The sequence below is a fragment of the Aphelocoma coerulescens genome, chromosome 3 (assembly GCF_041296385.1).
Source record: "Aphelocoma coerulescens isolate FSJ_1873_10779 chromosome 3, UR_Acoe_1.0, whole genome shotgun sequence".
NCBI lineage: Eukaryota > Metazoa > Chordata > Aves > Passeriformes > Corvidae > Aphelocoma > Aphelocoma coerulescens.
In genome coordinates, this window is record NC_091016.1 from 104,862,564 (window position 1) to 105,150,921 (window position 288,358).

General features: G+C 40.0%; 3 protein-coding genes across 7 annotated transcripts; 2 read left to right on the forward strand and 1 right to left on the reverse strand.

Annotated features, from left to right (window-relative positions):
• The first annotated feature begins 24,874 nt into the window (after nt 1-24,874).
• ERICH1 (glutamate rich 1) lies at nt 24,875-122,107 on the forward strand. Of its 3 annotated transcripts, none has more exons than XR_011150024.1 (7): nt 24,875-24,919; nt 40,248-40,442; nt 56,075-56,209; nt 87,017-87,394; nt 90,070-90,264; nt 119,080-119,168; nt 121,180-122,107. XR_011150024.1 is itself a non-coding variant. In XM_069011494.1 (6 exons), exons 1-6 carry the CDS (start codon nt 24,898-24,900, stop codon nt 94,832-94,834), a joined length of 999 nt encoding a protein of 332 aa, XP_068867595.1. In that variant the 5' UTR covers nt 24,875-24,897; the 3' UTR covers nt 94,835-95,800. The 3 variants fall into 3 exon arrangements, 1 of the variants encoding a protein (XP_068867595.1); XR_011150023.1 differs by lacking the exons at nt 119,080-119,168; nt 121,180-122,107 and adding exons at nt 94,761-94,944; nt 102,073-102,216; XM_069011494.1 differs by lacking the exons at nt 119,080-119,168; nt 121,180-122,107 and adding an exon at nt 94,761-95,800.
• A 49,601-nt stretch (nt 122,108-171,708) lies between these two features.
• On the forward strand, nt 171,709-199,535 carry TDRP (testis development related protein). Of its 2 annotated transcripts, XM_069011496.1 has the most exons (4): nt 171,709-172,104; nt 184,343-184,402; nt 193,888-193,991; nt 196,205-199,535. In XM_069011496.1, the coding sequence occupies exons 1-4, from the start codon at nt 171,997-171,999 to the stop codon at nt 196,548-196,550; spliced, it is 618 nt and encodes a 205-aa protein (XP_068867597.1). In that variant the 5' UTR covers nt 171,709-171,996; the 3' UTR covers nt 196,551-199,535. The 2 variants fall into 2 exon arrangements, with proteins under 2 accessions (XP_068867597.1, XP_068867598.1); XM_069011497.1 differs by lacking the exon at nt 184,343-184,402 and having other exon boundaries at nt 171,712-172,104.
• Nucleotides 199,536-207,554: 8,019 nt separating this feature from the next.
• Nucleotides 207,555-238,193, reverse strand: FBXO25 (F-box protein 25). Of its 2 annotated transcripts, XM_069011498.1 has the most exons (11): nt 238,115-238,193; nt 235,090-235,233; nt 228,215-228,324; nt 226,935-226,984; nt 223,981-224,073; nt 220,369-220,462; nt 219,477-219,661; nt 217,323-217,505; nt 215,129-215,272; nt 211,240-211,266; nt 207,555-208,725 (listed from the first exon to the last, which is right to left on the reverse strand). In XM_069011498.1, the coding sequence occupies exons 2-11, from the start codon at nt 235,224-235,226 to the stop codon at nt 208,636-208,638; spliced, it is 1,113 nt and encodes a 370-aa protein (XP_068867599.1). In that variant the 5' UTR covers nt 235,227-235,233; nt 238,115-238,193; the 3' UTR covers nt 207,555-208,635. The 2 variants fall into 2 exon arrangements, with proteins under 2 accessions (XP_068867599.1, XP_068867600.1); XM_069011499.1 differs by lacking the exon at nt 211,240-211,266.
• Between the last annotated feature and the right edge of the window lie 50,165 nt (nt 238,194-288,358).

The window sequence follows — 288,358 nt, forward strand, 5'->3', positions numbered from 1 at the left end:
ACCTGTCAAATTACCAGCAAAATTACCAAAAAGATAAAAAGGGATGGAGGAGTCTGAGGTATCAGTCATGATGTCCAGGAGAGGAATTCTGATGCAGGAAAAGCCTGGAGGGAGTTACGAAACAGGTGCACTGTGAAGTTGAGGAAGCTGAAGTGGCACTGAGAGTATGTGATCCCAAACATGCAACTAACTTTAACCATGAGAGGTAACTCAATTCATTTAAGTGGGCAACTTCAGTAGAAGTATTGGCTATATGGAAAGCTGTCTTTCTGTGGATTCTGAGATACACTGGAAAGGAAAAAGCGACAAACCTTATTGTATTATGTATTAATTTCCACCATAAAATGCTTGCCATTTTCTTTGAAATGTTCTCTTTGCAGTTTTCTGCAGAATTCAAACTTTAACAGATACGTAAATCATGGAGGTACTTTTTGCCTTGCCCTAAAAAAAAATCAAATGATATTTGGAGAAGATCACTGAATGACAGCATTTCTTATCCATGTATCAGACAGCACAGGGCACTGTTGTCAGCCCGGTAACACTCTTCAATATTTTTTCTACTCTGTATACATTGCTTTAGAATTAATATTGGCTAGGAACAACTTGATAACATAGATATTTTATGTGGAACAATTCTCAGTTCCTGAAAACACTTCTCAAGTTAAGAGTGATATTCTTTTAAGAGCAGGGAAAAGAGCTAATAGTCTTTTATCTTGAGCACTGATCAGTGATGTGGAAAAGACAAATTAAGTTAAGGCACTAAATCTGTGCACAGTAAGAATTGAATATTGGTCTTCTACTTCCTAGACAAATACCTTAAACATCCTGAGAATACTGAGCTAGGTGAGGAAGGGGAGTGCTATCTTATATATTAGTTTGCTTTAAACCCTTGGAGTTGCAAAGATTTAGAAAGCTTTCCAAAATACAAAAGAAAGACACAAAATAAAAATAACTAACAATAAATAGAATTGGGACTTAAATCAGTCCAATGAGATATATATGATTGCATTATCTCACTGATCCAAGTGAACCTTTTCAGTCCTAAATGCTTTTTTCCTAAGAGCAATTTTTCATTACATTCTTGTTCATTGAGCAGGTCTGTTCCAACATGTCACTACAGCAGTCACACAGCTGCCCCCCAGCCATGAGGCAGCTTGTGACTGGGCAGGAGAGGAGCCCTTCCAGCTTCAGCTGCAGGTGCTCTGACTCCTGCCTGCTCACCGGCCGTGCGCCAGAGCAGAGCTGCACAGCCCTGTCTGGCGTGCGGTTCTTTCACGGAGGAGACACTTGTTTTATAACCTCAGACAAGACACCACACTTCCCTGTGAGTGATTTTCTTTTAGATAGTGTTACACAGATTGTGAGAAACAAAAGCAGTCAGGACCTTTTGCCATATGCACTTCTGCACTACTGCAACAGAAATAAGTAAGGATAAGAGAAATACAGCAAAACTAAGTCATGTAGGTACATTGTCTCTCAAAGTCACTCAAGTATCTGTGTACAGCTACTGCTTAAGGTCCTTTTTATCATTCCCAATTATTAACCATCTTCTCCCTATGACTGGTCTAACTAGACTGGTTGGATAAATGTCATTCTTAAGCATGAGTGACAGAGGCGTATGGTAGCTAATAAGTGTGCTACTTATGCAAAGTTTCTTAAAAATAAAACCATTTTTAAATCTAAGAAGGTTCTAAAATGTAAATGAAAATAAAATAATTGAGGTTGTCAAGTCAGGCAGTTGGAAGTCAGGAAACATGAAATGTCTTTATTTGGCACTTCTGAATATGCATTAGGATGCAAACTTAAATTACACAGTGACTGACTGATGACCAGAAAGACTCCCATTTCAGGCATTCAATGCAAAAAAAAATCACCACCTTTACATAAAGTCATGTTAATGAATAAGGAAACTCCAGTGTTGCTAAGAGTAATAAACAAGCCATACTTCTGCACATACACACAAGAGGACATTAAATTACTTCAGAGAACAAGAAAAGTGAAACAACATGAGGACATTCAACATCTAGGATCCATCCAAAATTGTTCAGAAGAGATTCACCAAGTCCTTAGTGGAAAGTGCAAGAGGGGGTTGAAACTGCAAGCAAAAAACTTTTCAGTGTTTCTTGGGGGGAAGAAAAAGACATTATTTCAGTCTCTAAAATTTAACAGGGAAATCAAATCTATGCTCCAACAAAACCACCTGAAAAGTTAAAAGCAGGGATAACCTTTTAATCTGTAAAGGGATAGCAATATGTAATTACATATTTAGACAGCAAAAGTCTGATAGCAAAAGGCTTACATGGGATACATTAATTAAAGTAGTTTTGATAATTTACCTGCCTTGCTGATGAGTAGTTTTCAAAGCTATTGACTGGGAAGCTGATACTCTTTTACATAAGTCATTAGTAAAGACTAGAATTAAATTCTGTAAGCCCCTATACATAGTTATACTTTCAAAGAAATCCAAAACAGTACTAGAGAAACTCAATTTATGGGAAGTGTTTTAATTTCTCTAATGCAAATATAAAGAATTTTACTAACTCGAGATTTGGTCCAATGTGCACATCCTTAGGAGAGTAACCTAAGAATAGTTACACCAGCTCAGACCCACAGCCCATGTAACATGTAATAGTAGTGCCCTGCTTTCACCCACAGTCAGTAGGAGACATTTTAGAAAAGTGAAGAAACTAAATGCCCCTTCTCTGGATGCACACTCCTGGCTTTTAGCAGTCAGTGGTTTCAGATCCTCCTGACTAGAAGTTGCATCTGATCACTCTGTGAAATAGCTGCTAAGAGCTCAGTTTTCTATGTTATGTTCAGAAGAGTAATTCTTTTTTGATCAGCTAACACATAGAAAGCAACAGAAGTGTGAAATGACTTGCACGTTTAAAGCCTAGGCCAGCCAGTACAGTGAGGCTTTCTGAATGCAGCCATGACCACCACTTTCCTGGCTTCTCACTCCCTTCTCAAGTCAACTTATCACTCTTAAATTTGAGATGACAACAGCTGGTCACAAACAACTGAAATCCTAGCCCTGTAGTGAGCTGTGTTTCCAGCAGTCAGGACTCTGGAAGGATACACGGGCTCTTTGAGAAGCACAGAGAAGTTCCCAGGAGCGGAGGCACAATTCAGCCATCAGGGTTGAGAAGCAAGGGAGGGGACATGAGAGCAGGGAAATACAAATGGATGATTAAGAGCATGACTAGAGTATGACAAAGTAAAACAAGCAAAAATGGAAAAGAGCAAAAAGAGGAACAGAGCCACAAGCCATACAATGAAAGGTTTTGTACAGTGGAAGATCTCTTTTGATGAAGCTTAATTCTGCATTAAGCTCTTTTAATAATCTGATCATTTTTTGAACTGTTTATCTTTTGTGTAATGTAGGTTCTTTTGTCAACTCTTGATTTTTACAATAGCTTTTCACGCTTCTAATTATTTTTTACCACAATCTTATCCCTTCTGGATTTAGAAATCTGCATTCTATATTCTTATTATATTAATGTAAATTTAGGGAGAAAATCTGAGTAGCAAGTGAAAAGATTTCACTGCTAGGCTACTTTTCATTCTCCATTTAGGACAGGAATGCCTTGATTTAAAAGCAATTACATAGAAGCAACTAAAACATTTAAGAAGACTGATGTAAAAATGTTTACTGAAGAGAGACTGCACTACTTGACAGATTTTAAGAGATGAAATAACAAACCACATTCATATATGGACTATAATAAGACTCCCACTGAAATTAATATCAGGATTGTGGCTTTGAACACAACTCCTCTTTGTATTTTTGAATAGTACCATCACAGCATTATGTTACCACACTAATGGCATGAGAAACTACTGAACCGCTACAGATTGCACACAACAGACAACTCAACTTACCCTCTGTTTAGTTATTTACTTACACCTTTTCTAATAGAGGGTAAAGTGACTATATATACCATCATTCCAATATGTTTATCCTTTTACCAAGTAAAAACTTCTTCACAAATATAAGACAAAAAAACTTCCAGTGCATAAATCAAAGTGCCTGAATTGAGAAGATAGGTTAATCAGAAACGGTATTTGTATATTAAGTTTTTATAAACCTCGATGATACTACAGACATTGAAGTTTTACAGTATATTTCAGAGTGGCGCTAAATGTAACAGAAATGTTCCTTTCTGCATGCTCAATTTGAAACATGAGTTAATTTCTTATAGTTATCTCTTAAATGCCAGCCATGTCAGTTCTGAGTATGTATGATGAGTTACGATTTTCTAAGATACACCCTGGCCAAGCCCTTATGCTCATCAGCAAATGGAGCAAAAAAAATAATTAAAAACTGCACATTTGTTCACAGAAACAGCAAGGACTTATTAGATTGTGTAGAGCATCACCCTCATGCAGCTTCACAGCTTTTGGATGAGAGGAGATATTCCCTTACAGTTTGCTTTCCCACCCCTTTATTTAGTTATGCTATTTACACTTGCTCCTGTTGGGGATGGTGAATATGAGGCTGCTGTGCAGTAGGTACAGGTAAAGCAAATACACTCTTGTCCATTGCTCCTCTTAGATACACACAGTTTCTTAGCATGACTCACATTATTTCTGTAACTCCCACCATTTATAATTTCATGTTCCTGCAGAGTTCCTGACTGGCAGATTGCTAACACTCCTGGCCTTTTTTCTTGCATGGCATTTTCACTAGCAAGAGTAAAGGCAGTCAAGTCAGTACTAAATCCAGATTGATACTAATGAACTTGCCCTTCCCAAATAACATAGCTTACAATTGAACTTTCCTAAATTTAGGCATTAAAATTTTATGATTGATTTTAAAATTAAGATATTAAAAACGTGCCTTGTAGCACCTGAGCAGGTTTCAGGATATCTGAGATCTGTGGCCTGACTGGCCACACTGACTCAGAATATTTATTCCTTGGGAAAACCATCACATGAATCCCTTAATATCCTTTTGCAACTGCTATGGCTAGCCCACCGTGCCCAACTTGTAGCTTCAGAGCAAACATAGGGCTCAAATACTAATTGATTTTAATTTGAATTAGCAACATATTGTTCCTTCTTCATATTTAAATCATCTAGCAGAATGGAATTTCAAAGAATTTCCTGTTAAATTGTGTGATCAGCATGTGAATAGCATTGTTTTTAAAAAATCTGTAATAAAGCATCAAACTACCTATTTGCTTCAGTAACAATGATGCAGGTCCCATACATATTTATTAAAATATTATAGAGATTGTCTTAGTTGTCTTTGCTTTAAGTTGTTTCACCTTTTTTTTTTCTTTTTACAGGGCTTGGAATGTATTTTCCTTTGTCTGTTTGTTTGGAAGTGGGTGATTTTTGCTGCATTGCTGATTACTGAGATTTTCCTTACCAGTAAAAGCTGGCAAAGAATTCCCATCGCTTATAGGATCTCATAAGGATCTGCTTTCTTCCAGTATGAAGGTGTTTCCAAGTCTTTTGAAAGTTGTCAAAATCAAGTAAGATAATTCTTGAATTAATTTGTGAGTGTCAATATCCAGTTATTGCTGTCGAATAAATATTCTATTATAGAAGATTAATATATTTTCACAGTAGGGAAATCAGCCATGACTGTGAAAGAAACAGGGCAGAAGAAAACTACATATAATTAGGATGAAATGAGAACTCAGGTCAGTAACTGTGAGCAGTTCCAGTGTGAATGATCTGTGCCTGCTCTGAAATTCTCAATGAGGCAAATTTCTGTCTGTAACACAATTTCCTTTTAGATGAGTGTAACTTCAAGAGATCCAAGTAAAGAGACAACAAATAAATTAACCTTGAGGCAAGATATTCATATATGATATCCAGTGCCATTCTGAGACACTTGGGTGGGCAGATACCTGAGTCACCTGCACAGTGGCAGGTAAGACAGAAGCTATAGAAGACTGCACCTTCCTTAAGCACTGGCTGGAGATAGGGATGGTTACACAAGGTTACCAAGTATTGCATTAGATGTGCAGAAATCTGAACAAGGTTCCAAGAGATCACATTAAAGAAGAATGCAGAAGTCATAGAAATTACACAGTCCTAGAAAATTTTCTCAGTCCCCCACTGTGAATTGTTATTCATTGTCTTGCTTGGTGCTCCAGATGACCTACACAGACATAACAGGTATTGACCTTGTGTTTGTGTAAGATGATAAAACAATTATTTGGTATTTTTAATTAAATGAAAATTCTGGTATGACAATCTGTGGTAAATGCTTAGAACAGACTTATTCTGAAACACTTCTACATCTGGTATGCTAACTGTGGCTCAGTAAAGTTAAATGTATATTTTTAAAGGCAAAATCATAGCAGTTTTTCCCACGGAACAGGTAGGACGAGATTCAGTTTTCCTAGATTTGGACTAGTCACCTCCATGCACCCTTTGCAGTCAGTCTGATCTATTCAGACATCTACTTTAGAATGAGATTAATTACACTTTACACTGCTAGACCTCCACTGCCTGTAAAGAAATGCAAGGGCAACAAGCTCAGATGGAGACATCTGCACTGTATGAATTCCACACATTTTGATAAATGCAAATAAGAATTGTACACTGAATCCCTATTCACATTATTTTTGGCTGTAGAAAACACCCCTACACTTGCCATTTCAGATAGCAATACCCTCCACAGCTAGCATCACCTCCCAGCTCCCCACTGAATACAGAAGCACTACTGTCCACCTAAGATAGAAGCTGACAATACGAATGACTTACCCAAGGTTTCAGGAAGAGTTCATAGCTTCTTTTTAATTCCATACTTATCCTCACAGACATGGGCACAAGCTAACAATATGCACTTCATTCTGTTGTAATGTTGATACTTGCAAACACATTTAAAGCCTCTGACGATACAGAATTGTGAGGTCTTTTATTGTGATTATTACGTAGTTTGCCCCAACTTCTGTTCAGGATGCATAGATGTAGCCTGATGGGAAGATTTCTGCACACTTCAGATTCCCACACTTCAAACATTTGAACTTCATAAAACTGAAGTGATGTTTTGATAATAGAAGGTCAATAAAGGACTTTATAAAGAGCCTGTAGACATGACTTGCCAGTCTTAGTCCTAGTAACACAGATGTTGGTTCATGAAAATTAGTGATGACTGTTCAAAGGTTTAATTAGGCACAGAAGATGTAGCAAACTGGATATTGTTTGGATTTCAAGTGAAAGTCTTGAACAAGACTTAGAGGCCAAAGAGCAGAGAATGTTAATTTATGGGAATAGGTCTCTTTAGTTGATGGACTAATAATTTCTTGTACATACATGTCAATGAAGCATTGAGGAACGACAGGCAAATAGCCAAGCAACAAAATTATGCCAAATTAATATCTAGGTCCTCAACAAGGCCGAATTCAGCTCACAGAACTGTGAGGCACAAATTCTGGTGTCTACAGTTCCAAAAGTCCCTATGCCTCTAGTAGAGTCAGCGGTGCCTCTGATAATGCTCTGAGGCTCAATTCAGCTGCTCGTATACCAGTGCCTGGTGTCACTGCTCTCAGATACAATGCCCGACCTCCATCTGCCATTTCTAAAGAACATACATCCTCTGTACATACTACAACATACGTTCTACCCCCTGCAGGTGTCTCAGATAACCACAAGCATCTGAAATACCACACTTTACCACACACAGAGCAGAGGCTGTTCAGCTGAATTTCTCAGTTGCTGTCACTGTACTGAATAATCTTCATGCACTATAGTGGGATCTTAGGCATGGAGGAATTGAGTCAGTACATAAACACAGGTGACTGTGTTTATTACTATTATTATTACTATTATTATTATTGCTACTATGCCTCCCTCCGACTTCTGGGGCCGCGTATTTACTCAGAGCTCTGCTGACATTGGGAGAATCACACAGGACCTAAGAAGGACTGGATTCTTTAAGTACAGTAGCTGAGAGCGACATGGAATAACTTAAGGTTTCTGAAAAGGCATTAGATATCTGATTGAGGCAGAAAACTACATTCAGGCATCCTAATCCTAAACTGTGTGTCATCTTTAGATAAGAATTTGTAGCTAGATTGTAGAGCTGATTAGAGCAATAGGTCATAAAGAATGTAAATTTTAAAAGTAACCCCTTAAGCTTACAGATAAGTGAAAAGAAGTCTGCTCGAAGCAGAGAGTGGTGCTCACAACCCCAGCTGGCAGTGGTATTTTATAGCTTGGTTGAAAACAGCAACATGTGTTGCACACGAACTTCATAAAAATGCAGTGAAACATTTTAATGAAAGAATTTTCTGCCTGAATGGTGACAGTGCACACAGGCTACCATTGTAGAGAAGAAGAAAGTTTATGGTCATTTTCCCTACAAAGTATTATTTATCTATGCTTAAATATGATTTAGATATTGATACGATTATGATAGATATGCACCACATCTATGTTTAGGTAATTTATAAACTAATTATTTGTCTTATTTTATGGATAGAAAATTGTGAATGTATAGCATGTCTATACAGCATTAAAATACAACTGATAACAATGGTGTTGATGAGGATTGGAAGGAGCATAGCCATATCTGTCTTCAACAGTTATCTTCCTTTTCCTCAGTGTCCTGCAGAGCTAGTGTAAGCTAACTATTCAATAATCAAAAGCAACAGAAAACAGTTTAGAAGTCAGTTGGACACAAAAAGTGTAACCTACCTATGCAGCTCAAACACAAAGCATACAGGTTCTTTGGAGGAACAAAAAAGGCTGAATTTCTAGTAAAAAAAGTATTTAGAGATCCATTGTAAAGTCTTTAGAATAAAGAACCACAAAAAACTTATTTGATTTCATGCTTGCATGGCAACAGAGGGGCTGTTTCTTTAAGTCATGAACATGTGTCTATTTAGGATGTTGAACTCACTAGGACTATGATGACTTATGGAAGTTTCATATGGAGCAATGCCAATATGTATTAAGGTTTTTTTAGATATTACAAGTATTCAATTATAGAATGTTTTGCATATTTTTTACTCTTATGTATAAAGAAATTTTAGTCTTACCCTGAATCATTACCAGCTTTCTCAGTTGAAATCTTCTAACATTGACTCAGTATGAGAGAAACTCTGTTACTGCTTCTAAAAATAGCTCTGTGTGCAGCATGGTAGAAGAGAGCTTTACATGCTTTTAAATCCCAACAATAACAGCTTCATTTAATTAAAATAATTCTTTTAAACACTGAAATTTGTCAAATATATCTGCTACTGAAAAATAATAATGTGCATAATGTATACTGACAATTTATCCCTTTTACACTAGCAGAGTTACAGAGTAGAACTTTTGACTAAACATCCCATTTCAATGGCAATCTTCTGTTTAACATTCTAATGGTCAGCAGCAAATTCAGTTCATAAAAATGCCAAACTAAGTTCAGCTGGAATAAAATGCACAAGAATTGTTCTTTTAAGATACTTTTGTTACTGTTTATTTGTTGTGATATTTTAACTCTGGGATAAGTTAAAGGCAGCACAGTACAGTGTTGCCGCTTCAGAAACTGACAGTAGATGAGCCCAAAAATGCAGGACACATCCATTCCAAGAATACCATGGATGGAGCCAGCATTTGCACATCACTGTAGAACTTTCCACTTTTTAGCATTTTAAAACCAGCATCATGACTATCTAGATATGAAAAATCTTGTTACAAGGACCAACTTAGAGATCAAACTCCCCAGTTCCAACATAGCTGGTGAGGGAACACACACACATTTCTTACGTGACTGCTAAACTTCTCTTAGCAATATTTGAAGGAAAGGCAATATCAAGTATTCCAAGCAGACTTCTGCCTTTGCCTTATATTCCCTATCTCTCAACCCATTTGCTTTTTTTTATGCCAAAGTATTTTGTGCCTCTGATATTTTTATCTATTTAACTAAAGGCAGCAATCAAAATGCTGGCACTTCCTGGCTACTAACATTTAAAGCTTCTATCACAAGAGAGAAGGAGCATGTCATGTACTCATAAGGAATAGATTCATTACCAACAATTGCTATTATTGGCATGTTTCAAATAGGCTCCAAAACAGCCTTCTCCTATGTGTTAACCTCCTGTTGCTGAGCAAGGAATAGAATCAGCAAGCATCTCAGGAGATCTGACAAAAATTTACTTACTGATAAGAAGCAGAGAGAGAGAGAGAGAGAGAGAGAGAGAGAGAGATAACAGGGACCCCAGCCCTGCTCCTGTGTGGAACTACACTAAACCAGACTTCTTCTGGTATGAAGAATAAAAAAGCATGCATGAGACAGGGCATACAACTCAAAGTTCATGCAGTGTTAGGACACAATTTTTAACTTTCTGCAGAATTCAGGGCATGAGAACAGTTGATTCAATTGCAACCTCATATTAATGAGAAATCAATTATTTCTGATGTATTTATGCACAGATACTTATTTTAAAAGCATCTTTAGCAACAGTGACAAACTATAATCAAAAGATTCTTTCAAGACCTGTTTAACAGTATGGCAAAATCCTCCTGAAATGCATGAAAAAAAGGACTACCTGCAGATTTCTCTGAAAAAAACTCACCATACTTATATATACATCCTTTATGATAGAAATCCACCTCTGAACCAGTCATCCAACACTCCGGTGTTGACACAAGCAGCACTTCCCAGGTGTGATGCAGCTAACCTGCCTCAGGGCAGGACTGCATCTCCCCTTAGGGCTGCCCCTCCCACCCCACTCTCCACACCAAGGGAACCAAGAAGTTCCAGTAACCACTACTTACTGTCCCAATGGAGCAGCTACAACACGCACATTTAATCAGATTAACCTCGTACCCAACAACAAAGTCTCAAAGAAAAAACTGAGTCCATAAGTCCACTTGACCATTTCACTTTCCTTGAAAGTGAGCATCACAAAAGCATGTAAAATATATCCAATACCGTGAGAAATAACAGATGTAAATTATGAAAAGAAACTAACATATTTCATCAAGAGTCACAGAATTTGCTTGGCAACACTTCCCAGTACTATACATAAGGGACCAGCATTATCCACAAATATAAGCAATGTTATTAATTTCAGAAACATTCAACATAACAGATGAAAGTACCAACATCAGAATTACAGTGGTAGACAAGGAAATAGTAAAAAGAGAGCATTAGGGGGAAAAAGCTAGCATGGGAGAGCTACATTAATTTTTATAAAGAACTTAAAAATGCTTCTCTGTTCAGGAAATCCAGTGCACTCTGAGACCTTTGACTGTGAGAGCAGGGGCAGAGGAATGGTGATCTCCATATGCCAGGCAGGAGTATCGCTTTATACAGCCCAACATGTGCAGAGCTCAACCAGGCAGTGCCAGGTTGGGGGAGTTTCTAACAGTGCAGGCAAGGAAGACACAAACTCGGATTTTACCAGCACCTGACTCAGTGATGGGCTACACAGACCAGGACTTGGAAGACTTCCAATGCACACAAGGAAGCCAGGGAGAACAAGGTCCAGGACTTTGAGGAGCAAGTATCTGAGGAGAAAGGGAAGCCTGAAATAAAGGAGGTGACACCACACCTGCACCTGTTACTACTTATGCCTTTGAAAGGCTTCAGAGTGAGGTTTTGGTGGTTTCAGTAAGCTGCTCTACAGACAGCAGCTATTAATTGGCTAATAAAGATTGTCATAGCAGGCCTAAGACATGCAATAAATACTGAGGGTCACTGGATATTTTTGTGCTTATTTAAACTATATCTTATATTTAAAACTGCTTATTGATTTCACTTAGACCAAAAATAATTTCATCTTCTGAAGCACTATTTAAAATAGATCACGCGTTGTCAGCTCTTCCAAAGGAAATTTCTAAAAGTGATGGAAAAGCACATGCAGCCCTGCTCAGGATAAACACTAAATCTGTCCCCCTTCTTGGTGTTTACTGGAGATCAGCAGAGAGGATTGCTGACTGCACTCTTCCCAAACACTGCACCCGGAAGAGAGACCAGTGTTCCAGTGGCGGGGCGAGCTTTGGAGCTGGTAATTGTGGTTTGGCAGTGAAATGCAATATGCTGCCCAGCTTCAGTATGGACTGAAGATGTCATCTTGGATGGAGAAGAGATCTTCAGGTGCCACTCCCCTCCCAGGCCCCTCCTTCAGATTTCTCTGATGCCAGCACAGGAACGGCCCAAAATACTCCAGTAATTCTCATCATGCCAGTGACTGGGGCAGCTTGCAGCAAGTTCAGAGATGAACAACTCACTAACACCATAGAAAAATGGACTTCCCCACTTGCAGGAAATTTACAGTTGGCCACAAGCCCCAAAGACGGCATATTCGTCAACAGTGCAGTGGCAGGGCAAGAGCCACTGTGGCATTCCATGGAGCTTTGTTCTGGTCTCAGGCACCTCACACACCTTCAGTAGTCATCGACGGAAGGAGAAGCTATCAAACAAAGGGCACTGTAAAGTTTGGGGAGAATAACTTGGTGATGCTCTCTCTTCAGCCATCAGTAAAGTACATATCCCAGCTCAGTGTTTTGGGGTATTTGGCTACTTTTCTGACAGAAGGAAGAACAGTAAGAAAATGCTTTTTCCCAGTTTCACAGTAGAAGAAAAAATAGGAACGTGGATTATTTGTTCATAAACAACATAGAAAAGCCAAAAATACAGCTTTACTTGCAGGCAGTTTTTGATCTTTATGACTTGAAAATGCCCATGCTCGTCAAAATTTTGCTCAGAGAGATAATACATAAAAGTCACTTTTTCCGTGGAAGGCTGCAGTAAAAACAACTGAAGTATGACATAGCCCAAATATGATGCTAAAACCAAAAACCCTGCTCACAGCAAGGTGTGTGCTTAGGGATGCCTTTGCCAGCTGGCATGTAAAAACTGGGTCTGAGTTGAGAGGCAAAACCTTCCTTGTTCACCCATAACTCAAATGGCTGAATTAAAACATTTCAGGTATTTCAGATGGCTGTTTTTCACTGGGAAGTAGGCTAATTTGTGAAAACTAAATACAAATAAGCTGAAGCCTTGAGCAACTGACAGCTGAAATTTGCACATAGGCAGCAGCACAATGCTCTCCAAGCATATCTGAAGAGCACTTTATATGTGCTCATTTATTGTATCAAATAAAAAACACAAAATGCATTTAAATCTCTAGGATCCATTAGTTTTAAATTTGCTCTCTCACTGAAGCTGTTTTCATCAAAGTCAATGGTTATAGCCAGGTTCTGCCTCTTAAAGAGCTCCCCTTGGTGCAATGGCAACACAGGTTTTAGGCAGGATTTAGTTACTTGCAAACAGGTACCTGGTATTATTATGGAAAGTTCAAGATACCTGAGGTGGGCAGATTTGTATCAAGTTGGCAGATACAGCACATGGATTACATGGGACCCTTCTGGAGCAATGGCTGAAGGGCAGAAGTGTGACTATCTATGGTCCCTAACATGGCCCTGAGCTCTTCACCAATGGCAGGGAAGGGCCACCTTGGGGAGCTGGTGCTTCCTGGATGGTGCTGGGTGCCTCTGACCTGGATGCGGCCAGTCCTTGTTGTGCCAGCCAGTCTGTGTGGGCATCTTGGAGATGCTACAGCACCTAAAGTGATGCTGGACCCTAAAGGGAGCCCAGCTGCATTTAGTCCCAAGTGTAAGCCAGAGCTATCAAAATGCTGCCTCATGTCAAAAATGAGGGAATGCTGCGTTCTGCTCACCTCCGACACACTGAAACACCATGGAATCAAGCACAGGTACAGCAAATAAACTGCCATTGTGCACAAGAAAGCCTGCAATATCCACAGTGACCAAACCACAGCTGGGAAAAGAGGTTTCAGCCAGCCTTTTTTACTGCATCAAGAAACTAAATGAAGGCCCAGATTCAGCCACAAACACACATGGAAGATATTTTTATATGAATTCACAAATATATATCACTTCAACACCAGCTGAAATTTCCAAGTTGCCTGCTGAGAAAAAAAAAACAATGAAAATGTTAATATCAAGGAAATTCTGAAAGATGTCATTTCCTGGTGACAACAGGCAACGTTCCAGGAAATTATTTTCGTTGATTTCTAAATAAAAATTTCAAGTCACAAGTGAGGAAAAAAGAAATTTATACATAACCACTGAATGACATTATATCATATTTCAATTTTTACAGGAATCAGTCCAAATCTGTTTTCATCTTTCAGTTCATGAGTTTTTCCATATATTTGCAAACAATTAACTGTCTCCATATGGAAAAAAATGGAATTATTACTAATTTCATTTTCATAATGACTATATGAATACTACTTTGCTATTGCTCAATATCATTAATTCTATATTCTGCCTTTCCATTTTAATTTAGATTATTATACTTTAATCACTTTTTTTTTCTTTCAGTGGGAATATTTAAATTACTCTTAAAATTTCTGTGAAATCAAAAGATACTGAAAACTTACTGTTTGGTCTGTGATCTTGCCTCTTTCTCCACTCTCCTTTGTGGAACATATATAAATGCTTGGGTATAATCACAATTTGTTGCTTACATGTACAGTCAATTTTTCTAAAAGGTTTATGGCATACAGGTTGAAACACATTTGTGTTGAAATAAGACATGAAAAAATCTAAAGAATATCAGAGAATCTCCTAGGTCAAACTACACAGGATTAATAGCTACAGCCAAAGAAATAGTAGTACTGGACAGCTAGAGTAAATGTTCATGGATGCAGGTTTTAAGAAAATGCATCAGTAAATTTTTATGGAACAATATTTCAGTGTATCTATCATTCCTTCATAATGGGGACATCTTGCATGCACATACATTGCTGCTTATTTTGGTACTTCTTGCAGATCTTTCAGATAAGATTTTGCCAGTGGTAGTGATTATAAGAGCTGGATGTATTTATGAACGGAGGTCAAGGCTGGAGGATTTTATGTTTTACTCTGAAAAAGTAAAGACAACTAATGATCACATTGATGTCTTTCAGAAGAGAAGTCACATGGGAACAGCCTGGCTGCCAGCAAAGATTACTTTGCTCCTTGTGCTCTAAAATCAGAAACACAGGAAAAGTTTATTCCATTGGTCAAGAGAAGCACAGCTTTCATGGCAAATTTCAGTGATAATAAAGAGTAAGATATTTCTTTAGGGTTACTTGGCTCAGCCCCATGAAAGATGCTGAAAAAGAGAAACAAATTTTATTCATAATTACGTAGAATTACACAACTGAAGTTAATAGGAGAATAATATTTTCTTGCAGTAAACATCTTCTTGGGTTTTGTTGGTTTTGGGTTTTTTTATATAAGTTACCCTATTTCATGGGCAATCTGTTTCCCAAGTAAAGAACAATCCAAATGTAGCCTGGCAGCTACCTCATATCAGCTGAGCACTTTCTATAAATTTTTATATATCAAGATGCATTATGCAATACTGATGTCTGTTTACCTATAGTCTGTGCAATTTAATCTTGTACACATGAAAAAATTTAAGTCTGTCAATCCTGCATGGTGCAGTTCCTAAAATGTGTGTGATACCTCAGGAAGATGATATTATGCAGCTTGTTCCTGCCCCTTACATGTAACCAGAACAAGGCACCCAAAACAGTCATGCCGTGTACTGCTCTAGAAGGATCTCTCCAGTGTTACATTCTGACACTTTCATCTATATTCTTGATCATTTGTCTTCTTTTCTTCTGGTGCCAAGCAGTACCACATGCTTCCCTAAACCCCTCCATAATACTCTCCCTTTTTCCCAACATTAACCTGGGCTTGCTCCTGTGTCTGTTCAACCTCCAGCTCACAGACTGCAGCATGAAGTGCAGGAAAACACAAATGTTAACAAGCTGCATCTAGAGTACTGATTACTCTAGCAGTGAAGCAAAATGTTAGATTTAATTTCCAGGCTGTAATCAGAATTTAAGGCCTCACACATTCTTGTGATTCTCAGGTATCACACTACTTTGCTAAGTTTCACTGTCCATGTTGGAGTAACAAATGGACATTTGTCAGTACATTTTAAACAAAATTCTATCCAATTAGGAAGCATACCACAAAGTCTTTAAAATAATGGAGTGCAATTTAAAGAAATTAACAAATGCTGAGAAAATATTCTATTAAAGGAAGTTTGGAAAAGGCATTTGTATCTTTCAAAAAAAATGAAAAGAAAAATAAAATGTATTACATTACTCAGGAGTGCAACTGAATAGAAAATTACTCACAAATATGCTAGGAAAGCTCCTGAAAGAGAATGCCATCTGAGTGTAATACACATATAGGTGAGAAACTTTTCTATTTTATTGATCAAAGCATTATTCTATAGCCTGGCATACACTGGGCTTCTCAGCTTTGTATTTTCCTTTTTCTGCATTTTTAGAACAGCAATTCATGACAATTTTGGAAAGTAAGAAGAAATAGAAAAATCCCAGGGAACTGATCAGAGACCTGATACTGGCTAGCAAAGTGTGTTGAGTAACTTATCCACAACTAAGAGTATACGAGAGACTTCCACACTGCTCGAAGTCATAAGTACAGTACATGTTAAAAATATTAATGTCAGATGAGATCTTTACTCAGGTATGCACCGTATCAAAAAGCACGATCAAATGAAAAAGATATTTTGAAATAAAATAATTAAATGGGGAAAAAAAAGAAATATATGTAAAAAAAGATAATTCAAAATGAAACAATATAAAAGAACATTAACTGCATTATAAATTACCTCAAGACCGAACACACATTACTATATGAGGTATTTTATTGGTGGAAATAAGAATATTTCCACTGATTTCTGTCACCTTTAACAAGTTATTTTAGCTGTAGAGAAACATTAATGGAGGGGAAAAGAGCAAAACCGTAGGAAGCATCCAAAATTAATCTACCAATCAGTTTTTAATTTGAAAAGAAAAATAACAACTTCAAAATACTTAATTTAACTATTTAGATCTATTGTAATACTTTGGACCTCTATTTCCTTACTTTCAAAGGTCACTGTGTGCCTTCAAATTCATAAAGTAATATATAACTTTTTAAATCTCTTTGCAACTGAAACCTTGCAGTGTAGATAGCTCAAATTTTTGTGAGAAAGGTCAGTGCAATATAAGAATGCATCATTTTACTAAGGGAGAATGAGACTGAAAAATATCACAGAAATTTTCTCCCTTAAAAGTGTCATGTTAAGATTCATGAATAGCACATTGTAAATTATCATTTAAAAAAACTTTTATCAAATTACTTACCATTTATATTATTATAAAAGTACACTATATCATAACTAATTGCATCCTTTTTCAACTTCATAAAAAGAAATTTCTTCTGAAACATCTCACTTCTTGTATAATGAATAAGAACTGACATATTGGAGATGGGGAGACACTAAGAATCCAATGCATTTCAGGACTGGCAACAAAAGTAATGCTGCATTTTCATATGTACTGCAGCCTTTCCTGCATATAATGCTATAAACTGCAGGACCTTGTGACAAAATTACTCTGATCTACAAATTGTAGTTAATTGGAGTTTCAATAAACTGTGTCAATGAAGGATCCATGCCTAGGCTATGTGCAACATTTTGATTTCTCGGTCAACTAAAACTGAGGGGAAGAAAAGAGCATTCCTGTCTATTCCTTTGAATTCCAGAAAGTCAAAGAGTAAATATAATTTTCTGTTACTAAGAAAAAAAAATAATTTACATTAGTTATTTAAAAATTAACCTATTAAATATTGAAGCTATTCTCTCAAATCCAATAATTTATCTAGCTCTGAAAACTAATTTTGGACATTTATGGTATGAATACAAGCTATAGTAGCTATTCCTAAGTGACAGTATTTGTAAACAGACCCTCAAGTGAGATCAAAATCTCAGACTCAAATAAAAATAAATTTACCATGTATACAATGCATTACAAGAGCACTTAACAATCATATTTTTTCAATTTCTTACCTTTAAGTAAAACATTATGGCAAAGATAATCCCAAAATAGCCAAAAACCAGGCCAGATGCTAGATAACAAAGCCACAAGTTGCCACCAAAGAAAAGATCAGTTTTATGTCCTGCAGTCAGAAAGGGCTGGAAACACCAGAGGGGCTTGAGCTCTCCTCCAGAGGGAAGGTGAAGCTCGTGTCACTCTTACCATTGGGAGCCCATCGTCCTCCCAGCTGGTGGATATTAATACTTCTCACTGATACGCAGCATCTTCTTGCTGTGATGGTCTACAGAGCCCAATTTAAAAAAACCCCAAACTTTCTTAAGTCTACATATTATTTCCTTTACATTGTGTTATCATGAGGAAGCCTGCTAAAGGGTATGATAAAGAATTGAGACAGATACATAGTTTTTTCAAGACATTTGGTTGTACTTTTCCATTTCCTTTTCTAGTATTAAAAAAAGGCCCAAGTTCTTCTTGTAGCATCAACTATGCAGGATTTGAAAGATCAAGGGAAGTAAATCAAAGGAGTAAAAGCAAGCTTTGTCCTCCTTTCTGCTCATCAGGGAAGATAATGGTTGTCAAACTCTTAAGCTAAGGAACATATTTGTTTATTTAAGTGAAATCTGCTGTTGCACAGCAGATAAAGGTGGCCTTTATACTGATGCTCTTTGGAAAGAATTTCACTCTGCATGAATGAAGCAAAACTCTTATCTTTTATCTTACTTGGACTCTGCTTAGACAAATTTGAGAGAATATGAGTGTTTATGCTCTGCAGCTTTATATCCCAATGACTTATTAAGCCATAAATCAATGAGAATGTGGACATGGAAGATTCTCTGGGTTTTTTTCCTTGCTCCCCTATTTTTAGATTATAAGAAATAAAAGGTGTAGTAACTACTTGAGATTGATTCACTACTGTCTGGTAATCAGGGGGGGGAAAAAAGAGATTAAAAAGTAATCTCCCACTTGTGGTGATTGAAGCTATTTGTTCAGTGTTATTTTTATAGGCTACTTGTGAAACTAGAAGGCAGGTGTGAAAGCTGAGAAGTTCATTCTACTCCTTATTGCCAAAAAAGCACAGAATAATACAATAGCATACTTCTGTATTCCTGCAGCTGCACAAGCTCTAAACCCCACCACATGAGAGTGAAATGGTTTGGACAAAGTTTCCTTTAAGGGTAACTTGGTCATCTGCATCATTAATAATAGTGTGTCTGTTTTCTATGAAAAGTCACCAGCCTATCCAGTTGCAAAACTAGGAGAATTGCTGGAGACTTTGGTGATATTTTATTATATGTAATTTGCATAACATTATTAAGGCATTTAAAAGTTTCACAATACAAGCCATGCCATCGAGAAGCAGAGAATCACAGGAAACTAATTCAGTTGACCTCCAATGCACAAAAATAAATTTCATTAAGGAAATCAATGTTTTTTTAAAAACTGGCATGCTAAGGGAAATTAAGATTCCAGACAAGCTTAAACAATTAATTTGCATTCTTGCCACACCTTAGGGATTATTGAAAATACAGTACCACCTAAACTAAAGGATAAAGATAATAAAAATAGTTTTGAATTGTTTTTCTCAGTACTGACCTGCTGCCTCTCCAGGACAACACAGAGCAGTTGTTTCCTCTGAAAGGCATCACGCCAGAGGCTGAACACCACTCAAGCAGCCTCTCAGCTTCCAAGATTAAATACGTATCAGAGACATCTTAATTGACCACTATACTAGAGTGGTGTTCAATTTATCCCTAAATCTGTGTCTTAGTTTTATGCTTTCCTAACTGCTTTCTATGTCATTATCAAGATTTAACCTTTACATTTTCTAGAATAAACTTTGAAATGCAGCAACCATTTGTATTCAGAATGAGCTCAGGTCAATCTAACAACTCTGAGATGCTCTTCTTTCTTCTGATATAACAAATTTACTTTTAAAGAGAGTATTTAAGATGGAAAATGCCAAATTGAGAGTGGTGGAAGATTTTGCGTGGAGAAGGAGAAGCTACGAAGGACCCAAGATGAGGAGCTATAGATAGACCAAAAGCTCTGGTGTATACTTCAGCTCTTTCTGATATTTGTGCAATCTGAATCTCTAAATTACTGATTTTTGTCTTGTTGGATTTATGCATTTGGTCATATTTTTGACATGTTCCATTACTGTCAGTTTATCTACATACAGTGATTGCAGCATCTACTGAAGATAACAGACACTGATTCCCCTTGTGAGATAAAAGCCTTCTTCTATAGTATACCTCATGCATTTCTGGTAACTGCTGCTGCATACTACATTTACTATCAAAAGCAGAAAGAAAGCCTTTTTACTTCATAAGAATATATGGTTATAAAGCCACAAAAAAAATTTAGAGGGCTTAAGGCCAATGCCATATTGAAAGTAATTTGCTGTTCATTTTCAAAACTGGCAAGGACAGAGAAATGTGACAAATATGGAATGAAAATGCATGGAAGATAAGTAAATTCTATGCACAAAAGAAGTATTTAAGAGAGTACAGTGAGAAACAGATAAAAGCAAAGTGAGACTAAATATATATGCATGCGTGGAAACACTGATTGAGAAATCTAACTGCAGTGATTTCCATCCTCTCATCACAACTGAGCGTGTCCTAAATGAATAAACTGCTACTTGACATTTTCTAAATAAATATCATGGGAAGAGTACTTATTTTACTTTAATGAATCATTTTGGCCTCTCCAACAGAAAGTAGTTGTGATGAACTATAATCTGTTCTGGGAAATATAGTTCTATAATGGAGATATATAAGGACTGAAATATGAGAAGTTGTGTTCTCCAACAAGTACTTTAAAAGAGATTCTGATTCATCCATGCCCACTTCTACTTATATTTGCTCATAGCTGTTGACATACAGTATCTGCCATGCTGAGAGCTATTTCTCTACTAGAGGTAAGAAAGCCATATGTTTCGTGGATGACTATGAATTTTTGCAAGGCAAACTGAACTAATATGTGTATAATTTTTTTTCCTGTAGCTATTCAAACAAAACTACCCTTTTAGCAAACAGAACATTTTCAATTCAATGGGATATTTTGGCCCATGTAATACATTTCTAAGAACTGAAAGTCTCTCTTAAATACAATCATAATTGATAGGCTAACACTAACTTTCTGCATTAGTGGTCCTCTCATTCACCATGCATGGTTAGATATAAACAAATTCACTGTACTGATTAAGTGAAGCAGCAAATAAGACTTATCTTGTTCATGGAGTAGAACCAAAACAGCTGTTTTTGTTTGACTGATGTAGATTCAAAGGGCCCCCAATGGTATACCTCATAAAAATCCAGCAGGTTATTTGAGGGGTTATGTTCTTTTTATTACTAAAACTTCTCATAGGATTATCATAGTTACACAAGGAAATTGCTTTGACAGTGTAATTACAAACAGGGAAAAAAAGTTCCTGCCAAAGGCAGGTGTAAAGTAACAATTTACCATCCTTGTTAAGGCACACAAAAACCATCCCAATAATTACTCTGAAGTCCACAATTTAGCCAGGCAAAGCTCATAATCAAGCTGAAATTCAGTCATCCAGACTGCATCTACAAATATTTCCTATTAGAACATCTGCTGTCAAAAAACCCTTTCGTAACTGTGACCTGATAAGTGGACCAGGACAGGCAATGTTCAGGGGAGCTTGCAGAGGGTACCCTCTGGGCAGGATGCTGCTTGATGTTCAGGCACAGTGGAAACTGAACACCCAAGCTTTCCTCAGGATCAGGTATGACTCCCTCTATTCAAGGATACATTTCTTCTATCACATGTACCAATTACTATTGAAATAACTTGTTTCATATATTGGAATTCATTTAGAATATAACTTTTAGTTTGCCATAATGGACCTTGAAATTTTTTATTCTTGCTTTGGTAACTTTTTGTTTCAACAGCTTGGCATTGCCAACAATATCACTATTCATACTTGTGGGATTTTGCCATACACAAATGCGAAATCCCAATCCCATTAAGTCATTATGGAGATTACCATTGATTCAGTAAGTCTTGGATTTGACTGTGGTTTTTTGCATTACATAGACAAAACACATTCTCCCCAACACCTGTGTCAAGAGCAGTCTATATTTGCTGATTGTTAAATGCTTGTTTAAAGCATTTAGAGTTCACTCTCAGTGTAATTTCAACTTGCACCAGGAATTTAAACTCATTTCAGAGGGAGTAGAAATTCTAAAAAGTTATCAGAGGTATGCCCTATACCGCTCTAGTGCAAACTAGATATATGACTAACTAAATGCAAATAGCACTGTATAGTACTAAAATGAAAAGCTAAAAAAAACTCAGATAAAATCAACAAATTTATTCAACAATCCTAGATTTTAGTTCATGTGTTACAGAACAATGGCATAATAAATGCATTCTTTAACTTAGGAATATTATGTCAGATCACACAGGGTCTGCCTCGAGCACTCAGAATTAAATCTCCAATGCATAACATTGTAATTCATAAAACTACTAAACATTGTCTGAGTCCATTTTAACCACATAACACACATTTTGAAAAGCACACAAAATGATGTGGGGAAAGAACCTTTCAAACATAAATTATATGATCTGCTTAGCACTGCAAAAATAGCTACACGCAGCAAAATTAAAACTTGCAGTTCCGAAAGAAGGTGTTTGGTGCAAACCATCTGGAAATGACTTGAAAATATTGCTATATTGTTGAAAGCATAGAAATATAAAACTTCTACTCTTCCTATTTTACCTGTTTCTCAGATAAAACACAAAGATGGAAATACAACTAAACAGAGATGGGAAAGGCTGATACCTCAAATACATTTGCATTTTAAAATATTACCATCCATTCTCTGCTCTACCCCCAAGCTACTTTTTAAAACGTCCAGTACTATCAGTATGCTCTCTTGACACATCCCACTGTAAAACCCACTCCGTTAGTAAGACCCCACAGGAAATTTCTCCATCATCTGCACTTGGATCTGCACTCAGTCACACTGAGGTGACCATTGTTCCTCGCAGGATGCCTGCCTACAGTCATCTACTACCTAAAAGGCTAGAGCTATCCAGTGTTTCAAATTTTGTTAGTGCTCCGCTTGTGATGCTACTCTGAAGCAGAAATAGTTACAAAACACTCCAGCGCTAAGAAGGGCACTTGAGTTTCACAGCCTTGATCTTGGGCTCACACCACCTAAGGTGACAGGAGCACTTGGTCCCCTTCTCAGGGCTTTAGTTCGGAAGAGATTCAAGTATCACCTGCTCCGAAGGCACATTAAGCCTGTGTAAGAATGTGCCGTAACGAAGCACAGTTGGAAACAAACAACAGTAGGTTGTCGGCATAAATTAGAAACCTTTAAGTTTGAGGGAAGTTGAGGCCGAAGTGCTTATATATGGATTTACGGCTAAACGCCAAGCTGTACGGCACCGACACCGCTGTTAGAACTGGGACACCATCAGCGGCAGGAATTAGGTTACGAAGGCGACAGAAAGCAGGGACGTAAAAGAAAGCCCCGTTTCTGCACTTCCCGCCGGCTGGAGGGCTCTCCCCGCTCCCCTGCCCCGGACCGACCCGCACCGGCCCCACAGCACCGGGCCGGGCCGGGCCGGCGGGGACCGCCCGCCCCGACGGTGGCGGCCGCCGGGCGGTTTGCCGGCTCCGCTCCGGGAGGCGAGGCGGGCTGGGGCGCGCTGCGCTCTCATTATGACGCTGGCTAATTATTTTATTTCTCCGGCAGACGGTGTTTCAAACGACCACGGAGGAGCTCAGCCAAGCCGCCCGCGAACGCCGCCCTCTGCGCGGCGAGAGCCACCCGTGATCGCCCCGGTGACCGAGGGCAGAGCAGCAGATGCGCCCGGCGCTCACTCCCGCGCTCCGGGTGCGCGCCCGCGGACTCCCCAGCCGCGCCGAGCCCTGCGCACCCGCGGCGGGGCAGACGCGCAGAACGCACCTGCCACCCACCCCTCCTCGGCTGCCGGGCTGCCTCCCCACCGCCCCTGGGGGCCGGGCCGTCCCTCCGGGGGACTGGGGGAAGCCTGGGGGAGCAGCGCGGCCCCTCCGACGTACTCGCACCCTCCCCGGCGCGGCACGGTGGCCGGGAAAAGAACGGGGGGAGCGCTGCAGGCGGCGTTGCGCCGCCAGCCCCGGATCCCCGGCCCTTCCTCGCGGGGCAGCCCCAGAATCACGCGCTGCCAAAATTTAAATCGCCCCGGCACTGCGGCTCCGCGCGCAGCATCCCCTGCCCCGCCGCTCCCTCCGGCCAGACCGGCCACACGGAGGGTGCCAGCCCGCGGCCGCCCCGCTCAGGCACCGGGCACCCCGCCGCGCAGCCGTCCTGCCCGGGCTGTACCGAGGCAAGACCCCCGCCACGGCGACACCGCGCGGGGGCCAGCGCGGAGCCGGGTGGCACCGGTGATGGGGGATGACACCACAACCGACGGCGCGGCTGGCGCGCCCTCACCCCGCTGCCCAGGCGCCCGTCCCCGACGGTGCGGTCCCCGCGCGGACCCGCGGCACCGGCACCCGCCCGTTCCCTCCGCTGCTTGTGCGGAGGCGCCCCGCGAGCAGCCCGGTGCGCCAGCCGCCCCGACGGCGGCCCCTTCCCTTGCCTCCCCTCCCTCCCTACCTTTTTCAGCGCTGACATTCTAGTGCATTATTAACGCGGCGGGTGCGGGCTGCGGCGGGTCAGGATTGAGGAGACGCCGGGAGCGGGAGCAGCGGCGCGCGCCCAGCGTCCCCCGGCGCCGCTCACCCGCCGGAGCCGCCGCGCGCCGCCCTCGCTCCCGCCGCGCGCCGCTCCCCCCGCCCCGCGCGCACCCCCGCCCTCGCTCCCGCGCGCGCGGCGGAGGCGCCCCCGCCGGCTCTGCGCCGCCGCACGCCCCCTGCCGGAGCCCGCGGGCACCGCGCCTGCCGCGGCGGGCGCGGAGGGGGCGGGGCCAACCCGCGGCGCGGGCACGCCCTGGCCGCAGCCCCCGCCAATGGCGGCGCTCCGCGCGGCGACGGACAGGCGCGGCGGCCAACAGGAAGGAGAGCGGGCGGGGGGCCGCGAGGGGCGGCTCGGAGCGGTGCGGGGCCATGGCTGGGAGCAGGAGGAATGGTGAGGCCGCGTCGTGAGGGGCGGGGGTGGCCGGTCCCGCCGTGCTGCTCCAGGGGCTGGTGACGGAGGGAGTCGGCGGGCGGCGGTGACGGCCCCAGGGTGCGGCTGCCCTCAGCCGAGGTGCTTTCCGGCCCGGGCGCACCGCGCTGCTGCGGGACTCGCTTATTCCGCTCCTCGGCGCCCTTCCCGCGGGGGAAGGCGGTGAGAAGCTGGGCGAACCCGGCAGCCAGGGAGGCGGGTGGACAGAAGTGGCCTCGGCGGAGCCTGCCCGTGGCGTGGGCGGGGCTCTGGGTGCGCGGGGCCGCGGAGCTGCCGGGGCTGAGCCCTCCCGACCTCCTGTCCAGCCCCTGTGGCTCGGGGGTGACGGGGCGGGTCCTATTGCCGCGTATTCCTGCCTGGGGGTGGGGAGAGAGTAAATGAAAATTACTTCTCTAATCACAAAGTATTTTAAGATAACACGTTTTTTTTCCTCAGTATACACGTACATGCGAGCTTACTTGTTACTGACTATCTATTGGATTATCTAAAGTGAGTTAGCTCACTTCTGAAATAACTGTGGTCCTGTGCTTACGAAGAATATAGTAAAAGCCTTCTGCTATCCAAGCACAGGTTCAGTCAATTCCGTTTATCTTCATGTTTTATAAGACACGGCGCAGGAAGAACGGAATAATCAAAATACAGGTGTTCTATAAGTGATATCTCGTTCTTGAGTGGTGTCGAGTAGGGCTGAGCTGTGAGAGAGCTGAGTGTGCATCCTGTGCCTGGCTTTTGCGTTTTCACACAGTTCCAGCATCCTGAAACTGCAATACTTCATGGGAGGGTAACACTTTGAGAGTGAGACTGATCAGCAAGAGTTAATGTTTAAGCTATTTGCTGACGGACTGCAACTAGAGATAGTTTGAAGGAGGTATAAATACACAGTAGTGTTCTCTGTGGTTTAGATGCCAATTCGTTGTGAGAAAGGGAGAAGGAGTAACTGTTTTGCTTCTAGGCTTTGGGGATGTGAATTACAAATTGATCCTTTCTGGAAGAAAGGTAGTGAATAGAAAAAGTGAGTTCACGTACTTGTGAATGAATGCATGGCTCTAGAGCTGAGAATGGGGGAACTGAATTCTAAAGCTCTTAAATTGTTTAAAACTGAAGGTCAGATAAAGAACCATTTGGTTCAATAGTGTGTCAGAGAAAGCTAAAGTGATCATGCTGAGTGTCTGACTTTACTGTGTAAAGTTGGAAATAATTCGTGTTTTATTCAGCCACTCTAAGGACCGATGGCTTAAGATTGGGAAGAAAATACAGTGAGAAATACAAGGATGTCACGTGCTCACCCTGGAGGAAATAACAAAACTGTAAGAGTTTAGAACCTCATCTGACCAGCCTCTGCAGCCCATACCATACATGAAAACTTTTGACTTTCTGTTGTGAAACTATATATTTTTGAAAAGACAGGTGTCCTAGAAAAGAGTTGAGAACGAAGGTTTGGCTGCTTCTCTTTAAGGCTAGTTTTGCTCTTTTTTTATAAGAGCAAGTTGAAGAGGCTGAAGACAGAATTTTGTCTGCGTTACAAGTAAGCAATGAAGCTTTTTATTTTGTCTGGAACTGGGCCATAATACAGAATAAATGGGGTGGTCAACAGCTTGTGGGTCATGGGTCTAATTGTCAGTGAAGAGAATCTAAATAGTGAAAAGCCAGTAGAGCAGGTAAGTGAAGCACACTTCACTCTGCCAGGAAAGGGTGCGACAGATGTAGTTGAGAAAGTGCTGGTTTTTTGAGTTTTGTGGGGCTTTTTGTTTTTTACTTGCTCATGTGTCAGTGATTCGTGACAGGGCTAGAGGTACTACCACTGTCATTCTGTGTATTATCAACAAGGTATTTATCCTGTCTGGGACATAATATAACATAACATATAATATAACATATAACAACATAACTTGTTGCTTTTAAACATTGACAATTGCACCTTGAAAGCTTTAGTCATAATTCTTGAAAGTTTGTGCCACCCCAAAATAACACTGTCATAAAGGGTTACATAGAGAGTGATGTTCCAGCTGCTGAAGGGTAGAGTTAAGGTATTGATGTAGGTGTAGTGTACATTATTGACTATAATTGCTAGTAATGAGTGATAGAAAAGTTGTGCTGTACAAGGGATAATCTAGTGGGACAATAGGAGACTTCCTATTGGAGAGGTTAAACTGGAAAGCAAATGTGGACACTTGATAGACATCAGTGACAAATGGTTTTAAATAGAGAATATTGCTTTAAGGAGTGCTATTTTCATCTCTTTGTGAGAAATCTGGTGACTTTGGGCAGGATTATAATGGGGGTTGAAAGGAGATTGCAGTTCCTTGCAGTTCCTTGTTGTTTTGTTGGGTTTTTTTAAATGGCCATATCAGATATTAAGCATCTTAATTCTCACAGAAAAGCACACCATTTCTTTCCTTTTTCTAATTGTTTCAGAGAAGCACTGATTGTTAGAGATCTTGAGGTTATTCGAGTCTTTGTTTTGTTTTGTTTTTTAAACTAAACAATTTTTTGGCAAATACTTTGACATTTTACTGGGAAAAAAGATGAACACCTTTTTTTTTAAGTGGATGTGTTTTCTTTCATTGTATATGTTTCTCAGTAAGGGAAATATTAATTTCAAATGGAGCTTGATGCCTGACACCATTTTTTTTTCTTCTGTGAGAGGTATCTTGCTTCCCCCCTCCCCCCCCAATGTGCCCAAAGATTTATTATAGCTTACCAAGATGTAAATTTTACTTGGATTTTAGTTGGCTAAATTACAAAATAGCTGAGCTTTTTGTGATTAAATGTAGAAGTTACATTAGAATAAGTCTACTTTGCCATTGAAACCTTTCATGGAAGGGGAAAAACCAGTTTTTGTTGCTGATCTTGGTGCTGTGCCTGGATAAGAAATGTAGTCAAGGAGAAAGGCAAACAAGGTAATGAAAGAGTGTTTGGTGTGGGTGGCTGTTTGGGGTTTGGGGTTTTTTTCGGGAGATGGAGTGTGTTGATGTAGAGTTGGTTTATTCTTAGGAAGTTGGAGCAATTCTTGCATACTTTGCCTTGAGATAGGGTGGTCCACAAGTGGTAGGTGGGACTGTTTAAACATGCTAGGATATATTTAGGAGCAGGTGTATGAATCTGTATTATTTAGTAGATGTGGTGGAAGTGGTGGTGTGTGCCATTAAGGTGTGTCGGTTTGTAGTTATTTTGCCTTTTTAAACAATCAGGATATAACACCCTTCACTCAACACTAGTTTCGCTCGTTATAAAATAGATTTCTGGAATCTGTGGGTTACCTCAGAGCAAAGCTGCTCACATACTCACCTGTTACTGGGACTGGGGGAAAGAGCCGGAAAAGTAAAAGTGAGAAAACTCACTTAGTTGAGACAAAGTCAGTTTAATATGTCAACCAGAATCCACACAAGCAAAGCAAAAGAAGGAGTTCATTCACCACTTCCCATGGGCTGGCAGGTGTTTAGCCTTCCCCAGAAAAGCAGTGCTCCATTACATGTAATGGTGACTTGGGAAGACAGACACCATCACTCTGAGCATTCCCCCCTTCCTTCTTTCCCCAAGCTTTATATGCTGAGCATGTCAACATATGGTTTGGGGTATCCCTTGGGTCAGCTGCCCCAGCTGTGTCCCCTCCCAGTTCCTTGTGTACTTCCAGCCTTCTTCACTGTGGGGTGAGTAGCAGAAAGGGCCTTAAGACTGCTCAGCAATAACAAAAACATCCCTGTATTACCAACCCTGTTTTCATCACAAATCCAAACACAGCCCCATACCAGCTACTATGAAGAAAATTAACTCGGTCCTAGCTGAAACCAGCACAGATTGTTATGGCAATATGCTGTTTCTTATGTTTTCAGTTGTGTTTAGTTCAAAAATTGAAAACTGTTCTCAAGAAGCTTGGATTCTATGGGTTGCCTAATGACTTAAATTAAAACTCCATATGTGTCTAGAAAGAAAAGTTCAGCTGCATTGGAACCTCCAGAACTTTTTCATGATGGGATGTTTGGTGTCATATTGATTTCTGTTACATGTATGTGTAGGGATGCTTGCAAAAGTTGCTTGATATTATGTTATAGTCAAATAATGAAATCACTGCAGAGGGTGATATATTTACTCTTTGAAGAAGGCTCTGTAGAAATTCAGTTATATTTTATATAATATGAGCGTATGAAGATTCCTTTTGAATAACACTTAATGCATGATCTTGTTGGACTTTTGTCTCTGCTCAATGATACTACACCTGCCAGTTTCATGGTTTGGTTTTTAAGTACTGGTATATTTACCTTCAGTTTAGCTTGCATCTTCTCATATGAAAATGTCTCTTTAAAATTTGCAAATTTTTTTCTGTTCAGTAATCATAACTCTGAATAATTTTCAGGTTTTTTGGTTTTGTTTTTGGTTTTTTACTGTTTTCAGCTATTCTTATGTCTATTTACCATATTACTACTATCAGTTACAATAACATTTAATTGTAGCCCATGTGTGGCATAGTTTGATCTTCACTTTAAGCCATATGCTCTTTCCGTCCAGATTTAGGTTGAAGTAAGAGTTACACTTTCTGAAACTTTACACCTGTGTTGGTAGCAGATTGGTCTCAGTGAGCAGTGATAAGCACACAGCCTTCCCCCTTTCCTCACCCAAATCTGTCCAGAAGAGAGAGGAAAAACGTCTCAGAATTATAGAATACACTGAGTTGGAAGGGAGCACAAGAATCATTGGAGTCCAGTTCCTGTGCCTGCACAGGATCATCTCCAAGAGTCACGCCAAGTGTCTGAGAGCATTGTCCAAATGCTTCTTGAGCTCTGTCAGACTTGGTGCTGTGACCACTTCCTGGGGAGCCTGTTCCAGTGCCCAACCACCCTCTGGGTGAAGAAGCTTTTCCTGATACCCGACCTAAACCTCCCCTGACACAACTTCAGGCCATTCCCTCAGGTCCTGTCACTGGTCACTACAGAGAAGAGATCAATGTTTGCCCCTCCTCTTCCTCTCATGAAGAAGTAACTGCAATGAGGTCTCCCCTCAGTCTCTTCTTCTCCAGGCTGAACAGCCCAAATGACCTCAGCCACTCCTCATACGGCTTCCCTTCAAGGCCCTTCACCATCTTTGTAGGTCTCTTTTGGATGCTCTCTAATAGTTTATCATCTTTCTTACAGTGTGGTGTCCAAACCTGCCCCCCAGGACTCAAGGTGAGACCACCCCAGTGCAGAGCAGAGGGGACAATTCCCTCCCTTGCCCAGCTGGAGATGCTGTGCCTGATGCCCTCCAGGACAGGGTTGGCCCTCCTGGGTACCCAGGGCACTGATGGCAGTCTGTTGCAACTGTTGTTTACAGTTGGCTCAACTCGAGTGGCTGGAATTATGATTATTAGCAATAATAGTAATATTCACCAAAGTTGAGCTTTAGTAAGGGTGTATAAGACATCTTTAGATGAGTGAGGTCTGTTTGATTGTGCCAGGTAAGAACAAGGTAATGGCGCAGTATGAGAAACATATTTTTAAGTTTTACAGAAGATGGATAGCCTGCACAAATTGAAACTATAGTGAAGATGCTCTGTTTTCCCAGGACTGCAGTAGCAATACACATTTTGCTACAGGGCAGACGGGGTTCTTAGGAACAGTGGAACAAAATTCTGGTGTTCTCATTGTCTCATTGTGGTTATGTAGTTTCTTATCATCTTTGTCATGTCAAATTAATTAGATGTCTAGGAGCTTGTGGCTGCAATTAAGGTGGCCTACTGATAGAGCACTAAAACCTTTGTTGAGACAGGATGGCATGATCTATTAGTCAGATTCTTATTGAACTACACAGTCATGTATAATTTGCTGACAGATGTAACACCAGTCGTACTGATTTGAAACTGCAATATGACAGAGACTGTGCTTGGTCTAGCTGAATCAGTTTCTTTTAAGCTAAGAAGAGAAAATAAATGTTGGCTTTTTCTAGCAATAAGTTATTCTTTTGTATCTGCAGTTACTATGAAGCATTGGTCTGGAGGCACACAGGTCAATCTCTCTTTGTAATCACTCTCCCTTTGTGATAACTGTTTAATTCAGGTGAATACATAGATATGGGGTACGTCGCCACTATATTCTTTTCCTTTCCTACCTTTTAATCATACTGATATGTGCCATATACTTAAATAAGCCGCAGCTGTTTAAAAGTTGCCTCACAGACAGGAGAATTCTACTCTACTGAGTTTTAGATAACAAAGTAGATTTCCATGTGCTATAAAAATTAATGCTAGGTAAAAAGATAAATTGAGATATACTGTATCAGCTACTACTTTAGAGCATACCACTGGAGTTTTTTCCACTGTGGTTCTCGATTCTCTAATAAAGAATAAGACAGGAGTAAAATTAAGGCAATTACCATCTGATTTTTGTGTCTAATGTGATGTTGAAGACTAATAGATGCTGTTTCAGTGAGAATAATGTCAGTGGTCTTGAGACAAACCTCGATACTGTGAAGTTAATATTACACACTAGATATAAAATGATAACATCTGTGTTTCTTGTGCAGCTCCCTGTGACATTTTGGTTAACAACCATATTGAGATGCAGACAGCTAATACCTAGTAGTTCAAGACAGAATTCATGTGACCTTGAATACAACTAAATCCTTCCATTATTTCATTCCCAAATAGTACATGTGGGTTCTTTTCACTATTAAATATGTAATAAGAGCTGTAGCAGTTACAAGCATCTGTTATGTGTAATGTCAATGAGACCAGTTATAAAACTTGGAAAGAGGGCCATTCCCACCTTGTGTAGTCATCCTGTGAAGAACTGTACAAATTTTTCGCTTTAAGATGTCACTAAAGTTTTTTGAGTCTAGCAGAACTAAAAGATTGTCCAAGGAGCTAGTCAAGTTAAAAATAATCAGTTTGTGATATCACCATTTCACCATGGTGTTTCTACTAAGTCTCAATTTTGGAGTTTTGTAGTTCAAAAAAAAAGCTGAAAAAACCTCACAACAACCAAGCAACTCACCCTTCTTGACATCTGCTGACCCAGGTGATACTAGATTGTGGGAGAAATGGGATGAACAACCTTTGTTCAAAAAAAGTGCTCCCTTGATGAAGGCAGGCAGTTAAAAGTAAGGTATTATGAGGCCGAGAGACTGCTTTCCAGACCAAAAGAGACTTCAGAAGCAAGGTTTCTAACCTGTAGGGAGATCTGCACAGGAAACATATCCCTGTATAATGTAGGATTCCTTAACATAGTAAGGAGAGGAAGAAGGCCTAAGGCCAAAAACAGTCAAGTTTTTCAATCTGAATAGCAAACGTGGTCTGTGCATGGGTGTCATGCCAAAAGCGATTAGGCAGTGGAAAAAACCCTAATATGAAGTATGGAGTTCCTCTACAGTCTTTTGAAGTATATTAAAAGTATTGAGATACAAGTTTTTGGGCTCAGTGTACACAGGTGTGTAAAATTACTTCTCCCAGTCATTCAGACAAGATGGAGTAGTGTGTTTTCTAGCTTTAAGATGCAAGTGAATTCTACGCTGAAATCTGAAGCTGAACAATTACTTGGTGTCTTGCTCGAGAAAGGATGTCATAGACTAGCAGTGCTGTTTGAAGCGAGGAATATAAATTTGTAGATAGATGCTATTTAGTCTGAAGTATGAAGACTGAAGATGTAGTCGATGATCTGCAGAATGGCCTTCTCTTTGACTAAACACAAAATCTTGTAAGCTGTTAGCTTCTGTGTTTGTCTACAAGGGCCTCTTTGAAGAGACAGTCTGCTTCAGCCTGAATTTTCTGCTGCAGATCTTGCAGTCCTTGCTTTTATCCTTATTTTGTCCTTTAGCTACTGTTGTAAGAGCCTGTTACCATAGCTTCGCCTGCAGGATGAGAACTGCTTGCAGACTAGGAACACAAAGCAAAATACTGTACCCATTCTTGTGTACATAAAACTGTACTTTAATCACAGCTAGGATTCCACATATTTCACTATTTTTTCTCCCAGTTGAAAAGATTAGTTCTGTTATTCCCATGACACTGCTTCAGTGCTTTGCTTTGGTTTGCATGTGCTAGCCATGGTGAAATGGAAATACGTCACTCTTGGCAAAACTGACCTTGCTGATAGCAAGAAAATCACACTTTCTGTTTCTTTCTCCTGACTTGAACAAGAGCATCCCATCTTAGATGTTAGATACACCTTTTAGATGATCTGAACTGTCAGGCTATACAGGGTGTAACTATATGTCATTGCATCGTTCTTTTCCTCATATCCCTGTGTAGCTTGAATGTTTTTGGTAAAAATGAGGGGGAGTGGGAAAATGATACCCTGTTCAGGTTCATGGAATGTTTTGTAGTGGTTAATTACTCTCTTTCTCCCTTGATTTTAATCGGTTGGTAGTTGCTGAACTGGTATCCAAATCTGGGAATCTTCTCTGCAGCTAAGTGATCCCTACTCATGGGATTTTGAAGTTAGTGATTAAATAGCTATTCATTTCCCTCAGGACTAGAATGTGTTTTCTGCTTGTGGACACACACAAGCTGTCTTGACTTAATTCAAGCCTCTGGTCTCTGCCATTTCTAGCAATGGTTTGGGGTCTTTGAGCCTTCAGCTGATTCCTCTTTGTTTTGGTTGTGCCATTTTGGCTGTAGGTCTTGATGATTGGAGGTTTTGTTTTACTCTGAGGTCAGAGTATGTGTGTGTGTGTGGCTTTTTCTTGTATTGGGAAGTTTAGGCCAAGGTTAATAAATTTAATTACCCTTGGAGGTTCTGTGTATTGATTTCCGTTTACTGTTACAGGGGCCTGTACTCAGTGCACCATTGTCTCTACTGAGTACATGGTAGGCACCCAGAGGCTCATTGGCAGAATTGGTGTCTTGTGTACACCTTTGGAGCGGTGTCTAATCTGCAGGCAAAACAGGATGCCTTGCATGCCATTAGGCATCATAACTTCACACTGAATTTTGCCCCGGTGGCTGAAATACAAACTGAATGCCTTTGTGAAGCTTGCAGAGCCATGGCCCAAGAATCACTTTGTTAGGCCAAATAAACACAGAACAAAGACCTTTGTTCATCAGTTTGGCCAGCTAAGCAACTCCTTCAGAAAGTTCCAGTCCTCTGGATTCTATGAAACTATCCTGTATGGTTAAAGGACAAGTAAGCTTTGTGGGGAATGGTTTAAAGGAATGAACAGCTCCTAGCCTGAAGTTACCATCCGTCTTCCACCTGCTGGCTGGTAAGAATAGCAGTCTTGCTAACATTTTCTGTCAGTAGCAGTCTTTTAAAATGCTTTTACACTATGTTGCTCTGGGTAATGATAAACAGTCATCTCTTTTTCAAGAGTCACTCTTTTTCAGGTGGTTCCCTTGAGGATCTCTGGTCAAGAGTGTCCAGCCCCGATTTGGGAAGAGGAGATGATCCAGGCAATGGGATTGTTATACCCAACTAGGCAAGGCTCTATGCAATTTGCTCTAGTTGATCCTGCTCTGAGCTTTGGGATTAGACTAGGTGATGTCTGGAGGTCCCTTCCAGCCTTAACAGTTCTGTGATTTTTATGACCGTGTTAAGAAGTAGCTGTCCTGTTGTGACCCTCATAGGCGGTGTGATACTTGCATGATGAAAGAAACGTAAAGGATTTAAATCCATTTGAGTATTGGAGAGTAATTCTGCAATAACAGAGATGAACTGAACATTTTAATGAAGCTTTGTCCATATGTTCTGCATGAGGATTATCATTTTGTCAGCTCTTTCCGTCCTTTTCTATTCTGCTGTACTATCTTTTCTTCTGTTTTAGCAGAAATAGCATATTAGCACATCTTGCACATGGGATGGTTTTAGAAGCAGTTCCTGATTCTTCCCTTTTTGGAAAGCTTCTGTTTGTAGGCAAGACAAAGAGACCAAGTAGGACAACTTGCACGCTTCACAGAGTTCAGTGCTCCTGATGCCGCTTTACTTTGTTCTTGCTGCCCAACGTCAGCTTAAGTAGGCAGGAGGCAACCAAATGAGAAATGTGGTGGGGGTACTTACAGTATGTATGGCAAGTAGCCAAAAGTATGTGGCAAGCATTCTCCACAGAAACATTTCTGAGGAAGCTGTCGCTGGACAGGAATGTTTCTGATGTTGTTCAGAACTTAATTTGTTTAGTTATTCAGAATGCTTTTGTTACAGTCTGTAGTCCTAACTGAGTTTTAAGTCATGCTAACTCATGTTGCCAACCCCAGAATGTTTGTAAATCTGCAGTGTTATTTCAGTGTGTGTTTGTGGATAGTCTGCTTATATATATAATATGAACTCAGTCAAGGTGTCGATTTAATACATAGGTGCCAAAAATGCACTTATTTGAAGGAAGCTCCTTACTCTTCTTGCAAAATTAGTAGTAGAAGAAAGATCATGGATGTTCACAATTTGTTTCAGTAGCCAGCATGTGTTCTGCATTGTATTTCTTGGAGTTACACTTTGCTTTCTTTATGTGATGTCAGACTCTAGAGACCTGGTGCTTTTTCAGTTTTCTGATATATTTGTACTTCACTATTTCCAGACATGAGTTGTCAAGAATTAGCCATGGAAGTAGTTCAGTACCTATTGCAGCTTGTTGTCATGTCTGAAAGTACTGGCTTCTTTTTGTCACTCAGGAATTACTGGAAAGATGTGTTATGGTGTTTCTTCAGCTCATCACACAGTAGGAATATTTTAACAGTGCTGCATGTTTTCTGCTGGAAAGTGTTTTGTTTTGGGTATTTTTTGCTTTTAAAATTAAATTAAAGGCTTAATCAGAATCAAAGGACCGCATGAACCTGTACAGTTCCTTCATCAGTTATGCTGACTGGAAAACACCATCAAGAAATAACCGTATGGTTATTAACTTGACTCTGCTATGGCTGTGGTCTTACTCCATTTTGAAACTCTGATAGGTAAGATACAATTCTGGTAGTAGATATTTTTGTTTTAATTTCCTTTATTGCTAATTTTCTGTTAAGAGGTAGTTATTTTTAAGGGTCTGAGCACTTCTTACCAAATGGACTGATCTCTGATGCTGAATAGTACCAGGAACATCAGGTTAAGGAGAGGTTTTGAATAGGCAAGAGCTGCTTCATAGCATCAGGCAAGACCAGCCTCCTGTGGTTGAGCCAATGCTTATGGATATCACATGATACCTTTTTTCCAAGTAATTGCAGCGATAAAACCCTGTGGAAAGAGCTTCCTTTGTCATCTGAAGAATGTTTGGTAGCTCAGTTCTGAGACTCTTAACTGCAAAGCAGAGTGCTGCTTTGGAGCCTGTAAAGCTGCTGAGGATGGCAGAATGGGTATTCTTCAGAGCCTAATTTCTTTGTTCACTGATACACAGGACCACTTTGTTCAAACGGTTTTGGGCTGCAGGCAGATTTTTATTTTCTTTTTATTCAGACTAGGATATACTTAGGATCCCAAATAGTTCAAACTAAGTCAATCAGTTTTTTCAACGCTCTCTAGAAAACTAAGCAAATTTGCAGACAATACAGAACTGGGAGGAGCTATTGACTCCCTCTAGGGCAGGGGGGCCCTGCAGAGAGACCTCAACAGTTTACAGGGCTGGGCAATCACTGACCACAGGAAGTTCAACAAGTGCTGGATTCTGTACCTGGCATGGGCCAGCCCTGGCTGTGTGGACAGACAGGAGAATGAAATGCTGGAAAGAAGTGCTGTGGAGCCAGGAGGGCCAGCCCTGTCCTGGAGGGCATCAGGCACAGCATCTCCAGCTGGGCAAGGGAGGGAATTGTCCCCTCTGCTCTGCACTGGGGTGGTCTCACCTCAAGTCCTGGGGGGCAGGTTTGGACACCACACTGTAAGAAAGATGATAAACTATTAGAGAGCATCCAAAAGAGACCTACAAAGATGGTGAAGGGCCTTGAAGGGAAGCCGTATGAGGAGTGGCTGAGGTCATTTGGGCTGTTCAGCCTGGAGAAGAAGAGACTGAGGGGAGACCTCATTGCAGTTACAACTTCCTTGTGAGGGGACGAGGAGGGGCAAACACTGATCTCTTCTCTGTAGTGACCAGTGACAGGACCTGAGGGAATGGCCTGAAGTTGTGTCAGGGGAGGTGTAGGTTGGATATCAGGAAAAGGTTTTTCACCCAGAGGGTGGTTGGGCACTGGAACAGGCTCCCCAGGGAAGTGGCCACAACACCAAGTCTGACAGAGCTCAAGAAGAATTTGGACAGTGCTCTCAGGCACATGGTGTGACTCCTGGGGATGGTCCTGTACAGGGCCAGGAGTTGGACTCAGTGATCCTTGTGGGTCCCTTCCAACTCAGCTGATTTTGTGATTCTTCATTCACCTGAGGATGTTTTACTGCTGGGATTCATTGCTTCCTGCTGTCTTCAGAAGGCTTGAAATACATCAGGTTTCAAATGAGGACCTTGTAATGTCTAAGTGTTGATACTGCTCTATTCCATTTTGTTATGTTATTGGAAATTACTCCTTATCTTAAGAGATGACTTGTGGCAGTGCTGAGATACTCTGACACAGATGTGAAAACTTTGTAGGGGGTAAAGAACTCCCTCACTCCAGACCTTGCTGCTTCTTCCAGTGTCTGCTAAAAACTCCAGCTAAGTGGATGTTGCTTTGGTGAATCCATCACTGTTCGTGATTTAGATACTTCTTTCTGAGCAAAAGAGATTTTTATCAAAGAATAACCTCTTCAGTATTCATACCCTCCAAGGCAGGCATTGTATCAGGTTGCTTTCTCAAGCAAAGGTATTAAAGCTGGGGAGAACTCCCCACAGGAATTAGAAGGAATGAATGCATCACAGCAGGTCTTGTCTTGCTTTCTGAAGTAATGCTATTGTGTGTATGAGTATAGTCTCTCTATTTTAAAAATGAGAAGGTGATGTAATTGGGGGGGGTGAGATGACTAGGGAAATCAGATTTCAAGACGGGGAGCATAAAATCCACTGTAGTTATGAGGAGGCTGCTTTTCTCCGCAGATTTGGAGATGTATTTGCATACCTAGATTCATCAGTGCGTCAATGATCATTTGCTTTGGAAGAACAGTTCCCTCAGTACAAGTGCTTGAATGCTAATCTGTGTACTGCTTGTGGATGTGCTGGAGTTAATTTTCTTCCTAACAGCTCCTGTGGTGATGTGTCTTCTGTATTTGTAAATAGTGAAAATAGTGTTGATGACTCAGGGATGTTTTTGTTATTGTTGAGCAGTGCTTACATGGAGTCAAGGTCTTTTCTGCTCCTCACCCCACCCCACCCCACCAGCAAGGCGGCTGGGAGTGCACAAGGAATTGGGAGGGGACACAGCTGGGACAACTCACCCCAGCTGACCCAAGGGATATCCCACACCATATGGTGTCATACTCAGCATATAGAGCCGGGAGAAGAAGGAGGAAGGGAGGGAACGTTTGTCTTCCCAAGTCAGCATTGTATGCTGTTGGGGTCCCTCCCCCTGCCATGGAGCCCTGGGAGATGGGCCCTGGGGGGGAGACATGGGGTTTCCCTGCCCCTGGTCAGCCTCATTCCCGATGGGTTGGTTTGTGTTCCCCGGTGTGGGAGGGACCCTCAGGTCCCGTGACTGTGACAGTTCCTGAGCAGAGCCCCGGCCATGCGGCTGGGGAAATAAACATCTCATGAAACATCTATCAAGAATCCGTCCATATATATTTCCTTTCCATGGGACTCCTGGTTTGATATATGCTTGTTACAGTAATCCCCGCTGTAACAGTATGCGATGGAGCCCTGTTTTGCTGGGGATGACTGAACAGTGCCTGTCCATGGGAAGTGATGAATGAATTCCTTGCTTTGCTTGTGTGCATGACTTTTGCTTTACGTATTAAACTGTCTTTACCTCAACCCATGAATGGTCTCAATTCTATCTTTCTGATTCTTTCCCCCATTTCATGTGGGGGAAAGTGAGCGAGCAGCTGGGTGGGATTTGGCTGCCTATTGGCATTAAACCATGACATTTAGTAATGGCTGTACTGGAGTTTATTAAAATATTGTAGTGTTGGTAGCAGCACTTGGGGAAAGGATTCAGGATAAACCTCTTGGATAACTTGCTTTAGAGTCAGAGATCTGCAAAAGGCAGTTAACTTTGTTTCATTACACTGGCTATTTCTGCCTACTTTCTTTAGCTGAGGAGAGTAATTGTGGATTTTTGTCTTTCTGGCTGTAGACTAGCGAACCTTATGAAAAGAAAACACACAGTCCCTTGTTTGTGTCTGTCTATCTGGGAACTGTAGTTGTAGACCATAACAAAGCATTCTTACACCTAGTTAGGCATTTACATCAGAAAGCATAGTTGCCAAGGTATGTTGGAGGTACAGTTTGTCTATCAAGGACTGGTGGTTCAAGGATGAAGGTATTTTTTTTGGTTGTGAAGTAATTTATTGACAAATTATGTGACGATAAAATGTTCTTCTGCTAAGCTGCAGTAGGACGCATTCTTCTTACAACAATTTCTTTTCTCTTGGCAGAATTATTTTATTATGAATCTGCAGTAGGTTGCTTGTTTAGTGTCCACAGAATTTATATTAAATTTGAAGTTGCAGTTTAGATAATGCTTTTCTCCAAATATCTTTCTTCCCACCCCACATTCAACAATATCTCCTTGACCACATAGAATTCATGAAACTAGGGATGTTGCTTTGCAATAGATGAAAATTTTTAGTAATACTTTATACTTTAGTATGTCTTTTTAAGTGATTGAAATATACATATATATGTATATTAAAAAGATAATGGTTTTGTTAATGAGTAGATTATTTGCATATATTTCTTTAATCAAATGATACTTGCATTTGGCTAACTTTTAGCAGATTGTCAGTGTCGTCAGAAATGGGCCCATAAGAAGAAGAGGCGTATAAGAATACTGATAATTCTGTAGAAATAACTGGTTACCATGTGTTTCTGCTGCTGTCTACTTCTAGTTTTTCTGTGTGATTAAATCATTGTAGCTTACTGATTTTAATGAGTAATTCAGTTGCGGTGTCTCTGTGTCAGAAGAGAACTGTATTTTGAGCAGCCTTATAACACTTTTATAGGGAGATACTTGTTTTAAAAATTAATGTGTGTTTAGTCTGTAAATGTACTCTATTAATTTATTGCCAAATTTGTAGTCAAACAGAAGGCCCTAAATGTAACCTTGCTAGTGAACTCTATTGTTTCAAAGCTGCTTTTCTGACTCAAGTTTTGAACTCAAATATATCATTTTCAGTTTCACCTGTGAGAGGTAGGGACTACTCAAAACAGACTTCCATGGACTGTGAAGGAAACTGTCTCGTGTCAATTAGTTGTTGGGGTTTTTGAAGTCTTAAAATATTTTTAAAACACTGCATTTCTTCCTGTTAATAAAAGTTTTCTTACCCTGCAGTGTTCTTGGCGAAATTACTGAAACGACTCTATGGTGAAACTTCATCATCTTCTCTTGCTCGTACTTCAAGTAGAGAAGAGGCGGTGATTCTTGAAAATCTTGGATCAAAATCTAAAGAACAGAATTTGGATAATGTTCAGATTTCATCAGCAGATGCTAGCACATCAACTAGTACACCCTGCAAATCATTTCAAGGTGAGACTGCATTGTCATTTTTCTGATAATATGCTTTTAAATATAGCTGCTTTATTTCAGAACAGTATAGTATATAGTTTTTTCATCTATTGATACCAACAGATGAATTCCAGGTACTTAATACCTGGAACACTTGAGGTCAGTGCATAAGTCCTATGAAAACCAAGAAATAGTCTTGGTGTATATGCATGGGTGCAGCATTTAGCAGTAGCAAATATGAAAGTTCAGTGTAAGCTATAACTGTCTTTGATATAATGTCTGTTAAATGGTGATAAAATGACTTCTACTGGTATAGCTCTGCTCAGCTGTTAGAGATACACACAAAGATTGGTGGGAATTACACGATCCTGCCCTTGTGTTGCAACAAAAGCCCCATGGCAAGCGCAAATCCAACAGAAGACAAATATTAATTCAGAGACTGTGTTAGTCCCTTGCAAAAGAGCATTATTTTGTGTGTGTTTATGCAATGAACATGGCACATGAGTATTTGAACAGGTAAGTAAAAGTCCTTTTTTTTTCAAATAAGCTGTAGAATGTGAATGGCATGCCAGAAGATGGAGCTGGAAAATGAGGTAGCTGTGGTATTACTTGTGGGTGAAAGGCTCTGTGCACAAGTACAGAATGAGTATGAATTGCTTTGTATTCATCTAAACCAAATTTTGCCATAACTAGAAGGTTGTTAAACTGACTTGAAATAGAAGGTATGTTTCCCAAGAGTATAAAAAAGTTTCTCCAGGGGAGATGCTCAGCTCTCCTTCTTACTTGCCCACAGGGAAGAATTGATAGTGGATGTGGTCTGGGGCAGAAGAGTAAAGTCCAGAAAGAAGTGAGCAGAATGATTAGTAGGGTTAGAACTGTGTGCTACATATTAACAGATGTTTGTCTTGTTTAGGGGTCTACTTGGTAGGATTAATTAGAGGATTGGTCTGAATTGCAAAGGAGCTCTGAAGAGCTGGTTTTCAAGAATAACCTCTCAAAGCACAAGAATGGCTTATTTTGACATGCAGAAAGCTAAGCAAATGTGGCAGGATGCCTGACTGAGCTCAGATGTGTCTGGGAGAGCAGCAAAGGGAAGGTGAGAGAAGTCTAGCTGGGACAAGGCAGGCTCAGGAGCTGTGTTATCACTGTGGAAGCAGTCCCACAGTGCCTGGCAAAGAAGAACAGAACATGCCTGTTAACAGTAACCAGGTTCAACCAACAGTCCAGTGACACCAGGAAAGTTAATAGTGACAAGGCAGGTCTGAGGTCAAGCCAGTACGTCAAGTCCGTGAATCAGTATGTGCATCAATTGGTCTGAAATATCCCTCTGGTCAGTTTGGGTCACCTGTCCCAGCTGTGTCTCCTTCCAGCCTCCCACTCACCCCTAACTTCCTCATCAGCATGGCAGTACAAAAATCAGAAAAGGCTCTGGCTCTGTGTAAGCCCTGCTCAGCAATAACCAGAACATCTCTGTATTATCAACCCTGTGTTCAGCACAGATCCAGAACACAGCCCAGTACTAGGCACTGGGAAGAAAATTAACTCTACCCCAGCCAAAACTAGCACACCATTACTGTAATAGAAGATTGCTTGGAAATTTCAACTTCTGTAGTTCTAGATGTTTTATACTCAATTTGGTTTTCTAGATTAGTACTTCTCGTACTTCTTTTGTGTAGTCAAATAATGAAAGGCATATTTTCAAAAGGTTGATAAACCAGTAAACTTACTCTGTACAATGATATGTGATAAAATTGGGAACTAATTGTCCTTTCAAAATAGGCTATTTATTTGCTCTATGACAAAGGTGTGCTGAATATGCACAACTGTGGAGTAATTTCTTAAGCTAAAACTGTCTTCATTTGTAGTGAATCTATACCATTCCTTATAAATTAGGGCCTGGCAAAACTCCACTGAATTGGGAGGTGAGAGGGAGAATTTACATGACGTTGTGATTTATAACTCCTCTGATTTGTTTATACCTGATTCCTAATGCAGTGTTCTTCAAGGTAATGAAAGAACAGCTTTTTATTCAGAATCCTAATAAAGGGGAAATATAGTTTATGGGATAGGAAACATGGAGTAAAAAGAACAGGTTATGTTTAGGATTTTCACAGCAGAGCAACAAGGCTGTTTTTGAAATTAACAGCAAACTATAATTGAGTTTGTTTTCTTTGGACGCATGCAAATGCCACAGTAGTACAGAAGGGGTTCGGCCTTGATTCAAGTTCAACATATGTACTTAAAAAAAAAAAAGCCTTGAAGTGATAAACTCATAGGAAAAAAGATAAATCAGTTACCCATCTGGGAAACCAACAGACAACCATTCTTTTCTGGCTATGATTTTATTTCAATTTAAGGATCTCTTGCATTTACGTGTGGTGATTTTATAGCATTGGACACTGAAAGTACACATTTAGAGATGGGCTAAAAGGTTTGAGCTAAAAACTCTGTGACCTTGGTGAAGGAAAAACATAAAAGCGTTGATTGAATTTTTTGATCATAAACTGTTTTAAGTTACTTCTTACTTACAGACCAAAGATTATGGGCATAACTGAAAGGTAGCTGATGATTTAAGTAGCAATAGTCAAAGATAGGTAATTGAAAGCAACAATGGAAAGTGAGGGATTTTTTTGTAGATATTAACTCTTTCCTAGTTTGAAAGTGATTATTTCAGTCCTACAAAATACTTCTAAAAATGATCTAGTGTCAATAAAAAGTCGAGGACTACTTTAAAAATAAGGTGACTTAGTGTTTTGGTTTGAAAGACAGGTGTCTGCTAAGGAAGGCAGGAGCCTCCCTTGGAATGGCAGATGTGACTGCCCTTCCCTCCAAGTTATTATAAATTTGAAATCAAGGGGCTTTTAGGCAAAGATATGGGAAATAGGAATAACAATTCTTTACTATTATATATCTATATGGGTATAACAAGGCAAACAAACAGCAATAACTATGGCAGTAACAGCAAACAATCCCAAACCCAGTCCCAGCCTTCTCAGCTGTCGGGCCCTTTCCCCTGCGGTGCAGTTCCGCTTGCAGCCGGCAGGGGCGCTGGCGGCTCCCGGTGAGCAGGGCAGGTGCGATGGTTCCCCCGCGGCTGCAGGGGGCGCTCCGGAGCAAGCTTGGGGAGCACGCGGCACCGGTCACCTGGGATCCCGGGAAGGGATGGAAAAAAGCTTCACAAACCCCTGGGCAGCTGATCCCAGTGTCCAGCTGGACCCTCAGGAACAGCAGGCTGGAACAGCAGGCTGGAACGGCAGGACGAGCACAAATCCTGGGTGGCAGACGAGATGTATCCAAGCAGGGAACCCCCCGGAGGTCTGGGCAGGCAGGGCAAGCAGGGCTACAACGTAGCGAAGGCTCAAAGCAACAGTGGGGGCAGGGTGGCCATGGCCCGGCTCCCAGCGGGGCAGGGAAGGCAGGCTTGGGATCCCAGGGTTTCTCCGGCAGAAGGAAGAACATCCGAAGAGAGCAGCCTCTCTCTCTGTCCAAATGTCGGGGGGACCGACTGTCCACCACCCAGGCGAAACAAAAGAGTAGCCAGATGCACTCCACTCTCAGTGGGTAGGTCTTTTGTTTTTCTTAAGTACCGAGCAATTTGTCCCCTTAGCAACACGTATGGGGAAAATTCCTTTAACAGAAAAAAAAAAATAAATAAACAGGAGAGCTCCTAAAACCCCAACACTTAGTCTTAAGTATTTTCTAGCATTAAATAACAGATTTTACTATCAAACTCATCACAATGTCCTGTTTGCCTTTAACAGTTATTCTCAGATTGTGAAAATACCATTACCAATTTGTCTGAGCTAAACCACCACCACTACCTTCCCCCTGTGAGATTCTGATCTTTATTGGAATGCAGTTTGCAGCATTGCCTTTAAATTTTATGGACATGTCTCTATTGTCCTTCTGGATGCAGGCTTTTAAGACCATACTTTTATATCCTGTAAATATTTGTGTTTACATTCCTTTTTTTGAGACCAAGTTGAGGTTGAGATGCTTAACAAGATGAAACATCAGGGCCTATGTTAATGATTGGTTCTCATTTAATTTTGGATAATTAATAATTTAGTATCAGAAAGGATTATCCTATAAAGCTCCTCACATAGTTCTGGAACCAAAGCTCACAATAAGACGCAGAATAACTGGAGATGGAAGGCAAATTCTGAGGGACACTGTCCTTTGTGACTATAGAGAGGCCTTCTGAATGGTATTTGCATTTTCTTCCAGAAGGTGGTGTGGAGATACATACAGCTTTTTACCGGCTAGGCTCATAGTTCAATGCCTTAGAAAGCCTCGAGCAGCCTAGAGAGGTAGCACGGGCAATCCAGCATTTCAGTAGCTCTGAAAGTGGCAAATGGTAGCTGCAAAACTGATACCACCAGTAGAAGCAAAGAGGGAGAAATATAGTCTTCAGCTTGCCTAATTCCTGCAATTAGAAGTTTTCAAACAGAAACAGAAACACACAGATGTTCGCAGAAGGATTGCAGAGCCAAAGGGGGCGGCCCCATGTTGTGCCCTTCTTTTATTCGGAGAAGGGGAAAGGGGAGGACTGGGGGCGGACCTGGGGTGACCGGCCAGTCAGACACTGCTGAAGAGTTTGAGTTACATTTGGTTTTGCCGGCGCTTGGAACAAAGGAGTTCAGAGCACATGGCAGAGGCAAGTCCTGGCTTGTCTTGGGGAGGGGGAAGTTTGGAACAGGCAGCAACAAGGTGGTAGTTCTGTTAGGGATGGAGAAAACATGTGGAGGTGTCATGCTTCTTCTGGGCCCCAAAGAAGGAGAGTAGTCATATCTTTTTACTAAAAAAGAGAAATTTTGAATTTTTTAAAAACAAACAAAACAACAAAAAAAAACCCACACAAAAAAACCTATACAAAAAAAAAAAACCCAAAAAACAAATGACAAACCCAAACCAAAACAAAGCACTTGCCTGTGCTCAGAATCTCCATGCTAGGGCATAGGTAGTAAGATATACCTTCTCTTTGGATTATAGTTGGCATAAATCAGACTTTTTTCTCCCTTTGTACCAAAATACTCAGTGATAAAATGAATGTAACTAAAGTAGGGATTCCTATCCCCCAGGACAATTAGGTAAGACTTTCTAAACATTTCTTCCCTTGAGGAACTTGATTCATCCATTGTAAGACCTATAGTTCTTAATCTCAAAAGATGCAATGAAAGATTTTTTTCTTACTTCAGCATAAAGTTAAAGAGGGTCTAGATTACCATCTTTATTACTTTAAACCACTTAAATGTTACACACATGTAATGAACCTGAATCTCATGGCAGGCAAAGCATTAAAAGAGAACAAATGGAAAGTTGAAAGCTCCTAAAATAAGAGAACACTTTTCCCAAACTAAGCATATTTTGTGAATATGCTTCCAAATGCTCTATTAAAAATGCTTTAAAACTTGCTGTACCACAAAAAATAAAGTATCTGGCAAAAGACTGAGCATTTCAAAATACGAATTGCTCACTTGGATTTGTCCAGAGGATTGGTTTTGTTTGGTTTTGACCTTTGTTAGGGCCAGATCTACTTGCAACAAGGATTAATATAATGAGAGATGTTTCTCATGAGGTCTGCAGTTCTGTGATTTATTTACTTTTTGTTGATATTTTAAAACCTCATTAATTATTTTTAATAGCTTTATAGTATATATTCAGAAGAGACATGCATGCTTCTAACTAGAGATTTACTAATTGTAGAATTGGTTTTTTCACAGAGTCACAGAGTGGGTCATCTGGTCCAACCTCCCTGCTCAAGCAGGGTCATCCTAGAGCACATTGCACAGGATTTCACAACTTCTCTGAGCAATCTGTTCCAGTGCTCAGAACCCCCCCCCCCAGTAAAGAAGCTCTTCCTCACCTTCAGGTCGAATTTCCTGTGCATCAGTTTCTGCCCATTGCCTCTTGTCCTACTGCTTGGCACCAGCAAAAAGAGCCTGGAAATGTTCTCTTGACACCCCATGTTTTAGATACTGACAGACATTGATGAGGTCCCTTCTCAGTCATCTCTTCTTGAGGCTGAACAGGCCCAGCTCCCTTAGCCTTTCCTAGTAAGAGGAAATGGCCTCCTTAGTCTCTGACCTTTTCTTGGTCAGAATTATAGCTACTTTTTATAAGGCTTGAGATTTACTGATCAGTATTTAGCATCTTCCTTATAAAAATAAAAATTTTAGAGTCACCGAAGAAGGATAACTGTGTTCAAGTGAAATATATAGTGTTCAGTTTGTTGGTATAAAGTGTGCTCTGCCACTTTTGATTTTTGCTTTTTCCCTAATTCTGAAAAAAGGAATTTGAAATGCAGAGAGCCTAGCCAGAGTTTTGGATCTTGTAGAGACAAGTTATCTTTTCTTCTCCTTCATTTATTTAAGTAAGAAATAATGAGGAATGTTACTAAGCTGTTGCTACTAATAGGTTTTAGTTTTCTAAAAAAGCTGGAATTCATGTTATGCTATGTAAATGGACAAAACGCAATTTACTCCTTATTCATTAAATAGAAATGTGTCTTACCAAATGTGACATATCCCAACATTGTTATCCTCTATGAGGAATTCATGTCAAAATTCAGTGCAGCTGTGTGATTATTTTGTGTTCTCCTTCTTATTTGTTCCACTGAAGTTATTGATGCTGACAGCGTACTGCATTTAAATCATCACTAGGACACCAGGACCCTGTTCTTCCTCATATTAATCCTGTCTTCCTGCAGCCATTCTACTGTAGAAAACTTAAGCTAGTGACAGAAGTGCCTAGAAGACAAAACTTGTCTAAAAATATGCCTTTTAGTTGATCAAGTTGATGAAGTGCTTACGGTTGAGAAATTAAATTCTAGCAGTACTCAATGCAATAAACAACTTTATAGACTTGTTAAACAATTCAGCTTTGCTTTAGTTAATTACTTTGAAAAGCTGTCTATTGTGAATAAGCTAAAGAGCAATGGAGATTATAATTATTATACAATAAAGTGTTGTCACACACTCATAGAGTCTTCTCTCAAGGGTTTAAAAATTTTCTCATTACATGGTATATTACAGTGCCATTATGCTGTGCAAATGGGACAGATGTATCCAGGAGTAGAGTATTTGGCTGAAGATACCAGCCTCTGGTGGCTGTGGTAAAAATGGTGCCCAGCCAGCTTTACAAGCCAATATAGCTACATGCTTTAGGGGAATGTAGAAATCTGGGATTTAGGGGAGATGGAAAACAATTCCAAAACCCAACCAACCCAAACACCACAAACAAACAAAAACCCCTCCTTTCTCTGTTCAGACTGAGTGGGCTGCATGTATAATATCTGTAACTTCTGTTTGTGACAGAAACAGTTCCGTTGTTCAGTCTTCAGTTCCTCTAGCAAGGTTTTTGTGGGTTTTGGAGTTGTTTGCTGCTGGTTGACAGATTCCTTCCTTTTCCAGTGTTCTTCTGTATATATGTTAACTCATTCTTCTCTTCTACATGATCATTTCCAACAACTTAGCTGCCATAGGGAGAGCTGCTGGCCTCTGTGAGACCCCAAAGCAATTTAACAGGTAGCTCATCTAACAGTATGTAGGGGTTGCTTAAGTAGAGAAGACAGTGCCAGCTTTAGCTCTAAGTGTTAACAAGCTCTAAACCTAAACTAGTCAACTGCAGAAAAACTAATTATCTTGGTAAAGTAAATGGAAAAATACCTTGTTTAAGAACGTGATAAAATATCCTTGTTCACCTTGAGAATGGCTGATTGTACTAAATTGAATCGAACTGCAGCATAATAATTGTGTGTAGCATTCCCGCTGTCCACCTTGACTCCCTGTTTGAAATAATTTTTGATGAATTGATGACAAAAAGGTTTTGTGAGACACCACTCCTGCTCCAGTTTACACTGGGGAGTTTATTACTTCAGATGCCATTGTCAAAATCACAGTTATTCGGAGTCAAATCTCATGTTTTCTGCTGTTACAGAAGCTTACTTTCTACTTGGGTTTCCTATCAACTCTACCCTCTAACAATTATTTGAAAAGTGGAAATGTGTATAGTGTACTTGGTACTGAACTATGTTCTGAGCAAATAATTTTCCATAATTTTTTGTGCTTTGCATTATTTTTTATGCAAGTAAGAATGGACTGTTACCAATAACTTCTAGTTATGGAATAGAAAATGTGAGTTTAGAGGGGCAAAGACTTTAAAATCTTAAATTTTGTTTCCTTTTACTCTTACAAGTGCATCTGTTTATTTTCTGGTCTTGTTTGAGGTAAGTTCCAGTAATGACATAATCACTTTGTCAGTGACAATTCAATAATTGCTACTTAGATGTGGCCTTTTAGATTCAATGTTGTTGCATTTTTTTTTTTTAAAGGATTGACTGACAGGGATATATTTGGCTTTTGAAAAGTGTGATGAACAAATAAGCTCTGCAGCAGGAGAAATAATTGAGCTGGGTACTAGCATAACATTAAGATAGCTTTATGTTCCTGTTTATACAGCTAGAATTCATAGACATCTAATCAAAATATTGCATATAGTCATATACCAGGGCATATATGGGACACATATACCATTTAGCTGTATAGTTTGTTTCATCATTACTTCCTATATTCTACTTTCACAAAACAAAAAACACCAAAATCTTAATTCCACCATCTGCCAGTAGTCAGATCCGCCTCTGAGAAGTGTTCTGTGTCTTGGTTTCCTCGATCAGTGGTGATTCCATGCTTCACTCTCACTTTGTATTGTGCTTAGTTTTCCTTACTTTTTCCAAGAGAATGTAAATATTTTAGTGCGTCATAGGTAAAAAGCAAAAACATCTTCCCCAGATAATGAGTGAGAACAAGAGTAAGAAGAAATTGTAATTTTGTTATAAGTTTTTTCTTTGTGACAAAGAATGTCTGCCATTCCTAATGTAGTGAAACTGAAGCTGAGTTATAATGGTAAGTGCTGTCTCCAATAAAATGAGCTATAATACAGCCTTTCTACATGTCTAAAAAATAAACTAAATCTAAGAGTTACTGTACATGTGGGAAGCAGTGAGGGAAATAAATTTGAGCTCTCTTATTCCTTGTTTTTTATGAATTTCCCATCCCGACTTCAGGCCTTGTAAAATGGGTATGTCTTTATTGACCTCCATTTCCTTTTGAAGTTTTTGTTTTTCATCAGGCTGGAGGAAAACACCATGATGAGGAAGTACTTCTGAGGATTTTCTCGTTTTGTTGTCTTCTTTCAGTGCTCTAGTCTAGTATCCTCTGTAATCTAGACTTTCTCTTTTCAATGAAGTGAAAGACTTCTGGGAATATAAAGTGTCAGAAGGGAAGTTGTAATGAACTGGCTTGAGTTTCAACATGCTTCCTGGCACAAATAGTATACACCCTGAGAACTGGGAGCAGTCTTCTGTAATATGGCTAGAACTCTAAAAAATAATACCCTAGGAATGAAGTGAAAACATGGTTTGCTTGAATATCAAAGGATAGTGGACTTGTTTTCATGTAAACATAACTGAATAAAGTATCAGAAATTAAGGTCAATCAGAAAATTCAGTGCTGCTGACTGCACTAATATGTTGTGACCAATAGTATTATAAAAAAGAGGATTGGAATTAAATAAGTGAATTGTACTGCTTCCCCACAATGTTCTCCAACAGCTGCTGCTTAAGGATTTTCTGAGCAAGAGGACTACATGTATCTTTAATTATAAGAACTTTTTCTTTTATCACTTTATTGTGTGAGTGTATGTAATTGTGCAATTTAAAGTAGAACTATATACTTTGACATTTTACTTGGAAAAGAGGGAAATTTGTCCTTCCATAAAGAATAGCAGGCATCTTCAGAATTATAAAATTTAAAAATTCTGAACTTTGCAGGAGAAAAAACCTTTTCAGCATTCTGTTACATGTATTGGTGCCAATAAAATATATGACAGTAATAACAATGTATTTGAGATAATTTGATATCCAAAAGTCATTCAGAAAACTTGTATTTTTGTTTGCTTAGAAAAAGATGAAGAATCTTTGGAAAGAATATATCTCATTTTCTGCCAAGAAATGGCTTGAGTGTCTCCCCTTGTTTATTCTAATAAAGTAAGGATAATGGGGTCTTAAAACAAGCAAAAGGAATTAGATTGTAATAGTAAACTATAGTAGCTCTCCATAATTTTGAAAGGCAGGTTTCTACCTGCAGTGGTGAATTTCTACAGAAATAATTTATCGACTATTCCAGTCACCCAGCAAAGAAGCACAGCATTTTCACTATTGTGTGGTGTTGTGCAATGGTTATCATTTGAGTAAAGTAGATGACCAGAAGTGACTGGTAGAGTCTATAGTGACTGGTAGAGTCTGTTGGTTTTTTTTTTCCATCCAGTGTGACTTATCTAGTATTGAGGGAGAGAATCCTGCTGAAGACTGCAGTCAAGCAGTAGGAATTCTGCCCTCCAAGGAAAAGGACTGTACTTTCCGATTGCACAGAAGACTACTTGAGCTAAAAGCTTCTGTCTTTGTGGAGAGCACTCTAGTGTGTGTTGATGTGAGACTGGAAAACAAGCCTATGTAAAGTCAGCCTGGGAACCGAGGTTGTTTGTACATAATGTAACACCTCATGTCCCTGCGGTTACTTTAATGTACCTTATCATGGCAGACTGAAATAACTTGATGTTCAGGAACTTGGCTATTATCTGAACAAAAATGAGTATATACTGGGAAACAGGTGGGTGTTTGGGTTCACTGGATTTGTTTATGCTCTTGAAGAATATTTTGATGTCTTCACATTGATCAACTGGAAAAGTATTTCTTTTTCAGTACTACAGTTCAGGAGGGCACTCAAGCTGTGTACAGTTAGTCACTGATATCACCTTTGGTACACTTCAGTTTTTGAAGGTTTTTGAAGGAGACAACTCTTGCCCAGGATTTGTGTGTGCTGTCTTTATAGATGCTTGTCTTGCTAGTCAATGAAGGGGAAAGTTACTGTGTACAGATAACAAGGTGTGTTATATGTGCCTCGGGAATTGTCAGAGTTTGGGGCCATAGTCTCACTTGTATGCAATAAAAATGAGGAATAGCTATAACAGGGTCATGGTCTAGCTTACATAATAAGTAAAATCATACATTAATAACAAAATTTTTAAGGGAAATAACAGACCTCATTCAAGCCTTATTTTTGTCCAGGTCATATCTACTGTAACACCACGCAGAAAATGCCTACTACCAGTAATGACTTTTGTAGAAGGTATGAGACTGAACTACTCAGACCTTGTATTTGATCCGGCATCAATTCCTCATTTCCTGTGTATGATGGTTTAGGAATGGTACTCTCAAATTTAGTAAGTATGCTCACTAAAAGGAAAACCACCAGCTGCCCCTCCCCTTCTCCAGTGGGAGACAAAAGGCAGAGATCATAGGTCAAGAAAAGAATAGTTTACTGGAAACAGCAATGAGATAAGAAAACAAACATTGACATCAACAATGCTAATAACAATAATGTACAAAGAGAGGATGATTTACATGCAAAATGCTTACCCCAGCCCAGGACACTTAAAAAGAATGGCAGACAGCTCCTCTGCGTGACACGAATTCCCTGTGACTGGAAAGGAGCACCTTTCTTGTTGGAAGCGAGAGTCCCTTTTCCCCAGCCCCTGGAAGTAAGGTGGTACCGAGTAGCACTGGTGTCTTGGCCATGTCCTCTGGGCACAGCACAGGGCAGCCCGGAACTCCTGGATCAAGCTCTCCAGTGGGTTCAGCCTCCCCAGCAGCTGTGACTACAGGCATGTGCCATTGCACCTGGCTACTGTGAAAAATAATTAACTGCCCTGGCCAGAACTAGGACACTGTGCTTTTCTATAAAGACCTGTTTTCGGGGACAAACTCTTTCCATCTATTCAGAGAAGTGGTAACTGGCTGTTTCCAAGGCGTAATTTTGTGGAAAAGATCACAATCTTGTTAAGATTGGGCTAACTTAGAGTTGTTTGGCAGGTGGAGCTGCAGGATTTTCTAGCTTGACTTGGGTCCTCTGTTTGCTCTTAAGAGTTCTGCCCTATGGGAACTTAACTTGGGTGAGTTATCAAAGCTTTCTGAGTTGCAGAGAAGTGCTTCATGGGTAAGACAAAGTTTTTGTCTGATTGCAAAACTGTACAGGGTGCTGGTGTCCAGTCACTGGCAGTGGGACTTCTGTGAGGGGAGGCTGCGGATGCCCTGTACTGGACACAGCCAGTTCCAGCCCACCCACCACAGGGCACAGCTGAGCCCACAGCTGAGGCAGGACCACCCTGGAGGAAGCTTCTTTAAGAAAGGAGAAAACAATCCCAAGACAGGAGGGAACTAAAAGGAGTGGCAACAGTGGAAACCCTAGAGTCAGAGGAGGAGAAGGTACTCTGTTGTTGAGTAAATGTTCCTGAAGGATGGCAGCCCACAGAAAACTCCTGTGAGGGAAAAGGAAGGATCAGCAGAGGCTTTAAGCATTGTCCCCCCCACCACCTTGCACTGCTCCATCTTTCTGAAGGAGCTGGGTGTAACCTGCAGTGAGAGGAAATAGGAAGGAGCAAAGTTGGGAGTGAAAAGAGCCAGTGAGGAAAAGTTCTCCTTGCTGTTGACCTGCGAGCTCTCTCAGTCCTCTTCACCCCACTATGAACACCACCCTCAGCCTCCTGAGGGGAAGAGTGAGTGAGTATCTGGCTGGGTGTTTGGCTGCTAGCCAGGGCCAACACACCGCAGAACCCAGAAGTGATTCAGTCTCTCTGTCCAGGGTTTAGTCTTACAGCAAGCAAAGGACCAAGGCTATACAAACATGTGCTCTGGCCATGCATCTGTCTGTCATGAGTCTGTCTGAGCCTAAGTGTGCTTTGTGTTCAGGCAGTCTGGAAACCATGCTAGTGTTACGTACCACCATTCTGAGCTACAAGTAGGGGACAGTTTAAAGATGCTGAAGAATAAACTTAAAATACAGTGCCTACCTGAGATGATGACTGACTGGGAAGTTGACAATTTTATATGGCTGGAAGCTTTACCTTCAGCTCTCTCTAAAAAGATCCGATACTTGTTTGTAGTAGGATAGCAAGAGATAACGTAGCTGGACATAGAACTGACGTGCTTGGGGGTGTAATGTTGGTAGTGGCATGGCGTAGATGCTTTTCCCTCCTGGGTGCACACAGCTGAGTTACATGCGATGTGTCTCTGTGTGGGGATCATGAAGAGAAGACAAATAGTTTCAAAACACTTACTCTGTATTCTTGGTTTGCCTTAAAGAGTAATGTGTGCTGGTTTTTGGGCATTGTAAATGACCTTTAGCTGTTGGGGCTTTTTTTTCCATAAAATAAAACTTCAGAAGTGGGATTCGTGACTTTTAACTAGTAAAAGGGGAGCATTCTTTAATATCTCTAGTGTCTGATTACTTTTGTTAAGCAAAAAACCCTCTTTATTTCACAGTTTTATAAGCTCAGCCATTTGCTTTGCAGCAATGTTTGACTTTATTATCAACCCATCTCTCTTTGGCCCAAGGCGACTGGCCCTAGGCTGCAAAAATCCAGATGTAGATATGGTAACAGTTTGGTTTGACACACTTGCACAGGATTAGCAAAGACTAATGCTTGATTTATGAGCTTGCAAACTTGTTAAAGATGCATCTGGTGTGAATAAATATGTAATTTAGAGACTCCCATTTAAAGAGGTAAAACTAAAAAATTTTGAGTCATCATTCATTTCCATAGTAAGAGTTGTTACTGTTGTTCTTTGTAGGATGTGTGTTACAGATGGTCCCTCACATTCTGTTATGTGTAACTATTTTGTCTGGGAGGTTATTGTCACAATATAGCTACTGCTTTTATGATTAAAGGATTTGAGTTTTTCAAGACGGTTGTAAATTAGGTTTAATGTTTCCCTGATCATCTTTGTTTTACAAAACCTAAATAAAAATGGAAAAAAAGGGGAAACTTGAAATCCTTCAGAAGGGAACATTTATACATCCTTCTAATTTAAAACTGTCATTAATTAGCACTTCATCATTTAGCAACCTGGATGGGGGGAAAAAAAGTCAATGCAAGTACTGCCAGTTCAAAGATTTGGCATCATCTGCATGGAAAGGATCTGCTGAAGAATTATTCCATGTTAATTTTTAATTGATTTTTTTCCAAACTGCATAGTTGCTCTTCATCTTTCTGAATTATTTATTTCTTTCCCTTTATTATCCCTTAAAGTAAGTATCATCAATACTTACTGGAAAATTTTCTGGCTTGTTCAAGAAAAAAACAATAATATTCTAATTTGTTTTCAAAAGAAATTTATTCCCTCATGATGACAACAGCTGTGATGTTTTCAGAAGTACTTTGAACGTTCAGAAATGTACTGTATCATCTTTGAGGTAGGCTGTGTGAGAAATGTCAGTGCATAGTTAAATTGCATTTTTAGAAATATAGAAGTAATTCTTGTTGGGGATCTATCAGACACAACTGCATTTTAAATATTTAGGAATTAATCCAACTGTAGTTGCACGTAGCTGCACCTCAGTGATAGACTTGGATCATCCGGGATCTTCTAACATGTTTGTGGTGTAAGGAGGTTTTAAGGTGGTATTAAGGTGCCAAAAATATTTTTATTGTATATCATTTTAACAGTTCTGTCCGTGTTTTAAAGGGACACATTGCCCCCAAGAAGGGATGGCTAGTGCTGTGTCTGCTGACTTATGGAGCTGTCTGAGTGTTGAAAAACCCAACAAAACAACTACAAACACAACTAAAAAAAACCCAACAATCCAAAATTAAAAAAAAAAACCACGCTTGAGCCATCTAAAACTACATTGCAACATCTGGAGACACCCAGACATCCTGGTCTTCTGGAATGGCTTTTTACTCACTGTGGTTGATCTCTGTTGTTGTCACTACTCTGCCCAGAAATTCCATCTGGTTTCATGTAAGTGGAGCAGAGATGTGTCTCTGTCACTTCTTGTCTGGTGAACAAATGAGAAGTTTCTACTGCTGCTCTTGCATGTGTTTTTAAATACCTTTCAAAGGGGAAAGAAATCATACAAAACCACACTGCTGCCATCACCACAAGTAGTTTCCTATGCAATGAAATAGTTGGAAAGGTGGCCCTTGGCACTGCACTTTTTGTCCCAGGAAGAGGTAGAACGGGATGAGGAGGTGAGTCCTCTTGGGCAGGCACTGCTGAGGCTTAGTCAAGTATGACTTTCAAACTCACTCCCTTTATTTTTGCACCCTTTAGGGAAGTGTAGACTGGGATTTAAAAAATCTGCAAATGGGCAAACCACAGTTTTGTGGTTCTTTTTCTCTTGCTTCTGTCACTTCATAATAAGCTTGTATCTCTCCGTCCATCCATCCATCCATCTTTTGTGGAGCAGTTCTTAGAGAAATAGTGTCTGCTCATGCTGAATGGGGAAGAATGTTTAGAGCCTCTCTTAAAATATTGCTGTAAGTGGAAGCTTCTTCTGAAGACAGGGGAGAAGATCTGCCTAATACAATGGAAAAAAATGCTTCTGGTGTAAAGAACTAACCCATGGAGTATTTGTTTGTTTGTAGATGCTACGAAATTTGGTACAGTTCTGTTGGTCGTAGGATAATTCCAGTGTTCCACACCTGACCCTCTGTAAGGATTTTCGAGATCACTTACTGCTATAGTTAGGAAAACATTTGAGAAAATCTGTAGTGAGACCGATATTGAGCCAGATACTTTGGATTTTGTTTTGTAGGTAGTGATGATACAGTTACATCTCCAAGAAGAATTTACACAGTGGATCTTCCTCCAGAGGGTTATGTTGCAGTTACTCCAGATGCTCTTAGTAATGCAGTTTCTGAAAACTCAGGCAGTAGTGCTGACTCAACAGGTAAGTTTGTACGGTTGTTACTGTGATGAATTTTTCTCAAGGGAAACTTCTTAGCAGCTCTTATCAAGTAGATCCAGACTGCAACAGTGAGGTATTTAAACTGTTGCTGCCAGTGGGTGTCACTGTTTTGCAACATAAGCAAAAGGAGGATGTACATCCCTGTGGGTTCATTTCCATCGTTTCGGGTTTCTAGACTAGATTCAACATTTGGTGATAACCATGCAGTGCCATAGATCTTACTGAAGTTAGATGGAATCTAACTGAGGAAAAGGTCTTTAGCTCCTCCCACTCAAATGACGTGTATATTCCTAATATGCCTGCTAACAGTCATATTTTTTTTAAGAATAAATGTTAGGTAAAGCTTTTTTACTAAGTCTGCTCTTGATTTTCTGAGGAATTGGGTAAAGGCTTAACAACCTTTCAAATTTGCCTCTCTCAGAACAGATATTCATCACTGGAGTTGGTAGAGGGGAGCTATCAATCCTTTAGTGTTGAGAGACTTTCTGATGAGAAACTGACCATATAACTTCAGAAACAATATTTGATGTTGTTAAAGGATACAAGAAAAGAAGCACAGAATCTGTAAAGTGATTTCTAAATTGACCTCAGTTAAATACACTGTTTTCTGAATGACATTCCCAGAATTCAGTTGATTCTGTCTGTCTTTAGAAAGAAGTCCCAAGCTTAGACAAGACAAATGAATTTAGTTTTTTCAATTGCTATGTTCCTGTGGATGTATGTTTGTCCAAAATTGTGTACCACTGTCATTGGCCGCTAGGGACATTCTACAGCAAAGATACCCAGGTAAGGCAGCTGAAGTAAAATAGCTGATAAGCAGCAGTTATTAAACTACAGTATCAGTTTCAGCCTGGAGATGCCTTAAATGCAAGGAAAACCTGAGATATAACTTGCTGATATAGAAAGGCAAATTCTGCTTGCCTTTGCAAACAGTACCCGCAGGGGGGAATTTTCAGCTTGGAAATTGGGTCTGTGGTCTGTTCTGAGCTCCAGTCAGAATCTGAATACAAGTAAAGCTATCAAAGTAGCTCAAGGAGCTGAAGCAAAATAAGGTGTGACTGATGGCACATAAAGAATGTTTGTCCTTGGTGTGCAATGGTTTAAAGACCATTTTTGAGTGACAAAGAAGTACCTTTATCAGAGTAACATAAGAGTAGACCTTAATAGTTTTTGGATTATGAATGGAAGGATGTTCTAATTTAGAGCTTCTAGGTTGTTTTCTTCTCAGTTAGATAGGGTTTGTGTTTGGAATCCAGAAGCTGTTTCTAGGCTACCCTTAACTTCGTTCAGTTGCAGAGCCGTCTTTGGACAGTTCACTGGGTTTGTCTTTCCCAGCATGTCAGATCCAAGATGCTTATTCTGATCTTGAAGCACCTTGTCTCTCCTTCCATGCCATATAATTCCTGTTTATTATTTAATGTACTTTTCTTTTGGATATTAGAGGGATGCTTCTTCTTCTTCTGTGTTTTGCTGATAAGACTAAATGAAGTCTCATAATACTTTGTAGGTAAATTCAGTTTTCTACAGGGACTTAAGCTGCTTTTAAATAAAACACTAGCATACAGGCTGAACATTGCTGCAGCCGAGATACACCCTTATTAAGACAATAGCATGGAACTTTTGTGGCAAATGTACTCAGCTGCTGTTTAAAATCTGTTAATAAATCAGATTATGTATGGTGCATATTAGATGTTGATATCTTGCAAAGCAGTTAAGCAGAACAGAATTTAAGATTGAGTTATGTTGCCTCTTTTTAGAGTCATATAAATACCTGCCTGGTTTTACAGTGGATAGAATATTGAACAATGCCTTTACTTGCTTTTTTTGTAGATTTAATATTTTCCTTTAGTATTCCAGACCAAATGTACTCAACCATTATAGCAGTAAGTAGAGTTTTGATGTTGCTTAGTGACAGTATTGACTGTTGGATGGAGAACTCTGTTAGTTGATGCCAGTTTCACTGTTCAAGAAGAGTAAGTTTGGGGTTTTAGCCACTTTTTCGACAGTTAACATAGGATCTGGAATTTTGGGAGACTTATTTTTGGATTGGTTTGTTATTTAGCTTTGCACTTTGTCACGGAATCAAGAAAAAATAAGTTTAAAGTGAAGGTTTTTAATCTGTGATTCTCCTTGCAAGGTAGGTTTGACTATAGATGTCATTCTTGCCAGGTATTTGCCTAATTACTTTTTTAAAACCTTTGTAGGGAGATTTTTCTTACATGCCCTTTTTCATTTGCTCTAGTGTTTCACGACCCTTTAATGCTAGATCTTTCTTGCTGCAGTTTAGACCCTTATTATTTGTTTTGTCTAAATAACAGTTGCAGAATTGGAGATCTGTACTAATCTTGCAAGGTTGAGGGACATGGTTAATTTTACTTGTGTATGTCATTTAAGCATACACATAAAATCTATTGCAGGATGAAGTCTGTGATTTCAGGCAGTGTTCATAAAATATAAAAGGAACATCTTAAGCAATCACACCATGGATTACTTAGTTTCCTCACATAGATTTAGTTATATATCCCTTATTTAGCTGTTTTTTGAAGGGATAAAGGAAAGCTCAATTGAGAACCTTTGACACTGAAGGAAAAAGAGGGCGCATGTATGACTGTATGTACAAATATTTTATATATATTAAATAAATCTATTATGTTTAGAATTGTCCCAGGTATTCCCAAAGGACCAGCTCCATAAGGTGAAGTTGAGATCTGGTGCATGCATTGTTTTAATCCTCATACTATCTATATGATATATTTTGTATGGCAACAGGTAATCTTCCACTGTATTTCCTAAAAAACTGAGCATGTTGTTTATGTACTGAGTAAGAAAAGGTTCCTGTGCTATCCTTTTCTAACCTTTTGGCCCAGAACTAAGGGAAATTAATGATGTGGAAATTCAACAAAAAGAAATCTGACTCAAAAAATAATTTCATTGTTTATCAAACTTGTCTGATGAAAATAATATGACTCTTATTTTACGATTTAAATTTTTCAGTTATATGTCACTGTGATTTGCTATGTCCTCTCAATAAATTAAGAAAACCAAATATGAGTCTATCTGAATTATTATAACAAGATCGTTAAGAGGAATAGGTGTGCCATGGCTGACATTTCATTATGTTAAATTAGTCTAGAAGAATGAAATATTCAGTCACTAAAATATGTATTTCAACATCAACTGTTTTTGAGAATTTGTTTAAAAGTTGAAGTTAATTAAAATTATAAAATAATTTCTTGTCAGCTCTAAAATACATTTGGGTTTGTCCATTGTTATTATTGTTTAAACTGCTAGTTCCATTATGGTTTATACTGTCAGGATGAAATCAATGTTGTCAGAATAGCTTCTGAACAAAAGGGGGGAAAAAATTCAGGTAGCCTCTTACCTGTTTGTAGTGTCTTGATTCACTTAAAGGCAGCCATTTCAGGAAGACTTAATGGTACTTAAGCTTATATTTGTTTTTAAGGAGATGCTACTATGAATTATATGTTGACTAATATTCTTGGCAATTGTTGGGAATGTGATACATTACAGAGCTGATACACTTAGCACACCAAGGGAATAATATGTTTTAAGCAGCTAAGTTCAGCAGAAAACTTTTTTTGCTGGTAGGTAGCACCAGTTGTGAAACTCCAACATTACTAATCTTTTTGTAGCCTTCAAACCAGAGGAGTCATTAGACCGTGTAATTTAATCTTCTGTACCCATTGGAGAGGTCTTACCCCATGTTGAGCTCAGCACTTTGCACTTAAAGGAAACCAGACCAAACAAGAAAAGCTGTCCACATTTCAAAGATGTCACAGGGGCTCCACTACTTTCTAGCACTAACAGTTGATTGGTCTCACTCTATTTCATTTAAAAAAAAACACCTTGAAAATTGCTTTGTTCTGCCTCCCTCCATCAAAATGAAGGGCCTTTATTAAGCAATATTTTCTTCCCACAAAGAAGCACAGTAATCAAGTCACCATCAATTTTTTTGATTAAACAGGTTCACTTGTGTATTGCTCTAAGATATTTACTTCAATCCTCAAGTCACATTTGTAGCTCTTTTAGGTATCACCCTTCTCACAGCATCTTTTTAAGAATATAAACTCTATGACTGCATGTAGTATTTGTGTTTCTGTCCCTTTGAAGAAACTAATAATGTATCAGTGTTTTAGATATGTTTTCAAATTAATTAGAGGGTGTGACAGTAGACAAAAGTTTCAAGAAATAGTTCATTAAAAAATTCTTCTGCTTCTCATTCCACATCATTTCATTCATGTGTACAATTATCTCAGTGATATTACAATAAATATTTTTTGTGTAGGGCTTCTTAACTGTAAATCAAAATGTTTAACAGTATTCAGTGACTGCTATTACTTATTTTAAATAAAAGAGTTCAGGAAAAAAACTCAACATGAAATAAACTCAACTTCACTTGAAAACAAAGGAGTTTAAGAACATTGACAATTGCTTTTCTGAATGTTATATTTGGGAGAAAAAGCTATGAAAAAATCTCCTGTGAATCAGGTTGTCATACAGTGCCTTCTGTCAGCTGCTCCTGCATTGACTGTCCAGAGTCTTGTGGCAACTTCTGTGAGAATACCCAAGGCTTATAAAAAGACAAATTCAGGGAATTGTGGCAGTTTCAGAGTAAGGATTCTGCATTTGCAAACTAAAAATAATAAAATTTTTTCCAGTTTTGTTCATTTTTTTAATAGAATAAGAAATCTATTATCTAATTTATTACTTCATTAATTATGCCTGAATAATGAAAGATGCTACAGTACAGCGCTTAACTTAGTATAATAGTCAGTTTTTTGCAACACAGATGCACCAAATCATATTTAAAATTGTAGCATAAATAAGTAAATGGGATTGATATACAGATGCGTGGATTTTTTTTACAACTTGCTGAAAAAAAAAATTACTATTCTGCTTTCATCTTCTTCTATAACTCTTACTTTGAGGTTCACTTCTCTTTGTTTCTTTTCTTAACTTTGTTAGCATGGATCTTTCCTTTTCTAGTAAGGGTGGCATGGACTTGCAGGTTGAAAACTTATTTGTGAAAGAGTTATTACTTTAAAAAGTTGGTTTCAATAATTCAGCAAGGAAGGAGCAGTGATTATACGGTAGTTTGAGCTCTTTTGTATTTCTAATAGTTAGGCTAAGTTTTTTATTGGTTTTGGGTGTTGTTTTGTTTTATTTTGTTTTAATTTAGTTTTTATTGATGAATTCCCCTAGTTAATTTTGGGTGTTCTGTTTTTAATTCTCTGCGAGGTTGGATGTCACTTTTCAGTATTAAAACAATATATTTTTGCATGATAAAATTACAGGTGATAACATTCTGTAGTTTAGCTTTGTCCTTGCAGAAATTAATGTATTGCTTCCAGTTTGTGAATGGCACATTTTTCTGAGCCATCAACAGCTTCAGGAATTCTCATGTGTACGCCATCATCAGAAAGCAAACTGTAGCAATGATGACACCTGTGTTGAGGCTGTTACTATGAGCTTTTTCAAAATGTTGTGGTGTTAATAGATTAATCAATAACTTAGAAGAAGAGATGTCTGTGAGGTTAAGGAACTTTTTTCTCTACAGCCTGTTTCTTCTTCAGCCTAAGTTCTCTTGACATTTTGGAATCAGTTACAGTGAAAGGTGCCACAAACAAATAGAGATGTAGGATAGCTATAGCTAGAGAATTCTGTACTTCAGATGTCATTTTCTTCAATATCCTCTTGGCAGTCCTTGTATTTGTTGATAGGTGCAATGACATTCCTTAATAGATAAAACCACCACAGTTTTCTTTCTGAAAATGAGTAAGGTTAAATGATCATTTTTATTTTCAGAGTTCAGGTAAAGTATTTAATCATTTGTTAAATCTGGCTTAATTTTTTAAAGAACCAAAAATCTAGATTCAGTAATGTTTGTATTTACACAGACATTGTTATGGGTTGATTGCATCACTGGAATTATATTAAAAGTTAAGGAAGACCTAAATCAACTTCTCTAATACTGCTTTGGAAAATTTTTAATTCCTTTTCTATCTGAACAGGAGAAGATATCCTTTTTAAAGTGACACCTGATTTAAGAGTTGTCAGGAATTCTAGTTATGTGTTTAACTTTTATTATACTGAAATTTAGAGGATTAAGTGTATGCTTTAAAGAAGATGCTTGCTGATATACTTTTGCATTGCAAAAGCTTACTAGTGTGATCCCATCTTCTTGGAAATATTTCTAGTGTACTGAATGTGATACAAATTATAAATGTTTAAGGGTGTAGCTTGGGCAGGCACTTAGAGGGAAACATGTCCAGACTACCAGTGTCCTGGAGCAGTGTTACAGCCAAATTCCATGCTCTGTTAAGCAGTCAGCTAGAATGGAGTAATTACTTCTCTTGATTTCATAGCAAACAAGTCTGAAACTCCTGAAGATGAGTGTGGAATTTACCAAGAAACTCACTGCTGTCCACTAAGGGTCTTAAACACAGGACTGGGCTATCAATTGAAGCTGTAAGGAGGAATTACTAATTTAGGTTTATGCACAATGTAGAAACCAGTCATTTCTAACTACCACTATCTGTAACTATTTACATCTTCCAAAGCCAATATATTCACAAGCGTATGGGTCTACTGCAGAACGCATGGTACAGTCTCTGAAGTCTTCAGTGTTTTTCATGATAGTTTCTAACATTAAGATGTTGGTAGACCCCATCAAAACAAACAAACTGTAAAACAAAACAAGCAAACCACCCTCCTCCCCCCACCCAAACTCCCAAAAAACCCTCTGGAAAATGGCTTTGGAAGCCAGATGGCAAAGAATTCTGCCCCAGATATTTAGCTCAAATTTGTGTGTGGTGTTAGGAAAGGGTGTAAATACTCAAAATGTATTAAGGAGAAAAGAATGCATGGTAATGTGATACACTGTTAATGCTTTACTTTAGCCATGGTTGCATGTCAATGGTTTATTAAAGAGCCTTGATTTATATTTTTATAACTGTAAATAAAGTACATGTTTAGATGCTGTATTAGTTTTTGCATGCTTCTGAAAAAGCCTCAAGTATTTCAATAACAAAAATTTACCTTTGAAATAAGCTTTCATTCCTATATGTTTCTGTAGTGCAGAAAACAACGTACCCCCATCCTAGTGAAGTGGGCTGATGCTGGCTGGATGCCAAACACCTACCAAAGCCACTCACTCTCTCCCCTCTGGAGCTGGACAGGGGAGAGAAAATTTCATAAAGAGTTCATGGCTTGAGATAAGGTCTGAGAGGGATCACTCACCAAATACTGTCATGGGCAGAATGGGCTTGAAGTAGAGATATGAAGTACACAAACTTCTCTAACGTTCTCACAAGCAACAGTTCTCTGTGAATTGCTGCTGCATGAGTCCATCCCATGGGCAACAGCTCCCCTGAAAATGCTTCAGTGTGGGTCACTCTTCCACGGGGTGCAATCCTCCAAGGACAGGCTGGTTTAGCCTGGGAACAGGGCCCCTCTCTCCACAGGTCTCCCACAGGCTCACAACCTCCTCTCAGGCATCCACCTGCTCTGGTGGGGGGCTCCTCCATGGGCTGTGGGTAGATCTCCATGGGCTGCAGGGGCACAGCTGCCTCACTGTGGTCTTTACTATGGGCTGCAGGGGAATCTCAGCTCTGGTGCCTGGAATACCTCCTCCCCCTCCTTCTGCCCTGACCTTGGTGTCTGCAGAGTTTTCTTCTCACATGTTCTCATCCCGCTCTTCTCTGGCCACAATTACGCCTGTGCAACAACTCTGTTGTTTTAATTTCTTCTTAACTGTGTTATCACAGAGGCATTACCACTATTTCTGATTGACCCAGCCTTGGCCAGGGCATGTCCGTCTTTGTAGCCACCAGGTTTTGGCTCTGCTGGACACTGAGGAAGCTTCTGGCAGCTTCTCACAGAGGCTACCCCTGTATCCAAGTCCCACCACCAAAAACCTGGCCATGCAAACCCAATACACCTAGTTTTTTCCTTTACATTTTAACAAAGTAAAGAGGATGCTGGGCTGGATCCCAGAGGAGAGATGTGTGCTTGAGTAAGAATTCACCAACAAGTGCATGTTTAATGAGACATGTTGACTCTCGTCATTACCTTCACTTTCTGTGGTAGTTTTTTGACCTTCAGCTTTTGTTACTTGTATGTGTTACAATTGGTGTTTCAAACTGAATCTCTTGTTACATGTCCCTAAGTCTGAAAGTAACTTGATTAAAGTAGCTTCTGTAGTCAGATGACAGTATGTGTAGTAAAAGGAGAGGGAACTCGGCCCATAATTTCTGAATTTTTTTTCTTGATTTTTGTTTTATTTCAAATTACAATTAAGACAAACATTTTTGTTGAGTATCTTGTTCTATAATAGAGGCATTTCAGAGAAAGAAGAGGCACTGTGGCTTTCTATTTTCTCCTCTTTCACTACTGCACATCATTTTTCCCTTTCTCCCTACCAGCTGAGTCACTTCACCCCTTTCAGCTGGAGTATGCTCCCCCTTTCTCCTCCCTTGCAGCTGTCTTACCGGCTTCCTGTTGTCATAGTGACAGTAAGGCCCTGATGGGAAAGGAAAAGAAATAGAGAACAGCACCAACAACCTCTTTAGATCCCAGCAAAAAAGCCAACACTGTTAGAATTGCTGCCTCATTTGAGCAGACACCCAACACTTTGGAAATCTGACAGTGCTTGACTACTTTCACCTTGTTTCATAATGAAAATATAATCAAGACCTAAGCTTTTGTAGTTAAATCTTCATGGAGTGGCAGGGTAAAGTCAGTATGGGGCAGGATGAAGGAGAAAGGCAGTAGACAGCTGGGTCTCTGTCTGTAAGTGCTTTGTGGTTCTGCATCGTAGTTCATCACATGTTAAAGCAGGAAATTTAATTGGTTTGTAGGTCTTGGGATATTTCTGATGACGTGATATTTTCGTTTTGGTTATTATCTGTATAGTTGATTGCATGCAAAATTCTAACCTCCACTGCTCTGCTATTGCCTGTGAACCTGTTGGTGTTCAGCTACAGCAAAATGTTGCCGTCCTACATGTTAAGACCCAAATATCTACTGACAGACAACACACTTGTTGAATATTAGGTGTGACCCTGGCTCATCCTCTTGCTGTGAGGGCCCATGTTACTCTAAGACTTGTTTCAATGCACTATTTTCAATTTTCAAATTGAAAATAAAATATGGAGCAGGGGAAGAGCCTTATGTAAGAATAAAATGCTTTTCTGCATTCATATTAACTTGGTGTTTAAATACTCTGCACACTGTAAAAACAGAGTAGAAAGCTTGTTTCTAACATGGAGGGACTCAGTGTGGCTGAGTGGACAAGGAAAATGAAGACAGTAAAAAAAATGTGTGTAGTATTAGCCGTGTCTTTTTTTCTTAAACAGCTTTCTGCAAGTATTTTGTATGACATACAGAAAATGCTTCTGTCTCATGTTGAAAGTCAGAATCAGGCCTATCTCATGATTGCATTTTATTGTTATTTTTTTTTTACAGCAGTAGTAGTTTATGGCAATTTGTAGGCTTAACAGCCACACATTGATATAGCTTCCAGTAGCTTGTCTCAATTCAGTCTCCACTGGGGAAATTTCTTGATCTCATATCCTTTGCCTTTGATTACTGCCCTCTGCAAAGTTTGGAAGTACTGAACAACCTCCAGTGCAACTGTAACCTGTGCCAAGGAAGCTATGAAAATCATCTTCCATCAGTCTTCCATTCGTGGTAGTTTTGCTAAATAATTTTGATAGCTTTGTTCTATTTTCCTTCCATTTTATTCCTGCAAATGGAAATTGGCTCATATTGTAGAGTTCAAATCACGAACAGGGCATACTCCATCAGAGCCTTCTGTATTGTAGACTGTTGGAGAGAAAGAAAGCTCCTACCTTCACTGTAGGCTCAGGATGGTTCAGAGTTACAGGGTGTGTGTTACCCATGCCGTGCATCAGCCTTACTCACCTGCTTTCTTTCCAGCGATCTGTGGAGGGCTGAGAAAAATGCATATTGCTGTAGCAAAAGACAGAAATACCAGTGTACACAAATGTATTGCTGTAATCTAGCCAAATTGCAGTACAGGCAATCTGAAGTGCATTCCAAGGATCCCCAGTTGCTCTGAGCAGCTTATGATTGAACAAAGCTGCTGCATCTCTGTACCAGTAGCTCCATTTCCCAGCTGCTTCAGCCATCGCAGGTGTGGAGGAGGCATTAGGGCCAACAGGCAGTCTCTCCTGACAGAAAGCAAATTCCTTCCAGCAGCTGCACCTCTGGCTCTATGCAGCTGATAGTGCTGCATCTCACGGACTCCTCTCCTGAAATTTGAATGTGCTCGTCCTCTGGGCTGGTATAACCAGCACAGCTGTACTGACGTGACTGATTCTGCTAGTTTGCAGTTAGCTGTGGGCTCTGCTCTGTAGGGGTGTAGTGGGGAACATGGGCAACAGGCTTTCACTGACTTGTGGGACAGTGCCAGCATCTGACACTTCTTCCCTTGATGCAGATACTTTAAACAATAGCTTTGAATGTCCTTTCTTGGTGTAGCTGGTCTAATGACAGGTGAAGTTTTGTGTGAATTCATACGTGTTCTGCCTGCTTCTGTACTATACCGTAAGAACTGGGTGCCCTCAAAGCTCTTTGTTTCTGGGTGCATGGATTATATTTGGAAAGGACTTACTTATATCTCACCCAACAAACTCTCTCTGCATCTTGCTGTGGAGAGAATGGGACAGAGCACAGAAACAGTTTTATGCAACTGTTTTTGCTTTGTTAGGATGATGATACCAATTTTTCACCAATCTAAATGAATGAACATGAATGAAAGGTTTCTTCACTTGCTTTTTTTTAAAAAAGAGAATATTTGAAAGCTGAATTCGTAAATGTCAAGAACATTGAGAGAATGTAACATAAGCTAATTTTCTGGTAAGTCCAGCTTTAAGGTGTGTAGAACAGGATGAAAAATACCATGTGCCCTAAAGTCCTGACTGCTAGAAACCAGTTCTGCCATTCAAATCTTTTAAGTACATTACTCTCAGTGGATGTTGTGGTGGTGGTGGTTTTGGAACAGGACCATGGTGTAACACTGAACTGGATATCAGCATCCTTGCACAGCTAACCACAACACTAAATTTATTTTGTTAATTTTCTTTTCACTGGCAAATAGCCATTCCGCTATCACAATGCCAGATATAATGTTAAATAAAACATTTGTTTTGGTAGCTTGAATAATAGGTTAGCTAGATGCAAAACTCTGAAATATAATGGAACTGTAATGGTTGACACACCTTAAGGAGAGCCTAACACACATTTAATAAAAAAGGTGCATCTTTAATGCACAATGAGCTTAATTCCTTTCATGCTTCTGTCTTAAATTCAATTTAGGTACTTTCTTTCTGGATGGCTTAGGTTTGCAGTGTGTTCACAAACCATTCCAGTCTTTTTACATTTAGGTATGCACTCTATTGGAGTAGTATATCAGCATTTCTTGAGTACTTAGAAATGGACACATCTTTTGTCAGTCTGGACAAATAAAGAGCTCTATCCAATTTTTGAGGTCACTGTCTGTCTGAAGATGAAAAGTTAAAAGCCAATATTGTCTATTGCATGTTTTCTCCCATATAGAATTCTTTGTTATTTCCATTATGAAACAACATGTAAGATAAATTTCCAAAAATTACAAAGGTGTACTGTTGCAGTGGGGATTCTTGCAACGTATGTATCAGACAACAAGGCCCGTGGAAAAGAATATATGGTCTGATTCTTGGTAGATATTTTCAGAGATGTTTATTTTTCCAGCTGCTTGGTCGGCAACTTGGCCGAGAACTGAACAATCATGGGACCCGAGGGTCCTTGCCCGCGCAGGGGAACACAGAACAACCAGTAGGGAACGAGGCTGACCAGGGGCAGGGAAACCCCGTGTCTCCCCCCCAGGGCCCCTCTCCCAGGACTACATGGCAGAGGGGAGGAACCCCAACATTTCACCCGTTTATTTTTAACAAAAAGAGATTTAAAACTTAACACTGAAAACAACTGGATAGACATGCGATAACAAGAACAGTTTCAAAACAAAACAAGCCACCCTTCTGAGTCAGCAGAAGGGAGACAGGACTCTCCAGGCATGCTTTGTGGGGAAACTGAGGCAGGAGAGGGTTTCTTCCATTTGTACCTGATGGAGCTCTAAACAAAAATAGTTAATTTCTTCCCTTCCCCTTTTCATCCCCCCCTCTGCATTGGAGAGGAGTTGTAGGGAAAGGGAATTGTATAGGGAAACCATGGGGTGAAAAACGGATTAGGGATAAATTGGGGATGGGGTAAACCTAGGATAGGATTCATATTGGGTATAGGGTAAAAGGGGAAAGTAGGTTGCGGGTAGGGAAGCTGCTGGGATGGATATTGTTTATAATTTTGTGCATAACAGCTGCCTTTGACTGGAATCCCCCCAGGTCCAGTAACATTTGCTGCTTGTAAACCTTTCCTTCCTTGCACTATGTCAAATTGTACAACTTCCCCATCTCCTAAGCTTGGGATATATATTTTTGGGGTTATTTTTCTTAATGGCAGTACGATGCACGAATATGTCTTCCTGGTTGTCACATCTTGTTATAAAACCATAATTTTGTTTAACATTATACCATTTTACTATTCCTAAAACATTAGCTACAATGATTTTTTCTTTTTTCTGAGTTCCTGCTGTTTTCTGTCTCGCTGCATTCCTGGTTTCACTTTCGTTTTCGCTTGCTCCCGTGTTGGAACTGCGGGTGCTGCCAGGGCCGTCAGGGCTGCTTGTGCCTGTGCGCTCTCGCCGCAGGGTTTCAACTTCCCGGGGTCACATTCGGGGCTGCGCAGGCTGGGCCGGGCCGCGCCGCTCAGCTCCTTGCACACCGCCGCCTCTGCTGCCTCTGGTCGCAGCTGCGCTGCCGCTGCCTGGCGCCGTGCCCACGTCTCAGCCGGGCCCCCGAGCGACAACCCCCCCGTGCCCCGCTCCAGCGCATCTTTCGGCTGGGCGCGGCTCTGCTCTGCCACCGGCCCCTGCCCGCGCGCCGCCCCTCTCGGTCGGGCGTTCATGGGGCTCGCTCCACCACGCGCTGCGGGGGGCCGGGCGGGCACCGCTGGGTCGCACCGCTCCAGCCGCGCCTGGTTCTGCTGCTGACACTGCAGCTCACGCCGGCCCACCCACGTGCAGGAATTGCCTCGCTGCTGCTCGCAGAGCGCTCGGCACACGTGGCCTGGGTCGCACACTCCCTGAGGCACACTTCCCTTCGCAAGGACACAGATGACATTGTGCAACAGTCTCGGTAATTAAATAATATTCACAAAAATATTCTTCCATCGGCATTATTTTGACTCAGAAGTTAACTGTCTTCCAAAAGTCTTTGGTAAGAATCAAGTCCCAAGAAATGTAGAAAAAGTTCTTAAACAACCATGCCAGGAAGTGTTTCAGTTCCTTTTGAGCTTGAATTAAGCTAAAATTTACATATCGTTGTTCAAGAATCTTGAATCAAGATAAATGTCCATATGTGGCTTGGAGAGCCAAGAGTCTTTCCATGGTTCCTCCATAGTTTAGAGATGGAACAGCAAAACAAAAACAAGAAGAGAAATCCAGAGTTTTCTCACAAATCACAGTCGCTGTCCCAAGGGATCGATGTCTTGCCAGCATTCTCCCACCATTTGCTACAGTGCAGATACTGCAACACATGTATCAGACAACGAGGCCCATGGAAAAGAATATATGGACTGATTCTTGGTAGATATTTTCAGAGATGTTTATTTTTCCAGCCACCTGGTGGGCGACTTGGCCAAGAACTGAACAATCACGGGACCAGAGGGTCCTTCCCAGGCAGGGGAACACAAAACAACCAATGAGGAACGAGGTTGACCAGGGGACAAGGAAACCCCACAGGCCCTGCCTCTACCCCGGGGCCCCTTTCCCAGGACCACATGGCAGGGGGGAGGAACCCCAACAGCATACAACAGTCAATTGATAAAAACCAATTTGCTGTGAAACTTTATGGGAAGTGGCTATTAATAAATACAGGAACTGTGTATCTAGTTACTCAGCTAGCTTTCCAGAGGAAGCAGCAAATACAGTGAAGACATCTTAAGGAGTTCTTAGTGCTCAATTATGGCACATATTCTTTTCCAGCCTTCATTCAGTGTACTAAAAACCTTAGTTTGTAACTGACAAATTTAGATCAGTTCTCCATTAACTTTTAGACAAAGTAGCAGAATTAAGTGTGCACCTTTATTAAGAGTCATTCCTCAGAGAATCCGACTTTATTGAATGCTCAGATCAAGGCACTTCTCATATCACAGACTATGTAGAATAGTAAAGATTCTGCTGTGGAAGCCCAAACATATAAAGACATGATAAAAAACATTCATATAGTAATGTGGTTGATATTGAGCCAGTGCTGATAGATCAGCACAGAGAGGCAGCAGTTGCTGCAGGCTCCAGGGCTGCTCTGCAGGTCTGTAACACTTCATACCCTGAACTGCTGCAGTACAACACATTTGTACATGGATCTGAGGGGTTTTTTTTCCACCTCTTCACTGAAGCATATGAGAATACTCTACTAAACTGCTTGAATAATTAGAAGAGTGAGACACCTAGTGATATTACAGTAAGTGATGATAATAAAGTCTGTCTAGGATCAAATTTTCTGTTTGGAGGAGCCTCTCTCTTTTTATGTGAGCCCAGAAAGGGGACTGAATATTATGGTAGCTTTTACATGGCAGTTAAATATCTTAGCTGAACTGTGGCATTTTTACTGGAAAGAACATAATGTCTATCCTTCTTGTTCTTCTGCCATAGAAAAGAAATTATTGATTCTTTGTTCAGTACTTTATTTAGTATATAGGTGAACACTGTAGAGGAGAGAAATACTAATCTGTTACAGCACCTTAAGAAATAAAAATACATAGCCTTAGGATAAGTGGGAAAACTTAATGTAATAAACGAGTGATAGAGCTCTTCCACTTCCATCTCAGGATATATATTTAATTTTGTCCTTTTTTGCCAGCTTTTCTCCTCCTGAGGAAAAAATGCCAGATTTTTTTGGCATCCTTCTCCTTTGTGGTACTTGCCAATAAAAATCTTGCATTTACCTCCATATAGTGGGCTGACCCTGGCTGGATTCCAGACACCCACCAAAGCCTCTCTCTCTCGCTCCCCTCTGCACCTGGATAGGGGAGAGAAAATACAGTGAAGAGTTCATAGGTTGAGGTAAGTACCAGGAGAGATCACTCATCAAATACTGTCATAGGCAAAACATTCTCAAAATTAGAGGATAGTATTTGAATTTATTATTAAAAAAATCAGAGCAGGATAATGAGAAAATAGACCTTAAAACATCTTCCCCCCACCTCTCCCTCCTTCTCAACTCTACCTCCTCCCCAGAGGGGGATAGGTAGACGAGGAATGGGGTTTCTGGTCAGTTCATCACAGGTTGTTTCTCCTGCTGCTCAGGGAGAGGAGTCCTTCCCCTGCTCCAGCCTGGGGTTCCCCCCACAGAAGATACTTGACCATGAGCTTCTCCAGTATGAGTCTCTCCCAGAGGTAACAGTCCTCCACTACGGCCTCAGTCCTTCAGGCACAGCCTATTCCAGCAGGGGTCTCCCACAGGCTCACAAATCCCACCAGCAAACCTGCTCCAGTGTGGGCTCCTCTCTCCACAGGTCTGCAGGTCCCTGCCAGGAGCCTGCTCCAGCCTAGGCCTCCCACGGGTTCACAACCTCCTCTGAGGCATCCACCTGCTCCAGTATGGGTCTCCTTCATGGGTTGCAGGTGGATGTGGATCTCTGCATCCCTGTGATCCTCCATGGGCTGCAGGGACACAGCTTTCTCACCATGGGCTGCACCACGGGCTGCAGGGGAATCTCAGCTCTGGTGCCTGGAGCACCTCCTGCCCTCCTTCTGCACTGACCCTGGTGTCTGCAGAGCTGTTCCTCTCACATGTTCTCAGCCCACTCTCCTCTGGCTGCAATTACAGCTGTGCAATAGCTTTTTTCAATTCTTCTTAAATGTGTTATCCCAGAGGTGTTACCATCATTTCTAATTGGCCCAGCCTTGGCCGGGGGCACATCCATCCTGGAGCTGTCTGGCATTGGCTCTGCTGGACATGGAGGAAGCTTCTGGTAGCAGCTCACAGAGTCCACTCCTGTAGCGCCCCTGCTACCAAAACCTGGCCATGCAAACCCAATACACTCCATTACTGTCTCTCAGGCTTTTGGGGTTTAATTTTGGGAGTTTCTCCCCCTCCATGTTTTCTGATACCCCCTTTGTTATTTTTCTCTGCTCTTCAGATTCTTTTACTACCATTGCCCATGATTTTTTTTGGGCATACAGGTACATGGTAAAATAAGTACTCATAGGCAGTTCTGAAATGCTGCTCAACTAAATGTTGGTACCATAATCTTGAATATGTTATTGATGGGTGGAGCCTTCAATGCTAAATATACAGCTTTGGATGGAGATTCTTTTTTTTCCTCTGAAGGGCAAGGAGAATATATCAAGGAAAAATGAAAGATTATCAAATACAATATCCAGTGTTTCCTTATTTCATGTTATTTATGTGTGTGTGTTTCTAATTTCAAGTTGTAAAATAGTTTTGATTACATGTAATTTAGATGCATAACTCAGTAATCTCAAGGAAAAAATCTGTTGCAGTATTTTGTTTGACATCTATCTAGAAATCATAATGGTATACAACATTCACTAATAACTAGACATGTTAGCATTTGAAAATAATCTTTACACTTTGTTTAGTATAAAACCATATGTACTTTCACAGAGAACTTCAGCAAAAGCTTTAGAGATAGTGTTACATGTTCTTCTGGCAAAAAGGACTTGTACATATGCAGAAAAATATCTAAGTAAAAGTACAATGATTGTTTATTTGAATGTGTTCTATAGTGGCCTACAATGCGTTTCCTTTTCATTCTAACTCTGGCATTTTTGTTCTATTAAATACATTATTATAGTAATATATAAATTCTATTAAATTGAAGTGCCTCTAGTAGTTACATTACAAGCTATATAAACTTCCATTGTGTATTATATATCTGTTAGTTCAAATGTATTTACAAGGTTTTTATGCTTCCCTTTTTTTATACCTTTTCTTTTAATGGCAGTAATTTTGTACACTTAAACTTGCTTGCAGTGAAATGCTTATGTTAAAAGCCAAGTAAATGGAAAGTGCTGAATTATTTTGAGCTGTTTGCAGCCTATTCTCTGGTGATCTTCTGCCAACTTTTTGTGTCACCATACTTGTTAGTACAGTGGAAGTTCTCTCTACCTGCTACAGTGTAAGATAATGGCAGAAATGAATCTTACGTAAAACCCTGATTAGCATGTATCTCCTTGTGGGAGAAATGATTAATAAAATATCAGCTACAGTTTCCCTTCATGCTGCCCAGCCAGAGAAGTAGCCAACACCACAGAGCCAGGCATCTGCTGTGTCCATCCAGGGGGCCCCCATTCCCAGTCCTGCTTTCACAGAGGTCAGTGAGTGGCAACTTGGCAACAGATGACTTTTATGAAGGAATGGGGGGCGGAGCTGAACAACCATTGCTTGTGATTTCAAACGCAGCATTCCAGTGAAGCCTTAAGAATCTTGAATTTGCGAATAAGATGTGCAGGTAGCTTGTAACCTTACTACAGACTTCTTGGACTTTATTTTTGGTTTAAATAAGTAGATTTTGATCAGATCAGATCAGTAGATTTGATCAGATCAGATTTGCTCTTCACTGGTGTATAAGAAAACGTCCCACTTTCTCATCATTTATTTTGCATATCCTTTGGAAGAAATCAAAACAGAGCTGAGCAGTGCATAAACCCCTTGATTTTTAGGACTTGTATAGAACATAGTGCATTGGTTTTGGTGGTTTGGTTTAGTTTTGATTTTAAAAAAGTGTTTTTTCATATAGTAAACAGCCATACAGGAGTCTTTATAAAACATAAACGTTACTTTTCAAGGAGGCAGTTTTGATGACCTGTACTCCACAGAGGATACTCAGGTTGATACATATGCAATAACTTTTCATGTGCTTTATGTATAGCGTGTGATACAGCCATGAGAGTAATAATAGTATAGTGTAAAAGCAGTTGGATAGTTTGTACAGATAGGAACAGCAGCAATCATGTAATATATATTTCTTACAGAAGCACACAGATCTCTTTATGTTACCTGCTTAACTAGCCTGCACTGTCTAGTCAGCTGTAAAAATTTGTGCGTTCTCAAGGTGGAAAAGGCCAAATGAAGCTATAGTCTGTGACTCCAGCAGAACACTTGCATTTGCAATGATTTTTTTTTTTTCCACCAGCCTTGTGTTTGTTAATTAATTAAAATTAAGGAAACTGTTACTGCTTAAGCAAATTGAAAAATTATTCTTGAGCCTATGTTCCTTGCATCTAAATCCAGCATCTTTACTTTACGTAGCTGACTTATAATATTGGGGACGAGCTTGTGCCTGGAACCTACAAGAAGTCTCTTATTTGTTCTATATGAGTAAAATGAAGAAACTTTTTTTTTTCATTTTCTTGTTTAAATAAAATTATGCATAATGAATATCATCAGGCTCTGAATATATTCCCCTAGTGTCAGAAAATTTTCTGTGGTGTAGTAGTTGTTTTGGGGAAAAGTGAAATATGACAGTCACTTAAGAGTTGGACTTGATGATCCTTGTGGGTCCCTTCCAACTCAGGGGATTCTGTGATATCATTTAGCCTAGATGAAGTCCCTAGATCTAGGGACTTCCTAGACCTGGATTTATTCCTCTTCTTACATACTTCTTACCTGCTGCTCGGTATTTCATTCGGGAAGAACTTCCTGCCTAAAAGTCAACATTTATGGTTAAAGTTAGATGCTTGTGGCAGGATCAGCTCTCTTTATTCCTTCCCCAAAGGAATGGCATTTTACACCAACAAGGAAATTTACTTGCATCTCAACTGGATTAATAGTAGTATACATCAGCCAGCTCATGAAAGCAAGTGAGAGATTCATTTAGTAATGAACATCTAAATGCATAAAAGATGAAAAAGTCTATCCATATCCATAGCATATTATGGGTAGTCTGTGATTGACAGCTATTGATGCCTAAGGTTCTGTTATGTTGAAAAGAAGAATTAAACCAATTTTGTAGAGGTGTTAGGCAGTGCACCAAGTAAAGATGAAAAGCATTAGCATCACACTAATCTGGATTGGGGGTACAGTGTGTGATGGAAGAAGCTGCATTCTGCAAGCAGATGACAGATTTTAATATTTATATGAAATACAAAGTCAAGTGTAGACAGATAAACACATTTCCCTTTTTCATAGCAGGGTTTTTTCACAGATCGTGTCATATAACTGAAGAAGAGCAACAATGTCTCTCTTATTTTCAAGGGATGATACTATTCTTCAGTGAAATGCAGAGCAACTCTTACTTTTCAACAACTTAAATGGGAACTAAAAGCAACTTGACACTTTACCAAGCTGAATAGACCAGTTGTTATGCTCCTGTTGCCATTTTAAATGCTTTACTTTTGGGAAGCAGCACAAGAAATCCTGGAAGTGATAGATTGTGAGCCGTGTTATCCTAGTAACATTTTACTGTACCCAGAAATAGGTGATCTGATAGTGTAAAGATGATGTACAATGGATTCAACACCTGGGAAAGTAGAGCGTGCATACTACGTGATCTCATGTTGATTACATGTGACAAAATTATTTCAGTCACTTTCCAAACATTTATTTTTGTAACAGGTGCTGTCAGCTGGGTTTTGTGGTTGCTTTTTTTTTAAAAAAATTTGTTATTATGAATAATCACACATTTATGTCATATATCATATTTCATTCTTTGAAGATCTGTAGCTGCTTAGTACAGAAGCCAGGATGGAGCCCTTAGGAGATGAGGAGACACACACTGAGAGGGAATAACTTTATAGCATGTGAGGGACACACAGGCTGTAGAGGAATGATGGCCAAGGAATAAACCCTCTGTGCAGCAGAGACCAGAAGTTTGCTGAGAACAATGGGAACCCAGGCTTCAGAGGGACATTCCCTAGAGACCCAGAGTGCACTGGGCAGACTGTTCTGCAACTCTGGAAGTATCCGGCGTGCTGAACTGAGAACAAGGCTAAAAAAAGAGGATTGATTTACGAGGATGCAGTGGGCAAGGTGGGCATAAAGTTATGTATGTATAGTTTTGTTTCAGTTTTCTTCATTTTGAGTTTTCCCCACCCCCAGAAAAGAAATCAGCTGTTCTAGTGTCTGTTCTAATAAAACCTAGCTTTCCTATTAAAAAGCTGGTTTGTAATGTTCACTGTGGAAAAAAAGTATGAGCAGTGTGACCACACAGCTCTGGGCAGGGCAGGGCCTGCTGCAGCACAACATGCAGTCAAGAACAAACCTGCAGGCCAGGGAAGACTGTGGCACCAGGGAAGACTGTGGCACATCTATTACAAACTGACAAATTACCAAATAACAGTTGTTCTGGATCTTCTCTGTGGTGTTGCTCATTTTTCCAGCATACCTGCCTGATGTTCATATGTATGATTAGTTCAACACAGAGCACTTGGCCATTAAGAAATTACTTACTGATTCAATACACATTTAGAATGTGATTAATACAAGTAAGCTTAATCCATGTCCTAAAACATCCTTGTTTTTAAAAAGCTGCTTGGAAACTACATAAGTAAATATAATTCAAATCTAGTTTCAGATCCAAAGATAAATGGATGAAGGAAATAGGTTAAAATAAAACGTGGAAGTTCTGCATGCTTTCAGACTTTACTTTTCTGGAGTGTTTTGAAATAGGGTTTACTGGAAGAACCATGTAATAAATTGCAGTTGTGGCATCTCTTTCCTATATGGGGTTAAATAATTGTTTATTAGATGCTTTGTAAAAAGTTAAGAAATATTGGAGAATATTGCAAAAAGTAGAATTGAGGTGTAAAGTGAAATATTGAGGTGATAAATGCCATAAGTTGGGGTTGGGGGGTTGTTGCTGAGTATCTTCATTTTGCTGTCTCAGTGTCTGTACTTTTATGTAGCTCTTCTGTGCTAAAGATTGTACTTTAGTTTAGATCTACTCTTAGATGCTTTTTTATCACAGGGGAAAACTACATATCTGTTCTCCAGTAGATAACCTGTTTTTCCAGTATTTCCCATTTTCCGGTCTGTGTTCCTATACTCTTAATAACGTCTAAACATTTTGTGCTATTTTAGCTGGTATATTTGGAAAGAACATTTTAAATGCTGCACAGAATTTTAAGATTGCAACATTTCTTATCATTTCTGGTGTTATTCTGAGCAAAGGGAGAGCTTTGAATTCTTTAACTATTGGTTGAAAACCATCTCTGAGAAAAAAAAGCTTTGAAGAAAACTCTGAATGTTTGTTTGTATCCTGAAAATTAAAAGAAAGAACAGATTTTTAAAGTGGAAATGTGACATCAGATGTTTAAAATGTTTCCAGTCTTAATATAAATGCTACAAGTCTTCCCCTCCCATTCACAGTGCTGCTATCTGTTCCAGTACAGAGATGTAATCTTATTTAGCCAAAGACTAAGAAGATTTCTCTATTTAGTAGCAATTAGTCTTTGTGGCTAATTAAGATAATTGACCATTTCTGATTTAGTAACCTTCAGAATAGTTACTGGTTGTCATTGAATCTCTCTTTTTTCTTGTATGTGAATATGCTAGACTTTGTGATTTTACTTTATTTTCCGCACTGAGTAAACATAATTCTCAGTGGTTTTGGGGACCACAACTGAGCCCATTTAGGAATTGCTGTATGGTGCCTGTAAACAATGGTGACTGAGTCTGATTCTTTGCACATCACCCCAAAATGCCAAAATGAATGAAGACAGTGAGTTTGAAAGTTAAAACAATAAAAGATCGCTAAAAGGTCAAAATATTTGCTTTCATTTAAAAATTAAGTCATTGAATGGTACAGAATTTGTATCAGAAATGTTGCTATTTTAGAAAGATGGGGGCTTCATGAATTATAGCTTTCTGTATATACTGACAGGAGGCCCAAAACATTACTGCTAAAATTAATTTCTACATTAAAATAGCTTCAAATATCTCCTGGATGCCTTAAATCACTGTGTGCTTCAACTGAGTGTACATATCAAAAAGCAAAGCAAGCTTACAGTCTGTTTCATCATGTATCCAGCTGGGATTGGGAATACTCACTGCTAAAAGATCAGAGAAGCAGCAGAGAGAGCAATAATGGGATCTTCAGTTTCTCCATTAGTGTCTCATCAGGATGTTGTGAAAAGTTTCAGATTTTAGACACAGTCAATAACCAAGACATTGGTTATCCTACATAGAGTTTGGTTCACAAGAGGCACATCACAACAGCCACCATTGGGTTCAACATGCTGAAACAACAACAGGAAACAAACAACAATCCACAACAGTTCAAGAAGGAACACTACACAAAAATAAAGCTACTTACTAAAAGGAAACTAAAAAAGGTCAGCTAAGAGAAGGAAGTTGTACCAGGTGGTATGGAAGCTACTTAAGGACACCATATGTGATATTCAAGGCCAGCGCCCACTGCCTGTCATGAAAGGCTTGAGAAAAAGCAAGAGAAAGACAGCAGAGCCAGACAACAGAGTAAAGGAAGTTGTTAGAAAGAAGTAGGTGTCTTTTAAAAAACTGAATTCACACCCAAATGATGTATTAAACATATGTAAATGTAAGAACGTGGTAAGACAAGCGAAGGAGTGTTTGAGCAAATGTTATATAGAATTAAAACTGGCAATAGGTCTTACTTCTGATGCACCAGGAGCAATGTGTCTGCCACTCTTTTGAGCCAATAATCATGGTGTAGAATGAGTATTTAGAGAGGCCTGTTTCAGAGAAGTTAAATAAATCCTTTGCATTGATGTTAGCTGTGGAAAAAATACTATTGAGAATCCCATAATGTAGCACTTCCTCCTGGCTTTTCTGAAAGGATATGTGAAATTGAAGTGATTTAATGGTCATGCAACAAAATAAATTCTTAAAATAAAGTCCCAAGTACCAGATTCTATTCACATAAACTTTCTAAAAGAATTTAAGAAAAAAAAAGTGCCCCTATTACTGACAATGCGTAGATACTCAATTTTCAAATTGCCTTGTTGTCAGAGCCTTTGAGGTTAGATACTGTGAAACCAGTTTTTTAAAATAGTTCTTAAATCGTCCAAGGAACTGCAGGGCTGTAATCCTGTTGTTTGTTTTAGGCAGTTCAGCACAAATTATGATGCAAAATAATATTTGTGGATGCTTCATAACCTGTATCTGACTGGGACAGATCAACAGAAGGTTTGCAAAGAGGAAGTATACAAACATCTTGGAATCTTTGAAGATGCAGGAAATACATGGATAAGGATGCTACAGCTGATGTGGTTTCCTTGAATTTCCAGCAAGTTTTTGATAAAGCCCCTCTCCAAAGAGGGCACATAGACATAAGATGAAAGATGAAGCCCCAGAGTAGTTGAGCAGATGAAGAGAATGCAGCAGTTCTCAAAACACAGAGGTCACAACTGGAGACTTGTGTTCAATAGCTGGTCAGGTAAGAAGAGTGAACAGTTATATCAGAAGGTTTCCTGATGGCTACATGGGTATTAACTGCACTAAAGGCAAGAGTTTGGCGCATTGTAATACCAGATTGAATGATTTGTCAAAAATGACAGATGAAACACATCTTAGACAGTTGTCAAGTGATGTACTTAGGAAAAAATAACCAGTCAAAATTCACCTGCAAAATGTTGAGCTCAGAACTGACTGTTACCAGGATTTTACAGTATGATGAATAACTGTGAAAACAATATTTTAGCACTCAGCAGCAATCAAAAAGCAAATAAAATTATGGCAATTATTAGGGTAAAAAGTGCAAAAGAACGACCATCATTATACCTCTGTGTAAGTTCAAACTTGATGTTTTCTGGACTGCAGTGTATGGCTACTGTTTGATACAGGATATAGTAGTAGGTAGTTGTTTGTTGTGACCAAGTACAGTTCCTCCTATGGCAGGAATTTGACTTAACTTAAGAGTAAGAGAAATTCATTTGTATATACAGTCAGGTGAACATTTACAATTGAAGACTTATGCAGAAAGTGGTATCCAATTATTATCATTAGCATTAATTGGATTTGCTTAAAATCCAGGAGGTAATACTCCTTTGTGGTAGGCAGCACTTATGCAACATTTGCCAGTTTTATGTGAATTCTTCATTTGTCAGCACACAAACATAGTATGAATGAAAAAATAAAAGACAGTCCCTATCCTAAACAGCTTCCAGTCTTTTGCAGTTTTCTACAACATTACAAGTGTTGCACATTACTAAAAGTTTTAAAGTTTTTTAATTGGTTTTCTTTCTCTGATTTCAAATGATGATTTGAAGCAGTTTCCCCCAAAAAGAGTGAAAAAATAGTAACATCATTTCATGTGTGTGAGATCTTTCCAATATTGCTTTTACTCTAATGAACCATTCCATTGTGTTGCATTCACTAACCACAGCTTTTCACTCTTGGTCAAATTGCTGCTACAGATATCTTAATTGGCACTAAAAATAACATTCGTTTTTTCCCTTACAAGATCCTAAACCAAAATTAAACTCCTCTCCATTGACTGCATGGTACACCATGGAAGAGTCATGCAGTATCAAGGTGAAGAAAAGAGCTTAAACTGGCTGAAAAATCAGGAGGGGCATGCGTCCTGTTTCATCTGGGGGAAAAAAAAAACCAACTCCAAGCCAAAAAACCAAAAACCAACAGAATTACAGAATTACCATGAGCGACATCCAGACAGCCGACTGTGAGCAGGAGAGCCAGCTGCCATACTTGAGTCATGATGAGCACATTGTATGGATTCCTAAAGCTGAGAGGATATTCTTTGACTCTGTTTTCCTCAGTCTGCTTTACATATTTTTTTCTCTCTCTCTCTTTTTTTTTGTCCCCTGTTCTAGAAGTTTGTTCTAATAATATTCAAGGACCTGATTTCTAAAAGTCCCTAGCATTCAAAAATCCCAACTTATTCTCAGAGCCAAACTTCATTTTGCATACTGTGGAACTTCGTATCCCTTAGACTTGCAGACACCTAAGTAATCAGCCTCCCATTTTTCATTGTCTTATAGGATGCTGTCTCACAATGCTTTCATCTGGCATTGTCTGAAGGAACTGAAATAGTAAAGATAAACTCGAGGAAGCTTGTATTTTCCATCATGGAGTTGCCAGCAGTGTGTTCATGCTGGTGATTAGTCTGGACAGGAGGAAGTCAGCTGTTGCTCTTAGCCTTTGTTAAGCTTTGTATTTAATCTCTTTGTGTCTCCAGCTGCTCTGATGATGAATGCAAAGTACTTTGCTAATGTAATAGAACTCAGAGTTAGCTTATTGGGAATCTTCATGTCAATAATTTTTTTTAAAATTTTTTTTTTCCTTGAAGATAGAAACTGGCTGCCCTGACTTTTTATTATCACAGTTCAGTAAGCTGTATGTATAAACTGAGTCCTCTTACTTCATTTAAAGTCTTTTTTTTACATATTTCTGCCTCTGTTCTGTTAAAGAAACATGCAGTTGGAATGGAGAAAACATTTAAATCTTTCAGACAAGATAAGATAGGCTGTTAGAAAATGACTTTTTCTTTTAGTGCTGACTTACATTCTGAGGCTGCTCATTCCCACTTCCATATCATACTGTCAGTCAGGGTAGTGTGACTGTCGCACCTGTGTGGTAAACTGCATCCGAAAAGCAATCTATGAAAAAAAAAAAAAAAAAAAAAAATTAAGAGTTCTTACTAAGGCTGAAAGAAATGGCTATGAAATTATGACTATGACTGGAAAATGTGTATAGGCATTCCATCTGGAAGACACTTTGCTCAGTCTGAAAGAGCACCAAGTGCAGACTAAACAGGTTAGAGTCAATTGCTCCTGGATGATTGGATTATGTGATCAATTAAGCAACTCGTGGAGCAGAGATAGGAAGGAGAGAGGTGACAGACCATTATGGAACAGGAGAAGAATCATCAGCTCTTGTGGAATTAGAGCAAGCTGTAGCTATAGTTGTGGCTAGGGTTAGTGCAGTTCAAAAGCTATTCCTATCATTGCTGCTTAAGTACTTATTCAACATACTGAGATTGCTTGCATAGTGTATATTCCCTGCATTTGTTATAATACACAGCTTTGACATAACAAGCGTTTTCTGTCAGTGAGAAAAATATTAGAACTAAATTTGTATCTATTGAAATTTATCAGGCCTCCCTACTGACTTGAAATGTAGAGAATCATTCAAAAGTTGGGTCTTGTTTGGGTTTTTTTTATAAAACAGTGGATTTTGTTAATTAGTAAAAATCATCTGATGAGCAGACTCATGTGAAGAAACACCTTCCTGTGTAGCAATAATTTTTGTAAAAGAGACTGATTCTTCACAGTTGTTGCAAGCATCTAGTCAGGACTTGTCATCTCAATTTCATTTGTGGTTAATGGAAGGGTAGAGAAGGAGATTAAATCCTTCAGGTTGTATTTCAATCCCTGCTGGTTTAGGATGAGATAAACTGCTTTCTGAAGATACAAGTGTCTTTTGGGTTTATGAGAGGGAGCATAGGTCTAAGTATTCACTAAGTATTTTCAGGCAGCTAAAGATGTGGGAGGCAAATCCCACTGAACATGTCATTTGTTAAGGTCATTGTGTGGGCTGTGACATAAACTTTATGGTGTATGTTTCTTGTATAACTTTCATTTATATTTTACAGTATGTCTCTTGTAATCAGGTAGCCTTGCTGGCAGTATGAACAAGCAGTTCTCTTGGTTCCTCTGCATACCACACACGTGGGAATTCCATAGCAAACTATACCATTAGTGAAAAAAGGTTTTACTTTCTTCTATTAGCTTGTGAAACAGGTCAGATAAATTGCATGTCACCTTATTTTCACATGAGGAGGCAGAAATTAAGTCTATTTTGTTACTCTTTCAAAAATCATACAAATATTTTGGAGTTTCTTTCTCTGCTAACTTCTGTGAGAGTTTTCCTGTTACCTGCCAAAATCCTTCAATTCTGGAATTATACTAAGCAACACAGCATTACAAGCTTGAACAGTACAATAGGTTTATATAATAGCTTTGGAATATTTTTTGTATTATTTTCCATCTCTTTTCTTATGTATGCAAACAAGGTGTTAGCTGTTACAATCACTGGTACCAACTGAGCAAATGTTTTCGTTGAGTTTACCATGATGATGCACAGGTATGGGTTTTGTTTTTCTTGAGCTGGTAACAGCTCACTTTACCCCTACCAGCGAGCTGTTCAAATTAATCCCTTTTGTGTGCATTGCTCTGCATTCGTAAGCATCTAATTTCATTTGTTCCTGATGCTGAATCACTGGTAGCTCCCACACATGGAACAGTAGATACTACACAGATACTAGAATACAGGGCAAAGAGTGACAAAACTGCTAAAGGACTGCCACTCTAGCTCCTCAAGAGAACTAGGTGGAGTCTTGTGTTTCTTTCCTGTGTTGGAGGAAAGTCAGCATAGTTCTGGTTTCCTTTCAATCAGGCATTTATCTTAATACCTGCACATGGGAAGACTACATCCATTCTGCCTTTTGACAGCTTCACCGTGGTCTCTTCAGACCTTCTGCTGTCCTGAGGTAATTAGGGTAAGGAAACTTGGACTTGACTCAAAAGATTGGTTATCTTAAGCCCCGTCTGGCTTCTGCCTGTTTTTTTTAAAGTGCTTTCAAACCAAAGAAGGGTGTTTGGCTGCACAACATGCTATCATTTCGCTGAGATTTGGGGATCTCAGATGCTTAAAGAACGAGTTAGGCCGCTTTGCTGAGAGCATAGATTAAAGTAGTGTTATTATCAAACAGTGCTGTTCAGGTTAACAGTGGGCTGAGAAATTTTGCTAAACAATGTATATATATTTGCAGTGAAATTCACCTATTATAACACAAATACTCCCATGAAAATCCAAATTAGATCTCAAGATGAAACACTGATGTTTTGTTTATAGCATCTTTCACCATTCGTATCTGCCTTCAGTTCTGATATTTTATTCCTTCAGGATGACACAGACGTTATTTTTCCCACATCCCATATGTCCAAATTACATATAAAGATATTTAGCTCAAATACCATGGGTGTGAAACATTCCACACTGTGGGTCCAGGGTGACGTTTGGCGTGTCTTTAACATGCTGTGGTGTTCAATTACAATACAGCAAATTTATTTTTATGCAGCGTTCTTCATTGAAAGTATGGAAAATTGCTTTGCAGTGAGTCATCTGACAGCTAAAGAACTAAAAGTCTGTAGTGATATTTAAAGAGAAAGTGGCTCAGAGCTGACAGAGTTCAAGACAGAAAAAGAAACAGAAATTAAAGAGAGGGCCTCCAACCATGGAGAAAATAGCGACAAAGACTGGTTGGGGGAGGAGTGATGAGAAAGCCAAACAAGCTGAGAATGTCAGAGACAGTTCAGGAGATTACGCATATCATTCTGAAACAAGCGTTAGGCTTCAGATGTCTCTCTTGTATTACACTAGCCTTAGCCAAGCAAGGTTGCTTTGACCCTAAGAGAATGGTGTAAATCCAGATAAAGAAGAGTGCTAGGCTCAGGGCACTGTTAGGAATTTATAAACATGCAGATAAGGGTTGAGGGAAGGGTTAATGTCTTAACTTTCTAGAGCAAAACATTAGAATGTGGTGTTTTCACTTTGGCTGAACACCAGGCACTCACCAAAGCCATTCTATTACAGTCCTCCTCAGCTGGACAGGAGATAGAAAATATTACTAAAGGTTCACCAGATAAGAGCAGGGAGAGATCACTCACCAACTACTGTCATGGGCAAAACAGACTCACCTAGGGGAAACTAATTGAATTTATTACCAATCAAAATTAGAGCGGGATAGTGAAAAGTAAAATCAAATCTTAAGCACCTTCCTGCGTGCCACCGCTGCCCCCCACACACACTTCTCCCATCTTCCCAGGCTTAACTTTATTCCCAGTTCACTACCTCCTCCCCACCAGCAGAAGAGCATGGGGAGTGAGGGTTACAAGCATTTCACCTCCTCAGGGAAAGGAGTCCTTCCCATTCTCCAGCATGGGGTCTGTCCCATGGGAGACAGTCCTCCACTATGAGTCCATCCCACAGACTGCGGCTCTTTGTGAACTACTCCAGCGTTAGTCCTTCCCACAGTGTGCAGTCCTTCAGGAACAGATTCCTCCAGTGTGGGTCCTCTGTGGGGTCACAAGTCCTGCCAGCAAACCTGCTCCAGTGTGGGCTCCTATCTTCACAGATCCTGCCAGGAGCTTGCTCCAGTGGGCTTCCTATGAGGTCACAGCCTCCATCAGGCTTGCACTTGCTCAAGTGGAGGGTCCTCCACAGGTGGATCTTTGCTGCACCATGGACCTCCATGGGCTGCAGGGGCACAGCTGCTTCACCATGATCTGCACCACAGGCTGCAGTGGAATCTGCTCTGGCACGTGGAGCACCTCCTTCTGCACTGACCTTAGTGTCTGCAGAGTTGTTTGTCTCGCTGTTCTCACTCTGCTCTTCTCTGGCTGCAATTACTTCTGCACAATAACTTTTTTCCCCTTCTTAACTATGTTATCCCAGAGGTATTACTACCATCACCAATGAGTCAGCCTTGACCAGCAGCAGGTCCATCTTGGAGCTGGCTGACATTGGCTCTGCTAGACATAAGGGAAGCTTCTGGCAACTTTTCACTGAAGTCACCCCTGTAGTCCCCATGACCAAAATCTTGTCATGCAAACTCAGTACATAGAAGAAAACTGGCATTCTGCAATCCATGATGTTTAAATGTGTGAGGATTTTGTTAGAGCATGAATGAGGAAATTATTAGTTAGGGAGGGATTATTATAGACAGGAATATGGACTTCAGCAGCAGTGCACTCAGAGGGAAGATGGGTGGTGGCTTCTGGCCAAATCTTCCTTGGCTAGTGCTAGAGGGGTTAACACTCAGAAGTGAGTGTGTGGGAGGAGCAATCAGTTCGGGGTCAGAGATTACTTTAAAACTCGGGCTTTGTGTACAGGGATAAGATCTGAGTAAAGAAGCACAAAAGCTGTCTTGAAGAGCAAGAGGGACTTATTTGCTGTGACATGTGAGGCTTTTGAAGAATTATGTAGTAAGGAAATTATAATGTAGCAAGGGAACAACAGAAGCAAGGCAGGCTGTTAAAAGAATGGAGATAACTTACCAAGGTCACTGTTGCCTTGCATGCTTTTTCTATAAAGTTGATGTCCAAAACTGAGCTAGGAGTAAGATATCCCAAAGGAGGAGAATGTTTAAGGAGGAGAAAATAGATGAGTCAGAAAGAGATGCCTGGTGTTTTTAAAGTGCAGCGCTGTCATGAATGGATATCATCAATATAAACACTATCATCTTTCGTTGTAAACTATGTACATTCTTCTTGTGTTCCTTGTCAAGTCTACCAGCTGATGGTGTGGGACTCTTTGGGGAACTCTATCATGCCGTGTCACACAGTCTGCCCGTGCTGTTTTTGCTCTGGGGATTCTTTTAACCTCACTCTGTATAGAACCATATTACCTGCTTTAAGAAGGTAAATGAGATGTAAAGTATGTAGCATGAAGGAGAATACAGTCTTTATTGAAGCAGAAGGGAAAAAAGCTTGTCTTTTTAATGCATTCAGAAAAGTTGACTTTGACATTGTAGTACTGAAAGACGTTGTAAGCATAAAAGTAAGGTTAGAGCCACTCAGGTATCCCAGAATTTGAAGGGTGTCATATTTCATTGTATGCAGTTCTAAAATGTTTATTACAGATCTTCTTATTTACAGCTCTCATGTCTCTTTTGAATCCGCAGAAGAGGAATATCAAGGGCAAACCAAGAGAAAGCGCATTCGAAGGAAGAAACAAAAGAGCAGTTTACAAATCTCTAGTAATTTACATGGAGAACAAACAGATTTGGGAATGCAAGAAACTGTTGTTCAAGATAATTTACAGCTGCAGCAAACAGACGGTCCCAGAATAAGCAAAAATAAAAAGAGAAAAATGAAAAAGAAGCGACAGAAAGAAAAAAAGAGAGCAGCTGGCTTAGTAACAAAAACTACTGGTGTGGATTTTACGTATCAGCCTGACAAAAACAACAAAGAAGAAGCAGCAGGCTTAAAAGACATAGATGAAAAGGCAGATAGCATTCTGGACTTCCTGCAGGCAACACAACAAATCTATTTTGCTGACAGTATGTACCACTCTTTCTCCTTTCTTTTTATGAGTATTACCACACAGGGGAAAATGGTTATGCATTTATTGCTCCTGTAAAATGAGACAAATCTACTAAAGTGTCTCTCTTGAACTCAGTAAGACATGTGAGTACCTAGTATTTGTCCCACTTTATGGTGTGTACATGACTATGTAAGAATTCACATCAATAGAAAAAGCCTGTGGTCGTCATTCTTTAAAAATATGCGTGGTGTTCCTTGCTCTTCTTTTAAACATTCCAATGCCCTTGGGACAAGTGGTTAAAATTCTTCCCTTTGCAAGGAAACACCCAGAAGGATTACTTGCTTTCAGAAAACTTCAAATGAGGCCAATTGTTATCTTTAACTACTTTTATGTTTACTATCTCTGAACCAATCTACTTCTCAGAATGTTCTCCTTCCCAAGAGGAGATATATTTGTATTCTATAAGGAAATCTAGACAGACAGCATGTAAAGGAACGGGGAAGATACTATTGGCATTGGGAAAGTATGCTGGCATAAAATGCTTGTGAACAAGATGAATGGGAATTGATGCTCAATGCACATTCCATAGTACTTCTGAAAGAATTGCATGGATTTATCCCTGATGGCCTATTGAATGTTCACTGGTCACTGTGGAGCTGAATAGAGAATATTAAACAGCTTACCTGCCTGTGTTAGTCCATCTTAAGTCAGAGCTGTTGGCTTCTAGTACCATAAAATTCATCTTTTGGTTACAGAATTACTGTAAAAACCGTGTTAAGATGACATCAGGGATTTCATGTTAATTTTTTTTTCAGAATTTTCTTTGCGTACTGTTAAATTTTTCTGCTGCATCAGGTCTTCATACTAAGCCTAGCATTTGAAATCTGTCCTACTTTCTGGCTAAGGTATTTCCATCACCAAAATTAAGAATTTTACTACTTCACCATATGGCTAAGTAAATGCAAGCTAAACTACATGCATTTGCTGTAGTGGAACTCCAGAGTGACGGAGCAAGATTGAAATTCTTCAAGTTCTGCTGTTAACACATGACCCAGAACAGAAACCTGATCAATTGTCCACAGCTGTGTTTCATGTTGAGTTTTAAGAAAGTGTGTTCTTGAACTTCCAGCTTTCCTGAAAGTCAGGTTCAGGTTTTGGCAGTTTTTGACCGACTGACTGGCCCTAGTTTCAAACCAGGAGATCGGAGTGTTGAGCCAGTGAGGACCTTGGAAGCCACAGAGAGGAATTCTTAGGTGAAAGGAAGTTCATCTGCAGATGAGATATGACATCTGCAAATCAGTGTGACTAACTTTCTTGTTAGGCAAATCCCACTTTATATATAGATCTGACATTATGCTGCTTGCCTTTTCTAGTTGAATGGCTTTAACACGCCGTATTTTTTTTTATAAAATTGGAAGCCATTGCTTTTAGCAGCATTTTCAAATGGTCACATTGGACTGTACTTCTAGTACATATATTAAAAATCTGAATCGGGAAAATTCTGTACTTCTCAGGTGTCTTGCTGGTAAAAACCAGAGGGGAGCTTGGTTAAAGGGACAGACAACACATTGTTACTGGAATGGAAGAATGAATTTGTAGTTTAGTACTGTATAAGCAATTGTATTGGGTGTGGCTGAGCTGGAGTTCATTTGCGCACAGCAGCCCCCACAGTGCTTTGGAAAGGTGTTGATAACACACCAGAGTTTTGGCTACTGCTGGGCAGCACTGGCATCGTATCAGCTCTGTCTCTCCAACATTCCCCTCCATCAAGGGGCTGGGAGTGGGCAGGATCCTGGGAGAGGACACAACCAGGCCAACTGACCCAAATTAGCCAAAGGGCTATTCCATATGAGATTACATCGGCTCAGATATAAAAGTAAGGGAGGGAGGAAGAACTGGGGGTATTTATTATTTTACAATGTTTACCTTCCAGAGTAGCCGCTACATGGGCTGAAGCCCTGCTTCCCGGGAAGTGGCTGAAATAACTCGCTGGTGGGAAATAGAGAATAAACCTTTTTCCTCTTTAATTATGTGTGTGCAAACATCTGCTAGTTTTGGTGGGGGTTTTTAGCAAACTGCCTTATCTCAATCTATGAGTTGTTTTTCATCTCCTTTTCTCTGTCCTGTCCCGCTGGGAAGGGGAGTGATAGAACAGCTTGGTGGACACCTGGCATCCAGCCAAGGTCAACCCATTAGAACAATGTATGTCCTTCTCTGCTGTCTTGCATGCTGTAATACTTGCTTTTTAAATAAAAGCATAAAGGTGCAATACCAGGGTAATTGTTTGCTTCCAGAAGTGCTTTGCAGTAGTTCCACAGAGTTGTTCCCTTCTCCAAAATATGTGTGCAATTTATAATACATAGTGTGTAGGAAGCAAAAACAGTGCTTTGGCCACAGTACAGTTTCTTCATCACACCTTCTTCCTCTGCTAACTTTGAAAATTTGATTCCTCTTGCATTCCTATCATTATGAATCCTATTGTCTTTTTTACTTCCTGAATTTTGTAGTTTTCTCCTTACCATTGTTTTAATATTTAACAAAAAATGTTTAACAAGCTGCTTTTTAGTACCTGATATTTGGTTGTCAGTTGTACTAAGAAGGAAGGTGCTGTTCTAGAAAAGAAAGTATAATTAGGAAAATTCTCTGAGCTCACTGAATATTTTTAACATAGTTTTCTAACTGTTTTTCCAGAGAAATCAGAATGCAGAGATGCTGCTGTAAATTCAGCAACTGCCCAAGAGCTCTTACAACGTCTTGAATCTCACACCATCTCTTCCTCAGATGTGACTCATCTGCATCGGCTGAAATCGCTTGTATTGCTTCAGGATATTGAGAGATTGAAAGATGCTTTGAAACAATTCCAAGAGCAATCTATGATGTCTCCTGGTAAGTATTATTCACTCATGTTCATACAGTGATATTTTTTGTGTGAATTAAAATTCACATTGCTTTAGTTTTTTAATTAGGAAGCTGTAAATAATTATATAATAGTAAATATATGCTTATACAAGATATGAAAGCATAATTTCCCCCAAAAATACAGTGATATCCCTATTTTCCATTTGTTTACAATCAATATGGAAGCTTTTCTCACTTTACAGCAACTACAGAATACAAGATGATTCAGAGGTTTAACCTAATATTTTTAAAATCTGAAATGTTCTAAGATGTAATCATATTTAAAGCATATTTTTAATACATTCCCATGGTAGACTTTTTAAATTGAAGCAATTAACTTGTTTATCTTGGAGATTTTATTCCTCCAGTTAAGGATTCATTTTACATGCATAAGAATCAATAAAACCCATTATTTTATTTCTTCCTGGGCATCACGTGGTTTCTTTAATACACAGACTTTGCAAGCTAAATTTTGATTTACAGTTTTGATTTTGTTTAAATCTAAACATCTGGTTTAAGTTTCTAAAAGATATTGTTGATAATGTAAAAATTTAAAGTTACTCTTTATAACAAACAATATTCTGAAGTAATTAATAAAAAGAAAAATTACTGTGTTACTAAATCTTTTCATGCCTGAGGCACAGGCTCCTTCTGTTCTTTAGTATCACCCCTATAATTTTAGTAGAATCTCTTCTTGTAAAGTTAATAGTTCTTTCAAGTGAACGTGGGATCCGCATGTAGTCCACATAAGGTATAATGATTCATTTTCCATGTAGTCTTCATTTAAACAGTCGTTGCTACTAGTCATTAGAACTTGTGTTGCAGCACCAGACAGAAATCTACAAGATGTGCTGCATTTTCTTGCCTCCCAAAGAATTTAATCAGAGTTGAGAGCACTTGGCTATGGCATAAGAGAATCTCAACCGTTTTAGACTGCGCTCTAAGTCTTTTGAAGAGCAACAGCAGAGATGATAGTAGTGTGGTAACAGTGTAATTAAGATCATAGCCACCAGAGGCTTAGCAACAGCATTCAAAGAAGAGACATCTGCTTGTAACTTCATTAAATAATTTACAGCATGATAGTGGCTAAAGATCCTCATCAAGACTGGAGCCTCCTGAATGCCATGTGTTGGACAGGGAAAAAAGAGAATTCCTGCCTATGGAGTTTAGAGCTGATACATTTTGAAAAGGACGCTCTTAGAGAAGTACATATGTCCTTTTAAGGGTAGATGTGCAGTATGACAACCCTTAAGGTTCTGATGGATGTGAAGTATCCACATATACATGGAATGAAATCCTTCTGTGCATTTCAAGCCTACAATCTCTGATCTTAATTATAACATCACAGTCTCATTGGATGTAATACATGTGTGCAAACCAAGTAGGGCTCAACAGGAATAGTGAAAATGGTATTGGCCCTTTATGAATGAACTAATTAAGCTTCTCTTGATTAAATCCAAATGGAATTGAAGTGGCAACATTCATGATATTCTTTACAGGCCTTATCTAACTTTTGTACAATACAGTTGGAGTTCTGTTGGGATTTGTAGCCTTGAGACAAGTTGCTCTGTTTACTTTTGTATAGCAGAAATGTCAGACTGAAGAGAGAAAACAGAAGCAAATTAAAACCCCTAATTTTCCAATGTATGTATTCATCACTTGAAAAAGCAAAAGACAGTTTCTGAGTGATTTTTAAAATTCATTAATGTTTCCACTGGTACAGCCTGGAATTGTTTATTCTTCCAGTTGATCTTTTTCCCTAGTAACTGCTGTCACTCTGGGCTCAATTCTAATCTCATTCCAAGTTCACAGTGGTGTAACCATAGTAGTTAATTTGATATTCATGAGGTACAACAACATAAGAAAGAGTAAAATAGATTCTTATAAATTATTAAAGGATAATTAAGCACCTGCTAGTCATTAATTTTCCTCAGCAGACTTTAACAAATACATTCTATTTGTAAGTCAGGAAATTGAGTGAATGAAAACATAATGGTCTGAGATTTTACTTTGAATTATACCTTTAATTATACTTCTTTCTCCCTATATTTGGCTCAAAATCAGGTCATACTGTCCAGTGTGGGTTTTTTACATTTTAGTTTTCACTCCCAGTGAACAGGTGATAAGAGTTATTACAAAAGCCTGTTGTCTTAACAAATTCAAGTTCTTATTATAGAAAGACAAGTTAAGGCTGTTTATGAAGGTAAAAATGCACAGTACATAATAGTAATCTCTAATTTTTTTATGACTTTGTCTTACTATCTTGTCTTTTTTCTCTTTATTTTTACTGGGGTGCAATGTACTGGAAGGAAAGGTCATTCCTTATTAACATGATAAAAAACTTGATTTTAGGAACATGTATTATTTATAAAAAAATAAACATTTATTCCCTGTATTTCAAGAAGCAGTATGTTAACTGTTTTTCCCATGGTTATGATTCTACTTAAGATGCCATCATCAAAGATGTAAAGATGGGTGCTATGTTTTGTTCAGTTTTATGTTTAATTCCAGGAAGGGAAGCGTAAGAAAAAAATGAGAAGTGATGCGTCTCTTCATATAAGTGCACATTCTCCATTAATAAAATTTACAAATTATACATACCATTATGTCTTTTATTTCCTCATATGGGTATATTATGGTTTCATCCAACTTTCCATTGGGGTTACCAAGTCCCACTTGGTAAACTTATGCCTATTGATGATAAATGTGCTTTAGAATAAAGCCATGGGCTGCTCAAGGTCAGCAGACTACAAATTGAAAACCACTGGTTCAATACCATGATTTGGTATCTCCTTTTCATCTCTTAGCATGTTACTCAGACTGGAAATCACAGTGCATCCAAAAGAAAAAAGAAATAAATTTCTGTTTTATCTTAAGCTCTTAGATCCCACTATTTGAAGTCAAATTGAATAAAGGCCTAGCAAGGGTGGTGATAGGGTCTGATAAATTTTGCAGGAAAAGGAAATGCTAAGGAGATTCAGACACAAAAATTATCAACAGTAGTTATCTTTTAACATTTCCTTTAAATGAGAGAAAATACTTAAGAAATCCTCTATGGTACTGTTCGTACTGTTTAGTTGTCATCCTCCCATCAACTTACCTTGTACTTTGTGCTTCAGATTACTCCATCAAATTACCTTTGACCTTGTACATGAGTGATCATAGTTGAGGTTAGTCAAGAGTGTTCATATGAACGTGGTTATTAGAGTGTCATTGTTCTCAGTCTGTAGAGAATGCTCTATTACTATTTCAATTTATTTTGTAGTCTTCAACAAAAAGTGCTTACCTCTACCTAAAATCTTCTGTAAGTGCAGGGAAGAGAATGATCAGACGTCACATAGACATGGATTTCTCTTGATGGGGGCTTTGCTGATCTCTGTTAAAAAGTCCGTGGCTGTTAGCAAAAGGAAGCCAGAGACCTTCATGATCCTCCACAGTGCAGTGGGCAAAGGAGAAGAGCTGTGACTGGAAGTAATGCTCCCTTTGGTGGTTGGAAGCTAGCTTGTGAAATGAGAGCTACTTAATTCCCATTTCACATCAATTATTAAAGCATAGGTGATCACCTAATTAAAAAAAAAAGTCATTATCTCCTAATTTATGAACTCATTTATGAACTTCTACTCATCAGCTTCTTCTACTATATATTAACATTTTCCCTTTGTTGGTTAGGTTCAAATCTCAAACATACTCTTCCCTTGTTGCCTAGGAAATTATCACTCATAGCAGAGCTAGAAGCTTCTTCTAACTGCCTTTTTTTGGAGAATTGTCATTTATATAAGTCTTCGTTGCAGGGGGAGGTACATTTTGCAGACCAGAATTAATACACTTACTGTGTGCCAACAATGCAGAGGCTGGATATACAGAGGACTTAAAATGATGAAATGTACACTTCTTTTTTTTGAATGAATGAACATTCAAAGAAAAGGAAAAGAAATTTGAAAACTGTATTAGCATAATGTTGTAGAATCATCTTAAATGTGATTATTATGTGATAAGTACTGCACAAAGTCCTTATCATTAAAAATCAATGAAGTCACATAGGTAATCTCTGAATTAAGACAGAAGCTGTAGCATTTTGAGGCTTTAATGCAGCTGTCTGTATGATATGACTCATTCTTAACTGGGGCTTCTAGGTACTACTGTAAGTTAAATAATGATGTGCGAAATTACTCTCCAGTCAGAAAGAAGCCTTGCTCCTATGATCATGTCATTTCAATTACATTTTTTTCTGAATTATTGAATCATAACAAATAGGAAATTTCGAAGTTTCTGAACAAAATTGTTTCTCATACAAATGACTGACCTCCTAAAATAAAATGCACCTGCTTATGTAGAAATTCATATGTATTAGTCTTCAAGCTCCAGTATCTGTATTGGTCTTACTGAAATGTTAATATTGAATGGAAACAGATGTAAGTCTTTTTCTTAGTGTTCAGAAATGTCATGGAGGTATTTCAGGAGGAATGTGTTTTCTTTGTTTTCAGATCATGTCAAGGTAGCCGCATCTCTGTTTCACTACTGGATTACAGATATCCTTCCTGTGAAGAACAGGAAATAAAGCCTTGCCCCTGTGCCCATATGCACAGGATTAAAATTTAATATACAAACTCTTAACCAAGTAGCAATTGTTCAGGAAGAGCAGTGTCAATACGCATTCTACACCTTCAGGTAAATGAATTACTTTTCTGTGTTACAAACTCCAGAAGACAATAAAGGTATAACTACAATGGGACTTTTGTGATTGGTTGGTCAAGAGTGTGGCCTGAGTCTTCAGCTGCATTAATATGTACATTTCACTTTAGGATAAGTGGATAGGATAGGATAACTTAACTGGAATGATAAAGTCTCTATCAGGTATTTTGTTTAAGAAGTATAGTATTATCTTTTTTGTTTGTAAATGTATTATTCCTCTCTGGAAGTTATATTTCTTGACTTTTTTTGTATGTCTGCTTGCCTGGAAAACAGAACTATATTTTTTTATATTTAAACCTAAGCAACAAAATGTCTGAGGAATGTATTTTTGCTGAATAAACTGCTAAATTGTCAAAATAGATATGTTTCTACATGTGGGTCATGTAGGTCCTGTTTGCAGTTATGCAGAAACTTGGATGGCATTTTCAGAACTACTCCATGGCTCAGCCTGTTACAATCCAGCAGGTTTCACTGACTGCAGAGTTATGGGACTGGGTTCTCTCTCCCTGATTACTGTGTAATCTGTCTACTACTGTGTAATATTTCTGCTATTTAATTTATCCAACTGTAGATACTACAGTAAGTAATATCCATGGTTGTAAAATGTTTCGGAATTGTGAAGATAAAAGTGCTTTGTGAGAGGCTCTTCTCTCAGCTGTATCATCCATCGGATAAGTGATACAGAGCAAACCATGTTTTATGCGTAGGTGTGTTAGTTTTGTCATTAGTAAGATAGCAGCAACATATTTAATTCCCCCAAGATGTGCTTGGAAATATACTACCGATGAGACTATATAAACATTGCATGGGGTTTTTTGCTTTGTTTTTTCTGTTTTATTATACTGCCTGATACATCCTGTTGCAAGGCATTGGTTTAGTGATGCTCAAAATTTGTAATAAAAATACAGTCATACCTCTTTCTCATTAACTGAAGAAATTAAAAGGGGTTTGGTAATACACCAAATGACTGCAGGTGCAGAAAAACCAGTCTTATTGCTGAGCAATAAGTGCAGCTCTGAAGAACTTGAGTTTGGTCTGTATCTGCTAGGAAAGGTCTATAAACCAGCCTTTGCAGAGGGGAAACTAGTAGTGTGTTCCCTGTTTTAATGCCCCTAAATTGCTAACACATAGGCATTGAACTGTAGCTATGACTTTTCACTGAGATCCTCTGTGCCTCAGTCCCACATCTGGAGAAAGAAGAAAACATGACTTGAATGTGAAGCACCTAGATACTCTCTTAACTGACTCATGGGAAATGAGTCACTTCATCCTCACTTTAAAGTTTGAATGTCACACAGTAAATGAGGCCTAGGAACTGCAGAAAAGGATGCACAGACACTCATTAGGTAAACATCATCTGTCCTAAACACTGAATATGAAAAAAATAAATGAGGTCATGTAATTAAAGACAGACTTTTGAAACACAAGTACAAAAGCGATCAAACTAGGACCACAAAAATAACTGTACTGTCTGCATTTCCTGATACTTGAGTGACTGTGCTGAGAGATAAGGCTGCTGCCTTGGGTAAACCCCAGGACCTGGTGATTCCTCCTACTTGTCCTCTGGATCCCAGGTTGGTGTACCCAGAGATCTGGATGTCAGTGAAGATGACTCCAGTTTCCACATTTCTAAGTTCAAACAGTAGCAATGCTTAAGCACACAGGTCAGGGAGACACACACACACAATGCTCACATGGCTGACTATGCAGCCCTTTGATCCCTTGAATAGCAGGACCACCACTCTCCTATCCCTGCCTGGACTCTGGGCCCTCATGCCTGCTCAGTGGCTCTCCTGCACACCAGCTAGGCCAGCCTGGAACACACTACCACATGTTCACACACTCATCTCACAAGCACTCATGCACTTGTGTCACAGCTTCGTTTATTGCTTTAATTTCTCTTACTTATTACTTCTCTTTCAGTGTTTGGCCATTTCTCATAATCATATAATGACTTGAGTTAGAAGTGACATAAAGATCACCAAGTTCCAGCCCCCATGCCGTGGTCAGGGATACCTTCCACTAGACCAGGTTGCTCAATATTAAAGTGATTTTTAAAATTCAACTGAATTTTGAATAGCTGCATATAGATGAGCCGATTTTGATATCTTTGCCAAACAGAAATATTTTCACAGAATGGGTAAGATTGGAAGGGACCACAGTGAGGTTACCTGGTCCAGCCTCACTGCTCAAGCAGGGTAAAATTTTGTACTATTCCAGTGAGTAAAAGTTTGCAGGTCAAAAATGTACTTTTCTTGAATGAGGTAATAATGGAGAAAAGATTACTTTCGGTCTTTCTTTTTTTCCCTTTGCTTTTAGCACTGTAAGAGCCTTATATTCTGTGGAGAAATCAGCTGGCCCCAGCCAAGCAAGCCCAGGAGCCGTTTCTGAGCGTAGCCAGTTACTCAGTGATATCTGATGTCTTTGCAAATGACCTGTGATAGGAGCGGAGTCTTACACCTACCAAACCTGCCACTCTTGCACTAACAGGGATTATGAAGAGGATAAAGTATGCTAAAGAGTTTAGAAAATTGGACCAAATTCAAGCAGATAAATTGTAGATTGTCATTGTAGATAAATGCAATTGAATAAGAGTGTATTTGTTTCTGAAACAAATGTGCCAGACAATGGTGTGCTGAACTGCAACATGCCTGAGGACACATCAAAGCAATGCACAAAAGAACATAGCAGAAAGATCTAGTTTAAAAGCAAAAGAAATGGACATTACTCATAGTTTAAATTAGGCAATGTACTAAAAATGGCAGGGGTTCCATATTTGACATCCTATTTGCAGTCAAAAAGATTTCATACATCACAATTTTAATACCTGGTCACTTTTCTGCACTGCTTCTCTAAAAGAAATTGTGCTTGATCTCCTTACACCTTTTCAAGTTTATTTGAGCAGTGGTATAACAATGTGGCTGAGATTCAAAAACTGAAAAATTTAAATTAATATCCACTAGTGAACACTGTTTTTCATTTCACTATACATGGCTCCTTCAACATAGCAATGAAACATTTATCCCTTTAGTTTTTCATGCTAAACTTATAAATGGCAAAGGAGATGGCCTTGAATTTTTGCTTCTTCAGCATCATTCAGTTTAATGAATGTGCTGCATCGTGTGGAATTTCTGAAACATGGAAGAGTTTTTGAAGTGGATTTTGCATCAGAATACTTCTGGCTAAACTGTACACACACACTATTATTAGCATATTTCAAACTTCCATGAAGACAGAACTTTAAAATTTTGGACTCAAAGAGTAGGAAGAATTTAAGGATCAACTGGAATGTAACATGCATGTGTCTTCATAGGTTAACTTTCTAGTTTACATAATTGAACAATGCACAGTAAGTAAGGAGCAGCAGCACAGTGGGAGAGAAATCAGGCTCTGAGAGGCAGTGGTCCCTTACCAGCATGTACAAGGAAGACCACAGAGGCTGAAGTCATTTAAAGCATCTGTAGTAGTGAATAAGCTGGTCACTTGTATGCAAGGATATGAGTTCAAAGCCATTATCTCTATATATAGGTACATGTTTTATTCTTAAAATTGCCTGTAAGACCTTAATTTTTCTCTTTTGTGGAAATGTAATATGGGAATCAATCTCTAGTGTTACAGATTTTTACTGCTTTGTAATTGGTGCAATATTTTATGTAGTGCTTTACAATCATGTAGAGTTATAAATTCCTTAATGTGTTTTCTATGACAGCTGGCTTTTCTCTCCTGCACCAGTGTAGGGAGTTACTACTCAATAGGCTGAATGTCTGAAATGACATCTGGGGGGGAAAAAAACTTTAAAAAAAAAAAAAAAAGAAAAGAAAACCACCAACAACAAAAGCAAACCAAAAAACCACAAACAAATGGCAGCATGAAGGCAGAAGATTTTTAAGCTGTCTTTCACCAAAGAAAACTTATTTCACCCAGTAATACCATGTATATCATAAAACCATTCCACAGACATAGAGTGGAAAGAGCTGTGTGTTATGCATGTACAATATGCTACACATTGGGCATAAAAAGAGAGAGGTAGTGGAAAAGATGGCACTCTGTATGATTGGGAAAACGTATTATATTTAATATTTAGGGAAACCTCAGGTTATAGCTATGCAGGTTTTGCAGTTAATTGTTTCAGCCCTGGATGGCTCGCTCCTAAGGAGGCCTGTATTGCACATGTTTATGCAGCTAATTAAGTTTCACTCTTTACTGCTTTATTCTCTGCAGTGCATCTGAGTAAATTTTGTTTTAAACCGTTAGATGTATGCAGGACTAAGGGGACGGGGAACATATGTATTAAAAAAAAGCAGAAATTTAGATGCTGTATGTGTTTACTATCTCTAAGAATCTGGGAAAAAACTATATATTCTATGATTATTTGAAACTGCATATGCACCATAGTCAGTGAAGGTCAAATATATAGCTTTAATAAGGATGTTCTCCAAGTTGAATGCTTAACTTTATAGAATTAATAGTATGTAGTCATTTTAATGAGCTCCATACTCTGGTAAAGTGTATAAGCAAGTTGTAGTTCTCTTTTATATTCTTACTGCAAGGCTGCATCCTGTTTTAGGATACATAATGGGCAAAAAAGAAGTGTCATCTAAGATTGAAGAGGAGTACACAAAAACAGAAGGAATGAATCTTTGGTTCAATACTTACTTTTCTTTTGCATCAACTCCAGGCAGCTATAGGTTGTATCAAGTAGAGGCTGCCTTCTTCACTTTCAAGATCTTTGCCAGTCTTCTCCATCCCTCATTCAGTGCACAGATGATTCCTCCATCCCTTTCAGCCTCTGGTATTTACTTCCATCACCCATTTGCCATACTTGCAGATTTCACAACTCTACAGTGCAATCTTTGCTTTGTCTTCCCTTCCTTCTTTAAAGCTCTCTTTTGCTGTGATCCTTGCCAGAACCTTGGCCACAGCCTGGTCAGTATGGTGCTAGGACAACTGCCTACTGTGGTGACCAGTGTTGCCTTATTGTCTGTGTCCTCCCACATCAATCTCTCTGTTTTCACCCCTGTTTTCTCCTTTCCTAAATGAGTAGCAGTTTGATGCAGGATTTGCCTTTCTGCACAGCACCAGTACAGCCAGTTGCTATCACATCTGAGATGACAGTGTGCTCGGGAAGTGTAATAGGCCTATCCACAATGGAGAACATGCTTGAATATGTGGGCAAGGCTGCTCATAGTTTAAAGTGGTGTCATAATTTTACATTGCACATGTGATCAGTTTGGAGGCAATGTTCTTCTGCAGCTGGCTAAGGAGAGCTTGGAGGCATGCAGTGTGGGATTTGTTTCTCCTGACTTCAGATGTCTGCACTATAGCTTTTACCATCTGAGCTGCCAATCCTAAAGAACTTTCTAATCCCTGGGATTAAATAGCCTGATATAACTGACTGCTGCTAGATATCTATTTTAGAATTGGAACAGTGGTACCAATGGAATAATTTAGGGCTATATGTTGATTGGTATGGAAGCATAAATAGGCAAGTCATGAAAACATCTGCACTGCAGACATCTGGATCTTGTTAAAAAAAAAAAAAAAAAGAAAGAGAAAAGGAATGAAAAAAGGTCGTTTACTGCATCTGAGAAAAGGACAGGAATGTGCGTGTTGCATGACCAAAACATCACTTGCTCCTGATGCTGGTCTGGCAGTGGCAAGCTCTTTCAGGTTGCACAGGGCTGCGACCCCCTCTCCTTGATGTTTTCATGGCTTCTTTTGTGAAGCTACTGCTTGGGAGTGGTAAAAAGGAAAAGGAGAAAAAGAGTAAGGAGCTGTTGTAAAGCTGTGCCTGGAATTCACCCAGCATAAACTGAGGAGGTGCTTCTCCTGTTCTTCTTGTTCCCTTCATGTGATCATGCACAAAGCAGCCTCTACCATTTCCCAGGTGGACTCAGTAAAAGCTTGCTATGTGATTCATTCCTCCTCCCAGTGACAATAATACAGTGGAAGTGACCATAAATGTGCAAAGGAATAAATGTGCTAGGGATACCGCATTGATCAGCCATTACCTGGATTCTACAGAAGGAATCAATACCAAATATGTTTTTCTTCAGAATCACAGGTGTAATCACTGAATTCTGTAAACATGATAGCTGTTTGATCTCTGTCTGGGATGTGGGAGCTTAAAATGAAGGTCATGTTCAAATCTGATTGGAATTCAGGGAAAGCTGTTTGGCTTATTACCATGACTATAGTGCTGGATTCTATTTACATTGGTAAACAGTTTAAAATACTTGACATGTTATTCAATTAAATCTGTGATTGCACACTGACAGACCAAAGTTCATTGATTTTTCCAACCACATTAAACTAAGTACATGGCACAGTGTTTCATTTAGCCTGTCTGCTTAACCCTTTCACCTTAATTCAATTACACAGAATAAAATTAATGTGTAAAATATTAAATAACTCTAAATTTCTAAATTAGAAAGCATTGCAAGAATATATTCATCTCCATGGCTTCTGACATATATTTATTACTGTGTGATTTACAATCTGCTATGGATCACATTGTTATCCAGATGGCAAAAATCAGTCAGAACATTTTTTCTCTTTACTCATTCAGTAAATTGATAGATTAATGGAAGGTAAGACTGAAAAGGACATGAGATTATCTTCTCTGACCCCATCTAGATGCCTGGTCATAAATTTTCCCTTTACTTCAGGGTAAAGACCAGTCTGACAAAAGCACAATTTGTGTTTTTTTCTAAATTAGCAAGTCGTGTTCAGAGACAGGCCAGCTTGATTTAAAGACGTCAAGGAATGAAGACTTAGCCCCTTCTTTAGTCATTTATTCCAGTACTCAATCACTTTCATGCTTAGAATCATGTGCCTTATTTTAAATTTGAATTTGTCTAGATTTAACTTTCAGCCATTAGTTCTTGGTGTGCTTTTCTTCACTACATTAAGTAGTCCCTCACTAGCCACTATTTTCTGTCTGTGAAAGTTTTTGAACACTGTAATTGAGCTACAAGGCAACCTTCTTTTTGACACCCTAAGTATTATCTCTTTAAACTATTTGATTTAAGGCATTTTCTATAGCCTCCATCTTGGTTTTGTGGCTCTCTCATGCATTATCTCCATTTTTTTCCCACCCTTTAGGAACCAAGTCTGCTGGAACTGGACATAGAAACTTAGCATTCATTTAAAATCTCAACAGTGCCAACTTTTGTACTCACTGTTTCATTGGTTTTGGATCAACTTCTTGCCATAGGATTGTATAGGAGGTCCATGTTGAATTATTTTTAATAGTAGACAAGTACTCTTGAAATTTATTGCTTTCAGGATTTAGTCATTGGTTCCATACTTAATGTTGGTAAATGTCGGTCTTTCTATTTGGCCGAATTAACTTCAGGTTTTTTTACTATGTCTAGATCAGTAAATTATGGATCCTTCTGTGTGCCTGTACTGCTTCCATTAGTATTGACTATCTGCTAATCTTGGTGACATCTGCAAATTTTACCAGCAATGATTACGTTTTCTTCCAGATTATTGGTAAAAATGCTGAACATGTCAAGTTCTAGTATTAATCTTTATGGGATTCAAAGAGAAATAACATTATTCAGTCATGATTCCCTGTTTGTACCTTCTTTTTGGAGACAAAAAACTAAAATTATCTAGTGGATTTCTACTGTATTTGACATGTATTTATTGTATTATATGCTCTTTTTGTTTTGATCAGAAAGTCATGTGGCACTGGGTATAATAGTTGTCAACAAGTGTTTCTTCAGTTTTCTACAAAAACAAGCTTTAATGTTTTTCAGATGAGGATAAGAATCCAAACTAAAGACACTGTACAAAAGACCCTCTAAAATTGTGTTTTAAAATATGTTTAGGGGGAAGCAGAACAATTGAAAAGTATTCAAAGTAAATAGGCCTTCAAATTTATCTTAGGTGTTTCAATTTGTTGCTCTGCAGGGAATGATTTGCATTAGTTAAGAATGATTGTTGTGTAAGATTCTTTATTTTTAAACATCAAGGGAAAATTCATATTTTTTTCTTTTCCTGCAAGATGTGATCCATAGTTTTAGTTACAAAGGTGTCTATTGTTTGTATTATCTGTTGTGTTGCGTTTCTTCCATCTGGTAGTTGAAGAAAGATCCCTGCAACAAGTTCATTAACTGGTGATGAATAAAACAGGTTTGAGATGTGGAAGTTTGCTTGCGAAGTCGCCTTCACAGTTTTATAGTGGGATATGTAAATTTTCAGTTTCTTACAGAACCGGTTCTCTGAGCAGATTTCTAGGCTGCAGCTGTCAGCATCAGCATGAGGTATCTAAACCCTAAGATAAGATCAATCTAAGGATTCATCAGAAATATTAATTGAACTGTGGCTGTATAAGCCCCTTCAGACAAACAACACAGAGCCTTCAGCTCCGAGGATCTGGCTCACTGCTAATACAGAACATTTTGCAGGATTCCAAAGGTTTCCTTAACTCTCCTCTGCACTGGAAGTCTTGGGGGAAAAAAGGCATTGTTTCTGTCAAAATGTCCTGGTGCTATCCTTTCTATCAGTCTGATTCCTTTATGCATAAGCAAAAAACATCGAAGTTCAATATCAAGTCAAAAACAGTTCAGGTGTCCTTGTCAGGCTACCTGAAGCACAAAGACTTTGCTGACAGTTGTGTTTCTAAAAGTCTGCTCTCCATCTACTTTTTCCCTAATTTGCAAGGCCTTGCAAAGTGAAAAGTGGTCTCAAATCAACCTTGCAGGTACCACAGAGTGAGAATTTGAACATGGGCAGATCCTAGGAAGCAGCTGGCAACAGTGGCTTACTGAAGTGGTGTGAACAGGAGGGAAGGAGACACAAGTGTAGCTTTTTCCTTGTAGGTTGCAATGGTGACCCAAAGACCTGTTCTGCTCTGTGCTTGACAGCGTTCTTGTGGGTAACCTGAGACTTGCATTTTCAAATGAGAGCAGTGGAAAACTTGGGAGATAAGTCACAAAGATGAGATGACATTGAGCAAGTATTTCCAAGAGGATCATTAGTCTTTTGAATAGCAACTATGGGAGCGCTCTGTCAACCTTGGTGCAGCTCCAGTTGTCCAAGGCTGATCATAGGAATCACTGGTGTCCTGCAATCATTGTTGCTTTGTACAGCAGTCTCTTGAATAGTATTTAGCATGAAGCTAACCAAAGAGAAAAGTCTAAAATTATACAAAAACCATTAAACTATCTTTTAGAAGTCCAAACTAGGCCAGTCTTTGCCACTTTTTTCTTGCTGAGCCCATAAATTGTCATTCTTTGTGAGTAGCCAGATGTTGTGGTTCAACCACATTCAGCTCCTACTCACCACACAGCCACTCACTCTCCCCAATAGCAGGACAGGGGAGAGAATCAAAAGAGCAAAAGTGACAGTTTAAGGACAGTTTAATAGGTAAAGCAAAAGCCACGTGCACAAGGAAAACAAAAGAATAAATTCATTACTTATCACAGGCAGACACGTGTTCAGCCATCCCCAGGGAAGCAGGGCTCCCTCACATGTAATAGTGACAAACGCCATCACTCCAGATGTCCTCTCCTTCCCCCAGCTTTACATACTGAGCATGACCCCATATGGTATTGGATATCCCCTGGATTAGTTGGGGTCAGCTGTCCCCTCCCAACTCTCTTTGCACCTCTAACCACCTCACTGGTGGGATGAGGTGAGGAACAGAAAAGGCCTTGATTGTTGGAGCAGTGCTCAGCAATAGTGAAAACATCCCCATATTACTGTAGTGGGTTGACCCCAGCTGGATTCCAGACACCCACCAAAGCCTGTCTCTGCCTCCCCTCTGCAGCTGGACAGGGGAGAGAAAATACAAGGGGTTTGTGAGTTAAGGACCAGGAGAGATTGCTCATCAAATACCATCACAGGCAAGAGACTCAGCTTGGGGATATTAAATGAATTTATTACTAAACAAATCAGCAGGATAATGAAAAGTAAAATAAATCTTAAAAACACTTTCCCCCAGCCCTCTCTCCTTCCCAGCTCTGCCTCCTCCCCTAGCAGTGCAAGGAGATGGGAATGGGGCTTATGGTGGCAGGTTATTTCTGCCACTGCTCAGGGAGAGGACTCCTTCCCTGCTCCAGTGTGGGGTCCCTCCCAGAGGAGACAGTTCTCTGTGAACTTCTCCAGCATGAGTCCATCCCACAGGCAACAATCCTCCCCAAACTGCTGCAGTGTGGGTCACTCTGCTACAGGATGCAGTTCCTCAGGAACAGGTTGCTCCAGTGTGGGTCCCCCACGGGGTCACAAGTCCCTCCAGCAAACCTGCTCCAGTGTGGGCTCCTCTCTCCACAGGTCTGCAGGTCCCTGCCAGGAGCCTGCTCCAGCATGGGCCTCCCACGGGATCACAGCCTCCTCTCAGGCATCCACCTGCTCCAGTATGGGTCTCCTTCATGGGCTGCAGGTGGATGTGGATCTCTGCATCCCTGTGATCCTCCATGGGCTGCAGGGACACAGCTGCCTCACCATGGGCTGCAGAGGAATTCCAGCTCTGGTGCCTGGAGGACCTCCTCCCCTCCTTCTGCACTGACCTTGGTGTCTGCAGAGCTGTCCCTCTCACATGTTTTCACTCTGCTCTTCTCTGGTTGTAATTGCAGATGTGCTACAGATGTAACTTTTTTTTGCCTTCTTAACTATGTTTTCACAGAGGTGTTACTGTCATTTGTGATTGGCTCTGCCTTGGCTGGCAGTGGGTGCATCTTGGAGCTGTGTGGCATTGGCGCTGCTGGACATGGAGGAAGCTTCTTGCATCTTCTCACAGAAGCCCCTGCTCTAGCCCCTGCACTACTGAAACCTGGCCACTCAAACCCAATACAATTATCAACCCTGTTTTCAGCACAAATCCAAAACAGCCCTACAGGAGCTACTGGGAATTAACCCTACCCCAGTCAAAACCAGCACTCCAGGATGCCACCTGAAAACCCTGGCCAATCAAAGCATTCTACTGGCAGTTGTTGTTCTTTCTCTTCTTTGGGTTCAAATCTGAGACCATGGACCTGAATATTATCTCAGTGCATGGAATGGTGTGCTGGCAGTGCATTATGCCCTACAGCATTATTCATCCCCCTTCCCAATCCAGCAGCCTGTGCTTTTGAACAAGAGTCATTACAACGGGGCATGCTGTGCTCTGGGATGCCCTAAGGCAGCAGAAATGCCTGCAATCCAGCTCAGTTCAAGAGTATTGTGCACTAGGATATTAACTGTAAAACTGGCAATATTGCTTTGGTGCAGAGGCTTCCTCCAGGCACCCACAAGACAGATGGCTTTATCAGTACACAGCCATTCACCTCTGCATTGCAATTGGGAAGAAGTACAAGCAAATTTCCAACTATCTTTGCTAAGCAATTTTACAGCTGTCTATCTGAAATTAAAGCACCCTCTCTTGGTTGTGCTTTGCATTTTTATAGTGACTAGCAATCTTCTTTCTACAGTGCTGCATTCAGCCTTCCACTGGGTTTCTGATGCTCACAAAAATATGTGACACTAAGTTAATGAAGATGAGTGCTTCAGGCTGTAGGGAACCGAGTAAAGGAGAAATCTGTGTAATCTGTATAATTGGACACTTCTATAGACAGTATAAAAAACAAATCATCTCTAGCAGGGAAAGGCTTTTGTGTACAAGTTCATAGGAGTGTATTGATCTGCACCTCGTGGAAGGTCTTTGTAGAGCCTATACAAGGCAGCTTCTCACCCACAGCCCATCAGTCCCATTCCTCCTGAACTGAATTGCACAGGTCTTTGGATAGGTATGATCCAAGGACTGAAGCAGTGGGTTTCTCGGTGACTGAGTGTCTGTCCCACTCAAATCAGTGGGAATCCATTAACACATCTCTTAAGTTGGAGTGATTTTCCATCAGACTCAAAACTGGTCAGAAGTAAATTTTAAGATGAAGCAATCAGGGCATGTGTACCCCTTGGCAATTGTAATACCTGTGCTCCAGTTTTCAAATAAAGTCCAGCTTCCTGTATGTGAGAGGTAAGAGTGAAACATCCTTAAAGAGTAGTACCACCTCTCCATTAGGGAAAAGCAGAGGGAGAGCTGAGATTTCTATAAGCTGTGAAGTGGGAGGAGTTTACAGTCAGCTCTGAAAGCAACTTCCAGGTGGGAGAGTGCCATTGCAGTTCTTAGCTCATGGAGAAGCTCTGCACTGAAAGCAGTCTCTGCATTCAAAGTGGAGAAGTCAATGTCTGATAATAAGTAAAGATCTTGTTGACAATGCTGTGATGCAGGAAAGAGGTAAAAAAACTCAAAGGATTTTTTTTTTACCTTTGTATATTAGTGCAGTGAATCAGCATTCATTTCCTGCCTTGAAGAAGGTATATGGGAAGATGGAAGAAGCCCTCCGTCTAACAGAGAAGAGAAAATCCCAACAGCTTGTGTTTTGACCCCTTGATTTATCTGGGAAGACTATGAAAGTCTTGGTAAAAACACAGGACTCCATACAGAGGAAGGAGAGAAGCAGGGAGGAAGAGTAGGAGGACACATAAAATTTGAAGAGGCCTGTTTGCTGATTCTTCATAAAGAAACTTTTCTTACTTTTCTTTGTACCCTTTTTGCCCTTTCCTGCAACTTTTCTAAGTCTACTTCATCCTTTCAAAGATGAGAGAACAAAAACTGCCCATGTTATTAAAAATCCTGGTTCACCGCACATTTTTTGAAGTGTGCTCTGGTTTGTTTTCTAGGGCTTTTCAAATAATTTTGTTGCTTTTTGGACCCCTTACTGGGTATGGAGCTGACATCTTCATGGTTTGTTTTTTAATTCATTAACAGACCTTACCAGTTTACATAAGTATGTCCACCATTTTGCAATATCCTACATGGAATTTCATCTGCCATTTTATCTCAAGTTGTCCATGATCACAGTGCTTTTCTGCAGCTTTGCACAGTCAGCTTTTGATTTTAATCCCTGTGATAACTGTAATGGAATCAGCAGTCTCTGTTCTCCCATTATTCATCACCTTTTCCAGGTCATTTAAGACTTTGCTGAGCAGCACAGATCCTGGCAAAAAGTCCCAAAGGATTGTGTTGGTGATTTCCTTCCAGTGGGAAAACTGTATTCCTACTTTTTTCTCCATATTTTTAAATTGCTTATTCATTCAAATGAATTCAATCTTAGCCCATGAGACTTCTTTTTTAAGGGCTTTCTTTTTCTCCATTTAATTGTAAAAATGCACCTTAATACACCTTGTCTGCTTATTTGCCAATTCCTCCAAAAAAAATGCCAGTAGGCTTGTGAAGTGTGTCTTCCTTTTACAGATGCTTAATGGAGTGCTTCCCAATATATTTTTCCACGTGTCTGCTCATTCTGTTCCTTGCAGTAGCTTCTACTGATTTGCTGAACAAGGACATCATGTTCACTCATCTGTAGTTCCTCAGATCACCCCTGGAATCCTTTGTAAAAATTAGTAATTTCCCCACCTTCCCATCCCCTGATACAGACAATTCCCAGGGAGAGGTTACACACTGCTGCTTGCAGTGGTGTTATTTCATCCTTCAGTTGGTTTAGAGCTCTTAGGTGAATTCCATCTGGTCTGAGTGAGCTGTTAGCGTTGTGCCCTGGGAAATGTGATCTCTGAAGAGAGAACTCCATGCTAAGTCCAGTGGATCATACTTAAATGCAAATGCTCACTGCTCTGACCCCCATTTTGTTTTCCACTCCTAGGTAATTTGAATTCTGTTCTAGTAATTCCTGCTTGGCCTCACAGTCAGACATCTGCAACATTAGAATCAAGACCAACTAATGAAAAAATAAATGTTATAGAAATGGTGTTCTTTGGATTAATGTATTTGTCATGCTTTATTTCATATTTATTGCATAGATTTTTTTACCCCCTTTTTAAGTTCATGGAAGAATCTTGCAGTGTTCAGCTAGAGAGTTCACAACATAAGACATGTACCTTTACTAGGATTATGCCTAAAAATAGACTACCAATAGTGTTAAATACTCACAGCTATGCTGGTACAATGCCATGCCAGAAGTAATAGATGTCTCTTGAAGGGATTAGAACATTTAAATAGGAAGACAGACAGTAAGGAATGGGAACCATGTGCAATCAGCAATATGAAGAAAATTGCAAGGAACTGAAACAAGGGAACATACCAGAAAGCATGGAAGAACAAAAATTCAGCTAGCAAGGTTCCCACTAAAGCTATGTAATTTAATTAAAAGCTTTGAAGGATTTTCTGTCATACTTGGAAAGCTCAAGTAATTTGTATCTTCTTATATTTTAGTTTGAAGTCTTACAAGGGAATTTACAGACCTTTTGTGGTTTTGGTGGACTAATTCACTAGCCTGCATAGTTGCATTGGAGGCACACAGCATTCTGCAAAATACATTGAGGATGAATCAAAGCATTTACAGTTTCTAAATCAGAAACCACTTTTGGATGTTACATTTCCACTAAATGTAAGAAAATTTCCTAGGAGACCACTGTGGAAGACTTTAGAACCCCTGGATGTTTAGACACATTTTCTAATTCTGGAATGGTAAATGTCAGTAAAATTTTACATTTTAATAATAGCTCTATGTGCCAGTTTGAGACAAATTTGGTGGAAAATATCCTCTGGTAGAAGGCAGGTTACAACCATCCCTGCCCCCCACCAGGTTTGGGAAAAAAAAAAAAATTCCTTGGAGGAAAGCAAATAGGAAGAGAAACCTGGGAAGATTTCAGAGTCCTTCTGTAGGTGTGTCTCTTCCCTCTTTGGAGCTGGAGTTTGTTGTGGGGGGCCCCCCCTTCCGGGCAGGTGTCAGGTCTCCCAGTGAGGTTCTGATGTTCTGGTGTTCTAAACAGTTCCAGACGAGAAGAAGAAGAAGCCAAAGTCCCAGGGGAGCAAAGGAGTTTAACTCTCCATCTCTCTCCTGAGAAGACAGAGCCGAAAGCTCCCTGAAAAGCAGCAAAGGGTGCTTCCTCTGCTCTTGCTACCGCAGAGGCACACAGAGAGAGATAGCAGTGACCTTGGAGCTCAAAATGGCTTTGAAAAGTTCATCTGGCTTTTTTTTTTTTTCCTCTCGCACCCAGTTTTAAAGACACAGAAAGGCACAAAATTCATGTCTGGGCATAGAGTGGTGATAGGGGATACACATAAAGTATACACATAAAGTCACCCCAAAGACACTCTACATTCATTTTAACTGTGATCACATGTAGGACAAGTTCCAGCCCCTCCAAAAAGAAGATTGTACAGGGTTGTTTAGAAGGTGGAACAGGTGCTTTTGTAGAATTCATGACGCACAATTTATAAAGCCATATGGAATATAGTAACTTAGACATTTTGACTGTCTGAAAATTTTGTTTGAAAGGAACAGAGAGGGACCAATGAAATGACTGGCTGAAGTGGTGTACTTCTGTTGCATATCAGTGCTTTAGAATCAATCAGAACCAAAATTGTGGTCATGCTTTGAATGTATGTGTCATCTTACCATCCTTTTCTATTCCAGAGTCCTGGTACCCTAGATATCCCCACTGCAGCTATAATTTCACACTGTGGCTGTGCTCTGAAACAAATGAAACATGTCCCTAAGTTACAGAAAAGCACAGCATGCTGTATGTTAGGGTGGTTCACACACATAAAATATGGTAGTTCTTTGCAAGCCATCCAGTCATGCACAGGCATTGTAGGAGATCTCACAGCCTCCTACCCTCATCTGCCATACCCAAATTCTTGCACTTCTGGAATTACATGTCAGAAGGCTGCTTCATAAGCTGTCTCACTTGTGTGACCCTTGGAGACTTGGTGTGTGTGTAATGGGGCTGCAATGTGGGAGATACACGAGGAGAAAGAACCCTGTCAAATAGTTGGTTGCATATGCATCTGCTCATGGGCACAGTTTTACTCATGAGAAAATTTCTAGCAGCAATACAGCACTTTTGGGAATTATCTGTCTAGCTTTTTACAAACAAATTCAAATTCCAAAGGCTCTGAGCTGTGTGTGTATGTGCAGTGGGCAGGTTACAATGGTTACACAGGTCGGTATCTATGTGCTGTGTATCAAGATGCAGAAGATACCTGGGGTGCTGTGATGAAACCTTGCATGATTTGGAACCTCCTGCAGATGGAATGAGGGATGCCCATGAGAACATGGAGTATGACAGTCCAGATTTTAGTCTCGTCAGCCATAGAAGCAGCAAAGGACACAACATGAAGAGTTCTCAGCACAGATTGTAATAAAATTTCTCATACTAGCTCTCACAGTAAAAAACACCCACTGAGGATGGCCAGCCAGGAGCACATGTTCAGCCTGGCATGGGAGCCACTGTCTGGTGGGTGTCTTGATGTAGACTTTGGGGAGTAGAGCAGAATGAGAGAACATGCCTTGCTCCTTAACAAGCTTGCCCCTCTTTGCTCCTAAACAGACGGGAAATTGCAGACTGTTCACAGGAAAGAGCCTAATGCCTTGTTTCTGTGCAAAATAGCTGCCATTGTGTGTCAGTCCTTTAGAGCAACAAATAATCTACTGTCATGAATTAATAACAGCTAAATGGTACACAGTCAGAGGAGTGCATGTGCTCTTAAGTAATGATGTGTCTTGTAACTTATGTATCCAGATACATCTACAGGAGTGCCATAGGCTTCCCACGTCAGATCGGCAGTGCCTTGGTAGCTGAGAAATGGCTTCATGTAAAGGATGATCCCCCACCTTCTTCTCAAGCTGTCAGGACTGCACTGCATGTCCTTCAGTGCTCTACCTTGCTTACAGAGTGCATGCTCTGAATACTGGGACATGGCAGGACAGGGCATTGCAGTTGTGAGCAAAAGGAAACTGTTAACAACTGTTTCCAGGGTTGACTGGGACTCTGGACCTCTGCTGGAAGTCTGTCCACTGCCTGCCAGATATGAGCCGTACCAGCATAATGGCTATAGGTGAGTCTGTCCAGCAGTATGCACCCAGATGACTCTCAGGTCAGTGGCCAAGTGTTCAGCTTCTCTCATAGCGTGTTTTTCTGGTTGACCTCTAAACCCACCACAAAAGCAGCAAGGCATAAAGTTGTTGCTCCAAAAAGATGGTTGTAATTCTGCTGTGCATTTTAAACTGGACCAACTCTCCAGGACTGTGTATTAAGTGAGATAACAGGGAGGTGCCTGTGATTCAATGTCTTGCACAGCAGAGGCAGGCAAGTTTCTCCCTGCCCATACCTGCTAGAACAGTTTTCTGTTGCAGTCTGGCCTACAGATTCTGCAAAATTGTACAATGCATTAAGATGGACCCAAACATTAGAGTACCCAGTAGTTGGCTTGACTTTTGAAAAGGTGCTAGCTTCCATTAAGGTCTTCAGACCTCAAGATCCCATATCTCTCTGTTAATGCCTATTGTTTCTATTCCTGGGTTTGGATTGGGTTGTTTTGAGTTTGTTTTTTTTTTTTCATTTTGGTTTTCAGTTGGGAAAGGAATAAATACATCTATACTATTACACATCTGAGCTAGAGAAAAGATGACAGCAACTTTGCTTATCCAGCTGATGGCTCGTGGATCAGTAGCTGTGAGTTCTGTAGGGCAGTGACTGTGCTGGGACACTGGAGTTCGTCTCCCCAGAGATGCTGTAGTTGTGTGTCAGGTCAGATAGTAACTGTTTATGCAAAGCCTTTAATTCAGTCCTTCTCATGTGTTGGCTTTTCTATGGCCACTTAATGTCACTAGTGTTGCTTTCCCTCTATGGAGACCTCTACTAAGTGAGGGGAGATGAAGCATGGCTATTGACCACATCCAGACGCTGGGGAGTGAGGCAAAAATCAGTGTTCAAGGAAATTCTCACTACTTATCAGTATCTGAGAGGAAGGGTTTCATGATGCTCCTTTTGTGAGGTTAAACACAGCTTCTTGTAATATATGCTTTTAATTTGCTTTGGTCATCTTAAAAGCCATTCTTCATGACAACTTCATTTTGAATTGTCCCACTGTATTCATTGGGGTGCAGTTTGTACCAACTCACTGTACTATTGTCACTTCTTGCCCTGATTGTAACATAAACATTTGAAATAGGTAAATTAGAAGGGGAATTTAGAGCAACTAGTTCTAAGGCAGGCATCTGTGTGAGCTGCAGTTAGGTGAGAGAGATCCAGCCCTACTTGACAGAACTGGGTTCCAGGTAAGCTCTGGAGAAGTAACTTTGTGCTTTGCCAGCGACAGTAATGCTTACCAACCTTTGCTTAGGAAATACTTCTGAATTTCTTCCCCCCTGTAGTTTCTAACACATACAAATTGCCCTATTTTTTTGACAAAATTTGCTTTCATGAAAGAATTTCTCCTTTCTCCATAGCCATAATGAACTTGATTTTTTACTATCATTTTGCTATTACATTTTTGTCAGTTTCTATTCTTTTGTCACTCAATGGTGTCAAATTACTGTGGGCAGGCAGACTGCAAACACAGGAGTGACTGCTTGGCAGTGGAGCTGTGGGAAGTGCAGGAGTCAAGGAACTCAGCAGGAAATAAATGAATAGTTTAAGCTACTTCAATGGTAACTCCATAAGCCTCAGCAACACAAATCTCTTGCTGCTGTGTATCTGTAACCTTAGATGACTTTGAGGACTGAACTCTGCAGTCTATGCCTTAGCTCATCTACACAGCATTGCAGTTTTCTTTTATTGATGGCATTTCCTACTTCTGTCATCACCATATTCCAATACATCTCCTTAATTTTGTGCTCTGCGAAGATACTACTGTGTAATGCAACAATACCACTAACATAGTTCCTGTTCCTTGCCTCCTTTATCATCTTAAAATTCATTTACCACATTCACATCTCTTTTTACATTGTGTTTTGCTGCGATGCCTACAAAAATTTGGAAACAGTCTGACTGTAAGTGAGCTTACAGAGAGAACATTGCCTCGCATACCAACCTATACATTCTCTTTGTTTCCCTGTGCTCCCTCAACTGGTGGCAACCAGCTGCCTCCCCACAGATTGTAGGCTCTTTGGTGCAGGACTGTCTCTTCCTTTTATAAGCTGACAGTGCCCAGTGCTGTTACCTCAGCAGAGCTGGTAGTTTAGTTACCATTGTTTAAGCAAAATTACTTTTAGCTTAGCTCTAATTTTTGAGTAATGCACTTAATGACTTGAAAGGACATGCTCTCAGATCTAATAACTGTTAAAGTCAAAAAGTCCAGGATTAGTCATACAGTTATGTGTTGAGGAAGATTCGGTGGTTTTTTTTTTCTTTATATGGTTTATTTTATTGATTTGCCTGCAGTGACAGCACTTTATGTTTACTCCTATCCTGCACAAAGGGGCATACTGGAAGCTGTGGGTAGGTTCAGAATTCTGCCCCATATTCCTTTAGCCTGGACTCTTTAAGGATGATGAATTTTGGAAAGTACTTCTTTAGTTAAATATCTGGATTGTTTTCAAATCATGACTTCCAAATGTCATATTGTTCACCAGGTATAGAATGAAAATGGTATATGCCTTATGGGAAATCCTCTTTTAAAATTCTGTCCCTGTATCAGCGTAGAGAGCCTTGAGTAAATCAAGCTTAATGGCCCTCAAAGCCAGCAGAGAGTCTTGCTTTAAACCAGTTTATTGTTCAGAAATGTGACTGCACCTAGGCAGTGTCCTGCAGTGTTCTGCCTGCAATCTGTACCCGTCAGGTAGGAGCAATGACTGTGAGACATCAGCCCCAACCCCCTGAGCGTGTGGTGGGGCACAAGAAACTGATGCTCATCAATATGCACATGTTCCACCTGCCTGAGGTGCCTTGGGGCTGCCAAGAGTCTCCTATCTGCAGGTGTGCAGCTGCCTTCCCCTGGCAGTGAGATCTGCTCACCCCAGCCACCCATGGGGGACAGCATTGTCCCCTCCTTGGTGTCACATTCTTGCTCTCACATTGTCAGTCTGATGACCTTGTCCCAGCAAAGCCAGTAATGTGACTGTGGCGGCTTCCCTTAGGAATCAAGTGCAGCAGCAGGAGAACCACCTGCCTTGCCCCCACTTTTCCCACTGTTTTTGGGGCCCAGGCCATACCCGTGTGCGGGGTGTGGCAGTCGGTGCACACAGCAGCCCCGGCCAGCACACACAGCTCAGCAATATCAGCGTCACCAGCAGGAACCACCACCAGCCATTCGAGCAGCTCCCAGCGAGGCTGGTGTCCTTTCTGCAGGGGTGACCTGGCTGTACTGGAGGGGAGGCCTGAGGGGGCTGCTCACCTGGGCACCTCCATGACCTCTTCCTGTGGTTTAACTCATGCACCTGAGCTTGCCTCACTCCTCCCTTCCTCTGCTGCAGGATGGCTAAATATTTTTTCAGAAATAGATGTAAAAAAATTAAAGCAATGAGGGGAAAACAAAGCAGAAGTAGATGTAGGTAATGAGCTCCTGTGTGTGAGGGAGTTAGGACCTGCTAGCATCTAGAGTCTCAAGTGCCATAGGCCATTGCTATTCCAGATTCCACAAGGGTCTCCAATGGCAAGAACTGATGAGCAGAAGAAAGCAGTATGGGATCCTCTCCTGAAGAGAAATTTCTGGTGCCAAAGCTGGGATAGAGGGAAGTGTTGATGTAGCGGCCCTTTTGTCGGGATAAAAATAAATATGCTAGGATGTGTGTGGGAAAATGAGCTGGAAAAATGGGATGGTAAATAAGAATCATTGTATGGAACACAGGAAACAAGAAAAACTGGGAAGTTGAGCCTGATTTTAAGATAAAACATTTTTAGGGATCTGAAAGAGGATTCTTATGATGAGGGAATCATATAATAGTTAAAGCAGGGAAAGACCTCTAAGATCATAAAGTCCAGCTGTCAAGAGAAGCAGCTGCCTGTGAAAGAGAACCTAACAAAGTCTAGGGCACACAGAGAAAGTGACAAGTCCATGAATGATTACTGTCTAAATATTTGAGGCATTTGTCTGAGGGTGGTCAACAGCACAGGCTTCAAAATCTGCCAAAAGAGCAGGGACCAGAGCCCCATGTGCTGTGCTTTCCCTGTGCTGAGCTGATGTGGGTGATGCTGTCATGAGAGTCCCTGCTCCACACTCTGGAGAGGCAGGGACATGATCACTGGCAGCACAGAAAGCTTTTTGGGGAGTGCCAGTCAAGAAGGGCCTTTTAAGAGTGTGAAAAGAATTTATTTCTGTTGTTTGATTCCTGCTCCTTCTGGAGAAGCAGCCCTTGCTGGTCCCAAAGGCACTGGATTACAGCAAAGGAACTTGTAACTTCATTATTGATTTCTCTTCCTAATGGAAATAGAGCACAAGGTGGTGAATATTGACAGCTGAGTTCAAAGTATCCCTTGTCTTTAATATTGGGGAGGATGTCAGCATATCACTTGCATTCTTAGCTGCTTGATGCCTCCATCAAGCAGTGAAGGCATTAGTTGATGAATGAAGTGAGCAGTCTGCACAGCACGTGGGATCCCTGTGTTTGTGGCAAGAGAGACCTTTGTGGCTTGCTGTCCGGTCCCCAGCCCAGGAGGGGCACATTCATCTCTGTGTCCTGGCAGTCAGGACTCAATTCTCAGAGGCCTGGACTTCCAAAGGAATAGCGGCAACCCCTTGTTTGATCAAAGTTCTCCTGAAACAGCCTGGGACAGTTATTCTTTCAGAGTCCTTGTGTTACGGTGGGGAGGCTGTAACACGCCTATATCAAACCAGGAGTCCCGTGGGAAAGAAATATATATAGACGGATTCTTGCTAGATGTTTCAGAGATGTTTATTTCCCCAGCCGCATGGCCGGGGCTCTGCCGAGGGACTCTCACAGTCTGGGCTGAGGGTCCCTCCCGTGCAGGGGAACACAAAACAATGGGGAACGAGGCTGACCAGGGACAGGGAAACCCCGTGTCTCCCCTCAGGGCTACATGGCGGGGGGAGGAGACCCCGACATCCTTGGGCATGTAATTCAGATTTTGGTAGCACCTGCAATTACAGAAAATATTCTACAATTCAGCTGTGTTGTGCATGGCCAAGAGATCCTTTTTAAAGACAGCTGTGTCAGCCAAAGCATATTCTTTCCTTTCCGTTTTATTTTCCACACAAAGAAACTTGTTTGGAAAGCTCTCCCTTTCTGAATACCATGTCACTGGAATCTCACTGCCCTTCTCCGAATGGAAAGAGTAACACACAAAATGGCAGAAATTTTGCAGCTCCTGAAACTCTGATAATTCAGTAAGGAGGTTTTTCTTTGAATGTAGGCAAGGCTGGAAATTTAAAGGAAAATCTCAGTGCTCTGTGTATTTACAGAAAAAGGCTGACTCTGCAGCATTATCCTTGTCCAGCTCTGGGCAGCAAGCACAGGGCCTCTCCTGATTGTTTGGGAAAGCCGGCATGGGGCATACAGTAAGAAACAAGAAAAAAGCCTTTGACTTTTGATACTATAGGTTTTTATCCCAAATGCATTTAGGCAGGTACTGATAGGCTTACTGTTAACTTCAGTCAGCTCCCAATTTTATGTTTATTGCTTCCTGTTAATACAGTAGTTCCTATAGCTAAGGGACACAGCACGAAAGGTTTAGCGCAGGGTCACTGTGAAAATTGCATAATATAAAAAAAAAAACAACAGACTGGCAGGTTCCCAGTCTCTTGCTTTTAGTGCCCAGAGAAGCTGTGGAAATATTCAAAGCCAAGTAGGATGGGGCTTGGAGAAACCTGGTCTAGTGGAAGGTGTCCCTGCCTGTGGCAGGAACTAGATAACCTTCAAAGGTCCTTTCCAACCTGAACTATGATTCGATGATGATGATTTAGATTGATGCTATGGGCTCACTGTATAGATAACTCAAGTTATCTTTTTTTTTTGAATGAGACATGGCTCTGTTGGTGCCAGTGGGGTTGGTGTGCTAAAATACGGTGCAGTGAAAGGAAAATGAGAACTGCCCATTGTGTGCTATGTAAGCCAGAGCCTCAAAATAAAACAGAAGCATTCCTTTGTGGAACATTAATTAGGCATCTGCTGAAAGGCAGATGAATTATGAGAATCCTTGACAAGTGGTATTATTGTGGAATACCTGTGAAATACCTGTGGAATTCCTGGAATTGAGTATTTCTCCAAGTAGAATCATGTTTCTGCTCTTTTACAGCAGGAATATTTCTCAGAGATCTTTAAGCTGCCATAGCACAGGCTATACGGATGCAAGTCAACCCTGATCTCTGGAACACTTGTCATGAAAACTGGTGTGGGCTCAATGTGCACATTGGTGCTATCCTGACTTACAACACCTGAAGATTCTTACCCTGCATGTTTAGAAGTAGCACTGCAACTGGAGTCAAATTCTGCCTTGCTATCTATGTGCAACGTTGCAGATATTGAAAATGGAAAAAAAAGGGCTCTCTTAGCACAGTCTGTCAATGGACACAACTGAAAGTTGGAGAAATTAATTTTGTAGATTATATTTTACCACCATTTCTCACACAGTGTGCTATATGACTGCAGGAATAGAACTGAATTCAAGCTCACTACAGTGAAAAGAGATCACACTTAACAGAAAGTAGTTATAACAGTAAGTTTCAGGTTAGGTGGTTTTAGTTTTAAAGAACTAGTAGTAGAAAAATGCAAAAGACTGTGCATAATGCTGAGTAAAAGGGAATGCTATAAGAAAAGAAAGCACTTACTTTTAAATGTGCCTCCAAATAGCCCTGTTATATTAGCACATCCTTTCAACTTGGGTCATGGTTGCATTAAGCTTCCTACCCAGTCAGGTCATCCTGTGGGTATAAATATATGCTTTAAGTTATATAAACACCGTCCAATCCTATTTGCATTGTCACTCTGTGACACAAAATGCTATTATGACCTCCTTTTCCTATGTCCAGTACTATCTATAAAGCAGGCTTAGGTCCTTTTCTTATTAAGGAGGTCAGCTCTCTTAATGAGCTTTAAGCATTCCCAGAGAGTTTTCCAATATTGCAAGACATACCTGGCCCCAGGCAGGACAGTCCCAGCCCTGCCAACACCGAAGTGGTGCAGACAGACCCCATGTGACAGGTTATGCAACGGAGCGGGGCTTTATGTACCCTGGGACCTCGAGCATGGAAAGGGCTCGAGGGAAAAGAGCATCAGGTGAGCGAGAAATGTGTGCATATTGTATTTCTTGGGATGCTTTTGGCACTGTAGCAAACTGCATTAGGCTTCATCTTATGTTTCATTAAGAGGTCAACTTGTAAAACATCCCTGGGGGTTAGTAATGTTTTGTGTGTTTTAGAATTGTAGGGGCTGAAATTCTACGAAGATTCAGAAATCATGGTTATTCCTCTCCGGAGAATGACACCTGGGTATATAAGGTTGCTGCAGGTATGATTTTTTTTTCCTGCTTTTAATTAATCTTAAAAATAACCTGTATTTCTCTTGATCAGGTTGATTTTATTTCAAATTATTGCATGGAAAACCCAAGGGAACACTGGTTTCTTGTGGGTTAACTCACATAACAAATAATTAATCCTCTGCTGAAAAGCAAATGAATTGTGACATTTCTTGATAATTGGTATCATGCTGGAATTCCAAATCGAGAATATTTGGAAGGAGTTAATTCTTCTGCAGTGCTTAAACAGAAACTGCTTCTCTATAATTTTCTCTTGCAATGGCTTTGTGTGTTTGGGGCAGTGGGAAAATGCTAATAAAAAGAAGGATACAACTCAGCTGACCCATCAGTAAAACACTTCAGCCAGCTTCTGTGGCCATGATAAGGAAACCTCAATCAGTACTGACCTCTGGAACACTGGAAAATCAGACTATCAGTCATTATATGAAGAAAACAAATAAAAGCATGTATAGAAAATGTTTCAAATCATCTGAATAATTGAGACTAAAGCATCTATAAATATATATACATATATATACACCAAAGTAAAACATCTTCCTTATTGTATTCCATATTTTGATATTTACAGAGTATCCATCCTTTCTCTGGAAAATGTCACAGCTCTTAGCACTGTGATCTGCATCCAGAATTATTGACTGAAGTAGCTGAGAGGGGATAGTTGAGCAGTTGAGAGGCTGAGCTAAAGATGCTGGGTTTCAATCCTAGCCATGGATTTCTTTCACACCTCCCTGCATATCTTTTGATATCACCTTACATAGTAATTCTGTTTGGGATTTCTTTCGTCTTTATTTATTTTGCGGCTGAAGTAGCCACAGTCAGACACATTTATCAAGGTCAGAGCACTCAGCTCTAATACTTTAAAACTCAATAAAAAACCTAGAATCTGGAAGTGAAAAAGAGGCTCCTTGGAATCTGTTGCTCCTGTCAATGATGCCATGCTTTTCATCCATGGATTGCAAGGGAAAGCATAAAAAAAAAAAAATCATTATTTGAGGTCTAGTAATTATTTAACTTAAAGAAACCAAATGCAGCAACTAGAAAGACACATGCTGTGTTTTAACTCAAAGTGCCAATATGTATAGGAATTTTTGTTTTGCTCTCTAGGGACTCCATGCAACCGTGTCTCTGCCTCTTGGTCAGTGTATCATATGGACAAGGGAAGCAACAGTAACTTAATTTCTTTTCTGATTGTTATTCACATAGTAAATAAGTAATTCTTATCTTTACTTTGCTTGGCATTTCCTGCTTCTTCATTGGACTTGACAAAGTGACTGTGTTAAAACTTGTCTGCTTGGTCTAGTACTACCTGTGGACATCATAAAGGATGTTAGTGATCCCTTCTAGCCTTGCTTTCCTGAATTAATATCTAACATTTAAGGGAGCATCCTGTGTTAGTAGGTAATCTGTAGGAAGGAAGAGATCTTTGTTCTTTACAGAATAAGAAAGTTCTTTCTCCTTTATGCCTAAGCCTCCACTCTTGATTCAGCTCTTCCTCTCAGGTAGCCAGAGGGAACCCCATTAAAGTCACCAAAATCAACGAGTAGCAATTGAAAGTCTTATCAGAAATGTGTTCTATCTTTTACAAACTGATAAAAAGGGGGGCCTTCCGAAACGTGCAATAGATTGTGTGAAATGTTCTTCAGAGCAGAGTCATACCCTGTTAAATGGCACGGAGAAGAAAAAGATGCTTTGTAGGTTCCAAAGACCTTCTTTTGTGTTGCACTGAGCTGAATCAGCTTGTAACTTGCCCTCTTTCTCCCTTAGACTCAAGCTGCAGCAAAGATCGTTATCAACCCTTCAGATGCAGCGCTGCAGCGGGCAGCATTGCTCCTGGGAATGTTTGGGATCAGCATATCCAGCTACAGCACACACCAGCTAACTCAAACAAAGAGATTCCCCTTGACCACTTAAGCTGTGTTAGGATGTGACCCAAGAAGTCCAGGCTTATGTCAATACTGCTGATGCGTGGCTTTTCTGCTTCAGTTACCAGTGAGGAGGCAATGAGACACTGCAGCCGTGATTTCTACATGCAAAGTTAAATAGATGGAAGAATTGCAGACTTCAAGAAAGAAAAAAATAACTGCTCTCAGAACCATCGGATTTCCAAATGAGACAAACTTTCTGTAAATATTATGGACTTCTTTTGTTATCCAGTGTATACATAGACATCTAAAGGTATAAAATACAGTTACATTGAGAGTAGCTGTAAACAGACCAATGTGGGTGCTGGGCTCTGGGAGTGTCACTGTGTTGCAGCTTTTGCAAATTACTCCAATGCAAAGACTGGTTTTGCAAAGAGGAAGTTAGAAGCAATATATTCCTCGTGACAAGGGTTAGAACAAATGAAATTAATCTCCCATAGACTCTTTGCAGTGTACATTTGGGTATTACAGAATCTGGGCACTCTAGCTTTTTCTATTGAATCTTAAACATTTCTTGATGCCTTTTGAGTAGCAATGTTTGTGTATTGTAACACAAGCTTGTAGCCTTCTGTCACAGCAGAGATGTCCACAGGCTACACCAGCCATATGGTGTTGAGAAGGGCCTGTGGCTTCAGACCAGAGAACTTCATAGCTGTGCAGAAACTCTCTGTTCTAGAAAGTATCAGTAAAAATATTGGGTTGGGTTCCATTGCAGAGTTCAATATGTGGCTGTATTCTTCTGCAAAGTCAACTCATTCCATAATATACATTCTGATTAAAATAGAAATAGAGTTTGACCTTTTCCCCCTACTTCTCCCTTGTTTTCTTCTCATTTGGTGCAATAGCTTATTCAGGAATGTTCTCTTACTATTGGTTTGCATTTTTCCAACTGTTTCTTATCTTTTATGTAAACATGGCTTTGTAGGCTCTTCTGTGCATATGTTAGCATTTAAAATCCTTTGTTCTTGGTTACTAAATACAAATATTATTTTGGGGTCTTTTTCAGTGTTTAAAATTATTTCGTCTGTCAACAGTGTTTATATTCAACCACTAAGGGGCATCCTACACAGCTGAATATTTTGAACCCTTCAGCTTGCTCATTCCAACATGACAAACCACAAATTGAATCAGGCTGAAATTTTTACTTTTTTTTTTTTGAATTGTTCTTGTCCCTGTTTGCCTTTTTCTCATCCTCTCTAAGAAATGTCTCTCCTCACCCCACAACTCTTGTTAAATTGAAGATTATGAGAAAATCAGTATCTACAAGGTAATTTTTTTTCAGTGTGCCAGGTCATATATTACCTTCATTTTATATGGATTTCTGTTTATATTTTTTAAAAAATAATATAATGAAATATTCCATCTTTTGCATCCAACTACAAGAAATGAAACAAAATACTTGAACTCATTGACAAAAGTAAGAATGACACCTCTGGAAAGCATTCAGTCACAGACACTGAAGTTATATAGTGTGATCCCCATCACCACCCTCAGTATACCATAAATACGACCTTTTAATCTATTATAGGATTTTTGGCTGCTGCATTTTTGTTAACTGATTTCCTTCTCCCATTCAACATGAATGTAAGACCATTAACATGTGCAGTAACACCATTTTAACAAGATATACTAGAATAAAATAAATTACTTGGTCACAGAAATGTTCCCATTGGAAATGACAGTCATGAGGAATGTGTACTTTTCCCATGAGAATTGTTTTGAATAGTTTTGAAATTTATTTAGTATTAATTATTTAGTACCAGTGAAAATGACAGGAGGACAACACAGGCAATAGGCACACTGCATATGGGGAGACTTTATAAATTTAGGGGCCATAGGAGCCTCAGGAACATACAGTGAAGCACCAGGGAGCTGTAATTGAAATTATTTAAAAAACATATATGTTTCAGCTTGCTGCTGATGAATTGGGCCTGGGCAGAAAATTACCTTTAGGTGAAAAGTTGGTACTGCACCCAGCAGAAGATCTAGGCATTGGTACCTAACCTATCTGTTCTGTAGAAACCTACACCCAAAATGCCAGTTTTCTGAAGTGCATCTGCCACTGCATGCCAGGCACAACAGCCAGCCATGTGCCTTTCCCTTTCACTGCTGTGGCTCCTTGGAAGATCTTCTTTCAGGTTTCCCCTCAGCCAGGCGAGGCTGGGGTGTGTTGAGCACCAAGACATCAAAACCTTGTAGAGGTGGCGACAACATGCCCATCTTCTCATCCTTCCTGTGTCTGGAAGCCCAGTGGTGGACTGGAGATTGCCCAGAATATGACTGGAAGCTAAAATCCTGTATCCCCTTTTGTCCTGCTGTTTGTAAGGGCAAACACTCTTTGGCCAAGGAAAGAAAGGCACCTGCACAGGTGCTCCCATGGAGGAGCCCATGGCACTGTACCTTCCCTTCTCCTGTTCTCCTGAGGAACTGGCATGGTCCCAGGGGGTCCTGACTCCTGAAGGAGGCTGGCTGCATGAGCCTGTCCCTGCTCTGCACCCGCTGCACCAAGGGGCACAAACAGGCAATTAGGACAAGCTAAAACCTTTTCCTCCTAAGTGCCTATTAGCTAAGTTTGCCCACTCCTTGCACACAGTCTGCCATGGATTTGGACCTTACCTCTGTTTGCCATGTTTATAGACATCTAACTCAAGCCTGCAGGCTCAGTATGTGGCTGGGCTCCCAAAACCTGAGTAGGATACTGCTCCATGCTGCAATTCCTAATCCTGCCTGTGAATTTTCTCTTCAAAGCTGTGAGCATGCCAAACTTCAAGCATATGTTTATGTCCTATTGAAGTCAAAGAGGTTTAAGGAACATCCTTACGTCCTTTGCCAGACTGAGGTATTTAATCTTTTCCTTGATCTCCACCAAAGAAGCATTTACATTTTAAATATATTTGTACTTTTGTTTATATGGTTTTACTTCAAAAATATTGGCAATTCATCAACAATTGAACGCCGATGAAAGTCGGGAGCCTGGTGAGCTTGGGGAGGTTAATGCTGCATTACTTAGTTTTAAGGAACACCAGCAATGGATTTCATTTGGCATATAAATTGTTATGTTTGAGGACTTACCCTCCAGGAATTACTTTGTATCTTTCCTAGCTTGTAAAAATATTCAAATAGAAGTACTATTTAAGCTAGTAAATATTAGACCTTCTTTACAAATACACTTTCATAAGCCATTCCATAAAATTTATTGGATTGGTTTTACTTCTAATATCAGGCAAATATAGGTTAATATCTCCTGGTGCTGAACAATTGTAACTCAACTAATCCACTTCTAACAGCAGTAACTTTTCTAGTCTGAATTATGTCTTGATATATCAAGTTAATTATTTTATTCTTTGAGGAGGAATCACAGGAGATTTTGTAGCTGTTTGATTTGTATGCCTGAGTCCACCTCCTAAAGGCAAGAGAAATGAAAGTATTAAATAATCAGAAACTCAAACATGGTTGTCATTCTCTTCAAATAGATGTAGCATAGACTGGAGACTTGTTAGTGATAAGTGGCATTGCTGGTGAATATCACAGTGCATTCAAGCTCTTTCACATGTATGAACTCAGTTATCCAAAGCAGGATTTCTGTCTCCTTTCATCAGGACAGGCAACTAAGGGCAGTCACTCAAGGTAGCACTCATCTACTAGTAAGGAAAGTATAAAATAAGGGGAATGTCTGACATATTTTCATGCACCTTCTGGAAATTATGCTTCTACATCAAAACTACTGCTCTAGACCATTATTTATCTCTACAGTTAAGAGTTGCAGATTGTGCATCTCCCAGTATACCACAGACCAAGAAGATGAAGTTGAGTTTGCCTTACCAATCAGTGGGTGCTCTGTCTCTAACAAGGCAGTGGTAATGTCATCATGGGGCTGAGCCCCTAATCTGTGTATCTGACTGAGAACAGAATGCAAACAAGCTGTGAAACCCTTCATTTTAGACCATGCATTTTTGCTACTGCCAGATTCATGGAAGTCTGGCCTCAGCTGGGGTTTCAGATGCTGCTGTAGTGGTAAATTAATAAATTAATAAACTGGGGCATTGAGGCTGTGTGGGAGCTTCCTTCCTGAAATGTTCTGTGTCTCTTCAATGGCAAGTTGTGCAGTGGGTTTATCAGTGAAAAGCTGTGTTAGTGTTCATTCACTTCCCTGGCTTCAGTCGAACGTGGCCACTGAGACTCAACCAAGAAATGGTTTTACCTGTGCAGTGCAGTGGCGCTTCCCTATGGATGTATTAGAGATAAAACAAACAAAAGGAGATATTTATGCTTGTCACATCTTTTCTTACCTTGGATAAAACGCCTTTTCCCCTCATAGTTATGAGTAGTCAATGACAACACAAAACGCCCTCAAGCAGTCTTGCCTTTCATATGACTTTGTTGTTATTCTTCTGGAACTATCGCAGTTTAATAAGGAGCCTGAAAGGTAGTTTAATCAAACAGTAGATTAATAAGGTTCCTAAGGCTACGTTCTCTTCAGCTTTCAACTTCGTGTGTAATCATGAGCTATGGAGTGTCACTGACTTTTAATCAGAGTGCCCCTGTCTCTACAGTGGGTGTGTTTGTAAGCATAAAACAGCCCCAAAGCACCCAGAAAGAGCTATTTCTTCCCCTTCTTAGCAGCATTCTTGCAAGTGACCTTTCTAAGAGCATAAAAACCATTAATCCACACCTTTTAGAAAGGTTTTAGGAACTTCATGTAATCCACAGCACCCCACTGATTAAGTCCATCCTACAAGGGGGACACTGGAGTCAGAGTAGTCAAAGGAGGTGTCTGATGCCAAGCAGGGTGAGGGCTTGAATTAGCTCTCAGTGGGTGCTTCCATGTGTTTCCATTAAGAAATGACAAGTGAGATCCAGCTCAGCTGACGTGAGCAATGGAAAGTTTGGCCAAATCTGCCCACAACCCTTTAGCTCTCAACACAGAGAGCAGAGGTGGGTTCTAGGAAGGCCACTGCCACCCTGGCACGTGGCAGCAGCCTGAAGGTGCTTTGTGATGATCTGAAGGAATGGGGATGGTTTTCTTACATGTCAAAGTACTTAGTGTTTGGGGGTTCTATAATTTTTCTGTAATTTTCCTGACTAGGGGATGGGGCTGTATCTCACTGCTGTTATTTAAACCAGAGTAAGGAAGAAATGCCAAGGCAGAGTTACCCTGCTGCTGAGAAAGATTTTTAACCTTTTTTAGAAATGCAAATGACAAATTGGTTTGTCCTTCACTCTCTGTTCTTCAGTAATGGATTACAGGACCTTGGAACTCTTGGCCCAACAGGAATGGTGGCACATAAAGCCAAAATTGCTGAAAGCCTGAACAGATTCATCACTGGCTAGGCATAGCTCAAACACCGTGTGCCTTCCCTGTCATAGCTGAGCTATAGTTCCTTTTAAAAAGTGACCTCTGCCCCATGGGGAAAGGAAGGACATGAGGCTGTGCTCTGCCCTGCCAGGTGTTCTTCAGCTGCACTGTGATAGATTCCCAAGGAGAGGAAGGGCGGAGGAATGGAACCCAAAACTTTGCTTTGCTATGACCCTCCAATGGCAGAAGAGCCCCTTGGCTGCTGCTTTGGGCCAAGACAACCAGAGTATGGCTGAGCCTTCAGTGAGGGTCCACATCTCTGTCCCAACTGCTGTCTCCTGCTCCCAGAGCTGCTTTGTGACCCCTCTGAAGCTTGTGGAGCTGTGACTGACCCAGTTTGCCTGTCTGTCTATGCACATAAGGGGGAAGAGGACAGGAGCAGGTCTTGTGCTCAGATGCAGGAGGTGGTGAACCTCAGAGCAGTGTGAGGAGGGATGCCTTGCAGCATCAGTGTTTTGTGCAAATCCCTGGCTCTGTCCTGAGTAACTTGCAACCTCCCACTGGGCCTTAGTGTTCATCTGCAGCACAGCGCTGGCAAGAAGCTCTTTTGTCAGGTAACTCAGAGTGCCCTTTTCAGTCACTTGCCAGTTACATTCTGTTCATTAGCCCCAGAGCTCACCCAAGGGATTATTTGTCATGCTTCATCCCCAGCTGAATTCAGCTGTTAATTTGATAGCATAGAAGCAAGAGGAGAAACTAAATAAACACTGTGAGTGATTGCTCTGAGAAGGTACCTGCAATGTTTTTTTTTGCCACTTTCCACCTTATTTTTAATTTTCCCATAACAATTCTGCTGTTGCATGTGTGTCCCTGCATCTTCATGCTTTTCCTTGCCAAGCAGAAAGGCCCCAAGGCCTCAGCTGACCACATCTTGCAGAACAGCATGGGATGGGAGGTGAGGCATCACTCAGCAAAGAATAAGAGAAGCAGAACCAGCATCCCTCCCACTGGGTGAGAGGGGCTGTAAATCTCAACCGTGGGCCCTGCAGTGAGCCTGGGACAACACTGAGCCCAGGGGGGCTATAATGAGCCTATGCTCCCACAATTGTTGAGCAAACCTGGCACCCCACTCAGGCTCTGGGTAGCTGTGGTTTAGCTGTGCAACTGTCTCAGTTCAGGTTTGTGTCAAAGTGACAGGAGGATGAATGTAAAGAAACCCACTTTCCGTGGGTCACTGGCAGACTTTTTGGTTGTTTCTTTTTAAATCATACAGTCTGAATTCCACTTCAGCGTTTCTCTCCCATGTTCCTTGCTGCGCAGTGCACTGAAAAGTCCATAGTTTTCTTGATTATATCAACACTGGAATATGATTTTGCACCTTTATTTCACTAAAGTTTGGTCACTCCATATTAAATATTCAACCTGAGTTATTTCCATAGGTTCTGTCCATAGTGAGTAAAAAAAATTAACACCTCCAGAAAACATTCATCCCATTCAGGAGGCGCCTAGAAGAGGTGGGCCAGCTCCCCATCTAATGAGGGCTTCTCTCTGTACTGACAAGGGACTGGACATCTCAGTGTCAGAAAGCTCAAGGCAGTGGAGACAAATCATCCCTATATTTACAAAAACATTCTGTTCCAATAATAGCAGTTTCCCACTGAAGACAGACACTGAGACAGCTAGTTAATTCAGAGGCACAATTTCTAAGCTCTGGGCAGCTTTCAGAGGGAGTCACTGAGCTGCAGGACACTGTCTCTGGGACCAGGAAAGCAGAGCCTGGGCACTGACCACCCCCACCCTGGCTCATCTCTCCTATGGAGGCACCTGGAAGCCTCAGAGAGCTGAAGCAGCACTGAGTAGGAGCAAGCTTGCACTGGAGAGGCAGATGTACTGGAGCCTGCCAGGTACCAAGGCTGACTAGCATTTATGAAAGGGGCAGTGATGATGCCAGGTCCGAACATCCCCATGGGAAGTAAAAGGTCACAAAGGGTATTCTATATTTCCTTTGGAGATTAAGCCCTTGCCACCAAGTGTGCACTGTCATTGGGCTACAGCAGCAGCCTCTAGACAGGCATTGGAGAACAGCTTCCAGGCACCCAGAAAACTGCAGCATCACTGAAGGATCCACCATGAGGCCCATTCACAACCCCACCAGCTCCTGCCCTCCATCTCCCCCTTACAGGAACAGGGACCCCAGTCTGGTCACTCTTGTCCCTTCCAGCACCACCTGTCTTGGTGGGTGTTTCAGGGAAATGACCCTCATCTGTATTGAGTTCATGAGAGATGGCTCACTTTCTGCTCCCCCTGAAACAAAGGGATGGCCACTGCCTGCAGGCTACAGGCTGGAGGTGGACTGAAGGCCGGGGTGAAGCCTAGTGGCCACCAGAGCCATCTGCTGGCCCCAGCACATTAGTTGTGGCAAAATCAGGAGGTGCCCATGCACTGCAGCAACCCCATGGAGACTATTAATTGATTAATTTCAATTGGCATACAAATGCAATTTAACAAGCTGACCAGTCTTTTATGTAACCAGGAGGGAACAGCAGAAAATTAATCATTTCTTGGTGAGAACTGTAAACTGCAAACAAAAATCCCCAACAAATCTCAAACAAACAAGCAAAAAGGAAAGTGCAGCTCAAAACTGTGCAGCTTCATGTAAAATATGTTTCAAATACTGTCTTGAGTCTTATTTAGTACATCATTATTTTGCTACCTGAGCAACTTGTATATAAACTGACATAACACAAAATATCTGAGGTATTTAAACCAGGAGTGCAATTACTTTAGGTTCTTCCCATGGGCACTGGAGAGAAATAAATGCTACTCAGTTCTTGGGCGAGCCAGTCCACCCTCCAGAGGCACACATTTCTTTCCACTGATTATGGAGGGAGCCTACTGTGTCTGTGCTCCTGATTCAGGCACCTCATTTATGTTTCCATAGCTAGCTAGGATGAATTCAAGCCAAAATCAATCCACTTAAGTGTCAAATCTCCCACTGCCAAAGGTTGAACAACTTGCTCTTACAGCAAATGGGATCCATGGCTCTTAACACTTGGTTTTCCCAAGCAACAAAGCTACGGTCAGTCATGAACAGCATCACAGAATGGTGTGGGTGGGAAGGGGCCTTCAGAGTTAGAGCTTCACTGTCATCCCTGAGATTTGATTAAAAAGTGAGTTGTGCTGTACCTCAATTGCCATGGTTCTTTTAAAGCTGGACTTCCTGTACTCATTGTAGTCTAACAGCCCTTTAAATGAAACATTCTTTTGCCAATACCTGTACTAAAGTATTATTTCCCCTAACACAATGTTTAACATAGAATGTCACTGGTTATTACATTCTTTAATCCCAGTAACTGCTGAGAAGTTCTCAATAAATAATAATTTTCATTTATTTTCAACACAGGCATCTATAAGTAATTGTATAATATTGCTGAGGCTGTATATCTGCAGATCTCTGTTGCACTGTAAATAAAGTACTGTGTGTGCTTTGCACTCTCTGATCTGAACTGGTGCCAAGGACTTGAAATCATCCACTTTACTGAAAGAGGACAAGAAAAGGAGAGGGTATATGAACAACAGGGCTCAAGTTTTACACTGAATCGAATTAGAGACTCCAGCAGTTGTTGCAGTTCCTCACTGAACTGTTCCTCCTGTTCCTGCAACAGGCAGGTAACAATATTTCCTTTTTCTCACTTTTCTGCTCTGTCCATGGCAGCAGGAGAGCGGCTGGTGGCTGCCCTCTCCATGCAGGCAGTGTCCCCATGGAGGCAGTGTCCCCCTGGAGGTCGTGTATTCTCTGGGTGGCTGACTCTGATGGACCACAGCCCTCTCTGTTGCCTGAGGAAATTTTCTTAGGAGTACTTTAGCATCTGGCTGAAGGAGTCTCAGAGTCATTAGTGGTTTTAGCTGAGGTTCTTCAAGGAAGGGAGAGGTCCCAGAAGACTGAAAAAGGGGCAAAAATCTTTCAGATGGCAAAGCCTAGGATTACCACTCCGTAGTGCTCAAAAAACACTCAACAGTACTTGACAAATAATCTAAGCTATCTACAAACCCACGAGAAAATAAGAGGACAAAAAGCAGCAACCGTGTTTACCAGGAATAAATAGTGTGCAACAACCCAGTTTCCTTCTTAGACAACATTATAAGGTGAGCAAACATCATAACATAGGTGGCAAATGGCATTCTCACATGCAAGCTGGGGGAAAACACTCTTAAATGAACCTCAGTAATGAGATTACAGGCCTTGTTCAAAAACCTACAAAGAATGAAGAGCATTCTTTAAGTGTCTGGGAAAAAAGTATAGAATGGGCTGCTGCACACTGCTGTGAACGGGGGCTGCCTGATATTTTTACTAATGACTCATGGTATGTGAGTGGGAATGCATAAAACATCAACCTGAGAAGGTCTGCGGGTGCCGAAGGACAGGAGCAGAATTCAGAATGATCTAAAATCTGACAAGTGCTCTAAGATCAGCAGTGGGATTCAGGAGGGACAAGCACAAAAACCCGATGCTTTGGCAGAAGCATCAGCTGTGTGAACACAGGATGAGGAGCAAGACAAGAGCGATGGAGTGAATCACAGCACGAGGCAGCAGCGTCAAACTCTTGCAGGGGTGGGAAGCAACCCTGTGGAGATGTCAGGAGAGGGGGTGCAGGCTGGAAGGTATGTGATGGAGTCCTCTTGCTTTGTCCACTGGTGGTGAAGGCCCAGCAAAACTGCTGTTTCTCATTATGGACACCACCCTTCAAGGAACATGTGCACCAAGTGAAGAGAGCTCAGAAGAAAGTTACAAAAATAAGAATGCAGAAAATGTGACCTGCACAGAAAGACTGAACAAACTGGCAGCTTGGAAAGGGGACGATTGATAAATGCCATGGACCCAACCACCTGCCCAGCAGCCCTGATGGAAGACACTGTGCCTGTAGAAGGCACCTCTGCTGACCCACTAAAAGCAGGGGTTCTTTCTTGCTGACCTTCTTGTAACATTCTGTGTCCCAGCACTTTGCAAAGCCAAGGCCACCCTGCTTGGCAATGCCTTTGTGGATGCATAGGACACGCTCTGTGCCACAGTTATGCTGGAAACAGCTGCTTTGGACAGGAAGCTCAGGGGTGCTCAGTTATCCTGGAACCTGCCAACACAGCAACCAACACTCAATACTGCAGGATCACCAGAGGGAGCATGCTGCCAAACACGCAAGTAGGGATGAGCCATCCCAGAACTTTTGTGCCCCACAGATTGGCACAGGAACATAGATGTGCATGGCTGCACTGCCAAGTGCTTTCAAGAGTTGTCTGGAAATGGGTATTTTGTTTTCAGTTTTATTTAGTAAAAGATGCTTCAGCAAAGTTGATCTCTTGTTGTTCTGCCCTCTCTGACTGGGAAAGGGTCCATAATATTGGGAGGGGGAAAAAAGAAAGCTTGGCTTAGATTTGTAAAGGCACTGATGCCAAAGTCATGACTTACTACTTGAAGTGCCTTTCTTTAGGTGCTACAAAGCTTGACCTCATGCAAATGAGCTGTACTCTGCCAGGAGGGTAACCTCTGCTCCCCACAGTGCCAGGGGGAAGAAGAGAGACTGTGGAGAAGCCCAGCGGGTCTGCAGGATACTACCTCCTGCTGAGGCAGCTACTCAAATATGTCTGAGCTTCCAGCAGCACTTGGACACTCCTGGTCACTCAGGACCCATCAGCCAGTGGAATCCTCTTCCCAACACATGCATCCTTCAACAGCTGGTGCATCTGGGTGCACTTCTGGAGGAGACCAGATTTGTTCATCCCCAAGAGTCCAGTAGCCTAAGCACCTGTCTCAGGTGTGTCTCTTCAATGTGGCACCAAACTCATCACCAGAAGCAGTGTATCCCCAGCCCTGTACACCTCCCAGCCCCAAGAGGTGCCCCCAGAAGCAGGCCTGGGGATGAGGCAGGTCCCTGCTGCAGGACAGCTGGGCATGAGAACACCAAGGGAGCGGGAGCAGGACCGGAGCATGGCTGTAGGTGAATGGCTAGCATGGGAAAGGAGGACAAAACCTTTAAACCACAGACCTCCTGCTCTTCTCATGGCTCCCCAACCAAATGTAATTAACCACTGAGAACAGACTGACTGAACTTCAGCATAAATATTGTATCAAATGCCATCAATTCTCCTTCCCATTATAATTTCTGAGACAGAGCCATGATCTTGTCTGTGCTCTGTAGAAGACTGTTTGCAACTGGTAAACAACCTCCATTATCTGCAGTGCCATACCCTGTCAGATACCCAAGCGAGTCTCACACAGCAGGCTTGCTCGCCTTGGCAAGTCTGCCATCACACACACAGGCAGATGGAGGCAGAGGTCTCATGCCCATGCTCACCTCCCCCATCCCAAAGATGTGGGTTGCTGGACCCATGACAAGTCTTTAGCGTTGGACATCTAGTCTCAGAGGTCACAGCTGCACATCCACATGGCAAGGCCTCCCCTGAGGCCCTTCAGGTAGATCTCCATGGTATGAGCCCCGCTTTGCCTGTTGACCAGAAGGTGAAGATGGCCCATTTTGGTGCAGGAGCCCAGCTTCAGGTACATAGGATATTCATACTTCTGACAATTAAACACCAAGTGGGAGGAGGAAAGCTGTCTCTGATTCATAACATAACTGCTGTGCTATGAAACTTCATAAATTGTGCACCCAGGTGTCCTTTTTTAAATAAAAGAATAATAATTTTATGCAAATATCTGTTCCTTTCAGTATTGTTTTTCCTCCCATTCTGGAGTTTTCACTCATCACCTGTCCATCTTATGCCCAGTTCTAGTGTTTGATTAGAAACACATGTGATTTCTTTTGTTTTTCTCAATGTTGCACATGGTCCAATTCACTAGGCTGATTTATTTTTCTGTATCAATATCATGCAACCCAAATAATACTTTATATGCCTAAGGTAAAGTTAATTCAATAGAATAAATCCCTGGTCTCTTTTTAGGAGTGGAGCTTTTATTTCATATTCTATTGATCATCAAGAGACAAAATGTTATTGCAGGTTTCCTCTGAATTGTTCCTATAGCACCAGTGTGGGGGAAGCATAAAGATGAATATAGAAGAGAAATTATATTTCTTTCACAAATTTACATGCAAGTAAAAAAAGGATAATAATACTTAGTGAACTAAGTTCAATTTTCCTGTTAATCTCCTGTTGAAATATAGCTCTTCTTTGACCAGCTCTAGAAGAACCCAATGGATTGGACAAACACCAGACCAAAACTATTTTTGATAGTGTTCTGAAAATACTGGCCAGCTTTTGCAGTTGGGACATGCAGAGGGGTTTAAATTTAAGCAGTTGCTGTCAGAACTGCCATCATTTTATCCTATCTGCAAAATCCAGTCAATGCCCTTGCCCTGGTGAAGGTAATTTCCTCTGTGCAAGCCCTCCCCAAAACATAAAGTCAGTATAAATGATCTCTCTGAGTGAGCACAGCCATCCTGCAGCCAGCAGCACGCTAGAAGAGAAAGCTTCTGGAGCTCAGCATGTCCTTAGGATCTATTTTGATTCCCTGTACATCATTTTTCTATGTTGCTCCAGTGAGGCTCTTCTGAAAAATGATGTTCATGGTTTATTTTAAGTAATCTCTGGTGCCTCATAACCTTGTTCTTTGAAACAACTCAGTCTGAATATCTATCACTGAAAGGTATTTGAGGGCAGATTTCCAGACAAGGTTCTAAACCGTCCCTGTAACATGCATGTGTTCACAAATCCACCTGTGCAAATTCCTGCATGTAAAACAAACTATTTTATTTTTAATGCACAATTATTTTTGCCAAATCAGGAAACTTTCCCAAGGCAAGAACAAGTGAGGATTTGGTCAACCCCTTGCATCTGTGCTTACAAGATAAACGAAGGAGTGGAAGAGAGCAGAGTCCTGAAAATGATAATAAATCACCTCTTAGACCCAGCTGCTTATCCTTTAAAGTTCTATGAAAATTGTAGTGTTAGCAAATTTAAGTTTTCCTCCTTTTGACAAGGCATGAGGTATTTTCTTCTTTGGGAGCCTGCCTGGGTATAACTGCCATTTACCAGCTGAGCACACAACGAGGCTGAGTGATTTAGACAAATGAATCATCTTTCTACAATGCCAAAACACTGCCTCATCCATGGAACACCTTACGGGGACGGTAATATTTGTCACTTTGAAACAACTCTAAATATCTTTAAAGAAGGCAGAGGCTATCAAATTGATGCAAAAGCTCCTGGGTGAGGCTCCTTCTGGTGTTCTGTGGTCTCCCACTCCAATTCCGCACATAACACACTCTGCTTGCTAACGTGCCTGTGGAGAGTGTACAGTGGAACACGTGGGGTTACTGCAGCCATGGGAAATGCTGGGGGACAAATGTGAGGGCCAGGCTTTTTGTCGTGCCCCAGTTTGCTCCTTTACAATATACAGAAGCAGAAATTGCACCAAGGCTAGAAGTGTGGGGAGCAGCTTTGCAAATCCCATCCATACATAAGTGCCATAGACCAAAGCGTGCTCCATACAGTGGTTAGGGTAGGGGATTTCTGTGGTGGATTTGTGCTGCAAGTACTTCTGTGTACAAAAGGAGAGAGTGTGTGTTGGTTTTTTGCTTCACTCCAGGCCTTCATTCCAATTTTGGACATTTAGATTAAGTATATCTAGCTAAGTCCTGATTTAAGTCATATCCTTACATCACCAATATGTTTCTATAACTGCTTTAATATTTCTAACAGTTCAGATATCTTCCTCTGTAAAGTCCCTCATGGAAGCACAAGTCTTATGAAATCCCTCTATGTTGAAACAACCCATGAACCAAAAAGAGATTAGTTGGGATAACACAAAAAGTCTGAGGGCCTGCAGTGAGACACCATATCTCCAGTAAAGTTATCCCTACATGGAACCTTCTTCTGTCAGAACCACACTGTACACCATCCATAAGAATGACAGTCCTCAGTAAGACTCACTGGCACCAATGTGTGCCAAACTCCTGTTGTTAAAACACCAGGTGAGAGAGGTTTCCTGCTGTATTACGGCTGGGGCTGCCTCCAAATGCATACATACCCTCCCTGTGTGTCCTGGGTCCTGCAGCCCCACCATGGGGTTGACCACATGCTCCCTTGGGCTGGTCCTGCTGCCAGAGAAGTGTCCTCCTTTCACAGATACCCCACAACGGCATTGGGAGGGTTTGGTGTATGTTCAAGGGGAAGAGCCAGCATGGCACCCACACCACCCCACAGCTGTAACAACAACCCCCTTCACTGAGGTGGTCCCAGAGCAGCACTGTGAGCCAAGATCCACCCCTGTTTAATAAACATATCCTCATGCTGTCACACCTACTGGCAACAGATGGATGGGTGGTTATTACAGGAAGGATTCAAGGTAACAAAAACTCATCATCAAGTTTTTCTATACACTTAGTGCTACACTATGTATATAGCTCTATATATGACTCATTAAGAAGGGCTTTTGTTACACTTAGTGGTATACCCTTTGGGGCAGGGCAGGGGAATATATAGGAATACACTGTAGTTAATCTATAAACAGACGATAACTCTCTATTTAGTGGCAGATTGTCAGAGAGAAACACTAAAATGAAGTATGACTCCATAAGACATCACAATTTGGGGGTGGGGTGGCTCTTAGTAAGATCCCTTCAAAGGAGTAGCTGACTGATGTCACTGAACACAAAGCAGGAGGCAGTTCAGTTTGTGGGATGAACACTACATGGCATCTCAAAATATCCCAAACCTAAATAGCTCCAGCATTGCTCTATCAGTTTTGAAATATTCAAATGTTACTCACATTGATCCAACCCCACTGAATTTGGCAGCACCCTGCAGAGGTACCTGAGGGAATGATTAGACAAGGCAGTCCTTCAGCATCAAAACTGATATAAAATTTTTCCTCACTTGCACATCAGCATTCCACAAGCAGCAGAGAAGGTCTGCTGACCATGACTGTCCTGGTGTTGACCTTATTTAGTTTGCATTAAATTCATGCAGATCTGCCTTCAAATCAACATTACAAATCCCATAATTTTGCATTTAACGTATTCTCCAGATGGATTTCTTCTTATGTTGTAGAGTTGTTTCTGAATATCAATAATGAAAAAATTGGAGATGCTATTTAGCAAACCATATTTTATGTGCCATTATTACCTAAGCCTTCTAAGAGTATGAACTTGAGTATTAAAAAAAAAAAAAAAAAAAGAAAGAAAATACTCCTGTGAATTTAAATGAAGAAACTGAAAGTTCTGTCATAATATTAATCAAAAAGCAGTTCTGTGCAACAGCACAGAGGAAAATACACACCCTTAATAAATAAATAAATAAATCATAATAAAAAAAGACCAGTGCGATCAGATGAATGTTGGTGCAGTTGGAGACTGGGAAATCAATCACTGCTCTTGGCTGTCTCTACACATTTTTTCCCGTGCCCAGTTGCTCAAAGCTATTTCTCAAATTCCCATCTGAAGTCTCTGCCACCCCTACACCATCCTTTGCATAATAACTATCACTCTCTTTTTTCTAGAGAACTCTCAATAATTTCTTCCTGTAAGAGGTGACTGCAGTGGTAGATGTTATCTTGAAAGTATGAAAGAGCACATTTGCACAAGAAATACTTTCCAAGCATTTCAGATAACCAGCTTTTCAGATGTTTGTGTCGAGGCAGCCTCACAGCTCTGAAGATGATGTGCATCGTCTTTATCCCAGGACGTAAATCTCACCACTCTCTGGGAAGTCTCCTAGCAGCCAACACTCTCAGGGAAGGAGCCATATTCAGAAAACTTTTTCTCAATACTTCATTTTTGCCTGAATTATTTCCTAGGAATTAAACACAATCCATAAAATGAAAAAAAGAAAATAATAAACATCTGGGCAAAATATGTCAGGCAGGGATGTCTTGCAGCAGTGGGATAACATTAAAAAAGCTGCCACATAACACTGTCACTGCCACCTATATATTTAGGTTAAAAATGCAATTGATGGAAAACCAGTACTAAAATGAAGAGAAGCAAGAGCTGGACACCAGTGTTAATTTTCATTTTGAAGCTTATAAGAAGGCACATTAGGGCATCTCTGCTCTACTTGTGCTTCCCTTTCAGGCATCACTCCTGCAGGCTTTTCCAGACAGTAACAAAACTGCCCGGCACTGCAAAGGCACAAGCCAAACCTGACAGATGCACTCATGCATTTCAGCTGAGGGGTTTACATATACACATAACATTAAGCCTAACAATAACAATACAAATATTGTATTATGTACATACAATGCATATAATGCAGCTACTGTATATTATATGCATATGTTATTATGTAAAATGTATAAATACAAAATATAGTAATATAAAATATAGACATACAGGTCTATTATATTGCATATATATTATATAAAAATACTGTATATGTTATTTATACAAACTTGCATTGCATATATACTGTATATTATATATCTTTATATATATAGTCATTATGGAGCTGTTGTTACATAAATGTATTATTTACATGATAAAATAGATACACACATTTATGCTTCATACAATTAATATAAAAATGTGTTTGCATATTTATTATATATGATTTTATGTGTTTTATATTATAAATCAATGTATTTATATGATTTATAAACGTAGGATTATTTAACTGCATTTACTATTGTTATTATTGTTGTCACCACTGTGTATTTATGCCTTCCCGCTGAGGGTCAGCCCCTGCGTGTCCGGCAGGCCGGGGCGGCGGGAGGAGGACACGGGACAGCTCCCGGGGCCTCGTGTGCTCCCACATCCCGCCGTGGCGGCGGCAGGAGCAGCTTGTGCGCGTCCCTTGTTCCCTGCCTCTGGCCGGGCCCGCAGCCCCCTCCAGCAGCACCAAGGGCAGTGGAACGCACGTGGAAAGCGAGCCAGCACCTCACGGCCGGGGCCGGGCTCGGGGAGAGCAGCCGCAGCCGGGGCGCTTCGGCCCACGGCCTGTGGAGGCAAGGAGGGCGCACGAGGGGCTCCAGCCCTGCTCCCCTTGCCGCACTGCGTACGCGCTGCCGCCGCGCTGCCTCCTGCAGGGAGCTCTCCTCCAGCTTGTCTTGGTACACACTTGGATCCCCACAAGCCCTGGTTTGATCCCGCCGGGCCCAGGCGAGAGCCAGGCCCCGCAGGGCCGCCCGCCCGCCCCGCACCTCCGGCATGGACACGGCCGCGGCAGCCACACAGCTCCTGGCAGCACAGCCCCGGCTTTGCTCTGAGACACCAAGGGCCACAGACTCTGCATTTTGAGGCAAAAAGCTCGCTTTCTTATTTTTTATGTATTATTGTGTTAAAAAAAAAAAAAAAAAAAAAAAAAAAAAAAAAAAAAACCAAAGCAACAAACCATTTTCAATGATTTGCAACAGATTTTGCCAAAGTGTTCTACTTCAATATCATGGTCTTCAAGTGCACATTATCATGTTGGAGGAATCTGAATCACCTATGTTTAAGGCTTTGGAAATAGTCTTTGACAAGGGACACTATGTTTCATACTGTTCACCTCAGGTTAACTTTTGATTTTGGACACTTAATACCTACTACAAAAAACAGCAATGCAGTTGGCGCACAGGGTCATAAAACCAGATGGAATTTTTTACTTCTGACCAACATGAAATCAAAATCCATTCAAGTGCAATTTCCTTACCAGTTAATTCGCCTTACAGCACTTCTGTATAACTTACAAGTGTAATATACAATTACAGAGCTCACAGAGCTTCTTATAGCATGGTTGCTTCACCTTATAGAGCCTCTTCTTCACCTGATAGCACTTCTGTAAAAAGCAGCTGAGGGGCTGAGAGCAACTTGCAACTTAATTTTACTCAGGGCCTCACAAATAACACATCCATCCTCAGGGCACTGTGAGGATGGAGCCACTGAGCTGAGCCAGAAAGATTAAATGACAGTGTGCTCAAATGCTCCAAGGCTGAGAGTTTATGGATTTCCTTCCTGGGCACTATCCATGTGCTACTTATCCAGAACCTCAGGATATCAACAACACCTCTGATATACAGCTCCTGGAAAACGTATACACATTCACACACAATCCTATATGAACAGATAATTATTTGGGTTTTTTTATCTATATACATATATATAAAACCTTAAAATGCGAGCCTAGTTTCTTCCTAAGACTGTCACCAGAAATGCAAGTGGGATGCCATGTGACGGGGATTTGGAGCTACCAATAAAAACAGAAGAGCAACCCCCAAAAAACGCAGTGAAGCTGCCCAACACCCCAGATGTGCTAGAGCTGCAGCTCTCCTGTGCTTAAAATAGTCATGAGACATAGCAAGAGTATTTCATGGGCTGGTGTGGCATAAAGGAAAGCACCCTCGGTGGAGCCCACAACACCAAGGCACAGGCAGGGCGGTCACTTGTGGAGGGAGTCAGTGAACTGCTCCTTTCCGAAGGGAAACAGGAAAAAACACCAGTACACAGAGCCTAGAGAAACCAAAGTCAAAACAGGAACTAGAGTAAGACTTGAGAGGAAGAAATAAAAGGAGCTTTCAGGCACAGCCCAGCAGGGAAGGAAGCTGGGAACCTTTGCTGTCTTGTCTATTATTCCTGCTTTCAGCAGAAAAACAGTTGCATCACAGAACAGTCTGGGTCCATCAGCAATTTCTACTTCTATCTGGTGAAAAATTATTTCAAGGTATGGCTTTTCTTAAATTAATGAGTTCATGTGAGAGACCATGCTCACCTGACACAGCTGCAGAGGTTTTCTAAACACATGCAAACAAATGTAAACGTGATTATCCTGATTCTTTAGGATAAGATTGTTCGTTGCTTATTTCCTTTGTCCGCTCATCTTGGAATACTGATTAAAATTAATTCTTGAATAAGCTATTCCTGTTGTTTTCTTAGGATTTTGAGCTTGATGCTGCTCTCAGGATTATGGACCTGTAGGCACAATATCCTCTGAACTTAATATGTGCTAGCTACAGCCCAGCAACAGATAACCTGAAAAGTTTTACTCCATGGGAAATACAAAACTGTCTAACTCAGCAGAGAGCAGTAACACATCAGGAGCTACCCTGTGTTTCCCATTGGTAAGAGACGTGTATTTGGGCAATTACTGTTAAGCAGTTGAATGGAAGTAGCTTGTCAGTCCCTGGTGTGGTGATGTGCTCCACTACATCAGTGTGATTCAGGACTAGTTCCCCTGAGGATGAGGTGAAATCTCAGGAGCACAGTCTGTTCTGAAGAGAAGCACTTGTATCTCGCTGCCTTAAAGCATCCTGTTGTGTTTGCCTTGAGCTAAAGCATTCAGGCAAGCCTTGCTGTTGCCAGGATGTGAATTGGGAGCTGCTTCTGTGCTCTCCTTGTTTCCAGCAAGCAGACACAAGAGGAGGGATGTACACTATCTCCATGAGGAGTCCCTTTCCTTGACTTTTACAGCAAAGAAGGAAAAAATGACTTAGTGCAAGAGTGACCATTACAAATTCTTATTTTTCTGATTATGGAAGGACTATACAAATGATTTCCAGATACACCCCTCTCTTCCTTGTGCTACCCCATGAGGCCATACTGCCCTTGCTTTTCCAGGCTCCTTGATGTTTTTCTGCTTCTGGCACAGTGATGTGAACAGCTGCACTGCAATTAAATACCTGAACTCCTGCATTTGGGATTAGATCCAAATAGTACTCTAAATTAATTCCTGCTTAAGCCCTCCTATGCGGCCCAGTGGTTTGGCCTGCACTCTGCTATTTAGTTGTTGTACTCCGTAAAGAAGTGTCACACTGGAGGATAATTTCAGAAAATATCTGCAACTACAGGCCTACATACGCTCCAAGAAAATTCTAAGATCAGAACATAACACAGGATATTTGACACATGAAACCTTCCACTGAGTGGCCAAGGCTGAAATTCTCTTCCAGTTGGAGCACTAAGTCACTGTTCCCACCTTGCAATAGATATCTTTTTGGGTAAGATTCCTGTAGGAGCGCTTCCCTGAGCCAACACTGTGCTGTCTACTGGAAGATCATCAGGTCCAGATGAAGACTCTGGCTCTCCTCCTGCAGTGCAGTTCCTTGAGAGTGAAGGCATGATCTAATCTTGTCTAATCTTACCAATCCCATTAGGTCAATTGAATCTAATCACAGGTTATCTCAGACACCTTGAAGAGCCATGTTAACCACTGTCACCTCCTCTGACAAGGAGCTACAGAGATCAGATGGGCTGCATCTCTCTGATTGCTCACATGCCTTTGGGGAAAAAGGTTAGTGAAAAGCCACAGGCTTCAGCTACTGGTCCCACATGATGGGAAAGCTGCTGTAAAACATCCTGTGCTGGGACCATTTTTTGAACAAAATGGTCAAAGTTGCAAATGCCCTTGAATAAACTGGATATTTTCTGCTGCAACAGATATGCTGAACCTGTGAAATATTGGTTTGAGGATGGAGGGCTTAGGAGAACACTGAAATTGTCTGTCAGTCGGGCTGTCATTGCTGTTGACGGGCTGTGATGAGAAAACAGGCTATATATTTCTGTCTGTAAAGTGATGGTTTTTTTAACTACTGTCAGGAGACTATGAATAGGCTTTGCCTTCCTTGAATGCACATTAGACTAAAGATGTTTTTATTTGAATACATATCAATTCTTCCTGTTATGGAATTCCCTATAGCAACCTTGACTGCCTTGCAATCTAATGTGATGTGTAACAAATTAAACTTGTTGCTCAGGGCTCAAGAACTCAGAATAGATGATCCTATCCTTCTGAGACTCATTTCTTACAGCTGGAAGCTATTGAGGAGGGCCTACTTACTTAAAAAATTGTGATTGTGGTATTAACTGGTAAGGGCAGAGAAAAGCCTAATGACTTGCAAGGAACTGACAAAATGCCTATGTTCTTTTTGCATGTTTAATTGAATACACAGCAGAGCACATGTAGGTGCAGCCTGGCCAACTTGTGTGTGCTCATTTGCTTGGAAGCCCTGCAGTCTATCTGACAGGTTTGGTTTGATTCCTATAGATGCTGACTGAAGAGAGGTCAACTCTAGGCTAGAAAATCAAGTTTCTGTGGGTGAATGCCACCCAAAGCCAGCTCATAATGGGGCCCACTCACAGGACTATGGCGTGTAATTTGAGGTAAGATCTACCTTTAACCTGCACACTGTCCAGGTGAAAGTAGGATTTTCTTCTTTGTGGTGCTCAGCACTCTCTGAAGATCCAGTGTGTTGTGCAGAGACACAAAAATACTGTGAGCTTGTCGTCAGTAGCAGATGGGGAGAAAAGAGTAATTTAGATTAAAAGCTGCAAAAATAGCCAGCTTTTCTGAATCCCAGCTTTCTTGGAGTAAAAGGAAAAAGAATCCCCATTTCTAATCACAGAAAGGAAGTGTCATGTAGTGAAGTTCCTTCTTCCTTATTGTGTGGTTGTACCTCCCTTACAGCTTCCAGGCCATAACAAGGGGTAGTAAGAGAGCTCTTCTGGACTCTGATTCCTTATGCTAATATATTTTTATACTTTTTAATGCTTTCATTTTAGGCAGGTTTTTTGTGGCTAACTACACTTTTTTTTTTTTTTTTCATTTTGGAGAAATTGTTTCCATTCACTTGAGTGATTGATACTGCTGGCTACTGTATTCAATAATTAATAACTGAGGGACAACATGTTCCTTGGATATATACTCATACAATTTTTGATCAGTGAGACTGTTTTCACTTGCAGTAAAACTACTCACTTGAGGCTTGTATTACTGCTTTTTTTTTTTGCTTTCCTGACACCAGGAACAGAGACATAAGTTAACGCTGAGATCTTCTCTATAGATCTTATCTCTCCCATTGCAGCACATTGTTTACATTTCATTGTCAGCAGGGCATTATGAATGCAGAGAATAATCTGTTAAACTGATTAGGGATCTGGGGTTTAGCAAAGCAATAAACATGTGAAAGCAACTTGTAAACTTTTGTAGCTTCACTGCTCAGCTCTCCCCTTTACTACTTGTATTAATTAGAATGTGTGTAATTCAAACAAATACAAATGTCACCAACAACAATAGTTAGCAGAAGTGTAAATGTGCTTCTCTTCCCTTCTGCTCTGTATTTTCTCCTTCTGATTTTGTTACAAAGGGGCAGTAAAATGAAGGAACACATGATTTCTTTCCCCTTTGTTGAAAGAAAAAGTGTAAAGAACTAGAAAGTTTTAAGCAGGAATGAGAATAATAGAGAGGAAACAGACCAGGAACTGGGAAAAAGAAGGGAGGGAAATTAGAAAAATAATTAGATTTGAGAGTATGAAAGAGAAAAGGAAAGCCTCTGCATGGCAATACTTGTTCCAGGGATTACTATATCATTTACTGCTTATTTACCACATTTAAGATTTTAAATGGCTCAAAAAAGCCAAGAGTTGGGTATCATTCCTATCATTCAGTTGGTGATAAGATCTGGGCAGATAGTTCTTCACTTGTCCTTCAGATTGTGGGGGGTGCTCCTGTCCCTTACAGCTGCCAAAGTCCTATGTTACCTACATATCCATTCCCATTAACTTCTACATGGCTAGTCCCTCACAGGTGTTGGCAGGATATGTGGTAAGATAGTGAAATCATCCTATTTTCAAATTGTCTCATCCCAGTTTCTAATGAAAGCTTTTGGTATAAACTATGGTTTCACTTCGACAAGCAAGAAATACACCTAAAAATTCCATGTAGTGGCCACAGATTCTTCACACTGCATCTTCCAGCAAAAGAAGAGTTTAAGAGTTTCTGCTGGACACGTGATGAGTAAGCCTGTGCCTTGGCCTGGGCTGCATTGAGGGCTGTGTCACCATGCCAGGATTTGGCAAGGCTACAGGCAGTTTCACAGAACTCATAGATTGGATAACAAAGTTTTCTGATTTCACATTAGTTGGGAAACTTTTAAATACCCAAGTAGAGGCCTCAAATGCATCAGATCAGACCTCATATTTTCCTTCTTTCCATCACAAGAATTTGCCTTGTATGCAGTGATCTGTGCACCCTACTCTATAGGAGAAAATGATGACAGCCAGCTATTTCTTGGATATGACTATGTTTATTGGCAAATAATGTTTTCCTAAGCACGAAAATCATACCGAGCCAATTTCCCTTTTCATATTTCAACCCTGGCCTTCAGCTAGCATTCTGTCCAAGAAGTGGTTTTCTGGTTTTCTTTCTGACTTACAAACATGACTTTTCTTGTCTGCATGGCTTTCTGCTGAAATTCTGCCTGTTCTATAAGTCACACACACATATAAACCCTGAATTAATTAATTCCCAGTGTTAGTGTTTATAGTCAGTCTAGTCCTTGGCACTCACTACCATTGCTTTAGGTCTGGCTGAGCAGTGGGACACTTAATTGTTTGCTCATTTAGTCTGAAGAGAGAGCAGGCAGCATAACCATAAAACCCAGAGAGAATTGTATGTGACCAGATTGAAAAATAAAGATGTATTTGCTGGATTTCACCCAACCTCCTGCAAAACAATGCTTCAGCAGTGCATGAAGAGGAGAACTGCCATCTTCACAGAGGCTAAGGGGGAGGCTCGATGAGTCTCTCAGGTGGAGAGCACAGATCCCCTGCCCCACCTGGGGGCTGACATTGTCCCCAGCTCTGCTTCTGCTGCCACTTGCTCTCACCACCATGTATTCCTGCCAAGGCAACCATGTAATTTAAAAAAAAAGAAATAAAGAGGAAAAACATTTCAAAAGTAAACATTTTTTAAAACACTGTTTAAAGCTTTTATTTTTTTAAAAAATGAGATAATCTGCTGTGTGGAAGTAGTCCAATGAGAAATCATGCAGATATACCTTAGGAGCATTGCCAGGCCAGGGGCACTGGATAGCCTAGCCCTGGGTGATGGGCATGGGAGCACAATAAGCCAAGCATTGCCATCTGCAGTGAAACGGGTACATGAAACTTGAGAAGAGGAAAACACTTGATCTTAGTTCCCTTGGCAGTTTTTTGCCTCAGATTTCCCATCCCTATATTTCTGAGGACCACCTTAAGACATTGTTTAACATTATGAAATGCTTTGAGGTTCCTGAAAAGAAGACAATACTATTTATAACAGAAGTTTGTTTACTTCTAATGCTTCAGGTTGTACATCAATAGGACTGTTTCTGCCACTGCAGTCACTCTGTAAAAATACTATATAAGTGCTTCCTCTAAATAAATTATTAGATGAAGGAATATAATTTACATAATTACTTAATATCTATAATTTAGCATTTTCAATCCCCATTAATTCATAATTCATAACAACAATTTATTCCTCTGTACCCATCCAGTATTTCTCTCTCTGCTACAAATAGCAGTGGCCTATTTTTGGCCAGCCCTAGTAAAGGAATTAATAGACTGACTTAGTGATTATTTATTACTTTTTGGCTTTCTAGAAGTAACTGTGAGAGTCCCAACAGCCTGAAATCTGTCTTTTGACAGGTGTAGACGTTGCCTTTTTTGTCTTGAACTCAGATTTAGAGAAAGCTCAGCCTTCCCACTGTTGCTCTATGCTATCGTTTTACTACAGACCTAAGTGTTCATAGAGTTGCTAACATCACATGCTGTAAGAGCACATATTTGAGAGCCAGTGGTAGCTCCCTGTGGGGGCAGTGGAGGGAAAGTCTCTTCTAGAGAGCACTTCAGACCACCCCACCTCAGGTCTTGATCTCATTTGTCCTTCAAGAGACTGCTGACTGTGGAGGAAGTGTAGCTGCCCAAGTTCACAGCACCAATGCCTTTCCTTCCATGCTTTTTGACACCTGGAATCACAGAATGATTAAGGTTGGGAAAGACCTCTAATAAGGTCATTGAGTCCAACCACTAACCTTACACTGCCAAGTCCACCACAAAAACATGTCCCTAAGCACACATCTACATGTTTTTTTGAACACTTCCAGGGATGGTGACCCCACTACTTCCCTGGGAACCCCGTTCCAATGCTTGACCACCCTTTCAGTGAAGAAATTTCTCCTAATATCCAATCTAAACCTGTTTTGTTACTAGAAAAGGTATTAAATTGGTAGTGTTTTTTTACTGTAAGATATACAACAAAAACCTGGTTGACTGCTTCAGTCAAGCAGCATTTCTGTTCCAGTTGGCATCTCACTGTGGAGCTGCATGGGGCAAATATGGTAAACAAAGGCTATAAAGGGCCTCCTGGGCAGTATCCTTCAGGCACAAGGGTACTGAACTGACTCCATCTGCTTTGCACTGCCTGGAGACTGTTATAGAAATCGGTACATTGTTCCCAAGCATGGGGACAAGAGCTGCGCAGTGTGGTTTAAACTTGTTAAATCCATGCTGCCTTGCTGGTGAGACTGGGTTTGAGACAATGCCTACCTGCTGCTTGAGTTTCCTTTACCTGACAAACCTGCTGGATCACACCAGGGTGGCATTTCTCTTCCTTGCCATTTTTTAAGTGCCCATGAGTCATCTTTAGTTAAGTTTAACACAATGAGTAACTCAGTGATGCAACAGAAACTACAGCTCAGAATTCAACTCGTCAGGCACCATGAGTAAAGTGTGATACCTTTGACTGATCTATTGTCAAAATAACTTCAGTTCAGAGCAGCATTTCATTTCAAAGGGTTTTCATTTCTTTCTCAGGACTGTGGCATATGGATTTCTCTTTATCTGATTGGGGAAAACACAGGTGGTGGAACACTCAGAGCTCACCTCCATGTGTAAATACAATGGAAGAGGCATTCCCCGATAACTGTATCTGATGCAGAACTGAGAGCTGTGACTATTATTCCAGAATAATTTTTTAATACCTATTTTCTATGCAGCCCCCTGGTTTCTGAATTAGCTCTGAATAAGGATTAGAGTCAGACCAAAAAAGCATTCCTGCTCTGAAATAGGAGCATCCAGAGAAGATGTACGCCCAAATAATGTTCTGGAATAGCTATTTCAGAAACTTTCCAAGCACTGAGGAGCCCTAAGGGCAGGCAATCTGAGGTCTTCCAGCAGCATCAGGGTGGCCAAGTTTTGCATTGCTGTGAAATCTTGGGTGGAGCAAGGGAAAACTGCCACTACCAGCCCTTTGTGGAGCTCCTGGAGAAGTTTGGTGTGCAGGGTTTCTTGCAGAGAAACAGATTCTGTCCTTGAGCACACACCCCCAGCTCACAGATCTGAGTATACATGATGCCAAACAGGCCTATCCATTGGTCCTGCCAGGATATTTTAGTTTGACCTCCTCTGTCCCTCTCTCTCTCTCTCTCTCTCTCGTGTTTTGGCAGACCTGCAGTTACTTTTATAGAGTTAGCCCAAATACATACTGAATATACTGAAAATATGTATTTCAATTTCTGCTTCACTTTTTCCCTACAATGTCTTACATATAAAGAGCTCTTCTGTATCCCTTTTATTAAGGCAAAAATTCAGTTTGGGAACTTCTCACTATTCAAGAAAGATTGAAATAAAACTTTCATCACTTAAAAGTGAGATAATTCTTTGAATTTTATTTACCATATAATGAATGTATAAATGAGACTATAAAATATGTGCATATTCTTTTTCCTGGTTTCTTTTATAGAAATACAATTTCCTCCCTCTGTTGCATTGTAGCCTATTTGCATATACAATCATAGTCTTCCTGTTTGCTAGTGAGTCAACAGCCATGCCTTGTTCTAACTGTTCCTATTATTTTCTTATTATTGCAGACAAATATTAACAAGTAGGTATATATGTAACTTTATGTTCCTCATAGCTGTGAATGCAACACAGAGTGTATTTGCATAACCCAAAACAAAAATGAGCTTATTTTTTAAAGTTTACAGCCAGTTGACCCTGGGTGGATGCCAGGCACCCACCAAAGCCATTCTCCCTTCTGCTGCTGGAAAGGGGAGAGAGGAAAATATAGCAAAGAGTTCATGAGTTGATTTAAGGACAGAGAGATCACTCACAGGCAAAACAGACTCAAACTGGGGATATTAAGTGAATTTATTACTAGAAAAATCAGAGCAGGATAATGAGAAGTAAAATAAAACCTTAAAAACACCTTTCCCCCCCTCCTCCTTCCCAGCTCTCCCTCCTCCCGCAGCAGCACAGGGAGATGGGAATGGGGGTTTATGGTCAGTTCATCACAGGTTGTTTCTGCCACTGCTCAGGGAGAGGAGTCCTTCCCCTGCTCCAGTGTGGGATCCCCTCCCACAAGAGACAGTTCTCAATGAACTTCTTGTCTCGGTTTAGAAAGACAGGTGTCTGCTAAGGGAGGCAGAAGCCTCCCTTGAAGTGGCAGATATAACCCCTTTCCCTCTGAGTTGTTATAATTTTGAAATCAAGGGCCTTTAGGCAAAGACGTGGGAAATAGGAATAACAGTTCTTTACTATATCTATATCTAGATCTAGATCTAGATCTAGATCTAGATATAAATATAGATATAAATATAGATATAAATATAGATATAAATATAGATATAAATATAGATATAAATATAGATATACAACCAGTCAAACAAAACAGCAATAACTCTGGCAGTAACAGCAAACAATCCCAAACCCAGTCCCGGCCTTCTCGGCTGTCGGGCCCTTTCCCCTCGGGTGCAGTTCCGCTCGCAGCCGGCAGGGGCGCTGGCGGCTCCCGGTGAGCAGGGCAGGTGCGATGGTTCCCCCGCGGCTGCAGGGGGCGCTCCGGAGCGAGCTCGGGGAGCACGCGGCACTGGTGCCCTGGGATCCCGGGAAGGGATGGAACAAAGGCTTCACAAACCCCTGGGCAGCCGATCCCGGACTCTCGGGAACAGCAGGCTGGAACGGCAGGCTGGAGTGGCAGGCACAAACACAAATCCCGGGTGGCCAGGCAGGCAGGGCGAGCACGGCTACAACGCAGCGAAGGCTCAAAGCAACAGTGGGGGCAGGGTGGCCACAGCCCAGACTCCAGCAGGGCAGGGAAAGCAGCCCTGGGATCCCGGCGTTGCTTCCAGCAGAAAGAAAGACGGCCATAAAAAAGGAACCAGCTCCTCTCTCTGCAGCTTCTCTCTCCAGATGCTGAGAGCGAACTGAACTCACATTCAGGTGAAAACAAAAGCCTGGCCAGGCCCTTTTGTCTTCTCTTAAGTAGGGCCATTTATCTCCTAGCAACATGCATATGGGAAAAAATTCCTTTAACAGAAAAAAAACCTAGGACTAAACTAAAACCCCAACCCTTCTCCAACTTGAGTCCATCCCACAGGCAACAATCCTCCCCAAACTGCTGCAATGTGGGTCACTCTGCCACAGGATGCAGGTCCTCAGGAAGAGGCTGCTCCAGTGTGGGTCCCCCACAGGGTCACAAGTCCCTCCAGCAAACCTGCTCCAGTGTGGGCTCCTCTCTCCACAGGTCTGCAGGTCCCTGCCAGGAGCCTGCTCCAGCATGGGCCTCCCACGGGATCACAGCCTCCTCTCAGGCATCCACCTGCTCAGGGTGGGTCTCCTCCACAGGCTGTGGTGGATCTTTGCATCCCTGTGGATCTCCATGGGCTGCAGGGCTAACACAGTACTTGTGCTCAAGGCACGAGCTCTGGTGTGCCCCAGGTCAGAGCAAATCCAACCGCGTTCTTCTGGGCATCGCTGAAGCGACTTCGGCATCAGGAAAGGTGCTGCTGGCTGGCTAGCTGCTGGCTTCTTTGCAGAGGGAACACAGCAGGAGCCAATGGTGTCGGCTCACGTTAGCTCAGAGACAAAGGAAGAGCGAGGCTGTTCTGGTCTGGCTCCTAACAGGTTCATTGTTAGAAGTTTCGTAACCCGAACAAGTTCAGAAGGGATGGAATGCGATGGGATCCTCTCCTGAGGCTTGTCCTCAGTTTTATAGGGAATTTGAAAACCCCGGTGAAAGGGGAAAACAACCAATGAGGTACAAGCCAGGGGGAGGATACAATTTAACAAGAACCACTGGGGTAAACCGAGAGGCGGGAGCTATAACAAAGAACCAGTGAACAACAGAGTAACTGAGAATTTTCCCGAACCGGGGGAGGCGGCTTGGACCCGGGCACTGCCCAGGGGGTGCGGCTTAGGCTTCTGAGCCGCCCATCGACCCACCCTCTGAGTCTGCCTGTTCGGGAAACTTGATCCAGGGGATGGGCTGGCATGATGCTGCCCCAGACCCGCAGTGAGATGAGTCACAGCAACAAAGAGGCGGAGCTTTCTCACCATGGGCTGCACCACGGGCTGCAGTGCCTGGAGCACTGGTGCCTGGAGCACCTCCTGCCCTCCTTCTGCACTGACCCTGGTGTCTGCAGAGCTGTTCCTCTCACATGTTCTCAGCCCACTCTCCTCTGGCTGCAATTACAGCTGTGCAATAGCTTTTTTCAATTCTTCTTAAATGTGTTATCCCAGAGGTGTTGCCATCATTTCTAATTGGCCCAGCCTTGGCCGGGGGCACATCCATCCTGGAGCTGTCTGGCATTGGCTCTGCTGGACATGGAGGAAGCTTCTGGTAGCAGCTCACAGAATCCACTCCTGTAGCGCCCCCAAAACCTGGCCATGCAAACCCAATGCAAAATTTTATAAAGTTTTTTTTTTTGATCTACCTAATATCTATCAGTTCATTTCATATCTACGAGATATACATCATGTCTGAAGAACAAAATAAGTGTGGTTTTGGTAAGCATGTAGCTACTTCAGATTTATCTAATGTTTCCATATTTGCAATATTCAGGAAGATATTTCTGGGAATTTTTTTAATTCTACATGTTTTCCGGTAGAAATCATACCTCTCTTGCTTTAGTAGGAGTCTGGTAGCCTCTTTGCATCCCTGAATGCAGGCAGGCAAACTGACCCAAGGAAATGGCCAATGGCATATGATGATGCTTGAGTGTGTTTATACCAATGAGCCAACAGAAGTTATTCTCCTGTTGTTCTTTAGGTAGGCAAGTTCCTTGATCCACTTCTCAGCACAAACACGCCAAAGGTCAAGCAGTAAAATGAGGTAACAGAGCCCCAGGAGTCTCTGCAGATAATCAGGCAGAAATGAAAAATTAGAGTTTGCTAGGAAACAACTAGAGAAAAAACTCAAAAATATTACAGCATTTCAGAAATTCATGGTGTAACTGCATCTTGAATACCGCATGCTCTTTTTTCCCCCACCTTATACAGTGAAACAGAACCTGGTACAGGAGATGATGTCTGACCTAGTCATGGTGGTGCCATAGAAAGCAAGAATGGAAGGCAAAGTGAATCAGGGGGATGGGGAAGCAGAGATTAAATGATTTACTAAGAATTGGTTTGTTAGAAGCAATGCATACCGCTTGCCCAACACTTACTGTGCCTACCAAAGCAGGATGAGAAGATATGAGACTATTGATAAAGGGAAGGAATCTTGACCAAAGATCCTGTTTTTAACCTAAAGCTAACTCAAACCAGTCTTGAAGTTTGGACTTAGCCCAGGGACATAAAGAGCATGTGCAGGGAAGAAAGGTGAAAAGTTCAGGATGAGGAAGACCCTTTACTTCATCTGAGGAAGACTCTTATTTCATCTCGGAGACTCCTGCCCACGACCACCAGACAACACTGTGCAAGCACAACGCAGATGTAAATGACTTTTGGGCTCACTGTAATAGGAAGCGAGGCTGGGCGGGGCTGGGTAATGAATATGTATAGGCATATTGGGAAACTCAATGAATATGGAACTTGTAACCCGATACATACGAAGCTGAATGCAGCTGTCAGCACGCATGACTTTGGAGGAGCAATCCCCCATGTGTCCCAGCACTGGAATAAACATACCCACTTTACTACTTACTCCAGTAGTGGAGACTTTCCCGCTCATCAAAGCATATGATGGGATTATGGCTCATTATCGCAGAAGAAGCAAGAGCAATGCCAGATTTGAAGAAAGTCTTTAAAACCACAAATAGCATGGATGCAAGAGTTAAGAAGCATCCACTCAAATCATCAGGCAAAGTTTTGAATGAAAAAAGAAAAAACACTTTTTTGTTGCACTGGAAAATGGAAATGCAAACATGTATTGCTACAGGATATGAAGGGCTCTGTTTTTAATAGTTCCACTATGTAGGAGATTGGTGGAAGTTACAGGGAAGGTGTACTTGGAGAAACACTGCTCTGTATTGTAATATTTTTCCCTGAGGAACAACTACCAGTGGTTGTCAGCCAGAGGAGGAACAGACCTTTGGTCTGACTCACTGCAGCTGCCCTTTGTGATGAAAAACTGCTTTTCATTGGTGGCTGCACTAATCTTTGCTGCAGAAAAATGTCTCTAGATGCTACCATAGTCTGTAATGAAGGATCACTAAAAGGGAAACATGCTTCAGAATAATTTCAAAATAATAAATCAGTTTTGAGGCATCTACAGAAAGCTCACCTATTTTAAAGATGGTGGGGAATAACCCATGTTTTTTCTGTAGTAAGTTTATCCAAAGTGGCCCCGGATGAATCTATGGGAAGCAACGACCCTACTGCTGTTATTGCACAAATTACTATCAGTAGAAAGGGAATCTCTGTGCCTATGGTACAAGCCATTCTTTTCAAGTTTAATACAGAAACTACAAGAACTCTTCTTCAAAGTTTATACTTATATATCCTAATTTTTCAAGTGTCTTCACCTGATCCTTCGGATGGCAGATATTAGAAATAGTGGGGGAGATGGTACATGAGCTAACAAAAAGGACTTAAACCCTCAAGCATTTCTTACATGGATGAACCGTGGCACTCCTCTCCTTCATTGCTCTTGCACGTATTTGTCTTTTCAGAGGGATTTCACACCATATTTCGCACAGGGCATAACTTAGTGCCAATTTTGAAAAACGCAGTTTGGCAACACCATTGTAGGAGTGGCACTTAGCATACTTACCAAAGCAGCATAGTGATAGTGCAGCAAGAAAAATGTACAGACAGAACACAAACCTTGATAAGGTGTGTCTAAGCCAGTGTTTGTGTGGAAATATGCCTGAAACTGCAAAGAGAACAAGCCACTGTGTTTCATGAAATCCGTCTTGGAGATGTGGGATAGGAGAGGTTGTGTGGATGTTTGCTTTTTCAATCACTGTTTTCAGAAGAACAAAAGGTATCTGCCCAGTTACAAGAGCATTTATATATATATACATATGGTAGGAGAGTGAGAGAGGAAAGATTCCTGTTAAGTGGTTGGGATGATTACTACTTCCTTTCAGATCAGGAGGAGAGCTCTGATCGGTGAGGTTTGGAGTCCAGCTCAATGACGTTGCGTATTCAAACGTCATGGAGCTCCCTGTGAGCAGAGAGCCACTCAGCTAGGATAGGGGTCAAGCCACCACCTTGGATGGGGAAGACATCACTGCCTTTGTCACACCGCTTAGAGCCATCTCCCCAGTGCCCTGCAGCTCATGTGGGTATTATGACCAATGCTCCCCGGAGGGGGTCTCTTTGATCCATCAGGGAAAAGCACATTTCTTAGTGGTAGAACAAGACTTCGTAAGCTCTGAGAGAACAGGAATGCAAATACAGACTGGATTTGTTGGTTTTTTTTTTTTTAAAGTTCTTCTTTTGTCTATCCAGCACTAATTATCAGCATACTCTGAATCTATTTTTTTCTCTTCCTGCTGTAAAACCATACTCAGTACTCTACACACTCATATGGTTCTTGTTTTGGTTTTTCCTGGAGGATATCCTCTAGACCTTTAAAAAAAAAACAAACAACAAAACCAAAAACCACCACCACTGCCACCAACAAAACCAGCCAACCAACCACAAAAAAAAAGAACCCAAGAAAAAAATTTTACTCTGTAGAAAGAACCTCTTGAATTTTCTTTAGTTCCTGTGTGTAACCATGCCTTTTGTACTGAAGTAGGGTTTCAGGCTTTAATGAAATTGAAATTTAATTCAATTCAAATACAAAGTACTTCTATACCTCCACTGAAACTTTTACTAGCTTAATGCAAAGAAGTGACTAGTACTGTATCCCTCAGACATAGGGAGGAGAAGAGAGAGAGATCCATCAGGCAGGAATTGTGCAGCAAGATTGATTTATTTAATTATTTTACAAACTCTTTTATAGACTTTTTTCTTCATAATTTAATTGGGCAAAGGATCAGCCACCCCCTGGGGTGACTGGCTAGAATCCTAAACATCCATTGTCAAAATATTTTCCTACTGTACCATAAACATAGTTCTGCAAGGTCACAGGTGTTCATAGTTTACAGAACTCCTGCCATATCTTCGTGAGAGAGAAAAGTATCTCACGGGCCTAGAGAGAAGCAGGAAAATTTCTTGCTAACAGCAATATTGTATCCACAAGTAACCTGCCTTGTCGTTTTGTGTCATCAAACTCACTCACTTTTGGAAGTTTCAATCCTCTCTTGGCATATGTTCAAAGACACCAGAATGGCTCAGTTGGCTGGCACTGCAAAAGGATGGATGTCTATTCCTGCAGGAACACCCGATATGGAGCAGCAGAAATGCCAGGATGATCAAGGCTGCTGTTGTTTCTCAGTTACCTAAAAAATGCTAAATCTGAGCCTAGAAAGCACTGCTCTGGTAATATTGGCAAGGAGTGCTGTTTTGATGACTTAACAGCTAAATTAACAAATTATACTGACAAAAAACATTGTACTTTTTTTCCACCTTTTTGTAGCTTGAGAAATTATATTAAGCTCTACCAACAAATCCCACAAAAATGGAAAGGCTAAGCCCAAGGGGATCTGACAGGACAAGGAGGAAATATTGTCCTGGTGTTTGGGATAATTTGGTGATCCACTTGGCTTGGCTTGCTGTGGTATTTTAACCTACAACAAATGCATATCAATTCCTCATTGAGTAGGCAGGAAATGAATGTGTGTTATGTATTATTACTCCTGTTAGTTCAGTCTGTAAATGGAGGTACAATGGGCTCACTTAGGTGGTGTCATCCTCTTCACTCACCAGCTATCAGGCACTCGGGAGAAAGTAGTAAGCACTGCACTGGCTCTTTTACTGACTCTTAAGCCTTGAAGGGAAGGACCAAGTCTCAGACATACTCGTGAGGCAGGAGAGTATTTTCTGTTTATTGCTGTATAAATCTCAGGGAGTGCCTGTTCGGATTTTTGCACTAGCTGGATGCCTCCCGTACACATGATTTTCTGAAAGCTAATTTGAGCGCCTCTCCCTGACCCAGCATGGATGTGTGCCCTAGCCCAGGCTGTCTTAGCTGGGGTTAAAGGGTGGTATGGGGTCTCTTGAGGGCAGAAAATCCTCTCTGGTGCATCATTAGTCACTGAGCATCTTCACACAGCCATACCCTGGGCAGTGCAAACAGAGATGTCATTTAATGCTCACCCCATGCACTGGGGCTAAAGGGACCCTTTAAACTATTTGGCAGGAAGGCAAATGGAGTCACCTGCTCTGCTCTGCTTCCAGCAGTGCTCCACAGGCTCCACTAGTGCTTTGCTTTACATTCAATCACTTACAACTGTGCAAAAGGGCAGAAAGCCCCCACAAGTATGCAGAAGGGAGTAAAAGGTTACTCCCACACTGCATTTCTTTCCACAAGCTACAATATTTACAGTGTGATGAGTCTGCTGACTGCAGCTCAACATTTTTACACTGGCAGTCAGTATTTCTGCCACAGCGTTGCCTACAGTTGATCCAAAACAATGAGATTCAGGTAGTTATTTGTCCACACAGAAAAAAAGAAAATGTGGTTTTACTACTATTTACTGAAAGCTGTCCCATAGATCTTCCAAGGAATAGAAAAGGCTAACTGCTACTAATAGACGATTTGGGTGTTTCAGATATCCAGAGGTTTCAGACAGCATCTTCAAAACTGAATATCTGGGATTACTTGAATCCATAGTTAAGAATCAGACCAGTTCTCTCTCAGTGCTGAGGGACAGAAGTATTCCCAGCACTCTTTCAAGATGGTGACATCTGGAATTTTTCAGCAGCTTTTAACTCCATCTCCTTTAGGTGTCTAAACATGGACTTAAAATAAAATAGTACCTACCTCTGATCACACTTTTTTCCTTCCTTAAATATACTAAAACAGTCCTCCATTTTGCCCACATTTATCGATAAACCCAGCAAGTTTTTAGAAGGAATACAGAATTTGATTGAAGTGGGTCACTGTCATGATTTTCATTATGTCAGGTCCCTAATACAAAGCTCAGAGTAACAGCTATCCTTTATAGTTCTCCTATGCCTGTAACTCAGGAATCGCAAAAAGTATTTCTGAAACATTGAGCCAAGCAAAGAATGTAACACATCCATTCATATTTGGAAGGCTTCTGCTACGTAAGCAGTATACCAGTTTTGCAAGTGAATGAATTGAGGTTTGGTAAGAGTCACATGACCAAATTGAAATTTAAACAGGAGATAAATTACTGTAGTAATAACAAATAAATAAACACTCTTTATTTTGCTTTTGTCATCTGAAATTTTCAATCTCTGATGTTTGTTTATTTGATTTACTTTCTTCCCAGGACTAAGGCAAGCATTCTTCTAGGTTTGATTAGATTTAGATCTCTCCCCTGTTCCAGCTTTGTAAGGAAGCAGAATGAGGTGCCATATAATACTGAGGATCTGATTGCACTGCTTTTCTCTAGCCTTGGTTTCAATGACCCATTTTTTTCAGCTTCTTTTTAGCTCTTCTCACTTGTCTTGCACTTGTGCTTTGCCTCTGGAAAGCTGGGTCTCCATGTGCTGCCAGATGCACCCATGCTAAGGGGTACAATGTAGGGAATTCTCCTGGGCCATGCTGTGACTGTCTGACAGATTGCAGGATTGGGGTGCTTTCTGTGGAAACTGAAGTGCAGGGAAGGCGTGTCTGATGCACAGCTCTGGAATGAGCACCTCAGGTCCACTGCAAAATCCTGGAGGTCCCGAGCTCTGCTTTGCATACTTAGACCTGCAGACCTTTAAAAAAGCCGGATTCTCTGTCCTTTTAGTATTTATAAGGATGAAAAACCAACCAACCAAACAAAAATACTAATGAAGTAGTTTGTATCACCAGAAAAAATGTATTTTTACTAACTGAGTGATTCTACAGAAAAATATATACAGAAGAATGGCTCATCTGTGTGGGTTTTTTTTAATGAGTTTTTTTTCCTCCCCTGTAATCCTGTGCCATTCCATACACAGATCAACATTTAAGGAAAAATGAGGCCACACAAAGCTCTAGGATCTACAATTTTAACATTTCTACCTTGCTGCACTTGGATATAACAAAATTTTTAGTTCACTGAGTAAAGCCGGCCATTTTGGATGTCACATTTTACGCCATACACAGCAATTTTGGACTGAATATAAAATTTACCTTTTCACTTTCTTTGCTTTCTACAGGTCATGTCATAACCTTAGTAACACACTTACTTCGTTTTACTGTGTCATAGGTTAAACTCTTATCAGCCACACTATTTTCAGCAATGCCAATTCAATAAAAGCTCACTGAGCTTCAATTCAGTTTTCATCCTCAGTGTTATATCTTCAAGCCACAACTTGCAAACCCCCGTAAAGGACTCAAATGCTATGTTGCAGCAGCCTGGTAACACCAGCATAGGCACTGGCAGTGCTAAGTCATGAGCTTTAGATTTCTGTACAATGCTTACAGTGAAACGTCTCATGAGAAATGGCTGAGGGAGTCAGAAAGAAAGTTTTGAATACCAGTGTTTTTCTGTGATGAAGAACATCTTCATTCTGTTAGAAACTGCATTTTTTCAGCCACTGTAAATCATTCTTCCATGTCAAAGTTAAAAAACTGCACTTTCTATTAGACAAATATTAATGTAAGACAGCACAAAACTATTTTCTTTGAATATTTATGCATTTTATAATATTGCTAACTCATAAATATCTTGATTATTCACAGGTGGGAAATGTAAAATACCAGATAACAAAAAGGGTGATAGTAATAAGAATGACAAATTCTTACAGATTATTTTAAACATAACAGCATAAAGATTTATAGCACAGTATCACACTGTCATTTTGACAAATGCATAAAAAAACTAATAAATGTTCCATTAAATAGAATATGCAACTTCTTTTCTTTTACAATGCATGGTAGTTTTGTTCATTCTGTGGTTGAAATTACAGATCACTGCAATCATGGATGTCCATTATCCTGAATTTGCAGAGTTGTGTTTGGAAGTGAAACTGAATTGTCTTCCCCTGTACTACCACTGGTGCTACAGGTGGTACTCATGCTGTTAACCACTGCACTGGACTACCCTGCCATGTGTCACTTGGTCAAGGTAAGCAAATTTACTGGAAAATCACTGGTTTTTACCAGATAAACTGGTAAAAATTACCATTTACTCTGCAATCAAGATATTTTCTATTGCTGATCTGACTTCATGAGCAATGTCTGCCTTCAGAGAAAAGCCAGTGTACCTGGAAAATGTAATTCTACAGGAATAGGGACAAACTCCTCCATACAAAAATGTGGGCTTTGGAACTACAAGGAACCCATATTCATTTAGGCTATGCTGGATTTCTGGAGTGCAATTGATCATAATCTGCGTCTTCCTAGTAAGCATACCTAGGAATTACCCATGGGAAATGCAGCTGCCCCGCCAATATGGGTGGATAAGGAGTAGTCATCATCTAAGTCAGCCTCCAGCTGTGTTTGTACAATTTAGACATGGTGCGTCTCATCTAAGATTATGCAACTTTATTAACTTCTCCTGCTTTCAGAAAGCAATTAAAAACCCCCATAAGCAAACAAAAAAACCCAAATCTCTTTTGGGCATGAGGTTTCTGTAAGCTATTCCCTGACTCATATGCATTAAAACCTCTGCTTGGGATAGTACTGAAAGAAAAAACTAGGTTTTATTAATGTTACATTAATATTGCCACAGACCCTCAGGAAAAACACCAGTGGCTTTTTCATAGAAGGGGGTCAGCACTAGGATGGGTATTTTTATTGAGTAAATTGATTGATGCTTATGCTAGTCTAATTCACATCTTTACTCCGGCATTTCCCTCCAGGCTTGTTTAATGGAGAAAATCTTCATATACATAGGACCTGCAGAATTTCTTTGGACTTTTATGTAATTAGGTTAAGAACTTCCTTTTTTTTTTCTTTTTTTTGCCTAGTTGTTGTTACACTTACTGTCAGAGATAGTGTAATGGCCAAGTCTTCAAAAATTACACAGTAAAATTATGCCTCCAGATCTCTAAAGAATACAAGGATCAAGTAATTTAATGAAAATATGTAATATTTTATACGTTCAAGTACATGCCACCTAAAAAATTCTCGTTCTTTCTTGCAGTGGTGGTGAAGAGGCACATGACCTCTGCTAGGCAGAAACCAGATGTTTATGGAAACATCATGAAAAGAATTCCTCATTTTTGTGAGCTCAGGTCCTGCCTGTTGTGGAACTCTCCTCATGAGGAATACTTGTAGTGGGTTAAGATGGGCACATTGGTCACTGAAAAAACTGGGAATTGATGTGCCACCATTGGGTCTCAGTGCTTACTCACCCATCAGAGGGCATCACGCTTGCTGTATCTCTGCAGACTGAAAAGACTTACTGAGGGCCAAGCAACCAAAAGCTCTTTGTAGTAGCGTAGCAAAAATGAGATTGTTTTCTGGGCTGATGAGGAGGTAAGGTAAGTGCCAGCTTCCCATCCCCCAGCAACCAGGCACTGTGAAACCCAGGGATGCTGCAGAGCAGGGAACTTGCAGACCCTGTACTTAGGGAGCTTGCTGTTTAGTTTAAACTGCGATGAAAGCAGTCTTTCTGGATTGCAAACTAGGATTTAGCAGAACACCAGGTACCCAGATTCCAGCACAAGTTAATGGGATGTGCTGCCTTCCCTCTGAGATGACCTCACTGATAGGTTTCCATCAGTGCACACAAGAAAGATGTGGTGCAATACTACATCAAGATGCCAAGCCTTTCTTTGCAAAGAAAACAAAAGACAACCATTAAAATTTATCATGTACAAATAGATTAATTTGGTGGCTTAGCTAATTTATCATGTGCCATCTGAAACAGTTCAATACTTGCCTTTGAAGGCAAGTTGATCAGTGGCAAACTGATCTACTGCAGGCTCCTATGCTGCTGAACTCATCCAGAAACTTTGCACAGGATGGCTAAACCAGATGCTATTTGCTTTGAAATTCAAAGGAAACTTTACTTACTAGGTATTTCTTAAGCAAAATGCAGGATGACTGACTTTGCACACACATATAATGGCTTCTTACCTTCAAGATGAACATCGGGGTAAATCTTGAATTGCCAAATCAAATATAAAGTTTTAAAAACAGTTTTGCAGAAGCAGAATGATGAGATTACAGCCCTATACAATAGCACAACAGACACAATACAAGACACAGCAGGCAATGCCATTTCTGAATCTAAACATTTTCCTTCATAGGAAATGTAAGTTTATTCATTTTGATACCAATCTTCACCTTTCCTGAAGCATATGAATTTCTTGGTTCCAAGTAACTGATTTTTTTTGCTTTTTGCTTTTTGCAATAGATATAAATTCCTGACCAAATGGACAACTATACTTTATAATAAACTATCATGGTATTAAAAGCAAAAGGATTTATGTAAAGTATATATTGAGCCTACTAAAGTCAGGAGGAAGGTACAGTGGAATTCCAAAGAATGATTTTACAGTATAACTGTAATACATGAAAATGTAAACTCATCAACAGTGGATTAAATAAAGGCAGGGAGAGATAAGAAAAAAATTAATTACATTATTTAAAATCTGAATGAAAGCTATGCAAATATAAGTTACAAAATTCTTATGAAAAATAAGTACTGGTATGCAAATATATCTACAGAAGATAAACTCTTCTAATTGAAGCCTTTCCTAAAATCTCTGAACTCTCTAAATAAAAGTAAGCTTCTTAAAGCATAAGCAAATTCTCAGCCAGTATAAATCTCTCCAGCTTTAGCCTAAACTGAATTCCTGTATTGGAATAAACCCCTTGTGGCTAAAGCAAGCTTTATATTCCCTTTCTGCCAAATGTAAGGGACATAGTCTCTGTTACCTGGCCTACACTAAGCATAACACACAAAAAGCAATGTAAGCTTTCAGAAAGTAACTCTTTCACCTGTATCTGCTTTACAGTTGACCTTTCTGTTAAGTAAAACTGAGCATGTTGTTGAACTGAACACCTGGGGAAAAATTTATTTGGATCTAAAATTTTAGGTGCTGTAAAAAAGGTGGAAAATCTAGATTATTGTAGATTTACATCTCACTGGGGATTCGTGAAGGAAATTGTAAAGTAGCAAGCTGCCAGTGTCCTTGGGGATCCACACTGGCTCTACATGCTAGTGCCTTGAGAACAGCAAAAAGCAGCAAGTGATTGGTGAAAACTTGATGATTTTGGAAGCCCTTTGTTTCTGAGATCTGCTTTTGGAATAGCTAAATACTGAAAAAACTATTGTTATTGAAGCTGAGATTAGAGACAAGAAAACCCTAATGATTCTATGATTCTATGGAAACTGAAAAGATTCGGCCATCTAAACTGTTATACAGTAGGCTTTCTAAATTTAAATCATCTACACAATTGGATAAATAATACCAGAACAGAATTTAAGACCCTGCTCCAACATCCACTAGATTTTTTATGCCCTTAATTTCAAATATTTGCTCAGGAACAATTTAGATAAGTCTCTGTCAGAAGAAATGGGGCTAACCTAAGGTCTCCTTTCAGGTTAGGTACTGCTATGATCAAGAGGAAAAAAAGATGAAAAACAATCACTCCTTTAACTAGGTTTTGAACCAACTGAAGTGAATCTTTGTCTTGTGAAATTTAACTGGATAACAAAATCTCTTTTTTTCATACTGATCTCAAAGGTATAAGAGAGAAACCAAGAACTAATCTGATAAAATATCTCTTTAGATTATATTGATATTTCTGCACTGCACATATGCAGGTTTTTTCCTCTCCCTTCTGTATGAAGCTTTTTGAATTAAAATATACCTCTGCTAAAGTCAGGGAAAACTTTATCAATGACATCAATGAGGTCAAGATTTCAGCAACTTGGTCTAAGCATAGAGAGAAAAACACAACTCCATCTTGCATCATTAGCCTGTGCATGGGAACTCTTTTTTCCATGCTAAAGAAAATTAATTGGAATGGCAAATACTCTAGGCAAATTTAGGCAAATGCCACTGACTCCTGCATACTTTACTAGAAAACTAATTAATAATCAAAACTGAGTAATAACTTCTGTAGCAATATTTATAGCTCTCTTCCTGACTCTCATTATCCAAGACTACAGCAGTCTTTCACATTAGTATGTCACACCAGCCTTGATTATGTAGAAGCATTCAGGAAAATTATCTGAACCACCTACAGGTGTGACTTTGAAGGGTATTAGTAAAACTGCCTTTAATCCTGTGTGGACACTGCTTCAGAATTAAAGCACTTTTAATTTAATTTTGCATATATCAGAAGCAAAGTAAACAAACTGAAATCAGGGTCAAATCAACAGTAAAACTATATATGTAAGGAGTAAATATAATTTAATCCACTTTTTAAAGACTTCCAAAGTACAGTAAGCAAAATTCTTAATTGCAAAATGCTTTGTTCTGAATAAGAGATTCACATGCAGTTTTATTGAGATGACAATAACTTGCATTAAAATTATTTTAAATTTTTAAATTTCATTAATAACAAGGGATTTTTTCTACAGAATTCTATGGAAAATATATGGTCACAGTTTCATGAGCCATAACTCTAAGTCTATCTGTTATGCATTTGGGACAGTTTTGTTGCTTAGCTAGTATTTATACTTTTTCCAATGCCATTCAGTCTTTTAATTTTCTCAGTGCCTTTGCATTATCCATAGTATGCTGCTATACTATGTATAATTCTATATTTCCTTACAATAGGAACCAAGTACATTTCTCAGATTCTGGACTCCACTGGCATTCTCACAGTCAGAGATTATAGATTGACAAATGTTTAAAAGGGCAGGAGATTATGTGTCTGTATCGTATAATAACAATAACACTTGAGATGCTTAATGGGCTGTTTGGACTTGGCCTTTATCCTTTGCCAGCAAGAGAAAGCTAAATTACTGTAAATTCCATCATCCCCTGAAGGTCTATGCTTGAGCAAAAGCACATCTGAGTGCTGGGCACCCTGGCTGGGGCAGAGATGGGTGGAAACTAAGGGGCTGCTCAGATGGGCACAGGGCTGTCCTGTGCTGACATATGGGGGGACTTTTTGGAGTGGATGGCACTGTTCCACTGATAGGAATATGACCAGGTGACCCACATAAATGTTTTCCATCATGCTATTAACATTCCTACCTTCTGCTGCATAAAAGCAAAGTTTTCTGTGTGGTTTTCTTTTTCATTACATTTTAAAAGAAAAAAAGAAAAGTAAATATATTTTATGGAGAAAAGTTGAATCCATAGTGAAAACTCATGGAGTAAAAGTCCATCAGGTTTTTTAAAACCAAAGATGCTGATATAGTCTCTAGAAAAGGAAGCTGATGCTGGCAGGACATTCCATGGGAAGTACCACACTGAACTTGCTCCATGCCTTGTTTCTCTTCTTAAACAGCATTGTCAGGAACAGGATGCTGGGGCAAATGCACTTTCGGCCTGAGTCAGCCAGACTGAAACAAGAGTCCCTTTACTGTTCCAGAAGGATGTTTGTCTTTTAGCAATATTGCTTCTCATTCCTTGGTTTGCATCTCTTCTGTATTCCTCACAAACCTGGCTATTGCTAAAGCTGCACATTAAACAGCCTTACACCTTCCCTTCTCTCCAGCACGAGGAGATTCACACTTTCTCTGCAGACAGAAGCATGATATTTAGGTGTCTTCACAATTTATGTGAGGCAATGACTGCCTGCCTGCAATTTGGGCTAGAAGTGGAGAAAATAAAAAGTGTTTCTCAAAAGTGAAGTTTTCATATCGCATTGATCAATGCAAAGCAATAGAAAACAAAACCACAATGGGACAATTGCTTTGAGGGAACAGGGCATTGTGGAACTGGAAGATTGTTAGGAAGTACATAAATGAGGCAACATCTATGTTCCTATTCTTCTGTAGGCTTGATAAAAGCTTTGTGGTTTTGGGAAGGTTGTATCACTCGGATGAGAATAATTTGAGATTTTGGTCGCTTAACAAAATGTATTTGTAGATACACAATCCGTGACTACTCATTGACAGCTCTGCAACAGTACTTGTTAGTGTAGATGTGGAATTGGAAAAGAAAGTGGGCTAGTGGATAAGCAGCAAGAACATTAAATCAGTATGTTGCTGCTTGTTCAATAAAAGATTTGACAGAGTTTGCTAGAAAATCTGTGTTTTTTGGCTTCCAGCATACATAACGCTTTATTATTAATCATGATTTGTTGTTTTATTCCAGTTACAGCAAACTTTGAAAAAGAGGCAAAAAAAGGTAAGGTGGAGTTTCCAGCTATGAAGATGTTTTTTGACTAATATGTTGTCAGGATTAATTCACTAATATATAAGTGAGTACTTTCAGATCATTGCACTGAAGTTGCACTACAAAGGAAGTATGTAATTTGTTTTCTCACATCCAAAGCCCATTATTAGTATAACAAATAAGGAACATTTTAAATGTCAGGGAAGAATAGAAGTTACAAATAAACAAAATTCTGTCTTAAATCATACATGACATATAAAAAAGCAGGCTTGCTCACTGCAGAAGAGTATTTCATTCTTGCCTAGATTAAAGAGTATTTATTCTTCCAACACATTTTCCTTAATGATCACTTGAGATGTTTATGACACAATGGGCAGTAAACACAAGACCTATTCATCAGTCTCCTCCTGGTTACAGCCAAAGTGGCCTTTCACGCCACCATGAGACACAAACTCAATGAGGGTGTCCTGCCAACTGCATCATCTGCTTTTAGGCCCTCATCTTCTCATGCTGACAAAGAGAGTGCTGGTGGGCAGCAACCATGGCTTCCCTGGACACATTCCAGGAGTGACTGATGTTATTGGGGGCTGCCTCCTCCAGTGCCCATCAATCTACTTTTGAGTCTGACACACTCACACATTTTCCTTTTAATCTTTTTTTGTCCTCTGGAATCGCTTCTTGTTCTCCTTGGATTTCTTTTTTTTCCTCCAGCCCTTTCTGCTCAAAGGGTGTGAAGGTTTGGTTACGGTTGGGCTAGCACCTGGCTCTAAAAGGGAGAAAGACAGCTAACATGGTTTAAACAGGACTTAATTAGAACTTTTTTGCTTCTTCCTGCAGGGTCTAGTGAGAGCTTATGTGCTCACCGCATCACTGAGAAATACTTGAGGAATAATTGGTCCCATGAGAGTCATATGCCAGTGCCTTGAGATTCCCCCTTCACATTAAGTAGTTTCCTTTGTTATCTTCCCACTGCTGATGTTAACCAACAGAATAAGCACTGAACTGGAATGCTTCTCTAATATTTTTTCTTTGCCAATCTCTTCTGTCCATCTTTTTTGGGACTTTTTTGGTGTCTAATGGCCTCACAATGCTCTGAGCAAGAAGAGAACTTGAAGGTGAGTCTTGCACCCTTCAGGGTTATTGTGCTGTAAATTTGGATTAGAACTACAGGTAAGAATTGGATCTCCAAAGAAAACTGAAGACATGTCTGCTACAGCCTGGCAGACTCCCACAGTCCAGAGATATCACTCACGGTCAGAGCTGCTGCTCTGACAGATGTATGGGGGCAAATCAGTCCCCCTTTTCCCCCCAGTGCACCTTGTTTTCCTCAGATAATTGTGGAACTACAAAACAAAAGGCACCACATGTAGAACTTTGCCTGTTTGGAGCACTGGTATATCCATGAAAATATCTCAGGCTGAGATCACCATTCCACCAGGCAGAGAAGGCCTGAATCTGCAATCAAGGTTTTACTGATGACTTAAGTAAAATTCTGGGGAGGTTTCATTAGGTGTAACTCTTTACTACTGCTGCAGAACAGATCACCAAGTACTCTAGAGGATGATGCATGTTTGATTACATTTACTCTTCTAGAGTAGGTTTACTCTACTCTAGACATGAGTCTAGGCGCACTCATGAGACTATTCTCATGAGTTGAACCACATACTCTGTGGCTTAAATATTCAAAAGTTAATCTCCTAATTTTTCATTTTCATTAGATTCTGGTAATTAAAAGTTGTAAATGCACTAGATTTCTTGAAAAACAATTTGTGATCAACGTAATATAAAATATAGCCTCAAAGAATGGAGAATTTCACCTACTTTGGATTATGACATTTCTTTCATGCAGACAATGAAATTTTAGTACTTGCAATCTTCTGAGTGCACTTCTATCCAGTGTACATATTGCAGTGTACATATTGTACATACATTGTTTCAGGTCATTTTATTTTAACTTTCTTGTGTCTAGGAAAAATTTTTGAAAAGACATGAAAAAAAAAGTTATGTAAGATCAGAGAGGTTAGGTAGTGGTGTGCTTTATCTACTATTCTATTTCCATAGAGGTCACTGCCAATTTGATGTACATTACAGCAAGAAATCCTGCAGTGGAAAATAATGGAATATATTTTCATTTTATTAAAATCTAGCTTGTGAAAATTAGCATATCCCTTGAAATCTGAGGCTAATACTATTAGCTTTTTTTGGGCTTACTTGTGCTACCTGATGTTCTTGTTATCCTCATGAAGTTCCTGTTTCTTGAATACAACTTCAATGACATTCTTTGGAAATGAATTTTCCCAGTGTGCAATTACACAATTGAAAAACAACTATTTCCTTTTTCAGTTATCAATGCATTATCTTTTGTCTAAATGGATGCTTCCTTGTTTATATCTGATGAGAAGAGGCAATTCTATTAGTTCTACCCACCTTTCCAGTCTTTTTCTGTGTACATTTATTCAATTTCCTTGTATTTATTTCTGGTTTAAAGCACAGTGTTAATCTATCTTCATAACGGTATTTTTCCATGTCTAAGCGTCTTTGTCATGAGTTCTGGCCTTCTTCTATTTTTGCAGTGTCATCCCTGGGGACATACACTCTCTATAATAAATTGTAATGACAAAGTATAAATTAATTTAGCATGTATTTGCACACAGTAATCTGCTTCCTCTAGGATTCTTGGTATTTTTTGAACTGACTTACAGTTGATTCAACCAGCTGTTAATTTTTTAAATAAGTCTATTTTCCAAAAGTATTTTCCTTTTCTCTCTTATACATTTTCTTTGGACAAAGGTCTGCATTGACTAAGTTATATGCGAAGCCACAAACAGCTTTACTATACATGTCAGTATTTCAAATCAAAGTGGTTTTGTTATCAATAAGAATGGAGTTCAGCTGGAGACAGAATATTTCCTTTCCCTTGTAGGGTTGGACCTCACCTTTCTATTGGTAAACCTTAAGAATTTAGAAAAGAAGGTTAAACCATCATGGGGTGTTTTCTGGCTCCTAAACCAGCTATATTTACATTTTGTTTTAAATGAAAATTACACTATAATCCCAAAAGAGTAGAATGCAGCCTTTTTCAAATGGTCTAGAACAGCTTTTCTGTAATAAATGTGACTTAATGCACCTATGTATATATAAGTGAAATGTAAGTATTGCATTTGAATGAGCTTGGACATTGTGATGACTCGCAGAACTCATGATTCAGAAATCATACTCCTAAAAATTGTGTATTGTATCACACGATATGTATTTTCTCATACATATCATATATGTTTTAGCTTGAAGTTGGCCAGGGAACTGCTAGGAGGCATGGGGATAAACATGAAGAAGAAAGTTTAGCCCTCCCTGAACTCTGGTATTACTAGTTGCTGAACCTTCCTCCCTTTCTACAGTTCAAAAGATATAGCCCTGGCATTGTTTATTTTTGTGAACTTTGATACAGTTTAGGTAGATGTCCTCAGTAAACACTCCAGAATGCTAAGATGAAAAGGCAAAACAACACAATGTTTCTCTCCACAAGTCAGAAAGGGAGAATAACCGAGATATGACATCTAGGCATTTAAACTTTCATGAAATAAATTCCAGACTGGGACTCTGGCACTATCAGTGTCCAGAAAGTGAAAAACACATGGGGGTAGGAATCCAGGAAAGGATATACAGATACTCCAGTGCCTATGCATTCTGGCACAGTGCTACAAAGACAGTTTTCACCACGAAATGGCTAACAATGGCCCCCTGCAGGGGGAGAGGGATGTCTCCCTAATGCTTGTGGTGTGTACCTAACACTACTGGGAAGTGGTGAATCTCATCTTGCTAGCGGTGGTCTCCAACAGCGTGGCTAAGCTCTGAGTACCAAGTACAGCTGAGAAGGTTGGCAGTGGTGGAAGCACTGGTGGATGTGTCATCTCCAGCACAACGTGGGTTTGGTTTGGCTTCTTGCTTGGAACAGCAGCCCTGCAGCTGTGTTCAGGCAGCCATAGCAAAGTTAGTCTGTCAGGAAGGGTGACAGACCCCCGCACAAGATACTGATTGTTGCACAGATGAATGAGAGATGCCACGAATAGTAACTGGGATTTGAAAGGCAAATGCTGAGAGCTGTTGGGGTGGATCCAGTACCTGAAACCATTGTGCATGTACCTGAAGGTCCGGTAATATCCGAAGGTCCTGCAGCCTGCAGTCACTGACGTACACTAAAGCCACCAAGTGTCATGGAGTTACTTGGTATGATACAGGGGACTTGCTGCTCTTTACTTTTCTCATTTTTGCTCTCTGTCTCCTGAGAGCCTGGTTTAGGCCAGCAAAAGAACTCCATCCTTTTCTGTCCTGGGTCAGAGCTTGGAGTAAAAGAGGAAAAGAGAAACACATTTTTCATCAGCATAATGTTTTGCCATGTCATGAAGTGCCTGCTAAAACTATATTGTCTGGCTTTGCTTTCGAAACAGCTCAGTCCTCCTTGGGAGTCAGAGACAAAGGCTGCTGAGTTACTTTTCTCACTTTTTTTCCCCAGCTCTGTGCTCCCTTAAGGGAGGCAGGATCAGAGTTCAGAAGAAGAATCATAAATTTTTTCTCATAATGATATTTATAAAGATGTTCACAGCATTTTAAACAGCACACAAGAAGTTTCTCAAACAGGATTTCACAGCTTTCCCCTGAATACAACTTAGGGACACATGACAATATAATTTCTTAGAGGAAGAAACTCTATATTTAAGTGTTTTGTATTCTTTTTTGCCCTAGGCAGATCCAGTTGGCAGATGTCAGCTTCTTACTCTGGAAAAACAAATTTGATTAGTTGTATATAATTAATTTTAGAAGGAAATAATAAATTTATAAGCCGAAATCTGTAGAACAGATCAGCAGAAAATAATATTATTCTCAGAAGAATATGAGATCGTGCTCAGCCATGCCCTGGGGTCTTGAAGATAAATAGAAAATGTGAACTGAAATTCTCCCCTCTCTAAAGTCAGCTGGATTGGTTTTCAGTGACCAAAGTAAAGCCAAGTTTTCACACTGCAGTTCAAGATCTGAGGAGAAAACCTAAGGGAAAAAAAATCAAAATTAATAAAAATAAAAAAGACCAAAGGCATGTAGTTAATTTTGTGTGCATTGGGAATGCTGTGTGAATTACTTAGTGAGACTAAAACTGAGCAGAATCATAAGTATTTGCAGGATTTAATCCTAATGGTAGAGCTGGTGTTTCAGACAGCCATAAGAAAAATAGCATAAGGAAGGCACTGGATTAAAATAGTAGGGTCACATGGTGACTAATAACTTATTTGATCTTTTCAAGGTCTAAATACAGAACTCAAATAAAATAAAATGGTTGTTTTCTACTTAGCACTACACAAACATGTGTCAGTATAACTTAGAAATATTTTTGTTTATAAATTTGAAGGAGTGAGAGGTTAAAGAACTAGTTATAAATTGACTTGGCCTTCTAGAGGAAATCCATGCTAAACCTGATCTGTCTTTAATAACCGAAAATGTGTTTTTGTCTCCTACCCTCTTGAGATTTGGTTAATATTAATGCAAGCAAGATGTGAAAGGCAATTCTGTGCTTCACTTTGTAGTAGCTTTTAATCTTGCAAGAGAAGGGATTGAAAATGAGATAAAGAAGACTTTGTTTGAAAACTTATGGTAAAACTAAAGGCTTTTAGAGTCCTTCAAACACTTGTGCACTTGCTTTATGCTCATCAATATAATTTTGTGAAGTTCATTTTCAAGACAGAGGGTTAAAACTGCACTGGTGTAAGTTCTGTAGTTACAGGTCCAAGTGAAGTGAATGTATCTTTTGTGGAGCTAGCTACAAATTATAGTTAGCTACACAGCATTCCTAAGTCATTACAGAAATCCTGAATCAGTACTAAAGAGAGTCTATAGTTAAAACTATGATGCCTCTGAGATTAGCTTAGTATATAGGATATTTTATAACAGAAAAGTAGTTTTCTCATTGATTTGCAGATCTCAGATCTGTGGGTGTCCTTATGCCACTCATGGGAGCTAAAGGCAGCAGGCAGCACACGGAGCAAGTGGCCTGCAGGAGCTGGTGTTCCTGCCCCAGGGTGAGCCCTTTTCCAGTTAAGCAGGTAGGTGCACATTGCAGCCAAAAACACCCTCAGCAAAGCACTGCTGCTGCTCGGCCCCGAAGGGATCAGGCAGTCACAGAAGACTTGCAAGTCTGTCATGAGGGATCCTTGAGTGTTATGGCCTTTCACTAGTGAAATCATAGCAGCGTTAAGCAAGAGAACAACCAAAAACGGTGTTTTAGAATAGTTTCCCAGTTCTTTGGACATCTGACCGTAACTCACAGAACAAGATAATGGATAAAGGAGTGCTTAGGTGAGGATTTTAATGGAAAAGTATCCTAGCAAATCTGTCTGAAAGCTAAGAATCGATGAAAATACCAGGTGGTACACAGGGCGTTAAAACTGGATCATTCAGCCATCAAACTGGGAGCTCCTGGCACTCATTGGACTCCAGCTGGATGCACCAGGCTTTTCCACTCGCGCTAAAGGGCTCCGCGGGTCAAGGGGAGCAGGCCCGTGGTCCGGGCTGGGAGGCTGGCTCTGCAGCCTGCCCATCCTCAGAGGCACCCCCGGTGACCCGCGGGGGTACACGGGTGGCTCCCCGGGTGGGTAAAGCAGCAGGTACACTGGCAGGCACACGGGCAGGGTACACGGGTGGCTGCGCCAGGACCACTTGCACAGCTGTGGGGCCATCTATGGTGCTCTGCGGGTGCCGCTACTCCCAGCACCCAGACAGGTCCAGCTTCACCTCAGAGTGCCCCGCGTCACCCTCACAGACATCCTGCTGCCACCGTTGGCCAGGCAGCGCCATCCGCACCCTCCACAGCATCGGCGCTCGGCGGGTCCTTATCCCGGGCACCCCCCTCCCGTGCCTGCGGGAAGCTGCGGGGCGAGGCAGGGGTGCTGCCGGCGGGCCCGGCGCTGTTGCCGCGGTGATGACGGGCAGCCCCCCCTGCCCGCGCTCCCGCCCCGCAAACATGGCAGCAGCGCGGCGGCCGCGGGCGGCGACGGCTCCGGCGGGGAGCGGCGGCAGGTGAGGAGTGGCGGGGGGGGCGGCGGCTCCCGGCCCGGCCCGGCCCTGCCCTGCTCTGCCCACCCCGCCGCCGCGGACCGACCGTCCGCACCCCCGGCTCCATCCGCAGGCCGGTGGGCGAGGCGGCGGCGGGGGGCGGGCTCCTGGCGCCGCCAGGCAGCTCCTCCCTCCCTCCCTGCCGGCCGGGAGCCCCCGGCGGGGTGACAGCCCTGCCGAGCGCAGCCGCTCCTGCCGGGGCTGCGGAGCAGCGCCCGGTCCCGCCGCGGCCCGCTCGCTGCCGGGACGCAGCGGGGCCGCCCCCGCGCCCGCCATGTGGAAGCTCAACAAGAGCAGCAAAGTTCTGCTGGACGACTCGCCCGAGGAGGAGGAGACGCGTCCTCGCGGGCCGCCGCCCGCCGCCGCCTTCGCGGCCCCCCAGGTAGGAGCGCGGAGCCCGGCTCGGAGGGGTCGTGAGCTCGGCCCCGCTCCCGCTGCCCTCCTCTCCGGCGGCATGAGTAATCACTTTTCCCACCCTGATGTGCCGGCAGGCTGGCCCTGGTCGGAGCTGCGAGTGTTTGAGGTGATCGTGCGACTGTCGCCCGGTTTTTTGGGGTGCTGACTGGCCTATCCACCCCTGGTTCCTCCTAGCAGCCGGCCTCCGGCGTTGCTGGGACTTGCTGTCCTTCATTCCAGTGGCTTCATACCGCAGGGTACTTTCTCTTCCAACCCTAGGCAGAGGCACTGCAACCCATCTGTTAAGCACAATACGTTAAACAAGGATGTTTTAGAACGTAACTTTATTTGCGCGTTTGTGTGGAGCACTAATGTTTTGGCAGGATTGCTTTTTCTATGGTTTCGTTAATAGTAGTACACTATCTTTAAATAACTGCAATCTTGTTTGAAAGCTTTTGTTGTTAAGTGATAAGTTGAATACCAGCAGTGACCTTCTCAACAAATATAACCTGAAAGGAAGGGTATCAGTTGAGTATCAGGGAAAACAACTAAAAAATATGTTTGACTTGCTTTCAAAAACTTGGTAGCAATTAGGCATCCATCCAGCTTAGAAGCCTGTTACACTACCCAGTACAGCTTCGTTGCTGATCTTCTGTTGCCACAGTGTTACTTTAGATACTGAATGAGAGGTTCTGAAGTAAGCAGTTGCCCTGGGTTGCAAAGCAGTGAGGTTTCTTTTCAAAAGAAGGTAATAAAGCCTATCCAACTTTCTACCCCATGTTTGTCTCACCTGTCTTGCTGAGAGACCTGGAGTGTGTCTGGATAAACTATCCTCAGCTTGAGTTTCTGTTTGACAAGTGCTGTGGGTTACCAACACATGTGGCAACTGCTGAAGAGCAGCCTCTCCCAGTCACAGCAGTTATTCTCTCCATCTTCCAGTAGCCAAAATCACTAGTTTAGCCCTGCCTTGCCCTTGTTCCTGCACAGTTAAACAGTAGAGTCATAGCCTTTGCTACTTCTTTGACAGCAGCTGTGGAGAGTCATAGGGATGAATAGGATCTCCTCTTGTAGAAGAAGAATGGACACTTACTTTGGAGACCCCCTTTAGAGGAGGAAGGGGGATTGTGGGGTTTGAGGTGACCTGAAGTATCTCCCCCAGCCTCTAACACAACATCTAACCTCTGCCTCCTACAGTTCCTATCCTCAGGTGCTTGCTGTAAGCTTCCACTCTTTTCGCTGAGCTGTTGGCTCACAGACTTGGTCACCTCTTGAAACCCTCCTTGGACACCAAAGGTCACCAAAAGCTTCCAGTAAATCCCACTGTCTCTTCACTGCTTGTCTTCCCTACCACTAATGGTCCAAGCCCCCTTTGAGGCTCCTGACCGTAGCTTCCCAGTCAGGAGAGGATTCTTCAGACTTCTGTCCAGACAATTCTCCCAGCCATCTACTTTAGCAACAGAGGCTGAAGTTTGTTTATTTTATTTTGTCCAGTCCAATTGTCTTTTACTGTCCTGGGCTTCTGTTCCATAAGTTGTAATCTCAAGTTATAGCGGTGATGACAATAATTTCTTATGCAAATGGTTTGCATTTTCATGAATTTTAAGAAAATTCCTTTTCAACTCCCAGTAGAACTGGAATGCTGATTTTGATGGGGGTGACAGGAGAAAAATAAATTATTCTAAGTCACTAAAAGAAATATTCTTGAAGATAAAGGATTCAGTAAGGTTAGCACAACTGTAATGTAGCTTGGCACAGAGGCTGGAGTGAAGATCATAAGCTATTAGTTATTTTGCCTGTTAAAATCAAATTATTTTGAAAGAAATGCAACACCCTGCCCAAAATATTTAGCGGTAGATACTTTATAGTTTGTGTACACTTTAAGGAAGAATAGGCTATACAGAAAGCTCTGACCACTTGATTGACATTATAATTCTCAGGGCATCTTTTAGGTCACCCATAGGTACAGTGCATCTAAAACATGGCTCGGACAGGTGTCAAGGGAAAAGCATGAGGTAACCAATGCACTTGTTCAGCTTCTTGTAGCTGATCTAGTTCATGTTCCTTGCTTTTAGTGTTTGAATTTTTTGATGTTTCATCAGATCGTGTTTTTTTTCTCCCAATAATATGACTGTAAGGGAGGGAAATCCAGTAATGTGCAGAGGGATTCAGTGATGATCTGCACTCTCTGCTGCTGCGTCCTGACCACCATGAGAGCTTGGAGGAGTTATGGGGGCAGTTCTCGTGGTGCCTTAGCTGTGCATGAGTTTGGCTGAGGAAGACCTTCAGTCTGTGTGTAAGTTGTTACAGTACAGCCTGCTGTGAATGAAGGGTTACCTCATCAAGAAGAGGAGAATCCAGGACTTCCCTAATTTTTTATCATTAGAGCCAAAATCCAGATAATTAGTTTGAGTGCTTTTTAGTAAATTAAGAAACCCAGCTTTAGATCTCAACAGAAGTTGACTGTTAGATTTCATTTCCTTTTCTGATACATCATTTGGTAAAAGAGAAGATGAACCAGAGTCATCGTGTTTTGACTTTGGTTTATGATACGTTGTTTTCCCAACAACCATCTTTTGTCCTTATTTTCATTTTTAATAAGCAGGTGGGAAGAAAATCCTTAAGCTTCTTATATTCATGCTATAAATAAGGCTGAAACTTTTTACTTCAAAGGAAAGAAATTGGTAGTCACATCTATGTCATTAAAACAAACCACATTGAAAGTATTCCAGTATAATGAAATGTTGGTGCTGTATATTGTTTTTTCAAAGCTGAGAAAGAGTGAAGGAGTTCTCACTGTGCAACCTAATAATTAGAACATCGCAGTAGCAGACAGCAACAAAGAATTAGTCTACTATAAGTTAAAAAAAAAAAAGCCCAACACAAAAAACCCCTTTGTTGCTCTAGAGCAATTTTAATCATCCTGTTTAGATATGGAAGCCTGATCTGGGCTGAAGCAGACATTTGAATTTGTAGAAGTTCATAGTTCTTAAATAGAAAAGCTTAGTTTGATCTAAAAAGAGAAGTTTTGATGGTTCTGGTTTTGTGTTATACAGAATGGTTTGATTTTGTTCCAGGGGAGAACAAAAACAAATTTTAGAACATGAAAATTGCAAGGGAGGGAACTGTCAGGCTCTGACCACTTTTTAGCAAAAGTTTCTGCATACATTCAAGTACTTTGAATTGTTAACACTTATTTAAAATAGTAAGGTGTTTCCTGAGATAAGAAAGACAAGTAAATTTTGAAGCAGTACTTGTGTAAATAAATGTGTGGATTATTGTGAGGTTTTTTTAGACCAGACAGTTTTAGACTGTATCTTAGAAGTAAATTTTAATTTATGCTTTGAAGCGTAAGTATTTTTAATTTATGCAATGAAGGTACTTTATTCACTTAAGTTATAATTAATGCATGACAGTAACTTGACATGCATAAATAGTACACATGTATAAGATGAAATTAATGTGCTTATTGTGTGTGTCTCTGAAAATATGCTAGAAATGTACAGTGGTGCATGCCAAACCTGTGTTCAGTTTGGAATATAGTCATTATGTTTCAAACTGTAGTTGTATTTTTGGAAAGGGAAAGCTGCTGGGTTTTGATTTCTGGAAGGCATTGTTTTGGCAGTTGTGCTATGTTCTCCTTGCAATCCTACCATCTAATCAGTTCTTGGAGATGTCAATGCTGTGTCAATATCATGTGTAACTGTGACGTAAAATGGCACTCCACATTAAAATACATCTATATATTAGGGGAGGGGATGGGTGTCAGGCTGACCTATATTATCTAATGAAACTCTATCTTTCATGTAAAAATATTTCAGAACCCTAGCCTTGATCTGTTCTCCCCAGTTGTATTTTTTGTTATGTTCAAAGAGAATATGTGCAAAAACATGTTTCATGCTGAATTTTGTTTAGACTTGCTCAAGATGTTTGAAGGTTGGCTATACAGAATTTTAGTTATCTCTTTTAATGAAGATGTTTAAGTGTCTGGTACGATTTTAATACTGGCTTTCATCTTGGAATGAGTTGAACTCAGACAAGCCCTGCAGAAATGGGTGGGAGTTGAGCAGCATTTCTTATGTTTTACTAATGGGTTGAATAAGGGTATTTTTTAATTAAAAAAAATTAAGTAGTCATTGTTAATCCAGCTAATGCCTTTCCTTCACTTTCTAGCCATTTCTGTGTTTCTCAGGCTTCGCCTGCAGTACTCCAATAATCCCATCATACCTTCAGGCTACCTCTGCTAGCCTGATTTTTTCCTCTTCATTGGAGTTGTTCTTGTGACATTTCAGTGGCATTTTCCTGGCTAAAATCCATCACCTGTATTCTGTCATCATTCTTGAACATTAGATTGTGGTACTGTCAACGAAGACTTTCCTGAGCCTTCCTTGGCCTGCTTTTCTTGCGTTTCCTCCTTCTTGTCACGTACAATCTTTCACCAGCTTCTTGAGTGGGTCCTGTTTCTTTCTCACAGTCTTTCTGGGACTCTACAGAGCTGACAGAGTCTTTTGGGACTTTTTCTAAGTTTTAAAGTCTTTTCATTTTTGAGGTGCTTCACTTTTTAATTTATACTGTCATTTTTTACACAGTTGACTGGGATCTGATCTGTTTATTACCTCTCATCCCCTCTCTGTTGGCTTATTCTGACTCTTAAAAGTCCACAAAGTGCATATTGTCTGATTAGTCTCCTACTACAGACACCATCAGTATATATTTTTTTCTTTCAGTCAAGCCTGTAACCTGCAGGTTGTTGGTGGTTTTTATCTATTGTGCGAAAGAGAATTTGTGTCCTAGACTTTACTGTTGTTTCCTCTATGAATTCCAGGGCAAGCCTGCTTTTTTGCCTTTTTTTTTTTTTTTAATATTATTATTATTTTTCTTGCTGTCTAGACAGCTGAAATTCTTATGCAGACCCTCACTTCCCATACTGATGGTGATTACTTCCTCTGCAGCTTCTAATACCTATGCTGTGGTTTCCCATCCCCTAGTTCCTGCAAATTCCATTGCTGATATTAATGTTGTTGCTTATGGCATAAAGTTTAAGTCCTCCTCATCCTTCAGATTTCATTTCTTCAGCTGGCCTCACTTTGTTTCAGGAAATTTGCATTTAAATCTCTGTCCTTGCTTTCAAGATTTTTATTAGTACCTCCCTTTCCTCTCTCCCATTTGTCATTTTTATCACTTGTATCTTTCTTCAAGCCAGTTCTGCTTTACTGGCTCTGATTGCCTGGGTTTGCTATCAGCAGCTGACTTTGCCCTCCTCCCCTCCAGCCTAACACAGAATTATCCACTCCCCCTGATCGACGAAGCCAGCATCATCTTCTCCTCTACAGCACTGCTTGAGATCTGCTTTCCCTAGGTCATTTGTCGCATCTTCTTGGGGTCTTGGGAGGTTTCTGGAGCCATACTCTCCTACCACTGCTGGACTTCCTACCATCAATATACAAACTAAAATATAATGGGTTTTGAGAAAAAATGAATAATTTTAAGTTTTTACTGTTAAAGTAGGCTTATAATGTTTTCCTTGCTTTTATAAAAGCTATTTGCCAAGATTGTGAGAGGACATCCATAACACAAGTAGAGTTACTAGAAGTTGCTGAACACTTTCCTAGGTAGGCTCTCTTTCAGCTCTGTCATCATCAAAGGCACATTTCCAACAAGTTTTGCTGCTGGTTCTCTGTGAGGAGCTCTGGGAAAATGTCTGTGTGATCACTGCATGTGTGATAAAAGCCACATATCAAAAGGAAGCCGTATGTGTGCTGCTGAACACTGTAACAAAAAATGATGCATTCAGCCTGTTTTGCAGAAACTATACTAGGAAAATATGGCCATTACTCATCCAAGACCTTTATTGGAGACATGTATTTAATGGCAAACTCCATGACTGAGTAAGAATTGTGTGTCAGCTGCTGTCTTTTGAATTAGCATCTATTAGTTTGTTTTCTGGATAAGGAAACACCAAATATGAACCTCTACTATGGCTAAGCTGTTAAAAATAATTGACAGATTTTCAGTTGGAAATTTCATCAAAATTTAAAACTTCACTGGAATAGTTGAATTGTAACAGAAATTGAATTAAAATTCATTATGTGACCTTCTTTGTTTCAGCTTTGACAGTTGATGGTTTTTTGATCTTAATACAGCTGTTTCCATTTCATGAAGCATATCTGAAAAATTATAAATTAGGTAAAACTAAATTCTTAATGACATATGAGCTTTTTTAATATTTTAAGGTGATTAATACTCTTCCAAAAATATTTCAGAGAAGCAAAGTCTGAGTAAGAGGTATTATAACCTCTTACTGCAGAGATGCACAGTAATATGAACACTTAACAGAGTAACGTTGTGTATTGGTATAAAAACAGAGAGCATAGGAATCTGGTGTTCCAGTCTTTCTCTTTGTAATGCCAGTAAAATGCAGAACTACAGAAGTATTCTTGTGTAAATACTTACATTCTGAAATTAATCTTCTCTGGTACGCTTGGCCATTTATATCAATTGACAGCAAAAATACGGAAATAATTTAGATATTCTGTTTTAAAATATAATGGAATGTGAAACAATAACTGAAGTGGTTGAATGAAACAGAGTTTGAAAATGCTAAGCAAATTCTTAACAGCCATGGATACTGAAGAAAAGAGCATCATCTTTATTATTAATATTATGAATATATTAAAAGTATTTGAAAGATGAAAAGCAGTTTTCCTATGTTTTCACCTCTCAGTTGGGCTGGTGAATAGTAGGCAGTTATGAGAGACTGGAGCCTAGTAATGGAAGCATTTTTAAATATGTTGAATGGGTTGTCCTCTGTATCTGAAGTAGCCACCCAGACTTTTTAAAGTTAGTGGAGTAAAATAAGTTCTTTTAGAAATGATCTGATTAATTATATTTTAAAAGCAAGTTTCCAAATTAGGGTTGTCTGTGAAATATATGCCAAAATTAAAGTATAATTCTTCAACAGACTCAGATTTTACATTTTCCTTTTCTTTATCAACAAATGTATTTTCAGTTTTGCTGAAGACTGGCAGAGGAAACTTGCAGGATAGGACTCACTGTCACTATTTAGTTAGTTTATTGTCATAATAAAGATGTTTTTCTAAGTGTAGTGAGCAATCTGGAGTGGAAAAGTATTATTTGTAGAAGAGAAAAATGAATTTAAAATACCAAATTACTCTTAAGCAAGAATTTAGAAATGCCTAGGTTAATACTTTTCATTGGTGACATTAACAGGAAATTTTCAATTTACACCACCTGCCCAGATGGCTGGTTTGATTCACTCATTGCTTTAGGGACATACAAATGGAAGCTTGAGATCTAGGAGTAGATGAAATATGGGCGAGGCTGATCACATTATCTTGATCTCAGTCTAGGCTATCTCTGCCAGAAATGAGCAGAGGCAATAGACAGTTCAGGACTGGAGTTTTTCTGCTGAACATATAGCCTCATGTCCAAGAAGAAAGCGATGTATGACTGAATAATGCAGCCTTTATTTGTTAAAATTGAAAGCCTTGTTTTTCCTTAAAGGCATGTTCAGTTTTGTGTGGGTGTTCAGGTACAGTTCAGCTTTGTTTTTCAGCTGTGTTAAAGGAATTTGCTGAAAGTAGTAGAGTTGTTTCAGTGCCCATTTACATTTGATCACTGTTGCATCACTATCCTGACTCAGAAAGCATATATCCATGCATTGAATTTTTCCAGGTGTATATTACAGGTACAGCAAAAAAAATGAGGCCAAATGCCACTGATCTTCTACTGATAACTTTCTTCTTACTCATGCTTGAGTGTATTTTGCATTGTTTTGGATTCAGTTCTAAACTTAGATAAGCAGAGTGACTTTTGCATTAATAATCAGCTTTAGTCTTGTTTATTTTATTTTACATTATATTAAGATCCTCCTCAAACCCAAGGAAATATTTTTTTTTGTTAGCTGTATTTTAAGATGGTGATCTGGCAGTGTGATCTCCTCTTCCCAATCTGTGTTGTTTCTGGTCAGGCTGTGTATATATAGTTGTTCTGCTGTTTGGTTTGTAATCAGTGTTTCGGGAATCTTTCCAGCTTCAGAGGTTGACTTTCAGGTTTGTGATTTCCTGAGTGATTTTTTTTTTCTTTTTTCTTTTATAATCTTCCCTTCTCCTATCACTAAATTATTTAGTAAGGTTTGAGGAGTACTGGAAATTATTTTAAATTCGTCCCTGGAGTGTATCTCTTCAGGTGCTGTTTGTTTTGGGATTATTTTCCCACTTAAATGATACGTTTGTGGTACATAATCTAATTTGCACTTACAGGCATGACAACCTAGATTTTATATTACACTCAGTCCTTGATGAGACATGATGATAGGTGGCGGGGATACAGTAAGTCAGTAGAAGGGTGAAAATTTGCCCCAAAAGGACCTACTCTTTTAACAATAGCTTGTTTACTCTTGTTTGCACAGCTAATGTGTGTGTGTATGATAGGAAGCTCCCACAATTGGGTAGAGAAAATCAATAATATACCATTTTACTTACTAGAGCACAAGAAGGGCATGCAGGACAAAATGATGCTGTTATTTGCCTTAACTCTTTGATGTTCAGCATTCTTCATCTTGGCCTGAATTATGAAAGTGAATGATCTAAAGACACTAATTAATTACTTTACCACAAAGGAAGCTGAGGGAAGTAGATTACAATTTTGATCTCTATACAAAAAGGTTTTTGTGCTAGTTGAATTAGTCCCTTGAGTACCTTATGGTTTGCAGTATGTCCAACAAAAGGGCACTTGTTTCCTTATGAAAACACGCTGTGCATACCAACCTTCCCCTGCCAGAACTGGAGGGCTATTCAAGCTGCTGATCAGCATTTCCCACTAGCATTAGCATTTAGCCACCTAGAAGTATCTAAATACTGTAACGTAGTCCATGTTTTTCTTTCAAATTGAAGTAAAACAATGAATTGTCATAACTGTAAACCAACCAGACTAAAACATACTGAAACAATTTGTAACTGTTCAGCATCACTATGTGTTATGCAGCATGATAAAGAGTGAAGATGAGCTTTTTTTACACGTAGCTGCACATTAGATTGTCCTCTAAAGAAAATTGATAAACCAAATCAGAGGCTCCCTTACCTCAAAATGGTAACAAAAGTAGAGAATATGTATCAAGAGAAGGGTGTACTAATGTGTATCACTTAAAAATACGTATTCTGTGGGTTACAAGGGAAGATAGGTTGTATGTGATCTCTAATCTTTTCTCCTGAGTTCTTCTCAGTGGTGGCACACTTCCCCTCCCTCCCTCTGCTCTTTCCCTCTGTATTTTTTTTTTAATACACAGCCCATCTCTCCTGCAGGGTGCACAGGTCCCTCCCTGCCATGTGGGCCATGGCTGGCTCTGAACCCCTATACCTGCTCCTCTCACACTCTGTTCTTGCTGTGTGGCATTAGTCTGCTTCTCTCTGCTTTTTGTAAGGATGGATTTTCCAGAAAACATTTTCAAATCTAGTCTGTTGGAGATGGCTGAATTCAAACCTACAGGCTGTTTTCAAACAATATAGGGGATGTATGGATGGACATCACGAACACTCTGCCATTGTCCAAGTCTCCTTTTTCTTCAGTAGTGTATTTAAAAGGATAGTATGAATACTTGATATGTCTTCCATCCCAAAAAAATGTATTTTAGGGATTGGATCCCCACCAGTTTCTTTCTTGAGGGTTTAATGTATTTCAGTCTTTGTATTTCATCTCTTTAAACTCTGTGTTTTCCACTGACCATCAGCCTGGGTTGCATGAGTATAGTTGCTGCAAACTTGTGTCTCACTCCTTAGGAGGTACCACTTTGTATAACTGTGAGTAGTAGCACTCTATTAATACAGCAACACTGTCTTAGTTGTCCCTTTTTAAAGATGCAAGTAAATACCCTTTTTTGTCTACTACTTATTGTTAATTCCATCTTTTGTTGGCAGTGGTATTCACATTTTATTATCCTGACTCCCTAGCCCTATAAGATGATCATTGCATCTTGTGGTTTTCCCCTAAAATATTTCACTGTGAAAATGCCTTGCACTCTCGCTTCCTTGGGCTCAGTCTTGCTAGAGGCTGTATGGCTTCACACTCCATCTTTTCTCCTCTCTCTACTAGAACATGATGTCTCTATGCACTTTTGTATTTTTATTTTCCTTCCTAAGATACTTGGAGAGCTGGAAGAATGAAAAGGAGAGGTGTTATTCCTTTGGAAGGTACTAACAGTGTCTTGTTTGTTCTGGAGACAGTATGGTTGGTTGTTGAAACCGATAGTTCTGCAGGCTCTGGATGTCTGAGAATTTCTCCTCTTACAATATTTCCCCTTGGAGCTTTCCTAGTTCTTGTTGATTTTTTTGTTGTTGTTGGAAAAAGTTTGGTTAAATCAGCTGAAGTATTCTCTAGCTCATACCCTGTGTCCTAGCAGAGACTCCATCGTGTTAAGTTTAGAACTTTGCAACCTCGTCCAAAAGTTTGAGAGCTAAGAGTGTTGAGGGGAAACAGGGAGACTTCTGAATAGTATGTGTGAGCTGTTTCCATTTAAAACATTGCCAGTGTTTCTCTTAAAAATAGAGAAATGAAAAAACCAAAAGGGGTGGAAGAAGTTGAATTTAATTTGAGAGAATACACAAATTTTAATGTTTTCATTTTTGGTACCCCATCTACAATAATATCCTCCTTTTTTAACAGCTAACTGAATTCAGAAGTTAAATAACTTGTTGCAATTCACAGGAAGTAATAGTCTCATTTTGGATGAAAATACAAGTTCCTGACTTTGTGTTCTACCCCAGCAAGTAAATCTGGCTGTCTACAACTTGCTCTATTCCAACATACAAATACTATTGAACTATAGAGCAATGGTGTTCATACTCTATTCTAGAAATGCCCTATCCATGTCCCTTGTATAATATAAAGTATTGACTGTAAAGTAAGTGGAAACATTAGTATGTAAATATATATAAGGAAATATAAATAAGTAAATAAAGTTTAAAAAAAGCATGGGATTTGAAGCTGGCCTCTCAAAATGAATCTGATGCATCTGGATCCCCACATGACTAGAAACATATATAACACTCTTGTGCTGGCTTTCTCACCTCTTTCTGATGCTGTTAGCAAAGTGAAGGAGGCCTTTGGCAATGCGTAGGAGCCAGGATAATGAGTGTTTTAGGTGTCTTGGGATATGTGCATGTGGAATGCATATCAACTCTTTAGCATTTACTTTAGTTGAAAAGGAAGAAGTTGATAAATTTGATTTTTGAAACAGTAAGTGGCTGATGTAATCAAAATATGGACCAGAGGGAGTATTGGAGATTTTGTGAAACAGCTGCTTCAAAGACACTTTCCACTTTTCTGTTTTAATTATGTTTTTTCCTGAAACTGGGGCTAAATATTTTCGGTCATATGTGGCTGTTCTGGTTTTGTACTTGGAACTGTTTGTATTTGGAGTCATATGTAAAGAAAAAAAAAGGTAACATTTCTCTCATTAAAACACAGAGTGAAGAAATTGAAAATTGCATATTTCCTTAATTCTGTGTCCCACTTCCTTTAGCTTTGGTCTCTGGAGTACTCCCAACAATTGCCTTGTCTTGTCTTGAAGAGAGCATTGGTAGTGTCAGGATGGCCTGACAATACTGACATAGCAGTTTAATTCAGAGATGGGCAGAAATGGTTCTCTATTGAATAACCTTCACAGGCGTCTTTAGCACTCTAGTTTTCTTCTGAAATCTACAGTTTTGAATGGAGGGGAAAGGAATGTGGATGAAAGTCTGTCTTTGAGTTAAGGAAATGCAGAGCTTCTTAATGTGAAGGAGGAAAGAATCTTGGGACATTCCTCTCCCCCCAGCCCACAGACAAACCATAATCTAGTACAGTATTCAGAAACTCAGTGCAGATCCAAAATATTAAGACACTATCATTAAGATAAAACCAAACTAATTGTACTAAATTTTTTATGATGCAGGGGTGTTTCTCCCTTTGTGGTATGGGGTTTTTGGTTCTGTAAGGGTTTGATTTTGGGTTTTACATCTGGTACATCTGGTTTTTCATCATTCTAAGTGTAGATTTGTATTTTAATAGTGGTGTTCACTTAGTTTTGTGTTGTAATCATGTTTTGTCAATTTTCTTTTATGATGTGCTGAATGGAATAAAAGCATTTGTGAATAGTCTAAAATGTGTCAGTGCAAATTGTCAAACCAAAACTGACTATGGGCCTTTTTTATCTTTATCCTTTTTTTGAGAATAAAGACCAGTTTCTTCATGATGAAGTTTCATCTTCAGTGTCACATCTTGCAACAAAGGTAAATACCTGTTCTTTGAAAATGTAACATTTAACAGCATATATGTATTTCAGTCCATGTATGTTAATAAGTTGCCAGTTTTTCATGGACAGCTGATTAGGAATATGTATAGTTCATTGATGATTTTATAGTTATGTATGATCCTTGGTCATGGGGTTCTCACTGAAGTAATATTAGTAGTGCAGGATTAGTTGGAAAGCTCCCTTATTTCCTTTCATTAATGGGGATGGGAAGGTACCCTGATTTTTTTTCTTTTTCCTCCCAATAATGGCTATTAAAACACAAGATGAAATAAGAAGCCACAGGAATAACTGAAGGCTAAAGAAGCACTAAATCCTAATTGCAACTGGCAATAAAAACATGAAAAGTAGAAGAGTTTGGGGTTGTTCATTCCATAACGTGTAGCTCCACTCGCTCTCTGACCACAAGAGGTTAAGGATTTTATTTCATATCTCTTTCAGAAAAGAGAAGTAGGAATGCAAGTTAAATTTTTTTTACCTTGATATGTGTCCAAGAATCTTCTTTAATGTTCTTAAAATACATTAGTAGAAGATGAAAGAGTTGGAAGTTATTATGATAAGCTAGAGCTTGTTTTGAAATTCCATAGGTATAAAGAAAAGTATTTTAAAATAGGTTCATTAGTGTAATAGGATACTTTGCATTAATATGTATAAACTGAACATTTGTCTCTTACTTCTTTTTGTTCTACTTCAGATGCAGCATGATTTTCATTGAAAATAGAAGTCACATTGTTCTATACGTTTTTCTACCCTTTTGAAGAAATATGTTCTTTTTTATGAAAACATACATTACCATATATTTTATACCAGATGATAAATGTTTAGGGAGAGAATCTTCAAATGAATCTATTTTATACTGAAACTTTTTTTGCCCCTTTCTTAGTCATTCAGGAAGGCTTGCTAAGTGTGTGTTCTGGCTTAAAAAAACAGAAATGTCACTAGGTAAGCCACTGAGCTGCAGTATTTTTGTGTTTTAAAGTAAAACCGTCTTGTCTTAAAAATGTATTCTCAAGAAAGCACCTTATCCTTCTCATCTTCTCCTTCTAAAAGCAATTCAGTATTTTATTTGGTTGTTCTGTCGTCTTAGAAGCTGTCAGTACAGTGATATTCCAGAAGTTCTAAAATCTTTAATATGCTAATAAAGGGCTGATGACTTGCATGTGTGGCCTTTCCAGAATGCACATGTCATGAATAAAATAGTCTTCATTTTGAAACAGTATGGTGAAGAGCAACGAAGTTCTTGAGGAAGAAGGTGTTGGATGAATAATCCGTGTGCTCTTTAGGGAGACAGCCTTCTCTGTCTCTTAAAACCTGGGTTTTAAGACAGTGCCCATTTGCCATGATGCCCATTTGCAGAGGCAAGCCTTTGACCTAGGTTTGGAGGTCTAAAAATGGGAGCTAGTCCTAAAGGCTGGAGGTGGAGGTTGGAAAGTGGTCTTAGATCCTGCTCTTGCAGTCAGCTGCCCACTGAGCACTGAGGACAGGCTAATTGCAGTGCTGAGGTTTTCTAGTTCTCTCATCACAGCTCTCTTGAAAGGCAGGTATGGGTGGTTAAGAAGCCTCGTGACATCTCAAAGTGAGGAACTGTCAATGCTCCAGTGGTGCTCTGCAAAATGCAGATATGTTCACACTCTGCCTGGATGTATGAATTAGAGAGTAAGTCCTAGAGGAGTGACTGACTGAGCTGAGGGTGTTTAGCTTGGAGAAAAGGAGGCTCAGGGGAGACCTTTACAACTGCTTGAACACAGGTCATAGCCAGGTGGTGGTCGGCCTCTTCTCCCAATTAAGCAGCAACAGAACGAGGAAATGGCCTCAAGCTGCATCAGGGGAGGTTCAGGTTGGACATCAAGAGGAATTTCTTTGCTGAATGCATGGTTAAGCATTGAAACAGGCTGCCCAGAGAGGTTGTGGAGTTACCATCCCTGGAGGTGTTCAAGGAATGACTGAATGTGGCACTCAGTGCCATGGACTGGTTAACCACCTGGTATTTGGTCACAGGTTGGACTCGGTGATCTCAGAGGTCTTTTCCAACCTAAATGATTCTATGATTCTCTGCAAAAATAATCTTTGTGGGTCTCACTGCCATGCTCAGCTTCTGAATTAAAAGTGCAGTAGAAACTTCTTCTGCAGTTGGTTTTAGGCCAGATTTTGAAAAGAAACAAAATTTTGAGAAACACAATAGATCAAGAACCTTAATGTGTGCAAATCCATGGAAACTGATGAGATATGTTTGTGGGTCCTGAGGGAACTGGTGGAGGAAGTGGCTAAGCCACTATCCAGCATACTTGAGAAGTTATGGCAGTCTGGTAAAGTTCCCACTGACTGGAAAATGGAGAACATAACCCCCATTTTTAATGAAAGAAATAAAGAAGACCAGGGAACTGCAGGACGGTCAGTCTCATCTCTGTGCCAGGCAGGGTCATGAAGCCAATCCTCTTGGAAACTATACTGAGGCTAATGTAAAATAAGGGGGGAATTGGTGACAGCCAACATGGCTTCACTAAGGGCAAATCATGCCTGACAAATTTGATGACCTTCTATGACAGTGTTACAGCATTGGTGAATGAGGGAAGAGTGACTGATGCCATCTATGTGGACTTGCCCAAAGCATGTGCATGATATCCATGTCTTTCTACTGGAGAGACATGGATTTGACAGATGGATCACTCAGTAGATAAGAAATTGGCTGTATGATCACACGCAACAAATTATGGTCAGTGGATTGATGTCCAAGTGGAGGCCAGTGACGAGTGACATTTCTGAGGGGTCAGGTTTGGGACCTGGCCTATTTGCCATCATTGCTGGGACATGGACAGTGGGATTGAGTGCACCCTCTGCAGGGTTGTGGATGGCATCAAACTGTGTGCTGCTGTCAACAAGCTGGAGGGAAGGCATGTCATCCAGAGGGACCTTGACCAGACAGAGGTGAGCCCATGTGAACCTCATGAAGTTCAATGAGGCCAAGTGCAAGGTCCTGCACCTGGGTCCTGGCAGTCCCAATCACAGGTGCAGGATGGGTGTAGAATGAATTGAGAACAGCCCCACTGAGAAGGATTCGATGGTGTTGGTACACAACAAGAACCCTTGGTGTGCACACCAGAGGCTGGCTGACTTGAGAAAATCCCATCCACCACCAATGCTTTAATATCTGTAAGACAAATTTGGAGGGGAGTTGGTAAATTTCTGTTATCTGTGTTCTTGCATGTTTCCTATAATTTGGGGAGAATGCTTCATAATAATTAAGGCTGACTAGTGTTTTTTTTTAACTGTTAAACACTTAGTTGTAACTTTATTGAACTGTAAGGTACATATATGGAAAATTCTATTTCTAGCTTTTTATTTTAGCTTTACTTTTTTTAGGGGAGGAGTAAGTGAATCTGTGGAACAAACAATTGTTTCTTCTCAGTCAAGGGCAAGAGGAAAATGTGTTCCTTTTGTTTATATTTATAAAAAATTTCTGCAAGTGTTTTGTGGAGTGCTTCTACTTATCTGGAGAATTTTGATTCACCAGTTGTCAATCCCCTGTGAAAATACTTGTGAAGGTCTGCTAAAACATGGCCCAAATATAAATTTCTGGAAATCTCATTTCTTACATGCTGAGCAGTGACTTTTTAGGGATTATCTACGTAACTACACAATGGTATTGAACGTGCTGATTCTCACTGGAGGTGTACAGCAAGAATCCCCTGTAATTGCTCATTTTGCTTGCTAAGACTCTGTCATGTGGCTTGTTCTAGCCTGCAGAGAGTAATTTCTGTGCTCCAGAGCCCTGCTGGCCTGGCAGTTGTGAAGTAGAAGAGTCTAACAGGAATATACTGAAAGTACTGATACCCACACCTAATGCAGTCAGAGTAAACTTCAGACATATTTGAATCTCTTGCTTTGTAAACTGTTTGTCTTGTACCTCTGACTCCATGTCCCAGATCTTCTTATTATTCTTTGACTTGATTGAATTCTGTGCTTTTCTATCTTTCCCATTATAAGGTGTTAATCTGTATTAACCACATCCATCTGATGCAGAAGTTTACCTGTTTTCAATTAAATTTACATTATCTTTTTCTTTAGTATATATTCATCTGTGTCTGCATACTTTTTTTGGGTGCAATATACTTTTAAAATTTGCTTTTAGAACTGAACTACTTCTTAGGTTTATACTCAGCTGTTAGTATTCCTGGTTTGTTGCCTTTTACCCTAATTTTTCATGAACCTTCTTGCCCTCTAGCAGAGCTCTAATTATCAACTGTTTACCTTTGGCAGTAAAATTAACTGAGAAGTCTTCATAGTGATGCTTTACTGTTTCCCAGTAGACTCTTTGATTGTTCATTTATTAGTCTTTGCCTGTTTACCTATTACGGGAAGATGGGAGTCTTGTAAACATCAGTGTTTGTCGATGTGATGAAAAACGGTGTCATTAAAGTAATTTTTGGTTATACCTATCAATTTTGTAGGAGACTTGCAACTTAAGAGGTCCTGACCTATTCTGGGGCATTTTATTAAGTTACCTATCAGTAGACATGTGTTCCCTGTTTTATCTAAAGAAAGAAAAATTGCAGTCAACATACACAATTTATATACAGTTGACTCACTTGAATCAATACAGGTAACACAACTGAAGTCTTACTGTGGAGGTTGAGATTAGAGTGAAGTTTAGGGTTTTAGGGGAGCCATACTGTTTGTGCAAAGCTCTGATTATGGAAGAAAGTTGATAGATGACAGAGGGTGCTTCAGCTGTTACAACAGTTGCTGCTACAAAAAAGGTGCTGTTGCCCCAAATTCCACATGCTTTAATGAATTGATTCTAAGCACTAGCCTAAAAGAATGCAAAAAATGAGGGAGTTAGATTTCTGCTGGCATAAGTAGTTGAACCAGTTTTCCACAGCATCACACAGGTACAAAACCATCACCTAAGGAAGGCAGTATCAGTGAACAGGCAGTGGACTGGGTTGACCCTTTTCAGAAGCAGTATCTGATAACCATATCTGCCACCTTGTGGGATTTCTCTCTGGGGATCTGTGTGACAGATGGGCACCAATACTGAAGCGTTGGCAAAGCAGAGAGGAGAGAAGTGAGCAGAAGGAACAGTAGACAGTGTGACCAGGCATACAGACCACATCCTTTGCATGATGTTCTAGGAGGGACTGCTTGTACTCCCAGTTTCAGAGGATACACTAATTAAATGGCAGCTTTCTCATGGTGGTAAAAAAGTAGCTTATAAGCTAGGAGGAGCTAAAGGAAAAGAATCTGTGCTCTGGGCTTCAGCTCTTAAGATATCAGTTGGAACAGAGCATGAGGGCTTCTCAGTAGTTTGCCAGTTGATGGATTAATATGTGTGTTTAATGTCACTTTTTACTGGTTCTTTTAGGTGATTGCACAGCTCATTGCTGCACAGGTTTTCACAACCTAAAGTGGAACATACAGGAGAAAATTTATTAATTGCTGTTCTGATAGGCATACTCTGTGCTGTCATAGTCAAACTACTATGAGACCAGTCTGTATTCTACTTCAGAGAATACTGAAATGGCATCTCGAGAAGTTTCTGCTTTGTTTCTCATTGACATTTTTGAAAAATAGTAGACTGCAGCATCCAGCCTGGTCCTCTAATTCTAACATCTGATGTTACAGATGTAGTCAGTAATAGTGCTTTCTTCCTTAATAGTGGTCTCCTTTTTTTTTTTTTTAGCTGTCCCATGGCATTTCACTGAAATTTTTTTTAGCCTGGTTTTGAGTGTACACCTGGTTCTGTCAGTCAACTTTGATTTTCAAAGATCACCTACTCCAAGCTCAAGCCCAACCCATCAGGCACAGAAAGAAGCAAAGGTGACAGGAGGCATGAACGTGATGTTCCTGAAAAACCTCAAGCATTAAAGGGAGGCATACTAGAGGTGGAAGCAGGGTCAAGTGACCTGAGGGGAGTATAGATACACTCTTTGAGCATGCAGGGATGAGGTTAGGAAGGATTAAACCCACCTAGAGTGAAATGTGGTGAGCAACAAGAAAGGTTTCTGCATGTACCAGCAGCAGAGAGATTGTGAAGAAGATGGAGCCTGACTCTTCTCAGGGTACTCAGTGAATGGGCAAGAGGCAATGGGCACAAATTGAAATAGAAGAAATATAATTTAAAAATAAGAACAAATGTTTTCACCATGAGGACAGTCAAGCCCTGAACAGGTTTTCCAGATAGGTTGTGGATTCTCCAGCTGTGGAGATACTCAGAACTTGGCTGTCCATGATCCTTGGCAATCTGCTGAGGGTGACCCTACTTTGAGCAGTAGGGTTGGACTAGATGGTCTCCAGAGGTCCTTTCCAGCTGTAAAGGCTGTGTAATTCTGTGAATTCTGGATGTTGAATTATTTCTTTTTCCAATGACACAGGGAAAAGTAGTTTAAAGTTTTGAGAATATAATCAGGTCAGTTATATTTATAAACCTTATAGGAAATTTTAGGACTAAATAATACTTTTGTGTAGAGAGTTACATCATAAAAATGAAATACAGAGCTTCTGCCAGTGGATTGATGTTTTAAGACCATATCAGTACTGTGTTTCCATATTTTGCATAACTTTAATAGTTTTACATAAAATGAGTCTCCAGTGTGGTGAGGAGTCAGCTTACTGAAGTGTCATCTTTACTTACTGACCTTCCTTTGACATCTATTGCAAGGAAGCTAATTGTGCTGGGATATGGGTCTTGGTGCTCTGTAATTTGTAAGTGATTCCCAGCTGATTCAGAGACTGGCCCATGTATTCTGACAGTCTGGGAGTGTGGCAACAGGAGATGGTGTTCAGGGAGAGCATAACATAGCTGGTGTCTAGGGCCTCTTCCCCTAACATCAAGAATCATTGTTTTGAGGTATTAGAGAGTATACCCCTTTAAATAGGGGGTATTCATTTATGGATCTCCTGTCTGAATTTGTCTAATTCTTCTTGTGATGGTTCCCAGCATTTTTTGGCTATATGGCTGCTGCATGTCAAACTGATGGTTCCAGGGAATGGTGACTTCAAGATCTCCTTTCTGAGCTGTACCTACCAGCTAATACAGTTGGAACGGTTCCAGCTGCACTTGCCAGTCAGTTAAAAGTGTTCCAAGAACTCTGAAAAGAAACATGGAAATGCAGCAGGCTGTTCTGAGGAATTTCTTTATTATGCATCAGCTATATGACAGCAGTAGTCAAAAACCAAGATTGTTGTCTTAAAAACAGTTCAGTAGTTACAAAAAAACTTCTGGAAGTGTGAAACATATTTGACCTCCTCATTTGCTAAGATTTAAATTCTGGAGTATGCTACCACTGAGAAGACAATCAAGAGTGAGCTGTTTACTCCTGGTTGGTGGAGTGAAAAGATGTTTCAGGAGATCAGTGCTGGCACGGGCAGGTACAGGAGAGGAGGCTTAGGCATGGTAGGCAGCAGTTCTGGTTTTACTCTTGCACTTCTGTGGTTTCTCTCAGCCTAGTCTGTTTAATGTGTAGTAGACTTTGTGCAATGAGTTGTATCACGTATTGGCAAAATATGGTTTGCTTGGACACTGGTGTTCTTCTGCAGATTATCCTGGCAGTGTTTCCTTTGGAAACCCCAAATAAGTAAGTGGTGGAAATGTATCTTAAATGTTTAGTGTACATTTCTCCTAAGGACTAGTTGAGAGAAGAATAAATCAGTTACCATTTGGTTGTTAGCCTTATATATACCTACCAAATGCCATGGATATGAAAATATGGAAGGAATGGTACAGTGTGTACATAGATAGTGATTTACATACAGGTAGAAAGAATGCAGAGCTTGTAAAGTTTTATCTGAAAACCTGCACATGCCATCTTCTTGACAATGAATAGAAATTTTCTCATATTTGTTCTTAAAGGTATCTGTGAATCAGAATTGGACTAATGAAATTAAATTATAAAAAATCTAAAGTTAAAAAGTATGGAAAGCTTCTGGCTAGATATAGGTGCTTTTCTTTTTCTTTTTTTTTTTTTTTGGTTGGAGGATTGCTTGGGTATTCAAACAGTGCAGCAAAGTTTGGGATTGCATTGGCGAAGTATGTATGATGCCCTAGATTAAAGAAGGTGTATGTATAGGTATATCCTTTTTGTTACATTGAATGTGTGGGTATAAATGTTTCTCTCCAAGCAGTCTTTCATCAATGTTGTTCTTTAAAGGCACATATAATTTTAATTAAGCCTGTTCTATGTCTTAAATTGCTATCTGAAAACTAGTAACAAGGTGGTTCTATTTTTTTGTAATCAGCAAATTTATTAGGTGGAAATGACTTGATGAAACATCATTATTGAAAGAAGACAGCTCAAAATAATAGAATTTTAGTAAGATAACAGATGATAGAGTCATGGAATGGTTTGGGTTGGGTGAGACCTTAAAAATCATCTAGTTCCAACCCTCTTGCCATGGGCAGGAAAACCTTCCACTAGATCTGGTTGCTCAAAGCCCCATCCAACCTAGCCTTGAGCACTTCCAGGGATGAGGCATTCACAATTTCTCTGGGCAGCCTGTTCCAGTGCCTCACCACCCTCACAGTAAAGAATTTCTTCCTAATGTTTAATCTAAACTTACCCTCCTTAAGCTGAATGCCATTCCTCCTTGTCTATTATTACGTGCCCTTGCCTAAAGCTCCTGCTTGTCTTGACAGCTGTGGTTTTGTTTTGATTATTATACTTCATAATGTATTGTATTTTTTTAATATAGTCAAGTAACACTGACAGGCTATGCCTGCCATTCTTACTGGATCCTGTGAAGAAGAGCAGCAACTTTCACATTCTGTGCTTGACACACGTGTATGTTTTTGTAAGCATGCTATCAAAGTAAAAATAACCTATACCTAGTTATTTTGCCTTGAGGGAGAATCAAACCTTTAATAATTTTAAAAAGTAATTTATGCTACATGCTTAATGTTCAGAGTAAATTTAGAGTACACACTGTAGTGTACCAGTGCCACATCTTCCATTTCACTGGTGTGCCAGTGCTCTTACCCTTCTTGCTTGCAGGGCTGGAAGTTGTAGTTTTAGGGTTACGAAGAGGGACAATATGTATAAAGCAGGTTGAATCTAAAGAGTTTCATAATGCATGTGGCTGTCCTGTCTGTTGTGACTCTTTCTAGAAATGACAGTTTGTTTCATTTCTTGTCTACTGAAGCCCTTTAGACTTTCTTTAAACCTGCCTGGATTCCCTTCTTACTGTGATACATTAAAACGGAGCCCAGCTGTATTCAGTGACATCATAAAACCACCAAGGATTTGTATTGTTTGCTCAGGAAGGAAGAGCTCTACTGCAGAAACGGGACTGGCTCTTTTCCCAAGCATGGCCATCCTCTGCAGCTGTATGGAGTTGCCTAATTGCCAGTGGCACTGCACACAGGAGATGCAGCAATTGCTGCCTGTCAGCCCCAGCGTTGGCAGTGGCAGTCCCACTCTTGTGCCTGTAAGTCTGTCACTCCTACTGATGAGGATTTACTTCTCTGTGTAGGTTCAAGGTGCAAGTTTCCGGGGTTGGAAGGAAGTGACATCTATGTTCAATAAAGATGATGAACAGCAGTTGCTAGCAGGATGCAAATCTCCAAAATCCAAAGGGTGAGTAAAACCATTTGGTCTATCTGATATTAAAATACACTCACTGGAACAGAAAATAGCTGTGCAAAGTAATGGAGCTGGACACTGAGAAACAGTAGTGTTCAACTGCTGGAAGTCAAATCAACAGAGAAGGGTTTATGGGCAAAACTATGTATACGTTAAGCTTTCAGTGAATAAGGCATGCTGTATTAGGACAGAGGACATGCTCTAGGACATGCTGTAAAGGACAGATGATATTGTAAACATCTTTAGGTTTGTCAGGTAGTAAAGGCTTGTAAATAAAAGGGTCATTCTCACACTCTCCCTTTCCTCTTAGGGATTAATTATGGTTGAGTTTACAAATTCCCTTTTTTACATGCCTTACTCTCTCTTTTGAAGTCTTACTACATCTAGAAAGGTTAAGTGGAGTAGCTATACTAGGATCTGTTGGTGCTGGGGTGGATTTTTGGCACAGTTGTGCTGCCGATGGGGTGAGAGCAGTTCCCTGGTCAGAACGCTCTTCCAGGACTGACTGTCATTCTGTTACAAGTACGTGTAGGCTTTACTTCCATGTGCTACCTCACTGCCTTGGTTACAAACTAAATATGCCACACTTCAGTAGATCGGTTCCTACCAGATACTAGCTTTGATAAGACTTGCTGTAGCAGGCTTTGTCTCCAGTTTACTTTGAAATTAATGTGTTTCAGAATGCAAGTGTATATATATGCATGTTAGGGGGGTGTATGTATATAAATAAGCAATTTAGAATATAAATCCATATATATTTCCACTTGAGCCTGTTCCATAAAACTTACCAAAAGTTCCCAGCTACTATCCCTGTGCAATTTTATGGGTGTTATTAAGATGCTAGGCTCCTGTAATAATGCTTTGCAATTGATGCTGAATATAAGAATCAAGAAGAAGAGTGAAGAGAGCAGAAGTATGGTAAGAAGAGTTACACCAATGTAGAAACTACTTTGGTATTACTATGAGAACTGCCTGGTTTTTAAGTTACGGGTATTTTTCTTTAATTATAAGTCATGATTTTTACTTTACTTTTAAAGACAAGTGCAACTTTTATGTGTGCTGTTCACAAAATACAAGAAAAGTGTTTGGAATCTATGGCTGCTTTTAGCAAGATGAAAATTCTGATGAATCATAAATTCAAAATTCAGTAAAGGAAAACGGATTTTTAATGGTATTGGTTGAGTTGCTTCTGTTTAAACATGATAGAGCTAAGCTTTCATTAATGGAACAAAGCTCTTTTAATAGAAATGTTTGAAAAAGATTCAGTGGTGAGTTTAGTTGTGGCTAAGGAATTTATATGCTACTACAGATAATGTTTTCAATTTTAGCTTTTTAGCTCATTGAACCCTGAAGGCTGTGTGTTTCACCCCTGGTGTTCAACCTTTCCTTGTGGCCCATTATTTGATTATATATGTAATACTGCATATAAAGTTATGTATAAACTTTGGACATTCTTTAATTTAAATATTTCTCACTGCAAAATTATTCAGGTTGAAGATTCTTAATGGGATAAGAAAAGTAATAATATGAGTAGCCTTTCAAATGTCTGAGAGAGAAGTTACAGTTATTTTTTGGGTTTGGGAGGGGGATTTCAAGAGTTCTTACCAGAAATACAAAACAGCTGTTTTCACAATATTTTATGGATCTTTATGAAAATATTAATAAAAAGCCTGGTATCTTTAAAGTCCTAATACTGTGTACATCAACTATTTTAGGGTATAAGGTTTTACTGGCGAGGTGGTAACAGGTACATGAAACTGAGTAACAGAGTGAATGTTAAAGCTGGTGTTAGAATATTTTCATATTCCTCTACTATCATACTCCTGGGGTTTTTTTAAATTTGTTATTGTTTGTTTGGTTTGGTTAAAGTCCTAAATTTTTCTAATACATCCTAAAATACTTTGTACATTTCGAAAGGCAGCTCTGTGGAATTCACCCCACAGGAACAGGGTGGGGGATAGTGTTATGTGAATTCTTTTGTAATAGAAAATGACCATACTCCGTCCTATTCTGATTTATCACTGAAAGATTCTGCTGTGTTTAGGTTTATGTGTATGTGAGGGTGTTTTTCCTGAAGCTGAAAGTAATGGATATGCTGCCTCAGGCTTTCCTTAGTGTAAAACATAATTTAATTGGATGTTTATTAATAACTACTACATACATTGTTAAATCAAGAAATTAATCACCACATCATTGTTATTTTCTAGAACAAACCTAAAATTAAAGGAAGAGATGAAGTCTGAAAAGAAGCCAGGTTTTTGGGACAGTTTGGTGATAAAGCAGAATGTTCCATCTAGGAAACCAGACGAGATTGAGGGATGGGAACCACCACAGATTACCACTGCTGACTCTGCCAGTGATGCAGCAACTCCTTTAAGTGACTATACAGCCTGGTCAGGCTGGGAAGATGAAACCAAAGGCTCCACAAAATACACAAACCTGGCCAGCTCAGGAAACAGTTCCAGGTGGAGTATCAAATCAGCTGGAAAGCTGGTTAGTATTAGACGTCAAAGCAAAGGTAACCTTACTGACAACTGGGAAGAACTAGAATGATACTGGTAATGTGAAATACTTAATAGGTAAGAAGAGAAAGGTTCCATGATTTACTCATATGTTTAAACCAAAATCAAATCTGCTCAATATTGCACCTTTATACAGTGTTTTGTTTTATTCAGATTGTTACAAATTTTTGCTCACCTGATAGTAAATTTTCTTATTACATTGTTAATAGCTATTTTTTCCACACTGAAAAAAAAGTAGAGAATCTATTTTGTGCCTATATTTCACATTCAGACTCTGCAGTATGTCAGATTGTTGATTTTACCAAAAAAACCCAAGTAATTCCTTAGTGAATGTATATGCTGGTTGTAAATTTGACTGCCTTATGTAGGAGCTTCCACTAGCTTGAGGTCCTGCTTCTTTTCTGTTATTTGAGGGCCATTCAAAATTTTAGTTTTGATGCTGTCCCTTTTTAACTATACCAATCTGTTGCTTGCAGGGAGAATGCTTGTACTTAGTACTGTTTTCCAAATCTTCAGCCTCAGCATTTGCTTCAGCTTGTGCATACAAGATGCTTAGTGTCACATTGTGCTGTACTGTGTGTGACATGGGAAAATACTATTCTAATGTAATTCCTTCCATTACAGGATTGTCACCAACAGTTGGGTCAAATGGGTCTTCCAGAGTTGGAGTCTTTTTGTGTTTTGGGGTTTTTTTTTCCCTGTTTGTTGGGGGATTTTGTGTTTTGTTTTGTTGGGTTTTTTTCCTGTGATTTTTTTGGTTGTTGTTTTTTGTTTTATTTTGGTTTTGTTGTTGGTTTTGTTTTTTTTTTAATATTGAACTTTTTTTGACAAAGCTAAGTTTCTCAGTTTTTAAGATGCATGCTATGCCAAAAAATAGAAATTATTGAAATTTTGGAAAACAGCACCGAGTAAAGTGTAAGATGATCTTGATATTCTGGGGGGATATTGAATCTGGGTATAGGAATAAGCTGCTTCTTATGGAAGGGCATATGTTTTCATTTTTTTATAATAGCTGATCCTTGTTCTACAAACCACTTTTTTGGTTTTGAGTGTGTTTTTCCTTTCTTCCCACTGCATAAGCAATGACTGAATTATACTCTGGCATTTTCAGGGTAGCTGAGTAACTGAGCCATTGCAAGTATGTGCATGCACACAACTTCTGAAGCATTTTTGCTGAAAAGTTCCGTCTTATTAGCTACTGATACTCTGATTTTTTGGTAAAAGAAGGAGAAATGTTAGATTTGAGATTTGAAATGTATATATGACTAATAAAAGTGCCTCTTTTTAGCATATTGTCTCTCACTAGCGGTGCAGCTGATGTCAGATCCAAAGTTAGTTTCCATTTTGTTTCTATGACCCACACAAAGACTTCTTTAACATTCATGGATAAAAATCAAACCAAAAGTTTCATAAGAAATGAACAGTAGGCCTTTTCTCTCCTGATTGTTAAACTGGTATAACAGAACTGAAACTTGACTGTCTAGCAATATGGCCAGTGCATTCGGAAGATGAAGCTAGCATGTCAGAGAAAATGAGCATTTTTACAAGAAAGTGTAGATCTTTATATAACAGATGTCTTGTAAACATATTTTTGCAAGAAGGTTATGCTGATGAAAAGGGATGCATGCAATTTTTTTCTAAGCTTGTTTCTGTTACTGCCATATTACTTCTCCCTTAGCTCTCTCCTTCTCCTCTCTCCTCCAGTTCATGTACAGTTTTCTAGCTTGCAGTTCCTGCATAAGTATTTTTTGGAGATTCCTGCTGAGATGTGCCTGGAGGGAAACTGTAGCAAAATGGTTTTAGTTGGTTGGGTTTTTTTTCCTAATAGGATGCTAAAAGATGTTCTTAAGTTTATATAAAAGTACAGTGATGTTTTGTGCTACAAAACAGGATCTTGCAACTGGTGAATATACTTGTAAAATTGGCATTGGATATTAAAAAGTATTAATAGGGGAGAAAAAGTTAGCATTTATATTGCATTGTTTAGTCTGTGAGTAAACTCTTTTTGCCTTGGGCAAGTACGTATGCTGAGGTTAATTATAGGAAAGAATTAGTATTCTTGGGTAAAGTATGCTGCATTTTATAGTTTATGGAATACCCTCTAAGGCATGAGCTAGTGTTAATTTGGTTGTTGGTGCTGACCTGAAAGAACAGAAGATCTGTTAGTAGCCCTTAATATTTTGCTCTCAAAAATGGACTGAGAACTTTTAATTTCCCTCTTGAAGAAACTATTTATACTGTGACCAGTAAAGGTTTTGCCTTGCACATTATACTGTCAAGTGCCTGTTTCTCACCTTGATGTGTTTGATGCACAGCTTAACTGCAACCTTTTTCAATTTGTTTTTAGATGTATGATAAAAAATATGCTCACAAACCTGAAGCCTATTGTAAAACAAGTGGGAAATTGACATATGTAAAATTCCAGTTTCACTCCTAGTGATGAAAGCTTTGATGTGCTTTTTAAGTGATATTTCCTCAGAAATAACCATTTTAAGGATCAACATTATTAAATTTAATATAATTTATTGTTATGCTTTAATAATGTATTTGTCTGTTGAGAACTCACTGGTGTGAGCTTTCCTTCTCTCATGTTTATAAATGTGTCTGAATTTTCAGAATGGGGTCCTTTCATCTTTTACCTTTGTTAGATGCTAACTACATTATACATTATGAGCTTAAGCTGTACACAGCTCCATACGTGGAATAAGTGTAGAATATGTCCCTTAATATTTTTTTGAAATTGCATTTCAATCTATGTGAAATGTTTTAGAAGAAGGTAGCATTAAGATTGTATGATAAGATTGCACAAAATAAAATATAGTTTATATTGCTTTCTCGTAGCCAATCTGCATGATTGTTGGCGTGGTTTTAACGGGAATTAAAAGCTTTGTGTGGCTGTTAATAAGTCACTTAGCTCTGAGCAAAGTTCTTTCTGATTATTTTTATTTATTAGCATCATTTGCAAAAAAGAAAAGTAGTATTTTCCATATGAATAAAGATCTAGTTTGAACTGAAATGCCTTATTTTTTTACTTTTTTTGGTCCCTCCCATTTTATTTGTCATGTGAATATGTTTCCATTTGCTTGGACAGTTTTGGCTATCAGTATATAAGAAAGATATGAAACTATTAGAGAGTGTCTGAAGGAGGGCAATGAATATGGTGAAGGGCCTTGAGGGGAAGCCATGTGAGGAGTGTCTGAGGTCACTTGGTCAGTTCAGCCTGGAGGAGACTGAGGGGAGACCTCATTGCAGTTACAACTTCCTCATAAGGGGAGAAGGAGGAGCAGACATTGATCTCTTCTCTGTGGTGACCAGTGACAGGACCTGAGGGAATGGTCTGAAGTTGTGTCAGGGGAGGTTTAGGTTGGATATCAGGAAGAGGTTTTTCACCCAGAGGGTGGTTGGGCACTGGAACAGGCTCCCCAGGGAAGTGGCCACAGCACCAAGACTGACAGAGCTCAAGAAGAGTTTGGACAACACTCTCAGGCACATGGTGTGACTCTTGGGGATGGTGCTGTGCAGGGCCAGGACTTGGACTTGGTGATCCTTGTGGGTCCCTCCCAACTCAGCTGATTCTGTGATTCTGTGACATGACTTGCATCATCGTAGAGCATGGCCAAGGAAGTGATAGCAGTGTTTGCCCAAACTCTGTGAATCATGCCATCTCGGAAGTTGCAGCATCCTAGATTTAAAGCATCACACACTGCTTTTACAGTGGCAAGAATTTATTGGTTTCAACAAACTAAAAATACTTTGCTTTATTGGAATTTATTGGTTTAAAATGTTGTGGGTTTGTTTGTTTTGTTTTTTTTTTAACTTACTGGCTGTTGTGAAAGCTTGGGCAGAGCAGCATTCTTTCCCTGAATATTTCACCAGCTACATATAAAGTGGAGGACCTGAAATGCTTTCACACACACTGACCCCATAAGAAGGTGAGACCTGCATGGCCTGGCCTGTGACACGTGAGGAGCAGCCACTGCTACCAGTGGAGCAGCTGCAGAAGGAGGTTTATTGTCAGTATCTCATTCTTCCACTCCAGTCTGCTGGCTTTGTGGTTATCTGGACAGACTTAGCAGGGAACATTTAGGAAAGATGTTTCTTATTGTAGTGTGTGAAGTAGCTAAACCAGAGAATTTCATTCATATAAGTTATATTCTTAGGGGGAAAAAAAAGGCTGTACTGAGATGCCTCTGACTAGACACAGGTGGTCAGATGCACATCTATGCAGGTGAAAGGAAGGGGAAGGACCTGCATTTCCAGAGCCTGGGTAGACAAGGACCCTGTCAAATTTTGAGCATAGATGTTCCCACAGCCCAGGTGAATTAGGCCTGGCATCTGTCTCAATTTCCGAAACATTTCAAAGCACTTGTTATTGTATGGGAATCTTGGATGACAAAACTGTCAGTCCTGTGCAATCTGAAAGCATGAACATGCATGTTATTTAGCTCTTTCTTGCATATCTGAGCTGTTCTTGCTAATTTGGGTCGGTTTGTTTGATTTTTTCCTCTGAGTGCCTGCTACTTTGTTTCTGATGTATCTGGGAAATAAAACCAGTACTGTGAAGAAGAAAATTTCCTGAAAGGCTTATCACCAGTGATAGTTGGCAAAGGTGGGTATCATGAGATATGGTCAGTCTCAAAAATTTCTTGTAGCATGACTGCTTTGTACCATACAAGACAGGGAATCAAACATACAGGCAAAAAAGCCAGTTTAGAAATCAAAAGGCAAGAATTACATTTATTGTAAGTGCCACCACCATCATAGCAGAAAATAATGCTGCTGCTGTAGTTTCAAAGAAATAAAGAGTATGGAAACAATAAAAAATAGGGATATAAATAATAGAATTTATATGAAATATATAGTAATAAACAAAGTGGAGGAAGATGATGGTTTTTCATATGGTATCGACCAACTGCTATCACTGGTAATGAAAAAAGAAATACCTGCTCTGTATTTGGGAAGAAATTTTTCCTATTCCGTGTCTAGCCATTACTAAAAGATGCAAGAAAGTGAGTATATTTTTTTGAGTCCATAACAATCTGGTAAAAGCTTGGCTGGCATTTAAATTTTATGCTCGTGAGACCCAAATAACACTAGTGGAAGTTAATAACACATTTTGAACTGTGAGTTTGCTATTGGAAAAGAAAAATTATTATTCTTTGCATAGAAAAGTGCACAGTTGTGTTTTCTGAGATTGGTTTGTCCACTTCTGAAAATAATCATATGGTATTTTGCTTTCTAGTTGCTCCAGTCCCTTGTACTAAGGAGACTAAACAGTTGAGTTTAATTTTTCAGAGAACTGGCTGATTTAATTATTTGAGATTGTGTAGTAAAATAGATCAGATTTGGTACAGAAACTTTCCTATAAGTTAGCAATGTCTTTTGGCCTTTATCTTGTACCTTTTTTCCTTGAAACCCCCAAATGCTGTTGTCTTGACCATCTTGTTTGTCCAGGAGTCTTGGCTTCTCTGCAAGGTTACACTGCAAAATGCTTCTGGTATTTGAGGGAGGGAGGAAACACTGTGGTGTGTGTGTTTGTGCTGGAGAAAGGAAGGGAGACCAATGTATCCTAACATCAAGTACTGTACTTGGCATATTATTTTTTTCTGCTAAAGCTTTCTAATGTGCAAGATCATTAATATTAATTATTCTTTGATTTATTTTATTTTTGTACTTGTGGTCTGTTAGCTTTTGGTGGGGGGGTCACACATACAAAGACATCCTGATTACATGAAGACCTACTCTTTGCTGTTTCTCCCATGACCAACACCCCCCTTTTAGACTGAAATGCCTTCAGTTTAGTTAGTGCCTGTAAACAGTTTATCTCTTGAACATTTGGACAGAAACTTGGCAACCAACATTTGATAGGACAAAAAAAGGAAAACAATTCAAACATCATTTCCCATTAGGAAGTAAACCATTGTTTGATAGGATGAAGCACAAGATTCCCAGAAGCCATACTACAGATAGAGTAAATCTGCACATAGGGTTATTTTGAAGATTAGAGCCTTAATGAAATATATACTTGCTCTTTTTTTTAATTTTATAAACTGCACAGCATGGCTTCCTCAGTGCACCCTGCCCGAGAGCAGGTGTGACCTGACCAAACCATTGTGGCCAAGGTGAGCAGCAGCCGAGGCCACGGTGCAAGATCTGAGCTCTTGAGCTGTGCAGAGAGAACTGGATGCACTGGGCACAGGGAGAGGGTTTCAAGACTAGGGAAGGAGCAGATATTCTGGGATCAAGGAATAAAGCCACTATAAAGAGAAGTAAGAAGTCCAGAACATCTGGGAATGTTCCTACAGCTGCTAGTACCAATATTAACTATTAGGCCAGGTTTGGTGTCGGACAATCAAAACTAACACACATCTAGTCCTTTTTCCTGGTGTTTTTTCGTGGTTTTCCTATTCAAGACCAGGACTTTTGGCTGTGATAAGCAATTGAAAAGAACAGCCCCTGTGGACAGGTAAAACAGCAAGTTCTGTTTCTTTGTAACGTTGGTGCTCTGCAACTTGCAGCAACACTTCTCCAGATCTATTCCATACTACTCTGCCTATAAATTAGACTGAGTTGATGAGAAATGTAGAAGGTGAGTGCAGGTGGTAGAAGAAACATAGGATCAGCAGAAGGCACATGGGCAGCTTGCAGCAAGAGCTTAAGTGGTGGTTGGATTAATCTACTGAAGTGAGGTGGCTGAACTAGGCGGTGGAGCAACACCCATCTTGGTTAGTGGTGGTCTCACGTCTGCCACGTGGCTGCTTAAACATGGTCAGGCTTCAGTGTAAGAGGAGGGGAGGGGCACAGAGAGCACGGGATCAGGCCAGGCACGGTGGAGCTGTGTAAGGAAACATAGCAGAGGTACAGCCTGGGACAGGCACTGCAGGAGCTGCTGCGCTACGGTCAGGCAGGTCTGGTTCTAGTGAAAATGCTGCCAAAGTATTGCTTTTATAAATTCACCAAGTTCTAAAGGGATACCACTGAGCTCAGAAGGGGAGTGCAGCTTTACAGCCTTAAAAGTTTCCAGTAGGAATAGGGCTAAGAATAATGGCTGTGCCTAAGAGAATGACGGAGACCAAAACACTGGGAAGAGGTACTCTCAGCATGCAGAACTTTGTTCTATATCTGAGCATTATGTGGGAATGACAACTGACTTTAGCAAATGAATTATTCTTCCATTATTGTTTTGCTATAAATACTACCGAAAAACAGCATTCAAGTGGGAAGAGCATATAAAAATCAAGTAAGTAAATTTTAGAATTAAGTGGCTGCTGTTGGTGTAGGCCTTGAAAATTGTTAAAAAAACTTTCAGCTGAAGGCACAGTGACTATAAAGTGCAACAAATATAAAAGTGAACATGTTTTATTCATATTTTACAAGAATGTACACATAAACCTACAGGAAACAAGCATTACCAGCATGCCTGACAGGTAGAGGGACAGGTCTGTGGCACAGAGAATGGCCCATGGGAATTGAAAGAAAAGATTTTTACTCTCACCTCTCATGTTCTGAATCCACTTCCCTGTCATGTCCTTCAATACAGACATTTTAAGCTTTAAAAGTAACCCTAATCCTACTGAACTGTGTAGGAATTTTGCTGGGAATTATGTTCCAGTGTCTTTGAGGGGTTGGACCTGAGCCTTGCAGATGAAAGTATAAGAACACTGCGAGTGAATAGCATAATTAGCTAATGCTTCAATAGTCTGAACCATAATTTACCAAGTGTTTCCAAACATTTGATATTGTTTTATTTATTTAATGCAGGTATCTATCTCTCTGCCAATTCAAGCAACCTTACTTGGATATTAAGGGTCTAGCCTTCTTGTAAGTTCCTTGCCAATGACGGAGCTGTATATATGCTAATTTGTGCACCACAAAATCCAAAATGTTGTGCTGCTGTTCCCCATCCCACCCTCTCCTTCCTGCGAGCCTTCATTGCTTCTGCCTTCTAGACTCCAGAAAGGCCACTGCTCTTTCGGTGCCAGTCCTAGTGGAAAGCCCTTGATTTGAGCTTGGTGTTTTCTTGACATTCAGCTTCTTCCTGCTCCTAAAGCAACTTAATGCATTTCCCAGGGATGGGGAACAGGGGGAAAGAAAGAGCAAGGTCCCACTCCTCTGTTTTTTCCAGGTAAGAGTTTCAGTCCTGTCTGACATTCAAGGAGAAAGGTTCACTCAGTGCTCTTGGAAAAGGTCCATGACCAAGTGTCTTTTCCCAGAAACAGGTGAACAAAACTGTTGCGAGAGAACGTAATAAAAAAGGCCAGGAGTCTCTCGAAGACAAGGTTTGGGAGGGAGTGACTGGGGAGTGGGAAGGAAGATCCTGTTTTCCAAAATTGTGATTTCAAGCTCCTTGACGACTATGGCAGAGAATGTCCTGATTGCCTTTGAATCAATATTGTTTCTCAGGACTAGAATTTGCTAAAACCCAAAGCACCCAGGATTGGGAAGTGATCATGGAGCGGCCACAATTAAAACATTATTTCCCACCATTGCCACTGCAAAATCTGTCTCTAAGCAGATCCAGGTTTGGGGACAAAAGCTGTGGAGCTGTGCTGTAGAGATTTGAACACATTTCAAGGCACCCTTTCTGCTGAAAGGGACAGCACTTGCCTTTCTTTGCCTGGGGCAGCAGCACACAGGAGGCCAAAGAGCAGAGGCTTCACACTAAGGCATAACCCTTCTCAGGGTTACAAATGGTTTAGGTTACATGAGTAAGTGCTGGTGTAAAGGAAAAGGAGATGAATTCAGGCTCTCAAAATACATTCTATGCTTCAGGTGAGGTATCAACAAGATTGTTATCCTAAAAATGAAATTCTTTCCCCTCTCTTTATGTGATTTAAAAAAAATAAAACAACAGACCAACACAAAAACCCAAACACCACCAACCCTATTACCAAAATCACTGCCTTAGCTTTTTTGCTGAAGTAACACAATTGAGAGTTATCCTGTTAGGCATCCGATGACTTCAGATCACAGAGTTACTCTTAATCAAGCTTGTATTTGCCTAGTCTAAGCAATGTATTCACTAAATATTTAACTAGTTCATGGAACTATTCCCAAAGCTCAGTTTTGCCGAGTGTTAAAAGCTTGTAACACTGCTCATGACAATGTGATTCTGCACTCAGTGTTTAAGATTTTTTTTAAAGAGAGTCCTGAACTGAAATGCTTCTCAGCACATCTGTGAACATCTCTTCTCCCACCATTTTTTTGTTAAACCAGAAAAAAGGTTTAAAAAGCCCTCTTACTGGCTTTGGGGTCTGGTGGGCACCAAGTTGAACAAGAGCCAAGCAATGTGCCCTTGACACAAATAAGGTTAGTGGGCTACATGGACCTACCACAGGGAGCCAAGTGAAGGGCCACAAAGATGATAAAGGTGTAAAGAAAAGGAGATGACTGGAGCATCTGTCCTGTGACAAAAAGCTGAGGGAGCTGGAACTATTCAACCTGGAGAAGATAAGGCTCAGGGGGATCTCATCATCTAGAAATACCTGAAGGGAAGGTGGAAGGAGAAGGGAGCCAGGCTCTTGTCACTGGGCACTGAAAGGACCAGAGGGAAGAGGCATAAATCAGAACAGAGGAGGTGTGTTACCTGAACATCAGGAAATGCTCTGTTACTGTGAGGGTAACCAAGCACTGGCACAGGCTGTCCAGAGAGGCTGTAGAGTCTCTTTCCTTGGAGATATTCAAAAGCCATCTGGACAGTTCTGGACAAAGTCCTAGACAACCAGGTCTAGCCAACCCTGCTTCAGCTGTGCCCCTTCCACCCTCAACCAACCTGTGAGAGTAGAATGAAGCCTCTGAAATACAAGGCAGAGTCCTGCTTCTTGTCATCTTAGCTCCTGCCCTCTGAGACCAATAGGGCATCCTGGTTATTGTAAATGGATAGCCACACACAGGAAGACATCTCAGAATTTAACCTTCACCCTGTCAAAGGCTTTTTTTGCTACTGAAGAAAGAGCAATACAACAAGTAGTGAAAGGGAGAGTAAGCCTGACTGCTGTCACCTAACACTTCTAAGAGAACAGAAGATTCGTTTTACAAATACTGATTTTTTTCCAAACCTGTCTTAAAGTGGCTTATAAGACCTTAAAGTAATTTCTCTCCCTCCTCAATTCAGTGGCTAGGAGAGAGGTTCCTCTCAGCCTTTCCCCAAGTGTCACTTTATTTGTCTTTTCAGTGCTGGGCAGCTCTTAGGTAACAGTGTAAGAGCTTTGCCCTCTGCCTGCAGGAGAGGTGGTTCTGCACAGTCCCTCAGCAGAGGCCTTCAGCACGAGGGGAAGAGCTCACAGCAGCACTAAACCAAATGCTGGCTTTAAAACCGTTCTATGAAGCTCTCAGAGAAAGCATCCATGTATTTACAGGAAGTTTTATGAAGGGTAGCAAAACTATAACCACAGTAAAGGAGTGATTAGTGGATGTCAGCTGTCACCAGCCACTGTCAAGGTTACTGAGGTCACAGAGACAGGAAAGCACCTGATCTATTACAGGAATTAAAGAAATGGGGGGCAAATTGTTGTTAAATAAGGGCTGCTGGGTCCTTAACAAATCCAGTGGCTACAGCATTGTGTGGCTGGGAATGCAAGGCTTGCAGCAATGCTCTAAATGAACAGGAATAAGAATGGATGTCCTTCGCTCCACACCTGACCATTACTATGGCCATAGCCAACACATGAATTGAAAGAAAAAAAAAAATCCACAAAACCCTGTATTGAAAAATCCACCTAGTAGCAATTCAATTCAATCACCAAGATTTAAATTAACATAAAACTACTTCTTGAGGAAATAAATATTCTCTTCTTCTTGTGCAGCCCAGCTATCCTATTAAGAAAAGGGCTAATTCAACCAACTACTGTAAAGCAATAGCATTAGGACTGCTTATATGCTTCTCATTCCGTTACCAATTAGTACAGACAACAGGTTACAGAAAGATCTTACAAAATTCAAATTGACTCACTGCTATGCACCAAGAGGCTTCTAGGAATAACAGATAAAAACATGATTTATTACACTGTAAAAAACTAGATTCAGAACAAGCAAGTGCAGAATATGGTACGTGATTTATTTTTTCTGTATATTACATATTGTTAAATTTCATTGACAAACCCAAAACTTCCATAATTTTTCCTTTACCTGCTTATGCCAAGCAATTTATTTTGTTCTACAGGATAGAACAAAATAGCTTCCTGGAGAATTGATCATCTGATTGACTTGGCAGAAGGTGCTCCAGCTCAGACTGACTGTCAGTGTTTCCCGTAGTTTGTCAGGTTAGAACCTCAGCTGGTAGTGTTCTGCCACTGTACCAGTCTAGAAATAAGCAACTCCATTCTCATTAAATTTCAATGTTTTCTTCTTAGAAGATGAATTAATGCAGTTGCATTTGTAGACATTCCATATAAATGAAGGCTATAGCTACCATCAGAAAGATTTCCAGTAGCCCCAGATTGGTGTCATGAGTTCTGCAGGATGTGCTAAGATAGGTTATATGTTTAATAAAGTCCTTAAGAAAAATAAATATTTTTGAATAATGTATGTACAAAAATTGGTTGTTTTCCTTCATTCATATAGGTTCAACAGCAGATATAACCAGTTATATTTTATTCACTAGCTCACAATAATTAATGCCACCTTTGTAATGATGTAGGAAGAGTCTAAGAGAATATTGGCCTATTCTTTATAATAGTGCAAATTATATGGAGGTGTTTTGAAAGCCATGGCTTATAGAAAGAAGGATTAACAAAAAATCCCCTCCTTTGGTCCCTGCAAGAGTAGGTTAATTCTTCCATGAAATTTTCAAAACTCCCCTACATAATTTTAACCAATTATTAAGGCGTCAAAAGCATGGATTTAAAGTTGAGATTAAAGTGGCCTTTCTTGGACATGAAAAAAAGTCCACTGGAGATTTCCTGACAAAGAAATTTTCTTAATGTTTCTCCTTCTCCTCCTCTCTATTCTGCACAAAAGCAATACACCAAATAAACCTCTCTGATAATCTCCCCCATATATTTTTTTAAACTACAATAAAACATTACACTTAAATATATTGCACAAAAAGCATAACATATCCTGCCTGACTCTTCACAAAAATGGCCACAAACACAGGAGAACGGCTACTGAACATCTCAAAATTTGAAGAGATCAATGAAATGCTGAGGAGATACTGGCATGAGACAGGTGTTTGGATCACTGGCTGTGCAGGGGTGCCCTGTATCCTGAAAAATGAAGGAGAAAAATAAGTAAGTTCTCTTTCCATATTCAGTCTCCCCTCACCCCCAAGTTAGGGAAAAGAAAAAAAAAACAAACAAAAAAAGAACAATTCTCTCCTTCTACCAAAACCAGAACCCAAGTTGGAGCCCTTGAAAAAGTATCATCTTCCTTATCCATTATTTTTTGATAAGCCTAACAAAAAGGCAAAAAGGCACCTGCTTTGTTGAAACTAAATTGTTGGTTTAATCAAAGCCTGACGTCAGCGATTGCTTTGGGGGAAAATGAGCCCCTTGCTTTGAAAATGATGGGCAGCAGATATTTCCTCAAAAAACCTGAGCAGTTTGAATTTTTGAATTCCCAGTCTTAGAAGCTTTTCTACCTTACTATGTTTTTCCCTAATATCTTTCTTTCGTCTTTCACTCCTACCTTTTCCACAAGTGAAATGAAAGCACTGCCTTAAAAGAGAAGTTGGCACCTAGGCAAATTAGGAGTTGAGAAGTTAGACAGGATGCAAAGGCTTTCTGCAAATTCACTAAGCCTGCAGTGCTGTCTTTCCTCTTAAAGAAAACTGACCTCAGCAGAACTGTCTGATTATTTAAGATTCAAATTCCTCTTTGAAAAAAAAGGTTGTGCACTTTATTAGAACCCCCTAAATGAGGGAAATGCAGAGGTGTAATGAGAAGAAGTTCCCAGACAGTTCAATTGAGAAGTTAAACAGCTTGGTCAGTGTTGTAAGGTTCCAAAGTGTCCTCACCAGGCTTTAAGGAGTTTCTCTCTCTTTTCCAGTAATGTTGATGAATTCACCATGTGAGGCAAGAAAACTAGATAAATACATGACCAATTGATCACAGACTACTGTGGTCTTCATTGCTTTTGCTTCCATAGGAAGTGAAATTACATGCAGCTCAGTTAATAGAAGGAAAGAATCTCTAAGGGCTTTTTTTCCTCACTGCCACATTCCCACCCAAAGTCTTTGCAGCACCAAAGTACACCACGTGAAACACATTCTAAATACTGTTCAGCTTTTCCAGTGAAATTTGTTACTCAATAGATTTATTATCTGTGTTTTTCCATTAAGTCTATAGAGGACTACATGAATATGCCATGTGGTGTCACCCCTTCCCACTCTTTTTAATAATTGCTTTAACATCACCTGAGAAACAGTTGTTAGGTTCATGACACAGAGGGAAAAACAAACACACACATGAAAAAAGAGACCCAGGTAGAACTGCCTATTAGGGAAATCTGCAGATGAGGAAGAACAAATGACCAAGACCAAAACCAGCAGTGTTAAACTTAACACCTTCATCTTGAGATGACATCTGCAAGGAAGAGCTGCACCACACTACAAAACACTCTTAAACGTAGTTGCTAATGGACTATTATCTTCTCTACCCATTGCCATGTCAATGTCATGTCATTACTTTCCTAGTTACCAGGAAAAAACACCATCAGAATTGTAATTCTGGGAAGCAAGGTAGGTAGGGTTTATCCTCGTTTAGTACTAATTTATACTCCTGAATATTTTAGACTGAGTTTGTAACATCCTATCTCCTTTCTTTGCACATCATTATAAAAACATTCTTGAAAGCTCTGCCCAGGCGGGAATTACAGGTACAATAAAAATCTCAGAGATCACTTATTGGTGTTTTTAGTAATTGAAAACAACAAGTCTTACAGTGAAAAAGGTAATGAGGACTGAAAAGAATAATCATAACTTCCCTGTAATTGAGTATTCCTCCTTTCAAGAGAAATATATTTTCATTGCATTTATGTTTAATAAAGTGTTAAATCATATTGATTTCAATGTATCAAAGCTAAAGCAGACTTCTTTTAAAGTAAGAAGAGAATTTCCCAGGAGGACTGTTTACTGGCAAATGTAGTTGTTTCCCTCAAAATTTAGCATAGCTAGACATTAAGAAGCACTGTATAAGTATTCTCACCATTTCTTCATTCAGAAGGCAACAATATAATTGCTTCCCTTGACTATCCCAAGTCACATGCAGCCTGTTTTGGGGAATTTCTTTTCAGAGAGATTCTCCATAAAAGTAAATATGACTACAGCATTCCAAGTGCAATAAAATCAATTTTAATACCTCCATATGAAAATTATCTGAGGTACATGTTGCTCTTTTCAGATTTAAGTACTGAATTAAATACATCAGGGAGTGCAGAAAACAGTTTATATTAACACTGAGTGCAGAGAAACCTATTTCTTAGCAAAATCTGGCTGATCTCACTGACACCTAGGCTCATTAGAAACTGAATTATGATTCCTGGTTTAAATGGCTTTAAGAGGGAATATGGCAATAATAAAAGACAAATGATGAAAAACTGAGATGGGAATTCATTACTACCTTTATCTAAAAGGCAACAAGAAACAAAACTATTCCTGCTGCTAAACTGATGTGCAGAAACAAAAATCAAAACAAAGAGGATCAGATGATTAGAAAGGAACACATTATTTACTTCGACATTACAGAACAGTCAGCAATGAAAACAGATGAGACAGGAAATACCTGGAGTAACAAAGCAAGGTGGTAGTCCTTTGAGATCGTGAAGGAAGCAGGAAGGAGAGCCATAAAGTAAAAGAAGCAGAGTTAAGGTTTATTTAAGCAAAGGTTCATAAGCCATTTAGAAAAAAATCTTTTATTCTTGTGGCATATCACAAGCAGCTTTGCAAGAACCAGAATCAGCACAAGTCCCAAGAAGACTAAAACCAAGTGTTATGCAAAGGGCTTACACTGTTTTCATAAAGCCCTGGAAACTGAAAGAAGAAAAGGTATTTCAGCTTCTGTGGCCATGTCTGAGATAACTGAAGAGTACTACTAAGTAAGCTTAAGAAAAAAGAACCTGCCACAATTGCAATGGTGCCCAGTGGAACAGAAGAAATAGTATACACAAAAGCACTCACAAAGGCATCACACAATAATTAGTCATTACTTTTGCACTACTGAAATTATGTGTTTTTCTCAGTTTCATCATGGACAAATCCTTTAACAAGAAGTCATTTTTGAAAACAGACATTCAGTATGAAAATTTTCTTATGACTCCCTCCTAACACAGAAGAGTACAAAAGCCACTGTACTTCCAACAAAGAACTTAGGAGACTCCTACGTACTATATATAAATTTACTTTGGTCACAGATCTTAGACAAGTACAGGAATACAAATGCCTCTTCCTGAAAAGCTCAAAGACTTGTTAAAAATCCCCTATGATTATTATAGCATACTAAAAAAGTGAGAAGTCATTTCCCTACTTCAACAGTTCAATAGCTAATTCAATTCACCAGCCATCAGTCCCTTCTTTTGCAAGGCCTTCTTTGAAAAGAACACAAAACAAGAGGGCTCTAAGAATTTCCTGTGTGTAGCCCTCCCATGTTGCGAGCAATTACATTACATTATCAATTTCATAAACTGCTGAAAATTCTTCTCATCAATAGCTAGGCCTGTGCTTTGGGACTATTTCAGATCCTTGTGGCTTTGGTTCTTAGAAACTCTTAACTCTAAGCACACTTACTCAAAACTACAATTTACTTGCATCGTGGATGTCCCTTAGTGTAAATCATTTCCCTAAGCAGTCTCATGCTTATGCACCACTTCTCTGTCTCCAAAACCAATTTATGGAGAGCAGTCACATTCCTTGTTAGCTTTAACACAGCTGAGTTAAGAGAAACTAATCATTCCTAGTTCTTCTTCATGCCCTGATCACTTTAGCACTTTTTTCTCTGCAATTATTCCAATGTCTTGCTTTGTTCTTTAATGAGGGAAGAAAAATAAAAATAGTTGCCCTATGAAGAAGTTCAGCTATGCCTGAAGTTCTTCTAAATGCCCTTGGAAACAAAAGTTGCCTGACTTCGGAATTATACTATTAAAAGAAGAAACAAAAGTTTTACATATTATCAGCTATCTGAAGAATACAGTGCTTCCATTTGTTTCAAGATTCAAACACTTGCTACTTTCCCTCGCTAAAATAACTGATTTCTCTTTTAAAATTTGGATTTGGTGGAAGTGTTTTTTGTTGGCTTTTTGCTTTGTTTTTTTGGGGGTTTTTCTTGCTATGCATTACAATTGTATGTCAAGCACTCATATATATATATATATTTAATTTAACAATCTTTCTAATCACTGAGTGACCAGCACTACTTGACCCACATTGCCCTGTAAAAAGAGGGACAGTATTTCAGATCAAAAATTAACCTGCCCCTGCCAATAAGGGTCCCAATTATGCATAAATCAATTAATTTAACAATCTATTTCAGCCTGATCATAATTTATTTTAAGACAGAGACAAGGCTTATTAGACACCAAGACTAGAGAAGGAACACTGCAGTGTAAGGTCACAGAATGATCAGGTCAGGAGCACCTCAGGACGTCTCTAGCCCAGCCTCCTGCTCAAGGCAGGCTAAGCTGTGAGATCAGACCAGGCTGCTCTGAGCTTTTCCAGTCAGTTCCTGATCACATCCAAGGATGGAAGCTGCATCAGCTCTATGGTCAAACTGTTCCCTTCCTTGGCTGTCCTCATGGCAGGCTCTTCTGCCCCTCTGAAGCAGTCTTCTCCAGCCACTCCTCACAGGGCAAGTCCTCCAGCCTCCCTGATTATATGACCCTCACCTGAACTTCCTCCAGTTTACCAGTATCTTCTTTGTACTGGAGGCCTCACTGGATGCAGTATCCCAGATGGTCTAATGAGTGCTGCATGAAAAGGGATAATGGCTTTCCTCAAAATGCTGACTGTGATCTTGTTAAAACAGCTGATCCCAAACACCTGCTCCAGTATTTTTGTGCAGAAGCACACAACTAATCTATAACTGCACTGTCACTTTAAGACCTGCCCAAATCTCTAGGATGAGGCAGTCAGCACCAGAATGGTGATCTAGGAGGTACTGCTCATCAGTCCAAAGTACCTTTAGAACTTCCTGTGCTGTGTTTCAAAGAATTTAAAAGTCCAAGACGAGCCCAATTATTCCAGCAGTAGATTGGAACAGGTGTCTTATCACCTTGACTACTATAATCTACTACTGGAATACTACTGCAACCTGCACAGGTTCACTGCCTCTTCCTGTCACACCATCTCCAAAGTTAAATGTTTAACTCCAAACACATTTAAAGTAATTCCTAATATTAGAGACTTGTACTTTCAATTATACAAAGATCAAAATGAGAGAAATCTAGTGTAGAAAGCATCAACTCTTTACAAAGTGAAGGCAGACAATCCAAAGAAATCTGATACCACAAATGCCCATCTAAATGCATCTGTGTACTTACCTTTGAAATATCCCCTTTCAAAGAGAAGCTTTACCCTACATATGGAGCTACAAGCTAAAGACTTATTCCACTGCAATAAAGGTTCTTAGTCATTCCTGACACAGATCCTTCAGCAAATGCCCAGGCTTTTCACAGTAGAAGCCAATTCTGGCTACCTGCTTTCCTACTATTAATTTTGCAGAACATTACTACCAGGAAGGTCTCCTGTGATATCAAAAATACTCAACTTCAAGATAGCATGTTCCTTAATTATGTTATCTCTAGCAGGATTTAGCTTATCCTGCTAAACAGCCTAGGTTTTTCAAAGGAAAATAAAGTCTCACACTGACATACAACTTCTCTTAAAAATCATATAAATATGACACAAGAGCAACTAATTTATGTTAATTAGAATACGAATAATATGATTATTTTTCAAGATTTCTCAAACACTTCTTACTCTGCTGTCCACTTAACACTATCCATATCTGATCTTTCAGCTGCAAAATTAAAGAAGTCTCACTAATTAGAAGGCTTTGTTATAGTGCAACACCGTAAAAGCAGGACTATGTAATCCCACATGTTAAAGAGAAGGATGCTCTACTGAAATTAAAATCATGCCCTACTGAAATTAAAATCATCCTGTAAGACAACATATGCTTCATGGTAAACCACAAGACCAGGGTAAAACACACTCTGGATAAAGTTTTACATTCCTCCAAGCTTCATATGGGACAGAAACAAAAATATAAAAATACAGACCTCTACACCACTGTGGTAGGAAAAATGTAGTAATTATTTCTCATGAGAGATGAATTGATTACCATGGCATCATTAGAAAACACTAACTTCAGACTAGTCCCTCACAACTTTCCATAAGATCAAATTAATAAAAGTAGACAGTAACTCTTTCCACATGGCACTTTTCATTGCAATTCTAAGTACTGAGGTTATCAGATATCAAGAAGAAGGCAAGATTAACAACTTTAGAATTTAATATGGATTTTCTGGAAGTTTTATATATTATTTTAAGTTAGATATTAGTTACCCAATCACATTTCATATGAGAAAGCTGACAAGATGACCTTAATATTTTTCCTTGCAGATGATCACCAGTAGCTGTTTGAACTTATTTCTGATTATCTGTTTCAAAGCTCTTACCTTCCAAAACAGAATACTACAGTGTCGACAGAAATGCAAGGTGTCCCCATACTGTTCCTTTATTGGGTAACATTTCTGAAGTGCAAAGTACATCAGCTTCCAGTCAATGTGACCTTTCTCTGATGGAATCAAATGCCTACAAAACTAGACATAAAATTAATATCTTCCTTTAAAATTGCTGTAGTCAATGCAGGCAAAGGACAGGGGAATGTGGGGGGAAGGTTGTTAAACTGAAGTTTTGTAACTAGAATTCTTAGAAGTCAATATTATGACATCATACATCTCTGCAAAGCAGTGAGAGAGATCCGGCCACAAAAAAGATGGAAGGCAAAGACTAAAAATAGGAGAGTGCATATTTGCCAAGAAAAACTAGGCCATACACAGCTGATCTAATTCTACTGTCTCAAAATTATTCTAATTATAGTCAAGAAGCATTTAACACAACAGTATTTAGAGCTGTAAGCAATTAATTTTATCCTTTAAAAAAACCCAAACCACTCAGGAATGAGATTTAGAAACATGATTGTGCATTATGGATAGTGGTTTTCTGATAAAGCATTATGGATTTAAATAAAGCTCTAATTTTAAAAGCATATACAGGATTATTTTTCACATTTGGTTGTGATCTTTCTAGAAGGATAGCAATAATTAGCGATGTACTTCTTGAGGACCTAATCTGCATGTAAAGATTAGCTGATGCACAACAGCTATCTCCCCCCAGCTTGAGAGACAGCCAAGGTTTATTAACTATGTATTTATAAAAGACTTCTGTTCCACTCAGTGTGGATTAATGCTAATACATTGAGGGCTTTCTTCATTCAGAAGACAATTCCTGGATGGGGAGAGAATAGCACTGCCTTTCTGATTTCAGCTACACTTCACTTTGTTTCATAATGGCTCTTATTTTTTCCAACAGTGCTCTTCAGGTATCAATTATGTTTTTGTGGTTGTTTCAATGGTTCAACAAATATACTGCAGAGGACAGAAAAAAACAACCTAACGTGATTCTGTGGCTTATTAAGACAGTACACTTTTAAAGAGAGGAAGCAGAATTTGATATGGCAGTATAAGTAAAATCATTAGATTTCTATCATTTATAACTTAGTAAGAAATTGAACATGAACATTCAGGACATACTGGAAACACTGTACAAGAGTACTTTATGTGGCATAGGGATAGCTAATTTCACTGAAATCCTCAAGGATCTTTTTCCCTGCATTACCCTAGTATAAGAAGTTCCTCTCTAACCAGTTTTGTCACTGTTCAATAGAGCTTACCTCATCTACCCTCAAAATCCACTCAACTGCTACATAAGCTTAAATTTGTTATCCTTGTAACTTCACCTTGAATTCTTCTGGGCTGCTTCTGAAGATGGGTTTTCAGTTAGCTTTTGTCTGTCTAGTTTTTCCCCAGTTACTTCTAAAACCTTTCATGTCTCAAAAAAAAAAATCTTATTTGGGTCAACTGTGCATGAGTTAATTGATCTTCAGTTCTGTCTTACCCATTACAAAAATACTTAATCTGGTAGTCACCAAGCAACTTCAACCTGTCAGATTTAAGAATGGGCACTTGCACTTCCTCCAGTACGGAATGTACTAGGCTTCAAAAGCTCTTCCTCCAGCTCTCAGGAGGTAACTTTCTTAGGTTTATTTTCACCTAGTCTGATTTTTTTTCCCAGCATTTATTAATGGCAGAAAATGAAGACAGTTCTGGGAGTCATTCCTAGATTACTTTAATGCTCTTTATGAGGAAGTGACAGGGAAGTCCTACTTCTCTTTTTGTTATTAATTTCAAAGCACTTGTTCTAGGCTTCTTAGCAAAAATTCAGTTTGGCTTCTCCAGAATTTTCACATAGGTTAAAAGTCTGAGCAACCTGTCTGCCTAACTTAGTAAAACAAGCTCTACTTTAGGGGAACACTTTAGAGGTATCCTCTACAACACTGGTTAGGCAGTTTTTAAAAAAGCCCATCTTGTAATAGACATTTTGAAAAATGAAAAGAACGGCCCAGTAGTTATCCTAAACTCACAGACATACTGAATGCAATATTTAGGAGGAATCAAGCCCCAAATACAGAGAAAACTCACGATTACTGCATAATGATAAACTTTTATCTCAAAAAGGGCAAGTTCATGTGCCATTATTAGTATATAGTATCAAAAAGACTACATTTATACAAATAACAGGGTTTATTACCTGCTTTTCTGCAAAATGGTACTGGCAGAGTTTTTTCCACAACTGTCTGTCTTCACTAAGCATGTACAAAGTTGGGGTCACTTGACCCAGAGTAATAATGTCCCAGCCATCAGAGAACCTGTATAAGATGTTATTCAGCATATGGAGAGGGAGATCGCTAAGCGTAAGTCCATTGTTGACTTGCTGGAAATAAGAGTTGGAGACTTTTAGCTACAGAAAACATTACAGTATAAAGTACAAATAAAATTCTTTAGAGGTATCTTAGGTCTTGGTTTAGTTTTATCAAATCATTAAGTAAAATCTATGGTTAATTCTTGCCTACAATTATTCTCTAACTGCTGTTTAAAATTCAAATGATTAATGTTACAGAAGGAGCAACAGACCATAAGTTTATAACTCATGGCTTTCTTACTGTTAAAATAAACATATCCTAAATTCATTATTTAAATTTCAAATAATTTTTGAAACACTTCTGCTCTCTCAATATCACGCAGTCTTGAAAACTATAATACAGTAATTTCCATCTTTAGTTATTAATTTCAAAGTAACTATAGTAAAGGTATGAACTATTGTAAAGTATATGTAAAGGTATAGTAAAGGTATGAACCAATTATTTAGTATAACTATAGTAAAGGTATGAACCAATTATTTCTAACTTGTTGGATCACTACAGTTTCTCAATTTTTATTAAGAAACAAAACACATGTCAACTTGCCTTAAGACAACTAGAGCACAGAATAGAATACAGAATACAGGACTGAAGATCAGAGATACAAAATGAAAGCATTATGGAAGTCAGAGGCAGAAGAGAGCAGGATAATTTCTGAACTCTGGAGACAGTTCCCCCTCATATATAAATGAGAAGATCTGCAGAGGTGACAGACTAGAGCACTGAGAAAGTTTTCATTAAGACTATACACCTCTGTGAACTGCAGTAGGGTAAGCTACGCCACAGCTCCTACATGACTAAAGCTGGAGCCCACAGTGCCAGGCAGCAGAGGCCCAGGAGGCTGGAGGCAGTGCCCAGCTGGCAGTGAGGGACCATGGGCAGTGCCAGCACCAGGGAGCAGAGCTGCCCCAGCCCAAGGCAGTGGCAGCACAGCAGCCCTGCACCTGTGGGCTCACACTTCTGTTTCCTTCCGAGCCATTCACCTCACTTATAGACCAGACTTTCCACAGAGTCATCTGGTACTGCTGGGGCTGTACCTCTGTTGAGGAATGAATATGTGAGCACTACAGATGCAAGATTTCTCATGGGCTACTTCAGCCAACGTCAAACAGCTCTGAGGGAAGTGTCACGCCGGAAGGAAACAAGCACAGCAGTAACTGCCCTGTCTGTGCAGAAGTGTCTGTGCTCTGGTTGCCTGGCACATGAAAACTGCTGAGACCAGGTTCCTCATTTCTCCTTTCTATTCCAAAAGTAGCTCGTTTATTCAGATAACCGGCTCGCATAGAAAGGACAATTTCAAAATTTCATAGCTGAAAGCCAATAGATAAAACACTTGTATGACTTTACAGTGAGTGATATTTTACAGCATTTCTTCCAGGAATAACCCAGCCAGATTAAAAAAAAACCTGCCTGCTTATTATCAGAAGTCTCCACTATAAAACCCTAGAATAGTGCATACCACATGCTTTGAACACAGTCACATGAGGAGAATCCAGATGCTGAAGTCATTATCTTTTCTTATTTTTTACAAAAGCAACTGTGCTAATGAATAAATCTGCAAAATTGCTACTTGAATAATTTCTTTTTTTCCTCTTTTCTTGATACACCTCCAAAACGCCTTTTAGATTTTTATTTCTTTATTTGTGGAAAACTTATTTTGGAATGTAAAATTTGGGGGTTTTTCCCCATCTCTGACAATCTAGAGACAATTTTTTTTAAACTTATTTGAGAGAGAAAATAAATTCTATCTCTACTACAAACCAGCAGTACAGACATTGTAGCAGTTTTCATTAGCAAAAAGCTATTAACACATTAGAAAATTAAGTTGATGCCAATGAATTAATTTCATATTACTTCTTTAAAAAACCAAAAGTAGTAAAACTGTTTAAAATTTATTTGCAACTTGGTTCACTTAAAGATCCTCAATCAATATTCAAAATAATCTCCCTCCCCCAAATATTATTTAATATGATTTAATAATGTACCTTGTTCATCTGAAGATTTTTTAATTGTTGTTGCCACAGAAGGATAGTTTCTAATCGGCAAATCCAAATATTGATGTTGCCTACCAACACAGATTTTCCTACTCCCCTAATCAGTATACAGAGAGTAGAACTCAGATCCTGTAGAAGATCTTTGATCAATCGTGGATTATACTGGTCTTCCATAACTGGAAAACAAAACAAACTAAATACAGCTTTGGTTCACAGTGTTAACCAAGCTAATCAACACCTTTTCTAGGGGAACTAATTACAACTCAATTGTTTGTGTACAAATAGCTGCCCTAATTCCCACCATGACATTCACTGGTGCTGTTCCATATATGCAAAATCAATAATTAACAATTTCACAGGCAAATTTGCTGCAACATTTCAAGCTACGCATTTACAAACTTAATGCTAAACAGCTAGCTATAAATCCAATTTCTTCAGTTCAAAGCAGACAGTATAACATCTGCATTTAGTGTAGTTACCAGAAAAAAAGAAAAATCAATATAATGTAATGTCTTTTTCTTAAAATAATCAAAACATATGTATTTTGAGTCTCAGTACATCATGCAAACTTAAGCCCAAACATTTTATTAACCTAAAAGCTTTTGCATTTTGTGAAGAGTATAATTTAACAGTAACCAATAATTTCTGAATAGAATCTAAATGTCACTTAATTTCACCAACCTGTTCAATAGACATTATTCAATAACTAAGAGAAAACAACTTATTGCAGTCATGGGATGGGAAGTATGAACCTTGAACTAAGCATGCTATTGCTATGTCTTACAATGTAAAAATGGTAATAAAACTAACAAAAAAAATCAATTGATAGCTTAGTTACAGCAATTAAATCTGAACAGTCAGATTAAAAATCCTTGGGTCTTACCCTTCTGCACAATTTTGTCCAAAATGTTAAAGTAGTTCTTCTGTGCTGCACCACTCAGTGAAGTTAACTGGGATTTTGCAATTAACTGCAAAAGCTATGACAAAAAAATTAAAAGTCAGAAGGACAGAAGTAAAGCATGATTTAAAATGCACACTTAGTGCATACACTCACCTACAACAGCCTGCATTGGCATTTTGTGAAAATATAACTAGAGTTCAGAAGACAAAGTAAGATATGTGAAAAGCTTTAGGCATTCCCACTGGCATCCCATGAACAATTCCTGAAGGATGTACATTCTCAAAATACTGTACAAATACTGGTGCTTATCTCTGACAAAGCACATGACATAAAGACTTTATCAGCTGTAGTGAAATAACAGAGAATCTGTTTCAGGGGCTCACAAATACAAATGTGAACTTGGATGTACCTATATCCTGAAATCCCTGACAGATTTGGTGGCCAGGAACATCACTCTGAACTGATACCAGCTACCAGAATTACAGCTTCTGAGAGAAAGTATCATACTGGTCAAACTGAAGTGTGATGGATTTAGTGCACTACTTTCTACTCATGGAGAGGAAATACTCTTTTTTGCCTGAACTAGGGGAAAAAAAATTCCTGTATTACTCCTACATTCAGGTCCCTGGTAGAATAAACCACTTATGATCTTATAATCAGCAGTGTACAAACCATGTCAGTAACTTTCCTTTGGGAATGGTTTAGGGCAAAAACCAAAACAGCTTAAGTTCTTGCTGCACATGAATGCCAAGATATAGCTACTAGAGGCAGCCCTTGCTCCATTCTGGCACATTTGCTTTTACATTTTAGATTCATTTTTGTAGCTGATAAGAACCATTAGCTCTTCAACAAAAAATGGTCTCTTATTATGAGAGACTTTGATGTTGTGACACTATTACAATGTTTAGAGGTGTGGCACTGAGCTTTGCAATTGCACTTTATAACAATGAGTTCAGAACAAGTGTTCTCAACATACTGGAAAGGGAAAGCAGGGAGCAGAAAACACCATTCCCTACAGAGTGCTCCCACCACTGACCTGCAGAATGCTCCTGTGTAGGGTAGCATCAAGTGTTGGCACAGAGGATGAAAGAGATTAAGCTTGCCAAAAATTATATTGTATCTTCATTTCTAAAACACCAATTTGACACTTCACTCAACATTAATTTTCCTTGGGAGGAAGAAAGAATACACCTGTTCTGTCCCTGATTTAATAATGTTCCTTCTGGCTTCTCTGCATGATCTCTGACAAAACATTACGTACTATGAAAGAAAGAAATAATTATCCTGATGTATTTAAATACAAGCAATCTTGTCTCAAAAATTATATAAACAGGTATCAGGATATTTTGTTGGCTTTTTCAAAGCCTATTAGCTTGATTAATAATTTAGAATATACCTAGAGGTCTCTGGCAGTCTGCCAGTTCAAGCAAGTAGGTACATTTCTCTTGATTAAAAAAAATCAGTTATGTTGCTCAGTCTAAAGACCAAATCAAAAGACAAATTCCACCTGACTGATTTTAATGAAGATTACAATTTCAGTAAAAGGTAATATGCAAGGATTACGACAATTTTAGCAAAAGCAAGGTAGGAGGACTACAAGGATCTGACACACTGATACAAGCAGAGCCATATCTTATGTTGTATACTAGAGATTATAACTTTGAATGGATCATCTGTTTAGTCAGATGGAAACATTTGGAAAAAACTGACCCATATCAAATTCAATGTATCAGAATTTAACAGCTATGAAGTTATCAATATACTACAGCACCATCAAATACAAAAATCTAACTGATCCTACCTTCTCCCCCTCACTCCTCATCCTAAAAGGGTCCTGGACAGACATCTATATTAACTTTTAATAATGAATGGCTTATTTTTAGTTAGTTGGAGAATCATCTTGGTGGTCTGGGATCAAAGAAGAGCTAGAGTAGGGACTAATCTTTAAAAAAAAGTATTCTTGATTTATACCTTGCTACCAACAAGCAGCCACCACCTCAGGGGAACTGCTGCAAAGACAAAGTTTTGTATTTGTAAAACAATTCTAAATTTTAAAAATTCCAAACAAATTCTGAAACATTTAGAGGATTTTGAAAGTCTATCTACTATTTTAAATTCACACAGATTTCTTAGGGTCTATTATTAACAGACTAATGGTTTGGATTGCAAAGCCAAATTTCTGAATTTTAAAAGTAGTGCTCCTTCCTCAATGATCTTAAGCCTGGCTGACTAAACGAGCATTTTGTATTCCTTGGCAAACAGAAGAAAAACTGGTCAACGTGCTCATGCTGGACTTTGCACTTTGACTTGATCAACTGTTTCAAGTAACCCAGTTTAGGCACTGCAGCATCTAAAACAAATGCAAAATTCTAGATCTGCATTCCTTTTACCTGCTTGCTGTTCAAGTGAGGCACCCAAGGTTGACACCATTTATACGAATCACCTTTTGTAGGTGCTTTGTTTTTTTTCTTCCTACTGTTCAAGGCTGAAAAGTCTTGGGAAAGATCATGGCTCTTGATTCTTCTCCCAAAACAGCATTAAAAAGTAATGTTCTAAACCACAACACATACCTGTACCAAAAAACCCTGAAACCCTGCAAGGGAAACAAACCACTACCACTGGAAGTACGTTAACCACTACCCTGGAAGCAAACCCTTTTTGCTTTGTTTCCACATCTCTTGTTTTTCTGAAAGTACAATACATTTCCTCAGCTTCACAGGGAATGATAGAATGTGTTTTCTCTCCAAATACTCCACAGCCTAGTGGTAAGGGTGTTCTCCTGGTATGTTTATTTAATTTTTATTTGTGTCTTTTCAACTTCTGGATGCATTCCAACAAATACAATACTTGTGAACAGCCTCACCACAGAACTGAACTCTAGTCCTGATGTGACTCACATTTTGTGCTTCTCTAGGAGCTGGAACAAGCACTTTACTGCATCAGGTTAGATAATAAAATAAACCTGGGGCTAGAAAGAAATCAGTATCCCCAGAACAGGCATTTCCAAATGGGCAGCTGGTTAGGCATTGAGGTAATTAAGGCTGGAGTCTCAAGTTTTAAGGGATGTTAAAGACAAATGCATAGATACCTTGTCCTTGATAAAAAAAAATTGTGCAGTCAGTCACAGGACTAGTAAGAAGTTGCAGAAGATACCGAAATAGCAAAATATTTACACATCACGTATTCTTCTGGAAATTGTTATTTTAAGCATATTTAAGATGCAGCAAATATTTAAGATGAGTAACACTTTGCTATTTTTGGTTGTATAGAAATTGTTTTACCTTTAAAGAGAGTTCATTACCCAGACTGGTGAACAACAATTGAAACTACCATCAATGTCTCCCTCTAAATACACAGCACACTGGCCATCACCATCCCCCTCTAGCTATAGGCTTTCAGACAGCCATATACTGAGTTTTCACCAAAGAAAATTTACTAAGTTTGAAGTTGTTTCTTTCATTATAAATTACATATGAACAAGATATTTAAACAATTACAAACCGTTACCTGTTCAGTGCAAAAATATTCCTTTTGTACACACAGGCACATCAGTAAATGCATTTTTCTAATATGCATATAAAATGAAGAGCTTACTTTGACCACGTAATTGAACCTCCTGATGTCCTGAATTGCACTTGAAAAGTCTAAGCGGTTAAATGCTTCTCCCAAGGTGCAATAGCCATGTCTCTGAGAAGAGGAAAAAACACATTTTAAATGGAAGGAAACAAAGACAAAATTGAGCAAAACATCCAGAAAAGCACGCTGACATGCAGCTGATGCTAATGGATACCATGCTCCCTGGAAATACAGTGCCTCTGGACTGAAGAGTTCTTTTTTCTACAAGAAATTAAATGAAACCAGATATGCTATTTGTAACTAACAGGTACATAGGCAAGGCCTTTCAATTCATACTAAATGTGTAATCTGGCATCACTGGTATTTGATTTCCCTGGGAATCTACTCCACTCTTGCAGAGTGTCACGATGCTGGCATTTGCCAAGCACAAGGAAGAGCTTGCTTGTACAGCAATTTGAGCCTACAAGTATGAGAATTATCTGATTCACACTTGAGGGTAAGAACACAGCTAGTTGCTTCTGGGGTCAGAAGAACAAATGGTCTCAACATCAAATAGAATTTATTTTGGTGCTAGAAGCTTAGGCACCACAAGCAAAAGCAACTGCATTTCCTTTGGTACTTCTCCACATCTTAATGTGAAAATGGAAGTTTCAGAGGCTGTTGTGAATGACTTAGGGTGGTCGTAGCAGCCCAAAATTACATGAGATCACATAAACTCAGTACATTTAGAGCCACAAAGCCACACTGGAGCCCAGGACCAAATATACTGAGGCTAGGAAAAAACTCTAACTGGTAAAAGAGAGTCTTGCAGAGCAGTGTGCTACTATGGTTTACTAGCCATGGGAAGGAGGCAGATAAATAATTATTTGAAGCTCATTCCTAGACAGACTTCCTTGGTAAATTATGTGATGGTGACAAATTTGACAGTACAAATTAATGTTCCTTTTTGCGACCCAATGAAAGCTTACCCTGCATGTGCCCCAGTGGGATGGGACAGTTAACAATTCACTGCAGAGTGGTGATAATTACTGCCTATTAGTTAACGACCAAATTCAGGATTGTCCTGCTTACTCATTCAGCTGATATAGCTCAGATCCAAGCACACTGCACACTTCACAATACGCACACCTTGCTTAGCTAATAGCAGTGACTGAACACATACAGTTAACAAAACTTTTGTTGAAATTTAAATATTTGTGGCTGTTCTCTGGCTAAACAGTTATCATAAGGTTATGCTTAAAACATTAACATGAGAGACATTTTCTTGAACAGATTTCTGTGAAACTACAGCTCTACCATCATGACAAAATTATTCAAAAAGCATCTCCAATTTCATTTCAGCTACACACATGCATTTGTTTTGGTTTTCTTTCATTTCAATGCTCTCCTGCAGCATGTTTCATATGTTTCTTATCAAGACCTTCCTAACGTGTCATTTTGCCCTAAAAACCAGTATCCAGTTTGGGAAAAAAATGTTTCCTGCTATTTCAAAATCAAGAAAGATCAGAACCTGTAAGAAAAACTAGACCCTCTAAATTATGTTTTAGATTAGCTTAAAATGCTGCTCATGTATGCTTATTCCTTGCTACTTTTTCAACCTTCTACTCTAAGCTTTTAAATTTATACAAAGAATTACTTGAAATATTAGTATTTAATTCTAACCATCCTTGCTTTGTTTTTTAAATTAAAAAACCCAAATAAACCTGAAAGGCGAATAGTCAAGTATCAGAAGACAACCAAAATATTTTGTCCACTCTGACTGGACAAGAAACAAAAGCAAATACTCACACATCACTAATACACCAACTTCTGCATAAGTAGGGGAAAAAATAATCCCTATACATACAGGTTATGAAGGACACCAATGAGAGATTTTAGGCTATTTGTATTTTGGCCTCTATATAGTTTGGAACCTCAGCTTAACACCCTTACCATTCAAAGCACCACAATGACTGGTGGCAGTCTGTTGTCCCCCTGCTCCTTCTCACCTTAATTTGAGATGGCACAAAGGGAAAAAGCATGCTTGAGACTTTTGCAGAACAATCTAAGTTAACCTCATCTAGAAGATAAAGCAGAAAGAGGGCTGTGAATCTGGTGAAAGGCTTTACAGTACCCTTCAGATACAGGCAGCCAGTCTCTGGGTCACTGGTCTACAAGGTCTGCAAAGTCTTGCAGTATGTCCTTTGTGTAAGCTCTCCTCAACAGCATGGCTTTCCTGAGTAAAAAGCTCTGTATTGTCTCCCTCAGCTCTAAAATGCAAAGCTACTTTTGCCTGCATGACTACCATCATCACACTCACCGCCTTCCCTCTCTCCTGGCTGGTGTTACTATGTGGATGTAAAACCTCTTTACTGGTGTTCAAGTTCCACACATCCCAAATAGCCATGGCAAACAGCACAGGATAAAACTCAAACTTCAAGAGTTTAATCTCTACATAGAATGGATGTATTTTAACTCTTGGCTTTCCAAGAGGTCATTCCAAGAGCTTTCATGTTCCCTTTACAGTTACATGATACAGTTTATATCCCAAACTGAAAGCATATGGACTTTGTTGATCCTCTTTGTAAAGTTTGAAACTGATGTTTTACTTACTTCCATTCAAATTTCCACCAAGATTCCAAAATATCAGGTGGCTGCCTGCAAGCAACTTTTTTGGAGATGTTTCTCTGGTTTTGCAAATACTTTCAATTTTAGTTCAAAGAGAGACAGTAGAAACATAGATGGGCTTGTATAAGTAGTGGAGAACTGTATGTCTATCCTTGCAAGTTCCCACATCTCTGCCACAAAGACCTACCTACAAGTCACTTTGCCAGCTGCCTTTGCCTCACCATGTGCAGGTCTCCAGTGTTGCCAAAGAAGAGAGTAAAGTATAACCCCTAAGACCACATGGCAAAAATGCTTTTTTCAAGATACTGTCTGTCAATTAAGAACCACAAAGATTGTAGGAATCAACCCACACCATGCAGACTTACTTCCCTGGTGCTTTCTTTATGAACATAAATCCACTTTTCACGATAAAAACCTAAAAGAAAATCAAAATATAAGCATTTTAGGCTTCCACATTAGTTAATGCCTTCCAGAAAGAAACTGAACTAAACATATAATTTTCAATAAAATGCTTCATAAGATAGCAGAACATTTTTAATGAAGGAAGTTTATAAAGCCTAGAAAAAATAAAAAATTTTCACAAGTTATGGACTTCATGAAAGTAACAGAAAAGTCATATAATTTTTTTTTTTTTTTTTAAACCAGAAGAGTTGGCACACAATTGGCAGATGAATGACAACTTTTGTCAGCTGTGACCAATCACTGACATAACAGTAGTCCTACATAATTCCTGACCTTTTTTTTTCCCCCATACAACAGGCTCCTTAGCATTTGAAAGTACAGCAGATTTTGGACAACATTTTTGTTCCTGGCCACTCTAGCCCTGTAATCCATTTTCTTCTGTACAGGTGCCTGCTCTACATTGACTTGGTTCAACTAACTGGAGGAGACTGCAGGGAAGTCAAGGATATAAGACTAATAAAGGCAACCATGCAGACCTTCAGCTTTCACAAGTCTCACATGTCTCACAGATGAGACATCCAGCCTCTTGAATCTTCTGAAATACTTTAAACTCAGACAAGCTTGGAGAAGCTTGCAGCTTTCTGCAATACCATCTCTCTAAGAATTTTGGGGATATACAAATAACAGATAATTTCAAGATCAAAGCATTAGAAATGCCAAGAAGTTGCTAATCAACTTACCCTTTTTTACCTACTCTACCACGTTCTCTGCTTCAGTAAGTTACTTGCTGCCATACACATCTGCAGCCCAAAGCACAAGTGATCTTTTAAATATGAGAACTGATAAAATGGCTTTCATATTTTAAATTTTTTAAAAGGGATTTCTCTCCAAGAAATTCAATACTGATAAAGTCTTCATCCAGAGATATCATTATTATGACAAAATATATTTATTTCTGAACTGTTTCTGGAATTGTATAACTAATTAGCATCTGAATTAAGCAAAAATAAACCAACTGCTTTGGGAAGCAGAAGCTCCCATAAGCATCCAGAAGAATTTAATCTCAAACTAGTCCACAGTATCAATTAAGACATATCACTTTTGACACCAGAATTTGTTGCCAATACAGAAATAGACATAATTTGGAAGACTACTCTATAGCTGAATATAAAATAATGGCTATTATAACATTTTTCTGAACCTACATGAGTCTTCTAAAATAAATGAAAAAACCCAGCCTTACATTGTGAATCCGTGTTATTCCTAAAATGATCTTTTTTCCTTTTCTTGGCTGCAAACTCACAGTCTTCAGTACTGTATACTTCTTCATTCTCATCATCCCCAGTTATGATACTGAAATAAAAATATCTAATTAGAATAACCATAATTAAATAAAATTAAAGATGCATACACCATTACAATTTTCTGCATTAAAATCTACCAGCTGAAAAAAAAAATACATCATTCTTAATTAAGATCTTCTACCTGATTGTCTACAGCAACATGTATCTTGAGAGAAGCTGTTTTGTTCTTTTCTTCTCAAAGGGGTAGAATTTTGTGTCAAAGTGATTAAATATGCAAAAGTAACTTCCTAAGAGGCATCTTGTAAGCCGTTCCTGACGTTCAGGAAGGACTACTAAGAAGACAGTACTAACTGGACAACTGCAAAACTCTGCAAAGCTCTGGTGTACAAAAATCCATTACTTGAAGCGGCCCAAGCCTTAACTGCACACAGGTAAAAGTCTGTGAAGAATTACTGCACATCCCTGCACAGGCAGGAAGCCAGCAAAGAACGACATCTCTCTTACTACTGTCACCTGCAGGACAAGGAAAGTCTTTCTTTTAAGAAATGCTTGACTCACAGCTCAGCACATACAGGTGTCATGGCACTGTTCTACCAATGATTTGTACAGCATGCAGAGCCAAGTGAGAGACTTAGCTATACCTGTCTCTTCTGACAGTTAACTGTGTAACCAACAGAGAGGACTATACCAAATACTTATGCATATCGTACATACAATGTGAATATAGAAAAAAACATACATACAAAAACAACGCATACTATTAAAGCTTTTTTTTTAATAAGCTAACCTTCTAAAATGTATATACATTTAAAAACTGCCTGTGCTACAGAAAATATACACAGCTTCATAAAATTTGCTTTCCATTTTTGCAGTAACTCTAAGGACCAGCAATGAAGATATGAATGGGTGTTCTCTTTTCTAGCACTGAGAAGGAAGATACTTCATATGAAGGCCACAGTCTTGCACAGATAAGAATAATGAAGGATACATGGTAATGAAGTTTAACAGGAAGACCTTTTTATTTCTACATTATTGCTCTTTGACAATAAAGTCGTATACAAAACTCCTCACATTCATTACTATTTTTAATCTAAATTGCTTTTTATCACTGCCAGTTTGAACTTCAGATTTAAACAACTGAACACTGTAAACTGAAGGACACGATTTTTTTTCAAAAATAACCTGTATCTGGGCATTAAGTGACCAAAACCAAATTATTTTAGTCTATTTCTACTAGCTTATAGAGTTAAAATTCTCAGGTTTGAATCATTTGTTATACAACACTGTAAAAAATTTTTGGTTTTTGAATAATTCTAATCAGTAAATGCTAGCTCAGCTTAAAGAGACACAAGTTGAGAAGATTTAGAAAAAAAACGTTGATTTCATCTTAGCTTTTTCTTTTTCAGGATTTAAACCTAACAAACCTCTGCATTCAGGTAGTGCTCAATCCAAGGTGGAGGCCTTAGTTCATGCCTTAGTATTTTTAATGCAGACGGTAAAGACTCAGTACCTTAAATACTCTGTGCAATGGTGCCAAATATCACATCTGGTCAAACAGCAAAATAGTTCAGAGGGAAGAAACCAGCAAGAGACAAAAGCAAAGCAACTGACAAAAGCAAAACATCAACACCAACAAGTTACTTGATTATGTAATATTCCAATCCATCAGTTTGGGAGATTTTTTCCCCAAAGCTACCATATAGGAAATCAATAAATTTACTAAAATTAATTTAATTATGTTTTAACATATTGGCTGCATCACCACACCATGTGAGAATTACTGCAGAATCTGAGGAGTTGCTACAGAACCAGAAATTGAGCCCAAAGCTCCCAGAGCTTTATCATCCTAACAACATATACAAGACTAGGGAGATATGTCCTGATACTCTGCCAGCAGATAATCCAGGCAGCACAGAAACGCTCTCATTCCCCTTGACCTAGGGCAAGCAATGGGGAGAGGATGGGAGGCCACATTCCTGAAGGCCTGCTTAGAAGAGGAAGGTTAATATGTAAAGATTCCTTCTTTTGTTCCTGGAGAGGAAGTGTCCCTAGAAAGTAATTTAGACCAGTAACATACCTGAAGTGATTTAAAGCCCACTCCACTCAAGCATCATATAAATAACTAAGGCAGCTTAAGGAGTCAATAAATATAAGGAATTGTGAAGATAGAGGGTTATTTCAAACACCTTTGTCTAGCATTCAAATTTGCCTGTGACATTCCTGGAATTCCTCAAGTCTCTTCAGAGAAAAGACAGATTGGACTGTTACCTCTAAGGATCTTCAGATATGAGACTTTATTTCCTCATGTTCTGTCCTACTTGACATGGAGAGTCTTTCCCTACTTAGCTGTAAACACCACCAGTCTTCTTGACAAATTTTTAGTGTGAAAGCATTCATTAAAGCAAGGGTCCCACGGACATCAGAATAGGATAGAAACACAGAGTTACCCAGTGACTGCTAGTGTTCCTTCCAGAAATCGGTAGAGCTGCTTGACGAGTAATAAAAAAGCTGCTCTATTGTTCCAAAAGCAACCCCTGCCCCCTCAAACACCAAGCTAAGATACAAGAAACCAAATCAAGAGCTGCACATGCCATATGGTGTAACAGACGCCTTAATTTAATGTTTTTATTATAATACTGCATGTGACATCAGTACACCTGGAAGGATTTAAATACATACATAATACTGCCAATTTACAGCTATTCTTACTCTCGTCTTGATGACGCACTTCATCAAAAATTATTCTAAAGCTTTTAAAAGCAAAGTACCTGGTGTCCTTAGAACTAAAATATCTTAGATAAATCATGTAAGAATTTCAGTTTTTCCAAAAAAAGTAATTTCATAGCAGTATTTAAATAACCTCTTGGCTATGACACTTAAAATGATGGAAAATGTGACAGGGTTATCTGAGCTCCAACTATTTTCCCTCATCCCCTTGCTTCTTTTCACGTGGCCCTCACATAATGAAATTATATACAGAGACACACTAAATATTTTAGAAGTGACTCTTACAGCTTGACCACACATGGAAAATCCTGAGCTAAGTGCATGCACCAAATGACTTTTGTCACTTGACAAATATATTGTAATGTTATCTGTTAATAGGTTCAAATCAAAGGACTTCCATCCAGTGCCAAAATCACTCTTGTGAACACTGTATCTCACAGAACTAGACAAGAGACAACGCAGACTGAAATGACTACCCTGCCAGCCCAAGTAGTTCATATGAACTTAACACAAAAAAATAAGTATCACCATCATGAAAATCTTATTAGTCTAATTCTCCTTCTTTTACCTCAAAAGGAACACATAAGACAGGTTTACTCCTAAATTGCAGGCTACTGAAAGGCACTTGCATACAATTCTGTAAGGCAGCTCCTCTCCCCCAAGCTTCTCTCCACACCAAACTCCACAGACACAATGCCACAGCACTGGAATATATACTTTTGCTTGAATTTACAGGCAGTCATGGCCAGCATTCACACCACAGAGCTTGAATGCACACAGCCCAAGCCACACTTCCAGTTACTGTATACCTTGAACACAAGGCACTCATGCAAATAACTAAGACCTACAGAACTGAGGGTCTAATTTTTTTTTCCATCTTAGTTTCCATAAAAAGATCTAAAGTGCAGCTATTCAAGCATTATGCCAAATAATGAAAACTGTTCCTGCACAAGTGATTATATTTCTTCAAGCATGGGGACCATTAGGTCCACCAATTTTACTGAGCAACTGGATTCACCAAGGCACGGGGTGACTAATCAAGCAAAGTTAGAAGTTCTATTTTAATAAGAACACATTCTTCAATATAAGTAGCTGATGTGTCTTGAAGGTTTCTTTCTAAATCTGTTTGTAATTAAATCTTTGTAATTTCTGAAGAGAAAGTATTTGCAAAGGGTAAAGGACAAAGTTTGGCAAGCAACTATATCTATACTTTCTCTCACAGAAAAGAATAGAAGCAAAACTAAAGAGGGTTTCAATCAACTACATAGCTTGAATTTATTTCTTTATAAAGGAAAACTGCTATACTGCTCCCTGAAATACAATACTAAAGTACTAACTTAGGAAGAGATTCCTACAGAACATTTTGGTGAAAAATATTGTTCCTTCCAACAGATGTAAATGAATAAAACCCTGCTAGAACTGCCAGACTGGCACACATCACCATCCCTACTCACAGGGCAGCGTAAAAAGAGACAAATAGGTATTTTTGTAGTCTACTGTATGTTTCTTCTACAAGGAAGCACTTTATTGAGTCTCATTCTTTTTTAGTGCTACATCCTGTTAACAAATATCATAGGCTGAGTTGTCTTCAATATACACCATAATTATTTCCAAATAGCTTACGATGGCACAGAGAATCAGCCAGCAACACATCTTACACTGCTGTACCACAATGTGAAGCCCTGCTCATGGCACAGAAGAAGCCCAAGCCTGGGTATATGCTGGGTACACACTGGATAGGAAGCAGTTTTGCAGGAAAGGAGCCTGGAGTCTTGAGGGTAAGTAGCTGAAAACAGGTCAGCAGTGTGCCCTTGTGTTCTATTAAGCCAACTGCACCCTGGTTTGAGCTAACAAAAGTGTATCCTGCAGACTGAAAGAAGCAAATATCCATGTTTATTTGGCATGAGTACTCATCTGGAGTACTGTGTCTAGTTTGGGGCTCCCCAGTACAATGAAAACATGGTCATACTGGCACAACTCCAGTGGGGACTTACCAAGGTACTGGAGCACATGGTGCACAAGGGTAAGAGAACTGACCTCGTTCAGTGTTAAGAGCTGGTGGTGGAAGGAAATCTGATTGCTGTCAGTTTTTAATATGAGGCTATAAATAAGATGGAGTGAGACTGTAAGGTTGGAGGAGGTGGGCAGTAGTAAGTCAGGTGGTAATGGACACAATATGTAAAAAGAGAAATACTAGACTGAGAAGGGCAAGGAAGAAATGACACAATATAGGACAAGCCAAAAACAAACTAAAAACCAAAAAATTAAGAGTAACAGAACAGGAGCCCAGAGAAGAACTTCCATTCTTGGAAAAGCACAAAGCTGAACTGGGCAAGGCCCTGTACAATTCAACCTCAGCTGGCCTTGCTTTGAGTATGTGTTTCAATCAGATGACCCCCAAAGGTCATTTCCACCCTAAGTTGTTCCGTAATGTGCAAATAGATGTTAATTGCTGTTTAGGCAAATAGATGTTAATTGCTGTTTAGCAGCAGAACTTAACTGGCATATAAAAAGTCCAAGTTATAATCATAGATCCAAAGTTCAAAGTGCAGTGAAATTACTCAAAAGTAGTGCTACTATGCCAAGAAGTACCAACTTGAATTCGCTAGTCTGAGTTTGGACAACATACATCAGTAATTAAATAGACAGAAGCAGAATTAAGAAGAAAAAAGTAAAGCCACAGTTTGTGGCTCCAGAGGAGTTCAATTCTAGGATATTCCAAGACTAAGGGAAAAGAAAAAAACCAAAAAACCAAAACAATCCAGTATTTTTGCTCAAAGAAGCAATAAAAATAACGCACCTAGCTCTTCGGGGAAAAGATACATATATACATATACACACACCCCATTACAAGCAGAACAGCAAGAGTCTCAGTGGTATTCACAAAGACTGAGAACTCCTTTTTCATACTTGTCAAACAGTATTAATTAAGCAACCTACAAGATATTTATTTTTGTAAGCAATTTTCACAGTTGCTAAATACTTACTAGATTTCCCTTAATTTGCCAAGTATATTATTAAAGATATGAAAGAGGGAAGATTTTTTTTTCAAAGGTATTTAAGGCAACTTTGATATTGGAGGCTTACTGAACATTCTTTCAGACACAGTGTTTTGTAGCCACAGTGGCCAGACTGTGTGGATAAAGAAGTCCGAATGAGATCAGTGACATATGACCACAAAAAGAAAAAAGGCATGAAGAAAACAGTAGGTTAAGCTTAACAATAATGCTTCACTGCTTGATAACTCCCTTGAGGATTGTTTCAGAAATTTAGAAAACACAGGTGTGTGACCACAGGAAGTCCTAGCTTCCCAGTAAATTCCATCTAAATCAGATGAGTTATCATTTACTGGACTAACAACAAAACACTGAATGTTCCCTTTCCTCATTATGAGCACATTATGCTGGAATTTATGACCAAGAATGCTATCCCTGAGAATTACTTCTTTGTGGAGAAACTTGTCTTGACAAAGCTATTTGTATCACACCAGTCTGTGGGCATTTGCCACAAGTATGACTTTATTTATCTAATCTCTTTCTTACCTATCCTACAGGAGCACATAAAGTCATATATTGCGTTAGAAAATGAGCATTAAGCTACCACTGACTGTATATTTGGAGGAAATGCATTTTCTGTCTGCCACACACTACTGCAACACCCACTCAGAAAGCCTTCATTCACTTCCAGGTAACGGTTCAATATGCCTGTTTGCACTTGCAATTTACAAGTGTCACTTTTACCTTTAAATAGTACTCGACTGGCATTGGGGGAGGGGACTTTTTTGTTGGGTTTTTTTGCTGTTGTTTTTTTGGGGTTTTTTTTAATATTTATTGTTTTATTATTTTGAAAGACATACAACCTAAGAAAGGACCTGGCTGCCTCAAATAAGCAACTCACAAAGAAGTGACAAAAGACAGACAGTCTCCACAGGGGTCTCCTGTCTGCCCAACAAAACACATGACTGCATTTGTATACAGATGACATCAGCTACCACAAACCAATGCAATCTGAATGGAAATTAAGTCAATCTTTGCCTTCCCACCTGCTATTAACTCATGCAGAATCACTTTTTTTTTTTTAAACTTACACAGTGTGGCTGATATCATTCAGCTGATTATTCCCATCCTCAAGGGCAGGACTAAAGGGTTCACATCTTTTCCATCCATCTTCTGTTTTAACCCATCTCCATCCAGGGGATCTCCAGTCTTGGCCCAAAAATGGCATGGTTTCTCTATAGGCAGCAAGAAAAGATTTTTGGTCTATTATTTATTAAAAAGTTTCAAAACTTCCTGTCATCATTTCAGTTTTCTCTTTAGCCTTAAAAAAAAAAAAAAAAAGAAACTACCTTGAGAAAAGTTCTCTGTAAAGCATCCTTTTAAGAAATAGATTCAGTGGTTTAAGTGTATTTTTTATTCTCTAACCACATTCTTCTTGTCCTTCAGCGTTTATTAGATGAAGGTAGATTTCCTTGTTCTTTAGAGAACAAAGAAAAGAAACCTGGTAGTCCAAGACAAGAATGATAGCAAAAGAAGCAAAATTGTATCATGTGTAATCTGCTCTGCCATGATCAAACAGATTACTGATTTTTATGTGTGACTAATAAATGGTCTTTAAAGAGACTGATGGATCACAAAATCAATATTGCTCCTTTTATTTTTTTCTAATCCTTACAAATACTGAGTTTATGGTACGATGTGTAGTGATGTTTTGGTAAAGGAATTTTCATTTTCCCAAATATTTTTTCAGTTGTTGTTGAGGGTCACCACCTCTCATGCCAGCCTCGTATTAAGCAGATACCAGAACAAAGGAAGACTGCAACAAAGTCCATTGTGACATGTCTCCAGAAATTCCTACAAATAGATGCAGATCAACACAGATATATCACTCAGTGTTCTGCTACCATTTTTCAAAAGTGAGATTCACTTCTGACACATTAAGAATTTGAACAAGGCAATTTCTACACTCTGAAGACTATGACCTTGGCAGATTTGCCCTCTTCTTCCCATTCATGACACAAACATATTGCTCCTTAGTTTAAAAAGAGATTTCACATGCAAGCTATAGAGGGCAGATAGCATTATCATATTTGAAACACATGTTAATATATCACAGCAACAGCTTAGGTGCTAAAAAATATGCATTTTCTAATATTTTTTTTTCAACTTGAAAAAATATTAGGCGCCACATCAGTAAACATCACTATGAATTTATTTAAACATTTGCACTCTTGACCAGCATTTGCCCAGTATATTCTTCAGAACAGGATAAAACGCCAGAAGAAATACAGGTTGAGTGACCAGTTGGGTTTTTCTTTAATTAAAAATCTGCATACTATGCAAAACGAAGTGCATTGTCTAGGCCTCAGGATTGACTGAAGTCCCCTTCCTACTCATAACTCAGCTTTCCTCTGCTCCTAACAAGAACCTTTTCCAAAATTTACAACATCCATTCCCCCAGTCACGACAAACTTTATTCATGCCTATCTGCTTTTCCAGTCCTTTTAATGGTTCCTAGGAATAATACAAACCACAAGAAGCTGTTTAGTGCTCCCCTCATACTGGTGTCATTATCACAGCATGGTTTGGGTTGGAAGGGACCTTAGAGATCACCCAGTTCCAACCCCTCTGCCATGGGCAGGGATACCTTCCACTAAACCAGGTTGCTCAGAGTCACATCCAATCTGGCCTTGACCGCCAAAAAGGATGGGATACCCACCACTCCTCTGGGCAACCTGTGCCAGTGTTTCATCACTCTCACAAGAAAGAACTTTTGTACTAAGGCCTAACCTACACCCACCTTCTTTCAGTTTGATGCTATTCTGCTTTGTTCTGTCACTATGTGCCCTTGTAAAAAGTTCCTCTCCAGCTCTCTTGTAGCCTTCCTCTAAGTACTGGAAGACTGCTCTAATGCTCTCCCCAAAGCCTTCTCTTCAGCTGGCTAAACAATACCAATTCTCTCAGCCTGTGTTCATAGAACAGGTGCTCCAGCCCTCCTCTGGACTCTCTCCAACAGGTTCACAGCCTTCCTGCGGTGGGGATCCCAGAACTGGATGCAACACTGCAGATGGGATATGAGGAAAGCAGAACAGAGGAGCAGAATCACCTCCCTTGACCCACTGACCACACTTCCTTTGGTGCAGCCCAGAACACGTTTGGGTTTCTGGGCTGCAAGAGCATATTGCTGACTGATGCTGAGCTCCCTGTCAACCAACAACCCTGAGTCCTTCTCCTCAAAGCTGTCCTCAATCCACTCTCCACCCATCCCATACTTGTGCTTGGGACTGCCATGACCCAGGTGCAGGATCTGGCACTTGTCCTTGTTGCATTTTATGAGGTCTGCACACACTCATTTCTGTCCAGTCAAGATCCCTCTGGATGGCATCCATTCCCTCCAGCTTGTTGACTGCACCATGCAATTTGGTGCCACCCACAAACTTGCAGAGGGTGCACTCAATCCCACTGTCCATGTCTCTGACAAAAATGTTAAACAGGCCTGACCCCATCCTGGCCCCTCAGCAATGTCACTTGTCACTCCTCTCCACTTGGAAACAGAGCTGTTGACCGCAGCTCTTTGAGGGTGACCATCCAGCCAGTTCCTTATCTACCCAGTGGTCTATCTGTCAAATCCACATCTCTCCACAAGGAATTTGTGTGGGACAGTGTCAAATGCTTTTCATAAGTTCAGGCAAATGACATCAGTTCTTGTGTGACTCCGTATGACCTCATCCACCAACCTTGAAACCCCACCGTAGAAAGCCCCCAAATTTGTGAGGGAGGATTTGCTCCTAGTGAAACCATGCTGGCTCCCATCCTCATACAGCCTAACGAGATCCCAACACCCCATTCCTCCAGGCAGGCTCCACACACCTCCCTCCAGACCCCTCAGTGCTGCCCGTCATGCCTCGCCCCAGCCTATTCCCCAGGCCCATCTGCACACCCAGACTTTAACACCTCGTTCCACGCTCCTTCAGCTCCACACGCCCTTAAGAGCCAACCCCAAACCCCTCAAGCCCCGACTGCCCACACTCAGCCCCAAGCTCCGGGCCAGCGGGGCTCACACAAGCGGCCCCGCAGGCGTCCTCCCGGCCCCGCTGCCGGCCGGGCCGCGCTCACCTCAGGGCGCCGTCCCCGCCGCTGCCCGCCCGGCGCTCGGCCCGGGCCCGGGGCTGTTGCCGGAAGTACCATGGGCCGCTCTGGCCACGCCCCCGCCGCGCTGATTGGCCGCCGCCCGCCGAGCTTGTTGCTACCCGGCAGCGCGAGCCGCCATTGGCGCAGCGGGGCGGGGCCGTCCCCGCCCGCCGCGGGCCGGCTGCGTTCACGTGACAGCCGCCCGCGGGGAGCACGTGCCAATGTTTTGGTCGGCGGGGGGCGGGGCGTGCGGCGCGCGCGGGGCGGGGCGTGACCCCCCGGGGAAACCCCCCCGGCGTGACCCCCTGGTGTGACCCCCCGGGGAAGCCCCCCCGGCGTCACCCCCTGGTGTGACCCCCCGGGGAAACCCCCCCGGCGTCACCCCCTGGTGTGACCCCCTGGGGAAACCCCCCCGGCGTGACCCCCCCCGGCGTGACTCCCCGGGGAAACCCCCCCGGCGTGACCCCCCCCGGCGTGACCCCCCGGGGAAATCCCCCCGGCGTGACCCCCTGGTGTGACCCCCTGGGGAAACCCCCCCGGCGTGACCCCCCCCTGGTGTGACCCCCTGGGGAAACCCCCCCGGCGTGACCCCCCCCCTGGTGTGACCCCCTGGGGAAACCCCCCCGGCGTGACCCCTCCCGGCGTGACCCCCTGGGGAAACCCCCCCGGTGTGACCCCTCTCGGTGTGACCCCTGGGGAAATCCCGCGGTGTGACCCTTCCCGGTGTGACCCCTGCTGAAACCCACCCAGTGTGTGACGTGGGATGGCCCCCTGTGACCCTGGGGAAACCCCCCGCCCCCAGTGTGACCCCTCCTGGTGCGACCAGGGTGACCCACCCGGTGTGCCACGCTCTGCCTGTAACCCCTGCCGGTGTGACCGCCTCTCTTCTATGATCCGTGTGACTCCCCGGCATGACCGGTGTGTCTGATACGACTCCCCCTGCTCTGGTGTTGACCCCCCCGGCGTGCCCCATTGTGACCCTATGTCCCAGGTGTGGCCGGGTGTGCCCTGAGTACCCTGGTGTGCCCTCCCAGTGTGTCCCCACAGTGTACCCCATGCTCCCTGGTGTGACACCCACCCTGTGTGACCTGCCCATTGTGACCTGCCCAGTGACATCTGGCGTGCCCCTGCACCCCCGGTGTGCCCCAGTGTGCCCCAGTGTGACTCTCCCTCTGTGCCCCAGTGTGCTCTTCCGTGCCCCGGGTGTGCCAGTGTGCCTGGAAAACGAAGCTTGCGGAGGGCCTTGTTTCTCAAAACTTTAAATCATTAATATATGATTGTATAAACATTTCCAATTTCACCTGTTTGAATGTGGAGAAAACTATAAAAAAAAAAGTCAAGTCATTAATAGTAAAATTAAAATTGTATTTTCAAATGTTGTAATTGGTCTTACATTTTGTGCTGTAGAAAAAGGCTTTATTATTTTGTTTGTATGCTTGGGATTGACAATACTACAATTACTGCAACTTGTCCCCCCCCCCCCCCCCCAGCAGCAATCCTTAATCTTTTTGCTAGTCTTTCCCATAAGAAAATGGAGGTTATGAGTTTATAAAATAATTTCAGTGTTGTAACAGCCCAGAATTCAGCAAAGATTCATACTGGAAGGGCTTCTTTTCTGCCTTTGGTCTTGAAAAAATTGCATGAGTAGTTATTTTTGGTCTGGGATTCATTGTGTTCTCAATATCTTACTTTAAATAATTAAACTAGAGATAAGATTCCTTTCTTGAAGACAGAAAAAAAAAGTTGAATACCCAAATCTTTTTCAAGACCCCATTATCCTGAGACAAGTACAGCTGTGACAAAAGTGCTGCCTTTGCACAGCAAAAGGCTGTAGACCACTCTCTCTGCTATTGCCTGATTGAAAAGAGTTTCCCAGCCCTCACACTGGAAAAGGATGTGAGTCAATATTAAAAATTCTACACCACTACTCTGGCAGGAACATGTCCATCTCCTTGTCCAGCCCATGAAAGGGTTTGTTTTTGTTTTTGTTTTTGTTTTTGTTTTTTTCTCTTTGGCATCTGGATCTACAGAATTCTTTCCTAATGTGGCAAAAATCATTTTGTCTCTAGGATCCTCCTGTATTTTCTGTCTTTGAGGTATCCTGTGATGTGTGGACATACAATGAGTACTCAGTTGGATTTTACTAGCAGAGCTTCCTGAGTGAAACATGTAATCCAAAAGTGATGCAGTCCAGAAAGTGTGCTGCCATTCTCTTGTATTTACCTGAGGAGTAAGCAGCATTAAAACTCTGAAAGACAGTAAGCAGGAGATTACTTCTTGAAAATGTGCAGCATTTTGGGAAGGACTCACACTGGAGTAGTTTGTGGAGGACTCTGTCCAGTGAGAGGGATTCCGTGCTGGAGCAGGGGAGCAGCATAAGAAGGAAGGGAGTGGCACAGACAAAAAGTTATGAACCAACCCCAGTTTCCCATCTCCCCGTGATACTTGTGGAAGAGAGGACATGGAAGAAAAGTAAAGAACAAAGAGTGGAGCTGAGTCTGAGAAAAAAAAGGAACTTGGTGCTTTTATTTTTGTTTCTGTTTCTCGCAGTACTATTTTAAAAATACCCAATTTTTGATTCACAGCAAATTAAATTAATCTTCTCCAAGTTGAGTCTGGTTTACCTATGATAGTAATTGGTGGGTAATCTCTCTGTCCTTATCTGGACGCATGAGTTTTTCATTTTATTTTTTCCCCCTGCCCTGCTGAAGAGGGGGAGTGAGAGAGGAGTGGGGTGGGCACCACAATTCCTAATATACAGAATGGTTTGGGTTGGGTTGCAAAGGATCTTTGAAGGTCATCTATTTCCAATCCCCCTGCCATGGGCAGGGACACCTTCCACTAGACCAGGTTGCTCAAAGCTCCATCCAATCTGACCTTGAACACTTCCAGGGATGGAGGATCCATAGCTTCGCTGGGCAGCCTGTGCCAGCGCCTCACCATCCTCACAGGGAAGAATGGCTTCCTAGTATCTAATCTAAACCCACTCACTCTCAGTTTAAAGCCATTCTTCCTTTTCCTATCAGTACACGCCCTTGTAATAAGTGTCTCTATGGGGTTTTTAGGTGTTCTTCATGTAGTGGAAGCTGTTGAAGGTCTCCCTGGAGCCTTCTCTCAACTGAACAACCCCAGCTCTCTCAGCCAGTCTTTGTGGGAGAGGTGCTCCAGCCCTCTGGCCATCTTTGTGTCCCATCGCTGTCCCCAGAGCTGGATGCAGCACTCTGGGAGGGGTTTCAGGAGAGCAGAGTAGAGGGGCAGAGTCATCTCCTCAACCTGCTGGTCACATCTGCTGGTATCAAGCCCACCTGGGGGATGTTACCCTGGGGAAATACAAGAGGGAAGGAAGAAACAGAGTAAGTCATATGTTTCCAGCTTTTTTCTTTTTTCTGGTATAGGTCCCAGAAGGACAAGGACAAATGTGTCTTCCCAGCTTAAGTGGTCACACTCTTTGACTTGTGCTTCAAATTTAATAAAGTTATTAATAGCTGAGGTACATAAGTAACTGGGTTTTCCATGGCAATTCTCTTTCCTGCATAGTTGCTGCTACTCATGTCCAGCTATTATAATACTTCACCTGCTGGCTTCAGCATATTTATATTAATTTTACAATAGAGGGAGCTGGAAGAATGTGATTTTTTTTTTCTTTTTTTTTTTTAGTATAGAGCCACTTATTACAAGACTTTATGTATATGTGTTTTCATTCCAAGTGTTGAAAAATGTTGTGATTATTCAACAAGCAGATGCAAAGTGGTTATTGCCCAGAGTTACTATTGAGCTGTCTTCTCTTGCAAGGGTAATTTTCTCACTCTGTACTTCAAAACCAAAGTCGTTTTGCTATGTAGTGTTTATGAAGTAATTCTGCTATTTAATGTTTACGATACCTTTCCATCTGCCTTTTTTGCAACAAAATATGATAAATTTTCAAATGACCAAATTTAGAGATATTTCCCATTATATGAGTAGTTGCTATCTTGAGGGTCCATGCTCTGACCTATAAAAAATTCATTGAAGACTGAGAAATTTATTTTAAAATATTTTTTGTGTGTAGTGCATGTCTGTGTTAAAAGTATGCAAAAGAAAGCATGTTGTTCACTTCAGGGGGTTTCAAGGCTGTAAAATAACATAATGGAATGTGGAAGCTTTTAAGACTATTCTGATCAACATGGAGCAGTTCAGGCAGTTCTTGAATAATTTAATAATGATTGACACTATTCCATTTCAGACATTCTTTATAATGTTCTATGGTAATTTTCTTATTCTGGTATCACAGTCTCCTATTATGTTTTATTTAGTACTAACGCAGTTTAAACCTTCACAGTGGAAATTGAACAAACTGGTCTGCAGTGTGGCTGTTAGTGCTTTTGATTGTTTAGGAGAGATTTTTAAGTGAAAATTTCAGGAAACCCAGATGAGTTTTGCAACTGGGATACTTACCCTTACTGCTGATTGCAGGTCCATGTAGATGAGACACTAGATCATTGCCACATTAACGTGAAATTAGGAGACCTAAAAAAAAAGATAAATTCCATTTTTCCCAATTTTTCTATTAAATTGCTTAAATTATGTTTTCCATTTAATAATCCACAGCAAAGGTGAATTCTTTAAATGAGCTTGCACTGAAGGAAAGCCAAGCTATTTTACTTTAAAATTACAATTGCTTGTAAAATCTGACACACATTACTAAAAGCAAAACAAATGTTGTTATTTGGTGTGGCTTAGGATAACGTCATGGAGCATGTAAAGTAACTTTTCATTAAGATTAATATTTCTTTAACTGCCTGGTCTGGAAATACGCATTATAGGAATGTTTATATGTGTTTATGTTTATATATAATATGTTTATAAGAATCACTTTCAATTTTTTTCTTAGAAATCGCATGAAAATGAAGGTTGTGGTAGATGCAAATGTCCTTCTTTCCTTTGGGAGAATAGTTTTCATTTTGCTGAGTAATCTCTATAAATATATCAAAAAATATAATAATTCTGCCAAATAATACCACAGACTGATTCAGTTACTTAGCAACATTTAATGCTAACAAAAAGAAACAGGAAAGTGATTGAGGAGCAATAAAATCATTAGAAAGCAGAAGGAAACTCATGACAATAATGAAGACAAAACTCATAAGTAAAACAAAAACGGAAGAAAAAACACATTTTCCAAGCAGTTGGCCTTTTTCCAAGGAGTCGGTTGCTTATAGTTTCATTTTTCAGGAAAAAACTACCAACCCATAAAAAAACCCAAAACTTGGAGAAAAGCCTCATTATCCCAGATATTACTCAATGTGTGTTTTTCAGTGTATTACACAGTCCTTCAGATATTTCTTTTGTGGCTGGCATAATTTTTTCCTAAATGTTTATCATCAATACTGCCAAAACAGAAGGTAATGCTACAGCTCTTCCTTCATTAGGTTTATTACTCTCCTCAGTGTGAGAAGATAAATAATTAAGTTTGTTAGGGTAACTATAGATGCCTAAGACAACATCTCCCTTCCTGAAGGCTTGGATGCTGAGGACCTGGACCAGCTCAGCAGTGGTGCAGCCCAGGGCAGCTCCTTTCCTGTTGGGGAAGATGAAACAGGAAAGCCTTATAAATATGATTGCCTGACAAAAGATTTTGGGAATATGAAAACTGTAAGCGACATCAAAATGAAGGCCACCTTTGAGATATAAAGTCTTAGTTACTGAACAACTAGAAAACAATGGTATAGCCGGCTGAAGGTAATCCCCTCTTGATTAGACAATACCCTCTGCTTGCAGACAGGTCCAAGGGTCAGAGCAGACCCTACTAGCTCAGCAGAAGGGGTCCAAGGAGTAGTTTTTAGAAGTTAAAATGTAACACTCTATGGTAATGTAATAACTCTTATAGGCTGTATGTAAATGCTATAGGATTTGTACCTTGTATTAGATTGGCTAGTGAGAATTAGAATATTCACTACAGAAGATGATTTATTGTATTGTAACAAGGACCTCGCGCTCTTAGCTCTTCTCTTTTACTTACGCTCCTAGCTCTCTTACGTTCTTAACTCTCTTAGCCTCTTGCTCTTAGCTCTTAGCTCTCTCACTCTCTCTCTTACACCTTGGGCCTGCTTGGAGCTGCAGCTGGCAGCTCTAAGCAGTGCCCTTGTACCCACGCCCTTTGCAATAAACAGCGTGCTTCAAGATCTGCTTATAGAGATCTCTTGTCTCCGTCCGTACCGTCCAACCCCCTCCAATGAGTTTCTACACTTTCCTCCTGGGAACATGGGAGAGAGGCTGCTGACAGTGCCAGGGGAACCAGACTGGCCTGTCCACATAGCCTGTTGAGCTGGGCTCCTACCTAGACATGCAGAGTGGCTTCCCAGCTTGACCTTGGAGCTGCCTGAACCTGCCTTATCCCATGATCTGCACTCTTGGTTGAACCTGGCCACCAGCTACATGCCTTATGCAAAGGCGCTCTGACTGGCAAGGGCCTGGCCTTGTCACCCCAGCATCCCTCTCAACTCCCCAGTCCACAGGGATGTGAAGTCATCAGACAAATAGCTCTCCAAAGAGCATGGGGAATGGAAAAACATGATGAACAGAAACATCTTATAAGAGCTTTGTGGGGGAAAAAAAGGATTCACAGATATACAGTAGGTTATTAACAATCACACTCAGAAAAGTAATTGTCTTCAGCAGATTTGCCAATAAATCAATGTTGGTTGCAGAATTTTAATATGGAAGATGTTGTATTTTGTAATAATTTTGCTGTTGAGTGTAAAACCAGATTTACTTTGGTTGGAACAAACACTTTATATCATCGGGAAAAGAATTTTGAAAACTAATAATTACTCTAGAGAAGAAATCAGTAACAGTTTGCTGGGAAATTACATTAAGGGAGAAATAGAAGAACTTTCAGTGTGGCAGTAAAAACCCATGATCTTAGATAACTCTAGAGAAACAGTCTGAAAAACATCATGTACCATATCTTGAGACAAATCTTTAATTGAAAACCCTGGGACGCAAACAGAAATTACACCATTTGATCAATGACAGGTTGTATACTGCAACTAACTCATTTGCAATGGGGGAAATGTGAGATCAAAATTAAGGTTTGGAAAAGAAATGTTCATTTTTCAAGAAATATGTGCTTTGCCTATTTTAGAGAAAGATAACTAAGAAAGAAAATTAATTAGTTTAGGAATTTGCAGTGTGGGGTAGAATTTCATGGCAGTCCAAGCTATAGAAATTGATGAGAAATTATTCATCAAAATAAGGTTCATTGCTTTTATGGTAGTGAAGGGTGGTGAGAGTTTTCTAACCTTCTTGAAACATTTAATCAGAAAAAACCACCAATTTTTAGAAGCGGACTTCCTATATTGGTATTTGTATGCATCCATAGAACCTGTAAATTGGTTTGGATTAGTGGTTTCAAATACGTTCCTAAGAGAAAGTGCTTTCGGCAGCAAAATCTGGGGACATAGAACTCAAGGGAAAATGGATCAAAACTGAAGACAATGTCATAATAATAATAATGATAGATATAAAATTAGTCTGTAAATGAGAAGATATCTAACGGTTGAAGGAGAGAGGTTCTTTTTCTCTCGGCTTTTCTCATAGGAAGGATTGGAACAAAGAAATCTAATTTTACAGGAAGTTTAATCAGTATAGGAAGGAAAGCTTAATCAATATATATGATATAGTTGAATCTGACTGCAGGGAACTAGTAGATGTACTCAGAAGGGTAAGAAAAGAATTAAACTACCAGTCTGCTGCTCTACAAAATGATATACACTGGTGCTCGCTAAAATGCTCAGCTGAAGGAGATGGCTAACAGAACTGCTGGATGAAAAGGGTAAGTTTTCAAAGGAAGACAAAGACAGAAAAATAGGGCTTGAAAGAGAAAGATAGCTAGAACATTTAGAGAAATTAGAAGTTCATCGGTTTGGCTGAACCCAATAAATTGAGTTACATAGCCATTAAGCAATTTTAAAGAAAATAGCAGTTGTATAGAAAACATATAGAGGATTGGAGAAGTGTGACAGAACTGCACAAGAGCAAATACTGGGTCTATTTTAAAAAAACGAAAAATAAAACCTATCAATTATAATTTGTAAATTTAACTTTAACTTCTGGTGGAAAAATCCAGTACTAATATGATCTCTGTAGTGAGCTGGAATACAGAACTAAGTGTATGCATGTTTAATTGGTAGATGATAGGAAATTGGCAAGATCTCTAAGAATGTGGAAAGATGTGCCAAGAATTAAAAATGACCTTGGAGAAGTGGTCTGAAACAGAATGAAATTCCCTACAGACCTTCTTTTGTGTATCTACTCATAATTAAAACATCTGTCCATAGAGTGCTTCACTCCCATTTAGCTGTGCCTGTGATGTACATGGTTTAATGGAATAGCATAAAACCAAACTTAATTACTAGTTCTATCAGTAACTGTCTTTATCTTAACAGCAGAAGCTGTATCTGATGTAACAGTAATGTTATTGGGATAAAGCTGACCAATGAGGAAATAAAAAAGAAAGCATGCTGAAACAAAAAAAAACCCCAAAAACACCAAAACAACCCTGAAATTTAATTAGCTTTTGCTTATACTGAATGAAACACCTATAAATAATTGTGCTAGTCAATTTATGTTGTGGTTTATGGAAGTGGGAGAACAGAATCAGGCTTTCTGGTTTATCAAAATTTTAATGGAAGTTAACAGACACATTTTAATCTTATCCTGGTTTCAGCTAGGGTGGGGGGGAAGGGAAGGGGAGTTGAGTGAGCAGCTGTGTGGTGTTTCTTCTCCAGGTGGGCTTGAAATCACAACAGTGTTTCATCTACATGGGATGCAGAATCCTAACTTTAGTTATTCAAGTTACACTCAGCTACTGCACTTTAGCTTAGTGGTATCAAAGAATTGTGGTTCTGGCTTACAAAATGTCCTGTTCCAGGTTTGTTTCTCAAAGTGAACTGCAAATGCATAGTAAGGAAAAAGAAAAGTCTTGTACAATAAAAATTCTGATTGAAGTCCCTTAAAGTCAAAGTGTCTTTCTACTGGCATAGCAGACTCCAGAGAAATTTCTAAAACAAGATAACCAATGTCTTACTTCAACTACTTCTATACTATATCTATACCTATGTTATTTTTCAGCACCATCTCCAGCAACTGGAAATTAGTGGTTTCATCTAGTCTTTGTGTAGATGTAAGCTTGCCTATTAGACTTTTTTTGAGAAATAAATTTTGTTTATAAATAATATAATGCTCTTTGTTTTCAATAGAGTAATTTACAGTACTGCTGAATGAGAGTGCCATCAATGGACTCTCAATCTGATCCAGAGATGAAACAGCAAGCAAGCTCTCAACACCTTTAGTTGGTAAGGTATTGGAGTAATGGGTTCAGAATAATTTTATCTTTTCCTGGAAAAAGGCAGGTATAGGTGATTCTAATGAACAAAATGAAAACCCAAAGGTTGACTGTTACAGAAGTTACTCTATAATTACATGCTTCATATGTGGTATATTTACAACTAATTTAACCACTCGACAGTCTATCAGAGATTAGTACATGGTCGGTAATTCTACACCTCATCATTAGCAGTCCTCATGATTTGTAGTCCAATGTGATCCGTGGTAGTAAAGAATTCCCTTTGGAAGCACTGAGCAGAGGAAGTCTTAGAAAGTAATATATGTTGTGAAATAGGAGCACAATATACTTTTATGATTATTATTCATAGCCTTCCTCACCATGTAATTATAAACCCTAAATTCACATTTCCTACTAAAGAATCCATTTTGGGGAAGGGGAGGTGGGCTTGGGGGAGGGTGGGGGTGGGGAGAGGTGGTGAGTTTGTCCAGTAAGCTTTATGGGTTGAAATTCCTGCATTTGATCTCTGCTTACTGTATTAATATGAACACCACTTTTTATGACAGCCTGAAGTGCCATCCAATTCCCAAGGGAGTCAAGGAGGATTTTGACCTTTATTTCACAGGAAATGAATCAAGCTTTTTTATATGGAAGAAAAGCAATTGAATATTATGCAACTACAATTCTAAACGTTATAGTTAAATTCAGTGCCAGTCCCATACTAAAAACAGTCATGAGAAAGCTGAGCAAATTTCAGGTTTGTTTTCTTGGTGTTTTGTTTTGTCCCTGATAAGGAAGAAATAAAAGCAGCAGTTTATTCACTCACAGATAGATTTCTACATAGTTCTTGGGATCATTCTAGAGCAGAACTCCGTGGCAGTGCATCTAACCAGTTCTCAGAAAGGTTTATAACTATTAATTCTGAGTGTACATTTCCTCTTTTCTGTTTTTTGGATTTTTTTTTTTATTATGACTTTGTAGATATCTTAAACATAAAATCTATGGATGTGGATAGGAACTTTTACAAAACAGCCAAAGGCCTTGTGGAGAGGAAAATTCATTTTCCGGGTGCATTTTGATAGAAAAAGGAGGATTGACATTAAACTAAACAGTCATTTTCAGAAACTCATAGGCATGGAAGACACATAGATTTCATTCATATATTATTTGAACACAAGCAATATGCAAAGAATTAAATCATTTCTACAACCTGTTAAGATAAGACTGCCTCATTAACACACGTATTAGACTAGAGAAACAGCAGGAAGTGATCAATGTGCCCTTCAGGTTGGAAATTTATGCTAGCAAATACCAATAAACAATGTGAATAGTCTTGCTGATTGCATTGGAAATGCTGTTTAGGCTGACATCACATAAGTAGGTGTACAGCTATCCCATGAGCTAGATTCAAGAATCACTTAGATGTTTTTCTCCTGCAAGCACCCTGGTTAAATGAAGATAACATTTACTGCAGCAATGATTGCCTGTCCATACCAAAAGGATGAGTAAATGTCTTTGAAACCCTGAGAATAGAAAAGGATCCACATTTCATTGTGTTGCTTTTTTCCCCTTTCCATTTCTTCTGCTTCTTTCTCCTTTGACTTTGTAGGTCTCAGACAGTGTAAGTCCCACTCTGCTCCTCAGCAAAAAACCAAAGGACTTGTGTTCCCACAGAGACAGCTGTGGGCTGGGGGCCCATCTCCTTCAGTTAGTTTATGGCTTCAGTGGAGGCTTCTTTTCTTCACAATTCTACCTGACAAAAAGGGTGCCATGGACTGGTGTTGTCTCCTCACACTGTGGCCATTCTCAGCTCTTTTGATGGTGTTTAACATCTAGATCATCCTGTAGGCCTTCGAGAAAACAAATGGATACCTGATGAGTGCATCCACACTGCCACGAAATGGGGGAGGTTAGCGGTCACTCCTTATCACTAGCAGTAGGTCTCTGGGATAAACTGGAATTTAGGCCACTCTGTAAAGTACAGTAAGGACACAGGCAGTCTGTTTAAAGATGCAGCTAATTTGTTTAAAGATGGTCCAGTCATTCCCTTCATATTATATAATTTTTATAAATGTCCAGTTCTGTGATATCGCCAGTTGTGAAAACTGCTGATGCTGAAAGGAGTTTTGTCTAGGTAATGGCAGCAGGATTACCTGTAGAATTACATGTAGAATTCTGTTCTGTGGCATCTATTTAATTTGAATCAATATGCTTAAGAGAACATATTTATGATGGTACTAATAATTGCTGCTGTTAACCTCTACCCTTACATTAATTCTTCAACATTGGGAAGACAGAGCAGCTGTCTATAGATTATTAAAGTTAGGACATAATTCTGATTTACCTGTCTGAATGATATTACAATTTGTTGTTGCTGAATTAAAAAGAGTTAATTGCTTTCCTGTGTTCATTTATATTAAGGAGATCATTTCCTGATTGAATTTGCTGACAGCTCTAAAATTTAAGTTCATGGCATGTACTATTTTTGTGTCTCTATTTTATAGCATGGTTATATTTTATTCATTTAATTAAATAAAGAGAGTAATTTATAACTGATGCTAGATCTTTCAGCTGCAGAATTGGGATCTGTACAAAATGTTTTTGGCATAGTAGAGATAAGAGGATCACGGAAAAGTGGTTTTTCAGCCCTTAAAGCTGGACTAGGTTGAGTTACTATAGTGACAGATGAAGTTTCATCTGGATGTAACTACCATTTTGAATGCTTATTCCTTTGGTAGTCACTTCCATGCTTGTTATGGAAGCTGCCTGGTTTAGGGAGTATTAATCCCATGGCAGTAATAAAGTGGTGCTGCAGAGGTTACATCTGTGACATGAACTGGGCTCGGTAACTCCAGCCAGAATTTGGCAGAGTGAAGACTGGCCCCAAGATGCTGTTGTTTTTCAAACATCTGTGCCAGTCTGGGGAATTAATTTTATTTTCATGTCAGAAAAATTACTGAATTAAAACCAATTTACAATTATTTAACCTTACTTGAGGGCATACATTTAATTTAATGCAGTGCTGACCACTGATCTGTTTTTTTGGTTTTTTTTACAATTTTATGTAGCTTGTACATGCTTTGAGTATAATGTCCATCAGGAGATAGAGAGCAACACCTTCACAGCTTCCAACAATACAGGAAAGTAATGGACCCTACAAAGTGGCAGTCCTACTGGTGGGAGGAATTATCTGATGAATTCTAGTGGCAGCAGCACCAGTGGTTGCAAAGCGCTGAGTTTAGAGGCTAAAAATGCATTAGGCAAGTGCTGTACGCTTTCACTAATCTATCACAGCACAATCTATCATGCATCTCCTTTTCCTTGGATGACATCACCTTCTAGCAACATCAGCACAAATATTTGGAAGAAGCTAGAGAAACATATGGCTTGCAGTACTTCGCTGACAAATTGCTTCAGCAGAAAGCATGCCTTTTCATTTACCTTCCCAGCCAATGCTCAGAGTTAATCACAGCAACCAAGTGCCACTGCTGTGCCATATGGAAGCAGAGCTAACTGCATTCACAGAAATTTAAACACATGTGGGGAGAGTCAAAGGAATTATGAGTTCTGGGAGTGTACATTTAATAGACAGGAATACTTGACAGAAAAGAGAGGAAAAAGTTGCACATTTCTTGAATCTTACTCTTTCCAAGACTCTCTTTTGACTTCAGATTTCACCTCATATACTCCTTCACATGTTGCTGTGTTCCATAAGCCTTAGCTACTTGATAGAGTAGGCAGCAGCAATACTGAGAATGCAATCCTGATCTCAATGAAATCAGTGGCAAGACTCTAGAGGACTAGGACAAGCCAAAATTTCTCTTTTAATGTAGGTTCAATTCTATTAAAACTGTTGCCTTAATACAAAACCAAAACCAAAACCAAAACACATCCTGCTGTCTTTCTAAATAATACAGGCAAATACCACAACTGGATCCTCATTACTTGCCATTATGATGAATTATTGGGTTGGATTGTGCTTTGGGTTTCCAGGTTTAAAGAGATTTTCTTGGCAGCTTTGGTGTATCTTCACTTTAATCAATTATGTAATCAACTTGTCCTTCTTCCTCCAGTGTTCTGTCGACCTCTCTTGAAATGATTAGAAAAGATTTAAAGGATACCAGCTGCCATCACTGACAGCAAGCACATAACTTGAAAATCTCATTACTACTTGTGAGGAATATTCAAACAGGGCTATTTAAAAGACAGGCTCAAGTCCAAATTTGGACAGTTAGTAAATTCTTTCCAGACCTTAAGCGAGCAAGTAAGATTCATCTCATCTGCCTTTAGCCATCTCTAGTTTGGATGTGTCCACCTGAGTTTGCTACCTGATGCTGGCTATATAGTAGGGGGAAGCATGGAGAGGTAGGCAATTTTAAAGCACATCAGTAATTTGACCTGCTTTAGTCTGCTGCTTTAGGATGAGATTAATTGTTCCCTGAAAATACCAGTGTCTTTCCAATGACTTCAGAGGGAACTTTAAAGGTAAATGTCTATACTGTAAATATGTCTAGTTAGATGAGATTAATTCCCTCTGGTATCCTGCTGGAGGATAGCCCATATTCCTTGCAGCTTTTGGGGAAGAATTTCAGTTTCCACCGTAGTTCCCAAGTACTGTACATGCCTAGGTGGCCCAACAGGTTTGAAGTTAAAGCATGGATCCCTGCTAGCTGACCTTGGAAAAGAGATGCAGTAGACATGGTAGGAGTTGGGTGGCCTTTATCACAAATTGTTGGTAAGGTGAAAATCACAGATAAAGAAGAAAATAAAACTAATTTAAAGATTAGTAGAGACATACAAATATGTTTTTATTCTCCTAAAAATGGGAAATAGAATTTTAAATACACTTCTGGGTTTTTGACACTAGATGGCAACAGTATACATTAGAAATACTGGATTGTCAACCAGTAAAAGTAAACTTTACTTAAGGAATTGAATGAAGGAGAATCCCAGAAATTATTTTTAGAATAGATTTTGAATGAAATTAGAAAAAAAAAAAAAGCATGTTTACAGTATCACGTTTCTTCTATGAAGATATAAAACCTAGAGAAACTAATTTTCTACTAGAAAAGCTTATATTTACTCTGAGTTAGAATCTGCCCTTCCATTAAAGAGTATTTATTTGAGATTCATCAATCTAAATAAAGGTTAAATGTTGGTTTTACTGGCTGGATTATAGAGTCTGACAGCCACAGGCCCCACTCCTTTGCTCCCCAACTTCCTCAACAAATTGGTGTAGCACAGTGTTTGAGAGCAGTTTTCTTTTATCATGAAATGCATTTGTAGAATATAAGAATCAAGTCTTCATTTGAAGCTCTTCTACTGAATAATAGAAACATGCTGCATGACTAATTTAATTAAAAAACAATACTGAAACACTTCAGCGAGTTTAAATTTTGGTGTTAATTTGGGAGGAGAGATCACAGCTGCACTTCTCCTTTTACAGTGGTCTAAATCTTTTGGTTTGGTTGGTAGCATTAGCCAGTGAAGAGAAACAGAAGGATGTGACTTTCTGGCAATTCCTTTTGCTTTCCCGATATACTTGAGATACCATGTTCAGGAGATAGCATGGATAGTCCTCTACAGGACATCCCAGCTGCTCAGGGAAACCAGTCCTCACTGTTTGTTGGTTTAGATAATTTTTCTTAATATATCTTTCTCATTTCCAGGTTCCCAATGGTGTTGTTCAAGATCCTGCAAGAGGAGTCTAGAACTAATATTCTGTGATACCATAACACAACTTCTACAGTAAATGAGAACACTGGACTTTCAAATAATAGAATGGACCATTTAAGGGTTAAAAAACACAGAGTAAAGTTCCTAGACTATTGGTGAATATATCCTTTTAATATTGCTACCATTTTGAAAGAAAAAAATCCATTTATTTTGTAGAATATTCTGCTGGGCTATGGAGCTATCTTTTTAATATTATTACTATTTTGAAAGAAAAGAAAATCTGATTTCTTTTGTACAATATGTTTCAAGGCTCTGGATGAGTTTCCTGTAAAGCAAATTGGATGTTGACTGAATTAGCATGCTGCAGAGTTTTCTGCAGGACTAAAGACATAGTAGTACTCATGGCTTCTCAAGAAAAGAATATAAAGAGACCCCTTGTTGGATCAAAGTGAGAATTGCCTACCTTTTTTTTTTTTTTGTATAAAATCATACAGTGGATACTTGGAACATAGGCACCAAAGCTATGTCCCCAACTGCAAGAGCTCCATCCATGCTGTCTTTTAAGTGGACTCTTCCTTCCACCTTCAAGCAGAAGCTCACTAAGCATCTACATTATCTACATTCAGGTCTGTGCTATGGTCAGATAGCCTGTGTATCCAGAATTCAGGTTCTGAGTTTGCCAGTAGATATTCCTGTGGAGAGAAATTATGTGGCATTGAGAACAGACAAATTTTAACCCAGTCTCAAAGGTTCAAAGTCCACAGGATAACTTTCAGTTCTCATGTGACTTTGAGGTGAGGTATGGCCTAAGGAAAATATTTTTTGGAGAAGAGAAACAATGACCTTTCTTTACTGTTAGGTGAATATGGTAAGTACATATTTCACAGATGTGGAGGATGAGGCAGAAAGATTAAGTGAACACCTCAAGGCTATAAAGAAAATTTTGTATCAGAGCCCAGATCAGAAGGGAGGAACTGCTGACTCCCAATGCTATGCTAAGATACCTCTCTCTGTTAAAATTGGCCTATGAATCATCTTAAAAGCCAACAGTAATGCTTTATGAGTCTCAGCACTGCAGATGCTATTAGTCCTGTTGAGGAAGGAGGGACTTCTTTGTCAATGTGCAGCAATAATCATTCCTGACTCTTAAAAGCATTTGTAAATATTCAAGCCATTCACAATCAAAATCCAGCAAAACACATTGTGTGCCAACCTTACCTTCCCAGGACTAAAAAACCTCCTATTATTATTGTTATTGTTATTGTTATTGTTATTGTTATTGTTATTGTTATTGTTATTGTTATTGTTGTTGTTGTTGTTGTTATTGTTTTTTCAAAATGTAGTTTCCAAAGCCTGTAAAAATGACTTTGCAGTCATGTCCACTTCCTGAAAATGCCTTTATTTTCCTTCCTTAAGAGGTATTTATAAGATATAGTAAGGTCCTTGGTGGCAGCAGTGCGCAGAGAGAAAAATATCCAAATGTGAGCCTTTGTATTTCAGGACATATCTTCATTTGATTCTGAATAATAGTACCTGATTATTTTCTGTCCTGTTTCAGATATGAGCAACTTTATTGTCCCTATCTTGTGAATAAAGTGTCTGTATATGAGGCTGTGGTGCTACAGCTTGCAGAGAATACTCCAGTTCCCAAACCTTGCAGGATATAACTGGCTTCCCAAGAGTATGTTTTGGGACATAAGGATTTGGAATCACAGAACAGTTAGAGTTAGAAGGGACCTCTGGAGAGCATTCAGTCCAACCCCTCTGCCAAGTCAGGGTCACCTAGACCAGGATACACAGGCATGTGTCCAGGTGGGTTTTGATTGTCTCCAGAGAGGGAAACTCCACAACCTCCCTGGCAGCAGCTCCAGTGCTCTGACATCCTCAGTGTAAAGCAGTTCTTCCTCACATTGAGGTGAAACTTCTTGTGTTTTACTTTATGGCCATTGCTCCTCGTCCTGTTTCTGGGAACCACTGAAAAGAGTCTGGCACTATCCTCTTGGCACCTGGCTTTGAGATACTTGTATGTATTGATGAGATCCCCTCAGTCTTCTCCAGACTGAGAAACAGGGGCAGCTCCTGCAGTCTCTCCTCATGAGAGAGATACTCCAGACTCCTAATCACCTTTGTGATCTCCTCTTCAGTAGTTCCTTATCTTTCTTGAACTGTGTAGACCAGAATTGAACACAATACTCCAGCTGTGACTTCACTCAGGTCAAGTATAGGCTGAGGATCACCTCCCTTGACCTGTGAAATTCCTTTTGGTTCAGTTTCTTTCTCATCAGTTAAGATCAGATGGATCACCTTTGTTGACAGTTCCTAAACCAGGTGAATTTGGAACCAAAAGCCACATTTCTTTAGGTTGCTTACTGGAGTAAATCAGGAGTAACTCCACTTAATGGTGCCACAATGGAGTGTGAGGAGGAAGCAGGACAGAAATGGGATGAGTGAGGTTTCCTAGGCAGTCAAAGTTACTTACTTGATTACTGAATTACTTGGTTATCTATCTCCCGCTGAGCATAATAAGCTTCTTGGCAATTCTAGATTAGAAGGAGATTTTCCAATGTGTATGGGACATGATGGTAAAACCCAAGTAATCCATATCTCCATAGCTGTCAAAGCAGACAGCTGAGAGGGCATGGAGAAATCTAAGTCTCTGGCCTAGCTCAGAAAAGGCTCTGAGATTTGATATTCTCTGAGTCATGAAGAGAATTATTGCTATAAAGGTTCAAGGCCTGAAGCTTTATAGGTGATGGGGGGGAGATTTGCATACTTGACTGTGAAATGCACTAAAATTGAGGAGAGAAACAATATGATGTTGCACACAGTTGTTGTAACCGCTGGACTCTGCCTAGCAGGCTGCTGCTCCCTGAGAGCTCAGCGAGGGTTTCCTAGGGCCATGTGCCCAGTCACATCCCGGAGTCCATTTCGGACAGCCCTGCGACCTGGCTCCGGCAGCCAGCAGCGTTACAATGCAGGGGTGGTAAAGAAGGTAGAGAAGGGTCTCTCATGAGGGTTTGAGATGGCTTTAATCACATCTTGTCCCTGCAATGTTCAGATGTAGAGGGACAACGTGGTCTGGGCGCGGGGTGCTTTTGTCAGGGGCCCGGGGGGGTTGGGGTACAAGAACAAATAGGGAGAAACAACCAAACAAACCCATAATGAAACAGAAATAATGAATGACCTTATCACAGGGTGCTTCAATTAAAAGTTATAAAATTCCTATGGCAACTTCATGAGAAGAGTATGGAAATGCCACTTGAAAAAGTCCTCAAAGAAGAAGTAAGTTAGGGAAGGACCATCAGTCCTTGCTCATCTCAGTTGTTCATAGTGTTGCCACTTATACCCATCCAAGCTGAAACCTGGAAACCATGCTTACACCATAAGGCTAAATGGAGCACTTGACTGGCTGTACTACTTGTTAGCCTGAGTACTGGCATAGTTTGGTAAGCACAAACCAGGGAAACAGCCAGGCTCTTGCCCTTCTGTTTTGGGATGTAAGATAATTTAGTGGTATGTCTGCAAACTGGGTTGTGACACTTGCCTACTCATGCTACAGAGCTGTCTCCGCAGTGTCTGATTTACTAAAATAGTCACAGTCTAAGTGTCGAATGTCAGCCTCCTCCTGGCTTTTTACTAAGAATGAAGTGAAAGAAAAATACAGCTGTTTTGTCAGGGCAGAACACACAGACAGGCTTATTTTTTTCTGAAAAGGTATAAAGTTCTCATGCCTTTGAGGCAGATCTTCCAAACTGGTAGGCTTGGGATGGGACAAAGGGGCACTTAGCATTTTTGTCAAGCCTCCAGCACTTAAGAAAGAGAGAAAACAATTACATAGTGATAATCTGCAAAATACTTAGCTAAGACGGAGGCTGGCATCACACAGAAAAAAAAAAAAAAAAAAAACAAACAAAAACCAGAAAACTATTGTTGGGAGGCTGGAAGCAAAAAGGATAAGCAAAAGATTCAATTGTCTTAAGCTTGAGATCAGCTTTATTTGTTCCACTTATTCACTAGAGGAATTCACTTATTCCCTCAGGAAATGAGACTGCTACAGATAAGTCTTCTTCAGTATTCTGCCTTAATTTGATCCTCAGAAATGTTGGAAAGAACTGTATATGTTATGTAATTAAACATTGCACTAAAGCAGACATACAAGAGAGCTTAATAATGTTTTCCACATGATGTGGAAACAGATATGTCACTCTGTTGGTACTGTTTTTCTTACTCTTGGCAATACTTGCTATGACTAGCACTCTTTTCTGTGGACTCCAAACACTAAAATAATTTGATTATTTCAGGATTTTTATTGTACAGCTCTGATAAACAGTATTCCTCCTGATTTTTAGCTTAGTGTATGACTTGATCATCATGCATCCGAACTCTCCCATTTAAGAAAAATCCTAGATGTCCTTTAAAAAAACCTGTACTCTCCTTCTTGCCTCAGTTATGTCACAAAAACACGAGGACATGTTTACTTTGTGCTGTTGGCAGTGCTGAACTATTGCTTACTATAACTGTCAGCATGTAGGAGAGTATTTTCAGAGCATTTTTTTCTAAATCTCCCTGTGATTTGATTCAAACAGAGAAGCCAAAAGAGATTAGACACAACCATGGTGAGATTTCCCTTGGAGCAGATTGCAAGACTCACCTGTTTGCTAAAGACTTCTTATCACTGCAAATAAATATGAGGAAAGTAAAAATCAGGCAGTATTTCTTAGAATAAGTGATGATTCAGAAGCCAAGTCTCTGGTGAGTTTGATTTATAGGAATCACAGTCAAAATCCATCAGCTTGTACCTTAAAAACAAATGTAGAAAAAAAGTAGGATAACCAAAATAACATTGACTATGACCATATATCAATCACCAGTCTTAAATTTTCAATGTCTACTCTCATATTCTTCACTCTGTTTTCTTGTATAAACTCAGAAGATTTTTCTTGACATTTAAATGAAATTTCAAATTAACATAAATTTTTGATTCTGTTAGCATATCTGTGAGAGGATTGAGACCTGCATTTTTTTTACCTAGTTGTGAGACATCTGAACACAGAATAGTGCAAGTCTTACATTATTAGTGACAATTTCCATATTTTGCTTGTTTGCTTAGGGGTTTTTTTGTGTGAAAGGGGTAGATGAAAATGAGAAGTAAATTCACACCATATGAAGATTTTATCTAGTTGTGAAGCAGGTTATCAACCAAACTTTACACCACTACCCATCAAACCACTAAACATCACTCATTTAATTTCCAAAATTTTAAATTCTAAAATCATAAATCCAAGAAAAGGACTCCTTCTGACTGTGCCTGTACAAAAATGCAGGAACTGAAAACCTGGTTCTGGTCAATACCTCCTACCTTTTTTTCAAACAATTTTAAAGAAAGAGGAAAAAGAGGGGAAAAGACAAAGGGGATCCCATTAATCCATATAAATACCTCAAACCTGGGAGTCAAGAGGATGGTGCCGAACTTTTTCAGTGGTGCCCAGAGACAGGATGAAGAACAATGGCCATAACGTAAAACACAAGAAGTTTCACCTCAACATGAGGGGGTCAGAGCACTGGAACTGCTGCCCAGGGAGGTCGTGGAGACTTCCTCTCTGGAGACATTCCAAACCCACCTGGAGCGTTCCTGTGTAACCTGCTCTAGGTGACCCTGCTTGGCAGGGGCATTGGACTGGATGAACTTCAGAGGTCCCGTCCAACTGTAAGAATTCTGTCATTCTGTGATGCAGAACTTTCTACCTGGTGGCAGCCAGGTTAGAGCAGAGGGGAGAGGAAGAGGCTATTTCTGGAGTGAAAGGCTCATTCTTACAATGTACACAGCTGTACATGTACACAATGTACATGTTATCATGTCTATTGAAGGCTGTGCATCTTTTGGATGCTCTGATGAATGTTACGAGCTTCATTCATTACAGTAGTCCAGACCTAGCAAAGGATAAAGGTATCTTTGCACCATCATTCATCTTTACCTTAATGCTCTGTATTTTTTGTTTCCAAAGGCTGTCACTGAGTTCCAGATGATAAGTGTGCCTTAGTGATGCAGCAGTGGAGTTACTTTTTTCAGATTCTTATTGGTGGCTGTACATGTCATCTTCCTGGGCTGCAACTTGTTCTGTTACAGCCTTTGACAAGTAGAGCTCACTTACACTTGACTCATATGCAGCAGCTCAGGCACTTGGGGAAGCAAAACATCCCTCAACTGCCTGCCAGTTGTCAAGTTAACTCAGGCAAATAAATTCCATGTCAGGTCAGTGCTTCCTGCAAATTCAGTGTTCAGAAAAGGTAATGCTTTCCTCAGAGGCAGGAAAGAACTTCACTAAACCAGTTCTCCTTTGTTCGTATCAGTCACTTTTTCTTGGCCAAGCTTCTGTGAAGTATTGAGTGTGTGAATGCAGAAACAGAACATGGGGTTTAGGCTGTTTTTCTAAGTCTCTGGTTCCTAGGTCATTATCTCACTTGACAAATATTCTGTTGCTGACAACTGAGCTATTAAACATTAGTTGAAAAGAGAAAAAGAATGCAAATTCTCTTTTAATTAATTGGAGAATTTGTGACATCACTCAATGTCATAGTAGCTTTCTATCAACATGCATATCCTTATTAATATGCCTATAAAGTAAGGAAATACTATTATTTCTGTTTCACCAGTGAAATGTAACTAGAAAACATAGAGTGACTTGCTTAAATCCACATCCAGATAGTAACAGAAGCAAGTTCAAAATTCTTAATTCTTTGATACAGTTCTTTAACAATGAATATTCTTTCCTGTAAGCAATTTTTATTCCTCTAACCTGTACTCTTCTCTCACAATTTTTTTATTTTAGACACTTACTGAAGTTGTAACTGATATTTCTTGTTGTTGCTCTTTAGATTATAATTTTGTTGTCAACCATAAAATCTAAAAAAAAAAAAAAAATTAAGACAAGAAATTTAAACTAAAATGGAAAACAATACTGTAATGGAGATGTTATTTTTAGCTGACAGAATATTTTTCTTTAAAGCATGTTGGGGCAGACTGATGTATATCATATTATTAATTCCTGCTAAAATAATTTAAGAGAAACCAAATATCTTCTTATCATTCTACAAAAAAGTATATTCAGTATTGATATTTTAACACTGAGCAACAGATACAGTATCATCAAATGATCATCAAACTTCAATATTCCAGGAAAAAAACACATCAGTAGTTCAGTGAAAGAGGCACCCTCTGCAAAGGGCACTCAGAGGTTTCTTTCAAGGGCACCTTTCACTCATGACATTCACAGGGCAGTTACTTTTTCCTGTATAGCAGAATATGGGACTTTCCCCAATGCTCAGCTTTAGGCCCACATCGAAGTTCCACAATTCTGTTTAAGGTTTGGTATGGTGAATGCTTTCATTAATAACATATGTGGATGACAATTAGCTTCAAGGACCACAGAAGAGTAGAAAGCTAATGTAGCTATATACATCATGACTCCAGCATACGAAATTGATGTCGTCCACCTTTGATGAAGTGTCAATATAACATGGAAATCTCTTGAATCAACTTTTAGGATGGTTTGTCTTGAGAAACATAGGCTCATAACCATGTTAAGTTAATGCATCTGAGTGAAACCAATTAAAAAAAAAAATAAATTTTTGGACCATGGAGAGTATCTTTGTCCCTGGAGTCAGAAATTGATTTCTTAACCATATAATCATGGACACATTTTTTATCCAGTGATTAAGGCACTGGGAATAGGTTAGTGTGGGTCCTGGATTTCAGTCCTTCATGCTAGTGCTGGTTGTCTACTGTGTGTAGGAACATTACTGAGTGAACTCTGCTTTCTCTCTTGAAATTTGGACTCTGAGGAGCTTTGAAGACCTTAGTACTTCAGTCAGTAAGTAGGCTGTATAAATTGCAAGAAATATTACCTTATGTATGGTATGCATTGCATATATTCCTGCTTATGTCTCTGCCTAGTCATGTATATAAACATGAGTGAGCTGTGCTTCCAGTGTCTTGGTTTTTAATTCTGCAATTTCCTCAGTGTCCTCTTTGCTAAATAATGGCTCAACTTCAACAAGGAATAGTAGGTATCACAGCCTCCTTCCTACAGCACTCCTTCAGAGAGGAAATTAATTCAGGTTTCCTGCTTTCTGGACCATTCTTACTTTGACCTTGTTTGGAATGAAAAGAGTGGCTCCTGTGTAGTATTTGGAAAACATTTATGCTTGTGCTTAGGAGACAGTGCTGTGGATCCCGGGTACTACATCCTTGTAGCCCCCAGTCAAGGATCCAGCTCCAGAAAAAGGGATATTTTCGTAAAGATATACCCTGATGGAGTCCTACTGATGGGCTATAGGAAAGTGTATTTGATTTTAAATACCCTTTTTAAATGTTTACCTCTCTGCATAGAGATTGAAAATTTAAAATATGGATTCCCATTTTCAGAACCTGCTACCAAATGTTTAGCTTCCAGCCTCTTTTAACAGGTCTAGCCCATGGGCCTTAAACTAGAGTGTGAAAGTTTGTGAACTTTTCATGTATCATGCTTCTTTGTTCTGCTCCCTAAATCCAGGGAGTCAGTAAATTTGAGAAGCACATTTACATGAAGCATGACTCACTCTTTTAATTAAAAAATTGGCAAAAAATAATAAAGGGCATGCCTTTTTGAAGCATTCATTTTGCAAATTGTATTTGACTGCTGCCAAAATTTCTGTCATGACTGTCAGTTATTTAGTCCCATTAGCAATATTTCTTTGGGTCTACCAGATCGTAAGGGTTTATGTTTCTAGTCACATGGGAGTGATGTGTTCAGGTAACTCCCTTTGTTATGAACTGGAATAAGGGGCCTAAGCCAGGTATGGATTCCACAATATTTCATTTGGAATTGTAATGATTGTGGCTGCAGGTTGAGGGAGGTGCTTCTCCCCCTCTACTCCTCTTTCCTGGGTCCTAACCTGGAGTGTTCCATCCAGCTCTGGAGCACCCAATAGAAGAAGGACATGGACCTGCAGGAGCAAATCCAAAGGAGGACCACAAAGATGATCAGAGGGCTGGAGCACCTCTCCTATGAAGATAGGCCAGAGTTAGGGCTGTTTGGCCTGGAGAAGGGAAGGCTCCAGGGAGACATTTAGAGAAGTATTCCAGTACTTAAAGGGCAGGATACAAAGAGAGCTGGAGAGGAACTTTTTACAAGGGCCTGTAGTGATAGGACAAGGGGGAATGGCTTCAAACTGAGAGAGAAGGTTTAGATTCAGTTTTAGTAGGAAATTCTTTACTGTGAGGGTGGTAAGGCACTGGAACAGGTTGCCCAGAGAAGCTGTGGATGTCCCAGTCCTGGAAGCTCAGGGATGTTCAAGGCCAGGCTGGATGGGGCTTTGAGCCACATGGTTTAGTGGAAGGTCACTGCTCCTGGCAGAGGCATTGAAACTAGAGCATCTTTATGGTCCCTTCCAATCCAACCCATTCTGTGATTCCATGATTTAGTACTTTCCCAGCAGAATCACCTACATGTAGTTCTTACACAGACAGAAGAGAACAACCACCTTTTAAACTCTAGTTCCATACATTTTTTAACCGAAAATTCAGTTACAGGTGTGTTTTTTAAACTCAGACCTCTCTCTATTTCCTCAGTATTGGCTGTTAAAGAGCCATGACAATTGCATCACTATTGAGGGCTACAGTTTGTCTCATCTTTACTGAAATTTGTCCCAGGCTTTACTTTGTGTTTTTCTTTCATAATTCAAATTATGGAATGCTAGACAAACCTGAGGCTAAGAAAGATCTAATAAAAGAAAACCAATGGAAGCAACTGATTATTCCGCTACTTCTTTTACACACAGATAATACCTACATGCTAAATACACCTCATTTAGATGAAGATGACCAGATGAAGAGAAATATAGCTTGAAAGACATAGGAAGTAATCCTTAGTCTTTACTAAGATGCCTTGATGATGGTTCTGCAGAAGCAGAGACTTCCAGTTCGTGGGAGAAGAAAAGGAGAAATTCAGGAAGAGATCCATAAAAAAAGACCAGAGGACTGGATAACATGTCCTACAAATAAAGACTGAACAAACAAGGGTTATTTAGATGAAAGAAGAAAGGATTATCAGGAGAAAAAGAGAGGGAAAGCAGTGTCAAACTTCAAATAAGTAAAGGTCTTCAGTGAAGATCAAGGAATTAATTTGTTCTCTTTGTCTCATATGTATGCCATGGGATGCAAGGACTGAAATTACATCAGAAAATTCAGGTTAGACACCATGGAAGTTTTCTAACAGTTCAAATAGTAAAGGGATGGAAAAGCTGCCTAGGGAAGGTCATGGCATCTCTGTCTTTGAAGAACTTTGAGAACAGATTAGAGAGACGTCTACCAGGAATGATCCAGGTATAGATGTTCCTGCTTTGTTGTACAGTGCTCAAACACAGGAAATGAAGGTCTTTTGTATTTCCTGTGACTCTGAGACTAGTAGGAATAACAATGCACTTGCTTCATTTTTGTAAACTTCACTTGTTCTTTCCAGACACTCCCTGGTGCTGAAAGCACAAGATTCTCCAATGGGATAAGATCTGCAGAGCTTTTTATAGTGCTGGCAACCACTTAAATTTGATGTTGTCATTGCTAAGGAGCCTGTAGAGAAACTCAGAAGGCTGGGTGATGTGAGCATTGAGGTAACACCATTTCTTTTGTAGGGAACGAAAATGGAGAATAGTTCCAACCTTTGGCTGCAGGGGAAAGCAGCTGGAGAGAGGAAGGCAGCTATCCCCATGGAGAAGGGCGAGTGTCTCTTTGAGGGGGAAATTGTTGAATTCAAGGAGGTTAGAGTGAAGGGTGAGTCATTCACTGGGTGCTGCCCATTTGCTTAGGGAGCTCTCCAAGCGCTCTTCCAAATAAGTGCAAGGTATCAGGATTCCAGCACACCGGCACCACAGAATGATAACAAGCTGCACTGAGAAAAAACTGGCCTGAAGGAAGCATGAGTGAGAAAGTACTTTGTACAAGAGATGTTGATTTAAGTTGATAAGAAACTTAACAATTAAAAGCTGAATTTTAATTGCACTGCTGCAAACTTTCTTTTAGTGAATGACTTTCATGTTTATGGATTGAAAGCCCAGAAGGGAAAGCAGAAGCAGCAGCACCAGTGTTCCCAGTGGAGAGAGGACTTCTGGCACAGTTTTAGCTGACTGCTGAGATCCATAGCGGAGTTGGAAAGTTATCAACACACTACTGCTTGACATGAAATCAAAATAGCTCAGACAGATGATGGCTGGTCTTGTGCAGTTGTGACAGGCGGGGACTTGACCCAGTGGGACCTGAAGAAGCTCATCAGGATCTCTGACACGCACTGTGAATACAAACTTCTCCCCTCCCCTGATCAATACTATATCTACCCTCAAGATGAAAAGTGGTTGTATGTCATACAGCTCTGTGGGGCACTAAAAACAACAACAACAACAGTAATCAGGAGAGTGGAGTTCTAAATAGCTAGGAAATGACACACTAATTTTCCTATTTGCTAAAACATAGAAGACTTGGTTCAGTTTTTGTGTTTTGCTGAAAGAAAATTATATAAAACCTATTCCTAAATTGCCAGCAGAGACTTCAAGCAGTTCTTAGCTCGTTTCCCATATGCTCACCCTTCCCACTGATAACTTTAACTCACTGTGAGAAGCATTGCTTTATTTTCACAGCAAGAGTTGTGCATAGACTCAAATTAAAAAATCTTCATTTTTTCAGGGCATCTGGGGAGGACACAACTATCACTGATTTCATAATATAGAGGAAATCTCTAAAGATAGGCATTTGGAGTTGTTTCATGAAAATTCATAGTATGCACAGATTTCAGGGATGTCAATAAAATGTGAAGGTGTTTTGCATGTTGTAAGATCATGTTCAGGTACGAGATTATTATGAAAATCTATAAACAGTATGAAGGGCAGGAGGAACTTCCTTCCTCTAAGAATGGTGCTGCTAAGATATGTGAAGGAGATACAGTAAGAATCATATTCCAATCATTGGCAGAGTTGGTGCTCAGCATTTAATCTATTGGTATTAAATGTAGAGATTGATGGAGCATTTCCAATTTCTGGGGAAGCTAATTTAACATTGTTGAAGTTATTCTAAAATAATTTGAGAAATCTGTGACAGCTGGTCAAATTTATTTTACGTGTACTTCATTGAAATGAATCTGGCCCAGATAGCATTTTCAATTTCTCTTGAAGTGTGACCACAATGCACAAGCTGGAATGGAGAAAAAGAAGTCAAGATGTCAATCAGTTTCTAATACTATAGTGAATAGGTCTAAGCTGTGAGATATCACTATAAAAGTAGCAGACATGATAGTAAAGAATTTAGGAATCTTGTCAAAATTGGATGTAATGGCTTGATTTATTGCTAAGAAATAGGGAAGTTTATTTAATGGGATCACACTTTGTTATTATTTTTCTGTTGATAAAATATATTTCACCTTCTGACACATTGTGGAAAATGGTCTTCAGACTCACCAAGCTCTTTATTTCTTAACATGGTTTGATAATTACAGCTTTAGACGAGATATACCTTTAAACCCTGGATTTGGCAGGGTTCTGAGAGCACTTTATTGGCCCTGACCAGACTTACCTGGAGCCTCCACCCCTATTGTTGTGCTGGGGACTTCATTTCAGTTCAGGTCTGGGCATTCAGTCCTGGCCCCAGCTGTGCTGTGAATGGGCTTGTGCCCATCCATGTCTCTGGTCCTGCCTCCTGAATGGATCCTGGACCTTTGCTATAGCTTTGTCTCCAGTACTGTCTCTGTCCTTAATCTCCTGAGGGTCCCTGGGTGGACCAAGGACCTGATTCATGTCCTCACTATGGCAGGGGCTGCCCTCGTGTGTTACCAGATCTGCAGCACAGGTGCTGTGGGGCTGTGCCCTGGGTAGTGAAGGCACTGCTGGATGAGCAGTCACCCTCAGCCCGCAGCTCACCTTCCCTTAGGGAATGACCCCATCTCTTGCTGCTGTCTGCCTGTAAATTTCTCTGCCTGTAAAACCTGAGTGTTTTGCAAAGCTTGTTGGTTTCTTTTTCTTCAGTCTTGTGCTAGTTAATTTTAAGGGCTTCTGCTTTTACTTTTGAAATTTTTCTTGTAGATCAGTTAACATTAGGTTATAATTATGACCAAGTTTTAGTATCTATCAAAGCCTAACTCTTTTTTCTTGAGTCACATGAAGGGTCTGTAGATACAAAAATGCTGCTAGCGAGGATTTTCTTGCTATTTTCTAAGTCCGTGAGAGACTTTTCTCTCTCACAGAAGAGGTAGCAGGGAATGTAAACAACCAAACACCTGCAACCTTGAAAAGTCTTGTTTATGGTATAGTGGGAAAAATATTTTGACAATGGATGTTTTAGGATTTTAGCCAATCACCCCAAGGGGTGGCTGATCCTTTTTCCAATTAGACTATGAAGAAAAAAGTCTATAAAAGAGTTTGTAAAATAATTAAATAGATCAATCTTGCTGCACAATTCCTGCCTGCTGGATCTTCTCTCCTCCTCCTCCCTATGGCTGCGGGACAAGGTGATATACCCTAGGGCCCAGGCCTGCGGTAATAAGGGTCTTATCTCTGAAGTTTTGCTCTGTGCATTGACATTCATCCATCATTGCAGTTGCTTTGCGAGTAAATAAAGGACAGCTAGACCTGTGCCTATTTTCACGGTGAATACTTAAAATCAGAGAATCATGGAAGAACAGTTCGGAAGGGGTGTTTGAAGGTTATCTAGTTCAGACTTCTGCTCAAAGCAGAGCTATCTCTGAAGGCAGGTGGGGTTTGTTCAAGACTGTGTTTAGCTGAATTCTGAGTGTCTCCAAGGATGGACATTATGCAGTTTATCTGGCACTCTGTTCAATTAACCCCCACTGTGGATTTTTTTCCTCATGTTTGATAGGAATTTCCCTTCTTGCAACTTGTATCCTCTCTTGTCCTTTCACTGTGCCACTCTGAGAGGAGTCTTGCTCCATCTCTATTAACTCCCTTTCAGAAATGCTAGACTGTTCCTAGGTGCTCCTGCAGCCTTCTCTTCTTAAAGCTAAACAAATGCAGTTCCTTCAGCATGTCTTTTTACATCACGTGCTCCAGATCTTTAAACACTGCAGTAATCAGCTGCTGGCCTTGCTCTGATTTGTTCTGTTGTTCTGGGTGCCAAAAGTGAAACCACAGTGTTCCAGATGCAGCCACATAAGTGCTGAGAACAGGAGAATAACCACTTCCCTTGACTGCTGATTATACTTTTGCTTGTAGAGTCCAGTATGTGGCTGTATTTGATTTATATACGCAGTGGAAGTCTGAGTGTGGCCACAGTTACGTTCAGGGTACTGCAAAACATCTCAATATTTCCTCTCTGACTGAGCCTGGAGACTGCACTGAACAGGGCTAAGGGATCTCATCTATATGTGGGCAAGACTGCAGCTTGTCAACATATCCATCCCTCTGCCATTTTTTTTTTCTTTTTTTTAATCCACAAAATGGGGAACACATAAGTGATCCTCTCTGCTTATTGCTTTGAAACTCCACCCTTCATGTTGGTCATTCTGCAGAATGTGCAAATGATGGCCATTCCATGGACTTTTCAAGCTCAATGGATTATCATCTTACTGTGAACAGTTCTACACTTGGCTAGGGCTTTTTATAACAAGGATTTACTGACAGTTTCCTCTGATTCCAGTGAGAACAGTTTACATATGACAGTGGTGAGGGTCTGGTCAATATCAACAGAAATATTCAGGTCATTGCACTGCCAAGTATATTAGCATCTTGTGAACGGAAAAGCTACTTGCTCCAAAATATCCCAGAGTTTTAGCCTTCATACTTGGCATACAGTTTGGAGTGGTTTGCAGAATTTTAAGACAGAATTTGTTTTTGTTACAGGTATGTTCGTCTGCAGATGATTACCTGTAAAAGAAGTATGGAGAGAAAATAATTACTGTCATGTCTCTGTCATGTTTTAAGCCCAGCTGGCAACCAAGCCCCACACAGCTGCTTGCTCAGCCCCCCCATCAGTGGGATGGGAGAGAGTCAGAATGATAGAACCGAGATAACTCCTGGATTGAGATAAAGACAGTTCAATAGGTAAAGCAAAAACTGCACCCACAAGCAAAGGAAAACAAGGAATTAATTCCGCACTTCCCATGGGCAGGCAGGTGCTCAGGAAAACAGGGCTCTATCACACCAAACGGTGACTTAGGAAGACAAACGTCATAATTCCAAATATCCTCATTTCCCTCCTTGTTCTCCCAGCTTCATATATGCTGAGAAAGACACCATATGGTGTGGGGTATCCCTTGGGTCTGCTGGGGTCAGCTGTCCTGGCTGTGTCCCCTTCTAATTCCTTCTGCAATCCCAGCCCCGCTCCGGTAGTCTGGGATCAGGAGCAGAAAATACCTTGACACTGTGAAAGCACTGCTCATCAACAGTGAAACCATCCCAGCATTATCTGCACTGTTTTCAGCACAAACCCAAAGCACAGCCCCATACCAGCTACTGTGAATAGAATTATCACTACCCTAGACAAAATCAGCACGGTCCATGAGTGCTAATGAGTGCAGTCTTAAGTTGTGCCAGGGGAGGTCTAGTCTGGACATCAGAAAGATACTCTTCACAGAAGGAGTGATTGGGCATTGGAATGTGCTGCCCAGGGAGGTGCTGGAGTCACTGCCCCTGGAGGTGTCTAAGAAAAGACTGCATGGGGCACTCTGCAATGATCTAGTTGAAGAGGTGATGTTAGTCATAGGTTGGACTCAATAATCGAAAAGATTTTTTCCAACCTAATTGATTCTGTGATTCTGATTCTATTTGCAGAAGTGATACAGTGCAGGAAAAATATGTTTCTTTAGTATGCTGATTTAAATACCATGGAAGAGAGAAAGGGAAAATGAACACACATGAAAAAGTGTTTCATTCTGCTATAGCCTTCCATTACAGAGGTCACCAATTCCCCTGTATGTAATATTTAGCTGCAAAGCAGAGAAAATATGTGCCTGAACTGTATTTGCAATTTTCATGATATTACTGGAAAAAACCTTGAAAAATGCTAACCATCCATAAACTCCCAAGAGGCAGACAGCAGCCAAGGGAAATAATCTTCCTCTTCACCTGAAGAGAACTTAACACTTCTCTGTATTTACATCTCAAACAGAAAGTGAATGTGTGTTTCTTTTCAGTACTTAAGCTTGCCTTATTGAAGTACTTGGCTGTTGTTGAGTGAACCTTATGACCTTTCTGGAGGTTTGAAGCCTCGACTATTGTGCCTGTATAAGAGCACAGTATAGTTCTGTCCCTTGTACAAATGGGTTCACTGCAGCACGGAGAACAGAAACACCTGGTTTGGGACAGGGCAAAGGAGAGATGCTCAGGGCCTGACACATGCTCCTTATTATAGCTGCCTCTCTCCACAGGCTGCCAAAGGTCTGCTCAACAAAAAGGAAAAACGTGGAATTTCTTACCATTGCCGCAGGGATCCAGAGTGCTTCAGAACCCTGGACAAAGAAAAAAACCATTAGAAAGCTATTTGTTTGGCAAACAGAAAGATAAATCTGTCTCATGTCAGAAATAGGATTTGAAGGAACAGTTATTATTTATTTATTGTTATTTTAAAAACAAATAATAATGAAAAGGAAATTAGGGTGAGCATGGAGTTCAGCTGAGGAAAACAGCTTGCAACCTAGTTAATACTGGCTTTTCTAATGAGTTTTTTGAGGATTTGGGAGTTCTGGGCTAATGAAAGCAATTTTCAGCTTTATAGCTCCAGCTTTTTAGCTTTTTAGCTTTTCAGCTTTTTAGCTCCAGCCTCATCGTATTGAAGACAGTACATTGGCTACTCAGTGAAGTCTGGAGAGGTATTTAAGACAGGTGAGAGTGTTTATACATTTATACAATTTATCTCACTCATGAAAAGCAGTGGCCAGAAGATACTACTGATGTAGTGCGTGCTCTTCACATTCTCTTCATCTTCCCTGCAAACATCACTGAAATTAAGTTCATAAAAATAGTTAAATATCACACTCAAAAAGGCATCCAGTGTAGAAACTGAAGTGCTTAGCTTTTATACTGTATGCTTTTGTTTTGCTTTTACTGAAATGCTGCCATCCCAATTAGGTACAGTTGTTGAACCGAAGCTTTACCAAAGCAGAGCAGAACAGAAGTATTACTTCCTCATGTCTTTAGAAGCATATTTCTTTTTAAATGTGCCACTGTGGCTTTCCTCCACTAGTATGGCACTTGTGATTTTTCATCTGAATCTTAGCTTCAGTGCTAAACTTCTTTTTGAAAAAATATGTACTCAGTTATCCCCATACTTGTATTCTGGTAGATTATTATTACCTCTGAAAAATAGTATTCTGCACTTGTACCTATATTTTGAGACCATTTCTCCCATTTCTCAAATTGATTTTGGATTATTGCTCTGCCCTGTAATAAAATTCTTCAGCTTTATGCAGTTTGCATATGTAGGAAGCATATTCTGCCCCTTGAAGAGAGCTAGAGCTGCGAAAACCTGCTTCAAAGTTTTACTCAATAGATCCTCTTATTTGGAAAGTGAAATATTGATTGCTACCCCCTCAGTGATTACACAGTTTTTGAAAGAGGGTCTGTATTATATTATAATCTGCTTTACAGTAAATTAAAGGAGTGACCTTTGCAATGCTGCAGTTATGCAATACAATTTTGTCTTAATTTTGTGAATTCTCACCTGTTTTACTCTCCATGTCAGATGATCCAATTGCTCTATCAGGACCCATTTTCAGTTTGAAATGCTTATTACACATAATTTCTAAATGTACCAAGAAGACTCTCTGTTTTATGTTTATTTTTTCCCCTTGGCTGATACAATATGGTGCATATAAAAGGTTTGTCCTAAAACCTGTGTATTTTTAATAATAAAATAATTAAGAAACTCAAGACAAAATTGGACATGTCAAAACCAGAGACAATGTATACTGCTCTTTATTCAGAGTATATAATATTTTGAACAAATGTCAATAATCACAGTAGGAATTCCTGTATCCTGATCCTTGTCATGCCAGTATTTTAGCATGATTATAAAAGTATTTTAAAAAATACTTAGGACTGAATTTGGCTCTCAGATACATTTCTGCAATTCTGGAGGAATTCCCACTTAGCTAATAGTTACTGGAAATTTAACATTGCTGGAACTGCAAGCCAGTGTCTGCATTTACTGAAGTATGCATCAATCCTCCCATGGATTCCATTAGAGTTTGATTTGCAACCTCCAAGTCTTAAAGATGTTCTTTTTATGTGTTAGTGTATTAAAAATATTTTATTGTGATAGCTGTCATGTACACTATCTCTTTTTTAATGTACGAGTAAATATTTAGCTTTAAATAAAAATTTTGTCATTTTGCAGTTTCTAATACAAAGTCCTGGGTAGAGAATTTTCTGTGTACAGAAAAAGATTATGTCCTCACTTTGGTTTTATTTAATGTAATTAGTTCTTGAATTGAGTTGCTCTGTAGAAATTGAAGATAGGGACAATGGAAGAAATGAAGGAAGGCCTGCCTTGTGTAGTGTTTGTCTGTAGCTTGGACTGGAAGGTATGGATTAAAGCAGTCTCTCCTGCTACATCTACATTCATAAATTAAGCCAGATCAGAGTATACCCCTGGGTATGGGAACTAGTCCTCTCTATTGTTAAATTCTTTGAATTTTTTTGGCAAGACTTCACACAAGTCAGGTAGCACTTGACAACTCCTGGGCACCGTTCTGAGTTGGCGCAGGTCATTCTGAATGAGAAATTGATATGGGAATGTTGGATTTTTCTGGGTAAGAGCTTTTGGTATCACAGGCTGGAGGTACTGATGGATAGAGTACTCTTGGACACATGCTTCTCAACATAAAAACACTTAAAACAGCAAAGCCCTGAACTTCTACTGTGGCTCTGTATAAACACTATCAACAGATGGATAAATTAAAAATGCAGCTTCCTGAAGGTAGATACATAAACTATGTACTAGTAAATTCTGAAAGGACTGGACACAGTCCCATGGTAACATATCTAATGCTTTCCCAAACAGCATTTGATTATAGTTCAGGGAACGTCACAGGCCATCCCATCACATTCCAGAATCTATGACACTATTTTGGACTGAAAGAGAAATTCTCCATGTGATATGAGGCTCTCTGGATAGTTCTGTCTCTGGGCTCATTTTGTTCACAAACACAGATGCCTTCTTGTGTTTCAGGCATACTAATTCATATTTAAGTTTCTGACATAGGCTCTAAGCTACCATGCAAGAGAAACTGGCCCTGAACTTTAGATTGTGTTGAGGAAGCTTTCCTGTCTGACCATCCAGGAGCCACTCTGGCAGTCACACTCACATCACCTTAGCTGGGACAGAGGCACCTTGGTGGAGGTGGCTCCAGTGACGGACGGGTCCCCGCTTGACTCCCTGCCCACCCCACTCTCACACAGACAGACCAGGTGTGCTTACTGGCTTAACCCTGGGTTTCCAGAATCTGGATCCTTAAAATAATTTAATCTTGGTACAATAACTAAGTAACAAGATAAAAGCCCGAGATGGGCGTCTCTGAGGAGGGAACCCAAACAAAGGAAAGCCTGGGCTTTTACATCCTCACAGTCTAAGAGTGTGAAAGCCTGGGGGTCTTTGGCTCCTGCTGTGCCTCTGAGAGTCTGGTCATCTGGCTGGGCCACAGGGCCCTGTGCCCTTTCTTGTGTAAAAGATCAGTGCCAGTTCCTGGCCTCTTGCCTCTTGCTCCCACCACCCAGAGCTCAAGCTGCAGCCTGCACAATGAGCTACCTGCATTAAAGGTGTTCTTCAGCATGTTGAATTAGACTAGTGGGCTCATTAAACCTGTTCAGTTATCCTGATACAATATTTGTTGCACTTTCCCTATATCCATCAGCCTTCTGACTCTCAAGAACATCTCAATCACTCTTCAGGGAAGTAGACTGCCAAACCTGGGGAATGACTTCATTTTGAGCAGGTTTATCTTGACATCTGGATTAATTAAAAATTACTTCTCTGTTTGTAGAAATGGAAATTATTCTAGTAAGACAAGCACTGCATCAAAACATCACCCAGAGGGAATGTGACTCCTGAAAAAATTTCATACAGTCACAGTACGATTTGCAGAAGGACTTGGTTATTGCTTACCTGGTGCTCAGCTTTGGTCCTTACAGTCCTTTGCAGTCCTTACCTGTTGAAAAAGTGCCTTCTACACTCCATTTATGAGTATTTGTGTTGATAAGGAACGCACACAGAAACGTGTTTGTGCACTGCGTTTTTGTTGTTATGGCATCTTGGGAGTGTTGGAGTCTGCATTCCTTTTGCATTTTGCACTGTAGCTCAAGTGTTAGCCACAGCCACAGCCAGGTGTCGGAGGGAGGATCAAAGGGATAAATCCTCATATGAGCACAGATTAACTCCTGGCATTTCAGCAAAAATTTCTGTATCTTATTCATATTTTTAACTCAATTTTGTGAGGGTTTAAATTTACTAAGGCAGGAGACTGTAGGAAAGAGAGAGCTAATTGCAAACTGTAGAGATAAGAAACCTTCCCTTTATACATCCACATGCACTAAAGCTTTCTGAGGCACTGGATTAGATGCACAGGAACAGATAGCTAAGAGAATGTTCTAGGTGCTAATGTGAGCAGCCGCATGAAATATTCCTGGCCTCATGCTGAATTCTCTTATGTATTCCATTACCATTGCAATTCCTTCAGTGATGCAACAGGATTTGACCTGGGTTAGTCTGCTAAATATGTTCCAAATCTGAGGCTTTTGGGAATATTTTCAAGTCACTGGATCTTTTCATAAAGGTAGAGAATTTCCATAAAGGCCACTTCAGGTAACACAATGTCTTTAAAAAAAAAAAAAGTTTTGCTTACCCAGCAAGCCCCTAAAAGAATACCTTGGAAGTTCTGAATCCCTCTTGTTATCTAAATTTATCTTGGGGAAATTTTCCTGGTTTAATGAAATGAAAGTGGTATGTTTTTGCTTCATTCCTTTTCAACTTACAGAAGTAATCACAAGTGAGCTGTGAGCTGGTAGGGATTCAAATAAATTCTGGAGATGAGTAATTTCCTGCGTCAGGTGCTTCCTTTTGCAGACAGGTTTGCTATCACTGGGGTGTAGTTCTGTGTTTTAGAGAGTGTCATGCAAAACACACAGGAAGTCAACCTGACATTTGTCATCACTGAGTAATATCTGGCCTTAGAACAGGGAATTTGAAGTCAAGGGTCATAATTGTCGTTCTGTATTATACAGGAAGGTCCTTGATTTATGACTGTGATGTCTGATGCTGTGATGACTTGTGTGATATTGTTACCAAAGACTGACAGCTGAAGTTGAAATGATTATTTTATTGGTCACAGTGATCACACTGATTTTAACTGTGGCAGATGAAAATGTCCCTTTTACACTGAAAACTTTTGCAATGATTTCAGGCTAGTGCTGAAAAAATATTATAACATTGAAGTTGAATTATTTGGTTAATGATAGTTACACATATTGATGTGAAGGCAACTGCAATGAACAGCTGTAATATTAGCAGTTTTCTAAGTTACTTATTTATAACCTTTTATGGTGATAGGAAAGAAAGAATCATTATGGTCACCAATCAGGAAAATGCAGCATGGTGTTGCTTTTCTTACTGGGCAGAAAGTGGGGAGTCTGGCAAAGATTAGGAAACATTTCTGCAACCTTGCTCTCTTAAATTGATAGGAATTTTCCATTGTTTTGTTTGAAATAAACCCAGTTTGTTTATTTGCTTTTAATTTCAGAGAGTTTTTGGTGCATTGCAGTCACAGTGCTCCCCACCGAGATAATGTAGAAGGACATTATGTTTTCATGCACAAGGAACAAGTCATGTTCTTGCAGGCTATGGCTTCTTTAATTTCAATTAAGGAAAGTGACAAGAAAGAACAGAAAATAAACACTCCATGTCAGAGTATAGGAAAAATACCTCTTTTGTTCGTAGTACCGAAAGAAAAAATTATCATAAAGAAAAAAACCAGTAATTTGGAGGTGGAAACATAATTGTGTCAATATTCCTTAGGTTTAAACTGTAAGGACTCCCTGGAAGAAGGGTTAGGGGTCCACAGCACCTCCACAATTTTTCATGACACCATTCAACAACACGAATTTTTGATAGCCATTCATTCATAATCATAGGATTTGGAACAAGGCGAAGATCTTTCCCTCAGAATCTACTAAAAGCTTTCAAACAAAGAAAAAGTCCTCCTCATTATTTCTATTTTAATGGTTTATCCTTAAATTTACCAGCTCAAGACTTGTAACCACATGATTACATGACAACAAAGAAAGTTCTTGCAGGGAGAAACTTTTAACTATATGTCCCAAGTATATGTCAAAATTCAGATAGCAAATATAATAAAGGCAAGAAACAAAGTACAATGCTGAAAATACCATGATTATAAGCTACGCACCCAAAGACAGTATCATGCTTCTTATGACTGAATAGCTGGCGATAAACAGCCTAAGTAAGGATTTAATGCCTGTAAATTTAAAGAAGATGTATATGGATTATCTTAAAATTCTTACCAATGCAAAGAGTGCACTGGTCAGCAAAGGTCCTGTGGGCAAGGTGCTTCCCATTTGACAGTCCTTCCCATTTGATGGTTCCAAAATGTCTCTGCTTTGTCCAGAGCATCCTGAGCTTGTCCTGACATTCTGCACAATGCAGAGGGGAACCAGTCACCCTCTTTGGGGCTGCCACCCCTGTGTGAATACAATCTCTGGCCTGGAGACTGCTTTGAAGAACGGGCAAGCCATAAGTAAAAGCAAAATGAACTGATGATCATTCTAAAATGTACTTGGCAAGTAGTGTATTTGCAGCAGCTATACACAAGGAACCCCAGGTGTTTCTAGCTACTGATGCTTTTCTTAGTAAGCTCAAGGTGCTCTCTAGACCCCTGTCCAAAAAGCTACTGATTGTTGTGCAGGTCTTCCAGCTGGGACCCAGGTGTTTTAAAACATCACAAATGCATTTGAAGGAACAGTGTCATCTGAGATCACACCTCTACTTTTTGACACTTTTCTCTAGGAAGTCCATTCAAAATAAAATGTATTCACCTGGTTGTCTTCTAGTAAGAAAGTTTAAAACCACATACCAAATATTTAGAAATGCTGATGTCCTCAGGGCAGAGTTAGCACTTGGCCAGACAGTAAACAAAACATTCATTTGAGGCCACATCTAGTTAGTAGATTGATACTTGTCAATAAACAGATCATTTAGCTGTTGAGAATTAAGTGTTCATTGCAGAATGTTAAGTGATATAAACCTTAGTGCGCAATCTTTTATATCATACACATCAGAAATATGTTTTGTATAAACATGGAAAAGAGAGTTATGAAAACACCTTATTACCAGTTATTGACAGCCTGGAAGTGATGACAACCAAGCAGGTTTGGACTGATGCGATGTTTGCGATGAGAGCACTCCCCCAGATTTGGTTTTGAGGGAGTAGAGATACCATGACAGCATAAGTAATCCAGACACATAATTTTTTCCCCTTTGACAGAGTGAATTAATTAACCACTGCTTAAATTGGCATATTGTCATCATCATTGTCAAGAGAAAAATTTGTGTTTATAAGGCTTTTTTAATAACTTTCTAAAAAACTTGTTTCAGGTCTGAAGATGATGATATGCAAGACAGAACGGGAAAAGGAGTTCAACAAATTCTAGATGTGTTCAAATTCACCTGAAAAACATCAACAATGTGCTTGAAAGTGTTGGTTAAAAGCCACTATGACAATTATCTATGTTACTCCAAAGCAGTACTCAACATATTATCTTTATTCATCAGCACTTTTTCATACCTGGTTCCTGTTGACATCCAGCTGTCTGGAATTGTTCCAGGATTTTAGGTAGGAGTTAAAAAGCTTGCAGATTTTAATGCTTGTCCCTCACGGGCGCCTTTAGTAACTAAAAGAGGGGAAAGTTCTTCAGTTCCTGGTGTGTACACTATGCTGCTTCTTCCCAAATCCATCCATTAAGCCTGTCATTGAAAAAACCTCAAGATTTTCTTTCAAAACATTATTTTCAGGTCAACTTTGGTCATAATATTTTGTAGGGAAGCAGTAAGTTATTTACTTGTCTGAGTGGTCCTCCAAAGTGTCCAGTTCCAATCTCTATATTCATTTTATTTGCCACAAGGAGGTGTGCAGTGAAGTTATTTGATGCTCTGAAATGCCTTGGGAAATGGGAAATTAGCATTTATGATTTTAGGAACTCCAGTTACATCTGGAATACACTCATATGTCAGTCTGTCAGACTTGCACACTTATGAAAATTTTTGCTCTATCCTGTATTTGCTTAAGGCGCAATGGGACAAGTCCCTGGTATTCTTATTGATATGGTAAATATTTACCTAAATGTGTCTTTTTAATAAATTAGTACATTGAATGATTCTGATGTTGTTTATTTCTAATTAATTTGTAATTACAAAATCTAAAGAAAAACGAGGATAGAAACTGTACCACTCAATGCCTCTTTTGAGCTTGTTCCCCAAACATTTTAAATTTCTGTTTAAATTTCTGCAATGAATCTTTTACCTTTGACCACAGTGTTTTCTTTAGGTTAATAGCTGATTCCAAAATTAATTTTAACTCACTAGAACCTAGTTTATCTGTTCATTCAGAGAGGTTTCTTAGGACTTAGTGCAGCTTTTCTGTGCACATCTGACACGTGCTGCCCTTCTTCTCCTGCATGATGTGCAAAGGTGGCAGCAGTGGATGACAGTGGCTGTAAGCTGTGGAGCTGAAGCCTCAGTTTTCTGCTTCTGAGATTTCTGAGACTGATACTCAAGGTCTGCTTGAGTCTTGCTTACAAATCAGTCCCATCTATGGAATAATGAGGAGATAAAAGTTTTATTTGTATGGTATGTGTTTGGATACTTGGCTTTAAAACAATCCCTCAAATGACAATGGAGAAACATTTACTTATGTGAATAAGTACAGTACAAAAAGTGCTCCTATGTGAAATGAGAGCATGCCTGCACTGGCTATCCACAGCGGCACAATCACACACCCATTTTTCCACTTATTAGGCATATGTCTTGAAAATATTTGAGCTGTTCATTTGATACCTTGTAAACCTACCAGAAAATCTTCAGTATCACGTTCCAACACTTTAATTTTCAGAAACTTTGTGGTAATGTAAAGATGTATGAGTTAGATAATGCATTAAACAGCAAAAGTGGGAGCCTTGTATAATATTCAGTTGTTGCTTACTATGCATTTTTTTTTTCCTGTAGATCAGCAGGATAGTGTTAGACAACATGGAATGGTAATAAATGAATCCTGGACTAGGTGCAAACAGCCAGGAGGGACTGGCACATAACTTACACACTGCTAACAAGCACATGTAAAGTGTTTGTGGTTAAGGCTTTGGCTTTATTTACAGTGGAACAAATCTTAAGTGAATCATGGTTCCTTTGATCAACTTATATAAGGAGAGGAGATGAAAATGCCCAGAAGAGAATGATCCTGCCATGAGAAGCTTTCTGCCAAGCTGGTCAGATCTGAACTCACATGTCTGGGCTCTGCTTCTGTGGAAGTACATGGCAGGAAAGGATGGGCTTCACTGGAGTCACTCTCTGGACCTCACACATAAACAGAAATGGCACCAGGGCTAAAGGCCCTCCTGGCCACCCCAAAGCACCTGCAGCTCCTGCCCAAACAGAGACAAATCCTTTATTTTGGGTTTCACTGACAAGCTGGGGCTTGGTCTTTAAATTGGCTTTGTCAGGAAAGAACTAAGGGAGAGAGTTGGTAAGGTTCAGTCTGCCTGTGTTATCCCAGGTGGCATTTGGAAGGGACAGCTGGAGGAGATCACGAGTCATTCATATTTTGGCCTTCTGAATGTACCTTAATCAGCTGCAGCAAGGACAAGGAGCAAGAGTACCCTTCAAGGGAGGAGCTCTTGCTGGCCTACTACAACTTTTACCAGGAGGACTGGGAAATCTGACCCTTTTCTGCCAGATGTTCTTTATCCACAAAATATTGTGGTTTATTTTATTAGCATGGCTGCCTTACATTACTGCCTTACAAACCCTTTATTTTTGGCCTGGTTCTGCATTTCTTTTCTTAGTTTTGCATCTAGTTTCCTAACAATAATAGCAAGAACTATTCTGCCTTCAAAATACTTCAAAACATGTTACAAGAAATGAAGTAATTAAACTTGAATTCTGCTTTTGGCCGTGGCCTCAGCAGTATAAGTTGTGTTAATGATGTAACTGCTTTGTCTCAAAGTTTTGCATTTAAATATATCCACTGGGATCCAGATCAGAAGTCAAGACATTTACACTACAGATGTCTACTTATAGGTATGTACCAGCATATAGAATATCTAGTTTCCACTATAGTCAAAGGAGATCTAATTAATGCAAAACCAAAGGATGGCTTGTCTCAAGCCAGTTCAAGAAGAATTTAGTTGCCCAAGCAAAAATATCTTTTATGACTCAACAGAGCTACTCTTAAGCACTGTCTATCTGAGAAGGAGGGAGTATATGTAGGCATGTATGGAGAGGGGTAGCTAAATTAGAGCTCTCAGAGGGGGTGGTGGGGTCTCATGTCATATCCTGGGGTGTGAATCACAGAATCCCAGAACCAGCTGAGTTGGAAGGGACCCACAAGGATCACCGTATCCAACTCCTGGCCCTGCACAGCACCATCCCCAAGAGTCACACCATGTGCCTGAGAGCATTGTCCAAATTCTTCTTGAGCTCTGTCAGACTTGGTGCTGTGACCACTTCCCTGGGGAGCCTGTTCCAGTGCCCAACCACCCTCTGGGTGAAAAACATTTTCCTGATATCCAACCTAAATCTCCCCTGGCACAACTTCAGGCCATTCCCTCAGGTCCTGTCACTGGTCACCACAGAGAAGAGATCAGTGCCTGCCCCTCCTCTTCCCCTCACAAGGAAGTTGTAACTGCAATGAGGTCTCCCCTCAGTCTCCTCCAGGCTGAACTGACCAAGTGACCTCAGCCACTCCTCACATGGCTTCCCCTCAAGGCCCTTCACCATCTTTGTTGCCCTCCTTTGGACTCTCTAAGAGTTTAATATCTTTCTTATATTGCAGTGACTAAAACTGCACACAATATTCAAGGTGAGGCCCCACCAGTGCAAGCAGAGCTAGACCCACTGAAATAGTTTAGGTGTAATGATCTAGTACTCCAAGCATTTTTGTATGCCTCAGGACAAAAATTGTCCTGAAAGATAAAATATGTGTTCTTAACATTTTTATTTTATTTTGTCTGTGCATGAGTAACTCATTTCTGTTCTTAACTAAGCAGAAACCAAAGGGGTCTTTGAGTAGAGCTCAGCATAAATAAAACAGAAATTCTGCTGGAATATCCTCTTTTACATAATGAGTCCTGCTAATTGGCTTACTAGAAAGGGCTGAAGATTTGGTTTAAAGCTCTGTGCTGTAAACAAATCATTGATTATGACCAACCTTAAAAATATTCCCCAAAAGATATGTCAAGGAACAATATTCTGAAGTCCAGGAAAGATCCAGAGCATCTTCCCCATGCTACAGATATTTTTAGTCTGTTTATCTGTAGAGATGTGATGCAACTGAAAGCTTTAGTACCATTACCCTTGAAAGAATTCCAGTTTGCCAGTCAGTGAGAATTAATATTAGAATATGATGTTGTGGAAATGGTCTTGTAATACAAATAGTATCTAATAAATAGCCAAAGTGCCTTGATGGTGGATGACTGATAGATCAGTTCTTTTAATTTTTGTTCTTTTTTTAAGGTAAATGTTGTGAAAAGGAAACATTTCTTTGAGCCTGATATGAACTAATGAACAGATTGTTAAAAATCATTATGTTAACAAAAATGTATGACTAATTATCCCTAACCACACATTAAATGTATTGTAAAATATTGCATTACGTATAATTATATTATTACATTTTGTAATGCATATAATGTGTTTAGTGCATATTTGTATATGATACAGTGTAGTAATTATACAATGTATTATATAATATATAATAATGATAAAATATTTTGTTATGCTATATCATTATAACATACCTAATATAGACCATTATATTAGAAAATATATTATTAACTTCCAATAAATAATGGACTTGTTACATGATACAGATTGTCTGAGTGAAGTGAAATGGTGACATGGCAGTTAAGATATGAAGCAAGTGACCAAGAAATATTTGATAAGAAGTGTTTGTTTGACTTAATGATGGGAAATTTGAACAATGAGCAAAAATAATAACTAGAAAGGAACAAAATGTGGAACTAAAGACCAAAGATTTGGAATGATTTATGTGACAGCTGTTCCTGATACACATATCTAATGTCAGCTCTTGAAGTGCACTTCAGTGTCTCACTCATGCTGGATTCTTTTGGGCCTTTTCAGTGTTTCTCAGCAGTGTGTATTATAGACTCTGCAGATCCAAACCGAGTTCAAATGAACTCTGTGAACCAGAAAAAATCTTTTTTTTCTCATTGAATACTTCAGTGTATGAACAGTAGTTTAAGCAATGTTCCAGTGAACAAGTTTTGCTTAAGTATATGAAATCCATCATTGGGATCTTGTACAAATAAGCAAACTTCAGAATGTGATTGTCCACAGATGTCCCAGTACCTTGAAAGCTGGACTTTGATTAAGCAGACTTTCTCAATATTGTAGATGAGAAAACGAAACAATTCTTCCTGTCTCATTTGTTTAATGTATCTAAAGTAGCTGCTTACCAGCACTCACCAGAAGAGGGCTCAGTATAGAATACACTGACCTTCTAAAGACACTTTGAAAGACACTCTTGAAACTTTCCTTGCAGGTGGAACAGTACAATTGTTGGTGACAATGAAAACTGTGTTATACCTTTTCTGAGCCAGTGATCTCTTTAAATCCTCTGTGAATCTGTGGGGCCTGATTTTCCTCTCTCATGATGTTCAGCATTATTGATGTCAATAGTTTTTCAGGCTGACACTACAAACAAATGGGAGAAAAATAATACTCCTGTCTCTCAAAAAATGTGTTTCCTTTTTTGTCAATAAAAGAGCAGTCAGTAAAGGGAAACTGAGAGCAGTCGTTAAGCTAAAGTAGTAAGAGAAGTGTTTTGGGTGTGATCTGACATTTTCTGCATCAGGTGGATAGCCCCTGACTCATCAAGGCTCCATAGAGATGGCAATTAAGCTCTGTGCAGGTTTAGCTAACAGCATGGAAGGTTGTCAGCATGGAAGGCTGGCAGAGCAGCACATCTCTTGCTGTTGTGCTTAGTCTTGATGAAGACTGCTGGCACTGTGTTTCTGAGAGATCCTGGTGCCAGCTAGCACCAGGGAAATGAAGACTGAAATTACTAGATGTCCTTACAGAGTACCAGGACCCACAGGTGCTTTGCTCTGCCCCTTTAACCTTTCCTCATGTGCTCTTCCCAACCCTGGGAAGCAAAGTGCCCCAGGAGGTGCAGAGCACCAAACCCTGCCTTGCCCATGCAGGTTCTCCTCTGGCAGTGTCTTGGTGCAGGGCTGAACATCCCAGTAGTCTCTGGGTGATAACTGCTCTCCACAAGCACTATCAGCACATGCACCCAGGTCATGGCATCCTTACTTTTGAAGAGGGATGAGACAACTAAGCTTGTGGATTTTGACATCTCACATGGGTTCATTAAAGGGTGTGCAGGGAATGGTGGGCAAAGGTTGATCTAATCTTAGCAAGTGACTGGTCTCCTCTCCATGGAGACAGGTCTCACAGAGCCAAGCAGCTGAAATTGTCTTCTTATTTTCTGCCATGTGCTCTTGAAAGGGCTGCTGCTCTCAGCTGGTCTGCTGGATGTCACTGTGCCACCCCAACTTCTAGCAGAGACATTTTCCTGCAGACAAAAACCATCGTTCACAGGTAGCAGAGCTGCTAGCTTGGATCAAGTGACTTCTGACCACAAGAAAAGGGCTGACCTAAGAGCAGTCATAATTCAGAAACTGACTCTGTCCACCCAATCTGCAATTTCTACATCCCTCTTCTCATTCTCTGCTATGTTTGATTTCAATTCTCTCCAATCCCACTACAGGCTTCCCAGTCATGTTGCTCTTGGTACTTCAGGGGATTAATGAAAACACAAATTTCCTTTTAAAAATGAAAGAAAAAGGGGACTTCCCAAACAGTCCTCCTCAAGAAGTCTGCATGATGGCAGTTGGAGGCCTATGGATAGTCCTCAGAACTGCATTATCTTAATGTTTTTTCCATCAAGTTTCAGCTAGAGGTGGCAAAAAATGTTGGGAGATTATGGTGATGCCTTTCCCTGGTCTTAAAATCAAGAATCAAACATGGTTAGAGGGGAAAAAGGGGTTTTACCTCTGTATTTATTTTGAGGATCCTTAGGTGCACCACGTCCAGGCGGAATGTGCTGAAATGCACACCACAATGCACACCCACAATAGATCAGGTATAACATTATAGGTCTTACTAATTAGCATATCTATCAAAGATTCCCCAATGAGAGGCTCAAGTGAGCCCCTCTCCCCAAGGAACCTTCCCCCTGGATGGTTCTTAGTTTACAAAATGTGTTCTGGAGAGGACCTTGATGTCTGGGGCTTTCTGATCCCTAACTAGGAGGCTTCTAAGGTGTTTAGTCTCCTAGATTTACAAAATAAGTCTAAGAATGCAGTCAAAAATACACTAAGAATGCAAAAAGCTATAAAAAGGGTATATAAAAGGGGTATAAAAGAAAAGGCAAAAAATCATCATGGCATCAATGGCAGTACAAGTGGTTTAGAAATCTGAATGATGTAGCAGTCAAAAATGCACTTATAATGGGCAAGGTACAGAGGAACCACTAGAAAAGGCTATTTTGGAATATGAATGGGGTGTACATTTTTAGTGGTAGAAAATTTGATCAGGAACCACTTTTGCTGTGGGAATTCTACAGGTCATGCCTTAATATTTTTAGACAGTTGTCTTCAGTCAAAGGTAGACCTGAACTCTAAAAAGACCAGCATGTAAATAGTGTGCGGCAACCACAAAAACCACCTCACTGGGTCTTCCTGAGCAGACAGGGAGTTGAAATGGATGGCAGGGGAGGTGAATCAGTGGGATCGATCCTGAACATTTTCCTGGGTAGAGAAATCTGTCTGATCTCTGGGCTGTTTGACTCATGGGTATATTTAACATGGACATTTCTGTTCAGATACTATATATTTTTCACAAACCACCAAGCACTTTTATAATGAAATATAGAGCTGCATGCCAGCTGTAGACCACCTTCTGTGGCCTCACAGGCCTCTCATGGTCTTCAGACTGCAATCCATGAACCATAAATGCCTATGTGCAACATAGGGAACCGAAGTGCACCGAGTTTTTGTCATCCTTGTCTTTGAAAAGGGACAAGTGAATTCAGCACCTGGAGCTTAAAAATATGTTCCTCAATGGGTCTCTTACTCTTATTTAGTTCTTGAATTGATGCATATTTAAAAAGTGATTAGCTAAATTTATTCATTTAATACTTCACCAAATATTATGTATTATTTCTTAATCATGCTATTGCTAAAGAACACTGCCTAACATTAAGTGAATTGATGGCTGGCTTCTCAAAAGAACTTACCTGGCAGTGCTTGAATCCAAAACATAGAGGATCACAACCCTACACCATTGCTACAGTCATTAACACACACACGTTGCTGTGCACAGGACTTGCTAGTGAGCATCCACCATGATCTGTGGCAGTACGGGAGAAGCCCAGTCCCCAGTGCTCCTCTTGGTTTGCAGTGTTTGACACCTCGGCTGCTGCAAGGTCCGTGTAGAGAGAGGAGTTTCTTCAGGGCAGCAGCTCCAGGCAGGGGCCGTGGCTGGCACAAAGCCAGCAGAAAGGCTGGGCCCAGTGGTGCTGCTACTCTGCTTCCAGGGAGAGCCTGGGCACTGGATGCGCCTGGGGCTGCTGCCACGGCAAGAGCTGGATGCTGATGGCCTCTTGGAAAAGGCACATGCCTGCAGGGTTGAGGGTCTCTTGCTCAAACATAGATGCTAAGAGAGGTGGTGGGGTTTGCACTGTATTCAGGCACTGAGAAATGTGTTTCCTCTGCCCAGGACAGTGCTCTATCTCAGAGGAGATGATACTGAGAGTTGAAGCCAGACAGGAGAGGAGATCAAGGAGGAGTAGTCTCCATCTGTATGATGAAGGTTTTGGTTGTCAACAAAGATAAAGCAAGAATCTGAAATCCTCGTGTTAGCAACCAGGCAGTACTGAAAAACACACATTCTGGATTGGGTTCTTGTACCGGAATACTGGACCCAGATTTTGCAGGATTTTTTCTTTCTAGCTAATCTTTTTCCTTTTTGTCCCAAAATAGAGTGTTATGTGTCTTTCAAAGTTCTGATGTGAACTTTCATGGCATTTCCCACCATGTTTCTATTATTTCTTTTCCTCCAAAATGTAAGAAACACATTACTCATAAAATATTCCCTGCCTCCCCCTTTCCGTTTTCAGTGAGATAATAGAAGTCCTGTCACAACTTGTGTGCTTTAGTCCTCATCATTTCTGCCCTGTTTTCAACAGCCACTTCTATCAGGGAGTATAAAACCTCCAGATTCAGCTTGTAAGCCAAAGAAAATAACTGCAATTCACAGAAAACCCTTAATAATTTCAGCAAAATGCGGAAGGAGGCATTTTTAAATTAAAGATTTCATATTTTGTTACTTACTTTCTTATTTTTATTTTTCATCATGTTCTATTATGAGGCAGGAATATTTTTTTCTACTGATTCCATGACACCACGCTGGGGGAAAAAATGTTTGCATTTGCAAAAATGTTTGCAAACCGGCAGGTTTTTTATTGGAATAACTTTGTCATATCGTTATCCTTTGAATTCATGGAATAAGTATTTATGTGTATTCTTTTTCCAGGCAACCGTCAAATCAACATTTTCTTCATTAGACTGTTGCAGCATTTAGAGTAAGTGCTTTGGCAGAAGAAATTAATTCTATCCCAAGTTTGTGGGTTAGCATTTGGCAAACACATAACAAATCAATGGGATTTTATCAGGATTCTGTGCCATGCATCCTGTGAGCTAATATGCAGAGAGTGGAGGATGGAAAGAAGGAAAACTTCTGTCATAGCCGAAGCTCTTGTGAATCTGATGCCTTAAGAACTACTGCTCTTGCTCTGTCTATTATGTGTGTCATTGTTCTTTCCACAAAACCCCAGGGACTGAGCCAGGAGGAACTTCCTGGTTTCTATACTCCCATTTCTGTGTTTCAGGGACATAACTGTATTTTCTTTCACAGAATTTAAAATGGAACTGAAGTTTATACAATACCAAGTTCAGTAAATAATAATTTGAAATCATACAAGATGTGAAATGTCTTCCGGGCTGCCACATAGATTCGGCCAGACAACATGCAGCTCACTTCTAGTGAAGCACACACAGATGTCTCCTGACCAATGGCTCTTTGCCTTCAATGAAATTATTCATTTACCACTTGATGAAGAAAATGCATTTATTAGTCTAAGCTGGAGCACCTGCATATTCCTTCTTTGTGGATTTTGCACAATAATTTCTTCTTGTGCCCTAGACTAACCTGTTTTGCCCACAGAAAGTGGCGTAATGGTAAAAGATAACTTGGTCCCTCATTTTCTGAGCATTTCCTGATAGGAATGTTTACTGTTGAAAGTGCTGGAAGCTCAGTAGTTGGAAAATCAACAGCTATACAAACCTTAAGAAGTCAAACTGAAAAAGAAGGAGACAGTTCCTATCTCTCTATTGTTAATTTGTATGCACAGGTATAATAACAGCCAACAACCGCTGTCATTGATAAAGTACACGAATAATTAACAGAAGCGGTTCATTACATTATTGCAGCAGATTAATGAATGACCGAGCATAAAATAAAATAGGAAATGCAAAGACAACTTCTGTATATTATCGTTTTGTCCTCTGGTCTCTCTCCTTTTATTAGAACTTGGGTTTAGTAGCCTATTTCTAAAGCACTTATTAAACTGTTGCTGTGAAGTGATATATAGTGTTGCTTAATATTGAATTTCAGTACTTGCAACTTAGCCATGCAGCAATCTCCCCTGAGTCAGCAGAATGGCCAGTGCAGAGTTTCTGCAGAGAAAGGCATCACCTCCCCTGTCACACTGTCACTGACCTGGGCCACAGGCTTGGCCTCAAGCCAGAGGGAGGGAATGTTTGAGGCAGATTTAAATAAGGCGAAGAAAGAGGAGAAAACATAGAAAAAGGATGTTAAAGATTACTTTAATTTGCTTGTTTATTATTTGGAGGAACATAAAAATTTGGTCCAGTGTGGAAAATTCTTTTGAGAGGAAAGTTGGGATGTTTGTGGTATAAATACTGAACTTATTGGAAAAGAAAAGGTAACATACGGCTGTGGTGTGAACTCTACCTGAAAAAAATAGAGTATTCAGTAAGAATAAATAGATTTATGCTGATGAAGTTTGCACCCATATAGATTACAAGAACATTATGCAGAAATTATAGCAGAAAACATGCTCAAGATGTAAAGCTCAAAAGTAAAGATTTTACTTCATTAGGCCAGATTTCTGTCTTCTTCCATATTTTAATTTATGTTTTTACTTGCAACTGCACCCTGTCATCTGACACCAGATTATGCCCACTTATTTAGATTTACACAAATTCTAATGAAGGTTATATATCTCTATTCATTGTCCATGTATAGCTGAGTATGTCAGTATCACAGTGGCAAATGTACACGTGTTCATACAGAATATTTTAATCTTAAAAACAAGACTACACCCTTTTATTTCTTATTTGACCAAATGGGAAATTAAACCAGTTAGTCTATGAGAAATAATATATTGTTCTTCCTTGGCTTTTTTTTCACTCTTGCAATTTGTTCAGACTAAAATAAGAAAACTACTCTGTTCAACAGCACAACTTCTTGATGCTTCAAAGGGAATGCAACAAAAATAAATGTTTAGGTTGTGGAAAATATACTTTGACTAAAATAATTCATGGCTGTCACACAGTAGGAGTAGCAATTATTGATCAACCTCTTTTTTTCATTCTTTCTTTGTAGTGTTGAAGTACTGTAACCAGCTGCATTTGTAGAGGGCTGAGTGAACTTGGCTTATTCACTGAGGCTCAGACACTGCAAAGTTAATGAGGCTGCTGAACTTGATGCCTTCACTGGAAGCGAATATAGGACACTGAAAGATGTGGTTTTCTTCCATTTTATTAAGATACATTTTATAAGTTCAATATCTGGTACCAATAGCAAG

What these genes read in the sequence shown, in the direction of transcription:
- TDRP (XM_069011496.1), top strand. Translation starts at nt 171,997, where the DNA reads ATGTGGAAGCTCAACAAGAGCAGCAAAGTTCTGCTGGACGACTCGCCC. An exon ending in TGTCACATCTTGCAACAAAG is followed by an intron (nt 184,403 to 193,887) that starts GTAAATACCTGT and finishes TTCTCTGTGTAG; the next exon opens with GTTCAAGGTGCAAGTTTCCG. An exon ending in AAATCTCCAAAATCCAAAGG is followed by an intron (nt 193,992 to 196,204) that starts GTGAGTAAAACC and finishes GTTATTTTCTAG; the next exon opens with AACAAACCTAAAATTAAAGG.
- ERICH1 (XM_069011494.1), top strand. Translation starts at nt 24,898, where the DNA reads ATGGCTGGGAGCAGGAGGAATG. An exon ending in GGCTGGGAGCAGGAGGAATG is followed by an intron (nt 24,920 to 40,247) that starts GTGAGGCCGCGT and finishes CTTACCCTGCAG; the next exon opens with TGTTCTTGGCGAAATTACTG. An exon ending in ACAAATCTATTTTGCTGACA is followed by an intron (nt 87,395 to 90,069) that starts GTATGTACCACT and finishes CTGTTTTTCCAG; the next exon opens with AGAAATCAGAATGCAGAGAT.
- FBXO25 (XM_069011498.1), bottom strand. Translation starts at nt 235,226, where the DNA reads ATGCCATTTTTGGGCCAAGACTGGAGATCCCCTGGATGGAGATGGGTT. An exon ending in AAAATCTTCAGATGAACAAG is followed by an intron (nt 217,506 to 219,476) that starts GTACATTATTAA and finishes TCTTATTTCCAG; the next exon opens with CAAGTCAACAATGGACTTAC. An exon ending in GTAGTATTCTGTTTTGGAAG is followed by an intron (nt 211,267 to 215,128) that starts GTAAGAGCTTTG and finishes ACGATCTCAAAG; the next exon opens with GACTACCACCTTGCTTTGTT.